General features: G+C 39.2%; 3 protein-coding genes across 8 annotated transcripts; 2 read left to right on the top strand and 1 right to left on the bottom strand.

Moving 5' to 3' along the window:
• The first annotated feature begins 63,841 nt into the window (after positions 1–63,841).
• ttc36 (tetratricopeptide repeat domain 36) lies at positions 63,842–65,440 on the top strand. The gene is made up of 3 exons (XM_075472908.1): positions 63,842–64,018; positions 64,195–64,383; positions 65,103–65,440. The coding sequence occupies exons 1-3, from the start codon at positions 63,913–63,915 to the stop codon at positions 65,369–65,371; spliced, it is 564 nt and encodes a 187-aa protein (XP_075329023.1). The 5' UTR covers positions 63,842–63,912; the 3' UTR covers positions 65,372–65,440.
• Positions 65,441–65,489: 49 nt separating this feature from the next.
• On the bottom strand, positions 65,490–70,363 carry LOC142388047 (F-box only protein 40). Of its 2 annotated transcripts, none has more exons than XM_075472907.1 (4): positions 70,305–70,363; positions 70,048–70,105; positions 68,030–69,913; positions 65,490–66,301 (listed from the first exon to the last, which is right to left on the bottom strand). In XM_075472907.1, the coding sequence occupies exons 2-4, from the start codon at positions 70,048–70,050 to the stop codon at positions 66,119–66,121; spliced, it is 2,070 nt and encodes a 689-aa protein (XP_075329022.1). In that variant the 5' UTR covers positions 70,051–70,105; positions 70,305–70,363; the 3' UTR covers positions 65,490–66,118. The 2 variants fall into 2 exon arrangements, 1 of the variants encoding a protein (XP_075329022.1); XR_012770290.1 differs by having other exon boundaries at positions 66,227–66,301; positions 66,512–69,913.
• Positions 70,364–142,672: 72,309 nt separating this feature from the next.
• Positions 142,673–262,627, top strand: cntn5 (contactin 5). 5 transcript variants are annotated; one of them, XM_075472901.1, is made up of 24 exons: positions 142,673–143,033; positions 184,648–184,766; positions 198,174–198,383; positions 204,976–205,099; positions 205,202–205,377; positions 214,200–214,295; positions 217,628–217,831; positions 223,677–223,779; positions 231,070–231,251; positions 233,944–234,080; positions 234,210–234,339; positions 237,436–237,580; positions 244,113–244,240; positions 244,616–244,803; positions 246,809–246,929; positions 248,840–248,998; positions 251,405–251,554; positions 252,358–252,428; positions 259,507–259,741; positions 259,839–259,948; positions 260,071–260,257; positions 260,428–260,540; positions 260,961–261,144; positions 261,588–262,627. In XM_075472901.1, exons 2-24 carry the CDS (start codon positions 184,712–184,714, stop codon positions 261,689–261,691), a joined length of 3,312 nt encoding a protein of 1,103 aa, XP_075329016.1. In that variant the 5' UTR covers positions 142,673–143,033; positions 184,648–184,711; the 3' UTR covers positions 261,692–262,627. The 5 variants fall into 5 exon arrangements, with proteins under 5 accessions (XP_075329016.1, XP_075329017.1, XP_075329018.1 ...); XM_075472902.1 differs by having other exon boundaries at positions 142,674–143,033; positions 244,616–244,791; XM_075472903.1 differs by having other exon boundaries at positions 142,674–143,033; positions 260,961–261,129.
• Positions 262,628–288,358: the final 25,731 nt, after the last annotated feature.

Raw genomic sequence — 288,358 nt, 5'->3', positions numbered from 1 at the left:
TGGACATAAAGAACTGTATGATCTGCATACATTTGCATACTAACGTTTGGGCAAATCAAGGGTAAATCATTAATATATAGACTAAATAAAATTGGTCCTAAAATCGATCCCTGGGGGACTCCAGTTGTGCTATTAGACAGGGTGGAGCATGTGTCAATAATTCTTGTACACTGCTTTCTTGAAACTAAATAAGATTCCATCCATGACAAAGCATCAGTAGAGAAATCAAGCTGTGAGAGTTTAGACAACAAAACATTGTGATTTACTGTGTCAAATGCCTTCCTAAAATCCAGGAAGACAGCACCAACTACACCACCTCCATCAAGCTTAGATTTAATTTGCTCTATAAAGTAACAAAGGGCCGTTTCCGTTGAGTGATTTTTCCTAAATCCAAACTGCATAGGGTGCAGTAGGGAGTGGCCTTCCAAGTAGGCTATCAACTGGTCACATACAACCCTTTCAGTAACTTTAGAGATGGTTGGGAGGATGCTGATTGGCCTATAATTTGCAACATTGGTTGCATCCCCAGATTTGAAGATAGGGGTTATTACTGCTGTCTTCCAGGCAGTAGGAAAGTAACTTTGTGTAATGGATAGGTTGACCAAATGAGTAATAGGAGAACAGAGAATATTTGCATACTTTTTAACAAATGCACAGTCACAGTCAAAAATATCTTTTGCCATGGAATTTTTGAGCTGCTTTAGGATTTTAGTTACAGACACTTCTGACACTTCTAAGATGTTAAAGGATGGAATATCCTCTTTCACTACTGTAATGATTTTCTCTCTTGAACCAAAACCTGATGCTAGATCATGAACTGAATCAATAAAATAACTATTGAACATAGAAGAAATTTGGACTTTGTCCTGGGTGAGGGTCCCCTGCACTTGCAATTCATACCCAGTGCATTTTTTATTGCTGTCTTTCTTAAGAGCTCTATTAATATTTTGCCATGTTTTCTTGGCGTTCCCTTTTGAGTCATTTATAATGTTAATAAAAAAAATAGCTTTGGCCTTTCTCAGTTCATTAACAACTTTATTACGTAGCTGCTGAAAAGTTCTCCTATCACATGCTAACCCAGATTTAAGTGAAATTTTCAATGCATGATCCCTTTGACGCATTAAGTCCCAAACTTGATCACTAAGCCACGGGAGATTTTGTTTTTTTCTTGAGAATGTAACGTTTTTGCTAAAATCATCTTTCATTCTATTAATAATAGTCATTAGGTTCTCTGAAGCATTTTCAAGCTCTTTAGTAGACAGGATCTCATTCCAACTCTGTTGCTTGAACTGATTTTCAAATTCACTAATAAGCCTCTTTGGTATAATACTTGAGGTTCTTCTGCTCTCCTGTCGATACATAAACCTCTGTTTTGTTAGTTTCCTTGATATCAATGTTAAATTATGGTCTGATATTCCAGTTAAAAAATTAAAAGTTTTTGTTATTCTCTCTGGCTTATTACTAAATATTAAGTCAATTTGTGTTTGAGATAATGGTGTAATTCTGGTGGGGCCTTGGATTAATTGGGTGAGGTTAAAGTGATTCATGAGATCTTTAAGCTTTTTTCTTATTGACTTATTAGTCCAGTTAATGTTAAAATCTCCAAGTAAAAGTATTTCTTTATTTGTGTCCATTTCCTTCAGTATATTTCTTAAATGCTCATAAAACATAGTGTTTGATGAGGGTGGTCTATATATGCACATGACAGTGAAGGACATATTAGTGGATAAAATCATTCTTATTGCCATGCATTCCAAATCCGCACATTTCACTTCAATTTCCTTGCAGTTTATAGAGTCTCTCACATACATCAACAGTCCACCTCCTCTACCAGACGTTCGATCCTTTCTGAAAATATTACAACCGGGCACTAAGTATGAAGCGTCAGATGACGAGTCTGTCAGCCATGATTCGGTCAGGCAAAGAAAGTCAAGATTTGAGTCCGTCAATAGTTTCTCAAGTTGATCAGTTTTTGATGCAACGCTCCTGATGTTCAAATGTCCTCCCAGTAGCCCCGTAGGCTTTGCGTGCGGGTCCCACAGAACCTTCGCATGGTTGGTTGTTTGGAGAAGCAAAAGGTTGCGCTGTTTATGAATGGGCAATTTGCCGCGCGCTTTGCTGGACATCGGAATCACTCCATTTGCGCTTGCCGGTGCAACGTTCAAAGGAAGAGATGGCTGTCTATCCTTCTGTTGCACGTTTAAAGTCGCAAAGTTGTCAACAGTACCTTGTCTGGTAGTCGTAACAGCTGCAGCCTGTAGGTCACCAATACAGCTGGAGATAGGCCCAGGATTTTGGTGGATGTCTCCTGCAAGTAGCAGCGTCACAGCGAGGTAGCCGAGAGATCTTCTCAGCTGTTGCGATGGTCTTTCTCTCTCCCTGGATCGAATCTGCCTCGTCGGGAAAGCCGCTTTTCCATGGTTTAACACCGTGGAGTGTAAGATGTATTGACTCCGTGGATCAAAGGTAGGAAGTTCGTTTTGTTTTTGCTGGTGTAGATTCGTTATCATCCAACAGCAACGCACAGACAAGGCCAGAACTGTAGCGATGTAACTTGCAATTATGGCCAACTGTATCAAATCAGTGATAAATCTGCGCTGTATGTGCTGGTTTGCTTACACAGGTGGGTCAACAGGAGTCTCTCCAGGACCTTCATGATGTGGGATGTCAGGGCAACAGGTCTGTAGTCATTGATGTCTGAAGGGTGAGTTTTCTTTGGTACCGGAACCAGACAGGATGTCTTCCACAACAGTGGTACCTTCTCTTGGGTCAAGCTAAGGTTGAAAAGGTGTTGCAGAATCCCACAGAGCTGCTCTGCACAGGCCTTCAGGACTCGGGGGCTGACACCATCTGGACCTGCAGACTTGTTCCGGTTCAGTTTCTCCAACTGCCTCTTCACCTGACTTCTAGAAACAGAAAAGTGGGAGGGGGAGGCAAAGGGGACAGCAGCATCTCCTGATTGGGTTGAAGACAAACTAGTGGAAGCAGAAGAATCCATGACTGAGGTGGAGGTGGAGATGTTACAGGAAAGCTGTGAGTCAGAGGAGGGTGGGATGTCTCTTTGGCTGGGAACAGGAGGGGAGGATGGTGAGCTTGTTCCTGAACTGAACCTGTTGAAGAATGTGTTCAGCTCATTTGCTCTGTCCAGACTTCCATCCATCCGATCCTCCCTCTGCTTGAGGCCTGTGATCTTCTTCATTCCTGACCACACATCTCTGATATTGTTCCTCTGCAGTTTACTCTCAAGCTTCTTTCTATACACCTCCTTGCTCTCTCTGATCTTGACTTTGAGCTGCTTCTGTATACTCCTCAGTAACTCCCTGTCTCGCTCCCTAAAGGCTTTTTTTTTCTTGTTCAATAGTTTCTTTAGCTCACTGGTGATCCAGGGTTTGTTATTAGGGAAGCATCTCACTGTTCTGGTGGGGATGGTGTTGTCCACACAGAAGTTTATATAGTCAGTCACACACTCAGTCATGGCATTAATGTCCTCTCCATGTGGCTTCCAAAGAGAAATCCAATCGGTTGCATCAAAACAACCCTGTAAGGCTTCTTCAGCTTCATGTGACCACTTTCTAACAGTCTTTTTTGTGACAGGTAGTCTCTGGACAAGGGGTTTATATGCTGAACAGAGAAAAACAAGGTTGTGATCTGATTTTCCCAGGGGAGGTCTTGATTTCGAAATGTAAGAATCCTTGACATTTGTGTAAAACAAATCCAATGTCTTGTTTTCTCTGGTAGAGCAGCTGACAAACTGTTGAAAAGTTGGCAGTGTAGCAGAGAGTGAGGCATGATTAAAATCACCAGATATTGCCACAAAAGAATTGGGGTGTTGTGTCTGTATCTTAGCAACAACGGAACTGATGACATCACATGCAGTGTCGGCAACAGCTGAGGGTGGAATGTAAACAGCCACCAAAACAACACTGGTGAACTCTCTTGGCAAATAATATGGACGAAAACTTACTGCCAATAGTTCAATGTCAGGACTGCAGAGACGACTCTTCACAGTAACATGTCCTGGGTGACACCATCTGTTGTTGACAACCACTGCCAATCCACCCCCTTTCCTTTTCCTGTTACTCTTTAAATCTCGATCTGCTCGTACAGTCAGGAAGCCCGGCAGAGAGACGCTGGAGTCGGGGATATGATCCTGTAGCCATGTCTCAGTAAAACACATAATGCTACATTCCCGATATTCTTGCTGAGTCCTTGTCAAGGCTAGAAGTTCATCCAACTTGTTAGTTAATGATCTTATATTGCCCATGATGACGGATGGCAGAGATGGTTTGAACTTCTTCTTTCTTTCTCTCCTCTTTGCTCCTGCTCTGCATCCACGACGCCTCCTTTTCAATTCCAGTGGGATTTCTGGCTTCAGTTGTCGAATTATTTCTGCTTTTCCAATGTTAATCAGCTGCTCCCTGTTGTAAACCACCTTGTTGCTATGGTTATGCATCATAACAAAAGAGTAAAATATACAAAAGTATTGGGAAAAATTAATCCAGCTGCACAGCATCCAAGGCAGGAAGGAACAGTTGTCCAAAAAATGCAATTTCTTCCAAGAAATAACAGGAATGAAATTTAGAAAAAAGAAAAATCTCAATGTGAGGTACAGAGCTACTCCAACGTGCTGCCACCCTCAGCAGCGCATTCTAGAACCTTTGAAAAATCTTTAAAAATGCTTGAACATTAAGTGCAACTTTAAATCTGGGGTCCGCTGACAGGTATTTCAGGTTAATACAAATTCCAAGTAATCCAGGAAGTATGCATTTGCTTTTAGAATAAAATATTTTGGTAATAAAATTGGCTGAATAGTATATTTTTATCACAAAATAATGAAACATCATTAGTGGTAGAATTTTTGCAATTTTGAAAAGTACATTATGTATTGTAATGTGAAAACAATAAAGCCCATCATTCTAAAAATGCTGCTATTTCTGGCAAAGCATTATTATTTGTAGATGTTCCTCATGTAACAGAACCAACCCACCTTCGAGGTCACATTCTGGACCTGGTCATTTCTAAAGGTGTTGATATTTCTTCTGTTGTTGTTACTGATTTGGCCTTGTCTGACCATTTTTGTATTTTATTTGATTTACATATTACTCAGAATGTTCAAACAACCAGCTTCTCAGTTAAGAAGAGGTATATCAATGAGAAAACAAGTGCTCAGTTTAGGGAGGCCATAGTTATGTTACCAACAATGAGCGCAGAGTCGGTTGAAGGAATGCTGGATCATTTTAACTTGAAAATTTTTAATGTAATGGAAGCTGTTGCACCGATAAGAATCAAGAGCACCTTGATCAAACAGAAAACCCCATGGAGAAACACCACTACGGTCAAAATTCTGAAAAGAGAATGCAGGAAAGCTGAACGTAAATGGAGGAAAACAAAGCTTCAGATTCACTATGAGCTATATAAAGAAAGCCTGCGTAGTTATAACAATGAGCTGTGCAAGGCCAGACAGCTGCATTTATCTGAAATGATTAATAAGAATGTCAACAATTCTCGAACTCTGTTTGCTATGGTTGAAAAACTCACAAATCCTCCTAAACAGTCAAACCCAGACCTCCTCTCCACTGAGAAATGCAACGAATTTGCCCACTTTTTTAGCCAAAAAATCAAAACAATTAGACAAAACATTCACGCAACACAGACAAACAAGAAAACTAATCTGTGTCTAAAACCTAGAAATAACTCTGACGTTATGTCACAATTTAATAATGTTGATTTAAAAATCCTAGAGGAAACAGTTCGGCATCTGAAATCAACAACTTGTTCTCTGGACATAATACCATCCGACTTTTTAAAAACTGTTTTTACCTCAGTAGAAAGTGATCTCCTACGAATAGTTAACAGCTCACTGGCATCAGGCATTTTTCCCAAGTCACTAAAGACAGCTGCCATTAAGCCACTCCTAAAGAAGAGAACTCTAGATGCCTCTATGATGAACAACTACAGACCTGTCTCTAACCTCTCTTTTATATCCAAGATTATTGAGAAAGTTGTATTTAACCAGCTCAACGACTTTCTGAATGAAAGTGGAAGTCTTGATAAGTTTCAATCAGTCTTCAGACGTCATCACAGCACTGAAACAGCTCTGGTCAAAGTGTTAAACGACATTAGGTTGAATACTGATTCTGGTAATGTTTCAGTCCTGGTTCTGTTGGACCTCAGCGCTGCGTTTGATACTGTAGATCACAGAATCCTGTTGCACAGGCTGGAAAACTGGGTTGGACTTTCTGGAGCGGTCCTTAACTGGTTCAGGTCCTACTTAGAAGGCCGGAGTTATTTTGTTACTATTGGCAGCTATGAATCTGAGCGAGTGGCCATGACTTGTGGAGTCCCCCAGGGGTCAATTCTTGGACCGCTTCTGTTTAACTTGTATATGCTCCCTTTGGGTCAGATATTGCAGAATTTTAACATCAATTATCACAGTTATGCAGACGATACACAACTTTATGTGTCTCTGTCACCGGACGACTGCAGCCCAGCTGACGTTCTGTGTCAGTGTCTGGAGGAAGTAAACACCTGGATGAGAGAGAATTTTCTACAATTAAATGAAGACAAAACTGAGATCATTCTGTTTGGTAGCAAAGAGAAGAGGGTCAGCGTTGGTACATATCTTGAGACTCGGGACCTTATAATCACTGACCAAGTTCGTAACCTCGGAGTGTTGATAGACTCAGATCTGACTTTCAGCAGCCACATCAAAGCTGTCACCAAGGCAGCTTTTTACCACCTCAGAAATATCAACATAATTAAAGGTTTCCTCTCCCAAAAAGACCAGGAGAAACTCATCCATGCATTCATCTCCAGTAGACTCGATTACTGTAATGCTCTTTTAACTGGACTTCCCAAAAAGAGCATTAAACATCTGCAGCTCATCCAGAACGCTGCTGCTAGAGTTTTAACCCGGACTAAGAGATCTGAACACATCACACCAGTTTTGAAATCTTTACACTGGCTTCCAGTCAGTCATAGAATAGATTTTAAAAGCCTGCTGATGGTTTACAAATCCCAGAATGGTTTAGGCCCAAAATACATCTGTGATATGTTCAGAGAATATAAACCCAGCAGAGCTCTTAGATCCAAGGACTCAGGTCAGCTGGTCCAGTCCAGAGTCCAGACTAAACATGGAGAAGCAGCATTTAGCTGTTATGCTGCAAATAAGTGGAACAAACTGCCAGTGGAGATTAAACTTTCACCAAATGTAGACATTTTAAATCCAGGTTAAAAACATTTCTTTTCTCATGTGTCTATGCATGAAATATCTTTTAACTTATCTAGACTGTTGCCTGATTTTAATTCATTTAAATGATTTTATTTGTTTCTCTTTATATTATTTTATGTATTTTTAATGCTTCTTGCACTCCCTGCTGCAATGCTTTTATTTTATGTAAAGCACTTTGAACTGTTTGTACATGAAATGTGCTATACAAATAAATTTGATCTGATTTGATTTGATGTCGTCTGTACAGGCTGATTGACTGTGCTGGAGACTGTTTTAGACTTTCCTTAAAAAAAAGCTCAGAGTTGGTTTTGAGCTGATTTAGAGAGAAAGTGGCAAACTAATTCAGCAGTTATACATATATTATCTAAGTCTATTTTCTTGTAAAATATAAATTCTGTCTGAAAACTCTTCTGAGGGTGTAAAATCCCAACTCTGTGCGTTTGTCTGAATCTGCTCTCACGTGACTTTTGACCATCAGGGCTGATGGAGTCCTGAGTTCAATCATGTTCCAATGTCAGGAGGAAGTAATGAGACGAACTCTGTAAAGTTCATTTTCTGTCACCATTTTATCTTCCAAATGTTTTGGAAAGAACATAAAAGAGACAAAATGATGACTGCGCTGCACTGTTATGCTATATTGCTCTACAGCGCACCTCTTTCCTTTACAGCAGAGCACCTTTGCCCCTCTCTAAAAGCCCAAAAAACACACGTCAGGCTGAGTCATGTTCAGCTCAGCTCAACACAAAACAATGGAAATATAACACCAGGTAAAACCTTTAGAAATACTTTAGTCACAAGTGGTCTGGGAAAATGTGAGCTCATTACAGACCAAAACATCACGTTTAGGATGTTTTTTTTGTAATTGAGCAGCCCTGTAATTAAGTCCTGTTTGTCTCCAGTCTGAAATATAAAGCTATACAAAGCGAGACCTCTTTTACGGTTACAGAGTGAACTACGCTAGAAGTAGTATGGAAGAGACCATATCTTTACCGTCCATGGAATAAAATCCCTTATCACGTATGCCATTCAATAAAGCTGGAGTGACCAGACATCCTTTTTTTTGGTGGCTGGTCCATGCAGCTGCAGCTGTCCCCAGAATAATTCCAGTTGTTAGGTTGCTCGCCCGTGGGATAACAGATAAACATGGTAAGCTACCTTTTTCCTCAGGATAAAGTATGAAATAAGGTTTTTCCTCATTGCACCAACAATAGTTCATAAACTCGTACAGATGATATAAATCTTAATATTTTGATAGACCCATAGACAAGTCTGTCTGTGAAAATTTATTGTTGAGACTCTACGTAATCTGGAGGTTGTGCATTTGCTTTCAGCTGTTCATTGGAGTCTTTCCTCTGAGTTTGTTGAACACATCCACCTTCATGGATTACCAACGGCAGCATCCTCAAACCAAGGCAGATGGGTGCATGTATGCACGTGTCACAACTATTCATATGCAGTGATTATTCCTCACTGGTGATTCCTGTATTTCATAATCTTTACTTTTCTACATCTCAGATAGATGAGCTGTCACACACAGAGTTTTAAACTTATATTATTTATTAGACAGCAGCTTTCCCCAGGTTGTGCCCTGATGTTCATCAAAACTGTCAGAACAGTTTGATTTTGCTGTTAGTTAAAGTCTGATCTGTGTACTGAAGTAAAAAATATTCAGTATTTGCAGTTGTAACACTAACTTTATTGTGTGCATGGGTGGGTAATTGGTAGACAGTTGGACCCCTCTAGTATTTAAATAACAAAGAAAATCGATTAAAATGTGTCATAGTCTGGTCCCTTTCTTTCTGCTGACATTTCTGAAAAATATGCTGAATTAACTCTCAAATAGCAAGGATAATTCCAGCTACCTTTCTGTAAGGTGCAAGAAAAAGGGACTATTAAATAAATAAATATGATCCATCTTATCCGTCTATCCATCCATGCCTCCATCCATCCATCCATCCATCCATCCACCTATCCATCCATCATCCATGCCTCCATCCATCCATCCATCCATCCATCCCTCCATCTATCCACCCATGCATCCATCTACCTATCCATCATCCATCCGTCCATCCATCCACCCTTCCGTCTATCCATCCATCCATCCATCATCCATCCATCCATCCCTCCATCTATCCACCCATGCATCCATCTACCTATCCATCCATCCATCCATCCATCCTTCCGTCCATCCATCCTTCCGTCCATCCATCATCCATCCATCCATCCATCCATCCTTCCATCCATCCTTTTATTCATCCATTCTTCCATCCACCCACCCATCCATCCTTTCATTCATCCATCCACCCACCCACCCACCCATCCATCCATCCATTCTTCCACCCACCCACCCATCCATCCATCCAATCCCATCCGTCATTGGGCGAGAGGCGGGGAAGTTTTTTTGGCTGCTCTCATCTGGTCTTCAAAATCGACTTTTAATCACTTAAACTGAATTGAAACGAGGAAGTTATTTATTAGGCACATTGTAATGACATTTATTCATGTCGTATGTCAGCCACTGTGAGTTCCACCAAATATGAAGAATAACGCACCACCTGATTACTGTATAATGTATTAATAGGCTAATTAAATGGTGATAAAGAGAAGGACACTCATTCTCTTCATCTGAACACCCCAAGACACGTATATTCAGTCCACTACTGCAGACTCAAGAGATGCGTCCACAAAGACAACGCCCAGAGCTGGTGCCGTCTTAGCTGACACATCTCTTTAATGATCCAGGACAGCACCTGTGGAGTGGCAGGCTGGAGGTGGTCGCCATTTTTAAAACAGGGGATCAGAGAGTGTGCTCCAACTCTGCGGGGATCACACAGCTCAGCCTCCCTGGGGAAGTTTAGTTCATGGTGTTGGAAAGGAGGCGCCGACTGAAAGGCAAACCTCATATATTTTAGGAGGCCTCTCAGTTCGGAGAATCAAGGGAAAATTCTAGGTGGGTGAGCTAACTGAAATGAGACTCAGAATGTAGCCACTGTAGAGTGAAGGACAATTCTTTATGAAAGAAATCACTTTTATAATTCCTTACGGTCTCAACTCTCCTTGTGACACTTGATTATTTTTCATCCGGTTGTACTAACTGTATTTATGTTGATAAATATGAGGACAACCGGGCGAATGTAAGCAGCCTGTAATAACATCATATTTAACTTAACTTTTAAAATCGTGAACCTTGATTATAAAGTAATATTCTATTTTATTTCTAATATGATATATATGAGATAACCTTCACGAGACTGCATCAGACAGAGTAACTGAAGCCCTTTTCGTAGAATATCTATTGAACATTGCTGCAGACACACTTCACAGCTTAATACAAGTGTGTTCGAAATCCCATTGCAGTGTTGTTGTCTTTTTCTAAGTCCTTGAGATTTTTCTCCTCTTTCCTACAATCTTTACTTAACCCTGTGACATTCATCAAGGTCATGAAAACAAGCTTAAGAAAAGACAATAGGAGCTAATCTTTACTATATGACCAGACTAAGCGTATTTCAGCCATAACCATGACCTTTTTTTTTAACCCTACCAAACTATTATTATTGCCTAAACCCAAGGAAGAAGTAATGAAAGTGTTTTTGTAAGGTGTTGTTGTGTCGTTTATAAATGTATGTACGTTGCTAGCATGAGTCATACGTCCCTTCTGCCACTTTTAGGGGCAGTATGTTACAGAATGCTATAATCAATCGTATTTAGGGGTAAGAACAAATTACTTATTTTAGCATTTCAGCTGGAGGACTTGTTGTTTGAAGTTGTCCCACCATTTTCGTCCCACCAAAACCCCAGTCAACATTATCCTCATATTCACTTCCTTAGCATATCCAGTGGGAAGCATTCATCTCAGTTCGGTTTATTCATGAAGACAGGCAAGTGCCCCATGAATTATAAATAGAACGGAGCTCTCAGCCTCTTAGGATCAGACTGCCTCTTACCAGTTGCCACAGGTTTGAGTTTTGAAATGCAGCGATAATATGAACACAGTCGCAAAACCTAATCGAAATGATGAGGCACACGACAATCATCCCTGATTTGACAATTTGCTTGTTAATTCTTACATCTTCACATTTAGACCAAAACTAAATTGAAATCTTGTTTACAGATTTACTTTTGATACAAAGTTCATGTCAACACTTAACTATGGGTAGCATTATTTAGTTTTGCTAACAAAGAGATGATGAACATCAAAAAAACATGCTGTTGGCAGTCTAGCAGGAAACACTTCAACATTACATCTCTTGAGTACATGTTTGATACACGCTAACTCTGTCTCTCTAAGTGTCTTTTTCTGTTGAAGAGAAAAAAAGGAAAAATACTTCCACCACCATTTAAATTCCAACCCATTTCCCTTTAAATAGTAAAATGTGGTTTAATTTTCAAGCATATTTCATTCAAATGGTCATGTAACCAGGACAACCCATCTCTATCAGACCTTCAGACCTCTGAAAGACTTCTTTGTGTTGCTCTCTGTGATTTAAACGTGGACACAGAGTCAAACTGATTTGCACCATGAGAAACCAAAGGTGATTATCCTGATGGACTAGATAGAAAAATGTAGCCCATTATGTGAGGTGAGAAAAGGTTGATTAAATCGAGTTTTGAGTTAATTCAGCTTCCCTCTTCCTAACCTAACTTTGGCTGACCATGCATTGCCCCACACCTTCAGGGACTTTAATAGCTTGGACACACTTTATATTTCTAAATTATCCACCAAACTGCACAATGACTTGGTTATGTAAAATTTCCCCACTCATATAGACTCTCCAGCATGCAGTCTGCATAGTGCTTGCATGAAATTGTTATTACTGATTTACAGATGAATTGTAAACAAGACCCACAGTACAGCTGGACAGAGGTGCATCTGAAATCAACCAGCACAAAGAACAAATATGTTGTGTGTCTGCAAGCCTAACCTTGTTAAATTCTTTAGTGGATTTTACTTTGTCACGAACTGTGCTTGGTCTATGGAGATGAAATCTATTTCTTAAAGTTCTTTATCTATTTTACATCCCTAAGAAATGCTTTTTGCCTGGTTACATTGTAAATGAACAAGCTGATGCTGCGGCCACCCCCTTCATTTTAGGCCAAATGCTGCTGAATTTGAGGATATGAGCAAAATTATAAATTAAAAAAAAAAGAATGCAAATAAACTATGAATGCAAGTTGCAATATCAGCTGTGTTTGTTGAAAACACATATAGTTTATTTTTTTTAAATATTTTGCCTGAGATAAAAATCAGCTAAAACATATATGAGAGATTTTCTATTATGAGTAGTACAGAAGAAGTGCCGCCCCTAGCAATGTCAGGGTAAGTTACCGTCATCTAGAAATAGGTACTGAGGATAGGAGGTGAAAGTGTCACCCCGACTTAGGTCAAGACAACAGGAGCTTTGCAGCGAGAACAAAAGCAGCCTAACTGCTTCCCTCAGCCACAGAAAACCTTTGTTTTATGCAGCTCATCTGCTCTCCAATCAGATCAAGGTTTCAAATATGTTATCATCCCTAAATCTGTGAAGCAGCAGAGCTTGTTAAGATTTCTCTGATGAGCACAGAGGATGATGTTATATTCAGATAAATCACAATTACTTGCTCATACTGGCACAGAAGGTTGCAGAACTTTATGACACGTATAACATCCTTTACCACACGCTTATTGTTACACCAGCTGTGCGATTGCGTCATAAATCTCCAGGCTCCCACACTGACAACAACATGGAGGTCCTCTGAAAAAAACTGCCGGTAAAGTCAGATCAAAGAAAGATACCTGTAAGAGAATACTTCCTGTTGAATTTTATCAACAGCTGAAAGATGAAGGACGGCTTGTGCTGTGAGTGAGCATACAGCCGTGTGTCACTGTGCCAAATACTCACAGGAACTGTTCAATATTAAATGTTCTTTGTTGTTAAAAAAAAAAAGAAAGAAAAATTTGCAGCAATTTTCTCCCTCTGCCTTATAGAGAGCTCTTCAGAGTGTATGTACTCACAGTCTGTCCTTTTTTGTGTGAAAATGGAACATTTTGTGATGTGCCTTACAGCAAGAAAGACTTGGTACAAAGCCTTATGCAATATGTTACAAAAGTGCTTCCACTTTACTCACTTGATGTACTGACAAATAATTACAATGGTGACTATTAGAAAAGCCAATAAACTCTCTAAGCAGTGGCTGGGCTAACATTAAGCTAAGACAAAAGGCTGACCTTTAACTGAAAAGGTGCTTCTACCTGGCAACACAAAAGGTGCAGTGGCTCCATCCTTCCTGTGAAGAGTTTCCCCTGTGCCTCTGTGAGCGTCCTCCAGGTATTCAGGTTTCCTCCCATAATATCCGACTCTAAACTGGGCCTAGATGTGAAAAAGATGTAAAAATCAGACAATAACATTTATTCCGATATAATCTGTTTGCCAGTGTGAGTATTTCACCTCCTTTCGGTGCAACCTCGCCTTGATTTTCCCTTTATATTTGGCAACAACAAGGTGAGTTTCCAACTACTTACGACATTCTGATATCTCTCCAACATAGGGACATTGAGTTTTTGATTTTTTTCAAAAAGCAATGTTTTCTGGGGAAACTTGCTTTACAAACTGAGATATATTCCATTGAAAATTGTTTTCAGACTGTGGTATATTTCCTGGGCACTAACACACGTTGGCAGCCCTGAAAGTATTTTATCTGCACTCTTCACTTTTTAATTAATTAATGATTATTTTAATGGGTTTTAAATTTCTTTCTTTTTTAATTTCTTTCTTTTAATTTTTTTTATTCCTTTTTAATGGTTTTATTGCCTTCTTGTGATTTTATGTAGCTGTAAAGCACTTTGAATTGCCCTGTGTATGAATTGTGCTCTATAAATAAAATTGCATTGCATTGCATTGCATTGCATTGCATTGCATTAATTGTGTCATGTGAAAATATGCTGCATCTAAAGTTAGACAGTGATGCTTAGCAGAGTACACAGCTGATACCTTTCTAACCAAAAATCAAATCTATTAGTGGCAACATAAGTTCCCACATATGATAAATTCAGTTCAGAATTTGTAAGCAAAACGAGATGTTAAATTTTTTTTTTTAAAAATCAAAAAAAAAAAAAAAAAAAAAAAAAAAAAAAATCACTAAAGCTGTGAGCTACAGGTCCCCCGAAATGGCTGAAAGGAGCACTTTAAACTAGCCATAAGAGAAGTAATAGAAAAGGAAGGACTGCCAAGCTTACTTTCTACTCTCATTCTGTTGTCAAATATAATCTCCCTGCTGTAAGTTATTCAGCCGCATGATAACAAACCCAGACCCTTTCTCCCCACTCTCTGTCTCTGACAGCACAGATGCTCAAACAGACTGGGACTGGTCATACAGTGTCACTCACAATCAGTCTACGAGTGCCAAAGTGCACTCATCCAGAAAATGCCAGATTTTACAATAATCACTTTTTCTTTTTCTATCTCCGTCCCTTCATACCTTAGCTATCTCCAATTCTGAGGATGGGCTATTGAAATCTTGACCTTCAAGATGACAGTTATCACTGCTCTGAGATTTGTGCGTGCAGTAAGTTTGTGAAGTACAAATCTCTTAGTACTGCAAGATTTACTGAAGCTTGTATCTTTGTTCAGCTTTACTTGACTTAAACCTGATGATTTGGCTCAGTATGTGAATAATGAAAATAACCTCTGGCAACATTTCTCTGTGAGAGCTTTCTTTATTTTGCCATCCAATTTTTATTCCACGAGTCTGCCCATCAATATGTTGTTTCTTTCACATATTTCAACAAGCAATACATTGTGTCTTTTGCTATACAAGCAGACGGGCCGTAGGTACTCAGCTGGAGTGGAGATCATAGTTTATGTGAAACCTTTTTTGACATGGGTGGAAAAACTTTCCTCCAACAGTTCTTATGAGGAGTAAAAGTGGACAGGACATTCTTTACTGTGATTATGGGTATGACAGTGATGCTGCGAGGCGTGACGTGCTTGTTCTGACTGCATCAGCACCACTACAGCGCTTTCAAATCCTTTGCATTATGCGAAGTTTAGGAAGACACGGCTACTTGCAGGCAAGATTTTGCAATTCTTCTGTTTTCTTTGAAAAAAAAAGAGAAATAATTGCAACAACTGAAAACCAAGAAAAACAGATAACTGGTTCCAACTGAGCTAGCAATAATCTCTGACGTGATAGCTATGTAAACTCAACTGGTGGCACTGCAGAGTTATTGGCTTCAGCTAATACACAGTTTGAAACAGATGCACGTAATATGGAATTTTATGTCTGGGCACAGACAAATCAGTGGGGGAAATGTGTGATAAGCATTCCTCAAAAGGACATAATTTCCCCTGGCAAAAGGTATTTAAATGCAACGCCTCAAACGAAACAAATTGCAGATGATGTCTGCAACCAGGTGCAGCCACAAAAGCCTTCCTGTCATGCTTAAATGGGCATCCAGGATGCACAATCCTTAATGTGATGTCAGGAAGTAACCCTGTTGCAGGTAATGCGCTCAAGGCAGCACTTATGATACCTGGGCAAACTTGATGCTGAATATCTGATGGGAAAAGCGGGAGTAAAAAGCCATGTCTATGCCTGGAACCCTGGATTTGATCAGCATATTAATGCAAAATGGTGATTATACTTAGTTGGCAATACCTCAAGGCTGGACATTTAATGAAAGACACCGACTGACCTTCCAGCCAAGCAGAATAGCATTATACCAAAAAATGGAAAATTCACTATCAGCATTAAAATCTTAAAATAAAATCTTCGTCATTTACATAATTCGAATTCTGATCTCCAAAGGAGTCTATCCATGCACTCAACTGTTTAGTAATGTGTGCTGCAGGACATCAGAAACCTCAATAGAGGACGAATGAGAGGATAGTTTAAAAGAGAGATGAGGCAGCACGCTGCAAAAGTTCTACATGACTTCAGACCAGCAGACACCTTTCTGATTTAATGGAGCTGCTGCAGAGAATTTACTGTGTGCCACTTGTGGTATGTAACTGCTGTATAATTTACCAGTTCTTATCTACCAGTGTAACGCATGCTGATCTGGGATAATGACATTGTTTGATGAGGCAGCCAAGGGAGCAGACTGCAGAGTCATGCGATAATGTACATCCTTCACACAGGCCCCATGAGGCGAGTGTTTCAGTTTTTTGGGGGACTTTATATTAATGAGGGACAATACAGACAGAACAACAGTCATCCTTTGTATTCAGTCAATACTGACAGTCAGGCCTTTGAAATTTAGTTTAATATTTTACAGATTTATAAACTTGCATACATCATAAACCATTCATTTGAGAGGGAAGTATAATAAAACATGTGCTTTTCTTAACCTGGAGGGATTATTTTCAGCAGAGTAAATCAAGCATCAAACTGAGCTCGACTGGATTAGCAAAGTGTCTGTTTGTGTAACCTTAAAACACATGTAAATGCATTTTTTTACAGGCAGGCAAGCGTGGCACAGGAAGTCCGGTAAACAATTCTGAAATGAGAGCTGCAGGATGATCTAAAATCTCTTGTATGCTTAGCTTCAGTATATTTGAATAAGAGAAGACCCACTTTTACAAAGACAGATTAATTAATTCCAGAGAAGCAACCATATGGCTGTTAACAACCCAGCAGGCGATTTATCATCCCATTAATGTGGTGGGCCAATGTTCTACAGATGTTACTAAGCATTTTTAAAAACAGTTCTTTTTCTTATTCTCTAACAACATCTATTCAGATTATTTAAAAGATTAACGTCGCTGCTGTTTGACTGCGCCCATTGGAAAATGCCTACTTTTGCTGCAATATGGCAGAATGTGAGCTGATGAGGTGAAGACACCGTTGCATCACTGGGATACCAGGAAGCAGAAATGACAAAAATATATGGCTACAAAGGAATTAAGGCTCTTTTTTAATATTCCGGGGCAGAGGCAAGAACTGAAAATATCACACTGACAGCAGGGTGGTTAATGATGCGATATAAAAGGAATTCTTTAAACTGGGTACATTTCCAATTTCATTCTGCTTCTTATCACAACTTTGTCATATTTGTGTATCATGTCCCAATACTCTTTAATCCCTTGTGACAAGGTCTGCAAATGTACTTTTTTTTTTTTCTTTCTACATTCCGTCTTACTTCTTCAAAGAGACACACAGTCAGAGTATGGAGCACAAACTCTGACTCTCATGCATGGATATTAGACGCCGGCTTCTTTATAAAAAAAAAAAGATATTCTAGCTAAAAATGAATTGCTCTCCTATACTGCCGCAGAGAGTAAAAGACAAATCCTGAAGTTTGTTTTTCTGTCTTGCGTAGGTTACAGATGAGCCTCAGGAAAGTTTTAGTCTTTAATTGGAGTCTTTTGGGCAGATCTTCCTTTTTGAAAATCTCCGCAATGCAGGCCTACAGCAAAGCTGCCCCGCCAGCAGCAAAGAGACTTGCAAGCTGATGATGGAAAAGTGCGAGGGGGGAATTTGATTGAGCACTCTGAGAGGCTGATTCGACATACAATTGATGGCTTAACTCACCTCAGGCATGTAAGTTATTGCTCCACTATTCGGCAACAACACCTTCCTTTGATACCTCTTTAGAAGAAGATATTTACCATGTCAGTGGCTCCACACAAGCAATGATGGTGATAACTGTATAACATCTTTTTTATGGTATTATCTGTTCACAAAACTTACATGTGAAGATGAGTTCTCTGCACTGATACAGTGAACATAAAGAGTAGAGGATAACAAGGCAGTTCAGTAACATCTCAGGTTCTTGTGTTGCCTCTTGGTGCCATTATGTAAGTTACACAAAAACAGAATGTGCCGAGTATAGATATTCAAAACCAGAAGATGAGAAGAAAGCATCAATCAAGAGTCATACTCCCTGTCACAAATCAAGTTCTGCAGAATTTGCACGATATTTTGGACGTAGGAAACTGATGGGCGTGTTTGCATTGGAGCAGAAACGAGCGACATGAGGAGGGTTTTTCTTCTGGGCTGAGAAGATGAATCTGTTTTATTCGCTAACAGCAAACTCTGGCCATACACCGAATGAAGGGACGTGTAGATGTGTTGTGTGTTTGGATTCCACTATTCATCACTTCAAACACATCCTCAGCTCACTGCCAATACATTACCTCATCCATGATGCAGCTCAACAGTGTGACTGCTTTCAGCCCGAAAGCCATAGTCAGTGATTTACTATCTAGCTGTATTTTGTCTTACTTGGGTGCACACCGCTGGTCGCACTGTTGCCCTGTCAGAAGCTGCCTCACCACATTTGTAATTCAGTGTAAGACGGTACCTTAGAGGTGGTATCTTCAACACATTGATCAGAGGACGCTCTAATCTGGTTGTGGCTTATGTCTGCCTCTGCGACAATAAGCAAAATGAGCGTGATGAGGCAGAACCAGCAGAAAATATATAGTGCGTCTGGCTAATCAGATAAAATGTTTATGCATTTAGCAGACGCTAAAATTTTGGAATCACCCATTGGGAAGATTTACTGTAATCTAAACTATTTAAAGCCTTTTAGAGACATGGAAAATGGGTAAAAATTTGTTATTTTGGAACCAAGGATCATCTTTTTTTAAACACCTGTCAAATCAAATGGGTTAAACTATTAACACAAAGTTGTTGCATGGTTTGAATGCTCTATATCTGATGGCATAGGCAGAATTTCCTTATTTCTTCTTGCTTTGATATGTTTCCCCCTGTTTTAAGCAAAGCAGTAACCTGCATAGAAATACAAATTAATGTATAATAGAGGTTCTGCCACCTGTGCCCACTGGCAAAATGGTTTCTCCAGAGTGAATTCACCACTCAAAATGAAGCATACAGATATCAAAATGCCATTTCATAATTTCACACATGCACATTTGTTCCTTTTATTCTCCCCCTAAGGGACCAATTTAGACCTTCACATAAAGATGCCAAGTTTACCATCTCAGAGTTGCAGTTGCAAAGGCTTTTTGAACAGACTGAACTTGATTCTCCAAATATTCCCTTTGTAAAGTGCATATAATCGGCTTGTCTTCACCAGCCTAACTGACCTTTGATCAGGTCACACTAAAATATACCAAACAGACAGAGGAGGCAGAAAGGCTGCCATTACAAATTCTGGAGAAAATATTTCAAGTAACAATGTTTAAATTTGGAATCACAATCACTCTCCTATGTTGTAGAATGTAATTTAACCTCACATGAAGGTATATCCACTGTGGTATGCAGCTTTATTTGCTTCCCAGTGTTGCTTCACTTTTAATTAGTCGCCATATATTAGTTTGAACCTACATATGAGTTTTATTGAAGAGTCAGGCTTATTTGCCTGGATGCACGGAAAGTCTAGAACTATTAAAGGCTAAGATACTTTATATGTTTATTAACTGTTCTGTGATATTAACATCAAGGTAATTGATAAAAATGGGGAATTGGTTTCTGAATAATTTAAATGGATATTTAATTTGCAGTTTCTGCACAACAAAGCAAATATGATTCCTCCTGCCATAGAGGTGCCAGTGTTTTTAATCAGCCAGACTGCAGCAGCAAGATGATGATGACGTCTATGCGCTACACCGAAGCTTGTAGAGTGTTAATCCAACATGGCAGTGGACACAACGTTACCGTTCGATGCAGCCTTAGAAAGTGTTTCGGAGTAGATTCACCCTGGGGTCATTTGAACCGTGACATCCAGCCAAGTAGCCCACCCGAAGTTTTTCCGATATTGGCTGAACATCAGCTGAGTTACTGAGTTATTCCGAATAGCTTAGTACAAGCGCTAATGGAACCTGGCAGTATCTCCAAAATTATCACACTAAAATCACATGCCATGACACCAAACTTCTACAGTAGTACAAATATGGTCTGTACTCACAAAACGATGCATTTGGAAGTTTGTACATAGTCCAGGGCCCTCATTTATCATTAGTGCGTAGAATCCCTTCTAAATCCTGTCGAATGAGTGAAATTTAGAATGTGCCCAAGTACAAAAAAAAAAAATCGGCATTCATCAAACGTTCTTACACAGGTCGTACGCACACTGGTAGGTAATCTGCAATGATAAATACCACACCTGCCAGTTCACCTTGCGCGGGCCCGATCAGACTAATTTGCATCATGGAACGCCCCCAATTAACCATATATGGCACCAACATTCCCTTTAAAAGCCACCGGAACTTGCTTGCTTGCTTGCTTGCGCTTGACTCAGAGCGCGGATCTCGAAAACACATGAGAAGCAATACAGAATCATACGCGGCGGACAGCACAGCTTTATGCCAATTACGCACACAGGCTCCACACCTCCACACACGCATCGCGTCTGCAATCATAACTCATTAAGGGAAATCACATTTTGCCAATATTTTAGAGACCCCTCAACATTTCCCAAATCATGTTTTCGGGGGGTCTCGTGTCAGTTTAAGGGGGTCTCAGATCCCACGAGTCCCCCCGTAGTTCGAACACTGACCATACACATAACCAATGTTGCAAACATGCTGCGCAACACTCACCAATAAGCCATCCATCTTCAACAGCTCCTTCTTGTAAACGAAGGCCCACGGAGCTGTTCTGCAAAATAAAGGAATCGGACAGCACCTGTATATGCACAGGTATGGCTTGCGTGCGCTTAGTTTCTCGCTCGAGAAATGGCCCCAATTCACGGCAGAGGTCGAGCAATATATGTTTTTCGAAATCTGAACCTGATTAGAAGCCACTCACTACTTTCTGCCAATAAATCTGCACGCTCTCTAAACACGCGCTCCCTCCGTAGCGCACGGTTTTCCAGATCCTCAAGCAATGCAAGATGGGCCATGTTGCGTTCTGAATGGCATGTCCTACGTGTGCCTTTTATACCCATATCAATTAAACTAGGCTGATTATTGTCAGGTCTTCTGGTGAAACAATTATTGTTACACTCTGAATGAAATGCAATGAACGCCAGGTAGGTCTAATGCACCGTGCTTTGGAATTGCATAGGCTACACGCAGGGCTCAGGTCCCAGTCCAGCCCTGGCTACACGGACCCAAATGCCGTCAGATATACTTTAATGCAACAATTGAATGAACATTGTAATATTCCCCCTGTGCAGCAATCAACACCATTTGCAGTTTCGTAATTCTACCACTAGGCAATGTGCGTAAGCATGGTCAAAGCTGTGCGTAGATTTAGGCACATTTCTAAGTTCAAGTACATGTTCATAAATCCCACACTTTGCTCAGTAATGATCGCACGCACGCTTTACGCACAGATCTGTTCCTAAGAACGCTTGATAAATGAGGGCCCAGGAGTTTATTATTATCAACACAAGCCTAATAGCTTCTCTGCTGCTAAAGCTGCGTCGACGTCACTTCCTTGATCTGGGAGCTTCAATGTAAGATGAGGGTTGATCTACTACTGTAGACAACAAAGCAAGGCTGCTCAATTTCTCCATTGATAAAATAAATTCACAACTCTACAACATAAAAATTCATGTAGAATATAGCATATACTTTGTTGTCTACAGTAGTAGATCAACCCTCATCTTACATTGAAGCTCCCAGATCAAGGAAGTGACGTCGACGCACTTCCTTGATCTTCCAAATGCATCGTTTTGTGAGTACAGACCATATTTGTACTACTGTAGAAGTTTGGTGTCATGGCATGTGATTTTAGTGTGGTAATTTTGGAGATACTGCCAGGTTCCGTTACACTTGTACTAAGCTATTCGGAATAACTCAGTAACTCGGCTGATGTTCAGCCAATATTGGAAAAACTTGGCTGGATGTCACGGTTCAAATGACCCTAGGGTGAATCTACTCCGAACCATCACTTTAAGTAGCTTAGAGCGCAAGTTTACTTTTATTTTACTTTTTTTTCTTCTTCTTCCTCGTCGAATTTCTGTCATCATCTGGTATAAGTGATACAATTGGCTATGAATCGCGCGCAAAGCAGCATGGGAAGAACTAGAGGCCATTTGATAGACATTCGTAGCGCCCAATAAACGGCCCTAGGCATTCGTAAACCACGCCTCAAATACGAGAAAATGCACACCTAGTTCCCAGACCACCATCTCATCGAGATTGTGGACGCGTGAGCCAGGCTAGCAGCGCACGGCAACCAACTTCAAAAGTCAAAACTGGATCTATCCGGCCAATAAAGTAGAAACACCACGTGAAACTGTCCCTACAGATAAAAAAAACTTTTAACTAAAATCAACAACAGAGTGTGACAGATGACAAATATGTAACAGATGTAGGTACGTGGCTGAGATGTGCATTGATGGAGATCAGCTGACAACGGATTACAGAGTCGTGGAGAACCTCTCTGCACAACAAGAAGGGTTGTGATCCAGCCTGGTCTCATGGAAATATGTGAAACTAGCATGACCTCCTCACACAACAATATGTTGTTGAGACACATAACAAATTGCATGAAAGTACGACAAAGACCGACAAGCTTCTCCTTCATTAACTGTAGTGTGAGGAGAATTGACTGTCACACCAGTCGCTCCAATATCAGGGTGACCAGTTCCACCGCAGTGATGACGACACATCACTTTTGTGAAAATGAGTTATTAGATGAGTGCAGTAATCAAGTTTAAAGGGATAGTTTGCCTCTTTTGACATGAAGCTGTATGACATCCCATATCAGCAACATCATTTATGAACATTTTCTTACCCCCTGCTGCGTCCTGTGAGCAGAGTTCCAGCCTCGTTTTGGCGTTGATGAAGGTAGTCCGGCTAGTTGGCTGGGGTCACAAAAATAAAGCGTTTTGCTTCTCAAAACAATATGCGTTAAAGAGTAATACATTTGCATCACAAAATCGTTCTCCAGGAAAAAGTCAGACCTCACAATCGCTTGGCGCTATTTTCTCTCTCTTGTTATGGTGTTTACTGCTCGGAAGCAGGGGACTGCTCGGTCTGCACTTCGGTCTGCACGGTCTACACAGCAGGCAGTGATACGAAGGTAGAGAGAAAATAGGGCCAAGCGATTGTGAGGTCTGACTTTTTCTGGATGAACGATTTTGATTTGAAGGCATTTTTTGTTCTGGGGTCCTCGAACCTTGCATTGGGCTAATATTGTTTTGTTTTCAAGCAAATCAACGTGAAGGGTAAGATGCTGAATTAGATCTGTGCTGCAGCATCTGATGGCACACTCTCCACTAACATAAGCAGGCTGGAGATATTAAAAAACCCCGACCCGTGCGGCCCTAATGTGCCCAACATGATGAAAGTGGCTTCAGTATCTCAAGGCTTTTAACTTTCATTCGACTAGCTCTGCAATGGAAAAAACTGCTGGCATGAGCATGCAGATTTTCACTTGTCTAATATAAAAAACATTAATTCCACAACTTTTGGAAGCCTAAAATGCAGAGTAGCATAAATCATGCCACATAATGTACTGTAGATTTGATTATGCTCAAATTAGTGTGCCACAGGCATTTATGCTGGAAATTCAATTTTTGGTTTGCAGAAAAAAACTGAAAAGAAGGCGCACATTGTTGAGAGGTTTTGAAGTATATCAGAAGAAAAAAGGAGTGTTAAACTCATAAAAGGCCCACATATATCTGTGAAAGATAAGGAAAAACTGGCCTTTATTGAAACTGTTATATAAAAACATGTTTGTGCACAGGGACTCTGTGTCACAGGGACTCGCCTCTTTTTTCTCAGTGAGAAAAGTTAATGTACATTTTAGTTGGTAAAATATTGTTTCCTACTTTGTACCTTCAGTCGGGCTCGTCATTATGGAGCTTTCAAGAGTTTCTAGGGAAAAAAGGGAAAATGGAAAAAACATTAACTGTAGTTTCAGTTGACAGAGTTTATGTGTGATAAAGTGTCGCCAGCGATAATAGAGAACAGACATTGAATTGCCAATGAGTCCTCCAACAGCCATATGGCTAAATTCAAATACAATCTTTCACATTTACTTGATAAAAAGCCTCTTTGAAGGTTTCATGGGTTACGCGTCCAGGAGTTTTCTGATGCAGTTTGTTTACACCATCACTAGAATGTGCACATTTCTGAAATGAGGCCATAGGTCGTATCAGGTCATATCTGCTTGAAAACAACCACCCATAGTGTCACTTCTTTGCAGAGAGACTGTTTGAGAATGGTGGTCTTCGTGTCTCTATTCGAGGACCTTTATGGGATTAGAATTACTGTTGCGCAGCTGTATGACATTTGGTGAAGTTTATGTTGACGTTTTTTGAGAAACTGGAACTTTTAGAAATATACTGCAAGACAGAAAAGGGTACAAACTTCTTAAAGTCAAAAAACAGATGGTGAGAGGCGCTGAAGGGCAAATACCCTTGGATCCCCCGGCAGAGGACGAATGGGGTAATAACAATAATAGTGAGAAGAAGTGCTTTAATAATAATAGAATAGAAAACAAAATTGTTTGTCCCTGTGGTGAGAAGACCTTACAGTAAGTAGTGTTTTGAAAGTTTTATAATAAATGCTCTTTCATCCATTATCCACAGTCCGATTCTGTGTTCACTACCAAAGTGAACATTGGGACACTGACATTTCTTTTTTTTATCCCAGTTAAATATTTAATTTTCAAGATGACAGGTTCTGGTGTCATGGGTCAATGCTATTCAGACCATGAGTGGCTTCCTGTGGATAAGCAATATGTAATGAAAGTAAAGCAAGACCACAGTGATCCTTTTAAAGTGCATGGGGGAGCTCAGCCTGCTGTGCTATAAAGACAAATGCTGACATTTATATCGAAATGTGCAACAGCAATAATACTCTGAATGCAAATCTTTCTTTTCATCGTTTCAATAATTAATTCTACCTGGAAAGTACATGAAATACATGAACTTCAAACGCTCTACATATGAGATTTAAAATCATAAGAAAGCAGGCAGAAATGAATCCTTCACTGAATAACTTCACCATTCCCCCTAAACTCTCTTGAAAGCTAAAAAATGTTGCTATTGTGTAAAATTTCGGATTTTCTTGTTTATCTGCAAAATTCAAAGCCCTGTAAGAGAGGACGAGAGCAACAAGCTGGAGGAAAGTGTTTTTCTATTACTGTCACATGAAACACTGTCCATCACTCACAGGCTGTGTTTATCACACTTTGCAGCTATTTACGTGGCTGTTAACGGCAGAATTTCACGTTTTCACATTACAGGCACAGAATCTCAGTGAAACACCCGAACCATCTCTCTTCCTAGCTGAAAAATAGCTATGGGAAATATTTAAATACAATATGTAAATATTTTTATTCAATCAAAACATCCGTTGGCCAATTGAAGCAGGCTTTGTCTTCACAGTTAAAATTAGTTCACAGGAGGGATACAGAAAAGACAAAGAGAAGTATTTCTTTATGTAGTTACCTCTGAAATGCTCCTGGGTAAACAAGCACTGAAAAATGATCAAGGTATCATCTAGTCTGTGAAAGCTTCAGAGGCTTGAGTGTGGAAAAAAACTCCCCTTCATATTTACTCTGAGCCCTAGAATCTCAAAAACACTGATGAGCAGTTCTGGCTTTTACGGTTACAAATGGCCTGAGATATTAAAGTGAACGCCTCAGTCCTTAAAGGCCATTTACTCTATGCTGATGTAAAAAGTGAAATAAATGTATTCCCATCTCTCATAACAACAGCGCAGAGGCATTAATGAACAAAGCGTCTGGCCCTTCTCTTTGTCCCTTCAAAGACAAAATATGTTTTATTGCTGTAACTCCTCAACAGTTGGTCTACTTTCATGGTATACTTATTCATTTCAGATTGTTTTCTTTTCTGCTTTGTTGATTTTCAGCAACAGAAAAACATATTCAATTCAAGCGATGAATCTTAAATATAAACGTAATTTAACTTAATGTTATAATAAATCATTTAAAAAGCATCTAGATCATCATATACCTTCCTACTTCAATTAGGCTTTTTTCTTTTGCTCTTTTAATCAAAATGTAATTTGGAAAATATTCAAAGAAATGAAGCAATTTCATAGATGGACAGAGTTATCCAGTCTTGGAAATGAGGCAAATGCAAAAGGTGCTTTAAATGCTACATCACTGAAGGACCCCATTTAAAAAGCTTTCATTAAACACTAATTCTGAACATTTTCCTTTAAATGATCAGAATTCACTTTGCTTTATTTGAAAAAAGAACTCAGTTCCCTGTTCATCGCTGTTATTTTCTCAGAATTTGTTGGTGGAGTGGGTGGTTTATGTTTAAGTGTCATCAGTTGACTGAATTATGACTCGTATTAGACAAACGGATTAAAAAAAAAAATTCACTTCAACACAGTTTTATCATAGACTGTTAATTCATAAAGGTCCTTCTTCTCAAATGAGGTCATAATTCCATCCCAGAAAGTTCCTTACGGCAGTGAGAACACAAACTCCTTTTTAACAAGTACACACCTCCAGCAGATGCAGATTTAGGGTGCATGGACACTGCTTGGGTTGAGGGGATAGGAAGGGAGAAAAGATTATTTATACCCCATCCTACCAATCACCATTTCATCTTACCTGGAACCTGCCAGTTTCTTCACCCTCTTACCTGTAACTTAGTTTCTTTTGGGGACTTTCTGTGCAACGTTTCTTCTTTAAGTGAGTTTGATTAAATTATATTATATTAATATAATAATAATATAATCATTAAATTTATTATATAAATTGTAACTTATTTTCACATCAGCTGAGTTTGCTGTGTCCTGTATTACTCCACCATGCCCTCTCATAAGTACTATATTAGTGACATGTCTCCAAAAGGCCCGCAAGCCTTTTGTTAGAATCTGGTAAACCTCAAGGAAAATGAGCCAATTAACAGATCTCTGGCAACTGGTTTTGTTTAACATCAGAAGTCACACCTTCTTCATTATGAGACTGAGAGAGAACTTTGATACTAAAAAGAACATCTGTTCGTACTCTCAGGGGAAGCTTTTCTGTTGATGACTTTTGATTAAATGGGTCTTAATCCAGAAATGGTTCCCGTAGTCAGCCGCTTACTGAAAATAGTGTGGAACCAACATACTGATTGAACTGGAAACATGTCCATGGTATGCTGTTCCAAAGCCATCGGGTACGTTGTTCATTCCTCTTAATAATAATAATAATAATAATAATGATAATAATAATAATAATAATAATAATAATAAAAATAATGATAGTCTTTCCAGACACTTTGATAGCACACATGCAGAATCTTGCATGTAACTTTCCTTATCAGACGCGTTCCAACAGAACTACAGGTCTTGCTAAGTTTTTCTCCATATATAAGTTCTTTTGTAGTTTAGGCAGTCCTACCCTTTCAGTAAGCAGGTACCATGTTAGCATTAGCATTACTCTACAGTGCACTTGCATTGAGGGTAGCTGATTTTTCCCCTTCAACTGAAGTCATAAGAAATGTGTACAATTTTACATCTATTCTTTCGGTGGTCAGTTGTCTTTTACTTTATGTAAGTAATCCATTAGTAATCAATCAGAATGAGCAATTGTTCATTATTTAACAACTGCAGTCAACAGACTAAGGATCCCAAATATATTCATAGGGCAAACAATTGATATATGTTTTGGGAGATAAATTCTGTGCAAACTATTAACTTGAAACTTATGACTCTTTCTCTGGCTGTGTTTTGCAATTATAATGTATGGTGTTCACAAAATCTAACTGCACACTTGGGATTTTCTCAAGCCACAACCACACCCTTTACTTAATTGGTTTAGAGGACCTGGGGAACATCTTTACACTCCCGGGGCAAATGTTGAAACCGCTGTTTCCCAACAAGGCTGACAAATGGCTTCCATGCCGACATGATTTATTTTGGGTTTACTTCATACCACAAAAGTCAACTTTTAAAAACAACTGTGTTTCTTAACGGCTGGGACGCTGCGTAAAATGTGAATGAAAACAGACTGCAATGACTTGCAGATCATATGAAACTATATTTAATTCACAACAGAACATGGAACATATATGGAATGTTAAAAGTGAGACATTAGTATTTTAGTATTTTTTAGTGACTATTATATTATTATATATTATATTATTTAGTATTTCATGACTGATATTAACTAATATCAGTCATGAAGGCCACAAAATATCTCATATAAGTTGGGTCAGGGCCACGTTTACCAATATGTAGCATCCTCTCTTCTTCTAACAGCAGTCTGTAAACGTCTGGGAGCTGAGGAGAGCAGTTGCTGGACTTTTGGGAGGGGAATCTTGTCCCATTCCTTTCTGATATAAGATTATAGCTGCTCAACAGTTCTGGATAATCTTTGTCATATTTTTTGTTTCATTATGCAACAAATGTTTTCAGCTGGTGAAAGGTCTGAACTGCAAGCAGGCCAGTCCAGCATCCAGACTCTTCTACTATGAAGCCATGTTGTTGTAATAGATGCAGAATGTGGTTTAACATGGTTTTATTAAACATGCAAGGCCAGAAAATGAGCTGTCTGGATGGAAGCATGTGTTTCTCTAAATGCTGTAAATGTCTTTCAGCACTTACGGTGCCTTACCAGATCTAAAGGTGGTCAGTTTTGTAAGCAGTGTTGCAGCCCCATACCGTCTTGGATGCAGGCTTTTTAACTCAGAACAAGCTGGATGATTCTGAGGATGCGTTGCCCATGATTACCAAGAAGTATCTCCAATGTTTTCCACTTTGTTATGCAAAGCAGATGATGGATAATTCAAAGTCTTCACAATATTCCAAAAATTATCTCTACTATAAAATACAACTTTCCCTCTTGGTCTATATTTACTCCTGAGAGACTCTGCCTCTCTTAATTGCTCTTTTTAAACCCAGTCATATTACTGAACAGTCGATAGTTAACCTGATTAGTTTTTTTAACACGGTCCTCCTGCTTTTTCTATTAGTACCACTTACTTTTTTTCAGCCTGTTGTTGTTCCCATCCCAACTTTTTAAGAGCTCCATTCCATGTCTGATGTCTCCTGTGTTCCTCTGTAAATGAAATATGGATTTATAACAATTGCAAATCACTGCATTCTGGAATTTGGGGTTGTATAAAGTTGGTGTATGTCGACTGTTTGTCTGGGACACAATACAAAGAAATTAAGAGAAACCTGTTACTTTTCTTTCCAGGAATGATAAGAAATTAATTCATCCACATAATCATTCGTGTATGAAATGAAACTTCACACTTTAGCATTCTCCTTACTCCAGGTCTGTGCATAACATATGACTCATTTAATCGGCCACTGGCTTTTTTCTGAAAGAAATATTGTTATAATGTCTGCCTTAAAAAAAAATCCAAGACCAGTTGACCTCCTATTGATTATCAGGCAAGTTGTGGTCTGTGAAAACACCCGATCCACACAAGTAAAGTGGTTTTGTGAAGAGATGCCAAAGCATGGAATTACATATTCTTTTCTTCACCTCTAAATTTTTTGCCCAACTGTATATTTAACAAACTAATCTTGTGGGTTGTGTGCCCTAAGCAAAGTATGATCTCTCTTAGAGCTTTTCAATTGCAGGGCAGTTAAGGCAAACCTTCACTGAAGTCTGAAGTCTTTGAAAGAGACACTGATTTGTTGGTTCTTTGTTTCCTCCTGCTTCCTCTGTGTTTTACAGAGAGTGCGCAGGTGTGCAGCAGCTCCACCTAAGAGGTTAAATCCCTGTGGGATGCACACATCAGTAAGTGATTTCAAAGGTTCCCTGATATTATTGAGACTGTTGTATTTGACTCATGCAAATTTGCGACCTGAAAACAATCTAAGTTCATCAACATTTGCTGAGTTCTGGAAACTTCTTTTAAGGAAAGCTGTTTTATCGTATCTCCCTTTATCTTTGTCTGTCAACATATCATCTCAAAATGTATAAAAGGACGAGCAACGCTTTGTGCATGTCTTAAAATGGGCTCCGTTTAAACGACACACAACTTTAAAGTGAACCTTACAGCATTGTGCAAAGAGGCCGTGATGTGGGTGCATTTCCTCCATGTCTATGGCCCACTGAGCAAAGCTTCTTCTCGGTCTTCCTCTTTCTTATTTTTTTTACTTCTCTCGGGTGAACATGAATGTTTTATTTCTCCTCAATGATGTTGTTCCAGGACAAAACAATAGCAGATTGCCAGATAAAAAATTTAATCTCTGAGGAGAGATTTATTTTCTTATGCCAAATTTACAAAAACAACATGATTGAAGGCAAAAAAGACGGAGGATATTAAACCAGACATGCACATTTTATTTATCAGACGATAATGGGTGCGGCTGTGAGTGGTCGGGCATACAACGAGGTGGGAACCTGACATATTCCTCTGGGTACAGAGGGATTTTACAATTTCTTTATCATGTAGCTTGTAAATCAGAGAAATGGGAACCAGCACGAGGTCAGAAGCTCTGAAACATGAAAGCAACAGTCAGCGACACACACCTGAAGTAATCCAATGCAAAACTCAATTAGCACAATACATTAAGTCATGCAACGCTATCGTTATTTAACTTTTAAAGTATTTGCATGTTTCTGCAGATCTCGCAGCTGCATATTCTTCACCGTACTTTTTTGATCACATCCAGACGTTCATATTCGCAAAGTTCTGAAAATAAGAGCTGACAGAGCTGAGAGCGAAATAGGTGAAAATTAGAAAAACATCTAAGCATGCACTTTCATCACAGAAACAGTGCTTTTATCTCATGAAAGAGGATGTTTATGCTGGCTATGCCTAAAACCACTTTTCATCTTATTAGCTCAGATGGAAATGTTTGAATGCGAGATCTTAGAAAGGGCTCCAACAGAAAGATGACAAAACACTGCACATCAAAAGAAAGGATATGACAACTTATTTGACGGATCATCCAAGTAACAGTTTTCTGAATAAAAGGTGATTTGCATACAAAACACACACTTTCAGACACGGGTCATAACTACTTGAGGAGGACATTCTGTCTCTGAGCTGCGTGACTTCACTGCTATTGCAGGTAGACTTTGTCTTTGGGTAGGAAATTCATCTTTGTGACAGATGATGGCGGAGACTCCTAAAAGCTTTTGATTTATGTAATGTTTTGATTGATTTTCAGTCCTGCATCTGAAATAAATGAGCTTCAGGGAGGCCAGAGTTACAGGTGACATTCTCTTGCATCAGAGGAAATGTGCGGTGCGAGCTGCTTTTTTTATGATATGTATCAATCTGACAATAAATCTTGATCCTGTTCTTTGTTCTTGCCAGTCATGGCACCATCTTTCATGCTAGCAACAGTAGATCCCAGGCTTAATCTTTCCTCTACATTTGTCATTCTTTTGAAGAGCAATCCCACATTAACATTTTCTATTTGATGTGCTGTATAGCATGCACATTTTGAGGATGGGACAAATGCAAGACAAAGTTAAGCATCTCAGATGAGGACACACTATTGTTTAATTACGCAAATGAATTATTTGAGGGCTCCAAAAACGTATATGACTGAGGTGGCAGAGTGCTAATATGGACAACAAGGATTGGAAAGTTAAAAGGCAAAAATCTATTTCAAATAACTCTGAACTTTCCTTGTCAATACTGAGACACAGTCCTTTGAAGTGTAAAATTTCCCTTAGAGTGTAAACAACTCTCTTCCATCCATGACGTTTACCTCTTCTCTTTGTGCTCGCAATTTTCTACATGAATAAAGAAGCTGCTCCTTTCTCCCACTGGCTAGACCCCGACTGGAGTGCAATCTGTTATAATATCAACTCAAGCCCCCATTGGCAAGCATCATTAGCCTCCGCTCTGTCTTGCATATTCAGTGTTGGTACAATCCATGTGGCAAGAGGCAGCATTACAATGGCTCTTAAACTATAATACTCTTGTATTACCTGTGAAATTCACAAGTTTTCCCTATCTGATGATCTCATCCTCTCCAAAAGCTTAATTAATCAGTAAAATTATTTTCTCAACGATGAAATTTCCCTTTCTCTGCCAGTCAGCTTTCTGTCCTGATTCTGCTGCAAAATGCACACCTTGCTCTGCACTGCACTGTAGGTATGGAGGCTGATTTAAGATTTCACGCACATCTCTGTCATGAAAGATTGAGCATGTGGGAGTCATTGAAATGTATTCATGCTCACAATGTAGAGGAAGCACGGGTCCAGAGTAATGGTTGTCAGGGGCTGGTGTGCCTCAGTGAACTTAAGACGACATTTTCTGTCTCACTGGCTGCAGGGATGTTTGAGTTATATAACACTGCAAGAGGCCACAGATGAGAGGGTCACGTGTGATCCTTAATAAAATGCAACATTTAGTACCATGTGCCATGAAGAGCATCACATAGTCCAAGCGATTAAAAGAAAGCGTTTTATACAGAATTACATGGCGCCGTTTAGTGTGTTCCATGTACTTCAGCCAAAGAGCTGTGAAGCACAATAAATATGATGATGGCTACGGGTAAAAAAACAGACATCTGGGGATGTTTAAAAATAGGATAATATTGTTATAAATGTCACTGGAAGGTTGGGTATGTGTATACCTTGAATGGTATATTTGAGACTATGAAAGAATCTATCCACATTCTGCTGCTGCCTGCACAGGGACAAACAGTCCTGTTCGGTTGAGTGAGTGTTAAAAAGGTCTCAGATAACACCCATCTTATCTTCTGCAGGATTCGTCCTTTTTAGAGATGCAAATGAGGTAAAAATAAAATGAATGCGTTTCAGCATGCTCCAATTCCATTAATGAGGTAGAAAAATACAAATAATGTCAATAATAGGTTTACTGTAGTGTGCTGGGTGTAGACTGCCTGTCATGTGACTGAAGGAGACAAAACAATTCATTACTATGAGTTTACAATGCACAAAGTAGGCCAGTGTGGTATCTGGTAGACAGAGAGCTATATCTGGATCCACAAACTTTACAATCATTGAAGTTATCCTTAAAGTCTGCACAAAAATAAGGAATTTATTTGCCATGCCTCGCTTTAAAAATAGTACATTAGCTACGCTGACTGTTAAAGCAATACTATGTAACTTCTCAAAAAGCCCATTATGGAGCTCCCCCTACAGGCTTGGAGGTAATGTACGGTTACGACACTGTCGTAAATACAATACCCTTTCGTGTTCACATTTAACTTGCTAGCGGCTAAACCTAGCGAAATCAGTTGAAAATAGTTTTCCTCAGTTATAACAAACTAGCGAGTCACTTTCCGAACACAGTGAAACATCAAGCAAGTACAACACAGCACAAAGCATGGCAGCAAATAAGCTACTTACCAATCCAGCAGAACGGTGGCTAGCTCTGAATCGAACTTGTATCCAAATGTTTCTTTCAGCTCTCGCCAAAGAGTAAAAGGTGTTCCGAGAGCAACTCTAATCCGGTCTCTTGCTTTGTCGGCCTCTCTCTTTCTCTTCCTTGCTTCATCAGTCAACGTCTTCTTCTGTTTTTTCGGTGCCTCTGCCATGATGATCGTATTGACAATGTTGCGCTAGCTTAGCCTTATACCTGGGAGCGTGAGAAGGGTCTATTTGTTTTTGCGGTAGCTGTGCCAGAAAGCAAGTCGAAGTACTTCCGCTCAGCTCCCGGGCCGGTCCAGCAAAGTTACATAGCGCAGTTATTCCAACTCAGACCCCCCAAGGGCATAGGAGACAGGCCAATCGTAGAATTAAAACTCATTGTAGCCGCACAATTTTTTTCAAACTGTTATTTTAAGGTAGAAATGTTACATAGCATTGCTTTAAGCACTCTGGGACATTTGAGAAGAGAAAAAAATTAAAATGTGACTTTTTTTAACCTAAATTATAGTGTATATAAAAAAAACTGTCAGAAAATTGATGATTTGGTATATTTAACTCTTGGCTCCATTTGTCTAAACCAAAGTTATTCATGAGAATGAATTATTTTGGAATTGGTCCAGTGTTAAGCAGAAATGCTAAAAATATGAGATGCTGAGCAATCAATCACTTTAAGTACATGCTTTCTGCCACTGACAGGCGCAGATTGTTATCTGAGCAAAGGTTAATAGAAATTAGCTGTCCAGCGCAGCTGTTTTGCTTGCTGCATTATTTCTGTACAGCGCATCTGACTTACATGCATATCAACGTGAACTGTTTAGCAAATGTTCATACTGGAGACATAAGTAAACCACATCCAATGATTAATGTCTGCTTAGTTCTAGATTAGCAGAGTAAGATAAGATACGTGCACGTTATAGCCTCACTTGTAAGTCGTTTTGGATAAAAGTGCCTGCGAAATGCATAAACACATGAACACACAACACATGTAATGGACTTTTAGTTTCCACAGGTGGAGCTTAGCCTGGTCAGGGTAAACCCCATCTTCAGGACAGCAATGTTTGTCAAAGCTGCAAACTCACAAGTTGTAGTTCCACAACTGAGAACTCTCCTACATTGACAAAAAGAGATCCAACAGTGTTTAATCTTCTGTTCAGTTATTCAGCCAGCTACTAAACTGAATCGTCATCATGACAATCCAGCGTAATTAGTCACTGAATGCAAATGCTAAGTTTCCAGAAAGTCAGGCTTGCCCTGCAAACAAATCTTCCAAATGGATCCCAGTTAGCTGGGATACTACCAAGTTGCTTCACATTTACACAGTACAGCAGATAAAATGGCCATGCCAGGTACTCCATGTGTCAGGATTTGTGAGGAAGGGAGGACACGGATGCGGACTTCAAAAAATAAAGTAGATTTATTTAACAAAAACAAAGTATAAACGAAAGGCGCGGCAAAGCCGGATTCAAAAAACGTAACTCTGGATAGATACTTGGAAAAAACAAAACAAAGGACTTAACATGACATGGATAATAAATACTTAGCTCCTCGGGGCTCGTGGAACATGGATGGCAACAAACAACAACAAAGATCTGGCAAAACTGACAGGGGAGGCAGGAAACTAAATAGGGAGTGAGAGTGATTGGGGAATGAGTGCAGCTGAGGGAAAAAACACAGGTGAAGTGAGTGAACTAATAAACAGAGTGCAGGGAAACTAAGGCATGACAAAAAACTAAACATGGACTGAAAACAAAAGCATAACCTAAACATGAAAACTAAAAATGAGAGTCTCTGGGCGTGACACCATGTGTTTAAGCCGTCTACATCACATTGGTGAGGTTTTACTGTGGCCATTTATTGGATATAAATGGCCACAGTCCTCATTAATAATTTATATGTAAAGAATCTGAGAAGTATGGTCTAAGTTTAAAAATACTGCAATGTTGCCCGCATGAGGAAAAAACAAGAACAACAATCCTGCAAATGAGCGGAAAAATATTGGACCAACTTGGGAATATTCTTCCAACACAGGACTCGTGCTTTGCATTGTAATCATACACAGCAAATTTCTGGAGTTGACATATCAGGAGTTGGTGTAATAGTAAAACCTTTGGAACGATTTATTTAGCTGTTACTGCAGTTTTTGTCCATGAATACCCCCTGGGCAAATGATGTTTTCTATGTCACTGAGAGGGAGTTCAGGTGCATGTTTTAACCCTATTCAGAGAGTCGATGATAAGCTGACAGCTCCATCAGAATTCTGTACGAGTAGGTACTGCTTCTGAATCTTTTATTGATTTATGTTTTTTTGAAAAAGGGTGTTCAGGGTTGTCATTTTCAAATAAAACAATGATGCAGCATTTTGAATAGATGGCCAGATGCAAGAGTTACCAAAGGGAGTTTCTTCTTAAGGACACAATTCAATATTGTATGTACTTAAATCATATAGAAACAGCTTAAATAAGCTAAAGTGTGGTAGTTTTTAATCAAACACAGCCAAATAGCAGTATGCTGGGGTTTAATTTAGAAAAGCTCAACTGACTTTATTGATTTAGATATTTACACCAGTGTGATCAGCCAAGACCCATTTAAGATTGGCACCGTTAATGAGCACATTTTTGCGTGTGTTTTACAGGAAATATGGTTTAATTCTCTCTGCTGTACAGCTATGGTCTGCTTAGAAGCAGGGCTTATGGAACAAAAGATTCCAAGAAACAGGTTGTGATGCTTGGCTTGCTTTCATGATGAACCTGATCAAGTTTGATAGTCTCATCCAAACTAGAACTTGACAGCTAAAATTAAGAGATAAAAGCTCAGGTTCACTCATACTGCACACGTGTGTTTAGTGCGTCTTCGGTTCTTAGCAGAAAGGAAATTCAATCACAAGCATGATTGAGCATTTTCCACATATAAAGTTATGGCAACCCTTGAACTTCCAGTTATTTTAGAGAGATTTTAACCCTGAAAAGTGATGAGATGTGATAAATGATGCAATTTATCATGAGACACGATTCCATGGCTTACATGGAAAAGCTTCAGAGGGAGAGTCCAAATGAGACTGCGAACTCAAAAGTAATTAAACAGTGACACATTCCACAGCTCTGAGCTCTGATCTCTTCGCATTCCACCTGATAAAGTGAAGCAGATGTTCCAGAGAATTCCTTACAATCTACTTAAATATTTTGCTTTGATCCACGATACAAATGAAGTTAAAGATGTGCTAATTCTCACTCCAACATTTCCACACGTCAGATACAACATTTGTTCAATTATCAAACAATTTTAAAAAAGTTCTTTGCAGCCAGTGGAGGCGAGCTCAATTTGGCTTCTGCACCGTCCTGATATTCATTTTTTATCTCAAACTGCCTAAAGATTAATTGCAGTCATGAAAAACTGTCTCTCAATGCAGGAAACGAGAACTGCTGTGTGACTCAAACCTGTGATGCCATCAGGCTTTAAAAGCACAGATAACCATAAAAGAAAAAAATGTCAAACATTATTAAAACCATAGTAAGAATGCTGAGGGCAGTCTGTGGGAACAGGGGCATCTATTGATACATTAAGCACTCGAAACCAGGTTACTATCAAATGCTGCAAAACTACAGCATCAAAGCAAAGCACTGACAAAATGCTAATTATGAGATCATGACCAAAATTAATACAAGACGATCTTTTCTTCCTGACAAATACTTGTGTATAAATTGTGTTTCCTGTGTGCCATGCTTGATGTTAAAAGTGCATTTGTCTGCAAGCCTTCAAGCACAAATGACTCACCGTGATTAGCCTTGTTTTTATATTTAGAAACGCTCCACATGGATAACATCGAGAGCAGGTTGAACCTCGGCGACTGAAATGATTATTCACTCTGAAGACCAAACAGTGTGATACCTTCACAACTGCAAATATATATCTGTCATGATGTTTACTGCCATCTTTTTTCTTTTTTTTTTCACATTTGTTGTATATTTTTTCTGTCATTGCTATTTCGAGCCGCATCCAGGCATCACAGGCTGCGTCTATTCTCTGTAAGGGATGTTGAGGTAAAAGTTTATTACACTCTGAGTTAACTTAGTTCAGAGGCCCAATATTGTACAAACCGCAGCTACAACAAGCCAAATCAATACAGTCACTGCTGGTGCTGAGGTGGCACCGATAAACAGGTAAGCTCACTGTGGGAATCTAAAAGGGCAAACAGCAGAAACTAAAACTATATTTGAGCAGAGCTGAAGAGAGTCAACTCCGAGGTGAGACATTCGTTAACTCTCATACTAACTGCTGGATATTTACTCGTCCTGAAATGACCAGGTAACGAAGATCTGCAGAGCATCCCGGGAAACTTTCAGGCAAACTCAGCACTGTATCATGTGACAGAGTGAAATGTTTTGTGTGCCTTCACTAATTTATTTATATTTCTAAAGGTGCCTTTTTAATAATCCTTGTATTAGAAATCCTAAAAGACAACATTTAAAGCTAATAGACATTTACAGCTTCCCCTATCTGCACATTATCTGACACCAACATTTAAAATGGAATTAAATCAGAAAGAAACATGCAAATTGAATGGATGAATGATGGCACTTAAATTGATTACAGTAATTTGTGTGATTTTGCTTCTGACATTTCATTCACTGACAATTACAGTGAAAAACGGTGTAAATAAATTACTCCTCTAATCGTCTCTGTGAAGAGCAGACGTATAACGGGGAAATTACGATGCCCAGTGAAGTAATTTACAAATGGAACTTAAGTCGCTGTAGGTTTCAGGCCTGGAGCAGCCATTTAAACCAACTTGTGTGCTAAACTTTCTGATTGATGACTCTCCTAAAGTGTCTAAAGAGAAGAACTATTGATTTGTATTTAACATCCAAACAATTTTAAATCTTTAATTAGTTCGGTGGCATGAAGCCAAATGTAAATTAGACATCTGACTTACGATTGTGTCAAGATGTTGATGAAAGGTTCTCACATTGGCTTCTGGCAGAAACAGCATAGTCTACGGTGAAAATAAATAATCCGATTGCAGAAATTGAATTGTAGATAGCATGCGCGTGTGTGTTTGTGTGTGAACTGAGAGAGGAGGACAGTGACCCAAATGCAATCTAATACACTAACACAAATTTAATGCCAGTTAAAGCTAAGCTATTGCTTATCTTGACTGTAATTTTTAAAGTTTAAGTACAGAAAAGCTATTTGATCCAGTCCTGGGGTTTAACATCCTCTCAAATAAATAATGCGTCAGACAAAGTAATCTGCTAATCCATGGCTGGCTGGCACACTCCCATCTTGCCTTGTTTACTGTGTTAATATGTTACCTCTGATTAGCTGTCTGAGGATGTTGACTAGTTTATCCAAACACCAACAATGTGGCAGGGACAAGCCACAGCATAAAATCTGTGAAAACATAAAAGCAGAGACAGAAACACCTTGGCTGTGTTGTCAGAATGATAGCAAAGGGCCCGACTACTTATAATCCAAAGCCTGCACAAGTGGAATGTATGTGCACACAGTATGTAACATGTATTCAAACAATTCATTCTAATTCCTGTCCCAGCGTTTTAACATCCCAGTATCCGACCTTAGATTGTGTAGAACGTCACCACTGCTTTACACCCTGCATGGATACAACACCTGTCTATAAACTGACAGGACACAACTGGCAAATAAATGTTAGTTGACACACAATTAGATCACTTTACAACCAAGTGTTACTTTGACATGAAAACCCCTTTAATCAAACCACAAACACTCAGAGGTTTAATAAATGTTCCTGCCAAGTTTCATAAAAGGGGGATCAATTACAATCGATTTCACTGTCTGATACATTTATTAAAGTGACATTCATTTATTCACATGCTTACCTGTTTTACCATCAGCCCCTGATTGTCTGGAAAGAGAATCAAAGTATCACTTTCAGATTTTTTTGTTACGCTGAAATAATTGCTACACCAGCTGGGCAGATTGAATACATCCAGAGTAACTCTTAATTTCTCACCCTGGTCAGCTGATGAGACATCTCTATAATTTGCTAACTACATGATATGAACTGGTTGTGCATGTGTAACAGGCTGATGAGAAATGGAATTTCCCTTAAAAGCAGAGTAAATTAGTTTCAGGGTGTCAGCTCCTGTCACATTAAATCCCACACATAAAGCCTCCACTCAACTGAGCAGCAGACAATCAGAGATTTTTTTCCCACAATGCCGCCAACGAGCCAGAATGAACCATGAGTAAAAAGCTACTCTCTAGCTGCCTTGCACAAACACCATTTCCAGAAAAGTTGTATAAAATACCACAAAAAACTTAAAACTGAACACACAATGTACAAAAAAGAAAAAAGATGACCAACTTATTCAAACAGAAACACACATATATATATATGTGTGTGTGTTTCTGTTACATTAACCTTTCATCAAAATAATTTGTCATTTTCAATAAGAGACAGTAATCTCTTATGTTACAACCCTCTTAATTACGATTAGTCATGGCACTGGGGTGTAACACAAACAAAATAAGTAATACCTCAGTCAGTTGATATCCATAGAAAAAGTCTAATTTATTTACAATTGTGAAAAGGTAACATAACAAAAGATCATCCAAAACCACAGTGAAGCTCTTACTCTTCAGGGTCTCCGAGGCCAAAACAACAAACAAAACACCCCCTCCCTCACTGGACGGTCATTCAAAGTATCTTGGCTTGGTCACACTTCTGCAGCACACCACCTCGCCACAGGGGTCCCCCAAGGTTCAGTACTGGGACCTCTTCTCTTTGCCATATACAAGACTGTCTTCAATAGTTAGCGCTGCACACACATCCTGTGCTTTACCAATCAGTTTGCATTGCAGTAAAATAGACCAAACCTCTGTAGGCCAGTGCAAGGCAATAGCAATCCGCTCAAATGCATTAAAATATGCCTCCACTTCAGTCTCTCTGAATGGTGGAACTAGAGTGATGTTTTTACTTATATCAAATGTGGAAGGTCTAGGTGAAGGAGGTTTAGCTGCCAAATTGCTGACATTATCTCCATCTCCAGGAAAAGTGAGAGTAGGTGAGTCAGTGGTCAGTTTCTCAGACTGCAACTCCAGCTGACGCATTCTAATGGCAGTTTCAGCTTCAATCTGTCGACATTTAAGCTTGAACTCAAGTTCATCCTTACGTTCCCTCTCTCTGGCTTCCAGTTCAAGTCGAGCCAGACGTACCTTTAAACGAGCCCCACCACTAGGACCTGCGGACTCAATAGACAAAGGCTCAAACTGTGGGAGAGACTGTGGTGGTTTACCTCCCTCTGGTTTTGCAGATGCAGCAGGTGTCCCCATTCTGTCATCGGCACAAACTGCAGGCTGATCAGCAGCTTCAAAAGATGAGGTGGCATCCTCTTTATCCACTTCCAAATGACAGAAATGCAGAATGAAGTCAGGCATTGTCCTGCTGAAGTAACCGGGTACATCCAGGGAAAAGAAGTCACACCTCGATGGGAGCATATGTCTTTCAAAGGTTCCATTATATACCTCCACATGGATGGTACCCTCAGACATATGCAAGTCATCTATGTCATGGGCACTGGTCCATCCCCATGTCGTCACAGATGTTGGCTTTGGAATTTTTTGTTGAAAACAGCTGGAATGGTCTTTCCTACATCTGCCCACTGTCCATCTGACATGAGTTTTTGCTCAGAGAACTCTACAGTGTCTCTATGCAGAGTTGATACATGGCTTCCTCTTTGACGAAGCAGTGGATTGCACTGAATACATTTATCTTCTAAGGTTTATCCGAGCCCATGTGACTATATTGATCACGGTGACACGTTGGTTTTTCATGTAGTGTAGTTTGAGGGCTTGAAGATCATTTCAAACAGTGGTTTCCACCCTTTGTCTTTACACACTGACATTTACCCAAACTTACCCAATCTTTTCACAATTTTTTTGCACAGGATATGTTGAAGACCAAAGTTCTTTGAGAACATTTCTCTTTCTGAACCGATCAACGATTCTCTGGTCCAGTTTGTGATGAGCCACAACCCATCTTTGCTTGGAAAAACCATGCCTTTGATGGATGGTCCTATTATACCCGATCCCGACATCCTCACCTGTCACCAATTATTCTGCTGATTGTAGAATATTCCAGAATATCCCTACTTACTAATTCTACAAACTTTTGTCTTTCTTCACGTGTCCCAACTTTTTTGCGTGTGTTGCAGGCATTAAATAATTGATCGGTTAATAAATTTAACAAACAGTGAGGTTGGCTAGCGAAGACATGAAACAGAGTTTGTGGCGCCTTTCTAAAGAATTTCTCAGCTTTTCTGAGAATCAGGTTTGTAGATGATGATTTACAAAGCTCCAAAAATTGTGTTTGCAGCATCTACAGGCACACCGATGCATCCAAATATGCGGACACACCCAGTCAAAACATTTAAAATACAGAACATCAGATCTGGATGGGTAGAAATTGGTTTGAATTTGAAGCCTGGCTACTCCCTCCAACAGTGAGATGTAAATTATCATTAATATTGGCATTTATTTAGGTCACATCACGCTGCAAGTGACTACCTTCCTCCAACAGAGGAGTTGAAGAATCAGCCCACTGGATAGAATAAACATTAGGCAACATAATGTTGAGCCCTAGTGACATATTTGTAAAGTTAATGGAGTCAGACAGGCCACACAGGACCTGGTCATTCTTTATGATAAAGTGCACGCTCTGCTAAACTGCCAGTCAGATAAAACCTGGTGGCAGAACATCAGCCGTGACCCACGGGTTTGACTTCATTCAGGCTTTTCCCTGAAAGAGCCTAAACTAAATTGGACTGTAATGAAATAATTAAGAATGCAGACATGCAGTCGTCACATTTACATTCTTTGTTTTGGTTGTGCCGGCTTTAATTTATCACGCATATCTGCACAGTTCTCTTCTTAATTCTGCAGCCATGTATTTGGCCCTTGTGTTATTGGTAGCCTCAGCATGGTGTCTGCATGTTTGCTACTGCAGTTGTTTTTCCTGAGAGAATGTGGTCGTGTAAGAATGTGTCAGGGAATTTCAATTAAGGTTGTCATCTAGAGGGAAGTACAATTTTGTTTGGATGGACCGCTATCGAGGAATCTATGCATGCACATTAGCAAATGCCTGTTAAACAAAAAAATAAATAAATAAAAACCAGTGTCTCTAAAGGTCTTGGTGATTTACCCACCTACCGCTCTAATCGTGATATAACTTCCAGTTATACTACAAATGGCTGCATCTGGGATAGATTTGAGTCTCTTTCCTGACCAGTGAAGACTAAAAGAGTTAGATGATGGATTTTCAATTTTAGAAACTTCATTTGAATCATGCGTGCTGCACAAGCATCGACTTCAATCAGAAACAAAAACAAACAGCTTTAAATGAGAAAAAAATATCACAGTATCTCTGTCTCCAGTAAATCAGATTTATTCCTGTGAAAATCCAGTAGACATAACCATCTGCTTACACATTTTCTTTAATAATAGCTTTGATATCTAACATGATTGTTTGATACATAAACAATGTTTCCATGAGACAAATTTAAAGAACCACACTACTAAATATAAGCATGCAATACCAGAAATGGGAAACCAAGTTTTTCATTATCAAAAACTGAAGTAGAGCAAAAGCTGATGCTTCGCTGATTTCCAGTTTCATCTTTTTGCGCTTGACAGTGTACCTTTCTGTGCCCTGCACATGACAAGTTCTATTTTCTCTTTCTTCACATCCCCAAACAGAGCGCACTAGACAACTGTGAAACAGATGGTTATTTTCTCCCCGAGATTCTTTGACCTTTGAAAAGCAGACTTGTGACTGGAAGGACGATGGTTTGAATTCAGAAATAGATTGGAAAGTGAATCAGAAATTGCATTCTTTCCCCCATATGTATTGCACAGGTGCTCATGGGAAAGTCAGTGATCAACCAACTCCGTTCTGGAGCGGGTGATTGGCGGTTCAAAGGTTTGAACATGTGCATTTAATTACAACAGAGCTAAGTCATTGCTGGTATCATCCCTCCTCATCCCTTGATGACATTTTGGTTTTTCAGGTTTTTTTAAAAAATTACTCATGTGAGGATTTAACAGATGTTGCACTCGACGACACACCAAATTACTTAAACAACCTTGAGAAAAGTTTGGGGTCATGGTGAAAACAAAAAAGGCTGCACAACAAAAACTAGCAGGTAACAGTTCAAGAAAATTTGTAATGATGGTTAAAAGACAAGCCAACAACAGCCTGTGCCATTCATGATCTTCTTACTTCTGTAAGGTTAATGGTGTGCAAAGCCAATTAATTAGAGCAGGACTGAGGACAGTGACTCCAACATTTCACTGTTGGAACTGTTGCTCTTAACTAACAACTGCATTTACTTTGGAGCTGCAAGTGGGCAGACAGCTCCAAAAAGAGCACATCCAGATAACAGTGCTGCCTCCCGATATAGATATTATATGTCACCAATGAGCCCAGTAAATTCATCACCTTGTTATAGCCACCTTCTAAATACCTTGTCTTATAGATGGAACTACCCTAGAGCTCACAATTATCACAATAAAAACCTTAGACGTTGGTCTAGCCAATGAGCACTTGATACAATCTCAAGCTTAAAGAAAAAGAGAAAATCAAACGCAGCATCTGCCAGACAGCAGTGAAATGAGGTCTTGATGTTGTTGTATCGCTGAAGGCAAAAGAGAAGCATCATGTTTTATTCAGTCTCCATGGATGAAACTCATGCACTCAATACCTTAAAGTGACCAACAGTGGGCCCAGAAAGCTCAGTCTTTGGGCTCCATCCCATGGTCAACATGCATAACTGCATCAACAAATATGCTTGTCGGGGTCTTGTGTGGTACCAAGGCCAACACACTGAAGAGCAAAGAAAATAATCTGTTTCATGCATACTTTTTCTCCTCCATTTTGTATTTATTGTGGACTTATTTACGGTTCAATACATACGGAGAGTGAACAATAATGAGATTTTTCTCTATGCAAAACAAATGATAAACTCTTAGAAAGCCATACTTAGTCCTCTCAGACAACCCTGCCTGACACATTAACCAACCATTTTTACACTCAGTGAGCTGACAGACAAGAAGTAATCGACAAGCCATACAATACTGCGGCCGATTAGATCTCACACATCCCTCCAAGGGACTTTTCATTTTCCAAATGAGTTATTCCGCCTGCACAAATGATGTAGCCGCATGACATCAAGTGTTAAATAAGCTTTTGGCCAAGGCTATCCATTCTATTTTGTGGCTGCACTGTAATGTGTACTCCACCATAACATCTTATTTTCTATGCAATCCAGGTAAACGATCTCCAGGGACATTCATGTACCCATTTGACTTTCTAATGGCTGACTTTAAAGAAATGCAGATGGCTCCTCACAAAGACCAGCTAGGCTTGCCCATGTGCATCCTGCCATGACAGCATTTGTTTCTAAAATCTGCATTAGAAATGTGATGGTAGGTCAAATTCGGGAAAAATTCAAGCGGGACACCTTTTTATATTTCTCTTCCGTCCTTGTTGGTGCAGGTATGATGAAATGTGCCACAAACATTAGAGTCTGTATTTCATCATTTTTCTGATTATTCTTTTGAGCTGATTTGTCATGCAAGAGAGACCCAATTAGGATTGTCAACACTTTTACTGAATTCAAACAAAAACCCACACACTGACAGAATATTCAATTTTAATATAACTGTTTAAATTACCAAGGTTTATTTAATTGGGCCTAAAGTTTGGCATCAGGAACTGTTTTCTTGTAAAGATCCCTTCAGTACTGTGCACAAAATCAGTCTTCAGAGATGTGAGCTGAGCTCAGGCATAGCACTGAATAGCATTATATAAATGTGCACCATCGGTGAGGTGGGAAAAGGATAACACCTGGATTATGAAATAATTTTTAAAGTCAATGGCAAAATTTAATATGCCTCATAGATAGGATGCTGTTTGTATTTTATGCCTGTTCCCCAACACAAGGAAAATGTCCATATACAAAATATAATCCATCATAAATATATATAAAGAGTATTTGAGTGCAAGAAAAAAGATAAAGCGTTTTTGCAAAATTTACAGGCTGGAAGTTTTTTTTTTCCATCAACCATTCAAATTTTCATTGACAAATTGTAATGAGATCCCACTTCCAGACACTCTCCCTAACTATGAAATACTATTTAATTCCCTGCAGGTATCACACTCACATGCATCAGCAGGGACTGATGTCACAATTTATGCAGGTTAAGTGTTGTCAAAGTAACTGCTGCTGCAGAGCTCAGTACTATTCACTGTCATTGGGTGTTGTTTCTGCTAGTGATTTGAGCAGAGCAGTGAACTTTGAAACAAAGGGAGGCATATCTCTGGTCCCATGTGAATAAATATTGGGGTTTTTAGTCAGTGCCCTTTCAAATGCCTTATTTTTTTGCAGGATGGGCCAATATTACTTTGAACCTCAGCATCGCCTTCTGTTTTCATGCAACAGTAACTGTAGTATACAGCCGAGCAGGCTGGTGCTGTATAATTCAACTGGACTTTGGACTATGCAACATTGTAAGCGGTAGGCCTTGTGGTCAGATGTACTGAGTGGTTCCACGACTCAGCCATGCTGTTTTTCCAAACAAAGTTGCTTCGTCCTTGTCAGCATCAAACTTAGAATGAATGCTTTCCGAACGAGATCAACTTTGTGATATGTTCAACACTAAAAAGTACAAGAAGAAATTATAACTCTTGTAATGCCAAATTTCTGATTAAATATTTATTTTTAGCAATTTACATTTACACATGAAGTTGTGGAATCTGACTTGCCAAAAGCTTCCAATTCGATAACTTATATAACCACAATACCAAAAATGTTGAAAAAAATGTAATGAAAAAAAAAACAGATTTCTATGATTTGAAAATCTCTTAAAGCTATATTTTATTTACAATAGAACACAAGAAAAACCACAATAAATATCAAAAGTGTAACATTTAGCTATTTCATGAAAAATATTAGAATCTGATGGCAGAAACAACCTAAACCTAACCCCATCTCAATAAGTTTGGATAGGGCAACAACATGTTAGAAGAATAAGGGTCAAAAGAAAACGCTGCAGGGACATTTTGCAACTAATTATAACTTTCTGTCAGAACTAAAGTGGTCTGAATCCTAATTTAAAGACAGAGACGGATTTGTGTCAACATGTAATCACATATCTGAGTGGACAGATGTGGTACATGGAGCTCCTCAGGGTTCTATTCTGGGGCCTCTTTTGGTTATGATCATACGAAGCAACCAAATATGCTAGAGGCGGGCAACAGACAAATCTACCATATTGTGAATACAGAGTGATTTAGAAAAGCTGGTTCATCCATTTGTCTTCAGTAGACATGATTACTTTAACAGCATATTTACTGGTCTTCCTAAAAGATCGATCAGATAGCTGCAGCTTGAGTCCTCACCAAGTGGATCATATCACTCCAATTCTGAGGTCTCTACTCTGGCTTCATGTCCATTGAAGAGTTCATTTAAAAATATCCCTGTGTGTTCATAAAGCTTTAACTTGTTTAGGGCCAAAGTACATCTTGTCCCAGTCTCTGGCTCTGCCCTCTGGTCTGTGCCTGAGTGGGTTCATTCCTTGCCATTTCTCTCCCCTCACTCTCCTCTCTCTAATCAGCCTGAAATCAAGTCAGCTGCTCCCACCTGTTTCCCTCCCTTTATTAGCAGGTCAGCCAGGCCCATTCCTCTGCCAGGTTGTCTATTTACCTGACCCTCAGCACAGCAACATTCCAGCACCGTTCTTTGGGTTGGACTTCTGTGTATGACCCTGTTTTTGGACCTGATTCTGCCTCTGGCTCTCTCTGACATCATCAGTACCCTGATTTATTTATCTGGCTCTATTCTTTGGATTGTGGATTTCAGAACTGGCATCATGTCTTGGATCTCTGGATTTCCAAACCTGTTCTGTTTCCTGCTCTCCTTTGACCTGTATATGACCCAACTTGTTATATTGAACTTGTTAAGGATTCCAGATTGGATGTTTGGGATCTTGCTTGGACTTGGTCTTGGATCTTCCTGAAATCCACGAATTTTGTTTTACAATAAACTTCTTAAATGGTTCCTAAAGCCTCACATTTGAGTCCATCTTTTTCCTAAAAGGACTTGCACTGAACTGTACTTTTTGTTTTAATGTTCTATATAAAGCACTTGTATAAATATGTGCCTTTCCTAATTAGGCGACTTGGCAACAGGCTGGTATCATGTTTGAACATGAGCACCTTAAAGAAGCATAGTCTCTCAGAAGTAGGCTGGTTTAACAATCTGCTTCTAGAACTTGTGTAGTAAATTCAGAATGTTCCTCCAAATTAATATTTGAATAATTAGAATTTTACAATATCTACAGTATATAAAAGATTCAGGGAATCTGGAGAGACCTCAACAAAGGACATGGTGGAAAATTGATGTTTGGTGCCCTTAATTTTTGTCCCTTAACTCTTTCGGTGCCATTGATGTCTATAGACGTCAATTTAAAAAAAAACGTTGACTGCCAAAGACGTCTATAGACGTCAATTGCGTTTTTTAACGGAGCGGGCTGGGGGACAATCTAGCGGAGTTTGTCACTAAATCTTAGGCTTGTAAACACTAAACAGAGAATATACTGGCAAAATTACCCGCAAGGTGGCAGCAGTGCCACTTTGCACAAAAAAACAAGAAGCTTGTTTTCTCCGTTTTTTTGGTCAAACAGCTGTTTTTGGTGAAACCAACCTATGTTCTACTGTCTATTACTAAAGGACTGAAAATGGTGGAAACAAACTTTTTTTCCTGATGAAAGAAGAGAGTCTAGTCTTTCGTTTGGTAATTTCGGTGTGTACATAGTCATAAGACACACTTTTCTGTGGGTCTTGGAAAATCAGTCAAAATATTGTAAAACACTTGGCAGTATGGCTCTCTCTTCACTGAAAATGGCTGGCAGCCAATGAGTTCAAGACAGACCTGATTCTGTCATGCATATCACTGACTAGACGAGACTGCTTCCAAAAATCATGGTCTGACCACTGTTTGAATTATCATCCAAAATGCTTGTTAAAGTTAAAGGTTTTTCATATGAAGTAGCTATTTGTTAATAAGATCCAGAAACACTGTCTTCTCTGGACTTAAGATGGACTGAGGCAAGTGGAAAACTGTTCTGGGGTCAGATGCATTGAAATTTTAATAAAGTTGTTTTATAAACCATTGACACTGTATCTTCTGAACTACCTGTAGCTCAAATTTGTACTTTGAAGAGGACATTTATAAACTTGACTACCTCTCACCACCTGCATACTACTAAAGTAACTAATTTTGTACTCTAAAGAGGACATTCAGGATTTTATTTTGATACCAAATATGTAGGGATGGGCCTTTGGGAACTTATTCTTTCACTTCAAAGAAAATAGTGGACATCACCACAAGCACATTTTATGGAAAGACAAAAGGTAAGTTCAAATTAATTGTCATTAAGCTATTTATGCCTCAAAATGTTGTTGTTTTATAATACATGAACCTCTTTAGAAGATGTTAAGTAATTTTCTAAAATTATTTAACAATATTTTCTTGTTTAAAAAATGTCCTCTGTAGTGGACATTTGTTGTTATTTTATCCATTTTGTCCTGTATTTTTTCAAGTAAGATGGAAGCGATTCACTGACAGAGGCAGAGTAAAATTTACTGCAGGCTGTTTCAGTTAACTCAGATCATGAGTTGTCTGATGAGGGGAATCAAGAAAAGTTAGCCTAGGTTATCCAAACATTCAGATGTATTGGGCTTCACACACCAGATTTCAAATGGTGGCATAATCCATGACCGTAAATGAGTTCTACAAACTAAGACATCCCTTTAAGATTGTCAATGACCTTGATGTGTCTGATGAGGATAAAAGCAAAGATCTCCTGTGGAAAGTCAGGCCTCTCCTAGACAAAGTGAGGCAATGATATCTAAGCCTGCCAAGAACAGGGGAGTTGTCCATTGATGAGCAAATGATTCCATTTACTGGTCTCTGCCCTGTTCGCCAGTATGTTAGGGCCAAACCATACCCAACTGGACTGAAAATGTTTAAGCCAGTGGTCATGGCATCCTCTGCCTATGGCACTGAGTCTCAGGACTCTGGCGATTACCAATGCATGGCTTCAGTATGAGATTGACTGCCAGTTCTTATGTTGAAATAGATATTTTCATTGAATTTATTGATTGTCATCGTACTCCGGCTTCCTCCCACTGTCCAAAAACATGCATGTTAAGTTAATTGGTGTCTCTAAACTTGTCCTTAGGAGTGAGTGTGAGCGTGTATGGTTGTTTGTCTCGTTTGTCTCTGTGTGGCCCTGTGATGGACTGGCGGCCTGTCCAGGGTGTACCCTGCCTCTCGCCCATTGACCGCTGGGATAGGCTCCAGCCCCCCCGCGACCCGACCGACAGATTGAGCGGGAATAGAAAATGGATGGATGGATGGATGGATGGATTGTCATCGTGGTTTAGTTTCACGTATGAATGTATGAAATTCTAATGTACACTGTAGAGGACACATGATATCTTTAAAATAATATATATTGATATATATACATATATATTTTTATATTTGCAATATACTCTTTGCCTCCCAAACAATTGGGAAAGATGAAAAAATAGTGATATGGCAACAATTTTTTTTCCTGGTAGTCAGGAGGTTAAAGAGTGACCATCCAATATAACGTGCATGGAAAACCAACTCAAGAAAAGCCTGACCATGATTAAAAACTAAACCAAAGCACTGAGGAAAAACGATCGCATAAATTAAATAATACAAAAAACCCATGAACAAAAAAAACCCACAAAACGTTACATTTGCACATGCTGAACCACATACTACATCTGTTCAACAGCATGACTTGTTGCAGATTCATGGCTCTGTCTCAGCTTTTTTGAGATGTGTTACTAATGAACTGCACCTCAAATTTGTATGGTACAAATTCATCACTATATTGATTTTTAGAAGCAGCCAAGATGCAGTGCTATAAACACCTCCCCATCAGCACGCATCTAAACACGCTGACCTCAGAACCACCATCGCATTTCACTTGGCATCTCGCAGCACACCTGAAATGTACGTTCGCCTGGGGAATTATAAAAGTCTGGCTCACCTCATTCATTTTTGGTGTGTTTCAAAGTTTCAGTGTGTTGTTTTTCTTCAACCAGTGAAGGGTGTACCTTCAATAAAGCAACCTGCTCCACGTAAATCCCTTTATTTTTGCCCAAGTTAAAGCCATAAATCATCCATGGTTCATTATGACAGTTTCAGCCACGCTCCACCACATTACTTTGGGGAAATATTACAGTTACATGTCCAGATATCCAATATCCTAAAATTGCCAATCGGTTTTGTTAGTTTTGTTTTTCTTCTGTGCCGGAGTTGAAGCAATCATGGTTTCAATCATGGTTGGCTGGTTGGGAGTATGAGTGAATGTGCTGGCCCAAGCCAATTCCGATTTTGATGTCAAACGCTCTGAAGCGGTACTGCTCTTACAACACAGACGTTTTGTAGTTGTTATGTCTTGTTTACATTCTTTACAATGTCACTCAGTTTCAAAGTGTAGGATACACACTCTACATCAATTGTTTTGGGTACATACAAGACTTTACTGAACTTTGAGTTAGACATTTAGAGTTTTAAATCACTGTCTAAAAGCTTGATGATTTTTTCTGTCTATATCCAAACCGCTTATCATTTTCAACTACCATGAATCAAACAGTACAGGCTGGAAAATCCATGAATTTGACCTTGCCAAATTAAAATGAGTAAAGGGCCATATCTGTTAATCATTACATATCTATGAATATATCACACAGATGGAAGATAGTTACGGTATGTTACAGCCCATCATTAATTTCCTTATTGCACATCTGTCATGGAAGATGATATCTATGTAATTACCAGTAATGTCTAGGATGTTCCATGTTCTAAATGAATGTAAAATACCATATCATTATTTCACCTGTGAATCTCAAAATGTGAAATAATATGTCTGAATTCAGAAAGTAGACTGCAACATCAGTAGGATCCAGTAATAAATTATACTGAGGTTTATGGATATGGATCCTACCCAGTGCTGCGAGCTCATGTGGGAGATATCAGCGGAGCCTGACAGTTTGGCCGCATTCAGCTTGGCCGAACTATCAGCCAAAGAAAGCAGATATTCTGTCTTTGGTTTGCCATTTTTCTCATACAAATGAACATAAAATAAAATACAGATGAAATTAAGAGTAGAAGCACTGGCTGAAAGCGAGGAGCCAAAAAATATTTCTTCTCCATAAAGCCATCAGTATGAACAACTATAGAGACGTAGTATGTTGTTTGTGTGCTGTAATATTGAGGTTGTGGCTAAAGATTTGCCATAAAAGGTTATTTACATAACCTTGGGCAACTCTGCAGTTATCCCCCATCTCACAACAGAGCAAATCTCTTTGTTTAAGTCGAGCTCAGAGTGTCCCTGCACGGTAAGCAACAGCCATTCGCCATCATGTAGAAACAGGCCAGGTATCCACATGAGGGCCCTGTTTACCTCCATAGGGCAGAGGGATTATGAGCACAAGCTTTGATGTTAGATTTACGGACAGCAGTGTAGTACATTTCTTTACAAGGCATTAAAAAGCAAGCGACCCTGAGGAGAGCAGAAGAAAAAGAAAACATACAGGACCAACTGGTGCTTTCTTTATTCTAGCATTTGATCAGTCTAAGGTGCCATTTATACTAATCTGTTTCTATATCGTTTCTATCGCGGATGCATTGTCCATTTACATTAAAATACTGGAATACGACTTCATAGGTGGAAGGATTCAAAGACGCCAGAGCCCACGTAAGCATTCGCATACGATGCTGATTTTAGCAGTTGTAAACGGTGAGAAACGGGGATCCGCAGTGCTGAGCTCTATACTGCGGACGTACTCCTCCCTGATTCGCTAGGCTGGTATCGTTGGTCATGTGACTTGAGTGCTGGGAAACTATAAACAAACAGGCGTGCTTCACTTCAGTTACACACTTCCTTTCTATTCGTGTCATCGAGAAGAATATGGAAATCATGGACAACCACGATCAGCATGGGAGCCTGCTCCATGTCCTACTGCTGGTAGTACGCTGTGCACAACAATAGGTGGCAAGGAGGTGCCAGATTCAACAAGCTTTTATGATGAGAACCCAGCCACTGCAGCAACGCAAGCCGTACGGAGCGCCGCTTTTGGGTTAGACCGGGAAGAAGCAGCGCATGGTGGGACAATTTCGTGGACCAAAGTTGTTGTCGCCGAAGAATAAATAATAAAGAATAAATAATAAAGCCTAATAAATAATAAAGCAAGGGCGATCATGTGATGTGATGGCTGATTAGTCATGTGACTAGCGAATCAGCCGATCCCCGTTTGTGTGTAAATGTAAATAGTTTGCAAGACGCCGACACGAAGAAATGGTGAAATGAATTAATGTAAACAGAGCCTAAGTTTTGTTGCTCATTTGTAAAGAAGAAATAAGAGAAAGCTCTGGGTGTTTTAGAAAAGCTCATCAGGACATTCTGTTCAATGAAAGGTCCATTCTGCCAACTGAACACTTAATGAGTGATAATGTTGTAGTCATGCACTGTTAGCACTTAAGCAAATGCTGCTTCATTATTTATCCTCTGCTGTTGCATTCAGATTTAATCGTCCTTGTAACTGTTGAGCGGAAATACAAGGAGTGTTTTACATTTGTAGGTTCTACAGTAACGGTGAAACTGAGGGTCAGTGTGTTTTGATTATCTGCTAACTTCCCTCTTGGCGTACAGCAGAAGCAACTCCACTCCCCAAGGTCCTGCTGCTGGAGCCTGTAAACACTGACAACGAGTTTCCTTATTGACATTATCAGGTTGAGTAGTGCTGATGCAGTGACAGTTGCAGTAATAGGAGACTGATAATCCTCACACAATTGCTTCTCTTTTTTGCACTATAGGGGAAGCTATAGGGGAAACATGCTTCTGCAGACAATCTACTGCTCACCGTGAACATGATAGCCTAGCCCTCACTCTTTAACTTGTATTACCCTGTGGAAAATGTGAGTCCTGCAGGATCAAACTATTGATGCTTAACTGTTGGATGGGTGGTAAGAAACCCAGCGGAAATAAAAAGCAGCAAGAGCTCTCTCAAGTGGTAAAAAAGAAAACCTCTCTCTGTCTAGAGGTCCTCAGTTCTCTCGGATTTTATTCAGAAACAAACCTTAAAAGATTTGATTTTTGCTACCAGTTAATGAAAAATAATCATTTCTAACAACTGAGGCCGCACAAACTGTTTAAGCTACTCTAATTCAACATCTGATCTGCTTGTGCCTGTACACACCGAGTTCCCTCTTGTTCCAGATCACTGCTGCAAGTAATTGGAACAAACTAAAAAAAGCTTTGAGCTGCAGCCCTTTTCACCCGTTTACACACATTTGCTGGAGATACTTGCAGTTATTTTCCAAGCAAAGAAGAACTGACAAACTGAAGTTTTTTTATGTTTGATCATATTGTTTTGATCACTCTTATTTCTATATTTGTACTTGTTACTGTGGGTGTTATCGGTCCCCCCTTTCCTGTTCTCTGCTGCTCTCATCTGCCATTTGATGAAGGCAACGGTGTCTTTTTGTCAAACTATTATATCCAGTCTCCTTTAATGCTCTATATTCTACTGAGGTATTATAACTATCTGTTGTATGCATTGATGTGTCATTTCTGTCATGTTTTTCCTGCTTTGTGTTATTTTCGTTATTTGTTTTACTGTATTTCAATTTTGTGCCAACCTTAATGAAACATCAGCTTCAATATCAAAACTTTAAATCAGAGTTTATTTAAAAATAAGACTTTATTCTTAGATGAATGCAGGCTTGTGTTAACACCAAGTGGACTAAGGTTGATATGCTAAGCAGGTTTTTGCATGTCATTAATAATTTTTGTCAGAATATACACTTACTGTGGATCTGATGGGCTGCACGGTGGTGTGGTGGTTGGCATTGTCACTTCATAGCAAGATTATCCCTGGATCGAATCCCAGCTTGGGCCTTTCTGTGTTGAGTTTGCATTTTCTCCCCATGCATGCGTGGGTTCTCTCCAGGTACTCCGGCTTCCTCCCACTATGGATGGGAATTGTTAAGAATTTAGCAATTCCGGTTCCATCGATATTGCTTATCAATTCGGTTCCTCATCAATTCTCTTATCGATTCTCATCCAGTTATATATAGTACAAATGGCTTTGGTTGCAGTAACACTTTAATTTCAAGTATGCACCAACATTTGATCTATTTTGGCCTCTGTCCTTTTACTTTTCCCTGCCTAAAAGAAAGGGGTAGCTACAGGTATGCGGGAGCCTGCCTCACTTTTGCAGTCCTCCTCAACTAAATGTTCATATCAGATAGAAATTATTCATACAGTATGTCGATAACATTATTACAATCAACAGGACCTGGAAGTTTTTTACGTTACCTGGGACTTTTGAGACGGAAGACGCTGTGCCACCAGCTCCCCCGCGAGAGTCGCCGCCATCGCTTAGCAGCGTGTCAAAGACTTTACATTTGTGCAAAGTAACTGCATGCTGTGTGGTCAAATGTTTCAGCATGTTGGAGGTATTCCCCCCTTTGATGTGATCAAAGCTCTGCACGTGTTGGCCCTAGTATTGTCCTTTTTGGTGAAATATAACCAAACTTTGGAGCGCTTCTGCCTCAACGCCATGTTGGAAGCATGTTGGAGCCAAAATACAAAGCGTGCACATGACGTCATCACGCAAAAGCGTTGAACGTTAGCAGAATCGATAAATGTGATCGTTAGGCAGGCAGATTAACTATTCAACGGAATCGAACTACTGGGAACCGGCTCGATTCCCATCCCTACCTCCCACCTCATAAAAACCTGCATGGTAGGTCAATTGGTAATTCTAAATTCACCCTAGGTGTGAGTATGAGCGTGTATGGCTGTTTATCTCATTTGTCTCTGTGTGGTCCCTGTGCTGGACTGGCGACCTGTCCTGGGTGTACCCTCTGGACCAATGGAAGATAGAATACAGACCCCCCATGACCCTGAATTGGATTATGTGGGCATAGAAAATGGATGGATGGATGTAGATTTAATTGCAACTGAAATAAAAATCTGCTCATTTAGTTTTAATGTAGCCTGGACTATCATTTGTAGTCTGAACAATACACCACCAACAGCATTATCTTTAACCTACAGCTGTTTGTTCTTTGCTAAAGGTAAAGAAACCATCCGCATCATACTCTGTATTTAAGGAACAGACATTGAAACTAGGATAGAAGAGATATGGTGAAACAGGAGTGTTTTCTACTGCTGAAGAGGCTGTCAGTCAGTGGGTCTACATGATGAGATTAATTCGATTATAGCTATAGTTGGGTTATGCTCTTTGTTTGAACAACGGCAATTCTCCTTGGATATATGGCGGTGAATAAATGGAATCATTGGCACAAAGTATGTCATACGTATGATAGGTGGCGCTGTACCCATTCCAACTGTTGCTAATAGAGCCACTTCCTGTTGACCTCTTCACCATCAACAACAACAACAAACTCAGACATTCGAGAAAGATGGCGAACAAAGAGCAAGATGAAGCTACGTCCCTCTACATTTCGTTTGTGATGAGCTGCGTGTTGCACAAACGCGATGCCCAACGGAGCATTCTCCATCGCGTTTGTTTCTTCCGACAACGACAACAACAGTAATATCGTCTCCTTTAACTTCCGGGTCACGACCCCGGGAAAGAAATCTCGAGCATGCGCAGAACGCAAAGTCCAATTCACCACGTGCTTCAGCGTCTACAAGCACATTTAATTTGACTTTCAATCAAGTTATCTCGGGGTCTTAATCTGATCGCGAGTAACACGATCCGATCCAATTTCTTGTCAGATTAAGGTGTATACATGAATTTAATAACTCAGTCTTATTGTAATTTAGCCCTTAATCCGATTTTAACAGTGCCATATAACCCCACTGAGTGTCATAATAACACAATTTATTTCTACAATGACAACAAAGATTTAAATTTTTCCTTTGACGGCTATAACATGCTTATGCCTGGTTGTGGAATCAGAACAGACTGAAAAATAGACTGTCATATTTTTCTGTAACACTGGTGAAAAAGCAACTAGCAAAAATTGTCCATGCTGGTATTGTTGTAGGGTTGATAAAGTAAACATTAATTTCCATTCCATTCAAAACAATGCAGAACTGGAGACAACAGACACTGCTAAACATCATGTGCGCTGTGGCTGAAAGATTCAGAGAGCCACAATTTCTTTCCCAGACTGTCAAAAGATTTAAAGCAAAGATGGTATGTGCACATGGATGTGCACATGGACATGGCACATTGGACAGATTAGTGTCTCACTCTTCATCCACAGCTATGACTATTAGCATGAGATCTTAGCTACTGCTACAGGATAGGCCTAAACAAAAGACATACATACATAGAAATTAGGTTACATATTATATTTGTGTTTTTTTCCTAAAAGTGGGTGGATGTCATTTGAGATGGTTGCTATCTCCAGCACCAGCTGTTTTATGAAAATATTTCTTTGATACACAGATATTCTTACGCACCAATGAAACTATATCTCTGAAACCCTCAGCCCGTGTAGCTTCATAGTCCTGTTGGTTAGACCATATATTTGTTGTTTGCATTGCTACAGTTCAATGCATACCGAAAGTATGAAGCTGTTTTGGCTTGTGACCCCATTAGTCAAGGCAATGTTTATTTGAGATCCATCACCACATTATCAGATGTGAGCACTGTAACTGAAGAAGGATTTTGCCTTCTCAGACTATTTATTTGAAGATACGTTGAAGCATGAAGATATAACCCTGTTCATTATTTTGCACGGGAGGGAAAATCTAAGAGCAAAGACAAATCCTCACTGTCAGTTGTCATAATGTGCCATACATTTATTCAACCCTATCTACCAAATATCATCTGTGGTTTTTATTCACGTCATTGTGACAAGTATGAGTTAATTTGTCAAAAGACCCATATAAGTCCTTGCAAAGTTGATAGTAAAATAAGATCATGAGGCTACATCATTGTTAGTGTAAACACTTATTTATTTATCCACAAATATACACCTGAAGATAAATAATCTGATCCATTTGAGATGGACTGTGACTGTAGAAGACATTGTAAAATCTTTTTTATATCACAAATCGCATCAACTCAATACGATTGAGGTAGGTACTTAAGAAGAAGAATTTGTTGATAGAACATTTCAGTGATGAGAAACTGCAGAATGTTTGAACAGTTATTGTTCTTTTCACACGACTGCCTGTAACCAATCTGAATCATTCTGAATTAAAATGCCAATTTATGTGCTGTGGAATAACGAGTGAAAATGCTGGAGAATCCAAACAGTGCAACACAAGTCCAAATTAATCTGAGCAGCCAGCATACTTATGAAAAATATCTCACAGGTTATTGAATCGACCATCTGTCAGTCAGTCTTTCGTCACATTTATATATTTTGTCCATAATTGCTTGATTTCTTACAGGACAGCAGCTGGTTCACTGAATGGGCCTCAGAAACATAGCTCGAGGCCAGGTAAAATGGATTCACTGGTGAACTGAGCACACTTACAAAATAAATTTTATTACTGTGTTTCACCAATAAAACATTTCATTCACAAGGTCACATTCAATTAGCATTGATCGTGTGCATTGCTGTCCAAATGGGAGATGAAAACAGGAAAGTTAACCGTTTATAGGTTTCACCTTAAAAAGTTATAAAAGTTATAAAACTTTATTGTAATTGTACAGTCCCCAATGAGCTGTCACCTTACCGTGGTGGGGGGTTTGCGTGCCCCAATGCGTCTGGGAGCTATGTTGTCTGGGGCTTTAAGCCCCTGGTAGGGTCACCCATGGCAAACAGATCCTAGATGAGGGACCAGACAAAGAACAGCTCATAAAACCCCCATGATGAAGAAGATTTTTGGAGAACGTGTACCTTCGCCCAGACGTGGGTTACCGGGGCCTCCCCCTGGAGCCAGGCCCAGGGGTGGGGCCCGCCGGTGAGTGCCTGGTGGCCGGGTCTGTGCCCGTGGGGCTCGGTCGGGCACAGCCCGAAGAAACTACACGGGTCCCCCTTCTGACGCGCTCACCACCCGTGGGAGGGGCCATGGGTGTCGGGTGCTTTGTGAGTTGGGCGGCAGCCGAAGGCAGAGACCCTGGCGGTCTGATCCTTGTCTACTGAAGCTGGCTCTTGGGACGTGGAACGTCACCTCTCTGCTGGGGAAGGAGCCTGAGCTGGTGCGCGAGGCTGAGCGGTTCCGGCTAGATATATTCGGACTCACCTCGACCCATGGCTTGGGCTCCGGAACCAGGCTCCTCGAGAGGGGTTGGACTCTCTTCCACTCTGGAGTTGCCCCCGGTGAGAGGCGTAGAGCAGGTGTGGGCATACTTATTGCCCCCCGGCTGTGCGCCTGTACATTGGGGTTTACCCCGGTAGATGAGAGGGTAGCCTCCCTCCACCTTAGGGTGGGGGGACGGGTCCTGACTGTTGTTTGTGCTTATGCACCGAACGGCAGTTCAGAGTACCCACCCTTTTTGGAGTCCCTGGAGGAGGCACTGGAGAGTGCTCCTCCGGGAGACTCCCTCGTCCTGCTGGGGGACTTCAATGCACACATGGGCAATGACAGTGAGACCTGGAGGGGCGTGATTGGGAGGAATGGCCCCCCCGATCTGAATCAGAGTGGTGTTCTGTTATTGGACTTCTGTGCTCGTCACGGACTGTCCATAACGAACACCATGTTCAGGCATAAGGGTGTCCATATGTGCACTTGGCATTGAGCCCGAATGGGCCATGTTCCGTGCCTCCATTGTTGAGGCAGCCGACCGGAGCTGTGGCTGTAAGGTGGTCGGTGCCTGTCGTGGCGGCAACCCCCGAACCCGCTGGTGGACCACAGTGGTGAGGGAAGCCGTCAAGCTGAAGAAGGAGTCCTATCGGGCCTTTTTGGCCAGTGGGACTCTGGAAGCAGCTGATGGGTACCGACAGGCCAAGCGGAACGCAGCCTCGGCGGTTGCTGAGGCAAAAACTCGGGCTTGGGAGGAGTTCGGGGAGGCCATGGAGAACGACTTCCGGACGGCCTCGAAGAGATTCTGGTCCACCATCCGGCGGCTCAGGAGGGGGGGAAGCGGTGCACCGTCAACACCGTGTATGGTGAGGGCGGGGCTCTGCTGACCTCAACTGGGGACGTCGTGAGTCGGTGGGGGGTACTTCGAGGGCCTCCTCAATCCTACCGACACGCCTTCCGATGAGGAAGCAGAGTTGGGGAGCTCAGACGTGGGGCTGGCGCTAAGGTTGCCGAGGTGGTTAAAAAACTCCTCGGTGGCAAGGCCCCGGGGGTGGATGAGGTCCGCCCTGAGTTCCTCAAGGCTCTGGATGTTGTAGGGCTGTCTTGGTTGACACGCCTCTGCAGCATCGCGTGGACATCGGGGGCAGTGCCTCTGGACTGGCAGATCGGGGTGGTGGTCCCCCTCTTTAAAAAGGGGGACCGGAGGGTGTGTTCCAACTGTAGGGGGATCACAGTCCTCAGCCTCCCTGGCAAGGTCTATTCGGGGGTACTGGAGAGGAGGATCTGCCGGATAGACGAATCTCGGATTCAGGAGGTGCAGTGTGGTTTTCGTCCTGGCCGTGGAACAATGGACCAGCTCTATACCCTCCACAGGATCCTGGAAGGTGCATGGGAGTTCGCCCAACTGGTCTACATGTGTTTTGTGGACTTGGAGAAGGCGTTCGACCGTGTCCCTCGGGGAGTCTTGTGGGGGGTGTTCCGGAAGTATGGAGTGCCGGACTCCTTGATATGGGCTGTTTGGTCTCTGTATGACCGGTGTCAGAGTTTGGTCCACATTGCCGGCAGTAAGTCGGACATGTTTCCTGTGAGGGTTGGACTCCGTCAGGGCTGCCCTTTGTCACCGATTCTGTTCATAATTTTTATGGACAGAATTTTTAGGCGCAGCCTGGGCCTTGAGGGGGTCCGTTTTGGCGACCTCAGAATCGGGTCTCTGCTTTTTGCAGATGATGCGGTTCTGTTGGCGTCGTCGGACCGTGACCTTCAGCTCTCACTGGAGCGGTTCGCAGCCGAGTGTGAAGCGGCTGTGATGAGAATCAGCACCTCCAAATCTGAGACCATGGTCCTCAGCCGGAAAAGGGTGGTGTGGAGGGGGCGTGGTGCATCAGCTGCAGGAGAGAGGTGTGGAGAGAGCTCAGGGGAGCAGCACCAGGTGAGTGATTAGTACACCAGCATCCACTTGTCTAATCACTCTCCTTTATAAACACAGTAGCGTGCTGGAACCGGGAGGAGAGGAGGAGAACGAACCGGCTCGCAGCGCAGGGAGCGCAGGAGGAGACCGGGTTGAAAGAGCTGAGCAACAAGCCGAGCAAACGCAAAAAGAAAAGAATAAAATAAAAAGCCTTACACTGCCACCAGGTCTCAGTCATCCTTACAGCTGAAAGAACCCGCAGTGGCTGTAAGAACGCCACAGGTGGAATGCCCTCTCCGGGTCGGGAATGAGATCCTTCCCCAAGTGGAGGAGTTCAAGTATCTCGGGGTCTTGTTCACGAGTGAGGGACGAAGGGAGCAGGAGATTGACAGGCGGATTGGTGCAGCGTCTGCAGTGATGCGGGCTCTGCACCGGCCCGTCGTGGTGAAGAAGGAGCTGAGCCAGAAGGCGAATCTCTCGATTTACCGGTCAATCTATGTTCCTACCTTCACCTATGGTCACGAGCTGTGGGTAGTGACCGAAAGAACGAGATCGCGAATACAAGCGGCCGAAATGAGTTTCCTCCGCAGGGTGTCTGGGCTCTCCCTTAGAGATAGGGTGAGAAGCTCGGTCATCCGGGAGGGGCTCAGAGTAGAACCGCTGCTCCTCCGCATCGAGAGGAGTCAGATGAGGTGGCTCGGGCATCTGGTGAGAATGCCTCCTGGATGTGTTCCGGAGGTGTTCCGGGCCCGTCCCACTGGGAGGAGGCCCCGGGGAAGACCCAGGACACGTTGGAGAGAGTATGTCTCTCGGCTGGCCTGGGAACGCCTCGGGGTCCCCCCAGAAGAGCTGGAGGAAGTGGCCGGGGACAGGGACGTCTGGGTTTCTCTGCTTAGGCTGCTGCCCCCGCGACCCGATCCCCGGACAAGCGGCAGATAATGGATGGACGGATGGATGGTAATCGTACAAACAAATTAAATGCAAATCTTTCAGCACAATATCTTAAAAAAATAAACATTTAAAAAACAGAACAACAATTCTAAAAGAATGCAAAACAACAACATACTAAATATAACACAAGACAGTTTTCCACGTACTGCCCATATTGTATCATGTAAAAGCAGCACACAGAGATAAACTTTTGAGGTACTGAGAATTGTAAAGATCTTCCATGGATAGGAGAGGGCAGCCTATGATCTTCTGACCTCCCTGATGAAAATGTCCAAAAACTGAAATATTGCAACCCTCTTCACACAGTCCCCACTGACAAGGTGATGGATGTCCATCTTTTTCATTAAAGTTCTTTAAAATGTTTCCAAGTTTTAACCAACAAAGCGTTAAAAAAGACTCGTTACATTTCTTATACTCGATGATAATCTTCTAAAGACTTCTTATGATCTGTTAACTGATGATTATTACATAATGCTTATTTTCCAAAGACATACTCTACATTAAAACTGAGGTGTCCTATGCTTTACAGCAGAGATCTATATGTCACTATTAATTGCTTGATAATTCAGTCACACTGGAGGTCAGTGTGAGGTCTGCAGGTCGCATTCCAGCAAATATAGCTGAAGGCAAACCAAGAAATCACCCCGCTGATGTCTGACTTCTTTTAAGTTGTGTTATTACAGCAAGGATCACAGCACAAGCCCCATGGCACCTGTAAACATCACCTGTAACAAAACAAAGAACAGCTTCTGTATCAAGTCTTCAAAGTATATCAAGTATGACAGCGTAACACATTTTTAGAGCTATCCTATGTCATCTGGATGTATCCTGTAAGACCCAGTCATGTTGTTTTCAGACCACATGCAGTGAACAAGCGCAGCAACACGTCAAATCCGCAGAGGGTGAGAACAACCGGAAGTTTCACTCTGAGCCTCGTGTCCCACAGATCTGTCAGCCTCACCTACTAAAGGCTGCACATTGTTTAGGGTGTGAACAATTGTGAAATGATGCTGTTGATCACGAGGATGAGACTAATGAGGATTTATTTTTTTTGTTGCTTCCATCCACTCTTTTTGTCTGCATCAAGGTGCTACTCTGCATCTGGTGTCTTGTTTGAGCACTCATGTATCAATCATCCGCATCCTCACCAAAAAGAATGGTTTGAATAGTGCAAATTCTGAATTTAAGTATTCTTCTATGGATGCACTCATGATACGAATTGAAACTCTATTCTTTATAAGGTCACCTGGCTGCGGTCCCATCACCAAATATCAGACCATCTACACTAACAGTATCTCTAACAACGCATTAAAAAAGGAAAACAGCGTCATAAATTAAATGCACTGCTTCCCTCTTCATTTTTCACATGGTCGTGGTCTTGTAGACAGCAACACTCCAACAATTCACCATAGGTGTACACAAGAGACAAAAATAATGACAATATTTCAGAAAGACTTTTTTAACTTTCACAGGTTTGCACTTCCAGGGTAATAATGGACTAATTAGTGTAAAAGAGTATAGAGGAGTAAAATAAACTAAGTAAATGCATATACTTACCTTTCACTACTGGTCTGCCTGGTCTAGTTTCAGATTTCTGCAGCCCAAGCTAATGTTTCCATCTCTGCTAACAATTATGTGTCTTGCCGGTCATACTATAAACCAGGATAAGAGTTCCACTCGCTTTTTTTTCACGGACAAATATGCTGAAAAATACCAATCTATTAAACACCATAAAAGTCCAGTTTCTGTCTGGGGTAATGTCCACCAACAACTGTCTCAGTTCTGCTTAAATCTGAATGCAAACGTATTGAGTGCACAGGAACTCATCATGGCTGGCACATTCCCCACACAGCACAGGTACTTTCCTGTCATCGTGCCATTTTACAGTTCAGCTCTGTAGCTTCTGTAATCCAAATGGTTTTCATTGGTTTCTTTGACAAACTGAATTTCTTGGTAATTTCTGTGCATGTTTTACAAACAATCTAAGCAATCTCAGGATAATGTCTTTATTTATGATAAAGTTGTGTAGGCCTAATATGCAGCTAATTTTACTTCACTATTTCTCTGATATTCAATCGTTAAAAATCACCTGAGATGCTAAATAAACTTCTTATAATATGTCCTTCCACCAGCACAAAAAGAGCTCTGTATCATGCAGTCTTTTCAAGAATGCATTTTTTAGTTAACCAAATACAGATGTATTCAGTGCAGGAAAATCTCAAAGTCCACCTCTTCTTCCGCCCCCTTTTCCGATTGGCTGGTGGCAATGACAGATGTTAGGAGAGGAAGAATTCTCCACCCTGCTGTATTTTAGGTGTCATGACTTTGCTCTTTTTGCATAATTCTTTTCTTTCTCCACAGACACATTGGAAAGATGGCTTCTGCACATGATAGAGCTGTACTCCAGGCTATATTCAACCCTACAACCCCCTTTGGGGACATTCCCGGCCTCAACCAAGAGGAAGAATTAACTGATGATGGTGAGTGTGAGTTTCTGACTTAAGTGTCTCCACATATCCCGTCACAGCATACGGAATTTATTTAAATTGTTGTAATCCAAGCTGAGTTCTGGATGACAATTTTGTGTTTTCCTTTGCCGCAGTACCTGTCTATTAAGTTTGAGCGCTCTTTCAACTTGTTTATCTCCTCGTGCCAGACAGTGGTTTTGACATAGAGTTGCTGAGCCAAGTGAAAGAGCTGGAGATGCGGGGTGTCTCCGCTGCGGAGGCTGGGGATTTGCAAGCCGCACTTCAGCTGTTCAGCCAGGCAATCCAGATCCTGCCTCAGCGAGCCTCTGCCTACAACAACCGGGCACAGGCCCTGAGGCTACAGGGGGACACAGCAGGTAAATGCTGCCAATTAAATAATAACCCCTTTTTAGAGGCACTGCATTGTGCCAGCATGTCAGACTGTGACCAGCATGACGGAGCATAAAAGCTCTGTGCATGTTGTCAACTGTGTTACCATATAAGCTCTCTGTTGGCCTTGTACTTAGTACAAAAATTAGAAAATAACTAGCAGGGATTTAGATTGTAAAGCTAACGCTTATGTTTTAATACATTTAAATCATAGAACAGAGTCATGAATAGTATTTTAACAGAAACTACTAGGACATTTGTGTTGTATTTTGATTTTGAATTCACCTGAAACTAATGCAAAGTTTATTCGGAAAGCTGTAAAACAAGTACTGTATTTTAGGAAAATCCTGTGTAATATTTTATTCATCTGAATGTGTCGTGGTTTATTCTGAAACTGGTAAATGTGTTTATCATTATTTTTCAGTTTAGTGGCGCAGGAGATTACAAATGCAACGACAGTAACATCCTTTTTGGACTAGAGAAAAACATCAGCCAGCAGGGTTTTAATCAGTTTCAGGTTTAACACTAATACTGATCATATCATATCATTTTTGGGGATTATGCAGCAAATTCAGCAACTGTGCTCATAATAGAATATGCAGTAGACTGACTTTAAGCTATAACTGAGAAGCTTGTACAGCACAATACATAGACTATCAGCTCTCCAAACATGTGTGTGCATCTTGGTGATCTCGTCTCTTCCCAGGAGCCCTGCAGGATCTGGACAGAGCGATTGCCCTGAGCGGCAGCACCGGACGAACCGTCTGCCAGGCACTGGTGCAAAGAGGCCTCTTACGTAGATTAATATGCCGGAATGATGAAGCCAGAGAAGATTTTGAAAAAGCAGCTGCACTTGGAAGTGAATTTGCTAGACAACAGGCTGTGGTTCTCAATCCATATGCTGCTCTGTGCAACAAAATGCTCACGGACGTGATCAACACACTTCGCAACCCTGACGTGTCAGAGATGCTGTAGTTGATGAAGATGATTTGCTGCATGTTCACCATTTCTGTTCTGAGGGCAATAAAATAACGTTATTTTATTTTTGATATCCCTTTTACTTCACTGATTATGCTCCTGTAAAATACATGCATCCGACTGCAACTCACATTTATTTAACATAATGCAGAATTTAAAGCCAGCAGCACCTGCAACATTGCTCCTATTTTCTCAGTCTAAATCAAAAATAGAATTAACAGGGTCCACAACAGGAAGCATGCACTGCTGTGTGTAATCAAAAGTGATACAAAGGATGTTTGACATGATGCGCTTCAGCTTTTTTCCCAGTAGATGTCAGTCTCGTCATGTTGATTAAGCCAGCAGCAGCACTCTGCTGCTTTTCTGTCCTCCAAACATTGATCCTGACAGACTGGAACAAGATAGAACAAATGGCATCAGTCATCTCATTATTCACTGAATACTACAGATTATGAGGACCCGTCTTAATGAACAAATTGGATAGATTAATGAAATCATTTTAACAAACAGGCTCATCCTTTCAGGCTTTTACCTACAGTAAATATGAGAAAACTAACTGAGTGATTTTTCAATAAAAAAACAGATAAGTGAAAAACAGTTTTGCACTGAAGCTCCACAGTGCACATGAAGAACCTTAATTCCTTTCTCCTTTTTTGAGGGTGCAATGGGATCTGTAAATGTCACATCTCAGTGATTCTGAACACTCCTGCCATTGTCAACCCATTGTCCTTGAGGTTGTGAGCATCATATTTTGTGGTTGGGTTCTCCATGTTTGTCTTTGACCTCTCCCAGACAGACTAAAGCCACTGGCTCCCTGCGCTCATCTCTCTGGTAGAAGGAGCAGGTTTTCAGGTGATCCGACATGGAAGGAGCATCACTGAAGCTCCAGTGTTCCACGGAAGAAAACAGAGCGCTGAACCTCCAAACCTGCAAAACAAAAAGGAAGCACATGTAGCATGCTGCTGTCATGGCATATATCCTCTGCAATGCTGCCAGTGCCACCAGGATAAATGTATGGTTAACATCTATGGAATCTAGATCACAGAGCACCTTTATCACCTGACAGAGCATGATGTTATTTCTGTTCCATCGGTTACAAATTTATATAAATGCTGTCGTTCATTAAAGAGCACATACCCAGCTGTTTTCCTCACAGTCACATAACCTTAACATGTTTCCACGGATGCTCACATATCTGACTTGTTATGGGAGCAGTGTATTTAATGGCAAAGAAGCCTTAGGGCATTCCACATCACTGACATCATTGGCATGTTCTTTGTTCCTTGATCACTGCAGCACAGAGACTGTCAATGTAAAAATACACACAGGCATGCATTTATAATGTCTTTGTCTTTTATCAGCCCCAGCTCACAGTTTTACACAGTGGTTTATTTAACATCAGGATATCTAAAAAAAAAAAGGCATCACATTTAACATCTCTGCATGTGCGCCCTAAAGAACTTTAATTTGATGGTTTTAGTATTTCCAGATGTGTTGACACTATTGGAAAGATTGACACGATCTGCCATATTTATTCAACAAACTGTGAACCTGCCACTAAAATTGATGATGATTACAAATAACCACTCACTGACATTGCCTCAAGCAATCCTGAAAATCTGAACGCATCTCGAAATGCAGACTTTTAATTACCACAGCTCAGTGTTAATGTCTTCAGACGTCTTAACCTGTTCAGCCCCAGGAGTCTTTCTAGGGTTCATGCTCGAAAATGACATGCCCAAAATGAATTCACTATTACTCTGCAACTACAAACTCTGTGTGAACCATCTTAGTTTACATATAAAGCTAACACTTGTGAGACTTCATCAGAGTCAGATCAAACCGGATGCCCCCCCCCCAGTAACCTGGAGCCCCCCCTCCAGGTTTGAAGAGGTTAAGCACAGCTCATATGATTATGGAGAGGGTTTAAGTGAAACTGGAGTAAGGACCTGTGTAGATTCCTGGACCACAACACAGCCACAAGGCTGACGTCATGGTCTAACATAAACAAAGCAACCCTGGTGGGATACAAAGTGCCGCATGGGACTTCCCTGACTCTACTGTAAGCTTTCAAAGAAAGAAAAAAAAAAATCAGAAATCATAGTTCCTTCTGAATGTGGATACATTCATCAAGATGCAGCCACATATCCTAATTTAGGTATGAGTGTTATATTCTGTTTTATATTTAGCAGGTCTAAATGATAGTTTAGCTCAGCAATCACAATACGATAAAAAAAGAAAGTTTCACGAACTAAAGGATCCTTGGCATGGACTAAAGAAATAGTATCAGACAACTAGCTGCTTTGAAGGGAAGGCATTAAATGTTCATAACACAGCTTTGATGACTTTTGACATCCTGGAGAGTGTTTACAATGCAGCAGCTGTCATGCTGCAAGGATGAAAAACATATTTTCCAATGACAGATAACAGGATGGTGACAGATACTGAAGGGGGACTAATATAGAAGTCTGGCATTGTTTCAACTTTCCCTTTGTAGTGCACAAGGTTGAGATCAAAACGTTGTATTAACAAAAAAATTTAATCGAGTAACCCTATTTTTCTCTGCTGCAAAGTGAACACTAGTTATTGATAATTGATTCACAAAAGAAAATTAAGACAAGGAAAAATGACAAACAAAATTTTAGGGTTACTTGCTTTTTTTCGACATTTCCAGGAACTTTCTCCATGCGAGTATGTCTTTTTCTGCCACTCAAGGGAGACCATTCCTCTCTTCTGTAACAATGTGGAAACCACTTCCCTCATCAGATGGGAAACCTGGGACAGCTGAGACAATGTGAAGCTGTCAAGGTAAGCAGCTACATTCTGAAGGATCTCCAGGGGCAGCCTGCTCAGGGCATCGAGATGTTGCGTAACATCTCCCTGAGGGCTGAAGGTTTTCCCATCTTCACAGAGGGATGAAGGGACGTGTGGCTGAAGTACAAAGGCGCTGACATCTTGGCAGAATTTGATTGTAGCTTGTTGACCTGCAGGGTGAAACCTTATCTGGGTGAAAGTACAGCCGAGGTATGCTAAGGGGCAGCGCTGTTGGAACCAGCCGTTTAGAGGGGCCTGTATGTCACAGTGAGCATTCCTGAAATGAGAGCAGTATTCATCACGGCGGAAGAAGTGGCCACACATGCAACTGAAGGCTGAAGTTGTTTTGTTATGTCTTCTGGTGACAGATTCCGCTTCAACACGTACATAAAGGCCACGAGGTTTGCCTGCACTGACATCAGCTAAGGATGCATCAGCCTGGAATGGAGCAGATGGGAAATTGTAGGTTTGAGTTCCTGTATCTTCATACAGACCATCTGTCCAGGCACTTTCTGAGATTGAATGTCCCCTCAGTTCCTTTTCCAAGGAGCACAGAAGTGTTGCGCTAACCTCTTCAAATTTCGAGAAATCCTCAACTGACAAGCCCATATCTGTAGTGTCCACACTCTGGTGTGCGGTTGCACTCTTGCTTGAAGGATTGTTCAGGTGAACGCGTCTTGCTCGATAGCTGGTAGGGACATTAAATGTGTGGCCACTCTGAATCTCGATTGGTTCTAGATTCCCATAAACAAAATCCTTGTCCCTTGGTGTGCATGCAGCAAGTTGGCCAAAGTTAATCAGCATTGCCCCATTGTGCGCCAGGTACATGTTATATTCTGCAATGTTGGCTTCTTTGCCTAACCTTTCAAGAACTCCATCTTGCCATGGCGCAAGGCCAGTTGCACCACCAATGCTTCTGGCAGCAACAGCATTCTCTTCTTCCTGATGGAAGTCTCTGGTGTCCCCTTTACTTACTGATAAATCTTGCTCTTCGTTTTGTTTTCCTTTTCCTTCTTTATTCAGGTTTTTGACAGTTTGATTGCATCCCCCCTTCTCCTTGTTGAATATTTTTTCCCAGGAGCTGTAATTTTGAATATTTTCCACATCTCTGCTCTTTGCCAAAGCATCGATTTCCTCTTGACTCAGTTCGTACTCCTCCATACTTGTACAGACATTTTCTGTAAATTCACAAAAATCGGAGGAACAGGATGGGTCCTCTGTGGGACTATTGACCTGAGCAGAAAGATTCTGGAGGGCAGGCTCCTCTGCGATCAGCTCAGGAAATACGTTCTTCATCTTGATGGACTGAAACAATAGGGCTTGATCCCTGAGAGCCAAAGCAACATCAAGGTTTACCCCAGTGTTTAACTGAAGATTTTCAGAGACATTTCTGTAAAAGGTCATATCAGATTCAGAGACTGGCCAGCGGTTCCACTCATGAGAGCAGCAGACCACGCTGGCAGGACAGACCTCCAAGTGTGTGGCCAGCCTGTGGCGCAGCATGGTGAGAGGACAGCCATAGTCAACATTAAGGCAAGGGACCATCTCATTGGGGCATAGGAGCTGGTGCTCCTCTTGTTTGCACATATGAAAGGCAGCACCACAGGTTTTGCTACAGTTGATGACCATGCATGAAACAGAAATCTGTACCTGGACTTGACAATGGACATCATAACACTTGTTACAATGCTCATGATGGCCTACTGGCTTCTTTGTGCCTTTTACCTTAAGAGAGAAATAATAAAACACAAAAGGTAGTAAAAGTATAGGCAACATTTCTTGTTTTTTTGTGCACTTTTAGAAGCATTTTTAAGTAATTAATCTATTTGATCAGAAAAAGTGATAATAAATGCACTTACCATTTTGATTTATGGACACAGAAATATGACCATTTCAGAAGAATTCAAGCTGGACAAACTGTGAGAGTACATAAACAAATATACTGCTTGGTAAACAAAGCCATTTCCAAGAAACATATTGGTAATATACAGACTCATTTTGATTAGCTGTGCATTCACATACAAATTTGAAATATGTAATTTGCATGCTGAATTTTACATTCAGGTCAAGAAAAGTTTGATTGGACTGCTGAAATAATAGCAGTAAATATTCTCACCCTTTGTTCTTCTGTTGCCTTGTGTTCACTGGCACCTCTGAATAACCTCTGCACTGTGTCTGGACATTATAAATAGACACAACGGAGGGGCAGACAGGCAAGTGGGACGGGTCACCATTGTCACAACCATTAAAAGCAAAGGTCAAATTACAGCCTCCACCACTGCTTCAGTGTGAGAGGGTGGTGATAATAACAGGTAATCCAAGTTCTCAACAGGTACAGTACTGGGAGTTCAACACTGGATCAACTTGGCATTTATAATCCATGGTACATACAACCTTTCATTCAAGCTTTATTTTGGTTTGATTTCCCTCTAAAATGACAATAAAAAGCAAAATAATTGAATAAATCTATATAAAATGATTTTAAAGATGTGTGTTGCTATCTGCACGATGTATGTTTTTTTTTTTATTTACAAGTAGGCCTTAATAAAAGGTTAATTTCATGGATATTAGTGATTTATTCCATACTGTAAGAACTATAATGTTGGAACTTAGTGTTGGAGTCTTATTTGTTCTAATCCATGTCTTCCACTAGATGTCAGTCACACACTTTCAGACATTTAATCCCCATCTCCCCAGCAGCTGTTTCTGTTTATAGACAAAAATAAATAAATATATAAGAACATGAATTAGTCAGAGACTTTAGAAGTATGATGTGAAATCACAAGGGTAATTTTCCTAAATGGTGATTTCTAAGGCCTTTGATTTAAATTCACCTGTTTAAACTGAGCATTGATTCAGGTTTTTCACTTTTGTGACTTTTAGAGAGTTAGTGATGAGAAACTTGTGTTCAATCATTCGGTTTAGTATGGAAACTGATAACCAGCACACCCAGTTACAACTCTGCAGTTGTTCAGTTTTTGTCATAAAAAGGTACACGGCCATCACACATGCATCCCCTTCATTCATTTACAGGCTGTGTTGTTCAACATAATGGGGCGCTGATCTAGTCTAACCAGCTATAACTAATTACTCTCATTTACATTAAGTCTGCCTGAAACATCCTCCCCTTCACTCTCTCCACATCACCCTGAAAACTCCCCCTGACACCAGTTTGGTACCCAATGTAAAATGCACTAGATCCCCGCCTGGCATCTGGAAATCATCATGCTTTCTTTCCCCTCCTGGCACAGATTACAATGAGCAGCTTATCAGTGGCAGCTGCTTTGCTCTCTATAGGATCTGCAATCAGCATACATTACAACAACGGCGAGACAGAAAGATCAAGATGGAAACTTTAGTGAATAAAAAACATTCAATATCAGTGATGCTGCACAGCAGCAGTACAGTTGAAGCTGGCTGGATTAATCCAGTGAACATGTTAAAGTGCTTCAAAATACATGTAAAGAAAAAGGATTAGTTCTGTAAAATCCCTCCTAAACCTCTACTATTTAATGAACTCAAAAGTTAACTTTAGCCTACTAAAGATTATAAACCTAACAAGCAAACCAAACACTCCACAAACTACTTAGAACCGAAGAAGCCATTTCGCTGAGGAGTGAAATGGCTTCACGGATCATGAAAAAAGCCAAGTTGCCATTTATTCAAGCTCTTTGGATTTGGACAACCTTTAGTCATTCATATATACTCAGATGCAAAGAGAGTTCAGCGTTTGCAAGAAGCATCCAGCTTTTTGCTGCGACCCCTTTTCTGGCACAGCGTAAGACAAAAAGTGTAACTTAAAAAGTGTAACATGCATACGGACTACAGCTGGTTACTGTAAGTGTGAGAGAGGGAAGACTGGAAACAGGGAAACTGCTACATTTGGCACATTACGACAACATTTACATTCTAGCAGCTTTGAAGTTCAATTATTAAGTCACTGTTTTAATTTAATTAGTTTGCATATGCAAAAACCAAACTGTGAGAACAATACAGCAGAGGTATGAGGGGTGCGGTATTTTTTCCAACCATACATCTTCTGACACATAATCAAGTTACTGCAAATAATCAAGCACACAATTCCACTGGTGAGTGGTAGTTTTTCACATTTTCTCCGCTTCTTGAATATAGCAAACAAATCAAGTATAACATTTTCCTATCTTAATTGGAATATTCATAGAAATGTTGCTTGAGACTGGTGGAGTTGTGCAGTTGGATCACAGTGTTTGTCTAACTTCTCATCCCTGGCTGTGTGATGAGTGCAACATATGCATTATGTACAATACGGACCATGTCCAACATGTGTAATTTGCATTGCAAGTGCTACTACTTTGTATGTTATTGTGCTTTATCTTTTTTAATTCATTTATTAATTTACTAAATCTATTGTTGCACCAGCACTTGTGCAGTTACAAATGTGAGTCCAATACAAATTTTGATAACAAATTATCATCATAACATTATTGTTACCACTGGTCTGGCAATCTGAGTTAAGCTAAGCTCGCATGTGAGCACAAATCCAACAGCCACCAGTGTTTGGTTGAATTTTGGCTTAATGTAGGTTGTGTGATGATTTTTAATTGCCTTTCACCTGAATTTAGAAGACAGCTGGATTCCTGCAATGTTGTTAAAATCATAATCATAAGAGAATCCATTTAATCAGTGTGAGAGTTGAGATTGACAAAGAAACTAGAAATGATCTAACATTATCAAGATATCTCTAGTCACAATCTATTAATTATCATTCAGGTGAGCGGCAGTCATTTACCCAATGTTCCTGTTGGTGTAAAACTGACACTTAATCTGCAGCAGATGATATAATATAATAATACTAGAAGTGAGAGTTCTGAGGGACTCGAGCAGACAGGACCATTGTGTATTCTTTCTAATGAGTACAGCAATAGACACGCTCAACACTTTACATCAGTCTAAAACATATACATTTGTGGCAACAACAAAGTAGTTCAGATCAGCCAGCATCTTAATTACAGTTAGGGAAATACTTTAAATATAACAGTCAGGAGTGTGGCACTATTTGTTGAAGTAATGGAACCCACATGAGTACCAAGTATGCAAAGTGCTCCAACCTTTCAGTGATGTAAGCACTGAGTCTCTGGTAGCAAGTTTACATAAATCAGTCGAACTCTTCAATATCTGGCACTTAAATAAGGAAATCCATTCGAGGGCCAATGGCTTAATATATCATAGCTACTCCTGCATCTTATACTCTGACATATGTTTTAGTGATGACTTGATCTTTTAGTGCAAGAGTCACCAGCTCCAACTAACGTTGGTGTCCAACGAGAAAAAAAAAGAAGAAGAAAAAAGCAAAAGTATCAAATGGTAATTGTTCTGTGGTGCCTCTGAACAAACCAATATTATTTAAATGAAGCATAGGCTAGTGTCACCAGCTCCACTTGAAACAGTTAAATGGCTCCCAGCGATTCTGTGATATTGGTGAGCTGCAAATGTTTATACATTTGTGGGTGTTTTGTGTGTATATTAGCAATGATATATGCAGAAATAAAGCCACATAGATAGAAAAAGCTCCCATAAAGTCCTTATTTATCATTATGCAATGGGTGTTGATGTGAGAGTTTTTAATAGCTGAATCATGTGCATAGTGCTTCATGAACAATTTAAGATGAGGGGGAAGTTTCAATGAACAACTGTTTGATGAGTTCCTTCCCAAACTATGGTCTGTTTCAAACATTGTCTAAAGATGGCCTTTTTTCTTTAAAGAAATTGCCATCTGCCACCCGGCAAAAACCTGGAACTGAATTTTATTGGCGTGTTCTCAGTCAAAACCTCTCCAAAAGGAGGCGGGCTCCCCTTGCTGGTTATTAGTTGGAACTAAGCAGGAACCTCATTGGAACTAGGCTGCTTGGATGGGAGCTGGGGTTTGGTGTGGCTCTATCTTTAAAATAATAAAAAAAAAAGATTAAATGGAAATTTCTTCCTTCAGTTGACTAAATTTGCAGTACAAAACTACAAATTTGTAATCCATGCTCTCAGGTTGATGAACCATGCTTGTTGATTTGTCTAAACTTTGCGTGTGTCTGCATTCCTTTCTCTCTGGTAGAAAAAAGTCTTTTGGTAATTGAGTGGGCATAATCTACCAAATAGATCACAAATAGTTTACAAAATCTAGGGCATGGATTACAAATCTGGGCCCAAGGATTGGGAAACTGAGAGATAAGATTCCACTAGCGCCTGTTTCTTCTTCTTTTTTTTTTTCGGGGTTGGCACTGGACAAGCTTTACGTATACATTCTGTAAAAGAAACTGTTTGCACTGGATTCGGCAATCCATCTCAAAATATCAACATTAAGTTGTGAACTTTAACTGGAATCCAGGAACATCAGCGTCAGATTCCTTTAAAAAGTACCAATCTTTTTATTAAGACTCCTGTGTTTTCTGTGAACGTGAAAAAGATTATATTCAACAAAAACACAGCTTTGTAACATAATTAAGTTTTATGTTTTCTGATTTAATGCAAACCTACTTGGTCAAAAACATTAATATAAACTTCATAGTTTAATTATAAAGAAACTTACAATGCTGATAATTGTAGTAATCTATTTGTAAACTTTGGAATAGTTAAAAAAACATCTGAAATGTCACACTTGACTTGACTTTTATGCAAAAATGGAGATGATAATTACAACTTGTCCATTTTCTGTAGCATGGATTTGAACAGTTCTGTGACTGTGAGGTTAATGAATCTTTAAAGCTCTGTGTCATTAAACTCCAATTAATGTTCTGAAATATAAGTGGACATCTTTAGATGTCAGAGAGAAAACTTGATTAATATTCAAGCCTTTTCAAAGCTCCAAGTACACAGCAGGACTAATGAAAGTTTCACCGGTTTAAGTTGAAAGCTTGGCTATTTCCACCAACACACCAAGGTCTCCTTTTCTTTTAAATCTCAAAGCAATGAGATATTCTCTCTTATTTCACCTCCCTTTTAACATATTAATGACATGAAACCACTGGAACAAAATTAAGGAAACGATGTTGGACTGTGATTATTACTGATCCCAGCCAAATAGATGCCCATAAAAAAATCTCCGGCCAGCTATTAAAATGTGCCATGAAAATGAAAATACTAAAACTCTTGCAATATCTGGACTCAGACTGTTTTGATACAAATCTACGATACGATACGATACAATACGATACGATACGATACGATACGATACGATGATACTTTATTGTCAGTTTTCACTGAAATTCATTTTGCATCTCTGAGCAAGGCTCGTTTAAGGAAGGACAAGACAAACATGTAACATCACAGGACTATTGCACAATATTGCACATTACATACATACATGTAAAACATGTAACAAACATGTAACATCACAGGACTATTGCACAATATTGCACATTACATACATACATCGCATACATACAGACATACATAAAGTGAGGACAATTTTCCATAGGGTGATTGTACTACATACAGCTTTAAGACTGCAGATTCAACAAGAGAATAGATTGATGTATGAAGGAATGTTTAAGTCTGTTGCGGTTGTAGAAGGGAACTCTAAAACGCCTATTTGAAGGTAATAATCTATACTCTTGGTGTAGTATGTGTGTGATGACAGTGGAGATGCATGTGGCCAGTCTGAGCATACTTTTGTTGTGAGCTTCCTGGAATAAGTGTGATATGGGCAGCCCAATGATCTTAGAGCAGATTTTGATTTGATGTTGAAGTTTAGCTTTATCTTTGACAGAGAGGCTGTTATACCAAGCTGTACTGCAGTAAAGCATGACGCTCTGGATCACAGATGTAAAAAATAAAAAGATTATTTGGGCACTGGCACCAAAGGATCGTAACCTTCGCAGGAAATAGATGCGCTGTTGAATTTTTTTGCATGTGAGGTCTATGTGGTCAGTCCATGTCAGATTTTGGTCAATCATTACAACTAGATATTTGTAGGTTGAGACCTGAGTGATGTCTGAGTCATGGATTTTAACTGGGGGTAGTTGGAGATTGGGTGGTTTTCCAAAAATTACCTCCTCTGTCTTCACTGTGTTGATGATGAGGTAGTTATCATCACACCATTTAATTAACCAGTCCACATTGCTTTGGTACAGAGTGTGGTCATCAGGTTTTGTTTTTGTTTTTGTAAAAAGAGTCACTAACGTGGAGTCGTCTGAGTATTTCAGAAGATATTGATTAGGCACATTGGTGGTGCAGTCATGGTAAACAACCTGGGGGAGCTTATGCAACCCTGGGGAATTCCAACATTGGTGGTAATGGGAGAAGATAGTGTGTTGTTTACCTTAACCAGCTGGACCCTGTTTGTAAGGAAAGAAAAGTACCAGCAAATAATAAATGGGTTTATCTCAAACACAATCATTTTGGACAGAAGTAAATTTGGCTGAATGGTGTTGAACGCTGAAGAAAAATCAAGGAAAAGAGCCCTGGCATACGTGTTGGGTTTGTCCAAATGTTTATATATTATGTGAACTAGAGATGGGATTTATGGCTCTTTTGGGGGATCCGGCTCTTTATGGCTCGTTCCTTTCAAAGAGCCGTTCAAAAAACTGGCTCGTTTGGCTCTTTTTTTAAAAAAATGTTTTAAGTATTTTATGCTTATAATCAATTTCCGCCATGTCCGCTTTTCTTAGTCTTATTTGACTGTCTCTGGTTACTCCACAAACGCAAAGTCCTGCACACATTTGGGAATGCGGCAGAAATCATACATAAGATGCATAAGTTACATTTAGCTTTGGTATCCCCCTCAGCTGAAAAGTGGTCCCAATATTGCTCCTCTTTCTCTGGCTCATTTCGAAACAAATTTGGCTGCTTCCCTTTATGTCCCTTTCTGCGAGCAATGAGTGACTGACTGTCTGACTAGATTCCTATATTACTTTTCCCTCACGTTCTATGTGTGTGCGTGTCGGCGTGGCGCTGCTTAGGCGCTTATTTTCGCGCCACGAAGGCCTCCCCCCCATACAGAAGTGTCAGTGCTCACTCAGACACTCACTGCTCATGTGAAGGGCACATGCAAGCTGCCTGCGCCCTACCCCTCCTACTCGTAGTTGTCCTATGTGGGGGGAATCCGCAACTAGATGTCCCCTGGGAGCTGCGTAAAACACGCATGAGTAAAAAAAAAAAAAAAAAAAAAAAGAACGAGAAATAGAACGGCTCCCGCGCCGCCGCGACTCGGCTCCCTTCGTTCATATCAAAGAGCCGTTCAAAAGAACCGGCTCGTTCGCGAACGTCACAACACTAATGTGAACCAATGAAACCACTGCATCCTCTGTGCTACGGCCTTGCTTGTATGCAAATTGGTAGGGGTCTCGAAGCCCTCCCATCTGTCTATTTAGATGTTTAACTATGATCTTCTCAAGTGACTTCATGATCACCGATGTAAGAGCTATTGGCCGATAGTCATTGTGCTCTTTTGAGCATTTCTTTTTGGGAATAGGCTTAATGTGGGATGTTTTCCATGCTAATGGTATATGGTGGGTGTCCATAGACAGCTGAAAAATAGGTTGCCATACAGGGGCTAGTTCCCTGGCAAAGTGCGCTGCTGTGATCAGGCCCTAATGCTTTCCTTGTGTTATTGTGCTGGAAAGTACCCCTGACCTCCTCTACAGTTATAAGAATTCTGTCAGAGTTAGATGGTTTAATGGTCTTAACTATGTTTTCACATTCCTTGAGGTGGGAGGAAGAATCAAACCTACAAAAAAAGTCATTCAATTCATTTGCAAACATTACCAGTCACAATGGGTTTATTGGAGGATGACATTCCAGTCATTTTTTTCATATTGTCCCAGAGTCTCTTTGGGGTTTTTTATCTGAAGTTCTCCTCCAGTTGATCTCTGTGCACCATTTTAGCTTCCCTTAGTTTGTTTTTTAAAACCCTCTCCAATTGTTTACATTGGATGGCATCCTTGTTTTTGAAAGCTATGTTCCTTTTGTTGATTATGTCTTTAATCTCCTTAGATACAAATCGCTTATTGTTGGGATACATCTTTACTCGTTTGGTGGGGATAACTAACTGTGCGCAAAAATTAATATAGTCCGTGGTGACTGAGGTGGTGACATCTAGGGAATTCTGCTCGTGGAATACATCCAAGTCTGTTAGTTCAAAACAAGCTCTCAGTTCTTCGCAAGCTTCAGGGGACCAGCATAGTATTTGTCTTTCTACTGGTTTACAGCGTTTCAGCTTTGATTTATACGTCGGAATTAGATGAACCACGTTGTGATCGGAATTGGCGATGGGAGGTTTAATTTTAGACCCATAGGCATCTTTCACGTTCACGTAGCATTTGTCAAGCAGTCTGTCTTTTCGTGTTTCACCTTTGACTACTTGGTAAAAGCCAGGCAAAACAGCGTCCAACTGGCAGTGGTTTAAATCCCCTGCCACAATGGCAGGTGCGTCGGGGTGTTTCTGTAACAGTCTGTGAACATGGTCCGCGATCGTGGTGCGGCAAGCGATGCCTTGCCACTTGGTGGAACGTACACCACACAGAGAAGCACACATTCGAATTCGCGTAGCAGATAGAAAGGCCTCAGTGTCAAACAGAGCATCTCAACGTTTGAGTCACACAGCGTCTCTTTGACAGTGAATTGGCGGCACCACTGATCATTGATGTAAACACAGATCCCACCTCCCTTACTTTTCCCAGAGTTGTTGTTTCTATCGAGCCGGACCAGAGTGAATCCGTTGATATCAAATAGGGAATCGGGAGCATTGGATTACAATCAGCTCTCTGTGAGACACAGCAGCGAAGCTTCGCGGAATTCAGAACAGTACCTTGCATGGGTTCGGAGGTCATCAATCTTGTTGTTCAAAGACCGAACGTTGCTGAGTATAATTGCTGGAAGCGGAGGTTTGGTGTATCTTCGTCGGAGCCGGTTCCGTATTCCACCTCTCCTGCCTCGTTTCCTGTGCGTGGGCCTTCTCAGCTCAGCGGGGATGTCTCTCAGGAACGGCAGGGGCAACAAGGATGGTGGTTTGTGCCGAAGTGCGAGCAGGGCATCCCGACTGTACCGTGCGCCTGGACAACGTTCCGGGTAAGAGTATGGATCCATTTCTCTCTCAGGTGCCAACGAGAGTTTTGAATGTGCAGGGGGCTACCCAATGGTGGCAATCCCAATTAGAGTCAGTATAATCCACGGATAAATCATCTTTCACGTTACAAATGAGTATACGTGACGGGTGACATTTTGGACACAAAACAAACGACACGAGCACACTAACAAACACTAACAAACAAACTTAAAACGAGCTTGACATGCTCAGGACGCGGTTCGCAGCCGAGCAGCGCACTGGAAAAAGTCTACAATATACTGCTTGGAATGCTTATAACTGAATATGAAATGTCAATTGGTGCAGAGCAGGTATAGAAAACTTTTCTTTTAAAGCAAGCAAAATATTTGAAATACTGACTCAAGTATGTCTGATACTGCAATGCTGTGGACTGTGAGAGATAATGTTTAAGACATTCTGCTGCCTCTAATTTTCTCTGTTGGCGATCATTTTACATAGTTGAATTCACTGCACAGATGTCGTCTTTGAGCTGCTTGAATGCTGATTTTGTCAGTTGATCCTGCAGTTATTAAACACAGGATATTTATGAAGCTGGGCGACAGTCTGGAAATACTTTAAACAACCGTGAGCTGATGTTAAAAGGGAAAGAGTTGTTCTGTCCTTTTAAAGATAGGAACAAAAATGAACAGCCACCATAATAAAAACCATCACTCCAGCTCTGAAGACAGCTCTGTACGCACTTTATCATTTTTTATTTTAGATCACAACTGGCAGACAAAAAGTTTGTTTTGAGGTCCATCCAACACCTAAGGGCCCAGTAGTCAGTGTCACACTTGGCTTTGTTTTGCAAGAGGAAAACACCTCCACACCAATAACAGGTTAGATACTTTCAGTTCCCTTATTGCTCCCTCCTCCACAAGATCACAGCAGGCTATTTTTTTCTTTTTTTAAATAAAAAACAAAGGAATCTTCCTAGCATTCTAAAAAGTGAGACTTAAAGGACAGTTCACCCACATTATGGCTGTTTGCCGAGCCGCAGCCTCTCCCCTTTGTTCCTGTGGTGCAGCTCATTCGGCGAGCCCTCCTCACTGACAGTGCTTCACCCTTCTCTTTGAAGGGTGTGAAAAAGAAGGTCTACCTTTTGGTTTCTCACTGTCGTTATATGAAGACAACCCAGCAGTTATCCAATCAGTTGCCATCAATCATCAAGTCCAGATGGCCGTTAGCTAGACAGGAAGTGTAATCTCCCGCTTGCATGGACGAGGTTTACTCACACTGCATTTTAATCAACTAAAACCTGAAGAAGAAAAAAATTAGGAATCTAAACCCAGCCCAGCGTCTAGTGGGATGACTCCCCAATATGGTCATCAAATCAAATCAAATCAAATCAAATTTATTTGTATAGCACATTTCATGTACAAACAGTTCAAAGTGCTTTACATAAAATAAAAGCATTGCAGCAAGAAGCATTAAAAAATACATAAAAGAATATAAAGAGAAACAAATAAAATCATTTAAATGAATTTAAAAACAGGCAACAGTCTAGATAAGTTAAAAGATATTTCATGCATAGACACATGAGAAAATAAATGTCTTTAACCAGTCATGTGTGCTACATTTCACAACACTGACATACAGTCCTAAATTACAGTCACAATGTTTGATGTGTTTATCAGTCTGACAAAAGAAACAAAAAAGTGTGTGAATGAGAGCCGTTTTATTGGGAATTTGGCTGTAATGTAATACACACTTTTTACAAAGAGACACACATTGATTAAACCTGGGTGCATGTGGAGAGCACCTGGTTGAGCATTTACATCAAGGGGTTAATTAATCAAGCTTCAACCACCTTATCAAGGTATATTAGTTCTACTCTGTTTTGTATGATTTGGGTTGGATTAACATGTTTCTATGCATTCTAAAAGCTTTTTCTGGTGCCATTTAAATGTGTTCACTGTTACATTGTTTCCAAGACCTCATATTGTACATTTGCTATAATAAAACAAATGAAACCCTTTAAATGAGATAAAACATGCAATCATAAATGAGATACCCTGAAATACAAAACAAAATGGCACTCAGTAAAGTATCGAGCACAGGAGGAGGGATGCAGGAGGAAACCGGAGCTAAAGGAAGCTTTTCAACACTGGAGACGATGTCATTCTCAAGATTTTGGTTTAAGAAGACGCAAAATCTTTGGAATAGGGGCTGAATTACATTCAGTCAATGACAACACTTTGCTAAAACATTTCTTTCACTACTTGGTTTGGTGTGTCCAAGGCTAAAATACATCTGGCCTCATTCACCATCAGAGTTTTCCTAAATTCTTTCTTAAGTTGTTCTTAAATATATTCTTAAGAAAGCTTCACATCAGAGTCTTAGACTGTAAAATTGTTTATACTTTTATTCTTAGATCGATCTCCTCATGAATTAAAAGATCATGCCAGCTGTTTCTAATTTGCATAGGTGAAAGTTAAAAATGCCCATTAAAGGGCACAAGACCGAAGGGCTGCGTGCAGACACATGCAGCATCCTTTAAGATGCCTATGGTGCGCTCGATTGTGGAGCAGGTGCATCCGTGCATCTGATTAAATTAAACCTCCTGGTGTGTCTGAGGGTTGGGTCAGAGGAGTTAGAAACCAGGGGGGCCAGGGCATGTCCTCCATCTCCTAATAAAACAAACCACAATAAAAAGCCACTTTTGAAGAAATTTTTTTCAGAAGTGGCTTTTTATTGTGCTTTTTAATGATTAAAAGATATGTATCAATGAGCCACGTCACCAGCTGCTCCTTGTTCAGTAAATATGCCATTTTGTGAGCAGGCCTGGGATGAAGAAAGGCCACGTTTGGTGCATGAAAAGGGTGAAACCAATAATTAATTTAATGAAAATTAAAGTGTTGTTCTACAAAATATTTTGTATATTTCCAAAAGTTATTTTTGAAAAATCTGACTCACTTGGTTACGTGAGTTTAGGTTTAAATATCAAGAACACTTGGATTAGAGTTTAGTAAACAAACCTGTTTAGAACTAAAGTAATTTATGTTCACAATGTGACCGTCACCATCATGTATGACAGTTTCTCCACTTGCATGAACATGTGACCCCTGGGCACGTACTGACAAATAAGGTCGACTCAATAAAACTTGTGGTTTGGAACTTGCTGTCCCTTTAAGAACCTTTGCCAGAACGTCAAACATTCAGCACCATATGCTTTTTTTTTTCAAAGTGTGTTCCACTCATTAAAACCTAAACTACTCACATCATCTTGAAGGACTAAAGTCTTTTAAACCCCTGACACTGCAAATTCTTTAACAGCTGGGGTAAACATTTGCGTAATGGTATAGTGTTTAATGGTATATGGCTTTGGGTGAGTATTATACCATGAATCCCTTCTGGTTGGCATATGGTCAGCGAGAAAAGGGAGAAAAAATGTCAATACCCAACTTTACAAGTAGTTATCTTTTTTGTATTTTCTCATTACACAGCTCCCCATTTCCCTTTGCAGGTAATAACGATGGTGTCAAGCAGGTTTTCTTTGAAATCCTTCATCTGTTCAACTCTCCTGCCACATGAACCTGACTGAAAAACACGGAGATGGTTTGCTAACCCAGATCAGCCAACACATAAATGTTTAAAACCATTTCAATTTAGCTTTAAGCCAATCTTCACCCAACATTCTGCTTTTAATTACCAAGACTAATTAAAAGCACCTTGTAATGAAGTCTGTGCAGGTCCTCCCCGCAGGACTGCACACCTTGTGTCATTTTGCATCATCAAAGCAGAATACACTGAAGACTGACAAAATCTCAAAAGATGTAAATGAGACATATCACTCCACTTGTTCTGCTCGAATCAGGAGCGAGTAACGGTAAGAAGAGGGAGAACACAGCGTCGGCAAGTTTTCAGCACCAAATCATTTCATGCCCAATATACAGCCGTCATAAATGATAGATCATAAAATATTCATTAAAAAGAAGTAAAGCAGCATGTTGTAGACACGTTGAATCATAAAGTTCTGTGAAGCCATTTACCAGCTCAGCATATGGTCAAAATTGTCCTTTTCACATGCAGTTGGTCTGAGATGAGGCGTCAAAGGCGTCATGTGAAAAGTACGTTTGTATATACCAAATGTAAATATCTTTTGTTCCACCTCTATTATGTTAAACAACACTAGAACACTTTCTGCTTTTGTGGCTGTGTGGATACTTTCAAATTTGACTATATCTCAAGCAAAATAAATCAGAGTAGAAGGACCAGAACTTGAAGGAGGAGGCATGGTAGTAAATGCAGCCAGGATCCAGTTTAAAAAATCTACCTCTTGATTTTATTTGCAGCAACTGATTTGATCTCCCTTCATATGTTTAATTTGTTCAAGGATAATTGGAAATTGTAATCATAATAAATATCCATCACACCTCTTCCTGTGTTAGTCATATCATTAACTTCATTCCTTGGGCCGTTGAGACTCCGACTCACCTGCAGGTTTATCAGATGACCATCTGAGAGGTTGATGGGAACAGTGCAACTCGAAGTTGCTGCACTCTGCCAATAATCTGTAAACATGGATATATCCCTTTTATAACTTTATTCGATTTGACTAATCATTAGTGGAGCCAATTAAATACCGAATAGACTATTTTTGACTCAGTACTGTGCATGTTTTTATTGTTTACTTGGCTTAAACCAAAGAGCAATCACAATTCAATAATATGGTAATAACGCAAGCAGCTGTTGTAAGTATATTCAACATAAAAGATGGAAAACAGTTAGAGATTCAAACTCAAACAGGCAACAGGTAAGAAAAAGACAAATCGCCTCAACTCTGGGGCTGCATACATATAAGAAACTGTGGAATAATATATTTTACTTTATCAACTTCCCTCATGGGTTCTTCAGTGATGCATATGTTTATCTGAGATGCAAAGAAAAAAACATGAATAAAATGTCATGCAACATATGTTGATACAGATAATGTCTTCTCAGGTTAATCTATAACAGTTTCTGTATGTTTCTGCTGCTGTGGGGCTGAGTGATAAGCAGCAGCCACTGATAAGAGACCTCAGTCAAACCACAGGTTGTGACTCCCACCGCTAAACGTTTACTTTCCCAACAAGTTCAATAATACCGTCCACAGGTGTGTTCACGCGTGTGTCCAGAGATACAGCGCATGATTCGATGTTTTCACCACGAAAACACTGACGTTTTCAATGTTGATTTGCAGCATTTGTTGCCGTCACTACTTTATTGTGGAAGCTGCAGTTATACACATGTATCATACTGTTAAGGTTGTGCTATGCCCCCCCCCCTCGTACAAAATTAAACAAACAAAATAACTTCTACAGCATAACACCAACAGTTAAAACAGAGCAAACATGACCATAAAATAACAATATCTCTGTGAAAAAATTTTAACCTAAAATCAACTTTAAAAAGCTGATAACAGCAGTGTTTTAAGTTTATCCCCAATTTATTTATGCGTCTAACATGTATACTGCAACCTTTGTTGTCTCATCTTTTAAAGCCTCTACTGAATTAGAGAGAGTGATGGACAACAGCAGCTTGTTGTGTTAGCAGCCAAACAAGCTCTTTGTAGTTACAACCACTGCATTAAAGCTAATGTTGAGCCACTGAGTATTGTACTCAATCAATCCAACTAATTAGACATTTTTAAATCCAGATTAAAAACATTTCTTTTCTCATGTGTCTATGCATGAAATCTGCACGATATCTTTTAACTTATCCAGACTGTTGCTTGTTTTTAAATTCATTTAACTTATTTTATTTGTTTCTCTTTATATTATTTTATGTATTTTTAATGGTTCTTCCACTCGCTGCTGCAATGCTTTTATTTTATGTAAAGCACCCTGAATTGTTTGAACATGAAATGTGCTATACAAATAAATTTGATTTGATTTGATTTGATAATTGTGACCTATAAAATACACGACTGTATATGTTGCCCATGCATCAAGGGGAGCTCAGGCAACTCTGGGCAAGAAACTGAAAAGAACTTTGGCATACAGATACTCCTTTCTTGAAAAAGTCAGTATATTCTGAAATGAGAACAAAAATATGTGAAATTCCCTGCCGCGCTGTTCACCAATTACTGTCATCGATGTTTACCCCTGAATTGGCCCAGGCTCTCACAGCATGCCCTGTTGGTCTCAGGCTCATACAACGGTTGCCTGCAGCTCTTCTCCAAACGGGGGCGTGACTCAGCCACATATCTCTGAGGGAAATGCCACTCTCATGCTCCATTAGCCTCTGCGTCCCCAGTGGTATGAAGAAAAATGTATTCACTGCTGAGATTCTGGTGGCATAGACATCTAAATAGCAACCATTCGTCCTTTCTGCTTTGTCCTCGCTGCCTGGAATGACCACATAACTGGATCCAGGCTTGTGGTCAAATCAGTGGAGGGGAAAGTACGTCTATAATCACAGGATGTGGAGATCAGGAGGTTGGCAGCGATTGTTTTATCCTGAAGTTGTGTTGAAAGATGGAGTTTTGTATTTAAAAAAAAAGAAAAAGAAATGCCCGAAAATGTGTGCCAGTCCTTCGCATATAAAGATGATTATTTTAGCAAAGCAGTGAAGTGACTTTCAGTCAAGATTTCAAGGATTTACCAGAGGAGATGGGATGGTGGCTTTAGAGATCAGTGGTATGTGCATGCTGAAGTCGCCATGTGTCCGTGGGTCTATCCACAGGGAAATCATGGAATCGTCTGTGTCAGACAGCTAACCCTGTAGCTCTAAATGGGACGAATTACAGAGCAAATGCTCAGGTCACTGCAGCAGTATTGATTATCAATGCAAGATGTCTGATTCTCTTTCTGGAGTCTCAGTCTTTTACACTGCCACAGACTCACGCTCAGCCACACACAAGCAGACATTAAACTTTGCACTAAGTTTGAACTCATTTGCAGTCTGACAGTTTTTTCAAAATGTTTATGCACAAGCTGGAAAATCTGCAGTCAACAGCACATACTGTACATGGTGAAAGCTTCAAACTCAATTTCCAATTTACAGTGAAAGTCCTTTTGCAGCAGATGTTTGTTGAACATACAGTATCATTCATTGGGCAGACATTAAATTTGAAAGCTTGGTGGGGTGTTTATTGAAGTCCTGACCCCGTCCTTTGCTCATTAAATTGATTCATGGATTCAATAAGTGGGGCACGGGGGGGCAGGTGTGCATGTCAGTGTGCACACAAGGCTCACAGGCATCCATCACACTGATCAGGTATCTTCAGCTTTTCTCCATCCAGCACTCTCTCAAGACCCCTGCAGATGTTGCTGGCTTACAGCCCAGCCTGACCGCGGGCTAAACAGAGTGTAGACACAAATACATGCACACAAAGGCTTTTCTGCATACAGAAATGCAAAAAAAGATGCAACAGCTCATACACACAACAGACACAGACATCTACGTTGTTTTAGTAAACTAACTCAGCAAATGCAAAATGAGGTCAAGCTGTCCTCTAAAAGGAGATAATTTATTTTCCCCTGAACATAGTCTCATCCAAGACGTCTTCGAGGTCCCGACCTGATATTAACGAAACCCCGAAAAACTAATTTCTGTAAATCAAAATGTTTCAAAAAGAATGTTTTTTACAAAGCTGCTTTTCAGGGAATAAACCCTTTCATGACTTAAAATGACTGAATTCAACGCATTGCCTCATTGAGTATGCATGGGACTATGGGAATGCAAATTGGCTCCTGCTCATCGTCCCTGCTTGCTTGCAGCTGCTCACACTCATCTCTGCTAAAACACTCTGAAGCTACTCTTACTCTAACAGCAACTTGGAGACTTTCAGTCACACCATGCATAAGTGTAGTAAGGTATGTATGGCTATGAATCATTAGAAACAGAGATTCTGATGTTGTAGAGCTTTGGTTTGATGACATTATCAAACAGCAACTAATGTCAGAAATGTTCAGTCATGGTGCTAACTGCGTAATTTTCTCATGACATGCCTTCTGGCATGTAAAAATGCTCTAAGAACTGATCAACGAGGTTTAAACTTGATTTTCATTTAAATGATCCGTCAGTCGCCTTTATTCCGGTGCCATCGACTCTTTGATGAAGCCTTTAGAGGTAAACTCTCATCTAAGATTCAGAGTGTGGTAAAAACAAACCGCCTGAAGTCAGATGTCACCTGACATAGTCATGACATCTGTGGCCAGCGTCTCCTTGGCTGTAAAAATGTTGCATTAAGGACAGAGCCACATTCCTATTAAATCTGACACCATCGGCGTATATTCACATTATTCGGTGAAACAAAGTGATCTAAATCAGATGCATGTTCACATATTCACACGTTTGGTCTGGTGATAATGAGATCGGATATGCTATGGGACTTCATATAGTGTTCTGTGGTGAGGAAATAATGACCTGCAGCTTTTCTAGCTCCAATAATCCAACTTTACTGAGTGACTAATGAAAACACTCCATTAAAACTTGCTCGTTAGGGGCTCATTCGCTTTTCAAAAATAGCTTCTAATAAAGAGCATTCTGTTACCCGAGATTTTGACTCGTACCTACGAAAATAAATCAGATCCCATAATTCATGTAAGATTCACGCCATATAATGGTGGCTTTACTCGTTACTGGTAAACAGTCTCATTTACAGGCTGCTATCCATTAAGATGATTTTATTCAAAAAGTCCACGTGTTAAGTGTTCGAACAGAATGAACAAAAGCAGCTAATGAGAATAACTTTTAAATATTGATGTAAATAATACAAATGTACTGAAGCGCGACAGCGGACAGCATGAACAATGGTTACCAGTAGGTATTATTAGCGTTAATATTTGGTTGCATTCTTTCATTTATTACTTATTTATTAAACTGAAGCTAGATGCAGATGGAGCTCTACTTATAAAACAGTGTGCAGGATACATACCATAAGTATACATGCTAAAAAGTTTATAAGACAGTGTGTATACACATCTTTACGCATCCCAACTTTCTTCTTATTTCTTACTTTGTAGATCCTCGTCTTTTTTCTTCTGCTTCAGTCCTTCCCACCTAAGATGAGGGCAAAATAAGTAAGGAAGAGACAAGGAGAGAAGAGTTAAAGCAACATGCATTCTACAAAATGATATACCTTTGCTTCTGCCTGTGATTTTAAAGCAGCACCAGAGAAGTGGGTGAATCCAAACACCAGGTGCATTTACTCGTTTGGGGTACACTGACATTAATTATGTTCACTCCTGGGCCTGAACCCGCCTGGGAGCACCTGGGAGCTGAGATACTACACTTTACAACTTTGGTTTCCATCCCAGTGACCATTTCTCAACAATGGCTTTCTGCTTCGCTTCACACCATAAAGACACTTTCAACATGAACTTATATTCAAGTAAAGATTTGAAAAAAAAAAAAACTGGGAAAAACACTTTTGCCAAAAGGTGCAAACACCACAGCAGACGAGGTGAAGAGACCCAAAATAAAGACAGCAAGAGACAGAAGAAGAGTAAACATCTGGCTGGCTTTTATTCACTGGAGAGCTTAGAGAAAAAAAACAGTGACACATTATCATGTTGCTTGTTGGTATTGGTGGGTAATAATTCTTGTGCATGGCTCTGTTGGTAAAACCGTATATGGGTGAGTTTATAAAAAGGTTCTGATCAGTTTGACAGCATTTGTTGAATTGTAGTTTTACAATATGGTATCATATGCTCTTTTATGTGTCTCAGCTGGTAAAAAGACCCCTGAAAAGCCCACCCCATGCATCCTCGCTCATAGTCCTTCTGATGAGCCCCCTCTCTCCTTGATCTTTTCCACTCCAGGTGCATTTTAGGACCTGATGCATCCTTCAAGATGTTGTGCTGAGATTGATGTCCGAGTCATGGGTCAGTTATTGGCCAGAAAATCTTTGAGGTCCCTGAACACACATTTCCTGTAAATTCTTCTTTAATGCAGCCCTCAGGCTGTGACAGTGTCACTGTGAGGGATGTATTTTTCCCTCACTGACATGTGTATGTTTGTATTTTTTTATATTCTGATCTAATGTGGGTTTTTCTGTTTCCACACGGTTTAAACTTGGTGATGTGTTAACTTAATGTTTAAGATTTTGTGTTGATTCTTTTCTCCTTCTTTTGAGGTCACCTGGTCCTGTGTTGCCATGGAAGCGCGCCCATGAGCAGTGCTGATTAGGACCTGGTGTTCTCAATCAGCCTCATTGGGGGAATCCACACTGGTTGAGAGAGAGGGGAGATATTTAGGAATGTTGTTTGGGTTTTAGATTGTTTGTGTTTAGTGTTGAGGGTTTTTCACCCCTTTGGAATTAGAGGTGGTATAGGCTGATAATTTAAAAAGGGGTGTAGTTCAGAATGTTGGGGATTTTGTTTTGTTTTTGCTGTCTCTTGGGGGTTGAGGAATAGGAAAATGACATCCTGTGGCTATGTAAAGTAAGACCTGTTTTGTTCCCTATGAAGAGAAATATATAAAAGAATCAGAGCTCTGCAAACTTTTGGATCATGTTTGTTTTTTCTCTTTTTTGGTGTGCATTCTTTGGACCACCGTGGACATTTTTAAGCCTGGAAGGTTTGACTTACCTTTGCAGTCTTACAGTAACCATGTAGTGTTAGGGCGGAATCTGTATCTACAGCAATAATGCTGATTGAGTTACACCTTGTCCAAAATGGCAACCCAGGACACAGCTTTGTTAACTTGGATCTGCAGTTTGAAAAGGGCTCTTAACGAGGATATGAAGCATAATGACTGAGAGCAAGCTGTCACAGGCTCTATTTCAAGAATGTGTTCATTTATACAATCCGTGAGAGCAGATGGTGACTAGGTGCCAGGTGAGATGACTGGGGAGGGCAGAGTGTGCGTCTCCAGTGTGCTCTGACTGTACTGCGTGTTCATGCACTGTCTTCCTGATACAAGGGGAATGTGGGATATTTACATAAGCACTCTGTTCTGCTAACATTTAAAGCCATTTGATTTAGCTGGATTTTTACATCTACTAAGGTAGTTTCTTCAGTTGACCAAATTTAAATGGTCGAAGTGAAAATAACTTGACTTTTTGTGAATCTTGCCCAGGCATCACCCGCGAATTTCAGCAGCTTTTTCTCTGCGCTGATGAAATATTGAAAGTGATTTGAACTCACAATATATTCTACAATCTGGCTTCAGTTATCCAACAAAATAGGCTTTGCATCCCCAACTTGCCCCGTCTTGAACATATCCATAAGCATGGATCAGAGTGGTTGGGACATCGTGCACACCCCTTTCAGGCCCTGTTTTGTGCACGTTTGTCTTTAAGTAAACAGCAAAACACTTCCTGCATTTGTACCATCACAGATTTCCATGAAGCTGCATATTATGTTTGATTGCACTGGATTTGCGGCTCTTCCTTGGCATGATATGTAGGAGCCCACAAGCTTTGCTTGCTGGAGCTGCTATGTCTACAGTTCAGCCTGTAAGAAAGCTTTTGGGATTTTTCCAAAAAGAGCCACTGTGACGCCTAACGGTAGTCGTCCACTATTCCGGCACGTCAACTTAACTCGCCGGATTGGATGCCTAGTCTCGCCGTGTTGCTACTACAGTGGGTGTGTACAGAGGGGCGTGTAGAATGGCTCCGGGGGAAAGTAAATAACTTGTGATTTTAACCAACCGAAGTTTCTCCCTCTAAAAATTTGAGTTTTGGAGGGAAATGAATGTGTATAAATCGTCAGCAATGGAACATTATTTCGTATTTCACCATGGCTGTGGATCTGCGAGCGAGGAGAGCTGCTGTGCTGCTGCTGCTGCTGCGACACAGGAGATCACATGATCTACTTTCATTGGATAACGCACTCCGTCTGCCGTGGCAAATTTGCATAAAGTTCGAGCGAGCCCAACTTTTTGACGTGCAGCAAGTCCCCCGCTCGCCGTGCCGGAATCCCAGCATGCTTTGCGAGCACGGCGACAACGATCAGCCGGATTTCATTGAAAATGAATTGAATGCGTTGGATACGGCTTGACGTGCCGGAATAGTGGACGACTACCCTAAGGCGGATTTCAGACCAGAGCGTGGCGTGGCGGCAGCGAGACGACGGCAGTCTTAACGCCGGTTATCGGGCGGTGTGTTCTACTTGGCTTTTCACACCGGACAGTCCGCGGCCGCGGTAGTTCCACTCCATTCCCCATTCATTTCAACGGGACACCGCCGGCCGCTACCGTCCAAATTCCGCTCGAGTTCTATTTTCCAAAAGCAGCGCGGGACGGAGGCGTCTCCCGCGCCGCTACCGCCCGACTACTGCCGCGTCGGTGTGTCGCCTCCGCCGGTGAAAATTGCTTCCGTTCCGCCACGCTTTCCCACCCCGGTCTGAAATGGCCCTAAGCCTCAGACCTCAAACATAAGACATAAAATATTCCTTTTCTTCTCTGATGCCCCAAGCACAATTCCTTCGGAGTCCGTAGAAGGTCTCAGAGGTAAAGTTTATTTACGGTCTCAGGAACAATGATATCGAACCATAAAGGAGGGCTACAGAGATTTGCTCATCTTTAGCACTGAAGAATTTTGCACATTGAGGTTTGTGAGTCTTATCTACTGTATGCTGGATTACTACTGTCACTACAGTTCAGTCAGTTCTTTGCCACAGGCTCGCCATATTCCTTTGCTGAAAAGGGCTGAAGACAGGAGAACCCAGTGGTGTCTTCATCAATGCCAAGACACTTACAGGGTCTGGAGCTTTAGGCCTTAAACCACAATTAAAAGGACATGCACAACCTCAGGTTTCCTTTGAACATTGCATCTTCCTCTCACTGCCTGGCCCGTCTCTGTGGACAAATGTTAGCACTCTGCTTGGAGCTTTGTGCACTCAGGATGACAGCCTGCTTATACTTCTAGCTGGAGGCAAGGGTCACGTCACACTCCTTACTGTCCTCATGTTCAGTTTAAAGACTGGCTCTCACCACTGTCAAAGTTCAGCAAGTCAGCTGTCAAGCTTCTTCAAGGTAAGGTGTTAAATATCGAGTAGAGAGCATCTCCAGCCTATGTAAATATACCATTGCAGTACTTCGGGAACTACGTGGAAATAAAGACATGAAACATTTTAACTTTAAGCTGTTTTCACATCCAGATTGAAAAGGCAAATATTAAATGTAGAAGCTTCTCCTGTTCGGTAAAATAATTCCTGACTAACATACATGAGAAAAAGATCCTCTGTTTAGAAAATGCATGCGCTCAATGTGGAATTTTCTTTGAGTTGCTGAACAGGTAAGTGTTAAAAAAAGAGCAGCATTCAGAGAGACGAGAGAATCAATTCAGTTTAAATAATATCTCACTTCAGGTGTATGATTTAACTTACAGTAACTGTGGTATTTGGGATCAAATTGAGTTGCTGGAACCAACAGGGGTTCACATCTAATTATGCAGGGCTGGTGTATTCTCCAGCATGTGATGGCTTAATGTACCAACACGGTTGTGCTATTTGACAGACGTCTTTAATTTTAATGTAAAAAAGTAAAAGAAATTCACAGTGGAGTGTAGAGTAGGGATACACACACACACACATATAAACAGCAGTGGCCTAGTATCAACTGAGACTCTATGTCCAGAATATGACAGGCCTTAATTCTGTGGTGGAGACAGCCTGCGTCGCTGAGGGCTCTATTTTTGGAATATGATAACCTCATCCCAATTACTTTCTTTAGCAACAATTTCTAGATTAAAGTAGCTCTGTGAAAGGTATCTGTTTCTCTCATGCCACTGAAGTTAGAAGTGCACAAGTAGATGTTAAGAAAAATGTCTAAGCAAGTATTTTTCAACCTTTGGCATCCAGTGTAAAACCTTTAAGCAAGATACTAGAAGATGAGGGGAAAAGAATTAATAAAACAATATCTGTGAATTTCTTTTCTCTATTCATCCAATTTAAAATGCAGAAATAATTACAGAAGTTTATATTTTGCAAGTTCTTTTTTAAGTCATTCATGTCTTACCTTAGGCAAGAAAAGGAGGTCTGGAAACTGACCTCGCCTTGAATCATGTGCAACTTTAACCCTGCTACCTGGTGGTGAGTAAATTGTACAAGCACCAAAAGAATTTCATGGTGAATTAATGTACAGGCAAACAGCTGAGTGTTATCTCTGAGAAAGATTTGATTGGACAGCAAAAAGAAACACGTTTTACAACAAATTATTATAAAGAAACGTTTCTCCTAATGAAAGTGCAAAGACTGAAATGGATTCATAAAAATCAGGGTATATCAAAGTTATACTGAATTAAATATGCAGGAATATTTGTACTTTTTTTACAGCATAAAAACCTGATCTTAGTGCTGGGCGGTATGACCAAAAATACATATCACAGTATTTTTTCACGGTATCACAGTATTTTTTTTTCATGCATAATTAGGTGTTCACAGCATTTTCTACAGATCGAGAACAGAATTACTGCAGTAGATTAACTTAGGATGGTCTATTTTACCGTCATAGAATAACGCCCCACAAAATGATGCTGTTTACAAAGAAGTGCTACTCATGATTCTAATGAAGTGAGGAATCGGAATGCAAACACAATTGCAGTCAAAATACAGAACTTTTACTGTGCATCTTGAAATGACATTTGGCTCGACTTTTCTTTTGCTTTCCCCGTGTTACCTGCTGATGTGGCGGGTGCTGACCTTAACTTCATGCATTCTTGATATTCTAAGACATGCTTACGGCTAAGGTGATGGAGCAAATTGCTCGTGTTGCCACCTCCAGCGACAACTGTAGCCCGACAACACTTGCATAAAATGGTTGTTTGGTCGACGTCGGATTTTTTTTAAACCAAAAAACTTCCAAACTACAGACACGGTGTTCTGTCGATTTGTGCTACTTCGTCGAGAAATGCTACCGCCGCAAAAACCGATAGGCTTGTCTATCGATTTGTGCTACCCTATCAAAAAATGCTACTTTATGGTTTTCTACCTCTGTATATCAAATAAAGTCATAAAGTAAGTTTTTTTTGTCTCTCATGTGTGTAATTATAAAAAGTGTAATGAAATTGATTTATTTAAGAGGGTAGCATATTTTGATAGTCCAATAACACGCTGTTAAATAATGCTCCCCATTCTCAATGCATTCATGTTAAACCTCACTGCCACTGTAGGATGAATGGCAGCATGTTCATAACATTTTCTAATCAATATTTAAGAGGGTAGCACATTTTGATAATCCAATAACACCCTGTCAAATAATGCTCCCCATTCTCAATGCATTCATGACAATGATGGAGCAGAGTCACCTAAATAAAGACAGAAGTGTCCCTCAGAAAGGTACTTGTGAACTGTAGTCCAGTTTTCTTCCAATCCTAAAAACAGCATCGCTGTTATTAATTAATGTTTTTATACAGAAGAGAAAAATGTGTGTATATATTGTGAGAGAAAAGCCACTGCCTCATGGATAACGTAACTTTCATAGGCGCCTTCCACTTATTCAACATGCTCAAATATGCGTCATATTTCAGACACCCCATTTGTGCATGTTAAGCTAACTGCTTGTTAATACGATAAGTGTTTTATTACTTTGCATGTCTTCCAAAAGAGAAAATAATAAGGATTTTGAGGATGTTACAGTTACACACCAAGACGCAGGGTAGCAAAACATTATGGGCGTGAAAACGAAACTTAGAAAATTGGCCTGGCCCATGCGCAAAACCACAAAGTAGCAATTCTCGACAAGTAGGAGAAATCGACAGAACACCGGCTCCTTTTTTTGGCACAAGTTCTTCTTTGTCAGCATGTTCTACTAGTTCTGTAGCTTCGATTTCGAAACTTTCCAAGTAAATAATATCCACCTTCACCTTCGCGTGTGCTTATTAAGTTGCTTATTACCACCTCGCACCCATAGACAGTAAACATGCGTGTTTAGAAGCGCAACACTGAAAAGGGTCCCGTCTCAAACAATGTCGCGCGAAGCAGCGTTCCCCCCGTTGTGTAATCAAATACACCGGTATGGCGGTATATTAAAAATTCATATCATAACGAAATTATAAACCGGTATTCTGTGTGAACCAGTATACCGCCCAGCACTACCTGATCTAAAGAATAAACCTCAGATAGAAACAGCTCAGCTTCCCAAATGAGCTGTTTAATCCATCTATTTCCTGGTTCTATTCATTAGCTATGATCCTGATCAACAGAAAACCTTGTTTCATTGAAGTTTGATAAACTCAGTACATTTAAATAGTATGTGTGCCCTGGCTGAAGACCTCTGTAATCATGCCTTAAAACAAATGATGTGTGATAAAAGAGTCAGGTCTCACCACCTGGAACAACAGCCATATCTCGATGCTTCTCACCATGCAAAGAGCCCCTCCTCCATTCAGGCTGGCCGGCTTCCTGGTCTTGTTGGTGTTGGTCACTGTTGCCTACCAGTTATTGTGCTGCTTTCTGATCTGAAGGGGTTTCATGTCTCACCATGAGTACCAAGCTAAAGCTGGCAAAAAAATCTTCTGTTTGCCCTTGTCCTCCAACTTCTGGCTGTTTGGCTACATAAAGAGACGAGCACAAAGCATGCCTGTCTGTCTGGTGATTGGCAGTGCCAGGAGACTATTGGTGGAGCCCAAGGCTGTACCTTCTGATGCCAGTTCCAGAGCTCAAACACGGAGAGGCAAATCCAACAGGTGCAGAGATAGTTCCTCCAGGCAGCTATTGTATTCTATGCTAATTCAGCCTGGTCTAAGCAAAGACTTCCTCATTGGGTTCCGAAGGCTATCTCTCCAGATAACAGCAGCAGGTGTGTCCTTTTACCTTATGATGTCAGCACTCTTTCTACCAGGGCCATGGCAAGTGTCTTTAAAGGGTTTTTGCCAGTGATGTCTGTGTTGTGGCAAGTTGGTCATCACCACACATTCGTGTTGTTAAGAGTTCCACCAGTTCCACCCATACACTGGGTGAAAACATCAGTAAAATCGGGTAAAATGGAACGGGTAAAATCCCTATTCATAGCAGGAAATGATTCAAATGAAGGCAGGGGTGTGTACAGCTGGATCTGGGATTTAAAACTTCAGATTCTTGTCTTTCTGCTGTTAGGAGCAATCCTTACAATAATGTGATAGAAGTGATGTGGTAGACATTTTTAAATCCAGGTTGAAAACATTTCTTTTCTCATGTGTCTATGCATGAAATCTGCACGATATCTTTTAATTTATCTGGACTGTTGCTCGTTTTTAAATTCATTTGAATAATTTTTATTGTTTCTCTTAATATTCTTTTATGTACTTTTAATGCTTCTTCCACTCCCTGCTGCAATGCTTTTATTTTATGTAAAGCACTTTGAATTGTTTTGTACATGAAATGTGCTATATAAATACATTTGATTTGAATTTATTTGATAGAAAGGCTCTGTGCACTGTGTCGGTGATCAGAATTCTTTAATCCTACATACTGCTGAAAACGGGGCTGTCTTCATCTGGAGCACATGAACCAAGAGTTGTCCTACCCAGACACTGATGTTTTCACCCAGCGATACTACAGTTGTTATACCAAAGGCTGCTGAATTCTTTGTCATTCTAATAAGTCACTTAAAACACAGAAAAGAGAGAAAGGCATCATTTGTGTAAAAATGTCACATAAGATTTCGTGTTTATGTCAAATCATTAAAAGAACATATCAGATACGTTCTGACCTCCATATGAGCGTGGTGTACATGGATTCTGTAACAGGCTGTTGGAAATGAGTTTTCAAATGCATTAACTTTTAATCTCTGAGCAGTTTATGTGAACATGAAATACTGTTAGACCAAAGATGGTTAATTAAAATTGAATTCTTACAGAAAAGAAGCTGAAAAGCCAGGAGATTTGAGCTACTGCTGGTAAATGTATTCTCGTCCATTACTGAGACTGCGATTGCCTTTTAACTTACTGATAAGTTACTAATCTACTCATTTTCATTTTTACACATTAACCAAATATTATTGCTGCTTTTAATTTGGCATTTGATCATAAAACCAGGAAAATTAAATAGGGTATTTCTAAAATACGTTTGGCCTCACTTAAATGCCTCATTCCTCATCCTAGTAAGTGTTACATGAATGTCTGGGTGAACATTACGGTTATTGATGGCTATGATGGATGTCATTATACATGCTGTGTGCAGCATATGCTCCTCCAGTGCTCTTGAAAGTCCCTTGGGTTGAAAAAATAAATAAAAAAACACTCTCCTGAAAGGACAGAGATGTTGCCACCTTAGGTTATGTTCCCTCTAATTTCAGGGCATGTGTGTTTACAATCAGTAACTCTGAATATTCAGTTGCTCATTATGCTGCTGTTAAATTCACGGAGCATGAAAGATGCTTCACAACATTAATAGAATTAAGTGAGAAAGTTTTGCCAGTAGAATTTTAACATGGCAGCACAAGTGTAAAACTCAACAGTTAATGTTCTTCAAACTGAGATGAAAGATGTGCCCTTGTTATATGTCACACACTGACATTACACTCTGCTGTGCTGTGAACTCTCTCTTTGAGCAAATGTCTCACTGCTAAAGGTTACTTGATTAAATCTGAGATAGGGTGTAATGAATCTTGCGTCTGTATATATCGTGAAAATGTTTAGCAGCACAGCAAAGGTAAGAAAACAAAGATTTCTGAATCTTTAAATACAAAGTCAAAGAAGAGATAGAGCTGAAGACATCTGTGCCCTGTCATCCAAACGCTCTCTATGTTTGTTGCTGGAATGGGAAAACAACAATATGTCAGAATGCCTGTCAGTCATTACTGGATAATATGTCTGTATCTACTTTCATGGTTGTTGATTTCCAAACACTTGTTCCATTGGGGAGGAAAAGACAAAGCAATTTCAAGCTACATTTCTTGCACGCAACTTAAAAAAGCTGGGATGCTGTCAGGAGGGATGACTGAAAACAGAGATTTTCTGGTGAGCACCAAGAATTGTTTAGCTCTTTTTTCCAAGCAATATTTCCAACTTTGATTGAGATGTCAGAGGTGAGCAGTCGACTGCAGATTAATGGATGCAGCTTGAGTTGTGGGGAATGTCGAGCTGAACTACAAGAGGGGAACGAGAAGCCATGCTAGGTCTAAAAGTTTTGGAATAATGTGCTTTCCCATTACTGCGAGCCACATGGAGCTAGTGTTTTCATATACATTTATTCATAGACCTCTTCACAGATACATTGGCTGTATAAAAACTATTTTGGATTTAATTCACTTTTCCCCCTAACCTTGGAACAAAAACTTGACTTTTTGTTTTTCCATTGAGTTATTATTGCAATATATTTATATATTAAACTTACGTACACGCTCGTTTATTTTGAGGTCTTCCAGAAAAGGTTTACATGTTAAATTTGTCTAAAATCCTCAGTTTTTGGGTTTTTAAAGGGATACTTTGTCTTAATTTCTATTTTGAACATTGAAATTTAAAGCCAAATTCAGAAAAAAAAATCATGTTTCTAGTGAATTCTAAAGAGTTTACTCAACCAAAGAACATAAAATAACAGGAGGCAGCCATACCTATCCTCACGCTTATCTGGGACTCATAAGTCCACTGGTCTAATCCTTTAACACCAACTACGGGACAGTAAGGATTAAAGGTAGGGTAGGAGATCCTGGATTTTGAGTCCAGCGAAGCTGCATTTTGAAAATACACAGGTAAAAAGTCCCAACCCTTTTCTTCACTTTCCCTCCGAAGACACGCCTCTAGAGTACATGAACGCGCACGAGCACGAAGGTGCACGAGCGCTGTTCTGACAGCAAGCATCGATCGTTGCCGTATTTAGTATTTAGTTTATGCTAACTATACGTTTAATAATGCTAGGTGCTAGCCAAGCTGGCTCTAGTTTAGCTTCCTGCCAAGCTTCTGGACGCGTAATTCGTTCACGGAGCAGGGTACGCACACAGGGGGGGGAGCAGGTTGCAGTTTGATAGACGGCATCAGAATCCAATCATTGTGAACGATAGTGTTTTTCCTAGATTGTACGTTCTAGAGGCCACTAAAACTTTTCATATTTGTGTCAAAATTTTTAATTAATTGGTTGCAATGGGGGTGTGAAGAGTATTTCAAGTAATATGTAAAAAAAAATGCTCCAGAAAAAGATCCCCTACCCCGCCTTTAATTGAAAGCCAGGGAAAGTCATAGTGCTTACCATCTTTTTAATTTTTGCAAAAGTAATGTCTGGCAGTAAGCTACTGAGGGAGACTCTGATCAGTGGCAGGAAACATTTGCTATCCACAGTGCATGCAGTGCAACACCTGGAGCATTCTTAGTGGTGAAAAGAGATGGACAACACTGAAAGTTTTTAGGTTTGAGTTGCTGGGGATGGAAAAAAAAAAAGAGCTTTTCTGTGGACCCCTTGTGAGCAGCTCTTGGTTGAGTTCCCTGTCAGACTTTCTCTCGGATTCATCAAACTGAGAGCAAACTGACAACTGCAAGCAAGTCAGTTGGTACTCACAAGTATTTCCCACTATTCTACTCTTAGGGAAAAAAAGCAAACAATCCCTTTAAGGCCACCAAACTGCTCCGATTGGTCAGCGACTGATAACACGTGTCTTACTTTGAGGTATACCAAACTGACCACCAGTAAGGCATTATGGAAATATGTTTCACAGTGTTATAGATAAGTAAAGCATGAAAGCCCTGGACTACAAACATTTCAGAATCAGGGTTTTGGTTTGAAAGAATAAATCCCTCTCCTTTGGATTTTAGGCTTTGCGACTTTGCACATGTACTAAAACATACTGAAGGAAACAGAAAGACCACAAAATATTCCCTATAATACATGTGATAGAAGTGTAATTTGTATTAGCCTTGAAATATGTGTAGTTATTGATTTGAAAACCAGCAGTGATCACACAATTCCCGGGCCTTTACTAAGTTGCAGATGCACGCCAATTTAGAACCCATACTGGGCTGATTTAATTATGATTTAACAGGGCTGGATTTTGTACAAACTACAGCCAACCAATGATCTGGCGTTATTCCACATACCCGCTGAGGATAATGCAAGACAGGGAGAAATGTTTTGGTGAGTGTAAATAAACCTGAGTTTCATTAGAAATACAAATGAAATTTACAGAGGCATCATTCGAATCAGTTTGAGCCCGTGGCGAGCTGAAAAGAACTAAAACAGCCGACTCTGAGCAAGTCTTTTTAGGATTAGCCTCACAGGTGACTGAAGCATTAAGGATGTAAGATGAGATGATATTAGGCACTGCAGCGTCTTCTCTGTGTAAGAAAAGACAAGGCAGCGTGTATAATTGTCAAAACGAACACCCACACAGGCCACCTGCTCTCTGGCATCGGGCTGGTTTAGTGTTCAGCTTGAGACAGAGATGTGAAGAGATCTATGGTTTGTTTGTATTAGCGATGCATCACCCCATGGGCTGGATGCTCAAAGCGGGCAATCTTTATTGAAGTGGCTTATTGTATGCACTTTGTATAGTGAAATGTGGCATGCCGTTTCAGTAATAATCTATCTGCCTGCTTACCACTTTGGTGGCAAACTGAAATCTTTCAATAACCATCAGGTAGATTGCTATGAAATTTTATTGACATGCTTTTGGATCCCAGAGGATGAATTAGGCTACACTGGGCAGGACTGTCCCACAATCCTGGTGTAAAACATTACAGCATGCAGAAACTTAAATGACAAGGTGACATAGAATAAAGATTTGTATGAATTTCATCTGTATTACCCTCACTTTTCTGCTATTTGTGAATCTGCCGGTGATCCTTTAACATTTCATCAGTTGATATTATTGGATGAAAATAATTTTTCTCTGATCGTAAGCAGATAAAAGCATGTGACATCCTCTTGCTGAGCCTGTGCTTGTGAAACTATGAATGTAAAATGTGTAATTTCTGCTGAATAAAAAGATTACCGAAGATAAGAACGAAAGATTAAATTGTCTAATTTCTGACCCTTTTGCTGCTGGTGGAACCTATGCCAGGGGGACATTTTTCAGTTAAAGGACAAGACCGTTTTTTTGACATTGGGCCCTTGATTTCACATTATGACATGATGTTCTACTCACCCCTGCTTGTTGTTGGTAATTTGGAGCTGTTCCGAAGATATTCGAGAGGCGTCTGGCTGCTCTCTTGAGATATTCGGCCATGAAACGGTTTCCTATGGGCAAGCTTATACAGGCACAAACTATGCTGTTTATAATTTATTAATTACTGTACACTAGCACTGATAACGTGGAGGTGCGTCGTTAACTTAAAAAAATCCGGGTTACTGTAATTTTGAATTTTTGTCGTAAAGTGGGTGTTACTGACGTCCTCGTCGTGCTACTGCCACAGACAGCCCACAGACCTGCTGCCTATTTATTCATTCGGCTAAAATTCAAAATTAGTAACCCGGATTTTTTTAAGTAAGCGACGCACCTCCACGTTATCAGTGCTAGTGTAGAGTAATTAATAAATTATAAACAGCATAGTTTGTGCCTGTATAACGTTGCCCATAGGAAACCGTTTCATGGCCGAATATCTCAAGAGAGCAGCCAGACGCCTCTCGAATATCTTCGGAACAGCTCCAAATTACCAACAACAAGCAGGGGTGAGTAGAACATCATGTTATAATGTGAAATCAAGGGCCCAATGTCAAAAAAACGGTCTTGTCCTTTAAAAAAAACCTTGTGTTCTCACTAGAGTATGGCAACCCGACCGAAGCCCGACGGGCCGGGCCGGACTCGGACAAAAAATTAGAATGTCTTGTCGGACTCGGGTCGGGCTCGAAAGCAAGCAGACATCGTGAAAATTATAAACAGCCAGAGGACAGGTTTCAGTTCATTGCAAACGTCAGTTTTTGTGATAAACATAAATAACTGAATATGCATAAATGAAAATGTTGGTAGGCTATTCGTGCCTCATGCCGTGCAGCATCCATCTGTGTGCATCTGTGGTCTGTGCATGCTCGGCACGCATATCGAACATTCGAACAACTTTACATTAAACACGTGCGATCAGTGCAGCCGAGCTCAGTTGGCTGGAAGCGCTATGGAGGACATTAAAAGAAAAATAGCTTCTGGAGAACTGAAGTCGTGGAAAATGAGGGGGAAATCCACTGTGTGGAAACGCTTTAAGCTGGTTGTTCGGGCCGATGATGAACAAGAACAAGCTGGACACGTGCAATGCAAGAGCTGTTCGAACTTTTTTATCTCTCTGTATTGAGTTTAATGGGTGTTTATTCTGGTCGAAGAGTGCTTGTGCATTTGTTATGGTGCACCACCATTAATGTGTATGTTTTATAATGGATTATGGTGGATAATGGTGCGCTGTCACCAATGTGTATTTACTGATTAAGGTGCGCCGTCTTGCGTTGGTCACTGGTCTCGGGCTTCCGGCGGGCTCGGACACAAATATTTTAATTAATCAAGGGCTCGGGTCGCATTTGAGAACTTTTCTGTCGGTTGAGGGCCGGGCTCGGACAGAAAAATCCGGCCCGAGCCAGGCTCTAGTTCTCACCATGAACATTGATCACAACATTTGAATGAGATTACCACAATAAAAATCGACATTTTATGTGACTTGTTGAACCAACAGGTCCGGAAATATATGCACACGGACAACATTTCCATTATGATGTGGCGTAAAATATAGAAAAATTTTTTTTGCTCAAAATGGAACATAGACAACACATCAAATGCTGAAAGTTTTTCTTTATTTTTATGTTTTGTAACTAAAATATACAGAAAAGGTAACACACATTGCTAGATAATACCCACGTGTTGATACCACACTTGAATTGATTAGCCTAGCTTAAACATCGTGCATATTACATAGTGTATCACATCGGCACCGCATTTTAACCAAATAATTTCAACACACATCCAAGTGTTTTCACATTAATACTCACAGAGACGAATGTTTCCCAAGACACAAGCGTGTAGGACACATTTAGCGTGTACATGGACTGTTTTCAGACTGGTTTCTGCCGAAGCACTTTACCGTAGCGTAGCGCATACGCTAAAGAGCGCTCACGTAGCTGCACGTACAATTCAACAAAGATCGTTTGTGATAAAGAGGTCACACTCTGACTAGATTTCAAACTCAAAAAATTTTAAGCATGAAATTACTTTTACAATTTATAAACTACGAACTTATTTACTACCTTATTTATGTAAATTATTCAAAATGTGAACATATTACTGTCTTTGACCAAAAAGGCATCAAAACTACAGTCCACAAGCATCTGGGAATTTATGAGACCAGTTACTAGACCCTGGGAGAGGTATATTGTCACATTCTTGAAATGGGATTCTAGTTGCTCAACAGTCCAGAGTCTTTTTTTAGTGCATTTTGCATTTCATGGTACACAAAACGTTTTTAATTGGTTAAAGGTCTGGGCTGTAGGCAGGTCGGTCCTGTACTCAGACGTATGTACTACAAAGCCATGTTGTTGTGATAGATTCAAATTCAATTCAATTCAAAAATACTTTATTTATCCCAGAGGGAAATTAAATGTTGATGTAACTCAATTAAATCAAGGAGTTATTATAGATGCTGATGGCTGTGGGCAGGAAAGTTTTCCTGTAGCGGTCCGTTTTGCATCCAAACTGAAGAAGCCTTTGACTGAAGAGACTCTGTTTTCCGATAACAGTCTCATGGAGAGGTTGTTCAGGGTTGTCCATAATTCTCTTGATTTTATGCAAAATCCTTCTTTGCATTATTGTCTCCAGAGGTTCCACAGTCGTCCCCATAACAGAACCAGCCTTCTTTATCAGGTTGTTGAGTCTTTTTAGGTCCCTGGTTCTGATGCTGCTGCCCCAACAGATGACGCCAGAGGAAATGACGCTCTCAACAACAGACTTGTAGAAGATCTGCAACATCTTGTTGCAAACCTTGAAGGACCTTAGCTTCCTCAAGAAGTACAGTCTGCTCTGTCCTTTCTTGTAGATTGCTTCACTGTTGTGTCTCCAGTCCAGTCTGTTGTCCAGATGAACACCAAGGTATTTATATTCCTCAACCACCTCCACTTCTTCTCCCATGATAGAAACAGGGTTTGACCCTGTTTCTCCTGAAATCTACAATCATCTCCTTTGTTTTGTTAACATTCAAGATGAGATGATTGTTCCCACACCATGCCACAAAGCGGTCCACCAGCTCTCTGTACTCAGCTTCTTGTCCATCTCTGATACACCCGACAACTGCAGAGTCATCTGAATATTTCTGTAGATGACAGGAGTCTGACTTGTACTGGAAGTCTGAAGTGTACAGAGTGAAAAGGAATGGTGAGAGTACAGTCCCCTGTGGTGCTCCTGTGCTGCTGATCACCTGGTTAGACACACAATTCTTCAGTCTGACAAACTGTGGTCTATTTGTCAGGTAGTCATTAATCCAGGTGATTGTTGAGGCCTCCACCTGAGTCTTCTGGAGTTTCAGACTAAGCAGATCAGGCTGGATTGTGTTAAATGCACTGGAGAAATCAAAGAACATGATGAATGTGTTTAAGCATTGTCTTCACGAAAAATGCTTTTTCTTGAAAATGATTTAATCTGTATGGAAGCATATTTTGATTTAAAACCTGTATATTCAGTACCTTTCAGCATTGATGGTATCTTTTCAGATGTGCAAGTTTTCAATTCCAATTTCAAATTCCAATCCATCTGATCACAGAACAGTGTTCCTCCTTAGCTCGGTTCATTTTAGATGAGCATGTTTCAGAAAAGACAGCAGCCTTTCTGGACTACCTTCACACATGGCTTCTTCTTGCTATAGAGCTTGAACCTGCATATGTTGACATGGTAAACAGTGTTCCCAGACAGCGATTTCTGGAAATGTTCGTGAGTCCATGCAGTGATTTCCAACACAGAATCATGTCTGTTTTTATTGCTGTGCCACCTGTGGAGCCTGAGATCACAAGCATCCAGTATTATTTTCCGGCCACGTTCTTTGAAGAATTGATGAAGAAACGATGGAATCTTCAACATCATTCTGTAATTGCTTAACTGTTTGTAGATGATTGTTTTTTTTGCAGATATCTACTATATCTTTACTGCTGAGAGACTCTTCCTGATGCTGTTTTTATACTCAGTCATGTCAATGTCCTGTTGCCAAATAGACTAATTAGTTGAAACATGTTCCTCCTGCTGTTTCTTTTTAGTAACACTTACTATACCAGCCTTTTGTTGCTCTGCCATAGCTTTTTGAGATGTGTTGCTGCCATCAAATTCAAGATGAGCTAATATTTCTCATGAAATAGTATAATATGTCACTTTAAACATATATTTTTTCTACATTTTATGTGCACAAGATATTGGCTAATGGTATTTGTCAATCTTTGCATTATATCTGTTTACATTTTACACAGAATTCCAACTTTTCGGGAATTGGCGTTATAATAAATATGAACTTAAAGTGAAGACTACTCTTTCACTCCATAAAGTTATTTGGATCCTATGACTCCTAAAAGGATTTAGGAGCTCTTTAATATGTAGGACCCTTTTTAGACTGCATCAGGGGCAGGTGTTGGCTATTCCTTCATTCTTTTATCATGACGTTTTGCATTGTTGGCCGCCTGTTGACTATTTGTTTTTGATTGTCACCTTATTAACAAAATTTCACAGTGACAATGACAGTTAAACACATAGGTTCAGTCATGTAACCTCTATGCCTAGTAAAAGCCTATTTATGTTAGTTAGTAAATGTCACTAACTGACAAGGAAACAACAAGGTTATCTGAAACCACATAAATTGGTTAGAGATTTAATCTTTTTTCGTCAATAATAAAATCCAAATACAAGAGAAGTTTTTGACTGCTATTAGAATACACAGTCTGGGTGCTCATAGTCTGCTGTATTTAGTCAGAGGCTACTTGTGAGTATGAGCACATTTTTTCCCTCAGATGGAAGTACAAAAAGATGTCATTTGAAATATATCAGAGAGCACGTAAATGTAAAAAAAAGAAAAGAATAACTCCATAAATCAGATCTTGAATGCGGTTTCTTTTTCTTTTAATAGTCTTTTCACTCATGCATTTTATTGTTTTATTTCATACTTTTTAAGGAAGTCTTTTTGTTTTAGATTTGACTTGCTGTTGTCTTTTTTGCTCTTACTGTACCTCTGCTTATAAGTTTTCGTTTCTTATCTTTTTCATTTTCTGTGCAGCACTTTGTTCCGCAGTGGTTGTTTTAAATTGGCTTCATGAACATATTAGATTTGACTTGATATGATTTGATTACAGATGACGTATCTGAACTCATCTGTATCAATGAACGCAAATACGTTTCTCAGCCCTGGAATCACAGAGGGCAACATGGAGAACAACATTATGGACAAAAGGCGACAAAATTCTCTGCTTGTGCTTTTAGAGACACCAAGTTACCAAGGTTGCCTCCACAGCAGCCAGTATACAGAGCTTAGTGATGTCTCGACACACAAATCCTATCTGATCACTTGCAAATAACAGTGCACACTGTCCAAAAGTTTGGATTTGAGAAACGTATCAGCTTGACCACAAATCTAAACACAGCTACATGATAAATGATAAATTCATGAATTTGAACCATTCCAACATTGGTTTAAAAAGTATTCTCAAAATGAGTTTATATGGGTCCATAAAACCATCTAAAATATTTGAAAAAGAGTATATCTGTTCTCTCGAGCAAATATAAAATAGTACATTAAACCATTTCACTTTTTCTACAACGATGAAACAGCTGCACTACTCAGTTCCCTCTTTGAGAGTATTGTTCAAAAGAAAGGTGACGCAACACAGATGTAAAGACTCTCCTGCCACTCTGTCTTTTGGAATATATTGCAAAACAAATAGATATCTTTAAAAATACAAAGTTTTTTTGAGTTTTGAATATGGATGTTGTCCTTGTACCGTTTTCACTTAAATATTTGGTGTAAATATTTAGCAAATCATTACAGTATTTTACACCGTGTACCAATTTTCAGGTTTCAGTGAAAGAAATGAGTTCTACTGATTTGTTTTGAAATGTTATGTCACTGATGTCCTCTTTAAGCGATGATTTACTGACAACATAAAAGAAAGTTCATATGCTGTGGTCCCAGATGCTTTGCACAGAGCTTGAAATATTATTTTCTTCCAGCAATGAGTCCAATGAGTCAAGTTCCTGTCTGCAGCATGAGCAAACATGAGTTTGTAGGCGTGTGAACATACAGTTTTTAAGGTAACAGCTATTTCAAAGTTATTGGAATACAGAGTGCTCCTTTGATAGTATGTTTGCTCTTGTGGTTACATTTGCTGTCCAGCAGAGGTTTGATTGTTCTCAAGGAGTGGCAGATTCATCCTCTCCTGCCAACACAACAAAGCCCTCTTTTCCTGTTCAGTGAAGTAGAAGTGGGTGTAGCACTGTTTGCCAATGTAGTACTAAGCAGATCCTATACAAACACAATTAGAGCAATGTATGAATCTGTTGTGCAGAAAATTGATTGACAATTGGGAAGCAGTACGAGTGAGAAGCACTCTGCAATTCTATGAGCTATTACTTCTTTGGGAAGCAGCTGAAAAAACTGTGAAGTTGACAACTTTTCATCAAAGCTCCAACCTATTACACAGAAAAATAATATACTCACCTCCAAGGTTATTAGAATAACAGAGCTGCTCTGGCCAAGCCTAACATCCTACTTTTACTGAACTCTCACTAAATAATCTCACCACATAGAATAAGGGAGAAATATATTGAATACGGTCAATTCGACAAGCAATTTGTGCAAAGACATGAAAAAAATACACATTCCCAGAGACGCAAACACAGTGTTGAACAAACTGAGCATTGTTTTCTCTGTTGTCCATTTCTGCTCTGCTTCATGCCTTGTTCACTGAACAATCTGTATTGCGTGAGACAGGAAGCCCCCTAACGATTGTCTGTTTAATGCTGGTCAGCAGATGGAAGTAGCTTACTGATATATACTATATTGATTGCTGTGAACAACAAGCATACCTCCTGCTGATCTGTGTTTCTTTCCTCTTTTTCTTTTCTCCTTCTTTTACGATTTCAATGACGATATTGATGCATTAAAAACAAACAATTTTGGCAACAAATATCAGACAGCTAAATGAAGACTCTTTCTTTTCATCTTTTTTGAAAGCATTGTTTCCCAAAAATAAGTGGATTCAACACTGTAGGTATCTCTCTTTGTGCTTTTATTTTGTTCCAATTCAAATCCTCAACACTTGACACTTTTGCATGTACTCCAACCTTGATTATTCCACATAGAAATGCCTATGTTTTAAGTTGTTTTTCATATAAAAATCAAGTTAATGGCTTATTAAGTCATGTCAGAGCTTAGACTTTTCTCTCCGAACAGCCTTATTAACACTTTACACTGTTAGTGTTTTCCTCTGGCTTCAGAGCCCAATCAAACTCTTATTTTCGTTTCCCTCTTGAGCTTCAGTCAGATTGCTATCCAGTGAGAGCTGAACTGAAATTTGCAGCCACATGTGTAATAAACACTCTCTGCTTAGATGCTTAATTGGGCTTCAGGTGTAAATTGCATGCCAATAATTTGAAAAAAAATGAGGCATTGTCTTCACTGAAGTAGTTTGCCAGTTGAAATGTACACACAACCACTGCAAAATTGAACAATAAATGTTTCAGTTCAGTTTCAGCTTTGAACTGAAGACGGTGGCTGTGCCATTTCTGCCAACAAATTTTGATCTCCTGGTAATGTGAAACTTATCTCAAGTCAAATATTTGCTTGCAGATGCTGTCGAGGAGAGTAAAGAGCCAGGAGATGATGAGAGACAGCTCTCTGCAGGCCACTCTGTTTGCTCAATACTCATGGGAAGTCCTGATACACACAAGTCAATAATGGCGGAGGCACCAAAGCGAATGTCTGCTCGAGGCAGTACTTTAGAATCCACCCGAAGAGGCATGCCATCCAAATTAAAAATAGTTTTCCTGACATGTTCTACTTCAAACACGATAAAGAATATGAACGTGAAATAACAGTAAAATAGTAACGCTGGTAGCTATCTGGTTATTTCAAAGCGCACTTAACATTATCCATTATTTTCTAGTATTTTCTGTATTTTGAATTACCTTAAAAAAAACAGTAGGTTTTGTGTAATTTTACAGTGTCTACCATCACTCTATTACTTATTTACAAAAGGTAAAACAAATCAGCTTTTTATCTTTCTAATAAATCCCCATAAATTTGAACATCTAGCAGCTAGATCAATATATACTAAAAATATAAATAGTTTGTTTTGTAATGAGGAATCTAAAGCATACGTTTCTATTTGAATATAATCACAAATACTGCTAAACTTTATGCAGGGACATTGCGCTTAATCCTTCCTGCTGAATCCAGTTTTGTGGGATAAGTTCCCCAAAAATCGACCTCGTTACTTTTGCTTTTCAGTGCCAGACTACCAAGAAAATGGCCACCACTTTTAACTGATTACACTCATTGTTTGCTTGCACAGGATGTAGGTTTAACAGTAGCTTTCTTAATCATTTTAAAATAGAGTAATACACCATTGAAAATCCACTCTATATTTAAACCAGCACTGTACACTGTACATAGCAGTATGACATTTCAGCTAATTCTACTGGTAAAAATGTTAAAAAAACAAAAAAGGGTTGTTAAAGGCGCCATGGCAGGAAAATAAATGGAAGCTTTTATATATTTTTATAGGCTTTAGTGGTCCCCTTACACTGTATCTGAGTTTTTTCCCCCAAAATTCTGCCTTGGTGCAGGATTACAGCCAGTCCCAAAAATGAGCTTTCCTTAGGATCCTCTGAATGAGCTGTTTAGGGTCTGCAGCTTTAAATGCAAATTAAGAGGAGAAAGGCGGGGCAAAGATTGCTCTGGTTTGCAAAGATGCACGTAGCGCTGGTCATTTCAATCAGGGGAAAGGCAGATATCGTGCATGCCATAACACCAACAGCAGGACGGCTATCAAAACAACAAATAAGTACACAACACTGGCGTTACAGTAAATGAGGTGTCCACTCGCATACCTCATGCTATTTACTGTTACATTAGCGACAGTGACCGAGCTATTAGCTGCAGAGCTAATGACACAGACAGACTGACCGTTTTGACTCTGGAACCATGAATGAATCATTATCCTGATGAAATGCACTGAATTTGCAGATTCATTCTTCTTCAGGAAGCTTGAAGTAGGGGGTTTTGGTCTAAAATGAGCGAGCTAACCATCTCATGGGCATGCAAACACCTCCAACAGCCCAGTTGGCAGAGATAAGAGCTTGCAGATGCTATTAGCTGCATAGCAAATGATACAGACACTTTCTTGTGGTAACAAGTTATGTAAATATACTGTACATACAGGAAAGCAACACAATTATAGAGCGTTAAATTACTTACTCTCGGGAATGAGATCCTTCCCCAAGTAAGGGGGCGAATGGAGCAGGAGATTGACAGGCGGATCGGTGCGGCGTCTGCAGTGATGCGGGCTCTGCACAGGCCCGTCGTGGTGAAAAAGGAGCTGAGCCAGAAGGCGAAGCTCTCGATTTACCGGTCAATCTATGTTCCTACCCTCACCTATGGTCACGAGCTGTGGGTAGTGACCGAGAGAACGAGATCGCGAATACAAGCGGCCGAAATTAGATTTTTTACATCCATGTACAGAGCAATGAGCTAGCCAAAGAGCTGTGGGCGGGGAAAGGCAGTTTATTGGCTCTGGGGGGAAACAACCTCCACGTCATAAGCGGCAGCTTTCCCGATCAGGCCATCTGCATGGTCACATTACCAAAGGCGGAGAATAATTTTCATTCCATGGTTTAGGTCTATCGTCATTTTTAGCCACTGGGGGACTGCAGGCAGGCTAGGGGAACTCATATTAATGTTAAACAACCTTAAAAAGTGAAAATTTCGTGCCATGGCTCCTTTAAATCAGTTCTATTGATTTCTGCAGTGACCGTAAGCACAACAGGATATGTGGATATGCACAATGACAAGATACATCAGGTAGAAAAAGCACAAGACAGGTTTAAATTCCCACAATGAAAATTAACTGGTGCTCTATTTCCACGCAGTTTAACATAACATAAACCCTGTGTTCTGCTGCTGATTGCTCAAAAAGAATGCACGCCTGAGCATTTATCTCCTCGTATAAGCTGTCAGTCAGTGAGCTCAAAGCCCTAAATACGACTATTTCCAGGTCTCTCTTTACCACCAGTGGAAACAATAAAGGGTGACTGCAGCTTTGTGGTCACCATTAAGAAGATGTAACTCTTTGAGAAATAGAATGTTGTTCTGTCGGGGGTGTTTAAAATAATTCATCTTCCACAAAAAATGTTCCTTTTAGATTTCTTGCATTTAAGAATGGGATCAAATTTAAACGTGTTTCCTCGTTCTGCTCCCCCATTTTAAAGGAAACATCTTCAAAGGAAGGACCCAAAGAAGTTTTATGGAGAAATTCTCTTAAATGGTTTAAGTGATGTGACAGTTATGTGGGTTCCCAGTGCCTCTTTTTCTGCTCTTATTAATGTGTTTTTATGCATCTTTGCTGACTTCATTGTGCTGTGTAAACTTCTCAGCTACTCCCTTAGTGAATGATACCAGAGTCTTGGTTTACTAACAGATTAAGTCACACAGAGACACATCCAAGCACATGAGTGTGAAACAAAAAGGATAAAAGAAATGTGCAAAGCAACAGCTGAGACTCTCAGCCAGAGATGAAAATAAACATAAGCCTTTGGTTTGACTGTGATAGAACTCAGCTGATAACGTGTTGCCAAATGGTAAACGCTGACGTAAGATAGACTGTGTTCCAGATCAGCAGCCTTCTTCAGGCTGGTTTCACAGAAACACTTTAAATGAGCACAGCTTGGTAAGTCCCCATTAAGCGGTGAGGCCTTGTAATGTGTTGAAATGACATGACAAATGACAAGCTTGTCCCCCATTTGTCTTGACAATGTTAAACAGTCATGCCAGTTTAATATATGTATGTCAGACCAGCCTGTCTGATTGTCCGGGTGATGAGCACGGCGCAGGCGTTAGTGATGATACCACAGCTTCTGTTAAAGGGTAAGAGACTTTCTCACTCACAATTAGTTCCGCTCAAGAGTCAAAGCAGGGTGTCTTGTTTTTTATAAATACCTCTCCTTCACTCATTCCCCCATAAGTGGACTTTTTGGTGTTGATAAACCAAGTAAAATCTTTGATTTGGCTTAATTGGCAGCAACTGTACTTTAACCCCCTTGACTTACAGGTTACAGGTAACTCTACCAGTTATTATTGTGTATTTATGTAGCATGTTAACTGTGGCTAACTTGCTTCTAGCTTGCAACCAAATACTCAAATACAAAGACTCTGTTGCTAAGCTACATTTCCTATGTGACCCATGGCAGAGAAGATTTTCATAATTCCTAAAAATGTGGGGTTTAAGTAAAATGTATTTTATAGTGGAGTAAATCAAAGTTTTTTAAACTTTGCACTCAAAGTCTCATGATCAGACTACACAACAAGTGAGGCAACATAACAATACACTCAAACAGTTGACATCAAGTCTGCATCTTGTCATTATGTCATGTTTTCAAACTTTTTTGTAGTGTAGCATCAGATGAATAAATCTAAAAACAGACAAAAAGCTGATGAAAGAGTCTGCTGTAAGTCACATAACAATAGTGGATAGAAGCTCTGCTACAAATCATCCTACTCACTACACACTGCTTTTAGTGCCCAAATAAACCTGAGCTATGAGTGCATACTTGTATTGATGATAAATACGGCACATAACACATATAAATTTAGCATGCATATTTAACTGTACACTACCATACATGCCAAAATTTGTGTACATAGTAGCTTTATCTCACCTTCTGGGACAGATTTTTCTGTTTTTTCTCTGTTGCATTACGCAGAGGGGCACTGAGAAGGAGAGGTCTTTGGTCTGGTGACTCACAGGCTCTTTGTCCTCCATTTTATTTATTCTGCTTTTATCCATTTCACTGAGCATCAAGCACTTACTTGGTTCAAGTGTAAAAATTTTTTTCTTGTTAGACTTAGCTATTGATTCATTTATGTATACACACACACAAGGGTCCAGTACCAGTACACAGAATTTGTTTTTCTTCTTTATAAACTCTTGCAAAAGATAAACTTGTTTGAAAAGATTGTCTAAATTCAAGGAAGATTGAAACCACAAATGTTGACCTTTGTGTTTCATTGATGCCATTATTTGACCTAAACTGTCCTTCCTGATATACGAAACGATTGCTAAAGGGGTCAGGGTATTTGCCCCTAATCTGTAATACGCAGCAACTTGACATTGCAACCGGGATGTTTCCAGATGATGACCTGATAGTAAGTGCTTGCAACTGGTTCCTGTGGGTCACTGATCTGAAAAGATGTGATTACTGGTCTGCTGAGCCAAACGCAGAATGTCTGCATGAAGACAATGAAGTTCCATGGAGCCCTCCAGCTAAGACATCTCTCTCCCTCCCACACGGGGCTGAGATAAACTTAATGTGAGAGGGATGCTGGTTGACAGTAACTATTAAATGAAAGCAGTAAGCTGAAATGCAGGATGGACGAACGGATGCATGAAATAGTGAAAACATCAACTACATACCAGGATAACATCTGAATTATCTGCTCTATAGAAACTGTTACTTGTTAAAAGTTGCCTGCATTCTCAAAGCTCATGTTATTCATCCCACTCCTGTCAACTGCTTCTTCTCAACTCACTGTTTGACCCACTTTGTCATATTCTGTAGTAGAGGAGGACTCTAACACAGAAAACAGTCGGCAACTGGTTGATGAAGCAGTAGAGCGTTTTAATAACATACTGACTGAACAAAAGGGAAAGTGCTGCAGGGCAGGGATTCCAGGAGATATAGATCCACAAAGACCAACTCCCAAAACAGCTACACAGACACAATGGAAGGAGGATTGAAACAACCCTGGGATAAGACGATGATCTGGCAACAAGCAAACAAAACCTGGCAGTAGACAGGGAGGTAATAATCACAAGAAACAGCCGAATGGCAATCAGTGAAACCTGATTGGACTTGAAAGCAGGAAGCAAAACTAACTGAAATAAACAAGGGAAGCTTAGGGTCCGGTCGAAAAGTCTTTTTTTGCTTAGGAGGGTTTCTAACTGAAAGAAATGACCCAGAATACAAGGGAGAGGATGCTTCTTTTATTATCCACTTTAGCATAGGTAATAATGAAGCAACTTTCAGGAAAAAAGGAGAGAGTTCTGTCCAACAATTCCTTTTCAAAGCGATGCTTGACAAATACGAGGACAGGAAAGTAAGTGTGAGCGGAACGTGACTACAAAGTAATACTTTGTATGTCTTGATATGATATGGTTGGATTAGACAAAGTACCTAAAGCGCTTTTTGCCTAATATTTATTGATCATTGGTAGTTTCAGTGGCGCAGACCCACATCACAGCTTCCTGGAAGAGTGGTCGGATTCTCATTGCAGTGCAGTCCTTCACTCATTGAGAATTGTTGAGAAAAATCTCCTGCCACCTATCCTTAACCTCATTATGTTTTCCTAGGTTGTCAAGGAATAGGTTCTATGAAAATAAAGTAAATGTGAAATTGAATAGAGCATAGAAAAGTTTTTTTTTATCATTTTTTTTATACGGGTTGAAAGGACACCACATGTAGGCGAGGAGGCTGAAATGAGAACAATTTTCGTCAACCAATTCTTCTTCTGACCAGTACAACACATAATATATAATCAAAATAAACATACAATAGATAGTTTCTGTAGATCTGTGGATTTATGCTTTTTAGGCTTTATGCTTTTGGTCCTGTTTTGGCCTTATTCCATTGGACCAGTTTCCTTTATTTCTGTGTTATTCTCTGTTAAGATCGTATTTGAGTTTTTCTGTTTTGTTCTGTGACTCGTAGTACTTCAGCCTGAAGGATATGCTACAAAGCAAGTTCAACACAGCCAGACGTTTTCTTTTGTTAGCTGAATTGACAAAACCAAAACCTCCACTTTGGGATAACAGGAACTACTACAGTGGTTATGATTCCTCTTTGTTAACTCAGGCTTTCCTCTTCAGAATCTGTGCATGTTTACATGAAGTGGGTGTTTTACATGCACCTTCCACATAAAATACCATTATAACCTCACATACCATTGATTGAAAAAAGGCAGGTTTTAGAAATAGAGAAAAGTGAAAAATTTTAAAAATTATTACAGAAAAAAGAATGCTGCAATTAAAACAATAAAAAACTATTGACAATTGTTAGTTATGCAAATTAGTACATTTAACTCTGCTACTGTCCAATAACAATGATAATAATGGCAATTTTAAGGCAATTTTATTTATAGAGCACAATTCATACACAGGGCAATTCAAAGTGCTTGACAGCTACATAAAATCACAAGAAGGCAATAAAATCATTAAAAAGAAATAAAAAAAATAAAAAAATAAAAAATATAATAATAATAATAATTAAAAACCCATTAAAATAATCATTAGTTAATTAAAAAGTGAAGAGTGCAGATAAAATACTTTCAGGTGTCATATGCACAGCTAAATAGAACTGTTTTCAGCCTGGATTTAAACATTGTCAGAGTTGAGCCTGTCTCACATCTTCTGGAAGACTGTTCCAGATTTTAGGAGCATAAAACTGAAACGCAGCCTCACCTTGTTTATAATAATAATAATGTGAAAATCAAATAAGTTAGTGAACAAATCAAAGTGACATTTTATGTGATCCGAACGGCTTGCCCACTCATACATGGTTCCCATGGTAACACGAGGCACAGCCTACGTGTTGTTTTACTGTAACTGCAGCTTTTTGGTTTTTTAACAAGTTTATATATTTAACATATTCCTGAATATCTGAATATCTATTAGTTAGTTTAGTTTAGTTATGGTCATAAGGGCTGATGATTACTTTAGATTAAAATCCACAGTGATTCAAGTATTTCTTGAATTTAAATTCTGAAAATATATCATTGTAACAGTTTTGAGATGTGGTTAAATTTGAGGATAAAATGCCAACATTTGATCAACATTCGTTTGTTAAAATGTCCCACATCAATTGCTAGTATTCTGCCTGATAACATTCAAATGTTGTTTTCAGTCCAAGTTTGCTGTGTGGGATACCATCAAGACAAGAACCAATGAAAGTCTGTTGCTTTTTCCTTGTAATTACATCTGAAACTCTGAACACAAACTCCTCCAACCAGGTTCGGACCTCGGTTACCATGGTGATCTTGCCAGGTTAAAAGAGAGGCCCCTTTGTGACTCAAAGAACTCTCACTTTCAACTCAACAATTCTCTGACCCTTGGTAGCACACTTGTACTCTATTTCAGGAGTATCACACCTGCCTTAAGTTAGTCATTATCTCCCTCAGTACGGATACTGATACTGTCAGATCCTCATCAACATTATCATTGTCATCATCGTTGTTGTTGTCATGCCAGCCTTTGGATCCCTTTTTTTGGCATTGCTTTTGGTTTAGTTGATAGAGCTTTTGATTCCAATACCTTTCACGACAATGTGCATAATCGCACATCTCTAATGGTTGATTTGGTTTCGATTTATACTATTGTGGAAAGAAACCTTGAATGAGGATGGGATTAATGTGTTTTAGTCTTCGTTCAGGAGACACAGCAGCTTTAAAATAATCTACATTTGATAATTCATTCACTGAGTCAGGCCAAAGCTTTTAGCAATGGAATAGTAAAGTTCTACAGGACCCCCTAATGATGACTTCATTTGTTTAGGTAGGTATTGCTTTGAATCTGAAAAATACTACACAAAGAGCTGTTTAGGGACCAGAATGCAAAAACAGTTAACAGCTTCCCAGGAGTCAGGTTCGTGGATATCACTGAGTTAGTTCTGGGTGTTCCTCTATCATCTTTGAAATAAGACAGGACATGAAGACGTGTAAGAAAGTAACCATCTTAAAAGAGAGATGAGAAGAGAAGATATTGATTTATGGCCTCCTGCAGCTTTCCTCCCTCATTCATCATGCTGTCCGTGAGCACACCGCCATCACTCCCCTGTAGGGAGCTTGTCTTCCTCACCATGCAGCCGACCACTCATCCTCATGTCTGGGTAACAAGCTATGTACTCTGCTCAGACCCCCGGCATCCGCATCCAACCTCTTTTCATCCCTGCTTTGCAGTCACACTCCTATACCCGGAGACTCACCGTGACAGGATTACTCACAATGCACGGAGCTCTGAATGTGACAGAGCCAGATATGTGCAGGCAAAAACCTTCCGTCGTGACCCAACACCCATATTATTAGATATTTAATTCCAGATCAATCGACATAAAATTATTTGTCAATTTGTTTTATTTCGTGTTTGTATTTTAAAAACAATTTGATGAAACAACAAAGATGTGTTTTTATCACTTTTAATTGTCACTTAGAGATAAGTAGCAGTCAGTATGAGCATGGTAAACAGGTGCTGACATGTGAAGCATATACAGCAATTATTTCAAAATTTGAGGTCAGTTCCACACACTCTTCAGTTAACCAGGTCAGTCATACACACTCAAAATGGGTCCTTTCCAACCAGGAGGCAGTGTGTGTTTTAGCCGGTTCTATATGGACATGAATGGGAAGAAAATGTCTGTCTGACTACACCATGAGTGTGTGACATGAAGGGATTTCAGATTTGCAGTGAGCCATGACAGAGCCATACAACTTAAAATTCAGTGGGTCAGTTGGATGTCTCTTCATTCTTTTTTCACATGCAGCAAACTCTTTGATCACCCATACTTACTATTTTTGGTGTCGTTGTTACATTTTGTTATTTTTGTTAGGTTATCCTAAAAAATCCTATCAGGGCAATCCTTGTATGTGTGTCTGTTTTCAGATGAGGGTCCGTGGTGCTAAGGCAGTCAGGCTTTGAAGACAATTGAAAGACCAGTTCATGTTGGTACTTAAGTGAGGAATACCATCAGGTAAATTTGACTTGGTCAGACAGACTGAAGAGGCAATCAGCTTGTGGCACATCAGACCTTTGGCTTTACACAGGGAGAGCAACAGAGAGCAGGTGGCCTCATTTGCCCTCTCTTCTTGCTAGTCAATCTATTCACATGAAGAAAATGCTCCCATTTCCCATTTGGGCCAGCCAAATCCCACCATGTCAAACTGTCAATTTGTAAGCAACATGCAAAGTTCTAAAAGTGCCTAAACTTAAACAATTGTTGGGCCTCACAACTGATGAGTATGACGTGAGACTCACAAAAGACTGAACAGAAGGCGAGAGAATACTGGGTGGTTTGGTAATAAAGCCAAGTCAGCCTATATCTCCATTATACATGTGTAAGTCTATTGCAATCACACACTTAGTAATAGGTGTTTGGCTTTTGGATTCCCCTAAATCTAAATCCAAACTAATGTGTGCAGGCACAGAGGCATCTACTGCTGTGCACTAAGTATGAAAAGTGATCTGGTTAAGACTGTCTGTAGGCCCAACTGGACATCTGACTGTTAGGTGACTGTATTTGCTATTGTGAGATGTTTGTTTTGGGATGTTCGTGACATGTTTGGCATTAATTTGGTGATTTATTTGATGCCTCATTGAATGTCACTCGATTTCCAAGGCCATTACAACCCTCTCTATGTGGACTTGTTTGATGGTATATAAGACACACTATTCTGTGCACAGGCATTGCTTTACAAATTATGTGCTTGTGCATGCGCTAATACTGAGAAACATTGAGATTACATGTACGCATCGATGAATGATAAATGTTAGAAGTGTACTTTTTATGTAACATGACAACACTTCTTTCTGCTGGATGGGTTGTGTTGGAAGCATAGACTCATTGCCATCTTTTTAACCCTGAGAGTTATTAACAGCTCCCCAACTGTATGGCCAAATATAACAGCTTTTGGTTCAAGGGTTAAGAGACACTGAAATGTTCTGAAACACTTCTCACAATTATCACCAAGCCAAAGTGAGATTTTAAAAAGTTCTCCTTATTCAAAACTACACCAGTTTAAATACCAGCCACATGACAATGAATATTTCCCTTTAAAACTTCCATTCAAACTAAGCTGTTACAATTCCCTTTGTAATTTGTTTTTAGGCTCCTTGTTGTTGTAGGTTTGTTACTTGGGAACTGGCTCGCTCAGAGCAAAGCACTGCAGTGGATATTAAAAAGATATTTGCACGTTTTCCATGACAAAGAGTACACTAGACTCTCCTGTACAGATCTTTCCTTGCTCTTTAAGTATCACTTGCTTGATTATTCAGCAAAACAGAGTAACAAATGCACCTGTGTGATACTGGCTCACCTCATCACACTGAAGCAGTCTGATGCTAATTAACTCCGTTTCTCACTGTGGGGGGTCCAAATAATTTAATTGCACAACTTGATCGCTACATGCAGTATGCAAAGTCTCTAAAGGGTTTTATTATTCTCTCAAATTTAATGACCCCTTCAGAAAGTCTTATAATTTCATTGTATTGTTGCTGCTACTTTTGTTTATAGAAACATTTTGTGTTTCATTAATGCATTCAAACACAGAGGTCTACAGAAAGTGCTGTTCATGAATATTCAGATCTGGTTTTGCCCTTTTAAGATGAAAAAAGATGGCACAGCCTTAAGAGATGCGCTGTCAAGGAAGAGAACATTTTTCACCAGGAGTGTTACAACACTGGGCTACATGCTATTTTTTACTTCTTTCTTTGTCAAGCTCCTGTTTTGCATCTTCAAAAAAACAACAAAATGACATGAAGCAAGTTCGCTCTATGTTTTTTTTTTCTCTCATTTCACTGATGAAAATGAAAGTGTTTCCACCATTTGATTAATATTTTTCTTTTCTTCCACATTGATGCCAGGGGTTGGGGTTATCTGCCTTTCACCTGTTCGAGGGTTTCATGAAGTTTTGTAGCCTCATTCACTTACCATTGCCTCCCATTTTCCATGAATATAATCTCACAACGAAGCAACAGCACATTCTCATTCTATCCCTTTTCCCATCCTCAAGGCCCTCACAAAGTCAACCTCAATTTATTTGCAAAGGATGGACTCATCATCACTCTGGCCGGCCTCTCTAAGCTGCTCTCTGCATGGGGATAGCAGAGCCATGCTGCTCATTCACATGCAGCTGTTAGTTCTGTATTTCATATATCTTCAACTCCTTGTCACAATGATCCCAGGTCAGGCAGACGAAAATTAAAACGGCAGCTGCATTCAGATGAAGGGGCAATTAATAATTCGGATGATACAAAAGGGTTATATGTCTGCAGATCGTACAGTATATCATATCATTTATGTATTATTCTGTATGGTGCTTCACTTAATCATTCTGGCTTTAGGGCAACATTTAAAGTTCTGTATGTATTGAATTAAAAATTTATAATTATCCATCCATGTTGTTATGTGTCCATTTGTTACAATATGCTTGCAGACCTCACATAAAATAGAGAATGGCATTTGGCTTTCTAAATAATAGTTTCTTTCGGATAACAGACAAGTGGTGTTGAAATCTGAGTGTTGCAACGAAGAGTAAAGCAAGAAGAGTGGTGAAAACTCTCTCTAAGTCTCATCAGTTCAGACAGGTCCAATAATAAAGCTCATGCACCTCCCAAAGTCTCTTAAACTGTCACTTCAAATCCAGTGGGGATAGAAAATGGGGTGAAACTCCCCACTTAAAACTCCCCACTTGTAAACTCCTCCAGGAATTTTTAAATTAAGACGAATACTCTCTGCATCCTTGTCCTGTCTGAGCTGTCAAATCCTCAAGACAAAGAGGAAACGGGAAACAAGCCTGGAGTGCAGCAGCCACAGACTAACAGATAGCCCACACGCAGTCCTCCCATTTGCCTGATGAAGCCTAACAAAGTTGTGAGCCACCACACATTCATAAATATGCTATTTGACTTCGTAAAGAATGCCAAAATACTGAGCTCCTGCACATATTACTTACATATTAACAGTGTACTCTGCAGTGGAACTCTATGCTCTGAAAGTATTTTAACAGGACTTGCCCAAACATAAATGGATGCACTTAATTTATAAGGATCTAAAAACACATTGTTACTACACCGAAGACCCAAAATGGACCTTAGCTGGGGCACTTTTTTTTAAAAATTGGCTTTATATGTACGAATTTGACTGATTTGGAAATTAATGAATTAGATTTGATTGGATCATAGAATCATAATTCTATGACAATGAATTGGTTTCTAATTGGCTTGAATTGGATTGTGTCTTTGAAGTGCCTTGAGATGACACAAAATAAGTGCAAAGTAAGACGGAAATATCTACAGGACATAGCTGCGAACTGCTGGGAATAAGTGAGGAAATATGTTGTTTGAGTCTGAATCAATCACTCTTCGTTCTACTTTCAATTTGCAATTTGCAGCTGTAAGGGGCTTCTCATGCTGAGCAAAACAACAGGTGTGAAAAACTATGAATAAAGTCAAATGGTTTATGCCGAAGAACAGTTGCAGCACTGAGAACACTATGGCTATTCTCCTATTGACTACTGAGTGGAATGCAAAGCCACCAGAGAGCTGATCATCCATCTACCTGTTTTTTTTTCCTTATTATTTTTATAAATAAACAATCCATGCAGGGATAAGGATGAAATGCAGCCCCACGCTCAATGTTTTTTATTTCAGCTATCCTCTTATGTTGAACAGGTTTTTCCTGAATAAGATTCTCTACACCGTCTTCAAAATCTCTCCAGGAACATCATGAGAGACCAGAAATGTCAATGTCTTTTCAATGGGTAAAATATGCATTTCATATGCACAGACTGGATGTTGTGCTTGTTCCCACAGTGAGCATTGTCAGTTTTTATGATTGTTGTCTGAATGGTATCAACCTGGGCCAGCAACTGCTGCCTTTGGATTTAGTGAGTTGGCTCACTGACTTTCAGTGCAGAGGAAAAAGAATGAAAAACATTGAGATCTTCTAAGAGATTTACTGTACCCAGATCCAGTCTATCTATGTCAGTTTGGTGAGTTTTCTGTCCTACAACAATTCCAGGCAGGTCAAGCAAAGCCATGCTGATTCAGAGCCATCCAAGCTGCACAAACTGAGATCAGCATTCTTTCCTGTCCATCTCATAATGTTCTTGTTGGGATTAATTTGTAAGATTTTCTTGCATTAATGGATGCTCTACTTTTATCGGCTCCGGATGCCAAAAGCAAGGTTTGCTTTTCATAAATGAAAATCTTAATATTTCTTGACGATACATTAGGTCAAACTTTGCTACCGCTGCTGTTTGGAGCAAGTGCAATTTCTACATCTTGCTACTGAACCTAATTGTGAACAGATACATTTCAAAGTAGAGTTCATGCTGTCCGCGCCACAGTTGTCTCTGGGTGATGGAAAGCATGTGTCTGTGGACACGCACTCTGTTGAGTGCTCCACATCACCCACTGCAGGCGTGACCTTCCCTCTCTTGCTGCTTAACCTAATCAATTATGGTTCAGGACAGAAGCCAAGAGAGTGGGGAGACAGAAAGCCCGTGACCTTGTCAGAGTCCTGAGGAGACTGTGAATAATTCCCTTTGAGCCCCATAAAGATTGTTTCCATGGCAGGAGGGGAAGAGTAAAGGTAGCTTGTTAAGGAAGCTGAAAAATAAATAACGCGTAAGATACAAAGATAAGATCAGGAGCTGCTTGATAATCTGAGGGAAATAAAAACCTGAATCAGTTTGAGTCATGTATTGTTAGGCCATGGCAAACAGTTAAATTACCTGAACTATAATGTTTTCACGGCAACCATCACAAAGCTGCACAGAGTGAGTAAAAGAAGAAACAAAGAAGATGAGAAATTAGTTTCAACATTCTGATCTGTTTCAGGCTGTTGTAAAAACCATTAGTGAATAAGAAAAAGGAACTAATCTAAATGTAATATTTAAAAGAGCAATCTTGACAAACTTACATGACATGCTTTATTCACCTGTACCAAAGGTGGAACAATAAACATCTGTAACTAATGGCAATTCCTAAAATCTATTCACACAATTTCTGAATCTATTTCACTTACAAATCTTAAAAAAACTATCTGCTATATTCTTAATCACCCCATTTTCACACAGTTTTTTATTTGTGTCTGTAATTCTGCAAGATAAATATTCTAGAAGGACTGAAAAGTCCCGCATCCCTGGGAGTGAGGCCAATTCCAGTTTTATGAAACTCTTGCAAGGAGCATTAGAGCAACAAAAGTAATAATGCACCGAGAGAGATAAGTGTGGAGCTGGCCTGGTAGCTTTGGATTTAGATAATAATGATAAAAGATGTATGCACCACTAAAACCTGGACTTCTCAGTTCTGAATGAGACTTTGCTCAATTTGACAGTTTACAATCAATCAGATATCTTGTTAGCCTGTTAGATCATCTTCCAACTTATGACACACTGCTGTCTCGTTGAACTCCATTCACATTTTTCTACGTTCTGGAGACAAAGTCTGGACCGAAACAAACAGGTGTGTCTCACAATTATAGGAGATAACTGAGGTACTTATGGACTGAATGGGCTGCTGGTTCATTTACATACATAATACAGAGGTTTCAGAGGTCAAATAGTCTTTTTTGATGAAGGTTCCTAACTGAGTTAAATAACCTGAAACTATCAAGAAAGCAGCCACGAAAAGAGCTGATAATGATCTAAATACTTAGGAAAGGAGCTGCAGTGCTTTCTTTGTCATCTCATGTAGCATTGGGACATTTTTTATGAACGACAGGAGAAAATTCTTTCCCGTATCTCCTTGTTGGAACAACTTTGAAAGCGACGCTCAAATATTTTCATTCAGTTATACTAACTGTGATTTGTGGGGATAAATATGAGGACAAGACTGTGTGTGAGCAGCCTGCAACAACAAATCTTTCACTTCTCTGCCTTTTTCTTTCAAATAATAAACCTTGATATATAAAGTAATATATTACATTATCTTGTTGTTGTAATAATGCTTAAGACTGATTATAATACATTAGACAACCTATTTGAAGCATTTTTTTAAGAATAGTCATCAAACAGCTATAGTTTCAGTGATGCACATCGTAGGTTAGTGCAATCAGATCCCATTCCATTTCTCTTTCTGAGTTTTTTTTCCCCTGAATTTCTCATACCATTTTTCCTTAACCCTGTGATGTTTCCCAGTATGGTCAAAGAGAAGAGCTTAGAGATAATAGGAGGTCATTTCTCTGATCAGACCCTCTATCTCATCTGGACGAATGGATGAAGTTGTCTTAATGCCTTGCAGTCCTACTCCAGCAGTTATTATTACTCCCCTAAAAACTTTCTTAAAATTCTATTTAAAAAAAAAGAAGCTGTCTTGGATATAAATTTAAACATTTTTCCTTATTCAGTGACTGGGAAAATACTATAATATGGATATACTGATCTGGCCCTCCCCTCATCCCCACCTGCCAGCAGCTGACACTCGTTTCCAATTGGCAGTCGTTGGCCGGTTCCAGCGTTGGGGTAAATAAGCCGAACTTGTTTAAATAAAAGAGTGATTCTTAAGAAAAGGAACCTAAATTATACAAGGTTATATGCAACTGCAAGTATCAGTATGATATGAGTGGGGCAGAGAACAAAAAAAATCTTTAAAAACTTTTTAAAACTTCCTTTCTTTCAAACACTCTTGCTTGTACCTGCTGTGTTCCTGGCTAAAAGATTTAAATAGCGTCAAAATTTGTGAAGCAATTGTCCAAAGAAGTTAAGACTGGTGTGTGTCCATGCTTGCGTTTTTGATGGGTCAGTGTGAAGCCTCTGAAAAATGGAATCATCTTCTGTCTTTGTTAACACCTTTTGGTAAGACAAGCAGGCTGACAGAGTTTGATGTTTTGCTATCCGACCATAAACTTTTTCCTTTTACTACGTTATCAACCTAACTTCCCCTTCCTGGCTTGAACTAGTTTTGTAATTTCTTCTAAAAGGAAGATACCAGTAGACTGACATCTCCTTTGTGGGACTGCAGATTTAGAGCTGAAATCCCCAGCCATAGTGTTGTTGGCTGACTTTGCTCATATGACTTACTTACATACTAAAGAACATCTTAAGTACATTTAAGAATGTTTAAAACTTGACGTTTTGAAGGACTCAGAACGTCACCCAACCATTTTATTGTCTACCAAAGGACTCCAACCTAATCTGCAAATGCCTTGGAACAAACTCCAGCAGTGAGTTCATAAAGTAGAATAGAAACTTGACTCTGTTAAAAGTTCCAGTATACAATATGTTAAATCTTAATTAAACAACAACAAAAAAAATTATATTAAAGATTGTAAGATGCACAAATGTGCACAGGTATCCTCCTCAGAGGAAGCAAAGTTATAGCTTCTCCTTCCTAAATTATGGATACTCTTTGGTTAGAAGGACTCCCACAAACAGTTGGCTGGTTTTAGTCTTGATTGATTTGTTAGCTGTTTGAATCTTTAAATTTTTTCATTAGAACCTTTATTCAACCAGGAAGATCCCATTAAGATTAAGAATCTCTTTTTCAAAGGAGACCTGGCCAAGATAGGCAGCGGCAAATACAAAACACAGTTTAAAAATTACACAGATAAAAACACAGACAACTGAAAGAAAAAGTATTGAATTTACAAGCAGATTATGAAAAAACAAGTACATGTAATGGAGTCGGCCTCAAGTATTCTCGGTATGGATTTGAAGGCACTCAAAAAGATTCACCCTGTTAGTTTCCAGTTATTCTGCAACATTTATTCGTGCTGGAGGTGTAGAGTAGCCAAACCTTTTTACCCAATTCAGTACGGGCATAAGGAACAGAAAGCAGCACGTAGTCCTGAGAACGGAAGGAGTAAGGACCAGCACCTCTCTGAGCAATTAAGGAACAAATATGGGAAGACAGTAATGCCTTATATATAAAAGTATACCAAAGACTGAGTCTTCGGGTGGCCAGAGCAGCCCACCCAACTCGAGTGTATAGCTCTGAATGGCTGAACCTTTGATTTAACTTTCTGCTTAGTCATTTTCCAGGGCAAAATATCGCCCCGTTCAAATGTTCAGATCAGCTCTTGCAATGCAGAAGGGCTTTAGAAGAACAGGATTCTATACTTGTGACCAACATGATTTTATCTTTTACTGAAGTCTGATAGCTTTACCTTAAATCACTAATCTTTTCACTCATTCTGTATATTATTTGCAGAGCCCCTAGACCCCCTGGATACAGTTTGTCATGGTTTATGGGTTTTAGTTGCCTTTATTGTGTTCAGATTTCCAGATTTTCTATGTTAGATTTGGCTAAGTTCCTCTTCTATTTCACTGGCTCTTGTTTAATGTCCTTAGTCTGTTCTTTCATTTTACAAGGTTAGTCTTGCTTTCTGCCTCCCCACCCACCAGGTCCCAGTTTAATAATTTCCACACCTGCCCTGTGACTGTCATTAGCTTCCTCAGCTGTATAAATACTCCTTTTTCTTTGCTCGGTGTCTGATCCTTTTTGTTACCTCATGTCTTACTTTGACTTGTAATTTGGTTGTCAGTTTCAGGTTTTCCTACATTTGTAGTGCCCAGGTTTATGTTGAAGAAATTAATTTGGATATTTTCCACTTTGACAGTGCTTGGCATTCACTGCCTAAAAAAAGAAAAAAGTGGCATACTTTGATATTTTTTTGGACCATCTTTTGCTTTGCTGAAGGCAAACACTCCATGGGATAGTTTTGATAAGTTTTGAGTGTAAGAACATTTTATTTTTTTATGCACTAACTTTTCATGAAGACCTTGAACTGAAGATGGGAGAGTTGGACCACTGCATCGAGTGGTGTCTTCGGAAAGATTCTCAGTGGAGTGAAGATCTGTGCTCTGCTGTGGCCAATTCATGTGTTGATATGATGTGTCATGCTCCCTGAACCCCTCTTTCACAATTTGACATCTTGGAACAAGCCCATGTAATTTGAAAGAGAAATTAATCTATTATTGGAAAATTCAGTATATTCAGACGGATAGCTGACCTGATTTACAAGGTGATTTTTATGAAGATAAACTCTATTTAAGTCTAAAATAAAACACAAGCAAATTGTGAAATTCGGCTCATTTGGAAACTTCAGATATCACCACCTCTGAAAGACTTTTGCTTTGATTTATTTCTAAGTAAGCCATTACTTGTTCAGACAATGTTTTCTGAGTGTGCAGGCACATTTTCTGCAATGCTTATTTCACACTCGGCCAGCTCCACACACAGTTACATCTGGAAGCTGTCCAGTGCAACCCCAGTCGGTGCTGAGATTAGCATTCAGGGCTCAAGGGGGTCATTTTTAAAAAGATACAACGGTTTGTGATGCAAGAATTTGTTTGGGGATTTCAACCGGCAACCTTCAACATCATGTTTTACCCACATTTCTTAGGTTAAACATAATAATCTGGGATGACTGCAGAGCACTTCACAAGATTTTAATATGACACTTTAAAAAGCCTGGGCAGAATTTTATGAGTTTATGTTTTACACGGCAGTTATTCATTTGGAATTGTTTCGCTGAAGGGTCGAGTGGTAATGCAACTAAGAGCTATTTCAACAGCTTGTCTCTGCATGAATTCTTGTCTTTAGAGCAGCTTATTACCTTTCGCTGCTGTATTATAGCCTCGGGAGGGCAAAATGTTGAGTTTGCATTACTGTAAAACACGTTTCTAGAAGGATTTCACATCCCCCACAGTCCAGTGGGTATTTTAAATCACCAAAGCATTTTTTATAGTCAAATACAATGGCAAAACATGCAGGGACAGTGTATATGAAATGTGTTTTCAAACATGCAAAAATACACTATCAAATTAATCATGTCCTGCCCCTGTTCATCTTCTCATCTTCTTTGTTTGCTGCTTTGCAGCTCAGCGAGCCAAAGGCCTAATGTAACCTGATCCAATGTCAGATCTAAACTTAGGACACTGAGCTGATAAAGTATTAATAATTCTCTAAACACCCTGACCTGAAGAGCTGCAAACCGTTGATTTAAACCAACGCTTTTCTTTGAAAGCCCTTGCTGTCAAAAATAACAATTCTCTCGGGAGCTCTGAATTGATAAAAATAGAATCTGGTTCAGATAGTTACTGCTTATTTCACTTGATCCCAAGCTCTTAATATGACTTTGTGCTCCAGATTTTGTTTTTTTCCAGTCTTGCCTTTTTCTATTTTGTCCTGTGTGTCCAGACATCAGTTCAGTTGTGCTGGCAGACACTCCTCTTCAGAGCCCTGCTGCAAGTCCTTTAACCCGCTGAGTGAGCATGGCAACATGCTGCCTGTTACATATTAACTGGTGAAAGCCATGAAATGGTCAGGGGCACTTATTCTGACAGAATAACCATTAGAGTGAAAAAGAATAACTTATTTCAAAATGATGTACTAGAGATTCTATAAAGCAAAAAACATTTACTTTTTGTGAAGGGACACTTGCATGCATCATTAAATGAACCCCCCTTGGTAAGAAAAAAAAAAAGCATGTTTTTAAAAGCAACCCATATGAATAGTCTGTCATGCCAGCAGACAATGCACATATGGTGAAATCATTGCACCGTCTGCAGTTGGTTCACCTGCAGTTTGCAGTCTGGTCTCCACACTGATTCCAGTAGCAGCTGATGATAGTGTGTTTGTTTCTAACACATCAATCACAGTCACCTCCTAATGACTTATTCATTAACTCCGCCAAAACACACATATTGATGATGACACTGGAAGGAGCGTGTTTCAAGACACACACAGTTGCAGAGTCTGCAATCAGCATTCTGTGGAATTAAAGACACTATTAATCAATTTTAGTCCAGATTGAGGATATCCCAGATGCATGATACTCTGTGTAAAACATTTAGAAATGTGTTGATGAAGATTTGCAGTCATCCAGGTCATGGTGATAATAAGAGCTTGAATAAGGCCAACTGGACTTCTTGGATCTTGAAGACGTTTCACCTCTCATTATGAGCACTGAAAAGCATTTGAGGCATGAAAGAAATACTCTACATTTCTATCAACAGAACACATAAAACAGAATCTAATTATCTGTCCAACATAATTTTCTGCAATTCGTGCTGCTGAGTTAGCATTTTTCTGCCATCTTTCTGCCCCCCCACCCCTTCTTTCCTGGTTCTTCTTGATACCTTTCCTGCTCTCTCTCTTCTTCTCTCTCCTGTGCGATGTCAACCAAGAGGCAAACATAAAAACAATCAAAATAATTAAAGCCTGATCACAGTTATAAAACCGATCCATACCAGATTAGGACATTTTTGTGATTGAATCGAATAAAATTAGCTCACTCTGAGGAAATCAGTCGGGCAACGTCACTTTCACTTTACTCTTTCATTAACTTGGTGGTTTGTTAAGGAAAAATAAAACAAACAAAAAAAAATCCCAGCACTTTCATTCGTTCTCTCTTTTGTTCATTAAATACCAAAGACTTTATAGAGTAGTTATGCTTGAGCGTGTGAGCAGCTCAAGCAAAGACGGTCCATCATCACCACCTTTTCTGAACCTCGCTTGTAGTTTACAAATTCATTTACCATTTTCCCATTGCATGAGCAGATGTGCACAGTTCTGCACGTGAGCATTGCTCCACAGATCCACATAGTTAAACTTCAGCTTAAACACTCCCCATGTGTGTTTCACACAGCAGAATGTGTTCTGTGCTGATACAGTGGGCTGCTGCAGTGCACATTGTTGGGTCCACTGACACTTGTGATGCGTAAAACTATAAAAACCCAGGGCAGCTTGCTTATTTAGAACTAAACAACTAACAACAAAACAGTGTGGTAAAGACTGGGATCTGGCACTGACCAAAGAAAACCATTTTACTCAGGAACAAAAGGCAGATGGCGGGGATTTGAAAAATCAGTCCAGGTGTGTTGAGGTGAGCAGACACTAAGCCTAACTGAGAACAGAGAAATGAAACAATACGGGACCTGAAGCAGAGATCAAACAGGAATTAAACCAAACTAACACAGAAAACGGGAAATCTTAATGACAAAGTAATACAAACAGGCAAAAACGTACAGACCATGACAGTGGTACACAGAAAAAATACTGGTTGCACACTAAATATTTCCAAAACCTTCATAGCCTGTCTGGAAAAAAGAAAGTATTCCTCTTTGGGAATGTAGTAAAGCACTTTGTTTATAGGTGGTGAAATGAAGACCAGGAAGAAAGGACTCGGGCTGCTGCTTCTGGTACACAAGGAACTGAATGTATTAAAGGAAAACATAAAAAATGTATGTTTTGCAAGTAATTTTATCATAAAATGTGTCATTCAGTGTGAAAAATTACGAGGCCTCGGGTCTTTTAGCCTGACAACCCAAAGTGCAAATCCAACAGCAAAACTGAATGATTGAAAATGAAAAGATGAAGTTTCTAAAAGATGTCGGCAAGTCCTGAATTAAACCCTTTGACAGCCTTAAATTTGGAAACATCTTAAATCTGCAATATAAAATAAGAATCCTGAGGACCTGAACACATAGAACTGGAAGAGCAGCAAGCTTTATGTGCACACGGGTGCAAGAAAAAAAGGTGGCCACGAGAAAGATTTAGAGGCTTTCATTGTTCCCAACGATTCGAATCAGTTTCGATGAAGGCTGCCAATTATTGCTCTCGGGGTGCATTTTGTTACATATATTTTTTTCTTCTAATTCTTGTACATAAAAGCCTCTTTGTTGTTGTTCAATAACTTTGGATGTTTTACTAAATAATTTTAGAGAATGAATTAATTTGCATTTATTTCTGAAGACGTTCCAACTGATGTGAGTAGAATACAATGCAGAGCAAAATCCTTGGTGAAGAAGAGCATATTCTCCAGTTACATTCATTAGAAATCAGATGACGGTGAAAGTCGCACGCCTCAAAAATATCGTGATTGGCATCGCAGGAGGCTTCAAGCTCAAGCGTTTTATGTTTATCCATCTTAGGCAAATGACTACTACTGTGATTAAGGATGGGTTTTATTCAAAATGTAGGTCTGGGGTAGAGAAAGCATTTCCAGAGCTTACTGCAGGGATGGGACAACAGCATGTGTTGAGCTGTCAGACACAGCCGCCGGGCTCTGAAGCGATACCCTGGCTAGGTGCAGTGGGTGGCTGCAACACGGCTCCTAAGGTGGCCCCATCAGTTGAGTTGTGACAGTGCAGTAGCCTTGTTAAATAAGTGTCCGTGGACTGTGCTGCTGTGCTACTATTATTGCTCTTGCATAATTGAACACTAAGGCTACAGTATTTTTTCTTTTGATGTAATCCATGTCATTTGGTGTAAAATTGCATATGGCTCCCACAGAACTGAATGAAAACATTTGGACAGGGGTAAAATGGTTCTTTTAGGAGAGTTATTTTAGAACAGGAGAATTCAGAGAAGCCTTTATTGAAGTGGCTAGCATGCTTTTCTGAACCCTGTGGGAAAAGTGGTCAGTTTTCTCATTGGTGGCCAAGTTTTATTGTATAGGTCCTCACTACAGAACCAATTTTGCCTGAAAAGACCTGCAAAATCTTGACTGTAACAATTTGTGATGTGAAATGCTGTCAGTGGCTATCATATATTCCTGGTCCTATGCTTGGTTTATCATCTGTGATCTGGAATGGAGTCACAGGTGGAGTGAGCACTGTTTCTCTCATTTAAGAGGCTCTTGGCTGTGCTGTGACACATGGATAATCCAACAAAGAATCAATCATTACATAGTTATTGAGGTAATAGGTGAGCAAATATGTTTCCTGGTGGCTGTCCTTATTATTCTGAGGCTGGTGGGCCCCCAGGAGAACGCAGAGCCAGATGGAATTGAGGTGTTGTCACTACTGAGTGAACAGGTAATGAATTACTCCAGGACAAATGGGCCGCCACATGGGAGATGAGGAATCTTCCCTCAGAGAGAAAGAGGGTGAGTGGTAGCATCCACCAACACTCTTTCTCTCAACTTCTATCCTGGATGGATGTATTGGTTCTATTTCAAATTGACACAGAGTCAGTGAACGGTGGAGCGAGTGAATTGCTGGAAGAATTCATTCAAGAAGCCGTTTGAGATGAAGAAATGGATCAAAACAAATATCTTCCAACCAATTTGACATAAATTTCAGATCCAACCAAAGGCATTACAACTCTACTTTTGATAATTGCATGAAATTGTATGATAAATGTTACTGAATTTTTCGATAATAAAGTCCAACCCAACCTTTTTTTTTTCTGGCATCTCCTCCTGAAAGCAGCTGATTTGTTATGACATTAGCAAAATTGTTTTTCATTGGTGACAGTCATTGGTTAGGGATATGATTATACTCTGGTAATTATGATTGTTATTTCCAATCACAACTAAATGGAGTCGGAGTGTGTTATTTCAGAGCACCAGAATGACTGCGCTGGATGATTCTGATGGGGAGATTTGAGATACAAGCTCTGCTGGCATGAGCACCAACAAATGCATTCTGCATTTCTGCAGGGAGACAGTAGACAATCTCCCATCCTCTGCATGCAGATCTTAAGGTTTCAGAGCTCCTGTATGACACAGCACCTCAGTGAAAGAGAGGGTACCATGGGTCACATAATATGCTGTGACCTCATATTGAAAATAAATCCAAAAATTGATGTCAGATTCTTTTTATTCAGGGTCTGTAGCTGCATGACCATGACTCATATTTCCTGAGAAATCAGAAATTGTTGCATATTGGATAAATTATTGGTTAAGAAAAATCTAAACAGGGGTCATTTTTAAAAATGTATAAATTATTTACAATTTAAGTCCATTTGGTGAACATGTCAAGGTGTTGAAGTGATAAATAATTTAATTTCATCGTCCCAGATTCTACTATGTGTTTGGCCTCCTCCAAGGACTGAGGTGAAATATCTGGCTGTTTTTCTAATGAATACTCAACCCCTAGCATAGTCTATTCACCTTTTCATTAAGCTACATACATATATCCAACATGCAGCAATAATTCAAACTGCTGTCGGTTCAGTAACAAGCTCAGTCTGTTGCTTGCAGAGGGGAACTCCAGTATTTTCAACATTAAGCCTCTTTTCTGAGTCGTCTGCAATGTTTTAGAACCCCCCTCACCGCTTTTTGGATGTTTACTGCTGTCTCCGATATTTGCCTAATTTTGATTCTTCTCAACCTGCTTCAGAACACCAGGGCATGTCTAGAAAGGTCCGTAAAAGCACCATAAACGTCCGTTTTCAAAATAATCAACTCACCGTTTATTGCGCTTTTACGAACCTTTTTGGACATGCGCATGACTTGCCGTTCTGATGCAGGTTGAGAAGAATCAAAATTAGGCAAATACCGGAGACAGCAGTAAACATCAAAAAGCGGTGAGGGGGGTTCTAAAACATTGCAGACGTCTCAGAAAAGGGGCTTAATGTTGAAAATACCGGAGTTCCCCTTTAACAGATTAAAAGTGAATCCCGGTTGAGTTGACAACAACTCAAGTGAAGGGAGCTCCACTGAAGGTACTGGAAAACTGTGATTTGGTTTAATTAAGCCACAATGGAAATTCATTGAGAAAAACATGTTTGTACTTATACTGAACGTTAACCAGCTAGCTGTTAACTTTGATAATCTGATGTTTATTTAAAACTTAACTTTCTAAGGACTTTGTAAATGAAAACAGGTGCCTGCTTCTTACCCAGACAGCTGAACAATAAGCTGAATGAGCTCTGTTGAGCTGAAATGGTGAATACATTACATACAATCACACATCTAATCAGTTCATATCATTAAAGAAATTTATTATGAATTCTTTATGATTCAGATACAAACTAGTCAAGTCGTGTTTTTTCTTGAACACACATTCAACACAATTTTAATATTTTCACAATTTATTCAAATTGTTGCATTTTAGGCGGTTTGTTGTGGCCAGAGCTGGAATGATTTACTTTCTTCTTATAGTGGTGAGGGTCCTTCTAATCCATCCAGTTTTCTTTGTCAGGATCCAGCGTGGGCTGTCAGAGCAACTGGCTGCAGCTGACCGGTGGAAGAGGCCAAAGGTACTTCTATGTAGGGATGAACACTGCTGCTCATCTGCACGTTTCACACTTCTGACTCACTGTCCATATGTCGACATTTCACTTTATTTTCCTTTGCTGATTACATTCACTAAATTTGCATTTATACCCTATGTTACCTTTGGACCCTCTCTTTTGATACAAGCCTGACCCACTTTGTGACCCCAACAGATGGAAATTACCATTGCTTTCACACACTAGTTCTATTCTGTCGTCACTGGGATCCATTTTCATTGGTCATTTTTATCACAAACATCACATCTCATCTTTTTGTTTTCTTTTATTTTTGTGCCTGAGTGCAGGTACATTTCATTTAATGAAACCAGCCATGCCTGTAGTCTTGCCTCTATAGTTTTGAACTTGTCAGCTCAGTCATATGTGATACAGGAACAAGTAATTATTTGCTGAGGAAGTGTGCTGAACAGTCAAACCTGCCTGTATCCATCCTGCTCTTTTCTATTTAAGAATGATCCAACTCCCACGGTTTACTGTATATTACTAACATATGTTACAGCATTACAATTTGTAAAAATGATCCAGCTTCCTTGAGCATCATTCTTTGTTTTTGCAGCACAGATTTACATCCTGTTGTGTTTTGAAAGAGCTTTTCATTTGTGCTTTTATATTAGTTTTGTTCCCTGCATTGGTCAAACTGCTGTTCACTTATCCCATTAGTCATCACCTCTGTGCTGTACTCCTCTTTGTTCTGCCAGCTCCTTGTCTTTATTGCTGGTGTTGCCCTGCTCTGCCCTGTTACGCACAACTTGTTTTATCTATATTTGATAGCTCTTTTGGGTTACTTGCCAGTTCCTGTACTTGCAGTACCTTATTTTCCAATAAGTTGTATAAACGTTTTTGTGTTTCTACTCCTGCATTCCCTCACAAAGCAGGCTATGACAATAATTTGTCCTCTAAGGTTGAAAAGCAATTTTAATACAGACTATTTGCGATTTCCTTCCAAGATAATGTGATATCCACAAATATAACCATGTTCTCTAAAGCAAAACCAAAACGCAGCGTAGTTGTATCCTATAAAATTCATTGTTCTCCAGCTTTCGTTGCCTCAGTTGTTAAGACTTCACTGTTAGAGACATAGTCTCTTTTAGTTATGTCAACTTGTCAGCTTGCTGTCAGGTTTGATATCTGTATTAAATCAAAACTCTTCTCAGATTCTTTTTTTATTTCCGATCGCATTCTCTAAACAGGCTTGAAATCCTTTATCCCTCAGTGGGAGGTTATACAGCCACTTGGATGCAGTGACGTTTTACCCAGCAGATGTTGATGCTACCGGTTAATGAAAAGAATCAGTCTACCAAATAAATTATAATTAACTACCTCTATCTAGTCAGCATCTGCCGAGCAATAAATACAAATTGCTGAAATTTGTTGGATATGTAACTCACCATCTGCACTACTATCCCTTTATTTTTTCCCTGAAGTTGATAAGCAAGAGTACTGTAAACAGATGGATGCAAAACTTCCATTTAGCTAATAAAACATGCACACATGTGCTGACTTGAAGATAAACATACACACAAAAACAGTGAAAAAGACTACTTGTCTAACTCACTATTTGTACTAGTACACTTTAATGTTACCTGAATGTTCCACAAAAAGATGTGCATAGACTCAAATTCAGTAAAAATAAATCACAAAAACCTCTCATCACACCAGCATTTTTGCCAATTTGGAAAAATCAAACAGTGATTAGACAGACATATCACATGAACACATGTTTCCTGGATTTCTCAAAAATATGGGCTATCTTTCATGTTGGAACATAAATTCTTGCAGCAGTTTGATTGGTGGTGAAGTGAAAAGCAGCATGGCACAACAGGGTTCTCAGTGTGCAATGAAGATAAATTAAGACGTTTAGTTTGGGGATACTGCTGTGCTAGCTCAAATGCGGAGGATAGCCATCTCTTTAGCCCTTTCTTGGGAAATTAAGAGTCAGTCAGCTGCAGCATCACATACCAACCTCCAAACCACAGATGTAACACACTTGGGTTGTTAGAAGTGTAAAAGTGCTCATTCGCAAGCTGACAGAAAGAGACACAGATTGGAGTGATGGAAGATTATGTAACGAACAGGTTCTGCCAAGCGTTATGACTGATCAGAGACGTGTTCCAGCCAAGTCGTTGATTTAAAAAAGACAAAGCTACAGGGGCTCGTATGACTGACTGACTGCTGCAACCACAATTCTTGCTTCTTGATCACAAAAAAGAGAAGAGTTAAGACAGTTCCACTCTGGTCTCATCCCAGACATACATAACCCTCATTTTCCAGCATACCCACATCAAATTTAAGAATTAGCTTTGAACTGGTGAACATTTTATTTGTGATGTTTTCCAATGCTCTGACAGCAACTCACAAATTGTACCTGCGGACATCAGCTTGGCTCAGCAGTTCTGCAGCTTTGCACTGTGTCATACATGTCATGTCACCATTTGACACTTGTCAGGCCCTAATTCACTGTGCCTTTCTTACTGCACTGGACCACCTCTCTAATTATATTTGACAGCTGTCTTCTTAGAAACATGTTGTCATGTTTTCCTTCTTAGCTATAATTACATTTCATAAGTATACGCAGTTGGTTTCAAGTCTGGGAGCTAAATCTTAAGAGAAAGCACCATTATGGGGGATAAAACAGTCTAATGTCAGCATGGGAATTAAAAAAGAAAACAAAAGTCCCCAGTTTGCACTAACACTTCAACTTTGCTTTATCTCCCAATTTTTTTAAGATGGTGTGTTTGGCCCACTGGTCCATTAAGTAACTGCAAAAGAGTTCATATAAAAACTATATGATACACAGATTTAATACTTTGTTTAAAGAAAAACTCTCCCAAAATTCTTCAGACATGTGTATTTGTCTTTGTCCAATAGTCAAGTCAAGTCAAGTCAAATTTATTCGTATAGCACATTTCATGTACAAAACAGTTCAAAGTGCTTTACATAAAATAAAAGCATTGCAGCGGGGAGTGGATGAAGCATTAATAATTAAAATTAAATTGAAATTAGACAAAACAAGCAACAGTCTAGATAAATTAAAAGATATCGTGCAGATTTCATGCATAGACACATGAGAAAAGAAATGTTTTTTACCTGGATTTAAAAATGTCTACATTTGGTGGACAATAGGATTCTACGTCCTGGAAATGACATAAACACGTGACAAACAAAAGTCAAAATTGTGGGCGAATACAACATTTTTAGTTATCAGCTGCAAAGCCTTGATCTATCATCACAGAAATCTATTGGTTCCTATCATTTAGAACAAGGTCTGAATCTGTTTACAGAGAATCTGAGTTGGGAAAACTCACCTGCCATCCAGTTTGTCGGTCACTGCACATGCTCTGGGTAGGATTAGGTATTCACTCATTAACCACTCTAAAATGTAGAGTATGGTTCTCAGTTTCCCATTTCTCGACCATTTTTGGCTAAATGTTTTGGATCATTGTTCTATGCTGCCCAAATATTTCTGGGCTGCCAAATGATTTCATCTCAGAGGATAACATCAGACAGTTGCAAAAATACTTGGCCTTGGGTAGCAAGGCAATAATAATTGGCTCAGTAAGAGCCCAACCTGATTCCTTGCAAGAGTCTTAAAAGGAAACCAAAAATATTAGAGAGAGATGGCAAGAAAAGACAGAAATCCTGATATAGATATTTATAAATTTGCTACAAAAAAAAACTCTAAATAACTCCTTTGTCATTGATTGGTGGAAAAAGGACAATATTAGACAGTATGAAATTGTACATAAAACATTATTTCCATATGTAACACTGTGTCTTAACTTACAGTTAGTTACCTTTTATAGCTAGAAGACAAAAAAAACAATATTCTCCATGATCAACTAACCCTTTTATCTTTATAATGTGTATACATACATTAGATTTATATCGACTGTCTAAAATCCGCAGTGCACTTCACACAAATGTGACCCTGATGTGTCAGCAGGAGTGGGTTTACAATTAAAACAACATGCATGAGTCAGCCATAACTTATTTACTGTGACCCAGTAAATAAACGCATGTGATTATCTGTACTTGGCTTTAAGATGCATGTTTAAGCTTTTAAGATCCAATACATTAATTGAGGAGGCTATGAATTTTAAATGTATTTCAACGTTTTTTTACCTATTGGTGACTTATGTCATATTTCATGAAACAAGATGGTTTCTCTGTGTCAGTAGTAGCTACTGTACATTCCCTGCTGAAAGAGTAAACATAGAACAGTACTTTAAATATAAAATATGATGTAATCAAGAGCCCTTGAACTACAAACCCAGTTCTAAAAAAAAAATGGAATACTATGTAAAATGTGCATAAAAACAGAAGGTAATGATTTGCAAATCTCATATTCTAATGTCTTATTCACAGAGGAATGTATTAAACATATTGAATGTTGAAATTGAGACATTTTAATGTTTTATGAAAAACATTAGCTTGATTTGAGTTTAATGGCAGCAGCGCTTCTAAAAATTGGGACTGAGGCAAAAAATTATGTGAAAATTATACCAATCAGAAGAAGCTGGAGCTGGAAGCTGGGCGTACCTTAGAGAGGCAGAGTCTCTCAGATGTAAGATTGGCAGAGGTTCAGAAAATTCATTTACAAATTGTGGAGAAATTACTTCAACTTAGAATTATAGAGACTTTACTCCACTCTCTGCAGTGCACATTGTCATCAAAAGATTAAGATAATGTGTGCAAGGTGCATGGGCAAAAATCAATGTGGGACTGATCTTGTGGCCCTCAGGCAGCACTGCATTGATTAAAAAAAAAAAAAAAAAGCATGATTCTGTTATGGAAATTACAGCATGGGCTCAACAACACTTAGAGAAATCATAGTCTGTGAACACAGTTTACCGTGCCATCAACAAATGTAGGTTAAAGCTCTGTCATGCAAAGAAGAAGCCATGCGTTACATGATCCAGAAACGCTTCTGTCTTCTCTGGGCCTCTGTTTTTTTTAAATGGACTGAGGCAAAGTGGAAAACTGTTCTTTGGTGGGAGGAATCGAAACTTAAAATCCCAGATCATCCCATAAATCACAGATGCTTTGCCCTTTGAACAAAGAGGAGAGGGACCATCCAGCTTGTTATATGGGGGTGCATTAGTGCCTATTGATTTTATTAATCTGAGATTATGTCTTTTTCAGGGAAAGATGTGCATGTCTCAACAAAATAATGCTAAACCACATACTGCATCTATTTCAACAGCATGACTTCATAGTAGAAGAGACTGTAGAAGGTGCTGGACTGACCTGCCTGCAGAGCAGACACTCCACCAACTCAAAACATTTGCTGCATTATGAATCAGAAAATACAACTAAAAAGGCCCAGAACTGCTGATTAGCTAGAGTCCAACATTTGCTCTCCTCAGTTCCCAGATGTTGACAGACTACTACATGCTACACAGTAGAAAACATGGACCTGTCCCAACTTTTTTGAGATGTGTTGCTGCCATCAAATCCAAGATGAAAAAGTAAAATGTCTCACTATATTCTCTATTTTTTTTTGTGAATAAAGTATTGTTTTATTAGATTTGTAGACTATTTAATTATATTTTTTATAAACATTTTACACAGCGCCACAACTTTTTTGGATTTGGGATTGTACAAAGTTTTAGGTAACAGACATTAACAAAAATTTGCCTGTCCCGCGGAATACATCTCATACTAAACACGATCAGCAAAGCTCTCCAAATGATATAATTGTCAATGAGTAAAGCTGGAAAGAGGACTCTTAAAATACTACTCTCCAAAAGATGTAATCTAAGAGCTGATAAGAGCTACAAGCGCTGGGGATGGATCAATTGCGCAATACGAAGAGCACTCAGTCATGGGTACTGTTTAATTAATGATGGAGGATAGAGATAGGCTGTTAGCTCCATATTGTCAAAGACTCAGAGCAGAGGGTGGCAATATGAGCTATGTAACTGATATGAGAAACAGAAGGAACTAATCTATAGTCTCATGTCTAGAGCCATTAATGTTCTGTTAAGAGTGCAAATATGCTGCTGCAGGACACATTTATCCAAACTATGTCTACATAATAACAAAAACTAGAGTTAAAGTTAGAATTTTCTACCAAAGATTTGAAACAAAATTGGAATAATTAGACATTTTTTTTTGTATACGTTGACATATATAAACTGACACTTGACCATTGTTTTTGACCAATTTAAAAATTCTTTTAAATTGTATTACATATAATACCATATATGAGCAAACATCTATAATCTGTAAAGGGAATCTGTTAAGAAAAGAGATTTCTCAAGTGAGACTCAAATCAGCCTAGGTGCGAAGCAAATGCTCCAAAGTTCCATCTTTGCAAGTGTAAATGTATGTTAACAGCCAAATTCCCAATTAAGTTGTTCCCGTTCACATATTTCTCTGTTTATTTTGTCAGTTGACTAAACGTGTCAGAAATTGTGATTGAAAATCAGCCCATAAAGAATATGTGTTGCCCAATAAACTAATAAAATCCTGATTAGATAACCACAGCATCATCTTACAAAAATCCCCTTTTAAAGAACTTAAAGACAACATCAGAGGACAAAGTGAATGAATCTTCAATGTTTTCTCGCGCAGTCCACAGGATTGCAGCGTATTCCATTCAAAGAGCAGTCACAACACCAACGCATCAGACACTTTGTCAAAGTGAAAACTACGCGTTTTCACAAACACTGGAGTTCACAGGGTTCCAGACTTTGTTTGCAGTTGCACTAAAACATGTGCTTCATGAGAAATATTCTCCACAGCAGCGCCTGGGGGGTGCGCAGAGGATGCAGAATATAAGGCGAAACACGGAAATTGTTGTGTGTTTTTAAAGTGCAGTAAATGGTGGGAAAAGGTTTTGGGACGATGTCAATAACGTGTGGACATATTCCACAATATTACTGAATGATGTGGAAGCCTCATAAATGTCAGAAGAACTTAAAATGAATCTTATGAATCTTAGAATGAAGTCTTATCATCACACACACTGCTGCTGTATTCATACTTGCCCATTTTCCTAACTTCTTAGTAGGTACTGTAAGTTTTCTTTTCAAAAAGTTGAAAGTAGTGTCACGGACATTTGTCCTCTCACATGCAGTTCACCTTAAACATGTTTAGAAAATTTCAGGGCTGCAGTGCATCTGGGAAAACAGATTAAGTGGAGAATGCTGGAGTGGCCGCAGCTCATTTTTTTTTACGTGTGCCTAAACAACTTCAAAGAAAGCGTTACGCAAATGTATTTAATGATGTCATTGAAAAGTGAATGGGGAAAAACCTGCACAACAAGTTAGGAATCTCAGGCAGTGTAGGTCCAGTGTCCTTTTTGGTGAAGACTATAATTTTGTAAACCGACGTAAAATGAAAACCTTTTAATGCACTTAAGGAAAGGGGAACATCGAAGCATACCCCTGAACTATTCCACCACAACCCTTTCTATCTCTTGACAACAAAGACTGCCTCACACCATTTAAACCAAAGGACAACAAGTTAATCTCAGAAAGAGTTTAACACCCTGGGCATGAGGTCAGGCTGGTAATCTACTACTGCCCAGACAGCAAAGAATGTTTGGTTCAAACATTGACCAAATCTCCAAATCTACTGTTTGCTTTGGCCCTTGTTTGGCCCTCACAACACTTGCTGTAATACAAATCAATGCCAACTTTTAAAATTTGGGCCTTATGTGACCCATCGTACACATGTTATATTACAAGTTTAAGGGCCCATTGTGATCTAAATTTCAGCTCCAACTGTGTGCAGCCAAAACATGTGCTGACTCGTACCAACTACACATAGAGAATAATTTCCACTCAGACAAAAAAAACAAAGCGAAACCAAAAGACAAAAGCCTTGAGCTCAGCTTATGTCTTTTGAGGCACATCTTTCTCGTATAATACTTGTCAGTGATGTAACTGAGACATGTAAGTGCCAAGAGTAACCAATTTAATGCAAAAATATGTCTGCTAACTGGGTGTCGCTTAACAAATGTGGGTAGACCAGCTAGCACAGGTTTCGTTTGTTCTAGAACAACATAACTAGCCCAGCAAGTGTGCCACAAGAAATTTGTCAACCAGGATACTATTTGTATTTGCATCTATTTGTAATATTAAATATTTTTTTCTATAACAATGATTTATTTAAATACTGCCCTCTGGTGGTCACATTACAGTAAAACTAAATACCGAAGTTATTCAAAAACGTTGCAGCTTGTAAACACCGGACAACATGATGATGGAGAGGATTGTTTCTTTTTACATTTATTACTATTATTATTATGTTTATTATTATTATTATTTTCAAAGTGAGTCCGTTGCACTTGAAATAAATGGAAAAAATAAGTCATAGGCAGCGATTTATGTCGCATTTAATTAGAAAGCAACCAGAATCCATCTCAAGTCTGTCAGATCATTATCTTTAAAATAAGGGGCACTAATCTCAGGAAACCCATTGGGAAGTACAACATTAACTCAGGGAACATGTTCAGTTCTCCAGCTGTGTTAAGCTGTGTGTCAGCCCGAGCTGTAGGTTTTGTGTGGTTGAAATAACTGCAATGCCCGTGTCCATCTGTTTCAGCACAGCGTTTTCATATAATTGCCTTCACTAAATAGAAATAGACTCTGAACAAGAGCGCTCTGCATGGGCTCAGAAACCAAATCACTGCCACTCCTTACAACTAACTAGGGGCCACCTTTTTTTTTTTGCCTCAGCACCAGTGAGATGGGATGCTGCGCTGCAGAGCCAGCCTCAGTCGGCTGCAGCGGTGGAAGGCAGTCTGCTTGAGCGCGAGCAAAACAAAACAGACCTCCGTCCACCACGACGCGCGGCGCAGACATAGAGCTTTCTAAAGTGGAGCGAAAGCGCTGGCTTTGGCACATAGGCTGACATAGAAAGAAACATACCTGTTTATTTTCTATTTTTATGCGAGGATGAGCTGCCTGCGTTGGCTAACCACATAGAGCGACAGAGGGGAGGACCCGGACTTCACTGGATGCTGGTGAAGCCGCTGCCATTCTGCCGTTTGGCTCGTACAGCTGTCTCAGCAACCAGTATCCTCCAGGAGGGGAAAGAAAGCGTGTGCCGAAAAATTTCTGTGAGTACCGTGTCTTACTTTTTTTCTTTTTTTTTTTTTTCGTCTTCCCTCCAGGTTGTGTTGAACGCAGCTTGCTTTAACCACAAGTTCTGCTGACGAAAGGTTTGTAATAATGCCCAATAAATCAAACGGAGGGAGTTTAGTCGGGCTCCTCTCGCTTGATATAACAGTGATCAATTATCTTGATTTGGAATTATAATGACCTTGTTGATTAATTATATACGACTGTTCTCTTCATACTGTTTGAATAAGTTCCCTCTTTTCCCTGAGAGTGAACGCAGAATGAGGCATGTGGGTGATGGAGCTGGTGAGTGTAACCAGATGCGCACACTGCAAAGTGTCCAAATGAAACATCTCCGCTATTTATCACGCGTCGAGCGAGTTCAAGTATTCTTTTCAGTTTTAAGTTCAAATCAAAGGTGTCCTGCTCTAAACCCCCCAACTACCTTGAAAATAGATAGAAATGTACTTTAAACAGAAGCGGGTCGAAGTGTGGCTGCTTTCAGAAGGAGTTCAAAGGGATCATGGAAATGTTTAGTGGAAGAGAAACAGCTCTGCTGGGAGGGCACATGCAAGTCCTTTCGTTTGCAGGAGTGCATCTTTTGGTTTGATGAGCAGGAGGCATCTAATATACCACTTACCACACAAGTAGACCCACAGGAATGTTCTAATCAGAGATATGCAAATGCCCAAACTCTAATCTTGTGGTGTTGCTGCGGTTGAATGTTTAGTGTAATGCTATCATCTGACAGTGCTGATGACAGTTGGGTTCTGCATTGTGGCTTGGGGGTTCACAGACTTATGTTTGATCTTATTGATTCAGGTTTTTTCAGAGCTTTGTGTGGAGACTGCACAGAGAGTTGGGGGTATTATTTAGCCATTTCCCAATTGGGATATTATTTTCAGTTTTTCTTCAAGTTTGTTTTTCCAGTGACACCAATTAGCGAAGCGATGCCAGATCCAGTTAAGTCTGACAATATGAACATACAGCCTTTAAAGATCTGTCTGCTGTCAGGAAATCCTCCTGCTGCTTTGGGTCTCCTTCATTTTTTATGTATGTCCACTCCGAAACATTAAGCAACAACATTGCACCACTTTAAGCAACGTTTCTAATTTAAAGTTGCTAAGTATGTCACTACAGTATTCAAGACTCCTGAAGGTTTAAATGACGAACCTTTGAACCAGTTTCTCAATCTAAAAATACAGATGCTGGTTTGTGGTCTTCATGCTTCAGTCAGACCAGAATGGGACGTTGCATTATGTGCAGATCAAGTGGCACTTGAGAAACACCACTGATAAAACATTACAGGTACATTGTCAGAGAAAGGAAGAAGAGGTTTGGGAGTTTAGCACATTGATCTTGCTGTTACACTGTGATGTATTTACTGTGATATACTGTTCACAGAATGGACTGTCAATAATCAAATTTGCTATCAAGTCGAGAAATTCTTGCCGGCTCAGCAAAGCTTTTTTTTTTTTTTGGCTTACAACTCGTAACTACTTTACTTTCATAACTTTACACTTAGACAAACTATTAGATCATTTTCACTTTAGATGCTTGCACAACAATTTTGATGAATGAGTCAATACAAGAATAGCTTTATCTTTGACCCGTGGGACTGAAATCTTGTTTGTTATATTAAACATCTTTACAGGAGAATTAAATTCTCCAAGATTATGTGAAATTGGCACCTCACACCTGTGGATTAATTAATTAATTAATTGAAATCACCAGATGCAGTAATCCATGGGCGATTCAGCTGCATATCAGGAGAAAAGCTGGAGGAAAAGCACAGCTGTGCTGGTGTCTCCTGGCACAAAATGAGTTTACTCCTGTCCTTATCTGATGTAAATCACTTATTTTCCTGCAATGCATGCTTTAAAAGGTTTGTAAATCCAGGAAGGGACAGGTGTGAGATGAAATGCAAATTAGCATATCTACTAACCTTGATTTAAATGAAATAAATCTTGAAGTTCCAGCTGCCTCATCCTCTTAAATTAAATTATTATTGACACGGGCCAACAGGCGGGCATTTAGAGTATAGCTAATTGAAAATGACAACTCTGATGAAGGCGAGCCTTTGGGGCACTGGAAAAAAAATGTATCTACAGTGAAAGGAGAAGCCAGAGATAGAAACTGTCTCACATAGACAATAGCCCCCAAGGGAGCCCTGTTTCCTTATAGATATGCAACAACTGTGATAAAGGGAAAATAAACAAAAGTGTTTTGGAGAAATATGTCCCTGAAGAATTTTGAAACATAATAAAATGGTATCACACAATACCCCAGCACTCTATAGTTACTCTTCACAAGATTGAAATGGAAAAGAAGAAGAGGAAAATATTGGACTCCGTGGAATATGCAAAAAAAAAAAACTGGGTCCAGAGAATGCAAGGGTGTAAATTCTGCTCTCAAAACACAACAGTGACTAAAAATGTGCGCCCTGGTAAGATTTCCCTTCTAAGATTTGAGATGACATGCATTTGCTGGATTAAAGAAATTCCTTTTAAGCAGTGTTGGTAATCTTGACAGAGGCAAACCCTTTCTCCGCAGCATTTTCATCAAGCATTTTGTTTGTAAGGGAGGCCCACTGGTCCAGCAGAGCCTGGAAGACAAACGTCCCTCATGACCCATCTGACAGCTTAATTTATATAATTGCCTTGAAACATCTGCCTAAGAAAGACGGACTGTCAGCACCCTCCTTCACTTGTCACAGTTATAAATGACTTGGATTTCATGTCCAATGAGTCAAACAGGCTATCTGAAGTCACACTAATGTCATGCTAAAGCAAAATAAAGCTGTTAATTAGGCTGCTGCTTTGCATCCTTCTTTTGGAAAACACGTTCAGGATCATATTGTTATCTTGGAGTCTTGTCAATGTTCTGATCTTAGTCTTGTCAGATTGTTGTACAATGAGTCCTTGCACCATGTCAAATGTGTGCATCTGTTAAGCAGCAACACATCGTTGTTTGGCCTTTCTCTCTTTTTTTTTCACAGCTTTTTAGCATCTGATCCGAATGGCTGAAATGACTTGTGTTTGGTGAGCACACGTATCCCACTGCCTCGGGTTGTCTAATTATGCAGCCCCTTCAACTGTTTGTCTTTCTGCTGTCCTCATTGTGTTAACTTTGAGCAACTCATCTGTAGATAGCCGCAGGCATCCCCTGGGCCACCATTTAAATGGCTGGTTTGAAAGTGTGAAAGTGTTAACTGCATGCATGAAAACAGGCAATAGACAAAAGCCAATCCCTGATTTAAATAGTTTAGCTGATTTTTGAAGCATTGAGATTCTGCAGTTAACGGGGCAACGAGACAGATCTTTTGCCTATATTAATAAAATCTACCCAGTAGCAGCCTTTACTTATACATTCCTCATGTGTTGAAATAGGTGGTAGTTGGTTGGATTTCTGTGGAGACGGTTTGTCAGTATTTGTAGGGATGGAATGGTGAGACTTGAGATGATGGTGATGGTGGGGAATCGCCTTAGGGTGGAGTGTTTTTCACGAGGCAGCTCCTGATTTTATGTGACAGTAAAGGGCCTTATCTTGCATGACCATGATGAAGCACAACAGTCTTTGATTTTTTATCTTCCAAAAGTCTAACAATCTCATGCTCAAGTAAGATTAGTGAGATGAAGGTGTGAAATCAGGCAATGCAGTTTCAGGGGAGTCAAATACAGCGTCTAAGGCTATATCTGCATCATGCTGATAGTACAAAATGAAAGATAAGTTGAAATCAGTGACACACATTTGACCTTCAGAATGGAGGATGTCAGAAAATATGATTAATCTTTCAGTTTTTGTGTTCGAAAAAACTTGGTGTTGAAGAGGATGACTGTTGAGAAAGAGGATGGAATGCAAAGGTCGTGCATAATCTCTCTGTCCCCTAATCTATGCCTTTTGAGATTACTCAGACATTTGTAATGCAATGTCGTTCTCATTGTCTTTTGTACACTGTCGCTACATCATTTCTCTTTCTCATCCACTCTGACGGGTAAATTAATTGAAGCCCGAATCTCTGTTTATATGGATGGATAAAACCGCAAAATGAAGTACGATCTCAGCGTTGCCAAAAATGAAAGGAAATAATGTGAAAAATATAGATTTATCTAACATTTGGTATTCTTCATAAAAATGAAGAATTAGCTTTTCTGGCCTCCTTGACAGTACGTTACTTAACAGCCTGTTTCAAAGTGACTATGAAGCCGGCATAATGCGTCAGTTTGTTTAGACGCCATTTTGTTTCATGAGGATGGCTTTTGTTTGCACAAACACTAAATTCTGACTTGTGTTAAAAACTTTTGGATCAGATTAGAAATTCCAGCCTCAGTCCACATCCTCATAACCAAATGCAACCATATGTCCACTGCTTGTTAAAAAATGATACGTTTAAAAAATTTTAATCTTTATTATCAGTGTATTGCACTGTTCTATGCTGCTGTCTGCTGGGGGAGTTGCACTACAGACAAAAACTGTAGGCGCCTGGACAAACTGGTGAAAAAGTCCGGTTCTGTGGTAGGCAGAAGGCTGGACCCTCTCAATGCTGTGGTGGAGCAACGGATGAGGAGGAAATTATATTCCGTTTGGAGAACAATAAACATCCTCTCCACATCATCCTGGCAGGACAGAGGAGCAGCTGCAGTGAGAGATTCTGCAGGACTGAGAGGTTCAGGAGGTCCTTTGTCCCCACAGCCATTAGGCTTTTTAACAGTGACTGTTGACTTGTTTTTCTCAAATTTATTTGAGATAGGAAAATTAGATTTCAAAACACTACTAGCTTGTTAACAGCAGGTCTTGCATTTAGCAGCAGTGTTGAAATTCTCTTAGAAAGGTCCATCTTCTCAAGATTCAATACATACACCCCTAACTCATAAAAAGGTCATCTCACAATGCTTTACATTGACAGAAACCCAACATTTCCAGCTGCTTTCACTGTACTAGCAACTTATCGAAAGGAACCCTGAGCACATAGCTAATTAGCATATCGTGCCAGTTTCTCAACCTATTTTCAGACATTAGTTTTTGGGCACTGAACTGAATTGTGTATTTCACCAGAGCTAATGTACTTGTAGTTAGCCACAGTGATACCTTCCTCCATTGCTGAGGACAATCCATCAGTTGTGTTCATGTCTATGCTTATGCAGTGAAAATTGCACTTGAACTTTCCATTGTATCCATTGTAGCACTATGGACCTCTGTGCGACACTTTCAGGGCTTCCTTATGCTATAAACTTCACATGCACCGTCTCTTCGCTCTGCTGCTGCCTAGCAAAAAGTGTACTTATCCTTGTAATTTAATTGTTTCTTAGCATAATTTAACATTGATGTTATTATTTCGTCTTTATGTTTTGGATACACTGCACCTTAAAAATTGGAACATCAGTTTTATATAAACTTTACAACATTTACTTCAGATGATTGAAAACTAAATGTAAACGAGCTTAATTACTAAATTATGGGTATAAGGGTCTTGTTGTGTGGAATTTATCGTGTATTAGACTGAAGATGACCTGCTGATCTGTCAAAAGATTTTTTTACAATGAAAAACTTCCAATAAAGTTGTAACATCACATGTTTTAAATTTCTGACAGTTTCGATGTTATGATGTTATGTTTTTCTGGCTCCAAATGATAGTTATCATACCAGCTAACCTCTATCGTGCTACATTATTCATGTCATTTAGAAATGACTCCCAGGTCTTTTGAAATGCAAACATTTTTTTAACCTTATAAGTAATTTAGTTTATAAGTAGTTATAAGTAGTTTCCTACATAAATATGTCAACTGAGGAAAAAGCACCAATACTGTATATTAAAAGACTATAAACAAGGTTCTGGGGTCACCTGTGCTAAAGATGCTAAGTCGTGCATCCTTCAGGCTCACAATGATTTGCAAGGTTCCACTCTCACGCCTGCTTTCTCCCAAGAGATGAAATGTGTACGGAGAAATCTATCAAAATGCAACCAAGAGGGTTGCTATCCTTAGCTCTGCTTGTGCAGTACCTTCCTGTTCACTGTTGTGTGACAAACACAGAATTTATTCTACCTGTGTGAGGAAGATGTATTAATCTTCAGCATCATTTTGTGATGCAGTGATGGAAGAGATTTCACCTCAGTGGATAATGACTGATGGGTTTTGGTTTGCATGTTGTTGTCAAGCATCTTACATATAATAAAAACAGTTGAGAGAAAATTTTAATACAAATGACTGACCTTTTTCTTTTGTACTAGCTGGCATTAGTACACAGAGAAATGATTGATGTTTAAAGGGATATGTTGGTATACAGAATCCATGATTTAATAAATGTAGGTTTTAAAACCAGTAAATGTGCTCCAGATATTAGGATGATGCGAAGCTTCATTAACCATTGCGATAGGACAGATGCATTGATGCATTTTACTGGAAATAAAGGCAAGAAAACCGTTTTGAAGCTTTTCCTCTATGCTACCATTGCGTGCTGAAAGTTGATGTGTAAGTTCACAACATTTTCTTCATTTCAGCTGTCAGCTTGCTATGGGTATAACATTATGACTGCACCGATGATCCTGAAAAACAAACCAAAACAGAAGAATGTTACATTATTAGGCCACGAAAACATTAATGTGTGGAGAGTCGATGCTTTTCTGATATCAATTATTTTTGTTCTGCTATTACTTTAATAATGCAATCATTTATTCCCATTACCACATTTTGACTTAAGTCAAAGCTGGTCACAGCTTTCCTTGAAATGTCTCTTCAAAGCTCTTGATAAAATGATGAAATAAGCTATCTTTGAGTAATGGGTGAGTAGATGCTGAATTCTAACATTTACCAGCATTCCTGTTGATTAGTAGATTAATGGGAGGTGCGACTGCAAGGTTTGATGGAGCAAAAACAGTTTTATTTATGTTCAAATACTGAAATGTATATAAAAAAAAAAAAACATGAAGGCCTTAGCTGACTTTGAAAAAGTTCCACACGCTCACTTAACAATGCAGCTGTGGAATTATCGAGATGAATTCTCATTTGAGCGTTTGATAAGCACTTTCAAATTGCTCAGCAACAGGAGCTTTATAATTAATTAGCAAAGTAAAACATCTGCTGCACAGGAGAGTATTTTGTTCTCTGGCCTGAGCACATACACATACACCTACAGTATCTGAGTAATTTAATTAGCAAAGCCTCAAAGAGGGAACATTTCTGGAATGGTTTCAAAAGTACAACTCTTTTTTTTTCCTGTCATATTCCTTCAACTATTAATTGTCCATAATTTATCTATAATTGTCCATAATTTATCAACCATTTCCAAGTGTTACTTAGGTTTTCTTACTAAAATGTTAACATAAACTGGTGATTTCAGTAACGAGAGCTGTGAATGCATGCAGTTTTTTTGAGCCAGTGTGCATTCAGCTAACTTCACTTAGGCTTAAGTTGATGAATATGATGCCAACTGATTGGTCCAAATCTGTAAACACGATTGTTTGTCAAATATGTAAATCACAGAAAGTCAAGAATCAGTGTGTATCAGCATCAGTGCTCTCCATCACTCAGAGCCAAAGGAATTCATTCTAAAATGAACTAATTTGATTTGGAATATAAGAAAAAAAAAGTGTTGCTTAATGAAAAACGCTGGCTGTCGAAGCCAATAAGAACAATAATTAAATGTGAAGTACACGTTTCAAACAAAAACTGGAATTCAGATTGAAATGAGCAGTTAACGGCATTGCCTGACTGCACGCCTGTTATCATTCTATGAATGCTAAATAGGAAATATTACGAAATATCCCTTTTGTTTAATCCATTCAAATAAATAATCAGGCCTATTATTATTGTTGTTGTTAATGTTATACATGCTTTGAATATTTTGTTGTATTGTTTAAGTATTTGTCTTGTGACTCGGTCAAATCTATTGTATTATACTGTCCTCCTTAAAACATACCTAATGGGCATTTGTTCATACAGGCAGAAACAGTCAATAATTATATGATCTCTCATGGATGTGAGCGCTGCTGTGGTTTGAGTGGTTAGAAAATAAGTCTTGTGAAGAGTAGTTTGAAATGTTTTCACACTGTGATCAGACAAATGTATTTTATTCTGAATTTTTATGACATCTAAAGAATACTTTAATGTGTCCTGAATCAGTGCCACGCAACTTTATGAGCTACTTTGTTGTCAAACAAGTAAAATGAGGAGTTAAATCTTTAAGCCATATTGATTGTTTGTATAATGATGGTGCTCCATATTCATAATATGATCACATTTTCCTTAACTGTTATCTATAATTAGTCAATTACAATTAATGATGAAGGATTAAAGAAATTATTTCAAGTGAAAATCCTCCAACTGAATTACTAATGATAAGCAGCAAGTAGCGTCACTGTCATTTGACATTTTATTACCTATGACAGCAGGCTTTGGTGATCACTCACAAATAAACTAAGGATTAATTAGATCTAAGTGTCATTGCAATTCTGTGCAGCCTCATGGCACATTTGTGGCAAAGTGGATGAGCATATGGCATAGAAAATCAGAGCTACATTTCCGTGGATGTTGGACTCCAATTTCCAGCCGTGCATTTGCAGACCTGGCAACTCATTAAAGATAGTCATCGCTGTTGCAACATTATCACATTTCTATGAAACCAGGGTTCTCTGAATGCACCTTCACCACCAGCTTCAGTTCTATACACTACATTCTAGTTACCATAGCAACTTCTGCCCCTTGATTTGAACACGGAAAGCAGGTCAGATTTTTTGCAACGTTAGATGTGACCTATACTTCATTTTCGAATCTAATAGCTGGTTTCCATCTTCCTGACCACTTTTATATGTGCATCTTCAAATATATATGCATCTTCGCTTCTTACATCATCACGTCTTGCATGAAAGACGGAAGTGTCCCCATCATTCATTTTTGTTCACACCACATTTAAAAAAAAAAAAAGAAAAAAAATGTGTTAATTTATTTCTTACTCTTACAGGTTTCAATAGATAACTACTGATAACCTTTAAGCAGGTGTCTTACCAAATTTGAGAAGAATGACGCACGCTCACGCTCACACGTTATGTTATGTCTAAAGTTATGTCCAGGCATCTCCCATTTGGTCAGTCCAAGAACTTTGGTAACTGCATTCACATTTTTAGGATTAAAATTGTCTAATTCACTTGTTGGAAAAAATTAATCCTAACTATTTGGTTTAGTTTTTGCTGTTATGCCATGTTATATGCTTAACAGCTCTTACACAGTGACAGCCAACCATCAACAAGGATAGACGAGTTTTTCCTCATAGAGGATATACAGCCACCCAGCCAAAAAGCACGTTGTTGTTGTCTTGGCTTTCGCTGTCTGTCAGATGTGTTTGTCATTAGTAAGATTGTAACTGCCTCAGTCTGTTCATTGAAGGTGAGACACAGGCTCCCCCTTTCAGTGCAGACTGTTATTGGAAACTGTGGCCCATAGATAAGAAATGAAGGCTCCTACAGGCTAAAGTGAGGTGTTAATCAAATGCTAATGTTGCTGGATTTTTTTTTTTTTAAATGGCGGTATCAGATATATGTAAATGTAGCTAAAACAGAGAACATGTGGACGATTAGGTGCTGCTGGGGTCGGAATCTATTGATTTAATGCTTTTCTGCTGTTCATTTAACTAGATTGTATGGTCTAGATTTCTACTATTGTAACAAGACTGTTTTTGTTGGAATTGCATCAATCAGTTGATTACTAGGCGACTTCAGTGGTGACTTGCTTCAATTTTGTAATTTTCTGTTTGATTGTTGTTGGCTTTGATGGCACCTGCTTTGAATCCTGAGAATCTTGCCATTCGAGTGGTATATCGATTGCAAACCCATTTATACACAGTAGTTGTGTATCCTAAACTGGATTGAAGTTATTTCAGCTAAATCACAGTGCTTGAATAATAAAGATCTCTAAATAACGATCTGAACTTAATTTTTTTCTTTTCAATTTTTGCTATGTTATCAGATAAATCTCTGAATGTAACACTGTTTTGATAGTGTCCCATTTGATAGGTTTTCTTTATTTTCTTTGCTTTCTTCATTTGATAAAATGTCATGGGAACCTGGGCTCAGTTGTTTGGTTCCAGATACATTCTTTTTTTGTCATTGCTAGTCATTTTGTTGTTAACTGTGCAAATGGAGGTTTTAATTGTGCTGACTGGCTCAGTAGAGATACAGCAATGGGCCTCGAGACAGTCCCCTCATGTGCCAGATCACTCTCATTAAATCTCAATTTCCAGCAGAGCTTGTGTGAAGCATAATTGTGTGGCACATGGAAACTGTTCTGCCAGGGATCAATTCAAGTTCAAACTTTTACATGCTTGAAACTGGTGTGGGTGTGCACCAGTACAAATATCTTTGTAATGACCACCTTTAGTTTAAAACAGCTGTATCCACCCCATCAGTACATGCATACATTAATTTTTTTTTGCAGCTGATCCTGGACCAGGTCGCAACGGCAGTCAAAGTAGAGATCTCCGTCTCCCTATCCACTTCCTCCAGCTCTTCCGGAGGAGTACCGAAATGTCCTCAAGCCATCTGAGAGATCCCATCCCTCCATTTAGTCCTGGGTCTTCCCTGTGGTCTCCTTCCCGTAAGATTTAGTCTCCCACACCTGTCATGGGCGATGTTCAGAAGGCATTCTGATCAGATGCTTAAACCGCCTGAACTGGTTCCTTTTGATATGAGCAAGCAGCTCTACTTTCAGCGCCCCCAAATGACCGAGCTCCTCACACTATCATTTTTTGTGAGCCCAGCCAGCATTTCGTGGAAACTCATTTCTGCCACTTGTATTCACTCAGCCCTAACATTCTCACAAAGCTTTAAAAGGATCTTGGAAAGTTTTTGGGGTAAAGATTAGAATTATGTTGAGGTCAGGTTAAAGCTCTTAAGCTGGGCATACACTGTGCGATTTTTGGCCCGATGTCGACAAGATTTTCACTCGTGCGACTATTTTGGAGATCGGGCCGAGTTTTGGCTCAATCGTGCGTCTCGCATCGTGTAGTATACATGGGGTAACGACAAACGATTAAGCCCTCCCGACCACCTCCCGATCGATCGGATGAAAATCAAACTTGTTGGAAATCCTGGTCGCCCCTCGTGAGGCTCTCGCACAGTTGAAGCACTTGCACGAGCTGATTTACCTCATCCTGTAGCACTACGCATGCGGGAACATAGGTACGGAAGAGAAAATTGTCAACAGAAGAAGAAGACGACAACAGAACAGCATGGCAGCGACCGGCGACCGAGTCAGACGTGTCGTGCAGTGTGAGCAGCCAGATCGTATCAGACCATCGGGTCGTACAGTGTGAGAACAGGAATCGTGAGCTGTGACGTTTTAACCCTTGCGATTCACTCGTACAGTATGAGCAGCAGCTGAATACCGCGATTGAAAAAAATCGCACAGTGTATGCCCAGCTTTAGGGGGTGTGGGTTCTGTGTAAGTGAATACATTGATGTCCTCACAAAGGAAGCAATACAAACGTGTGTGTGGATGTGCTGCAGCCTCACATAATTGTTTTTATCTGAAAAACTGTGTGGAGGGTACACAAATGTGAATGGTTAAGATAATGATAAATGTTAATGCGATCTTTATGATGCTCCATATATCATATATTAATGTTTGTTGGATCCAAACACATCTTCTTCCTAAAAATACGAGAAAAATAGATGGATTTTACACGGGCATACTTCCACCTAATGACTTGTTTAGTATGTGTCAGCCACTGCCTGTGGCAAAGCAGTGTTTTGTTACTGTTTTAGGTTAGAATAAATTGATTAATTCACATTTATCCCCATGGAAAGGAACTATCCTTACAATCCTATAACCAGATGCTTTTTAGGGATTGTGCCTTTAGGCAGACTTTGGTGCCACGCTGTAAATGTTTTTAATTTATGGTGTGAGAAAAGATTTTAATTACAACAATTAAGCAATAGTAAAATGTAATTTATAATAAGCTTACACTGCATAATCTACAAATCATGCTTTGAATTTGATTGAGCATGGGCAGATATAGCTCAGCAAGCCATTTTTGATCCAGTTAATTCACCACATTCCAAGATGTCTCAGCCCCTCTAATCTGATAGGAATGTAACAGAACTTTTTCATACGCCCCAGTCAGGAATCCCTGGAGGGATTTTTCTCAAACTTTGACTTTTTCCAAAGGATGATCTGATCAGACTGTTGTGGTCAAAGGTCCCAACAGTTGTGACCTCACAAAACATATTTTTTACTCTTATGCATCTGTGTTGTGCCTGTGATGGACTGTCCAGACTGAGCATTATAATGAAATTAGAAAGTGATAATATTTTTAAATCAAACTGCAACCTGTCAAGTTTTGACAAACCTGGCTGTACACTGTAACTTGATTGGGAGGCATAGGCATACACCTGTGAGGTAGGAATTCTGGTTTGGTTTTTCTTATCACAAAAACTGGAATCTTTATATTGAATGACACTATTATGTGTGAACTTGAAATCTGTAAAGTAAAAAGTATACTTTGCTGCATTCAACTACGACAGGTGTTGCACATTAGACAACTGAACAGCCACATTACAGTTTACTTGCTTACTTACTCAGGATAAGATGTAGCACCTGCTGTAGAGACATAACAAAACGTGAAGCCCTGAACGAGCCGACCTTTCTCTGGGATGTAGGTGCTGGAAATGTTTCATTTTTGTAATTTCCTATTGACAACAAGCAAGCATAACAGCAGGTCGGCCATTTACTGCTGCACGCTCACTCACCAGTTTCTTCAGACACCATCCGGAGAAACAGTTTTGTTTTTTTTTTTCTCAAAGGGGCTCAATACCAAATTATTCAAAAAGTGGACTAACAAAGGTTACAAATGAGCTCAATAAACTACCGAATACTGGATTGAGAACTTCAGTGATGACCAGATGATAGATTTTCATGCTGCTTTATTTACTATATATGTTGCATTTGTGAAGTTCTATCTTTTTAAGAGGCATTGTTTCAGTGTTCTTTAGAAGACTAGAGACTAAAATCATTTTAACAGTTTTTCACTTATAAAAGTAATTCAATATGTTAGACACAACTTGAGTTTCAGAGTATGGATATATTTTTTTTTGCTCGTCACAGAATGTGATCAATCAGATTGACCAGACCAAACTATACACGAGCTACTAGATAAAATTAACTGACTTTTTGTTTATACTTCATCGCAAGCTACAACATGGTGCAATGACGCCACACTTTGACAAATTCCAGTAAAAAAAGCTTTAATCAGTTTCTGATTTAGTTTTTCAGCTCAGTCAAAAGCATAGTTTGCACAGAGGCAAGCATTTTGCCAGAATTTGCTTCTATTGGATTTAAAATACAAAGATAAACAGACGACGAGCACTCTAAAACTAGTAAATATGACATATTCGAGGATCCCAAGGGAAATGTGTAGTGTTCAGAGAAGTGGGAGAAAAAGCTCATAAATAACAAACAAGCATGAGTGGAGTCTCCTCCCAGGGGATCATGTTTTACACAACTAATTCGTAGGTGGAGTGGAGACACACAGACTTTTGGAAAAAATGGAAAATAAATGCAAATTATCTTCAACATGAGCAGTTTTTCATATATTTCAATGTTAGGTTTACCATACTGCTATAAAAAGTAGTGAAACATCTTTCATAAGCAGCAAACCTATTTAAGCCAAATTCTCTCCTGAATCACACTCATTGATAATGAAGGGGTTGAGTGATACACAGTCATAATTAATATGATGATTAATATGATGTGACATAATGCAATTTGGAAAGATGTCAGGCAAATCAAAACAGCCAGTTTGTACTGACATGCTCAAAACAGCCACATCAATAAAACCACTGATTTGAAGTGAACGATGTCGATAATCTCGTCAGGATCCAACATCCTGCTGGGAAGTCTCGGGCCCTGACATTCATGTGTGACCTTGCAAAACATTGCAGCAGATCAGGTACATCTCTGCTTTCCATCAGCACTCCTTACTGAATCAACTGCTTTGAAACAACTCAAGGAACAAAAAGAGTGTCCAAGGCATTGAACTGACCTCTGAACTGCTTGGATCCTAATCAGATCCAGTGTCAGCAGGATGCATCTGATGCATGTCAGATCCACAGAGGCTGCCAAAACAGCTCTGACCTGTCGGGGCATGGACACAGCATCTTTGAGGGTGTCCTGTGGTGTCTGCGACCTGGAACAAGGACATTGACAGCAGATTTTTTGGGTCGAATCAGGCTTGTTCCGGTGTAGTCAGAATGTCAAGGATCTCCAGTTCACTGTGTCCTGTAGGAAAGAGATGGAGTTGCACTACAAGTGAGAGAAGAGAGATACAAAAGCAGATTCAGTTTTACTGGAGACGTTTTCAAATGCAAAATCAAATGTAAACAGTATTCTCTCTTTTTGAGAAATATCAATAAATCTTTAAAAGTCAAGATAAAGCACAGCCCTGTCACAGAATGGGAGCACTCCTGAAAACCATGACATGCCGAGCCCACACTGATACAAAACGGTGTTAAACAACATGATGCCCTACCACCGGCCATGACAGCTGCATCCACTGAGCTGAGGATGAAAATAAAGGCCTGAATAAACACAGTCAGCCCTTGGGTATGACTCCCCTGGCTCACTGACAAAGTTCCGTCTGAATAGATACTTGCATTAACACAATTCTATTCACTATCCCCTTATCACTGTCATAGAAACCAACAGAATAAACTTGTGTACTTTACTGAGGAAGTAATCTTGGATACTGGGACATAAGATCAAGAATGCAACATGCAGAGGGTGACCTCCAGGAGGGGAAAGAAGCCCAGAGGAATGTTTGTCCACTAACTGAGGTGCAGAACAATGAGAATTGTTGAAATGAAATTGGAACATAGAAAAGACAGAGCAATGCCAACAAATCACCAGATGTTCATTCGAACCAATGACGCAGAGCGGCGTTATCTCCTTGATTAAGCTCTGGTGTGTGTATTCAGGCTGTTGCTGCAGGTTAACACGTGTCAATCATAACTCGGAGTGCTTTCTGGTGCCCTTGCCACACAACAGTCTGCTTTTGCAGTGTCACAGATGGCATTCCAGAAATATAATCTGCCAAGCTCAAAAATAACAACTCAAAAGAAATAAGGCCACTTCAGATGGACTCATGCTAATCACTGGCCACTCTTACATTTTTATCATTTGAGATGTTTTTGTTTGGTTCATTTGTTTCCACTTTGGTTTGCTTTGGCTTTATCTGGTTTAGTACTTGATGATAGAAAGAACAATAATATCTAACAGAAAAAGACTGGTCAGTTATTAGGCAGTGCATTTTTTGAGTATAACTACTAAACAGAAGCAATAGTATTTCAATAAATAGCACCAAGTTCATCTTCTGCCTCTTTTCCACTGGTTGGAGAAAATTATTGTGCTAAAGTAATGGTTTCTCTTTACCTCTTACTGGGCATCTTGTGCTGCCTGTTGGGGGCTTTTAAGCACTTACAGCAGGTGAGTAAGAAAGATAACATGTTTTTAATTTGTTTGTTTGATGTCACGCAGGGTCTGCTTTTATTGAAATGCCAACAACTGTGTAAAGTGTCCTCTGGATAATTTGCTGTTTTTCAGTGGAAAAATCGGGTAGGTGGGGTAATGCTAATGATAGGTGAGTACGACCAAAATTAGGCAAGCTGTTCTGTTTAGCCTCAGTTTGGAAATGACATAATTTATTATATTTAATGTGGGAAGCCACAAAAAAATATAATTTTTGTTGTCCTTGTGGACTAAAACTAGTCAAAAACTTAACGAATCAATTCATTAATTGATAGAAAAAAACTATTAAAAGTATACTGGGTCCGTGTAACGCTTTGCAGTGCTTTGATCCATTTTTAGAATTCACATGAAAAAGATGAAAATTGGGTTCAAAACTTCAATTTTCAATTTTGAAACTAGTCCGTAAATAGATAAATAGCGTTATTTTATTCATTCGGTGATCAAACACGATGAAAAAACAAAGGCTTGACTTTGTGACTCACAATTACTTATGTATCAGAGATAGGGCTATGTTTTTTTTTTTTTTTTTTACATGTAAGACGCATGTGTTGGCGCTAGTGGTAGCGCATCTGCGTGCGGCTCGGGTGGCCGGGGTTTGATTCCTGCTCAATGCACATTACGTGTTTATTATTTATATTTTTCTCAGAAAATGGCACGTTATGATAACGTTGCGGGAACGGGAGCCTGACTTCAGGTGAATTCTAAAAATGGAGCAAATCACTGCAAAACACGGACCCCCGGGGGCAGTTGCGCTGTAACCCATGCAACGTTTCGGTTCAGCTGATGTCTGCTTTGCAGAGGTCATTCATGAACTTATTCCTGTCACATTCTTAATGTAGCCTACATCTGCGTCTTTGTAGGCAATCATCTTCGTGCAGTCAATGTACTAAAATAAAACTTAGGATATTGTCCTAGGCCAGTGTGTTTACGCAGAGGGCGGGGTTTACACACTTAGTATTAAACTAATTAAATAGGCTACTCATACTGACCGTTTAACAAAATGTAGGCTATTCGTGCCCAAATATAGCCTTAGTGGCATAGGCAACACTCAGCATCACCGTTTCTTTACTGATAGTGCAGTATTGATAGTGCGAAGGGCGTAAAACATATGACAATATTAAATCATGCCGCAACTTAATAGGGTACTGTAGCCTATTGGAAAGTTTGCAGGTTGGCCTACAGCTGAGCCAGTTGTTCTGTCAGATCTGTACGTCTCAAGCTGACTTGCCATCCATTTCATTTGTAGGCCTATCTCTACAAAACACATCTGGCGCTACTCGAGCCAAGACATCCCCCCGGCCCCCGCGTGCATGGTTCAGTCCAACCACGACGCAGAAATTGAAAATTGGAATATTAACTCATTTTACTTTCCACCGACAAATTACAATGAAATGAACAAACAACATCAATTATCTGTTTTCTGAGTTGTCTGGAAAATTGAAAATTGAAGTTTTGAACCCAATTTTCATCTTTTTCATGTGAATTCTAAAAATGGATCAAAGCACTGCAAAGCGTTACACGGACCATACTGACACTGAATCAAGAAAGATCCATATTTTATTTACTAAATGAAAATATGCTTGCATAACTTTAAAATAGATATTTTATATATTTTTATATGTTCGATTTTTTTTTTATGGCTATATACACAGAACTTCCCTTTATAAGTTGTTTTTAAAATTTAGATTTAATTTGAGTTTAGGTTAAACTTAGGTTAAGTTTAGGTTTGTTACGTGATTCATTCTTGTTGGTTGTAAATCAGGCATTTGAAATAATACCTTGTTGAATTAATCTAAAAAATTGAACAAATTTCCACACAATTATATGTTTTCTTTTTCAGCATTAAGCAAAATGGTTGGAACTAATTAATATGGTTGTATCTCAGTTTAACTGGGTGGGCTGAGCTAATTTCACATTAGCTGTTGAATGAACCACTGCAGGTTTTAATATGGTTTACTCATCTCAGTTGTGTCAGTTAAATCCGTCTCACACAAATAACACAAAAATTGTTAAATGTTGGGAAAAAAACATGTAATTGTGAGGAAATTTGTTCCGTGACTTTACGATGATTGAACAAGTCAATTTTTAAGTATATCCAGTTTTCTATCCAATGATTCTCCGTCATCATTGGGTGCCAAAATGAACACGGTACCCACTTAATGTAGCCGGCTGCAACATGCATGAACCATTCACCACCCAGCCAATTCGCTGGCAGGTCCAGGACTGTAACACTATCCCTCCATATGGAGACCTATTTACAATGGTCAAAAAACAACCAATATCTGCCTTTTGATAGTAAAAAGAAAGTATTTTCCCTGCATTCTGTTCCGCATCAAATGACTCTGCACTCGTCATTTATCAGCTCTGGCTCATGGGGTTTTGAAGGGAACACAACACCTGGTTGCCCATGCTTATTTTCATTGAGGAATCTGCAATTTGGGGCTACACACAGTAACTGGGCGCCTCTTGCATTTTCTTTCACACAAATAAATGTTTACCAGCATTCCCACTGACAGCAATAACTCCCCGACAAAGAGAGACAAGACTCATGAATTTTCATTAATCTATCATAAAAAAAGATGACAGATAATTCTGTTCTGCTGTGTGGGCCTAATGTTTGCTGTCCAATCAAAAATAATGAAGTAGCCTAATCCTTATCATCAAGATTATCAGAAACACAGCCAATGTTTATTTCTTCTTGTAGTCATAGCGATGCTCTTGTATCCCGGGAGGTAGTACAACTAGATTTTTAAGTTGTAGCCTTCAAACACTCAGGATAAATGCTAGTGCTGGTAATAGGAAAGGATTTGATTGACTTGTCTTAGTGGGTGTAACTGTGCTAAAAAATAATGAGATATTAAGCTGGCTACTTTTGGCATAAAAATGTTATATAACTTGAGAGGCTCTCACTGGGTGCTAGCTACCAGACAGTCTTCAGTCACAGCCACAGAGCCGACAGGGAATCATCTGGAATACGAACAGCCCGCGCAGGAAGTAGCCGACCATTTGAAGTGGCTCAATCATTATTAGCATACTAAATTACTGACATATGTATGGTATACTGCCTTTGTGAAGTTTGTACGATTTAGTTAATACATGAATTAAACTATCTAGAACCTTTTACCCCAGACCCTTAATATTAATATTTGAAGCAAGGATCCTTTACTGTATGTCAGCTTCGTGTTACTTCAAAGTCAACTCATTCATTTTCTCCCAAATCAATCATCTGTGCAGCATATCTCTGGAGTTTTTACAATTTGTATCACATGTAATTGTCATGATTTATTGACAATGAGAGATCAATGTTGAAAAGTATGAAGAAAAAGGAAGAATGAAATGTCCGATGTGTTTATCTATTAAAAATGTTTTTTATTCTCTAAGTTTGACTTTGAATAAAAGATGTCTCCTGTACATCATCCTGCTGACTTTCAACTAATACACAATCGCACTTGTTTAAGTTGCCAGTTGAATCAAACATGGCCATGATATTGCAGATCATATTACCTTGAACTCAGATTAAGATGAGCACATGTAAAATGTCCTCACGGAGTAGATTAAACCGAAAACAACCTTTTAGTGTCCAACTCCAAGGACTTCACTTCTTTCCAGTGTAACATTTCAACAAGGACTAAACATAAATAATGGCTAACATCTTGTGAGCTTTCTCTAAGCTGGTGTTTATTCTGTTGACAAAAAAACTGTTTTGTAGAGAAGGAATCCCTGTGTATGAATGAGGAAAATACACGATATTTCCATGACACATTTTTATTGAAAAGATTAAGTTGCAGCAGAATGACTCCTCTTAGTCGGTTCCAAAATGTTTTATTCTAAGCGGCTTTTTGGTCCAGTTCAAGGTTTTTTCTGTGATCGATTGTTGAATAGAAATTTGAAAAGATCATGTAGTATTACTTAGTGTTGTCAGACTGTGGTTTTGGTACTCGAGGCTGAAGTGCTCATTAAACTGCACTTCTAAACTGTATGGTTCAACATAGCATCAAAAGAAAAGAAAAATATGTTCACCATAACACTGGGATTCAGAAGCCTCGGTCAGTTGGTTTGACTTGCAGGCTTAAAGGCTTTGTGATTGTGTGTGGTCCCCCCATAGCAACCATTACTAGCCTTAGATCTTTGTGATTCCCAAGGTTTGCCCTGCAGTGACTCCTACATTGATATGACTTGACATTCTGTTTAATTCAAGAGAACAGCATGGCACTGTTTCACGTCCGAGTGTGAGGGAAAAACCATTGATTAGATGTAAGATAGAGGATAAAGTTTTAGGTTATTGTCAAATAGTCTGAGAAGATTAGGTGATAGAGATGACTGTGTGACTTTAAGATAAGGAAGATGGTGCCTAAAAGTGACTTGATATGTTACTGTTTAATACACTGACTCGGCTTACTTGGTGTGTTACGATGCATCATGATTATGATCTGCGACTGAATACAGTTTGCACAGTCTCAAGTATATTATCCCAAACTTTTTCAAATTTATATTCAAAATGGACTGTTTGTATCTTCATAAATATACAAAATACCACTTTGCCCTTCCCGTGACCCCCAACAGCTGCAGCGATGATAAACACTTGTGTAGCTTACTCCTCCCTCAGTGTAAGAAATGACAGTCATTTCACCAGCCTCAGTGTTGCATTGATTCTAAGCGCGATGATGGATTTTACAGTCAGACAATGCATTTCATGATTATATAGATTTGTGGAATACACCTCATTTTTGCTGCAGTGACAATGTGCACAATCAATATTCATTGGACTCCCTTATTCTGAACAGATATTTTTTATTTACTCACAGAATGGTAATGTTAAAGTGAATATCGTCTGTTTGCTTTCAGTCTCTCTTAACCTATTTTTCAACTCATCTCAGCTTGCCCTGAATTCTTTCACAAAGCTTCATCCATGAGCGCAACCTTGCTGGTTTGGCTTTGAAGTGTCAGTGTCTTCTCAAATTCTGTCTTTGCTAAGGACACACAAGCATTTCAGGCACACACTTAATGCTCACTTTGTCTTCCCGACAGCCAGGCAGCACATGTAATTTTAGCACTGTGAAAGGAGGTAGCTCCATTCAGGTGTGCTCCATCTCATAGTGAAGACAATAATTGCCTGTGCTGCTATTCCCTTTGGTAATTGTCTTTTGATTGAGGTCATCAGGACAATTAAAACCATTCAGGGGTGAAAAGTCATAGCGTGAGACTTTGGACAGCTACGCTAGGTGGTAGAGAGGATGAACAAAGTGTACAGAGAAGATCATTGTGTATGGAGGGACCCAGGGAAGTCGGGAGAAGACTCTGTACAGAGTGATGTCTGCTGCTTTATCACAGTCAATTAGCTGTATGCTTTTTCAAAAATCTGTTGAAGGTGGCACAGTGTGTCATTAGTGACTAAGGAAGTGTGAGTGTTATTAAGGTTCAATGTTTGTTTCGTAATGAATGCATTTAGACCTAAGAGTTTCACTTTATAGGAAGGCACACTGTACCAAAAGCTAATTCTATTCATGGGGATCTATCCAGCATGGAGTTTAAGAAAGGAGATGTGAAAATAGCAGTGCTGTCTCCCAGGAGTTAAGGTAACATCCACTTTTTAAAATCCAGAAACATCAGTTATTATGAGAAGAATTGCAAGTGATTAATTACTTAATTCATGCTGCGATCCAAACAGAGCAGGGGAAAGGATTTTTCTTATTTGCTGTTGGCACCTTGGGTAAATCACTGTAAATCTGTGAAATAGTTGCTGTTGAGACAAGACACATCACTCAGGCAAGCTGTGTCAAAATTGGGTCAGTAGTTTCTGGGATGTCGCTCGTGACGAAGAAGATAGAAATGGATAAGCTGTTCAGATAATGAATAGAAAGCTGTTTCTTAGCATTCACACATCATTTGCCTCAACTGTAGCAGTCCTGTGAATGTCAGGTATGAAGCCAGAGTAAGAAAATATGCACTCATCCCAGAAAATTCCTCCTGTGTTCTGTGACAGTGACATTTTCCTCTTTTCCTTTCCTTTTTTTAAAAAGAAAAATCTACACCAACTATTGGATGCGTGTCAGTGAAGAGCCAACAGAACTAAAGTTGTCTTTTCTTTTTCTATGTGGGTGAGATAAAGCGGTTGTTCACTCTTGAAAGGGTCAGGATGAGGTAATAATTCCTCAGTGCCTTTCTGCTGTAGCGCTTTATGCTGCATTATTTTTACCATTTTTTTCTCCTATACAAAACCATTCTGATTTATGTCATTTATTATCACTAAATTTGATTTCTTAATAATTAGCTTTGTAAGATAACTTTAAAGTATTTTGTGGATATTTCACACTCGGTCACTAACAAGAGAAGTAGGCCAATACCTGTTTCATTTAGGTAGAATTCCACATCAATGCATTAAACTATGGGTTATGATTCATTTTACAGCTCAGTTGGCAGGTGACAAGAGTAAATGTTTTAATATTTAGTAAACTGAAGTTAAAGCTTCCTCCTTTTATTTCGATAAAGAATTGTTTTGAATCTAAACTTGATTCAGATCCAATGTTATTCCTAAGCGTTTTGCTTATATTCACCCTTACTTATTTATTATTAATCATCAAAGTGTTTGTCCTATTTACCTTGACATTACACTGAACATTATTGAAAAGGAAGAATTTAATGAAAATGTTGGAATTTAAAGATCTACTCTCTTAGTAATTTTGATGACTATTGTTCCAAATATTTCTTCAATGCTTCTAATTCTCATAAAAAAAAATCATTCTGGTTAGGAGCACAGATTTTGCTCTTTCACACTTGAAGGACGTTGTTATAGCTTTCTGAATCAGCGTCAGACTGAACAGGAACTGAGACTGAAGAGGGTGTAAAGTAAATATCTGTTTAAGAGCAACCATTTTGTGCTATCTCCAAAGAGTGATTGAAGAAGTATGTGAGTTCTCACGACAGAAATCCTTGAAAGGAAATCCCTCTCTAAACAGAACACCAAACAGTGTTATGGCATTCAGGTTATTATCAGCACATTGAGTATCTGCCTAACTAAACCGTAAAGCATCAAGACTCAAATCATGATGTCATCCAGTAAACATTTTGGAGCTAATCCAGCAGCGTTGAAATGATGAATAATGCTGTGGGCTCAGAGGATTTTAATCTGAAACAATGCAAACAAATGAGTTGCATTTGAGTGCAGTGCTGTGAATCAAAAACATTCTCTGTGTCTCTGTAAAATCAGTGTCTAAAGAGTTGAGCAATCTTTAGTCTGTCAGACAATTTGACTCTCCGTCTTAGTAAAAATTTATCAGATTTATCAGACAATTTGATCAGATTTGAGTGTATAAAGCTGTGAAGTGCAATGCAGCCAAAACTTCCTTCTCTGTGGTCAATAAATGAAATTCAGATTAGTTCCGCGTAGCACTGAGCAACAGGTTTTACTTTGTTGCTAATTAAACCGGATGCTTCTCTTACAAATTCACACAAAAGCCAGTGCACAGTCAGCCTTGCTTTGGTATTTCTTCAACAATACCTCAGCATAAGGTTGGGCATCACACCATGTATTTGCCTTCAATTTATTCACAGTATAAAACACAACTTCATTCTTTATCTGAACACTTCTGGTGTTCAGATAAAGAATGTCTTATTGACAGAAGTGGTTCAGCTCAGTTTCCTGTTTCACTGTACAGGTGCATGTTGCATCATCTGGATTATCGTTTGCACAGAAAGCTCACTGCTGTGTATCACTTGTGTTGTAAGCAGTATACACACTGATAAATGGCTTTCAAGTTACACATGCATGCTATAATATTTTCCATTTTTATCACTTGTACACAATTGAAGGGCACAAGCTAGCCTTCCAATGCAGTTAATTAATTTACTAAAAATACAATTTACCTAAATCCATTTGTTATTAGTATTAATATTATTAATTATTCATCATGAGCAAAGTTTAAGGCTCATGAATTATCTGTTTGATTTTCTTATTTCTTTATTTAAGGAGGGGGTCATATAAAGGTTTAGACATATTTTTCAAGTGACATCACAAGAGAATAGTAATCTAACAAATATTTTAACAAACAATATTGACATGGATAACATTATTTTAAAAGAATTAACAGGAATCCAAGTTAATTCCTTTTAAAAGACACGTGTATCCTTTAATGATGTAAATGTCCATGGTGCGCTGTGTGCGTATGAAGTTCTTTAATCAGAAATAACCCACATATTGTTGTTAGTCAAAATATTTTCAAGACTAGTGCAGGAATATAAAGATAACAAAACATACTGTCATATTGTCATATATTCATTTGTAAGATCATACATTTTAACAATCTTCTTATTCATTTTCAATCATTCTTTCATTTTTTTTGTACCTCCTGTGCTCACAGTAAAAAGAAAATGTCTCTTGGTTTAGCTATTAGAATTGAGTTTGTATTCTTTAGAAACATTCTTTAGTGCATTTTAGTAGCTGCAGGCGAAGATGCTGGAGTGTTCTAAATATACATACAAATAATGAATGTAGCTGACAAGGAGATTGAGATAATATTCAACTGGTAAGTTGGATCCCAGTCCCAATGCTGAGATGACCGAGAACTGAAAACCAGTGATGGATTCTTTATTCATAGACATCTCATCAAAGCCCACTTCATGAAGTGCTTCACAGAAATAAGCAAGCGATAAAATCATTTCAACATAACAGCTATTTGGTATGTGAAAGTTAGAGAGGTATCCAAAGGAAATAAAAGACAGCTGAAATTAGATTAAAACTCAGGTAAAATATGGAAAAGGTTTTTGGATAAGGTTATGCTTTAATGAGACACTGAGATCACTGACCCAGTCGACCTGATTTCCTCAGGCAGATCATTCAAGTGCCTCAGGACCCTGATGATAAGTGCTCTGTTTCCTTTGGAAATGACAGAGTACCTCTGCCCGAGGATGTCAAAGTACATCCAGCTTTGAATGGTACTATAGGGTCAGAAATACTGCTGGGAGAAAGCACGCGTAAGTCCATTGAGAAATCCTGCTGAAGCTGCACTATTCAACCTTTTAAACAAATAAATCCACATCAAGTCTTTGTTTGCATGGAATTCATTTTGTAGGATTTTTTTTTGTTTCTGTTTGGGGGGTAATCAAGGAGTTTATTGGCAACAATTTAAGGAACATCTCTAAAAGACACAGCACATCAGAACAACTGTGAAGTACCAATTTAAAACAACACGAACAGTGATATTGCTCACTTATCAGTTGCATTTGCTGCTTTCAACACCTTCTTCACCTTTGATGGCTTTGTTGATGCCGTTCCACTCACCCTCAGGGTACATACATAGCACTTCTAAGCAGACATCTCGTGATCAGTGACAAGTGAAGGAGAGATCTTGACCGGCTGAGGGGGTGGATAGTGGGACGAACAATATACTGCATTCCTCAAAGCAAAGAAATTGCTTGCTAAAGCTTCAGTTCCATTTTTAAACCTTATTTACTCCAGCAGGAATGCTCACTTTTAGCACTTCCTGCAAGGCTGCTTTGCAGCTCCTTGGCCATTTTCAAGTATTAGGAGGAATTAAATGCTCGTCGATATGTTTACCTCAATGTACAAATTAGGGCAAAGTGCCTCGCTTGAGGTAATGGTCAATGATTTCAACAGTTGGAAAGAAAACTCAATGGAAGATACTCATCTACAATGTTAACTTCATTTTTGCTCTCAGAACATGAACAGGCAAAAGAGTCGCATCAAGAGCCCACTTCTCTGCCATTCACTTAATCCCCCTCTGCACCTGGTCCCTTATTAGTTGTTTGTAAGACTTTGCTTTGGCTTTAATGTAACTTAACGACAGGCTTATCTTAAAAAAAAAAAAAAAGATGTGCCATCAACAAAGGGCCTGTCTTGGTCAAAGGAGTGAAACTGTGGTGAGATTAATCCTGCTATTATCAAGTTTTAACTTCCACCGTGGCACTCGGATTAAAACCTCCAGGATGTGGAAAACACTTATTGTAAAGAGCTTAATAGCTTGCATTGACTGAAATACAAACATATCTCTAAGCAGGATTTTCTGGAGCACACACTGCTGTTCTAAAATATATTACTTAGATAATCAATATCTTTAAATCCATTTAATATGTTTTATATATGTTTATATACATGTATATATATATATATATATATATATATATATATATATATATATATATATAGTACTGTATAATAAAACATGATAAAAAGACAAAAAACAGTCAGAATAGTGTCACAATATTTCCAATTTTACAGAAATTGAGTGCAGTAACTTGGGATTGCGTGTAACAAGCTTTTCAAAGCTTGTGCAGACGTCTCTGTGACAGATGGCGATTGCGTTGCATGTGCCATATAACCTTTACTTTTTGTTCACGTCACAGCTGTAGAGAAACAGTTAAATGGCTTGAAACAGGACTGAGATCAAGAGAATAACTTCAAGGTAAAATCCACTCCATCTTAATTTACAAAGGAAACTGTGTAAGGGGAAAAGGATAGAGAGACAGTGTTGTCTGAGTGTGGATGTGAAATTAATTTTCTGAAGCTGCTTAAGCTGAACATATACTTCCAGGCACTGAACTGTTTAGTGTGGCTGCACTTCGGCATCACACTACAGTGTTGTGAGGTGCTTCTGTGCCTGGTTTGTTCCAGGTCTGTTTCCACTTTAAATGCATCCTGATGTATCTTTGGGCTTGCCTCATTAACTATAATATTTCAGCTATTTATTACATTAAATGTATGGCACCTATATGAAAAATTACTGTGAAATTTACAATGTAGGCCCATGGCTTAAATTAAAACAGTATTTTTATATATTTATTTCTTTTTAGTTTTCCATGCCATTTTGTGCATTAGTGTTTGTAACATAAGCCCAGTTATTCTTTAATTATTTGATATTGTCATAAAAATGAGGCTATCTGTAGCTGGATTTTGCAGTTCTTCTACAGTTCCATAATTTTAAATACATTTTTTAAACCCAAGGATGTTTTCAAAACCTAATGAAGAGGCATGCGAAGGCTTGTTTTATCAAATTATTAATAGAATCAGTGTCTCAGTAGCAGCCTTTATTGTGATATTTATTGCCACGAGTTAATATTAGTTCTTGATTTTATGAAGGGGCAGCGATTAAATTTGGCTCCAAATGGGCTTCGGGAGGGGGAGTTTGAAAACAATAATTACAATAAATCTGGGTATATCGTAGCCGTTCATTTATCATCCGGTCCCAACATGCCTTCATGACTCAACATTCGCTGTGCTTAAATCTTTGTTGAATAATTTAGATTTTAACTTTATAACATGATTTATATACTGCATAATACTGCATACTGCATGGTAGGCAACCAAGCTGTTGAAATATTCACAAAACAAATTGGCTAATTTCCCCAGAGATAAGCAAAATGTCAATTCTGATAAACATTGTGCATGTAACATATTGCAACAGTGCATGTGAACATATATAGGTGAAAATAAACCTACGGTATGTGTTTTGTGTTTCACTGCACTGTAAGTGAAAAGTAAAGTTGTACAATATTTTAAAGACTCACAGAAGCACATTGCTTTGTCCCTGTCTGGTATTACCATGCAAGTACATGCTATCTGTTAGCAAGTGGTTATTGAGAACATAGTTTTTGTGGGATTATTTTTCAGGAGGTATTTTTGGCTTGGTAAATCATGTCTGCACATCTTGTGTAAATGTTGCAATAAGAAGAATAACAATAAGGGCTTTAAGTTGCCTTTGTCCTCTCAGATCTACGTCATTATTAGTCGTGAGGCTGAGCTGTGATGAGGACCGTGGAGGATTCCAGACCCACAGACTCTCAGTGTTTGTGGTACACGCTTGGAAAAGTTGCAGGGAACTGTGGAGTCGTGAAACCTATTCTGGCTTTTTCAACAACATGTCTCAAGATATGAAGTCCTGTCACACATGTTTTAATTACTGACAGCTTGTGAAAAAGCTTGTATCGTTTAGTTAAAATGGTAGAATATTCAAGATTCAATGTATTCCATTAAATCTATCATACATAATAACTGCTGATGGAGTCCCATGCCCACCACAAAGTAAATTGATTGGGAAAAAATAATAATAATAAGTGGATAGAAGAATCAGGGAAATAAACATGAATAAATTACTTATCCTTTGCTGCTTGTCTGTTATCGAATCTGTTTTTGCAACATATTCCTACTGGAGCCCAGTTTGTCATGCAGGTATACTTTAAATCCAATACAGTTTGTGTCATCTGTGTTATAAATGTTTCTCTATTGTAAATCAAAGACGAGGTCACCATTTTACTGGTGTGTAAGATCCATGGCTGGGAAAGTGGAAGCCTAGTCCACAAACTACATTTCTTGCAGATTTTCTGACAAAGCAGGCAAATGAAGTCAAATTTAAGTTGCCTGGGAAGACGCACACTTTGTTTGATATACACAAAGAACCAGTGTTCTCTCAAAGATTTCATCTTTGTGACTATGAACTAAGTTATTTGATATATTTTTTCAGGGCCCAAAATGAACCCTATTAACAGGATCTTAATTATGAACTAGAAATATTTCACTGACTTTAGATATATATTTATAGAAATATTCAATGAAAAGAAATTCCTGTCACTTGCAAAATCACCTGAAGCACAAATCTAAGGAGACATGCATTGAGTTTGCCATTTCATTTTCAACTTTTTCAATAAGAAAAAACCCACTATCATGAATTGAGTTGTGGTTCTGCACATTGATGCCATGGTTAACACTGTCGCCTCACAGCAAGAAGGTTCCTACTTTGAATCTCAGCTGGGGCCTTTCTATGTGGAGTTCACATGTTTTCCCCATGCATGCATGAATCTCTTCTGGTTCTACAGTTTCCTCCCACCGTCCACGATCATGCATATTAGGTTGACTGATGATTCTAAATTGACCCTGCGAGTGAGCGTGAGTGTGCATGGCCCTGCAATGGACTGGTGACCAGGATGCACCTTGCTTTTCGCCTGATAGCAGCTGGGGTAGCCTCCAGTGTCCCCATGATCCTGAACTGGATTAAGCGGTATGGAAAATTAAGTTGTTTCACTTCAACTGCTATTCTTTCCATACTAAAAACACTGACAAACATTGCATAGTGCCTAATAGTAGTAAGCTGCTCTGCTTTGATTCACTGATATCATGTGCATGATCAACAATTAAATTCACATTGTAATTTTTTTTTAATAATTTTAATGTTCTGTATTTTCACATTATTAAAGTTGTGCCCCAGCAGCATCTGAACATCTAACAACTCAATTGCTTTCCAATAGCAAAATAAAATGTAATGCCAGAATCACAGACTTTTAGACATAAGATGCAGCAACTACATGTACTTAAATTTTTTATCTTAAAACTGCGTGCTTCTGACTCATTTTGAAGCATAAAAACCTTTTTTATAGTCCCAGGCCTGAAACTCCCCTGAAGCACCCAGAGGCTGAGATACGGCAGTTCACAATTTTGGTTTCCTGCCTGAAAATAGAGGAGAAATAATTACACGAGTGGTGTTTCCTCAGCAAGGATTTTAATCGAATGTTGAGCAAGCACACAGAAATCAACAATCCACAGGTAATATCCCTCAGAATGTACACTCCTCTCAAATCACAACAACACAAACAGCATCACAGAAATAAAGTGCACAAAATACACCATGATACACCACACGGATACTGAACCATATGGTACACACACACAGCGCCACCATGAGGAAAATACCGCGAATTCCCGCTTATTCCCGCTTATTCACATGAGCATGGGACAAAAGTAATCGATCACAGAATGTATGAGCAAGACCACTGTGCAGATCACAGGCAAAAAATGAAATTATACAAAATAAAATAAACACTTATCAGTTTAACCACCTTTTAACCATTTTGATTATTTTAGATGTTTTTAATCAATCCCACTTAAAGGTGGGGTCTGTGATGTTTTCTGGAGCATTTTTTATCATATTGTCTGAAAACCTCCTCACGACCCCATTGCACCCACTAAAATAGAATGTTTGGAAAAAAAACGAAATCTTTTAGTCCATCGTAGAGGGTGTAGCAAGAGGAAATGTCTGACCAATCAACCGTCAGCCCCCCTCCCCCCTCCCCCCTCCGCGTTCACAGACTCATGACTCGTTCATGTGTTTTGAAGGCGTGGTTTCGAGTGGTGGGCTGAAGGGAGAGGCAAGGTTGTGTATTTTCAAAAATATAGCTTGCAGGAACCGTTTTTCCAAGATCTCAGACCCCACCTTTAATACTATTGATGAATTTATTTCATTTTTTAATCCCATAGATTTTTTAAATTACAAACCATGAAATTACTTCTCTCTCTTAACACAAAATATGTTATTCTTTTAGGGTGTCACATTACCACATCACACACCAGCAGCTAGATAAAAACACACTTTTGGCAAAATAGACAGGATTCTTTAAAAATCTTGTGGCAGATGCAGCAACTAGACCCAACACAAGATTCAGATCAGACTCATTGTCATGCATACATGCATACACACCAAATTTGTCCTCCACTTTTAACCCATCCAAGTTGGCACCTGTTGACACACACATGCACATGCACAGGGTCACTCGTGGAGACAGATGCCATACACTGGAGCGCCCAGGGAGCATGGGGGTACGGTGCCTTGCTCAAGGGCACCTCGGCCGTGACAAGGAGGTGGACTGACACCCCTCCAGCTGTCAGTTCACCAATATTTTTGAGTGGCGAGAGTGGGCATCGACCACCAACCCTCCGGTTATTGGACGACCCACTCTAACCACCGAGCCACGGCCGCTATGAGAGGAAGTAAGGAAGAAGATTTCACTGCCAGAGAGCTTAGAGAAAAAAAACAAGATGATAGGTGAATGCAGAATTAGCTTCATTGTTGCTATCGTTAAGCAATAACCGATTAGCTCTCTTGTTCTGTCATGTTTGCTTTGCTTGGCTCTGTCAGTGAAGTTGCAGACGTGCAGGTTTTAAAACAATCTTGATATTTTCTCCCTCTGCTCTGTGTGGGCTGTAAATCAGAGGAGATTGAAGTGAAGGTTGATTCCTTTAATAACACTAATGAAACATCTTTATATACTCTAGACATTTACTTTAGTGCTCTTTATCATGACTAATGAGACATACACATTACAACAGCTCTGTGTTCAATTGAAAATTGAAACACAAGCTATAACTTTACGTTGATAAGTTCTCATGTAAAAATGTTTCACACACGCACTATCCTTCTAAAACCAATTTATTTTTTTTTCCAATGTCAGTTTATCTTTCCATGTCCATTAAACAAAGCAATAGAAGCTTAAACCGAGCACAGTAGAAAACTGTTTGCCCTATACAATTAGCAACTTGACCCTGGGCCAGCGTCAGCCTCGGGCAGAATACAAGAAAATTATTTACAACCCTCTAGTGGTTGGGAGGAAAACTTCACAAAATGACATTTTCGGGTCCATTTTTGTCTGGCTCTAAAGCACGACAACAATTTTCTGTGAACGGCTGTGCACATGCGGTGCTCAGACAGATGTCTGTTGTTACGATGGTGGATTGTAAAGAACTGCAGGGGGAGACAAAGTGTGAACAAATAGCCAAATAGTCTAGCGATGCTTTAAGGACTGTCTGCCCAGGGAAGAGGGACAGTCTCAAACGGCACTCGTAGTTCGAGAAGGAGCTTTGTGATAAATCTGACATGGTATGCAGCTACCTCCTCAGGAAAAAACTGCTTTTCCAAATGCTTTTTGTGCTGTGTGCCACAGACATACTTCAGTGTATTTTTCGGGGGAAACGGCAAACACAGCCTGGTAATACAGCCGGTTTGCGGCTGGGCTGCTGGCGGCATTGCTCGTGGCCTTTCCCCTGTGGCGTGAACTGCAAATGAGAATAGGACAGGGAGAAAACACATTAGAAAAATACACTTATGTGCCCTCATATTTGCGGTGCCTCACAGATAAATGGCTGGAACTGCAGTTTTCATTTGTTTAGTAGTAAATTTCCAGAAATCCATTTCTACTATAGTTTAATCTTTGGATAAAACATGAAGGCTTATAAATCTGATTTCATCCTGCAGTATCACTAACAGAACATGTCACATCTGCCATTTTATCAACCAACCAGTGTTGATGACTGATTTTGATATGTCTTATAAAACAGGAGATGTACAATATGAACATGTTAAAAAAGTGAAAAAGGCAATTTTAGAAGAGGGGAACTTTAACATAGCAAGTGACCCTAATTAATTTCTATAGCCAAAACAAAATTTTTGTTGATTTGGCACCTATTGGGTGCAGTGGTGTAGTCTACCTTTTTGAGGTGGGTATACTGTATAGTTGGCCAGTCATTGGCCCGTGGTACCAAACTAGGGGTCGGGACTCGGGACCCCTCGGAACCAATAGTAGCCCCTTAATGCACGCCGTACCTCCAGTGGCGCGCTGTAATAGTCATTGAAAAGTAATAAGTACCATAGTACTACAATACTATGACATAACACAGTTAAGATGAAAAGCCCTCTAAAAACTATGACAAAAAATAGGCCAATGTAAAGTTTCATTTTTAAGCATTTTCATCTATGACAATCAAAAATGTTACTATCAAGTACAGCAAGTCAAGCCCAAACAAAATGAAATGAACTGATTTTTAAATGTAGGCCTATAGAAATATAGCCTGTATTGTAAACTCATCACATGCACTAAAGGTTTTTGCATCTGACATTATATCGCAGTAACAGTGTAGTAGATAATGTAATTACCATTGCCTAAGTACAGATACATCTCCCCATCCATGCATACCATGGAGATAGTATGGTTCTGGCTAGTAAATAAAGTTTAGTTTATGATAGATAAATTACTTAATCCAGACAGCCAATGTACATATCATCATGTAGACCATATGGCGATTAGGAGTTATTCCCAAAGAAGAATCCCAGATAAACAAACGTCTAGAATTTTAAACTAAGTAAGCAAACGTGGATCAGAGTAGCTAGCTTGCTAGTATTGAGAGAAGAACGAAAGCTAGATACAGCATGACTAGCCTGTGTTATTGCCGTGTTATGTCCACAAATTAAACAACCTAGAAGGGTAACTTGGTAGCAATACTAGTCTCATAAAAAGAGTGAATTATGTTTTTGACTCAACTTAACTTATTTTCGGAAACGTCAGGTCGGGCAACCTTATTACAAAAGTTCCTAAGGTCTTGCTGTCCCTTGCCCCTGGCCATGATCCTCGTCGTCCCCAACTAAAAACCTGGAACGCTGCTGCTTTGTTTAACCTGGCAGCTCGCGGTCGGCTACCTAGCGAAATTCACTGGCATGTTTTCATCACGCATTGAGGCTTTTCAAATAATAATGATCATAATAATAATATATTGTAACGACCCAGAATTAAGGTAAAAGCACACGGACTGGCTTGTTTCCTCCTCTCCCTGTCAATCACTGGACCGCAGGTCATGTCACTCAGGTGTGGGCTGGTGATTGGGGGAGAGGAGTGGGCGTGGGCCAGTCTGTGTGCAGGTCTGGTGTTCTCCTGGGGCTGGTTGCGGAGCAGGACTGAGAGTCACCCGTGTTCTGCGATTGTACTGCTTGTAATAACTTAATAGCCTAAAGAGCCGTTCGGCAACCGCCGGTCTCAGAGCCTCCGTGAAGTCATTATAATATGTTCACGAAAGTTAGACAACGTGTTAATAAATCACTACCATACCTGTCAACAGCCATGGAAAAGTGTGCCCTGGAAATGCAAACTCTCGGGTTGAGATGATGAGATGATAATTCCATAATCCGATCAGAATGGTGAGAACATGGAGAACATATTGTAGGCTATCAGCCCATTCCAGATGTACAATGACTTTTCGTAGAAGCCTCGACTTTACAAAGTCCTTTCCTTAGCCACTAAGCACCTACGTACGCACCCCATGATAGATTTTTGTTTTGGCTGACATCGAGACATAAAAAACGCGTCTGATTGGTTGGAGATTGACTGACTGCCGCAATTTCCGAATGAATGCAATTCTGAAGTGTTGTCGTTGTATTGTTAAATTATAACAAGGCTTCCATGAAAAGTGGTAGTTGATGAAACGTGGCTGTGCTATTCTAAATATTGAAAAACGAATTTTAGGTGGGTATACTGAGCATTTTAGGTGGGTATACGGAAATCCCCCCAATAAAGAGGTGGGTATACGCCGTATACCTGCGTTCAACGTAGACTACACCACTGATTGGGTGCTCATTTTGAATCCTGCTGCTTCTTGGTGATCTCAAGAAGCTGCATTTCGACCAGAGGAATCCTTCCTATGAGGGTGGGGGGGTAGGAGGGTAATTTGACCGAAATCAGCCATCGTAAGTGAGTACTTATGAGATTACCCAGAACCTTCAGGCTGGGAGTTCTTTTGTGACTGGCCATTTGGTCGAGTTTCTGATTAGTCGAGTGTTTATTTTTTTTTCTTCTTTTTTAAGTAATTTCACATTTAATATCCACCGTTGCTCATAAAATCTGTTCATTTCAATACTTGTCACTGTTGCAAGCATGACAGTAAACAGAAATGACAGCTTAAATTATAGAGGAGACAGCATGGCCTTTGAACTGAAAAGTTGAAAGAGCTGTATAAGTACAAAGAGAGAGTGCAAATCTGGAAAAGAAAGAGATGAATCAACTTAATTGATGGATTTACCAATTTAATCTGAACGTTACACTTCAGTGGAATTGCAAAAGACCCAATAATCAAATAGTTCTTTAGCTTGTTGAAAAAAAGGTCAGTGCTTGTACTAGCATTTTTTTTCTCGTCCTTCTTCCTAAATCATGAAAAAGAATGTATGTGTAACTTTCATCCTCTATTTTGCAAGATTTAGCATCAAAGTATGCGCTGTACTATCAAAATGACTGCTAAGCTAGGGATGTGCATGACTGACCAAGTGATAAAAAGTTTTTTGCCTCAGTTGGCACTTGATTTCGTTTTTTTTTTTTTTTTTTTTTCCTTGTCCTGTCCAGCATTATGGCAGCAGAATTGTAATCTGAATACCGTTTATGCTAAACACATTTGCTATGCCAAGGGAAGCGTTATGAATGTAAAGCTCCCCTTGACGCCCATCAACTCCTCATTTTTATTTATTTATTTTTGTTACAATATTTAACATGATATGATAATAGTGCCGAACCGGACCGGGGGACAGAGAGAGAGGGAAAGCGAAGAAGAGAAAAAAAAGAACAGAAACATGAAGAGACAAACATAAAAAACAATGAAAAATCCGACAACCAGCCGCCACACCTGTAAAAACAAAACTGAAGACGATTCACGGCTTTTGTGGGGAATCCAACCTTAGAAGCACCAGGAGCACCTGGAAGCAGACAAGCAGAGAACAAACACACAAACAAAAAAACAAAAAAACACAAGCAGCAGCAATCTCATATAATACACAGGTGACCTAGGACAGTACAACAACTGCTTAGTGAGCATGCTACTGGGCTAATGAATGTGTGTGAGTGTGAGTGCATGAACATGCAATACACATAGATGGTCCCACATAATAACCATGCTTAAATATCAGTGTATAGTGTCACAATCCCCCCCCCCCCCAGCAATCAGAAGCAGGCCGAGAGGGCCCCCAGACCCAGGCCACCAACAGCCCCCAAGGAGCACAGAACCCGGGAAGCCCACCATAGGGACAACCATGCATCCCCAGAAGACAGCAGAGGAAGCTCCAGGACAGAGCCCCCACAAGCATCGGGCAGAGCCCCCCCGGCGACCAGAGGCGGCAGCCTACCAGCCCCGCCAGGCCCCCGCCACCCAGACATGGGCCGCGCGCCGGAACCGGCCCCCGCAAGCCCGAGCGCCACCAAAACCCCCCGGCAGGGGCCCCGCCCAACACCCGAGAGGGCCAGGCGCCCCAGACAGCCAACCGCAGTGGGCCAGCGCCCCGGGAGTCAAGACGTGCCCACAGGTGGGTGAGGCCGCGAGCAGCGGGGAGAAGCAATGCCCCCCCCCCCATCAGGGACAGCACAAGCAGGCCAAAGGACAGCAGGACCCAGACCCAGACCCAGTCACCCCATAAATCATATAAGAGAAAAAAATAAAATAAATAATAATAATAATAATAATAATAATAATAATAATAATAATAATAATAAATAAATACATACATAAAAAAAAAAAAAAACACATCCACAAACACTCGCACAGCACATGCATCCATCCCCCACCTCCGCTGGAGTGTGGCGTAACGGGCACATCCGGGGGCCAGCAGCCCCCCAGCCACCACAGACCCCGAACCAGCAGGACAACTCCTCCTCCTGGCCCCCCCGCCCCAGGCAGCAACCAGGCAACAGGGGTGCGGGAAGACCCCTCCCCTCCCCCCTCTGGCTCTTTGATATTTTCTAATAGTGAGCATTTAAAATTGAGGGGCAAGCAACCTTGTGGAACTGGGAGCGTGGCCCTCCGGGCAGCCTACATACCCAAAGAGCCCCGCCCACCAGATACCACTCAGTGCTATCGCCCCCCAAAACCTAATGTGTGTGTGTGTGCGTGTGTGTGTGTCTCATGATTAGTAATGTCTAAGGTGTAATTAAAACAAGGGTGGGGGGCTGCAGAGTGCAGCAAAGGGGACCACCTACGTGGACCCATCCGCTGCCCCCCACAGAACTTGATTTCATTTTAAAAACATAAAACATATGTTGGGCTGCACAGTGGTGTGAAAGTTAACACCATCGCCTAACAGCAAGAGGATTCCTGGTTCAAATCCCAACTGGGGCCTTTCTGTGTGGAGTTTGCATGTTCTCCCTGTGTGGGTATGCGTGGGTTCTCTCCAGGTACTCCCACAACCTAAAACCAGGCATGTCAGGTTAATTGGTGTCTCTAAATTTACCCTAGGAGTGAGTGTGGCTGGTTGTTTGTTTCGTTCGTCTCTGTGTGGCCCTGTGATGGACTGGCTACCTGTCCAGGGTGTACCCTGCCTCATGCCCAATGACAGCTGGGATAGGCTTCAACCTACAAGCCCATTTTGCACTCGTCAAAAGAGTCAACCCTGATGTATGGTTTGACAACATATGTTTGGTCTGAGATGCTATGCAGAAATACGCTCCACTTACTAATGGTGTAGCCCACCCAACACCCCGATGTATGCTAGAAATACAGAAATATTTTGTAATGCTTGTGTGGCTATTATTCTGATTCCGAAAATGACACAGAAACAATTGACCGGCATAAAACTGCTCAATTAATGCAATGTGTGATTACATTATTATAACAATTTGAATGTTGGCTTGCGAGTTAATAGGGCTAATTATGCTAGCGATGCTAATGTTAGCCACACTGTGCATGCCAGTGTAACAGGGTTTACAATTTGATATTTTAATCAACAGAGTTAAAGTTAAATCAAATTTAGATTTCTGTTAAACGGACTACGATAACTATAAGTTATATCAGTAAGTCCGTCAGTTCAACACAGCAATAAAAAACAGAACCACAGAACCAGAACTGTTCGAAGGGTAGGCTGCTGCTACTAAAATGTCCAAATGTGCTTCTGATGTGCACAAACTCAAAATTGTTAAAGTTCTCAGTTGTAATACACCTAGCACTTCCTGGCAGCTATGTCATTTATGTCACAAATTATCAGCAGCTTGAAGATATTTTAGAATTGGAAACGGCAGCCGAAGTAAAGCAGACTTTTTGCTTTGCTAAGTTATTATAAGTAAGAAAAAAATGGCTCAAGTATTTAATTTAAACTAACAGCTGGAGAACAAATGGTTTTCCATCCCACACTATAGAAGTTATAGAAAACTTCATGATACATTTCAAGTTCTTACTTTGTAGATTCTTTTTGATAACTGTATGTTGTCAGCTGGTGGTAAAACACATTATCCTCTGAGATTCACATCAATCACAGAGTCTTACTGGAGGTGCAATAGTTTCTAAAATAGCAGCTCACCATCTCCTATCAGTTTAACTGTGCATTGGACAGATGTAAAATTTACTCTCCAGTGACTGTTACAACAAGCAAAGCTGTTCTGTGGATCACATGCCAGCCAAACTATATTTGGTGAATTCTTCAAAGGCACAGCATTTGACTGTAACTAATTTCTATGATAGAAATGTTAGATTAGTTTGTACTTCAACTAGTGCTTCATTTCTGCAGATATCCTAGTACTTATACCATTTATCTATACCTTAGACAAAACAGCACAGATCTCTGCAAAACATGCGTCAAGTGTGTCAACTAAACAGAGAAGCTGCTTGTGGATTACAACAGAAAATTACCACAGAAATGGGCCGCTGATTTAATTTACCATCTGGGGGCTGATGTCGAAGACCTTCAAACCAACATGATTCCTGGATTTTGTAGATAACCAGAACTGCAACAATTCATCAGTTATTACAGTGGCAGCAAATGTAATCATTGATTATTTGTAGGTCCATGCTACGATGCACAGCACATGCTTTGTCCCTGGAGTAGACCACACGAAACTGGTGATAAACAGAAAACTGGAGAAATGGGCAGAGGCTTGATTTGTTACAGCGGAGAAAGATGGCAAGGCAAAGGCTATGAACACAGGAAATTTCTGTATGTTTTCTGTCAAGGTGTTTTCACGCATGCACTGAAGTCTTGAAATGTTCTAGAGATGTTCTAGAGGTGTTCTAGAGGTGTTCCAGTGCTGTGGCATGTGCAAATGCAAATTTCTTCCAACAGTCAACCTTGACTCCTTGCAGAGATTTCCACCCAGCCTCCTAGTAAAGTCTCCAGAACATCAGCAGGGTGAGACGATGTGCAAAAGTAACACATTTAATGTGCATGTTGACTAGAGTTCTTTCTATTCTCCTTACCGCTTTCCACTTGCTATTGTCCATAGCTCTGACACATGCTGTGTTAATATCTACACAACAATGGTCATCAAGGAGTCTCACCTCCTTTTTTTGACCAGTTAGAGATAAAACCATTGTCCAGGCATTTCCAAAGTGTGCTTTTTACATTATACTTCCAGTTTTGACAGCGCGTCTATTCCAGAAAGTCTCCCACTGTGAATTATTGTTGCGATCAACAACTGCGAGAATGGACTGGACCAAACCGTCTGCACATTCTCCTGAAGATCTTTGGTGTTCATGAGCTTTACTTTAGTTGAAAAGGCTCCAATAAAGATTTTTTGAAGATTTTTAATGCTAATTTTAGCTATTGCAAGCTTTTATCAGGCACCTGTCACAAATCAGTGAGGAAAAGAGACGGGAGGTATTTCTCTTTGCTTTCTCTTTGTAGTTTTTATTACATTTAATTGTTGTTTGTGTTATCAAATTGATCTTTGGTTTCGCAGGTTTTTTTAATTTCATGCCAATAGTCCTAGACGGTTTGGTTAGAATTTCCCCACAAGAAAAACTTGAGCATAATCTATCAAAATCCTCATATAATTTGTTTGTTTTATTTACGTGAATTTCCCTGTGCTGGCATTTTTCTTCAATAATGACAAAATAAAACAACAAGGCAATTATAGAGTTGTTTTAAAGAGCACTTTACAAGGAGAGTTACTTAACGTAAAAAATAGAAATGAAAGAAATGTCGATGTTTTCTCTTCATCTAATAAATTGTTTATGTGACAAAAGAAAAACAGAATACTTGGAGATTGAGTTTTTATCTTTCTTTGTTTTTGTATCCTTAGAAAACAAGAAAACAATCTGAACCATTTACTCAAAAATAATGTAAAGGGAATGAGAAACCTCTTTTCCCTAGATGGATTTTGGGTTTTAATGTATGTGTTAGGTTTCTGCTAATGGTCTCACACAGCTGTAGCAAGTTATATGCTTAGGAGGTCACAGTGTTGTAAAGGACTATGACAACCATTTCCAAACTAAGAGTTATACTGTGAGACAACAGAACTTTGAGCAAAAAAATGGGAACTAACTAACTTTCAGCTGGTTAACACGGAGAAGCAGCATTTAGCTGTTAAGCTGCAAACAAGTGGAACAAACTGCCAGTGGAGATTAAACTTTCACCAAATGGAGACATTTTTAAATCCAGGTTAAAGACATTTCTTTTCTCATGTGTCTATACATTAAACCTGTATGATATCTTTTAACTTATCTGTACTGTTGCTTGTTTTAAAATTAATTAAAATGAAAAGAATGACTCTTTATATTCTTTTATGTATTTTTAATGCTTCTTCCACTCCCTGCTGCCATGCTTTTATTTTATGTAAAGCACTTTGAATCGTTTTGTACATGAAATGTGCTATACAAATAAATTTGATTTGATAAATCATTTCCAAAACTTAATTTACAGAGAAGTTTACATGTGACAAACAGACAGCAAAAATTATATATATTACAAGGAAGAAACAACTATGTTAATCTTCTTATTCTATCTATTTCTTTTTGCTTCTCTTACTTTTTATTTATATACAGCACACAGCCTTATTGTTTAGCCATTCTTCTTTTTTAAACCATGTTGTAGTGGTGCATTTAGCATTGCAGGTCAGCACATGAGGTGAGGCTAAGAGAAGGAAGCATAAATGATGAATGTGCAGTGACTGCTATAGGTTCTGAACATCCCTCTGTCAACTCTTAGAGCTGTCTGTGCTACTGTATTTATGATCTAAGTGGCGCAGACTACTTGGATGAAGATGGGAGACGGTGGCAATGGGATGTGATAGAAGGAGTGAAAAAAACCGGGTTCAAATTAAATGCATCCTTTTCTCAGATGAATGGAATGAAACACCACGTATTTCATGGAGACGAATCACGCTGAAATGGAATAATAAGGTCAGCTCAACCCCCTTCATAATGTTGGCCTACAAAAACAGCAAAGTAGCATCGGCATAGTCTCCAAATGGAGTTTAATCCATATGTATAGGTGCAGTATACATTATTATCTCCTAAAAATATTACAATAAATTATTATTGTGGCCCTGAAGATTATATATAAGAATTTTTTTTTTTTGCTAGTCTCAGATTTATCTTTTGTGGGCGCTGCACACATTTATAACTATTATAGTGTAAATTATTTACATAAGCAAAATATGAATCTTAATCAGAGGTGACTCATTTCAAATGAAAAGCAAACTTGAAAATCCACCTTAGAAACTGCTTGTAAAATGGTATGCACTACATATATATGTGTTATAAGAATTTATAGCAGGTAATAGGATAAATCATCTGTTGATCTCCATCTATCATCAGCTAAATTTAACCAGTTTAATCCCTTCAGGTGGATCCTGACAGAAAATTGGAGCCATCGTTCTAGACAGGTTTCCAGAATGACAGCTTTTGTGTTTTGGACAAAAATTGACAGCTTGGAGCTCGAAGACAGTGTTTCAGCATATCTCCTGGGACTCCAACTGCCTTGTGAGCCAAATAAATGAATAAATAAATAAATAAATTCTCTATACAGGTTTTTTTTTTATAGGTTTGAAAAATGATCGACAGCATATGTGGAGTCAATAAGAAATAGAAAATATCTTTGTCACTTGAAAATCGACTCCTGCTGTTGTCAGTGGATCTGCGTGGAAGGGAGAATCTGGTGGGGATAAGTGTGCCTCCTGAAGAGTCTCGCTTGGAGGTGAAAAGAAGTTTAACCAGTTTCTAAAATTCAGTGCTGAAGGTGCATTAAGATTCAACTAAACATAGGTTTAATTGAATGAATATCAGTTGTTAAGCATAAGATAAATACAATGTTCAGTGTCCTGAATGCATAGGTGTAATATAAAATCTCTTACCCTGCAATCACAGACCATACTGCCAGTCACAAGCTATTCACACTGTACATTTGAAGCATACATATGTCACTTCAATGGCTTTGTTATCGATGTGAATGTCAGTCGCAGTTTGACTGATTCCATGATGCATGTTTGATTTTTCTCAACTCAAGACGTTCTGAGAATTTAAGAGCTGTGTAGGCTGCATATAATTAGAGAGCATGTGGAGAACCCAGAAAGGGAGAGTAGAGTGTAACTCACTGTATAATTTTAAATGATCTGTGAAGTGGGAGCTGTCGTGTCATGCCTAACTCTCCTGTGGGCCAGATCTTTAGGTGTGAACATCTTTATGATTATGAGACACGACACTAGATGCAGTGATTTAGATGAACAGCTACGGGGATCTACAGCGTGCTTCCAGATGTATGTCAGAAGCAGAGGTACATCCTCCCACCGACTGATTTTTCTCTCACTGTTGTAGGCGCAGCTTTAATGAAGGAGCTGACTTGCTAACATTCTCGCAGAAGGGACCCTCTTCAACAAGGATGGGGTCACCATGGAAACCATTTCTTCTCCTGTCTGTCATCAGTGGCCTTTCAGGTAAGAAATTCAAAATGCTGTGCAAGAGATATAAGTAATAAATCATTTCAGTGGATATTTTAAGCACCATTGCAAGAAAATGTGTAATATGCATTGACATTTAGTGTAATTACATGACAGTTATAAGCTGGGCTCAGTGGGTGGTATTGTCCTTTCCATGGATAGAGTGCAGGGACAACCTGTCACACTTGGAGAGGAGGAATCCATATCACAGAATTCTTAGTTTTGCTTTGACTGAAAGGAAGCGAGGATGTCATGGTTGGTTTAGTATTGCAGTTCTATTTTGTTATTCTCAATCCTAAGTATTGTCTTCACAAAATTGAACTCGTACGTTTATTGTTTGCCAAATATTATTTGAGAATGACTATTTTCTACCTACCTAAGAAAGAGAAAACAGAACTCACTTAGAAGAAAAAGTACCTTTCAATCATCTTTTCAGATTTTGTGGTCAATAAAACCTTTAACTCCATTTTTAGAGTTATCTGGTATCATATCTTTGCTAGTGTGATGAGAAATGAGCGCATCATTTTAAGCTCAAATGTCTCTCTTGTTCAAGTCTGGAGTTTGCTGGTTAACCCTTTAATCACCTGCTTTACCTTGTAAGTAGAGCTAATTTCTCAGGTACAGCATATACTATATAATACACAATGTAAAGCAACAATGAAACAATAAAGTAATATCTCTTATTAAAAAAACACTTTATTATTTTTGCCCTATGGAAATTTAAACATAAGAACACTAAGAAATATTTTCCCATTGCTTTTTTTTATCTCGGTGAGGACATCGCATGTTAATGGATTCTGCCCTTTTGATGGCTCTTTCAACCCACAAGTAGGGGGGTCAAACTTTTTAAGGGAGTTAAACAAACAGCTCTGACCTCACTCGTCTGCTTGTTAAACTATACTATTAGATGGCAACAAATGTTTCTTAACTTTTAAAGCTTTGTCTGTAAGGACTGTTGGATTTGAAGTAAATTGTGGTTATTTTTAGTGGAGAGAACCTGGATAATGCTTTACATGAGCAAACTGATGCTTATGCAATGTAGAAACTCGTTATTCCTTTTGCATTTGCTGAAACAGATTCCATTTGATGAACAAGTCGTAAAAAACATCAGAAGCAGAAGCTGTTTTTTGTTATTTTTTGTTTCTAATGAATAGATTACCTGATTGGAAATGCTCCAACTGCTGCTGCTCCATCATTAGTAACGCTGATGATTCTGTCAGTTACGTCGTTGTTGTTCAGAGAACTGTCTCTACTCTGCTTTGTGTTTTAATTGTTTTTTAATTATGAAAACATAAAACTTTCATGTCTCGAAGTCAAATAAGTTCATGTTATTTATAACAACTATTAAGAAAATATTGCGATGGTCTATGAAATATAACTTAAAACAGAATTGAATGATTTGCAGATCATTTCAATCAGTATTTTATTCACAAAAGAATAGAGCAGACATCAAATATTGAGAGTGGAGCCTTTTAGTATTGTATTGAAAAATATCATTATCTTGAACACATCTCAAGACAAACGGCTTCACAGCTGAAAGATCAATTCACATAGATTAAAATTGAATGAGTTCATGTTCACCATCTGAAATTCTAAACTTTTCAGAATCTCAAAATATACCAGTTTACATTTATTTCTTACTTTATATGGCCTTCATAAGTGCTATGGAGTAGAGGATCCACAGCCATCTGAGCAGAAAACATAGACATATCTCAATTTATCTGTTACTAACCGTCCTAATAACTCAAAATCAATTTGCTTAGCCTACTTATTTGGTCATTTTCACACACCGATGAAATAGGGCTGGACAATGAGACAATTCAAGTTTTATTATAGTGATAATACTTTTTGCAATGTTGCCCAGCCCTATGATGAATGCATTATTGGCCAGCAGAGACCCAGTGGCAAATGCTTCAGTCACACATTTGATATCACTCAACACAAGGTAACTTTAGTAGGTGTAAAAACAGCTATTTGAAGAAGAACCAGCAACAACATGTGGAAGGCATAAAAGAAAGTAAGGAAACAGACCAGCAGCTGTGAGACTGATTATACCCCCAAGTCTAGTGTGAGAGCACAATAGCAGATAAAATCAGACTTAGTGAAGTGGCAGTGCTGGACTCAAATGATGACAGAGTTGATGAACACGCAGCTGTCTGCGCCAAGGCAAAAACTAAAGTCCAACTTACATTACAGGTGCTCTCCTCCGGCTTTCTGCTGTGTAAAGTTATCGATTACATCCTTCAGATTTAGCTGGCAGGCCTCGTTCTTTTTGTGCCTATTTACAGGTGTGTTCTGTAATCTCCTTTTGCTGTGGTTGGTCACAGTTTGTCAATTTCTGTTGGACTGTCTGCTATGTGGATGTTGCTGCACAGCTCTGCAAATCTACTTTTTAACTACACATATCTGTACTAAATATATTGCAGTTGCATTAATATGTGGTATTTATGCCTGTGACTGGTGTAGGAATCATTGTGTGGTTTGTAGCTTCTGCTGAAACATGCACCTGGAGGATGCGTGTAGGTACAATTCATAATGACAAGCTCACTGTCGACAAGAACGTTGCTCAATGCCACAAGGACAGGCTGCATTCACTTCACGTTTGTCAGTTTAAAACTGCTTTATTCCATTCAAAATTCATGGAAAACATGGACGTCGCTCTTGAATGCACTCATTTTTACATGCTGATGCACAAAATTGTTTGCCACTGTGTGGCATCCCCTCTTTTTTAAAGGAAAGTTCACAAACATCTGGAAACTGCAGGAGACCTTTGGGGGAAAAACATCTCATCTTTGTCTGATTCAGGATTCCAACTGCTCAACAGTTCTGACTGCTTTGTGGGGTTTTTTGTGTTTCATGCCTCATATGGTCTGAACAACAAGCAGTTGAGCCTGGACTTCTCCTCTCTGAAGTCGTACTGTTGTCATAGATGCTGTCCCTGAAAAAGAAATCATCTAGACAGGAGCATATGTTGCTTTAAAACCTGCATACACCTTTCAGTATTGATGGTGCCTTTCAAGATGTGTAACTTGCCAATTCCATAGGCTCTAATGCACTGCCATCCCATCAAAGATGCTGGGTTTTTCTGTGCTTAGCACAGCTGGATGGATCCTCTCCTCTCCAGTCTGCAGGATGTGGTGAGCATGATTTCGAAAATGAATTTCATATTTCGATTCTTCTGACCTCAGAACAGTTTTATACTTTGCATCAATCCATTTTGAATGAGCATGTGCCCTGAGAAGATGGCAGCATTCCATATGGCTTCCTCCCATCCCACGATAGAGCTTTAACCTTCATTTATATATGTTTATGCAGACAATGAATTTTGGAAGTGTTCCTGAGCCATTGATTTCCATTGTAGAATCATGTCTGTTTTTAATGCTGCACTGCTTGTGGCACTGAAAATCAAGGGCATTATATGTTGATTTTCGGCTTGGTCTCCTGTGCACAGAGATGTCTCCAGATCCTCTGAATTTTCTGATGATATTATGTATTGTGGATGGTGGAATTTTCAAAGCAATTTTGAATTATTCTGAAATTGTTCCACAGTTTGCAGACAGTGTTTTTGCAGATTGCTGAACCTCTTCCCATCTTTACTCGCTTCTAAAGTCTTTTTAAGCCGAGTCATGTTACTGCCCGGGTGTCAGTTCACCTACTTAGTAGCAACATGTTTCTCAAGTTGTTTCATTTTAGAATCACCTAATTTCCAAGCAATTTGTTTCCCTGTCTCAACTTCTTGAATGTTGCCATCAATTTCAAGATGAGCTAATAAATTTCATGAAACACTAAAATGCCTCAATTTAAACACTTGACGTGTTTTTTTTGTTCTTTTGTGAAGAAGAAATTTTAGTTTATCATTTTTTTCTAAAGCGCAGCTTTTGATATTTTATTGTAACAATTCAGGTTGTTAATTCAATAAACTTAAGACAAAGCAACAAGTAAACATAACAATAAACTGGATTGAATTCTATTATTCAAGGGAAGGAGCAGTATAACAGATAGAGATAACCAGTTGTATGATGTCTGTCATTGGAAATGCAAAACCAATAAGTCATTATAGTATCCTGTGGGGCCGGATGATAAGCACTCTCAGTAATTATTACAAGAATACTCTCAAAATAACAAAGACAAACCAAGTAATGAGTCATTTATGACACATTTCTATTTGGGTCAGCCTTCATCCTCACAGTCAGCCTGTAAAGCTTCAGCAGCACAAATATGTTGCAGACAAATTGCGATACAACAAGGAAAGCAAGCAGAAACTCTCTGAAAAAGAAAATATGAGCAGTCCAATGGGAGCAAATAATCACAAAGAGCTGTTTTACCATTTGAAACTGACAATCTTCATAGCAGGGTAAACAGCAGAGTGGTATCTGGAGCAAGATAAGCTCACAACCTTTGTAGACAGAGACGAGACACATACCTTTTCCAACTCCTGAGAAGAAGTGAATGTTACTATTTTAAAACACAGCAACCTTTTCTAACATTTAAAAACTTTAACCTCCCACCAAGTGTACAAAGAGTCAAAAGTCTTGGCTCGAAAACTGCTAGCACTTCCGTTAGCAGGAGCTAGCTAAATCATAAAGTCACTTTAAAACACCACAGCAGGCCTTTGCATTTATTTATAAAAGCATATGGAGAGATGCTGTAGTTGAATCATGAACAATTTAAACTACCGTCTGCAAAGTGTAATGAGTGCCTCCCCAGGGATAATGTTAGATATTCATGTGTGCGTGGGAATGTGTGAAAAAAGAGTAAAGCTAAATAAATCAACTGCATGCTTATAACTGCTACTGTGTAGCAGGCAAGGCGCCAGGAATTCAGTTTTAGATGGGCCAGACCAATTGTGGGTGGGCCTTAAATAATAATAAAAAAAAAAAAATCAAATCACTGTTTAACCTAATAAAAAATGACTGGCAAATATATTGTCATATTATCTGTGATAGATAATAAGAGGGATTTTAATAGCTTGCTCTTTAAATATTTTTGATACATTGTGAAAAGTGTCGGTGCGGACGGACCTATCCGCGATCGCTCTCCTTGGTTCTGAGCAAAACGAGCTCTTTGGAATCTCCATTACACACCTAACATGGCTTTAGCGCATCTCAGACCTGAGGCCTATAGTAAAAATGGTCAGGAATATTTCCCTAAAAAATATTTCAGTTCTGCTCGTATAACATGAGGCTGAATATTTCACATCTGTGTTTAATTCTTTTAAATTAACAATAGGCCTATATATCAACACTGCCCGACAGTTCAATCCATCGGGCACAGAGAACTTGGCCAACGTCATCTGTCACAACATGCTCCAAAAGAACAAAAGAAGATTTTATACAACATTCATTTCTGATTTTGACTTACAGAGAGAAGATACATTAAAATGTAGCAGTTTATAATCAAACATTTTCTTCATTAGAAGTAGCATACCCCAAAAACCTAAATGCAATTTCAAGAACTCATATCTTCTTAGCCTCAACACAGTGCTGAGTACTACACTCAACAAACCTTTTACTATAGATCTAAAAAGCTGGATAAAGATTCTGATATGTTACTGGTGGTGAAGTTTTCTAATTACACAAATGGAAACTTAAACAACTAAATTAAAAGATCTGATAATTAATTCCTCCTTGTTTTACTATTCAATCTTACTTAAGGTACTCCAACTTTGTAGATGCATTTGGCTCAACCATTGGACACACTTAACCTAAAATTAATACAAATTTTGTAAGTCTTGATACAGCTGGAGACAAATGGTGGTTACAGGCACCCCTCAATAATTTGTATTTCTGACTACTCAACTTGTTGGTCCTTTGCAGTTTTGAAATGGATCGATGCAGAATTGAGTAAAATTACAATCAATTCTTCAAGTGAAAATAAAAGAGTTGTTTTCCAGCTCATAAACATACTGTAATGCCATCCAGACATTCAAGGAAACTTGACTGGCTATTACAAATTCAAATAGGAAAAAATGTTGTTATATACATATTCAGATATTTAGTCTGACACAGACAAACAGAAGAATGATGCATAAGACAAGTAAAAGAGCGTTTTCAGGTGCCGAATACCTTCAAAATGCAACAACTAATGAAAGCTTTTCAAACCATCAGAAGCACTTGAAAAATCTCTCAGGAATGCTTCATCTGTTGTGGGTGTCTGCTGCTGCTTTTTGTGACATAACAGGTTCGGATGTTCCAAAACTTGAACGCTGAAAGGAAAAACACACTCTGGTACAACAAGGCCCACATGCTCCAATGTATTGTCCCATATTTCTGTCAAGTTTTTTACACCACATGTACTGGGAATGTTTATATAAAAGTAGAAAAGTTGGCTAAATAAATTCTGAACTCTAATTCTAAAGAAAGCACAGGCTCATTCAGATTCCTAAGTCATAGATACACAGATAATATTGGTGACCTCATCATATATGACAGATAGATAAATCCAGACTACTAGGTGTAACAAATAAAGTAACTATAAATATGTAGATGAATTGATATATTGCAATGAATATTTTTATCTTGAGAAACATTTTTCAAAGGACCATTTTTATTTCTTTTTCTTCTTCTTTTTGAGAGTGCCTTTATTTCCTAATGCCGTATTTATTTGTTTTAGGGAGATTTTATTTTTCAGTGCCTCTTTTATTTCCTCTCTGCTGTCTGACTCAACCTCCCTCAGATTCTGTAGCTTCAGGCTTACTGTGCACATCAACTTCCTTTCCAAAAAAAGGCAATGTTTATTGAACTATATCAACGTATCTATGCATTGATATTAACTTCATGCATAGACTTCATTTTTAGATCTACTTTCAATTTGTATTTATTCATTTCAAAGCTCAATTTATGTGTTTATTCACTGATTAAAATACAATTTTACACATTCGGTTTGGCTGTAATTTTAGAGTATCGTCTCAAATCTAATGTACTGTTGGGTGATATTGAAAAGCAGCCTCAACCACTGCATCCTAAAATAACTTTTGAAAACAAAGGCACATAATTTGTTGGACTGGCTTCAAAGGAATTCAACTTTTTATTGGAAATGAACTGTAGAATTAAAACTGTGGAAAAGCACATGCTGCTTTTTTTTAGACCTTTTTTTTTAGCTAAGCCAATTCTGCTCGTTGAATTTTGTCCTACCCCCAAAAAAAAATTTAAGTAGTGGCCAGGATTAGTGGAAGGTCATGGCATCTAGTATTTAGACTGCTGCAGTCCAGTCCCAGATAAGCAGTAGAACAGCAGAAGATGGATGGATGAATAAATTGATGGATCCTGTGGATGGTTTATGTTTTTGTTTATTTCACTGAAATATATTTTGACAAGCGTTGGATTAGGTGGAGTTTTTCCACAGCATTCAGAAGTGCAGTGAAATTGGCACTAGAACTATCAGAAGCATGCCACATATTAGTGCGAGTGCTCCACTTCAAACTGGTTTCCAATATCATCAGCAGCGGGAGCCACTAGCAGCTACCCCACTGACATGATACTGTCTTTATCTATTTTAATACTTTTAACAAGATGTTTTGTGTAATGGATTATTGACCTACTGTTCACTCTAAATACTCTAAAACTGCTCACTTTGAAGACAGTATAAACTCTGTTCTATTTTCTTTTCTTTTGTAGCTTTTATCCTCTGTCAAGTTCTTTTTACTCTATAGATATTTAAATTGCATAGTGGCAGAGATCTGGCAGTGCAATTAGATTTCTCTCATGTTTAAAAGTGGGTTGGGTAGGTATGAGGTCTGGGAATATTTTTTCTCCCCCAGAGCCATCCACTGATTGAAATAAAACGTTGCTTGGAGTGCTAAGTGTGGAATGGTAATTCAGCTGTTTCTCGGCTAACTGTGAGGTATCTAAATATTAAAAGTGGGTTGCAGGGAATATAGAAGTGTAGTACTGTATAAGTAATGCATGAAGTCATTTTCACCAAGGGCAAAAGAGTCAGATCAGAAATATGGTTGTGTGTGGAGAAACTAATGACTATTCGCATGCACTACACAGAGCTGGACCATACAATGAATATATTGCTTCGATTGTTCAACTTCAAAAATAAACATTAGAATATGGAGCTTGATGGTGGAAAAAGTCATAAAGGGTTTGAATTCCCCCATCTCCCATTTAGACAGTAGACAGTTGTCACTAGTCACGAATCTTTGTAAATGAGCCGATAAACTCTACTGAATACCAAAAGTATGGATTGTATGTTTAATCCTACCAACAGGGACTAGTGGGTTTCCTCCAGCTGGCAGGGGAACCCTCTTTGTTCTAGTCTGTCTGGTTTGCAAAACACAAGAGAAAATAAGTAAGTAAGAAAGAAAGAAAGAAAGAAAGTCATTGTTGATTTATGTGAAGTTGGGCAAAATATCCGAGTCTTGGCAGTCAAGCTGCTTTGGTGTGCCTGGTGATCAACACTCTAATCAGCAACCAGGGATTTTCGTTTTGGCGTTTCAGAGAACATGATTACATACAATGAGCTTGTGGGCTGGTGCCAAAGATTGTAAAATTGTATTGCTATCATGTGTCACATAGGCTGAAACCAGTTAGAAAAGTTTGTGGCCATGCATATAAAATCATCAATGCATTTTGATGATTTTGTGGCTTTTTATTTTAGGATTATTGTATATCTAATAAGAAAGAAAGAAAACGAGCAGTAGTAACGCTGAGTATGCTGAAGACTCCCACACTTCCCATTAGGAGGCACAGCACATTAATACCATACATTATACAACACCTCTGCGGTTTAATTGTTTCTCTGCCAAGGTTGCGACAACTCATACAATCCCCTTGGTACACCAAAAAGACAGGGCTTTAGCAAGTAGTCCACTGTGATAGGAGGTGAGGTGAGGTTGCATATGATGTATGGATTGTTCTATCTGTAATGATATTCTGCTGAATAAATGGTCTCAAGCATAATCAGCTTCAGTCAATATAATCTTCCTGTGAAGGTCTTCATTAATCTTACAGGCTATGGCTAATCATGTCCGTCTACTTGAGCCCCCATGTGTGCCTCACCTACTTACTATATGTTATTCTAATTAATTTTTCACATCACAGCCCAGAGGCTGCAGCCAAAGTCTCCCAAGATTCACACACTGCAGTGTCAATCCTATAACCCAATGCAAGAATGAGTATTCCATGCTTCTCCAGATCTTAATGCCATTGTCTTGAAAATTGTCATCCTCCTTGTTGTATATTTTTTCCCTCTTCTGTCCCTCTTCTGAAGCTATATAAATGCCATACTGCATGATAATGTAGTCACCACTAAAGCAAATCCGCAGTCCAATAGTCGAACACAAGAATGATAATAAGGACAAGGCAACAGGATCGTTTGGCTTTTTGTTCTTTGTGTAAAATGGCTTTTGCTGCCTTTGTTGATGTTATCATAAAGGTGGTGTTAGGACCTGAGATGATAAGTGACGGCATTGTGGTAGAGCTTGTAGAAATACAGCAGGTGCAGCCCTTTCAGCAACAATGAGTGCTTCAGATTTTATGCCCTCCAAAAGATAGGGATCAGTGGAACCTGCAAGGGTCATCGCTTTTATCAGATGAAGGTGACAGCTGACGAGAGCAAGTGCCTATCGGCTTCAGTCGTCAAACAAACAAAAGAGACTTTTTTTTGTATGCTCTATGTCTTTATGATTCACCCACAGGATAGAATGTTGTTTTTCTGGAGAGTGACATTGATAATCCCCTCTGACAAAATAGTAAACAAATATATATGGTCTTCTTGGCAGAATGTTTATGCACCCTTTGTCATAATCCAAAACAGACGTAAGGAGAGATGTGTTATTGCACAGCTTTTTGATGCAAATTGCAGTAATAGGCTGTGGCTGCGTACACTTCTCTAAGGCTTCTTAAAGTTAAACAAATTCAATTGAAATACAAAATATTCATGCAATCCATATTCTATGTAAGTTTACAGCTTTAAAACACAGAATTCTACCAGCATATCCTCAGTGACCAGTTTCTGCAATTACAGTCAACCTGGTTGTCAGGAATTGTTACTAGCATGCCAGTCTGTAGGGACACTTAAAGCTGCTGTCACACGTTCACTATCACACTGAAGTGCTGCAGACTTCCAAAGTGGCTGCATTTGACAAAAGTCTGCAGCAGATAGGCCAGACTTGAGTCATGTTCTCCACAACTGAGTATGCACTCCTTTACCAGGGATCAACTACGCATGTCGATCTTTTGTCACTATCCAGCATGCCTTTATTTTCAACTCATTTTGGACAGTAATACTGATAAAAACACATATTTGTTCTAGCTTATTGTAGGGAGGTCACATCTCTCTTGTAGGTAAATTGTTTTATATGTTTTTGTGTTACTATGATGGTCCAATTCCAGACACAGAGACAAAGCACGTAAATGAATGTAACTTGAGTCACTTTAAATGTTTACTTTAGGTCAAAGGGATATTTAATTCAAAGCCTTTATCAGCTGTAACAGATGACGTGCTATCAATCTGCATCCCTAATTTGCTCTGTGATAAGCACTCCTGTGTTATTCTATATTGCTCCAATCCAACACTTTGCCTAAGCAATGTTGTGAAAAAGATTTTCTTTTTTTTTATATTTTTGAGGCATTTGTTATTGTAGAATCATTATCCTAATTACGCAGTCAGTCTTATTAATCCTGTAAAGCCTGATAAATATATTTTTATAATGTATTACCACAACAGAAGTATAACTGGCATTAATACGAAACAACATATTTACATGTACAGTATATTTTCTGTGAGTGAAATTAGCCATTTGTACTGACAGGGATTTGAACCTCGGTAATATGAAGACAGTGCAGCCGTCATCTTTTAACAGTATCAACCTGCTGTGTAATAAGCCGTTTCCTTGTCTTCACTCTCTGCCCTTCTCAGGCACTCTAACTGCCACAGCATAGCTGACAGTCAGAGAGGTGTAAAGTCACATCCATGCATGTATAGAACAAATGACATGCATGTGTGACTGTATGTGAGTGAAACTATTCTAGGTTGAGTACAATTAAAAGGGAATGTAGAACAATAAGGGCTAACAGACTGATGGAAATTGGTTAACACTCTCAGGTGTGGGTTGTTTCTTCTTTTTATGAATGGTATGTTACACTTTTGTTGTTTTAATCAAACCTTTTTCCATTTAAAATGTTAAAAAATGTCTATAAAATGTTATGAGACCCACAACCTACCGCATACTCACCACTAGGCTGCGGGGCAATTAAATGTTAGAAAATCAGTTGCAAATCATTGTTCAGCTCAAAGGTTTAATGAATTTGTATTAAACATGATAAACTGTGCTGATATGGCCTCATTTTATCACCAAAATGGCACTTTTTCATACTCTTGGGAGACAAAGAAGAGTGAGTTGTGGTTGTCTGAGATACATTTTCTTATCTTTTCCTTTGTCTTTTTTTTTTACTATCTAAAGCAAATGTGATTCTTAGTTTTAAAGCCATCCAAGACCATTTTCAGCAGGAATGATGGGCTCAGCACTATTACAAGCATGAGCAGTGGGGAATGTGGTTTACATGCAACTGAGCTGATTCTCAGCATGATAAATGAATTGACAACCATGACTACAACTAACCACCAATTGCTTTGCTTTTCAATTTTCAAACTCACAATACTTTTAATTTCAAATGAAGTTCCATATCCGGCTGTACCCCAGAATGTGTTACACAGTAATTGCCTCTCTCCATTTTTAGATAGCAGTATTTTTGCAGCTGACAAGTCCCCAAGGACACATAATTACTTTTCTTTTTTATTCAGTTCTTTTATTGCACTTTATCGTGTAATGCAAAACTCTCCCATCCTTCTTTGCTGAACTGTGCTTAGACTCTTTCGCAACGTCTTTCGCATTTCAGTCTGAGCGTCATAACTGCATTGAAATGGCTCCAGATAATTACCTCCATTTGTTTTTGCTGTATGCTATAGCTGCTTTGAAAATTATGCACAACGATCCGTTTTCATAGGGAAAATTGTTTCTGTAACTTTGATTTGTTATATTTACGGTATCATAAAAGTGCAACTCAATGTCACATTACCCTGATAAAGCCACTGCATTCCGCGAAAGTAAGTAAAAGGAAAATAGTGGTAGAAACGATAAGCGACAGCCTCCACTGCTTTTTCACAGAGCATAGTATTGAGAACCTCTCTTGATTTTTTACTTTTAGGGAAATATTTATTCCCCTCTTTTGGTAAACTCTTGATGACAGACTGCAGTGTATCGTGGTTTCTTGCTCTTCTACAAAGCCCGATAAGGGCCTTTGTCGACTGTACATCAAATGGCTTATGAGAGCATTTAGCCCATGCAGTAAGAAAAAGACTGTTAGAGCTAGATGCAAAAATCCTATATTGTTCTTGTGATGGAGAAGAAAATGCTTTCACAAAACAATTTTAGTCATTTTTAGGTCATTTTATTTAGTTTTGGAGAAGATATTATGTTTAAAGGGTATTTTGGTGTCTTTGAAGTGGGGCTCCTTGAAGCATTCGTGAGTATTCAGTCTTATCTGAAGTAGACACACTGCTCGTAGTTTGGAGAATCAGATGGTTTCCTGATGGATGTGATACAGTTAAAAGCTCCTCAGAACGGGCCCGTCACCAGAAGAGCAAATGATTCGGTATGTAAAACAACTCTAACTTCAAACGTTTCTTAGTGGTTTAAGCAAGAGATGTTTTTTATGGATTTTTATTCCACATCACTTTTGCAATTGTTGAAAATTGTTTACTTTGACACTTTTTAATAGCATAACGTCTTTGTAGTATCACTGCACAACGTGCATTCCGAACCAATTTGGTTGCAACACCGTGTTGCAGCTTGGACTTCATTATGCAGACACACTCCATCACTGTCTGATGCAGAGCGGACACTCTAAAAATCCACAATATAGCATTCCTTTGAACTGCAAGAAAGCTTTTAAAGTTTTAGTTGTTTTAGATGATTGCTCTTCTATTAGTTCCGTCATAGTTAGCTTTCAGCTTTAGCTCGTCCGTCAGGTTACTATCTATTACCGCCTTCCTTTAAGTTGATTTAGCACTTATGCAGACCTGTTTTAAGATTTCAAAATCACCAAATCTTCACATTTTTTTTCAATCTATTCCTGTGCATTTTCAAGACATTTTCTTCCACCTATTTCTTTCAGAGAGCTGTGTCTTTCCTGAGCTTTTTTTCTTGTTCCTGTCTTGTAAAAACAAGTTCTTCACAGAATGTAAAACTTGTTATAACTCATCAGTTTTATTGCACGGAGGATGGGGAAAGAAATACTGCTATTGCACTATTCTCTGTAGTATAATGTAGAATTGTGTTGTTTTTAAACAAGCTTGCATTTGAGTTGCTTTCATGTTTTATAAATCAGACTTCAATGTCACTTTAGAAATTACTATAAATGTGACTCTTAGCTGTTTGGCTTCTTCTCTTTCTAGACTTTGCAAGAGCTGTTGCAGCACGGCCTATATCATATGCAGCAGTTTTACGAATGAAACAAGACAGCTCCTCATCAGTGCTCAACCTGCGCAGCAGACCTCGACAACACCTCGGTGGTGGACTGGCGACTCCTGACTGGCCTGCTTTCTCCAGTCATCCCCTGTCAGCCCTGAGTCTGCTCAGCTTTCAGGAGGACAACAGGAGGGGAGGTAAAAATTAAAGTTGCAGCTGAGAACTCGCTTGGTTTGCTATTGCCTGAACCACAGTGGAAGAGTTCCGTTTTCTGGTTGGCAAAGTTTTGCTTTTACTCTCAAAAAAAATATAGTGTGCAAGGAAGGAAAAACAAGTAAGCCAGATCTTTAAGGGTGATGTCATGTTTTTCTACAACTTTGGAGATAATGAACACTTGTGCACACTGAAAAATACTGTATTCAATGGGGTGTTAATGTCTCAGTTCATAGGAAAGCATGAAGAGAACTACTGTAATTACTAGGCTGGGCAACGATTAAAATTTTTAATCTAATTAATCACATGATTTCCCTGATTAATCGCATTTGTACGCAAAATCCAAAAGTAGCGTATAGCTTTTAGCATTTAGCTTTATTTTAAATGTGCTGCCATATGAATGAAAGTGCCATAACATATGTTGTGCAAACACACTTTTAACATCAGCATCTTTCTGTAGTTTTTATTAAGAAGCCTCGCTCCACTGTCTGTTTCCTTGAATGACTTGCTGCTATCAGTTGTGTGTTTTGCCTTTAAGTGATATTTTAGACTGGAACTACTACGCTGAGAAGACAATTCAACTTGGCATTGTTTACAGATGACTTTGGTTCTGTCGACTCCGCCGTCTGGAAGAACTTTAAAATGAAAATGGCCGAGTAAAAGTTCCGTACCCTTCTCCATGTTTGGTGGATCCGCAGCAGACAGCAACAGACTTTTACAAAATAAAAGCCTGTGAGCAACAGACTTTTACAAAATAAAATAAATAATAAAACAGGGGTGGTCCGTGGCATAGTGGGTTGAGCAGGCGCCGCATTACCCAGGCTCCGCCCTCGCAGTGACGCAACACCTTCGGCTCTGCTACACTTACTCAGGCCAACTGCTCATTCAGGTGGATTCGAGTTCCTGAAAAAATGGGAACTCCACCCACTTTGTCGGGAAGCAATCAACTTTGAGCAGCGCCAACCAAGGCGGGTTCAAGGTAGTGACGTGGTTGAACTGCCACTCAACCCATGGATTGTACACGGAAGCGCTTCATTCAATATCAACATGGAGCAGCATCAAGCTTTTGACACTGCTGTAGATGCTGTAATGAAAGTGTTCGACGGGAGATTCTCGTTAAAAATCGAGCAAAGAACAGCCCTTGAATCGTTTCTTGACAGGAAAGACGTTTTCGCCTGGCTTGCTCCCTACTGGCTTTGGTAAGAGTTTAATCTACCAGTTAGCCCCGCTGGTAGCTAAATCATACGTCAGAGGAAAGAGTGGTGTGATTGGCTTAAGCTTAGGCACAGCCTTTTCTGGCCACAACCAGTAGCAACCCGAGGGAGGCGGGTTGACCAGGCCATTTCGAATCGTATTCGTTATGGTCTTGGTCAGACCAGAATCTCGAAGAGATTTGAAAGTCTATGTTAATCAGGCTAGCGCCGCATGTACAAGAGGCTATAGTCCTCGCTGCAGCTGGCAGCGAGTCCCATATCGGACAGCCCTGTGCTGCGTGTTGTTCCCCCTCTCTCTGCCCCCTGCTTCCTGTCTCTCTGAACTTTCCTATCCATCAAAGGCACAAAAGCCCCCCCCCCCCCCCCAAATTTTTTTTATTTTTATTTTTTTTATTAAAAAAATAAAGCCTGCGTTAATGCGCGATAAAATATTTATCGGCGTTAAATAATCAACGAGTTAGCGCAATAATAACGAGTTAACTCGCCCAGCCCTACTAATTACAAATTACTTGTTTAGAGTTGTTTGCTTGTTCTTAGTCCAGCATTACATTCTCAATCCTGACCATATAATCACATGTTAAAAGACTGGGATCTGAATTTTAAAATAGTCTTGGCACAAATGGAAAGTTCTACAAGAGTTCTGATGCCAGCGGTCTCTTCTGCTGAAATTAAATCAATCAAATAGATGGACACTCCAAAGTTGGAATGAGCTTCTCTAGATATGAGTGCCGTGCGCTAACTCTGCACTCGGCTCACATTCTGAACTTCTGCTCTCAGTCCTTGTGTGCAGGCCTCCTGTCGGTTTAGATTTGGTCTGAAAATGAATGTTACCTATCCATTATCACTGTGCATGGTCTGCAGCGAACAGGGTTATGCCCTTTGTGAAATTGAAGTGGGATCATGGCAATATCTAGCTCTCTTTATGTTCCTGTCAGTATAGGTGGTTTAGATGTAATAGGCATCTTTGTCAAAAGGGAAGGTTTAAAATCCCACACAAAATCATACATTATATGTCCATCAGTTTTTGTTCTAATTTAAAGATTTAATCATTTTTGAAGATATAGTGATGGATCAATGCTTTCATGTATAATTAATCCGATCGTGTTTACTGCACCTCGAGTGCTTAAATGTTGGAAATTTTAAGTGGTTCATTAACCGGCAGACTGTAGTATTAAAGTGAGTCACATTAAATGCAGAAGGTAAAATTAATCGCATAACCTGCATTTTCTTTATTAGTGTTTGCCTCTTTCTTTTTTCCCTTTTCGCAAGTCTGTCTTTCATTTATTTGCCTTCTGATTTTATTATCACCATGGAGCTGTAAAATGACATACAACCAGGGTAAGGGTAATGCCTCTCCATTGTCAGTGATGACAAGCCCATTACACCACTGTACGGGATTGATGTTCAGTGAGTGAAATGGATGCCAAAAAGTTATGCACCCTTGGTGCCTTAAAAGAGTTATTGCCTTTTTGGCTCTGTGACTGACACTTGAAGTTGAGTGATCTGAGCAACCTGTTTGCTTGAGTATGTGTTTGTGTTCTCTAAATTCACACGTATGCTCCAAACCATTTGTCCTTAAGGACTGAAAGCTTTTTTCATGCATCTCTATTTTTAGATCAACTCAAAAATGAATTGTAGTCGGACATAGATCTTCATCAGTGCTGAAACCTTTTGATGATTGTCATTTTAAGATATGAAAATGTTTTTCCTTTGGCTGTCTGCATCATAATTATTATGTTCTGAATTAGATCAGATGCAGGTGTTAGAATTATATTACTACTGCTCAGGCAAGAAAATGATAGTCTTTTGTTGTTATGACTTTTATCTCCCACACACTGGATTTAGAATGATTACAGGTAGAATTGTGAAGTTAAAGTGTGACTTTTAGGTTTTAGATTTAATTTGATAGGAGCCATTTTCATTCGCTGAATATTGTGTGAATTGTGGTCCTTTTTTACCTTTAAGTCCCTAACTTTAGGGGGAAAGAAATAGGTTTTACACAGCTTGAATTGAAAATGTAACTTGTAATCACTTTTAATTATATATACTGCAATTCTTATTAATAGACTAACAGCAGCCAGAGACCCAGAGACATCAGCACAAAGTACTTATCTTCTTGGCTTCGATAATATCCACAATCACCTCCCCCCTAATAACTATCTGTCGTTATATATGTCTTACAAATGCCTATTGGTCCCATTACAGAGGGCAATATCTAAAGAATTATGACTGCATGGATTTAAGGATTAACTGATTAAGTATTGGTAATTACTAGTGATCACCTTGAAACTGTAGAAACATTTTTCAAGCCATCGGGTTAAAGATGTGAGTGAAACCCACATGTTTGTGTATTTGTAGCTTCTTTGCAGCAACATCCATATTCAAAGCTTCATCTGCTGCCACTGCTATAGTTGAATGGAAATCTCAGGACTTACAGAGTGTCTCTTAACTTTATCCAAGATCTACAAAGTGAATTAACATCTGTTTTTCATTCACTCATTTGCATAAACACTCTCCCAGAGCTTCTTATTTATTTGCACTCCATATATGCATTGCTTTTTTCTCCACTGTCACACTCTGACGAGTATATGTGGAGCAATGTGGGGGCTCATTTTCTTGCCCGAGGACACTTCTACTCCTGGAGGGTTTGAGAATCGAACTCCAGATTGGAAAACGATTACTCCCCCACCTGAGGCACAGCCTCCCCCATCGCTATAACTTTGTTGCATATCAGAGTCGAAAGTGGCCAAGCATGGATACACTTATTAACCTTTTTTTGATTCCCTCAACACCAGTGTGTCTTCACACAAGAGAGATGTGGCTGTAAAATGCAATTTGACAGGTTGGTGGAGGCGTACAGCTGCAAGTCAACATCCTCATTTTTAGGGTTGTTTTTCAAATAGAAATAATTGTTATCCTACTTTATGAGCCTCTCCCAAAGCTAAGTGGGCCGGTGGCAGCATATTGACATAGTTGAGTGGTTCTGACTGGGCAGACAGAGAGCTGCATTAAGAGTATTTTTCCATTTATTTTTAACCGTAGTAAGTTTTGAGATGCTTGCCTTTATCAGCACAGCTTGATATTGATTCATATTCCTCCATTGATTAGGATATTATTTCAAAAGCTTCAAAATTCCCTGGAGTACAATGAATTGGTGACAAAGAGTTGTTCAAATGAAAAGCCATTACTCTCATTTTGAGATTAGATATTTTCTAAATGTTGAGAAAAGCTCAAGATTGAGTGATTTGCACTGTTGTATTGAATGTGAGCCACATCAAATGCAAGGAAAGCCAAATCGAATGCCTCAAGAAACATTATTTTAAAAAAAAAATGAGTTCAACACAAAGAGTGTTTTTTTTAGACACCTTCAAATTAACTTTTCCATAGATAAACATTTTCTCTCCAAAGTAACATTTCAGATGTAATTTATTCAATCTGAAATTCTGAGAAGCCGTATTCCCAGAAAGCTGCTTAGAGCATCACTTCTGTGTAAACAAAAGGCTACATAGGGCAGAATCCTTGGAAGAAAGGAGACTGATTTGCCCCCAAGAACTGTCAGGCTGAAAATGTAGACTAACAAGGTCATTGATATCAGGGCACATTTGTCCAAAGGAGAGTACAGATCTAAAAGAAAATGAAAAAAAAAACTGCTTACATTCGCCAAAAGAAGCAGCTGACATCAAGAAACAGCTCTGTTAAATGTAATAACATTTGTATATAATAAAAGGAAATGGTCACATTTTAAAGCTAGTGAGAAATTAAAGCTTTCAGTGGATCCAGTTTTTACATTTTACATTGACTTCACGACAGTATTGTGTAAAATAATGTAAAGAGATTATCATCTGTGCCCAAATAATCAACTAAGCTTTTGGCGTTGAGAAAAATCTTAGCTGGTAAAATGCTTGTTGGTCGGTTAACTGGTGGGGTCTCTCTTACATTCATATCCTTGTCAGCTGTTACGCTGCTCCTCGTTCGTCCTGCCTCACATTAATCAGAGCGTGTTCGACTCGTAAACTCTCACGTTTATTTGGTTAAATTTGCTGCAGCTAAATTTGGAGCACACCATGTTGTGGGAATTTTGTCATTGAACTAAGAAGTCATGCTAAAGATGCTAACAAGGTCTGAACAAAGTCTATGTCGTTAAACCCTGTTGCTGACAGAGGGACTCGATAAGCATTCCCTCTATGGATGATCATGTATTGATCCAGTGTGTATGCATTAAGAGCGTGTGTGAAAGAAGGGTGGGATGCTAAATAAATGCTGCATGCAGCTAACATTGAATGTGAAAGCCTATATATGTATGTATATATCACCATTTCATATACATGTATATGTTGTAAAATCTCAACAAATTCATTAGGTTTAAATAACAGCTGGACGACTAGGAAATTAGTTAGTTAAAACCTTATTTTTCCATTTCTTTAGTCTAGTTTAGTTTAAAAGAATTTTATGTAATTATTTAAACAAGTCTGGGGTGAAAATGCCCTATTTAATACCCTATTTAATACCCTATTTAACTGCTTTCATTAGGGTATTAAGCATTAAAAACTATTTGACATACATCCTCTGTGCACACACCTTTAAAAATAATATTGCCTGTCAATTTCCGATAATGTTTTGCATCCTATTTCTACTTGGTGGAATATTGCGCTTTGTGCCTTAAAACTTTTGGGATATCTTGTGCAGAGAGTGTGTGATGTGGCTAAAGAATGAATTGTAATTTGGCCATCTGTTTATTGAGAAACATAGCCTAAATTGAACTAATGTGTTTACCTGAGGATACATTTTAAGCTAAAAATATACATATAATAAGTGAAAGATGGAAACGATCAAAAGTCTAAAGGCTTTTTATTTGATTTCATGTAGTTCATTCACCATTCATCTTGTTGTTTTCTTATTGCAGTATTTTGCAAAAATATCGTACATTTAATATCTGTACTGGATAGGTTTTGAGAAGTTACTGTTGCAGGAATTCTAATTGGGACAATTTATGTGGATTGCATTATTTAAAAGACAGAGCTTTCTAACACATTTGGTTTAACCCAAAGCGTTTTTTTTAAGGATAACTTCACAGTTAAGTTTGAGGGGTGCTTCTTAGAGTCTTTCTGGTATTAAACAGTCAGTTCAGTTATCAGTGTATCACATCAAAAGATAGGTTTCCTGCTTCTTAATGCCATTTTGTTGTTTTTAATTCCATCACACCATGCTGCCATACATTTCCCCTTTCTGTAGTCTCGTGCACTTACCAAACTGACTAAGAATAGCAAAGATAATTGGATTGTAAAAGTGAGTTGCACTCCTGTTGTGAATATGGTGAATAATCATCCTCGCCTTGATATGTTTTCTCGTTTTTTTCTTACAGAAAGTGAAGAGTTCGGGCCTGTTTTCATCCAGGAGCCAGATGATGTTATTTTCCCTTTGGATTCTGATGAAAAGAAAGTGATGATGCACTGTGAGGCAAGGGGGAATCCACCACCCACATACAGGTGTAGCATTTATTTTTTTGTCTCCACCTCAGTTTTCACAATACAAAAGTTTGCTATTCATTAAGAATTATATTAAAATATCTGTCTTCTTATGTCTTTTAGTTGGCACATCAATGGGACCGAGGTAGATTCAGAGACAGACTACCGCTACAGCTTCATTGATGGAGACCTACTTATTACCAATGCAAGTGAGATCACTGACTATGGGAAGTACCAGTGTAAAGCAGAGAATAGTTTTGGAACCATCCTCAGTAGAGATGCTCTATTACAGTTTGCATGTGAGTAGATGTTTTATTTCATTCTTTCCACCACCTTTTACATTTCTACCAACACACTCGGTAAAGCAACATGGAACTTATTATTATTAGCTTTAAACTCTCCATCCCCTTTAGTCAGAATACACCTAAATGGCCTCAGGGATAAATAAACATGACACTGTTTACAGTAAGGTTTGTTTCTGAATACAGTTCCTCTCGGCTCTGTCTACTACTGTATAGTTACACTGCTAACAGGGTATGTGCCCTTAAAGACTGTGTCTCAGTGTTAAATGAGAGCAAAAAGCACATTTTTTCCCCCAGTAATCCGCTGGCTTACCTCCAAAGCACAATCACAAACTAAGCTGCACACAAAGAAAGAACAGAGGTGCTATGCTCAGAGGAAAACGCAATGCTGGTGTACTCTGCAGTTTTCTCAGGAGCAATGACCATAACAGCCTTATTGGCATGTCTGGAGGGAACGTGCTACTCTCAATCACTGAGCTGTAGCTAGAAAGAAAAGTACACGTTCTTCTGAGTTGTTATGGGGATTTAAAGTTGTAATGACATTACTTAGGAAACAAAAGGCCAAACTACCCTGAAATTATACAGGCAGGAAAAAGCTCTTCTTTATTGTTTTTTTTTAATGATTTTTCTCTCATATACAGTATGTTAATGCAATTAAAGAAAAGGAAAACAGAAATGGATAAATAAAATAAAGACTGGTCTGAATTGAAATATAAGCCAAACTAAACTGGCAGGCTGAAAGGCCCAGATGGTGAAGCAGAGACACAAGCTTAAAATAAAAAAAACAGCAACACAAGTTGCATATCAACCCCCCCCCCCAATCGGTCCTCTCAGCGGTCCAGTTCATTTCCTCGTCCTCTCTTTGCTCCAGGGTCACATGCGTTTGTGAAAAAGAGCAGAGCTTAATAAATTGCCTGAAAATGAGCAGTTTAACATTTATATGCTTATTTATTCGTCTCAGCCTCAAGTTAAAAGCTATTTACAGTTTTGCATAATATAATGCATCCACTTGACAATGTATTGTCCATCGAATTAGTTGCAGTAATAGTCAAGATAAAGTTTTTATAGAATTTTGTGTTTTAAAGAGTCATTATGCCACTTCCTTATTGTGTGTTTCAATGATGACGTTTCCTCTTCATCTGTTAAACTGAGATGATTGTAATTATGATGATTAAAGTCAACCCTAATCCTTATAAAGACTGCCATTACTCCGGAAGCTTTTACTGTCCATTTCAGTGTCTGCCTGCCCGGGATAAACCAAGATGAGTGTCTAAGTGTATCATTGAGTTGGTTTATTAGCCCTCCCTGTATTTGCTTCTAGGAGGAGGCTTCAATTAATCTGAATATTCTGAAGTAAATGGGAACATTGCCAAGGCTATCTCTGAAATTTCCAATCTCTTTTTTCGTCACTGTTTAATCCGGTGAGCCTCAAAGTTCTGATACAGAGTGTTCTTTTATGGCTCCAGCATTTCACTGAGATCCAGGAGAAACGCAGACAACTCGTACAAATTCCTCATCACTGAAGCAGCTTACTGCACTTAGTAGTTTAGTGAGCTACGACTAAGCATGCCTCCTTTTCACAAGATCTGTGAAGACTGACTTTTTTGGAAAATATGTCTTGTTCAAACTGTCCAACCATACGTTTGCACTCACCACCCATGGACTTCAGGATTTATTAGTCTCGTAAACACATTATATTAAATTCTTTTTGCAGATAAGGCACATCTCTATATCTTTCCCCAGAGGTCTGACATAATAAGACTTCATCCGTTTTTCCTGAAGTCTCCTGCTCTCTCGACCACACAGCAGTTTTTCTGTGGTGGCTGTTCCATTTGGTTTCCTTGTGAAACTGCTGAGTTATCCACTGAAATTGATAGCTTTAGCTTACGGTACTTGTAATAGTGACAGGATTGAATTGGATTCTAGTTGCCATGCAACCGATAGCTTCCTGCAAGATGTCATTTACAACCTGACAGACAAATGTTAGGGGAGTGCAGTTTGAGACAGTGGAGGGAAAATGTGATAAATGTAGGCTGTTTTGACAGCCCTCATTTCCCATCATGCCTGTGCTGGACTGGACTCGTCACTGTCACATCCCAGAGTGAGCCACCGCCTGATCTATGTGGTATATATACGAGGGTAAACAACATTAATGATCCGCTATCTGTAGTCCGTCATCTATATCGTTTTAACATGTTTTACTATATGACTGAATATTGTGTTTATTCATCATACAATTAAGTTTCAGAAATCGTATTGTAATGTACTACAAAAATTTACTCCCGTCTTAACGACTAATTTGATATGTTTTTTTTGGTCTGCTCTGTTGAAAGCCTTGGCATTTAATTCCCAATTCTGTCTGTGACTGAGCGGGAAACTGAAAATATACACATACTTACAGATTTATTTGGAGGTACAGGCAAGGAGAAATAAGCAATAGATGAAACAGCCTTTCATGCAACTACAATGTTTGTAAGGACAAAGCAGACAACTCATACTCAAATCTGATTGTTTCAGATGTCTGGGGGAAGGACTGATTAGAGACTGATTAGAGTTAAAGCCAGACGGATTAAAGACCTACTAGATATAGCAATGTAGTGAGAATTCAAAAAGAGAAACAATCACATAAAAGAATAAGGAAACTAATAAATCACAAACAAATTTAATATATTATGACAAAGTAAATAATAAAACCATTTAAATATAAAATATTTAATAAAAATCTGAGGTTTGCATGGTGCTGTGGTAGTAGTCACCCCCCCTGGGGCCTTTCTGTGTGGAGTCTGCATGTTCTCCCCATGGGTTCTCTCCTGGGACTCCAGCTTCCTCCCACCATCCAAAAACACGCATCTTAGGTTAACTATTGATTCTAAATTGATTCTTGGTGTGTAGATGTTTGTCTCTGTGTTGGCCCTGCATTAAATCGGCAGCCTTTTACAGGGTGTAGCCCGCCTCTCGCCCAATAGCAGCTGGGATAGGCTCCAGCTCCAACTGGATAAACCGGGTATAGAAAGGATGGAAAATGATTTGCATAAAAAACATACATAAAGATAGTTATTTAAAGATAAGAAATTAATTCTAAAAGCACATGGAATGAGCAGATGATATGTTGGAGTTCAAGCTTGGCTGACTGGCAGGTGTGTCAGCTGATATGATAGCCGCTTGTCGCACATCAGCTTCACCCAAGCCACCTTTACACAAAATTGGATTTTCCTAGCAGATAGGTCATTTTCTGTCAGACAGGTCAGTCAGTATCCTGTTGTTGGAGGTGTGACAAAGAGTAATGTGAAAAGGTGCAGTGCAGACACACTGCACCAAGCTCAAAGTGTTACTGTAGAAATTGCTTATGCAGTACTGTGGTTATTCTTCAACTCTTTTTTACCAAACACATCGTTCACTTCCTCTACAGCTCCAAATGTTCTGTGGCCTTGAGGTTTGGACTCCCAGCTGTAAGATATCCGTCATGGAATAAACGTGTGGCTCAGCTTTGCTGTTGAGTCAGCAGCAAATCCCATGTCAAGAGTAAAGTTATGGTGCCAAGTGAAAAACCGGACAGGAAGGTCCATGTGGGGGAATTGGTTGTTCTTTTTTTGTCATGGTAGCAGGCGGAATTATTGTAGCGTTAAAGAAAATGAAACCATTATTCAGGGTCAGTAAAAATTACAGATGCTTATCTGTATTTTGTGCTTTTATGATAATAAATAACCATATAAACAAGCATGTAGGTCATGGATACTTAAAATCTGTAAACTCTACTGTCTAGGCAGTATTTTATAGAAAAACCCTCCAACAACTGTATGGTGTCATTCAACCTCATCATCATCCTCACATTTCTGCTGTTTTTATAAGACTGCTCTGCAGGTTCTGTTTTTGAGTAGGATGCATGACTGGAGCTCATTCAGCTCAGTCATGTAATTGGTACTCCTCCTAGACTCATTCATATTTATGTGTCAAACAATGCGGTTGTGGATGCTGAGGGATCAGTGGGTTGACTACAGAAAGAGCATCATGTTTCTGCAGGTTTATGTTCCGCACGCTCAACAGTTGTCTGATAAATTGCGTGTTCTTGCTCCTCTTCTTGAGTGTTGTTGAACTAAGGGATAACAAGCCCTGCCTGCTTCTACTTGAGGGAAGCATACCTGAGACAGAGCCTAATGTCAGTTTCACTGTCGCAGTTGTGTGTCCTCCAGCCTGTTTGTTTGTGGGAAGCAGGAAAATCAGCACAATGGTTTTCAGTAGGATCCATCGTCTACAGTCATATCCTGAATTTTTGATGAATTATTGGCTAACCTTACACTGTTGGAAAATTAACATTAATGCAGATATCTAATTCATTTGCCAACATTATATTTTCCCCTCAATATAACAAGCTGTTCTGGAGTGTAAATATGTATATAAAATGTAAAAATATACATAAACAAATGAAATCTGACGATAGTGGGAGACAGAATCAGTAGAGAAATGTCGCCCTGAATATTTTGCAAAGATGCAAGAAAAAAGTTCAAATACTAAATGAGTAGCAATTTGTCAATATACATTTATTTATTGTTTAACTATCACATAGTTTCTTAAATAAGGTTAGGTTGAGACCTCAGTAATCCGGTTTCTCTTTCCCTTAATTTCATCCATGACTATTTACCACATGAATTAACTCACTTGTGCCATTGTTTGTTTAGCTTTATGCCGTACAAAATCGTAGCAGCATCGATGTGCTATCGTCTACCCTAAAAATACAACTCTTCAAAGGGTCCACTGAAACAAAGAAAGCTGCCCTGCAGCACACATTTGAATGCAGGACCTTCATTCGCTCTTTCCATACATCACATGGTGGGTATTTATCACTCAGCATGGAGCCTAAGTTTTTTCCCCCTTTTATGTTAGCGCTGCACATTTCCATGCAGCAGCCCAGTGGTTGATTGCTTTACCTCATTCAGATACATATGAACAGTACTTTTCCTCTGAATGTTTTAAAGCAGTAATTGCATGCTGCTTTGAATTGAAACAAGTTTTGCCTTGCGTTTTGCAGTTGATCTCTATTAAGATATTGTGCAGAGTTAGCAGTCCTCTGGTTACTTCTGGTGAGCTTTATTGTCCCAATTACAAAGTGTAACTACTATAAATTCAAGCAGAAAATACTAAATCATTGTCTGCAGCCCAATGGAGTTTCCAGTTTTCACATACATACTTCAGTTTCAAAATTCATTTAGGCTTGGAAGTTAACACTAATGCTATATAAGGCTAATAATGCACCGCATAGAAAATTGATTATTGAGAAGCTTTAGCACAACAAGCCTTCACTGCAATACTGCAGGCACCTATTCAGTCACTGAAGAATTGATTTTGTTTTCCTAAACTTTGGTGGCGCTGTTAGAGAATTTGCAGGTGGATTTAGAGTTATTTATTATTATGAATTTTGTTGGGATCATACAAATACTGAAAGGGCTTGAGAATGCTCTTCAATATAACATCTGGTCCACAGGTTTTATTATATGAAGGTTGCACACTGAACACAGTCCTGCAGAAAGGTTCAGTCAAGGCTCTTCATTTTATATCCATAAAACCTTCTGGGTCGTGGACTTTGTTCCAAAGGTGTTTCAGTGGGATGCTTTTTTTCCCTTTTTGTTTTGAAATTCTGAGCTGCTGGACTCACACTTGGGCTGCTTTTCAGCCATGACTTTGAAGGCAGCAGGCAGAAAGGAGGGCCTCTGATCTTTTACCCCAAAGACTTCTTCTCTCTGCAGATGTGCGTCTGGCGAAGGCTTAGCTATCGAGCCACTCTGAGCAGTACAGTAGTAATGAAATTAAAGTGATGCTATGTCTCGGGCATTGATAAATCAACACACACACACACTCCTTTAAAATGTTCTAGTGTATAATTTGTTCCTGTCCACGGATGGAATTCAGACCCTGAAATGAGTGATTTCCATTTTTGCAAATTTCCCTGGATTTTAAACATTTAGATGAAAATATGTTTATTTGTAATTTTGGGAGAGGCTTGAATGATCATGCAGGTTTTGCATTATTTATAAAGTTATTAATATTGATTTGCCTACATGACTGTGGTTTGCAAGGGAAACTTTTGTCTGCGTACAAGATTCTGTTGGAGCTCATCTCCTGATAGGATGATATAGGACTGCTTAAACATTTATCTCTCGTTTTTGATTGCTGAAACACCCGCTTAGCTTTTGTTTTTCTTAAAGATTTTACATGCAATAATTATTTGCATATATATATATATATGTATATTATATATTGTGCTTCTCACATGAAAATCAAACGATTATGAATATTTGAGTTACCTCTGATTTCTTTCTGATTACTAACGTTGTTGCAAAATGTTTCATTTTCCCGCTGCGTGGAAATGTTTCCCAGTGGAGACATCAGCCGTTACTGGCTGTTTGATGATACTCTTAACTGGATATTCTGTACCATTGTCAGAATTCTTATCATGTTATAACAGCTAAGGAAGAAACATTTAATGTTTCTTAAATAAAGCAACGTGTCTGAGAAGATTCTTGTTTACCATGGAAAATAAAAGAAGGGAAGGGAATATCTGCAGTAAAACAGACTCGCAGCTCGTTGCTGCCAAGTACGGCAGTCATGTTGTGGTTATGCTGTTGTTGCAGTGGAGTCTTACGCATTTGTTACCCTCTGATTTCACGTTTTACACTTTTTATTAACTGATGAAAAATGTGCTTAGCGTACCTACTGTCTGTTTTATAATTTAAGATATTGATAATACATAGTCTGTGTTTCAATTAAAAGGGGGAAAGAGGTACAGGAGAAGGAATTCACACTGACATGAAAGACAGAGTGCTGACAGCTAATGTTGTATCAATAGCGAGCACAGTGACAATCATTTGCTTTCCATCTCTATTCTCTATTTTTTTTCAAGTTGTCAGGTACCAATAGATTAACTATACATATACCATATGGGCCAATATGATGGGAAGTAGCTACAGGATAGCAGTCCAAGAAGGCCTTGTTAAAAGGGGAAAGGCAGACAAAATTGCGTTTTATAATACTGACAGGCTAACTGCTCCTAATTTAAGATGTAGCACCTGATGTTGAATTGACAATCAAGTATGCAGGGAATCAATCATGACTAAAAGGTTCAATCCATCATAGTTAATTTTAAATAACTCGGGGCACCAACAGAAGCTACAGTTTGTGTTTTTAGCTTTGTGTATTGCAACTTGAATATTGTTCCCTGTCAGGAGCTGATAAACTGTCGGCTCAGTGGTGGCTTGTTTTAGGCACAGAAAGTGATGGGCATGGCAGATAGATTTGTGTTGCAGATTGATTGCTTGCAAATCCAGTCAACTGAAGGTGCAACATATCAAATGAAATATTTATCTCCTGCTGTTATTTTTCAACATGGTTAATCTCCTCTTACTGCAGCTTTTTAACTATTTTGTAAGGGCTCAGATTGTTATAGAATTTTTTTTTAGCTTGTTTATTTATAGTGAGCCAGATAGATGAGATAGCTGTAATGAAAAGAAAATGGAAAAAAAGACCATTTAAAAAAAAAAAAAAAAAAAAAGACAATACACTGAGAGAATTTAGGTTATTTAGCTCAATATCAAGATGAAGCGAAAATGGCTGTTTCATGAGTTGTTCGTGAATATCTGCCTACTGGATCAAAGATAATGGTAAATACTGCCATTCAAAGTGATGGAAGCATCAGTCCACTCTTCGTGCTGTCTTCAACAAATAACTTAACTGCATTTTGATTTTAGGAACCATTTCAACCTGACAGGTCAATGATAGTGATTATTTCTCTGTGTTTTGTTCAATTTCATGTCAACGTTTTTCTCTGACAATAAAAAGAAGAATGAAAATACAAAAACAACGGGAAATTGTATCTGAAGAAATGTAGTTTACCTGCAGGTGCGAGTTGGACCCAAATGCTGTCTTACAGACAGAAAGCAGACAGGTTAAGACGATAATAAAGCTTTATTTTGATAAAACGCTAAAATGCCTAAAAGTCCAAAATCAAAAGCAAAGCAAGGAACAGAATTTTTCGTGGAAAAATGAAAGCTGCTACACATAATGACAAACAATGACAGTGATCTGACGACAAAACCTGGGGGTAGGTGATGATCAACTCAGTGCATGGCCATGAGTAAATTAAATTTGTGTGAGGCAAGAGCAGGAAGCCAATTTACTGGAATGAACAATGGAAGTGAAATCTACAAAATAGAATAGGAAATAAAGTTATCTATGATCCAGAAGGAAAAGCAATATCAAAATGAAAGAGAATAAGGTAAACCAAAGAGTGGAACATGAAAATCATGAAAAAGGGCAACTCTACGTCTGACAAAAGAAGAACACAATCCTTACCGTGACATTAACAGCTTTCCTTGCTTTTCTGTTGAGATCCAGTGTTTCCATAAATAATTACATCAGACAATTCTGCAGAACATTATTAAAATCCAAATGCATGCAGTAGAATTCATTCAAAGGCTTCGGAGCTTGGAGCAGTGAATGGACATGAAAACTGAAAAGAACACCTGCTGTTAGCTTTTAACATGATCAGGGACTCTGTTTTCCCAATGATTTGACAAACAAAAATTAATCAGCAACTACTTTCATAGAATCTTAATTGTTCATTCACATCTTCTGTTGGTCAAATCATGTGCAAAAACACGATCTTTCTCTCTGATGTTTGAAACATGCATTACCGCTTGTTTACATTCCTCGTGAAACCATTTCGAAGGCAAAGATAATAAACATTCAGCCTCTGTGTGTGATTTCTCAGAACAGCGTATGATTATTCGCTATCACTAACGAAAGATTGTCTTTTCACATTGTTTTAGATCTTGGTGCTTTCAGCACGAGGACCCGGGGTGGGGTTTCTGTGCGTGAAGGTCAAGGTGTGGTGCTCATGTGTACCTCTCCTCCTCATTCACCAGGTAAGAGTCACAGGCAAAAGGACTTGCAAAAAGCAAAAATAATTTGCTTCCTTTTTCCTTGGAATAGTTCACAAGCTCATTGCTGTTGATTCTGATTTCTACCACAGCACGTACTGCTTTTTATTACAGTGCCAAGGTGAATGATTACCCTCTTTATTTATTTATTCATTGCTTTCTATTTTGATGATTAGGTTTTGTAGCCGTCCATTCTCCTGTCCATCCATCCATGCCGCACAGATGTTAAGTGTGATAATTTATAGCAAGAACAGAGCCAGAATACAGATTCTCAGAGATCAAATTTCCTGGATCATTAGAAATGTTACACAGCCAATTATTTCACAAAGACAGAGCATAGGGACATCTTTATTGGCACATCTTGAATATCCGTCTCTACAGTTGTCCTCTAGCAGCTCTTATGTGAGCCAAGACGCATCCAGGTTTCCTGTTCGTTAGCATCAGTTCTTTTGCTCTGCACCCATTGGAGTGTTTGCAAAGGGTTCCTCAGCACCTACTGGTCCCACTTCATCTTCATATATCCTCTGTCAATCATTTTACCACATCAGACAGGACCCCAGGTGCAGACTGCGCAAAGAAGCCGTTGAGACAATCCATCTCATAACGGCATAATCAAGTGTCAGGAACATCAATAGTGCACAGGAACATCTATAACAAGCATGGGTTGGTTGCTTTGTGGAGAATCCCACAGCTAAGACTTCCAGATCCGGACTGGTAAACTGTTGATGGCTAAACAACCAGACATTGTGCTGATTGACAAACTACAAAAGAGGGCAGTCGTGATGGATGTAGCAATCCCAAATGACAACAACTTTAAGAAGGAGGAACACAAGCAGCTCAAAAAATACCAGGGGACTAAAAAGGAAATTGAAAAGATGCGGGAGGTGAAAATAACAGTGGTGTCAGTGGTAATCTGAGCAGTCAGGGCCCAAACTGGGAGAGTAACTTGAACAGATTACACGATCAACATCTCTGTTCAGAAGATTACCCAAGAACGGTAATCTTCTGAGCAACTAAGATTCTGCCTAAAACCCTCAAGCTCCCAGGCCTCTCAGACCACTCACATGAGGCGAGTGTGGAGGGCTTTTCTTTTTCCTCATGAATATAAATGTTCACTGTGGGTCTCATCATGTAATGTCCTGAAGACTCTTCATGCAGAATTGTAGAAATTAAAAATCAAACCACCATACATAAAACTCTGTTTTATTTTTTTTATTCTTCGATTTGGGTTAGATTTTATTTCTCAAAGTGAAAGCAGATTGATGGAAATCTACATTTTCTGTCATTAATGGTTATAAACTATAACCCAGATTTCAGTCACAATGACAACGTTAAATACTCTCAGGTTAGACTGCTAACATTAGGCTGACCAAGTGGATCAATATACATAGAAAATCACTTAACAGTTTAAAGTGCTTTTGATTTGAATTTAGTCCCTGCATTACTGTTTTTCACATTAATGGACTGAAAAGTAAACAAGAACTGAGAAAACACACAAAAAAATTTTTCTTTAAACACAGCTCAGTACTTCTGTCTTTATTGTTTAAGTTTAACAGTATCTATCTGTAAAGTTTTGATTTCATACTAATTATACTATGCTCATAAAGTTACGTGTGTAAAGTTGCACTGTTAGCATAGATCTGCTTTTGTAGTAAAAGTAAATGGAAGACCAACTGTTTCAAGCTTTTTAGCTTTAATTTGTATGCTCGTGTTTCCATGTTTATAGATAATGATTAAATACATAATACAGGCGACGTCATGTTCTAACTTCTCAACATTACTTACATGAGATAAAAAAAGGAAAATATATTTTTAAATGTCACAAGCATAGAATCTGTTACTGGAATGAACGCCTTGCCGAGTCGGAGCATGTCACGATTGAAATTCATATTATAAAGCGAGTTCAAACTGTGTTTGTGTTAAATTGGCTGTCGGAGGACTCTAAGACGTTAAAATGCCACTTAAATTAGATAGGTCTCATGAGTGAAAATGATTTGCAATCACTGAGATGTAAAAAGTTTTATTCTTTTCATTTCATGGCTCTGATCAGTTTTGTGTGTGTGTGTGTACGTGTGTCTCTGGTAAATAAAAGTGTTGCACTTTTATAAAGATGAAATATCATGAGCTTTAAACAAAACTGTTAGACCTATGATATCTTTTTTCCAAAGATTCTTGTTATTATTTGCATACATTTAGTATCAAGTGTTTGTAGTGTGCAGTTTGTGTTGATGTACCAACTCTGGAGTTCAGCTGCTCTGGATCCCCAACATACCACCACTCTGTCTCTGCCTTCCGTGCAGGATTACTTCCTCTGTAGATTAAGCAAAGGATGCTAACTTTGTGAGAAAACTTGGGTTTTGGCATTTGAAATAATTTAAGAGTAGCTTATCTGGTTGACCAAATGGATGTGGCTGTGTGTACAAAAGCACAACAGTCTCAAAGCAAGCAGCTTGATGTTGTTGTCAGTTCTACGCTATGCTCTATGTAATCATATATCTTAGATATATTCATTCTTAATTTGTGTCGCAGCATGGTTTGTAAAGAATACAAAACATGTGACCCAAATTATACTTGCATCAGCATGGATACCACTCGCATACAAACAGATACTCATGAATAAGATATAAAAGATTCACCCTGGATTCAAATACCTTGATAATTATTCAAAGATTAATAGGTACGAAGTCAAATAATCCCTGTCTGTGCACTTTCCTTTCAGTCGTATTACACACCTCTTGTTTCATAAGCCTAAATAAATTCATAAACACATCCATACACAAACAAGCTGTCTGGAATCAGTCCACCACCTTCTATGGCAGTTTTACCTTCTGATGCCGTCAACAGTTGATTGAATTAACCTCACGACAAATAACACGATCAACAAGGCCGTGTTTAATCCTGCTTTTTTTATTTTAGGGACCTCAGCATTATCTTATCAGACTTTATAACGACAAACAAGATCTTTTGTTTCTCCACCTTTACTGTAAAGTATATTTCAGAGCCTAAGAACAGTCGATATATATCCAGTGAGAACAGAGGAAACGTTTGGATTATTCAGTAATTATTAATCATCTTTTGTCAGAAACTGAACCAACAACTGCCTATTTATAGTCTTGGAAAGTGAAGTTGTTACTGCTGTGTTTTTCTATGTGAAAATGAGCTTTTCCAACTATCTCCAAGGATATAGCTCAGCAGAGACATTCTACTATACTTACATAGAGCATATCATTTTATAACTAAGTTACTTTCAAACATAAAAAGCAGCTCAACAGTGAAAGCATTTTTCATTTGTGTCTGTCTTCTCTTTTCTTTCACAGAGATCATCTACAGCTGGGTATTTAATGAGTTTCCCTCCTTTGTTGCTGAGGACAGTAGGCGCTTCATCTCCCAGGACACGGGGAACCTGTATATCTCGAAGGTGCAGCCCTCAGATGTTGGAAGTTACATCTGTCTGGTGAAGAACACTGTGACGAATGCCAGGGTTCTGAGCCCTCCAACTCCTCTAACCCTGAAAACTGACGGTGAGGATTTCATCGCTTAAGTCATAAACAGAATATCTCAGAGGCCTGTCTTTGATCATCTGATCTGATTGCATTGCAGATTTTGTTAGAGATATTGCAGTGTCTGCATTTTTCAGCTAAAAACATTTAGGCACAGATGAAAATCTAGAAGTAGATTTTAAATAATGCATTTTTACATTATTGCACTTTATTTTATCATAAAGAATTTAGAAAATTACAGCTCAGATTGGTTGATAGTAGTGGGGCAGACTCTTGCTGTTTCTGAGCTTCATGACGGTGGAAAGGATTTTGAATACCATACACACCATAAATAGTGAGCGATGCTTTAATGTTAGTGTGGGGGGCCTTCTTTGCTCACAATGCGTTTGGTGAAACCGGCCATCAGGGAAATCATTTTCCTGCATAAAATTAACTGAATCAATGGCCCTTGCTGTGGATGGGAGTATTCTCTTTTATACTTGCCTCTCAGGAGCCATGCTGCAGAGCTGGTTGTCAGGTTCAGGGGCGGATTTTACCTACAGCCTTTTAAAATTAGACTTCACAGAGTGTCCATCACACGGGTGCCTGTCATTGTCAAGGTTTTCGAAAACCACTGAGATTACATCCACTGTGAAGTTGAGAAAGGGTCTTTGTTCCTTTAGAATATTTTATTTTTCAAAACGCTGTCACACAACTCAACCTCTTTACGATTACATTCCTTCCTGCAAGATTCTTGCTCTATAATTGCGTAATGCTGTATGAAGTTGCCCTCTGAGACATACATATTACTTAGCACATAACCATGCTAAATTACTTTGTGTCTCTCACCAAATGTGATGCAAAATGCAGTCGGAAGGGCATGTGGTCAATCTGCTATCAGCACTCTTTAAAAATACTCTTTGTTGTTATTTTTCAACATCAAGTGAAGGAAGAGAAATCAATTTGTGCTTTTGTGAATAAACACTTAGCCTGTGATAGGTTTTTCATATGTTTGGAAGAGCAAACATCGGAAAATCACCTTAAAAGTGCTTAGATTCCACATAACTGCTAGTTTACCGATAGCCCTCAGTAAATTATGGCCAAGAGCAGATGCTTTCATGCGAAAAGAAGTTGGTTTCAAAGTACATGCATCCACAATCAGAAAGAAATTTATCTATCAAATCTATATTTGAGACATGCTATGAAAAGTGCCTCAAGAAAAAATCAGAGCAAAGCTACACTTTGCTGATGAACGTTCAGTCTAATGCCAGGCATTTATGTTTAAAGTATTCTGAATAGACGAGGAAAAATAGAGTGGTCTGGCCACAGTTTGTGTAGAAATTAGATTCTTAGGACAAGAATCTCAACACCAGCTGCCAAGCATTGTAGTAGAAATGAATGATTTGGGGTTTCTTTGCTGCCTCAAGGACCGGATGCAGCTGGCACTGATTTAACTCTGAATTCTTCATAATATGAAAGAGCACTTCAAAATGATAGTCTGGAAGTTTAACTTTAACCTTGAAGTGAAACTTTCAACAGGATAATTATCTTAAACTAAGCTTCATTGGGGAAAGGCTCAAAAAGCAGCAATTGAAGGTTATGGAGTGGGCAATTCAAAGCACAGTTTGGAATCCCCGAGAAAATCTTGTGTGGGAATAACAAACACTGCACATAAAAGAAAACCCTCAAGCATTTGAAACTGAGGGAATATTGTATGGCATACATGCATGCTCAAAAACTACAAAAAGCTGTTTTCCGAGACTGGTGGACCCAGCAGAATATTACAGTATGATTATTATTTTTTTGTTTGATAAATGGTTAAAAAAGCACATATTCCTTGTGGTTTTGCTCAAGTCTTTATTTGTAGGCAGTGGTTCAAAGATAATGAAATCAGGGCTGCATGGTTTCTTGTTTCAGCACATCATGGTGCACATGTGGAATGCTCATATTGCAGTGCATGCATTTTTCACCATATAAAGTTTTACTCAAACAAAAACTGATAGAATTTTCTTTTGCTGCTTAGTATCTATGAAATGTCCCACCATTTCTCATTTTATTAAGACATTAGATACAGACACTTTTTTAGATTGACAACACATTGAACTAAATGAGGAAGGAACATGAAAAACAAATACAAGGAAGATATCAATGCAAAAATAAATCATCCATATTAGTACAAAAAATACCATGTATTGGCTACAAAATAAAGCAAAATCATTTCTTTTGTCGGCAACTTGCACCACAAAGTTCTGCATGGGTATAAATTCCAGACTCTAATGTCAAGCAGAAGAACTAAGACGACATGTCGGATTAGCAGGACAATATGATCATTGTGAGTCAGATAGTGTAGTGATATTCACCTGCTTTGTGTAAGGAATGTTGGGAACAGGTCTAAAATTTGAATAGTATTAAAGTTCTAAATAGGATGGTGCACACTAAAAGAAAGACCAAAAATTATTTTTTTCAAGGCAGCTGTTCTCCCCTCATAATCACTACAATTATGCCAGAGTGATTCATTTTTCCCAAACGGATCTGTTCAAGTCAGCCATCTATTTTGTTCCAATTGCTGTATTTTCTCATTTTGCTTAATGAATGTGTGTTGCAGACAAATGACATATCACAATGCCAGTTTTTTCTACTATCTTGTGGCCAAATGTCGTGCTTATTTGTACAAACGTGTCAAACAAACCAAGGAGTGCAGCATGTTTTTTATTTTTCTGTCAGGCTGTGATTTCTGTGGAAGGACAGCTCAATCACCTGCAACACAAGGCGGCCAAATCAGATTTCCATTATGCCAAATACTGTCAATTTTTGTTTTCCAAGTCCTGGGAAGCTCAGTAGTCTTCTATTGTGAATTTGGATGTGAAAAAAAATGAAAATTATATTGGCACACTGCAATAACCCAAATGCTGCTGTGCCTTCAGTCGTTGGGAGTCTGACCAATTAGACACTGCAATCTGCGATTATTACACAGCAGACAGTTAAAGCTGGATCTGTGCTCGACTCGTTGCTGTCAGCTCCAACCCCGACTCTCTTAATCAAAACAAGCATCTGGGCTCCATTATACCCAGCTGGAGGCCATTGATCATCAAATCGCAATCCTGGGCAGAATGAGGCTAAACACGGAGCTCCAGACCAATGCGCTGTTTTTTAAACGGAGTTCATCTCAGAAACAAGATCTCTGATGTGATGCCTCTGTATAATTAGAAGCAACTGCAAAATATTACTGGTAGTGGCAGCAATTTTGATGTGATTATGATGGTAATTATAGAAGAACCACAGGAAATTTGAAAACGCAAAAATAAAAGCAAATAAAAATAATATAACTGCAGGAGAAACTCGTGTTTTGGGTTATTTTGTGAAAACCTTCACTGTTTCCAGTGATTTACTCAACTGCAATGAAAATAAAATGCTTTTATTAGGCATTGCCACTGGATAGGAGAAATTTGAATATGGATTTACCGTGATAAAGTGAGCATAAATAATGATTATTCATGATTTAATAAGCTTCGTATGGAGCAGTAATTTTGGTAAATGCAGAAGGTAATATAGACATAATCCATTGATAATTACTGCTCGTAATATTATATTACGAGGTGAGAGTATGTACCTCACGAATAGCAGAATGTACCCTGTCATTTATGTGCTATGCTAACAGATAATATAAATTATAAATTTATTAGAAGTTTTCATCGCCAGTACTCTTGTTATTGTCATAAGTCATTTAGTCCCTCAATGCCAGCAGTAATATCCGTGAAATAGAATGTTTTCAGGCATCTCCACGAGGGCATGCTAAAAAAAAAAAAAAAAGCACCCACTTACAATCTGTAAATCCCAGTGTAATGGTAAAGAATAATATAGGAGTTCAGTATCTGTACGTTGCAATGGTTTTTCCGAAAATAATTTTTGATATATTGCTTTTGATGAGAACAGGCAGCAGTGTTAGAGGTGTCATTTTCTCTGCCCCCCCAAATCTAATTATAGGATTAGACAAAATCAATAAAAGTAAAATCAATTAAAGTCACATTACCAGAGATCTTATGGTTTATCAGACCATTTTCTGTGATATTAATCATTCTCCTTGTATAAACCATGACTGATGCACTGATGCAGTATAGGTGGAGTACCATTCTTTTGAGCAACCTCCCAACGGATGTGACAGATTACAGTTAAAGCGGTGGTCTAGATGTCCAAAAATTGGCTGAACAATTAAGTTCAGATCAAAACGTACAAAATTAGTTATATGTCAAAATTGTATGTTTATTTTCTGTATCAAAGTTTTAAAATGTATCCTGCTTTAGATCTTTTGCTAAGCATATTAAAACATAGATGACATGGAGCGATGCTATCAGTTTGGGATTAAAACTGGTTTGGAAATTAACAAAGCACAACAGAAAAACATAATTTTCATGTGATTAATAAAAGAAATTGAAACTTGAAATGGATAGCTATGCTGCAAGGCAGCGCCGGTAATGTTTTAGCACATTGAGTCTAAATCTTGTTTTTTATGGTTCTATCAAGTCCAACCACTGAGACTGAGTATCATGTTGAATATACTATGGGAAGAACCAATGACATATTGCGAATTCATTATATGTGAAGGGCTGCTTTGGAGCCATAAATGTTAGAAATGAGATTGAAATTGAAGAGTTCTTTGGAACAAATATCATAAAACTACTTTTTCATACATAGTGGGCCACTATTCAATAACTCTACTCCTCGAGTGCATTCATTTTATCACATAAAAAATGTCAGGTACACGTAAAAAAAGTGTAATTATGTTTTTTTCAAATGTCAAGCTGGTAATTTGTCTTACTGATCATGTACTTTATAATGCATGTGGAGCAGCACCTTCAACCATGTGTCACGATATGTTTTGACATGGACACATGCAGGAAGTAGGGTTTGCAGTGCGTTCATGTGCAATTTTTTTCAGAAAAAGTGAGACCCTCATGCAATATTCATGTTGTAAACTCCAGATTAGTAAGACAGACAATATTAATTGGATCCCAGATGATGCCGTTTGCCTTTGATACACAAAATTTTCTCAGTGCCATCTGACACATCATTCTTGCAAATTGAAATAAATGGTCAGCTTAACATACAGATGAATAAACAAAGAAAACATGTCCTCTGGCTACGACTTAGACTGAAGGTGTTAGGCATTGTGGCACTTAACAAGACTGATAAGGCACTATCACTTGTGTCCTTCACAATGTGTTTGCCAACTGTCGAGTGGATTACTAATTCTTAAGGACAATTGACTCCTGTTCTCTGTTGTCACTGGAGAGTATTTGTCAGTACAACATTTTAAAGCTTTGGTTTCGTTTTGGCTTTTGGGTTTTTCTGCAATTTCTTTTATACGTTGTTAATGTGCTGCCCGTAAAGTATTTAACATGTTGATAGTGAAATGTAATTATTATCTAAATCAGTTTTTTTCATGTTAGATATTAGAAGTATGCTCAGTTGCATGCTTTGAAGTTGGTCTAAACTAGCATTAAGAGTTAAGCTAATGAACAGTGTATAAAATGAAGATGGATAGCTAAAAAGATACACCAGATGGTGGGCCTAATGTGCTTTTCACACCTGTACTGTGTATGATTTAATGTACCACATGTATTTGGAGAGATTTAAACATCAGGAGTCTTCAGGAGAATTTGATTTACTGTTGCCTATTCTTCTGCCATTGTCGCATAAATACTCATTAAATAGATACAGCTAGAATAGGAAACAGGTATCCCTATTCTTCTGAAAGCACTATAGTCAGTGTATGTGTAGCACACTGCAAGGAAACAAGAGAATGGTGGGAAACTGGAGATGAGGTAAGTTACTGCAGTAATTTGCTGGGTTTTAATGTCTTCTATCCCTCTTTCTTAACCTTTTCCAGGTGTCATGGGTGAATATGAGCCCAAAATTGAAGTACATTTTCCTACATCTGTTCTGGCTGCCAAAGGAGTGACTGTCAGGCTGGAGTGTTTTGCTCTGGGGAAGTAAGTAAACAAGGACATATTGCACAAACACAGATAGCTGTTTATTACAGCAGTATCATCTTAATCACCAGGAACAGTAAACTACACCCCATCGTTGCTCTGCTGCTGAGAGATCCTTTAGTTTGTGCTGCCTGTGTTCTTCCCTCTTCTTTAAATCTCATTATTCCATTACCTGAATAGAAAGCAGGCATATCTTGTCTTGAGGCAGTATGTTAAGTGAGTGTGGAGAAGTGCAGCATTGTAGCTCTGCTGTTAGATGGCATGTTAGTGCATGGGGGGGAAGACTGAATGGGGAATACAGCCCTAGGGAGCCATGTGTTCTTATAATTGAGAGCCCTAATGTATCTGTGTTTCTTGGTTGCTTTCAGGGTCTGTTATGAATGTAGAGGCCCAAGGTTGTAGACTTGGAAAAAAAAGAAATTGATAATAGCTGTCTACCAGGAGAGAAAACACTCTTTCTTCCAAAGAGACTGAATTCTGACCACAGTTGCTAAAAGTTAGTGTTGCTTAATGGTATCCAAGCTATTTACTGTACATATACATATCTGTATGTGTGTGTGTATTAATCATCCTCAAAGGAATACCGTGTTGCTGTTTGACATCATATATAAACTAATTATTTTTTTCATCCCAGCTGTTTACAGTTATTCCTCATTAATTATTCTTGGCAGATTGTTATCTTAAGTGCAAATAGTCTCTAATCTACAGATGACTAGAGCCATACAAGCCCTTACCTTCACTTTAGTTAATTATCAATATATTAAGTAATTTCCTGACTCTATAGGGAGTGCATAATAATCTCCTACCCCTTAGTGTTTCGCATTCAGCTAAGCAGGAGTTCCTGGATTCTTGTTAAACGACCAAATAGCTTTAGTTCTCGCCCTGTGCTTCCTCTATTAAAGTAATTTGTGCATGATGGCTTTCAGTGAGACAGTGATCCCATCGACTCCCCCTTTTACGCGGAGATGAATGATTTATCAATGTACCCTGTTAAGACATGCCAGTCTTTATATAGTGGTGAAAATGAAGTTAAAATGGGTTTTGTACTGCCGTTGATCAATATGAATGATGGCACCACTATATAATAATGGTCAGAGAAGCTCTTTGTTTGTTTTGGCCTCAGCTCAATTGTGACATGCTCTCCTAAAAGTGATGGTGCTCTTGGAGGCCACATTCAGAATTTTTTAAATGGTTGCCCATTTTATGACAATACCAAGGTGTCGAATACTGCTGCTGTGTACTTTGGCATTTCTTCCTAATGCACCAGCATTGGTAATATTAGATGCCAACAACAAACGTAGCAAACATCCTTCTGGACTATTCATTCCTGAACAAGTGACAAGTATCACATAGATGGCTGAAGGGATGATGGAAGAAAGTCAAAGGAATCATAAACATGAGCGTTCTGATTTATTTGCTATTTATTTTCCATTTCAAATGCTGTTTTACTTGCTGTTTGGCTTGGTTACAGCCACATAAGTAAAAATACAAACAAAGTCAAGTACAACCCGCATAATAATCACTTTTCATATTTACCCTTTTAATTACAACAGGATTTAAGTTCAAAGTTCAATAGCTCAGGGTGCTTTCTCAGGGTTTCAAAGCCAGCTCACCCATCATGACATTTTTCTATCAGTTCATTTTTTTTTTACCAATTAGCTGATTATTTAAAGCAGCCATGGCTGCAAACCAAACATGGCACTTAGTTTAAAACTAATTATATAACTGTCGACTACCACAATCTGAGCTGCTGGTTTTCTGCTTTCAATTTTCAATTTTTTTTATAGAATAAAATATCACGAATCACATATTTTTCTCAAGGGGTATACAGCAAATGACATCCCTCTGTCCTTAGACCCTTCATCTAACAGATGCATACACAAAAACAGCTTTAATTGAAAAACATAAACTTATGGGAGTATATGAGGAGCAATGTCACTTGTCTCCTTTGACAGGTTGAAATGACTTAATGTGGATATCAGGTGTACAGAAAAGCAACGCGGTAGATTTTTAATATACACTGTCAACAGGAAAGGCCTGGCCTCTGCCATCATTGACACATAAACACTCAGCTGTTTGTGGTTTTATATGATTCCAGGTCCTATAGAAGGATATCATAATGACGATAAAGCCTGTAAATATTGCACAGTGCAGCGGGGTTTAAAGTGTTGTGTGTTTGACAACCTGTTTCTTGCTGGCATTAACGTAGCTAAGCAATCTATTTCAGCCTGCAATGATTGGTTTACGAGACCTCCAGAAGGAGCAACTTTGACTCAAACTCTGTCAGTTAAAATCAAATCACATGCTTTTCTCTTATAAATTCTGGTCTGGCTCTTTAGTGCCAGTTTATGCAGTTTATCACTCGGCTCACTTCTACTTTTTTTATTGTGAAAACAAGAAGTCAGGATAGTAGCTATGGATTCTAATTTTCACCTATAAATAATGGCATGCTTCCTATAAACTGTCAAACAACATATTTTTTTTACTTTTAAATCCTGTCTTCACAGTCTGATCGAAAAGCAACTTTGAAAACTCCAATCCTGTTTCCATTTCAAGGGATATTGGAGTGTGAAGTTCATTGTAGTTCAAAAAGCCTTATTCATTTGATGGCTTATGCATTCAACCCACTCGTTTCCACTTAAAATATGATATACGGCATGTGCGTGGGGCTTTCATCCAAATAGCCATAGAGTAGTGGATATACTTTTAGCTTGAGTGACCTGAGCAGGAATCAAACTCTTGAATTCATGCAGCTAATTTCCTCATTGAGCAGTACCGCCCCACATTATCAGCAGCATCAGAAAGTGCCTCTTAACATAGTCCATTTTATCCTCTTGGTGCAGTGCTTAATGTGTTTGAAAGATAGTTGTTTGTGCTGAGATTATACAGGTAAAATGTGTATTTGTGTTCTATTTGGCTACTTTTTTTCTGAATAGTTTCAAATTTCCTAAAGGGACTGAGAAATAGAGAACTTAGCAAATGAGTTACATGGTATAGTATTATCTAAATCTTGATGATATAAAGGAAGCCAACTTTCCATTATATTTTGGTATTACATTTAATTTTGAACCTTTATTATTGGGCAAGACCAGATGAGGGCACAGGAATTGTACGAGACACTAATTAAGATGTAATCTTCAGAGCCTGCCCATGGGCACACACTTAAATTGAAAACTGCAACACCTTATATGAACTCTATTGTGTAAGACATTCACATTTTGTGGGTATGAAAGGCTTCGTTTATATATATTAGTCTAGCAATGACACCACGCTCAAAACAATCCAGACTCTTTTCATGTGTCATTCCACGATGGCGGAATGACCTTCCGAGCGCGACCAGAACAGGGTCTATCTATCTATCCTAACTCTTGAGGTCCCAGCTCTTCAGAGAGCATCTCCTGTCCGAGCTCTTACCCTGTACTTCCCTAACCCCTCTGCTGCACTTTCTCTTTCTGTACTTCCCTCCACGCCTGCACTTTATCTCTACACTGTCAGCTCTGACAGAGCCTGACTCGTGGTTTTCCTTCTATGTAGCTTATTGTTTGCTTTGATGTTAGCTGTAATGTTATATCCTCATTTTTAAGTCGCTTTGGATAAAAGCGTCTGCTAAATGCCAGAATGACGGAGTTCAGGATATACCAGCAGCTTTGAAGCACACTGACATGGAGAGTTTCTCATTCTTAAGCAAGGGAGCCTATTCCCTTCTGGCTGCTCCACAGTCCTGCAAGCATTTTTAGTCCCAGCACTCATTACTCAGCCTCCAAAGAGAATCCTGCCGTGGACTCTCAAAGATTCGCCGTCATGTTCCAGCCACTTCAAGGACTTTATAGATTTTCTTTGTTCTCTGGCTTGTTGGGATTTTAGTCAGGGCAAAGGTCTCCAGAATTCTCTGTTGGTAACTTATAAGTGCCTCACAACACTAAATCTGTGTGCTTCATGTTAGTTCTTATTAGTTTTTATACTATCTTTCTATCCAAGGACCATTTTTATTGCTCTTTTTGCTCACTTTTATAATAGATAGCTCTCTGTCCTGCAAGTGGGACGATACAAGTGGCAGCAGAGACCTAATTTAGTTTAATAATTTACATTCATTTGAAACTTGAAATGTTGCTTTACATTCCAATGTTCAGATAAAATGGAAATGAAAAGAAAGACAATCACTTAAACTAAAACTTACACTAATATCCCACATAACTGGGGTCAGAAATAAAAATTAGGACTGTGTTCAGTAGGAAACAATCTGTGAATCCTAATTCCACTCTATTCCCAAAATGGGCAATTCAGTGTCCTTGTGAAAGGATAGAAAAGCTCAGGGATGAAACATCCCCATCTTGGCTAAATGATTGATGGATTCACGAGAGGTTTGCTTGGTGTCACATTTCCATCTTTCAGAGACCTGTCAAATCTAGTTGTCATACAAGAACCGAGTGATACTGAGCACATTATAGGACATTCTCCTTCTGCATGTCCAAGTCATCTGTTATATAAATCTACATGGAAATGTTTTAATAAAAACATATTGACGTGGATTGGTTGAATAATAATTCTACAAACATATCAGGCCTTCTGACAACATGATTTGAACACTGTGCATCTGAAACATGGATTCTAATAGGCATCAGATGCGTGGTAGTTGGTGCCGTTAACATATGAGCAGTGGTCAATGATTTACATGTAAAGCAAGAGCAACGTGAATCCTCATCACAATGTTTCTGTACTTGAGAATCGGGAACATTTCTGCAGTATCTGACAGCAAATCAAAGGCAATATTGATATTAAGATGTCAATAGTTTTTGTCACAGTTATTGTGTTCTTTGTTCAGGGTTGCAACTATATTTATATCTTTACTATCATATTATCTGATGACCAGTCCAAAATTTAGATCACCTGATCAATCAACTGATGATGTCACATGCACTTTATTAAAGTGGACTGTACATAAGGAAGTGCAGGTACTCTGTACATGTTTATGCATAGAGGCGTCTATCATAGATAAAATATTTTGGTTGTGTAATTCAACGTAACATTGTTTTAGATGTAGCTGTGTATAAATGCAGCTGTATATAGATGCAGCTGTGTATAGATCCAGCTGTATATAGATGCAGCTGTATATAGATGCAGCTGTGTATAGATGTAGCTGTGTATAAATGCAGCTGTGTATAGATGCAGCTGTGTATAAATGCAGCTGTATATAGATGCAGCTGTGTATAGATGCAGCTGTGTATAGATCCAGCTGTATATAGATGCAGCTGTATATAGATGCAGCTGTGTATAGATGCAGCTGTATATAGATGCAGCTGTATATAGATGCAGCTGTGTATAGATGTAGCTGTGTATAAATGCAGCTGTGTATAGATGTAGCTGTGTATAAATGCAGCTGTGTATAGATGCATCTGTGTATAAATGCAGCTGTGTATAGATGTAGCTGTGTATAGATGCAGCTGTGTATAGATGCATCTGTGTATAGATGTAGCTGTGTATAGATGCATCTGTTAATAGATGCAGCTGTATATAGATGCAGCTGTGTATAGATGCAGCTGTGTGTAGATGCAGCTGTGTGTAGATGCATCTGTTAATAGATGCAGCTGTATATAGATGCAGCTGTATATAGATGCAGCTGTGTATAGATGCAGCTGTGTATAGATGCAGCTGTGTGTAGATACAGCTGTGTGTAGATACAGCTGTATATAGATGCTGCTGTGTACAGATGCAGCTGTGTGTAGATGCATCTGTTAATAGATGCAGCTGTATATAGATGCAGCTGTGTATAGATGCAGCTGTGTGTAGATGCAGCTGTGTGTAGATGCATCTGTTAATAGATGCAGCTGTATATAGATGCAGCTGTGTATAGATGCAGCTGTGTGTAGATGCAGCTGTGTGTAGATGCAGCTGTGTGTAGATGCAGCTGTGTATAAATGCAGCTGTATGTAGATGCAGCTGTGTGTAGATGCAGCTGTGTATAGATGCAACTGTATATAGATGCAGCTGTATATAGATGCAGCTGTATATAGATGCAGCTGTGTGTAGATGGAGCTGTGTATAGATGCAGCTGTGTATAGATGCAGCTGTATATAGATGCAGCTGTATATAGATGCAGCTGTATATAGATGCAGCTGTGTATAGATGCAGCTGTGTGTAGATGCAGCTGTGTGTAGATGCAGCTGTGTGTAGATGCAGCTGTGTATAAATGCAGCTGTATATAGATGCAGCTGTGTGTAGATGCAGCTGTGTATAGATGCAGCTGTATATAGATGCAGCTGTATATAGATGCAGCTGTGTATAGATGCAGCTGTATATAGATGCAGCTGTATATAGATGCAGCTGTATATAGATGCAGCTGTGTATAGATGCAGCTGTGTATAGATGCATCTTCATATAGATGCAGCTGTGTATAGATGCAGCTGTGTATAGATGCAGCTGTATATAGATGCAGCTGTGTATAGATGCAGCTGTGTATAAATGCAGCTGTGTACAGATGCAGCTGTGTGTAGATGCAGCTGTATATACAGCTGTATATAGATGCAGCTGTGTATAGATGCAGCTGTGTGTAGATGCAGCTGTGTGTAGATGCAGCTGTGTGTAGATGCAGCTGTGTATAAATGCAGCTGTATATAGATGCAGCTGTGTGTAGATGCAGCTGTGTATAGATGCAGCTGTATATAGATGCAGCTGTATATAGATGCAGCTGTGTATAGATGCAGCTGTGTATAGATGCAGCTGTATATAGATGCAGCTGTATATAGATGCAGCTGTATATAGATGCAGCTGTGTATAGATGCAGCTGTGTATAGATGCATCTTCATATAGATGCAGCTGTGTATAGATGCAGCTGTGTATAGATGCAGCTGTATATAGATGCAGCTGTGTATAAATGCAGCTGTGTACAGATGCAGCTGTGTGTAGATGCAGCTGTATATACAGCTGTATATAGATGCAGCTGTGTATAGATGCATCTGTGTATAGATGGAGCTGTGTATAGATGCAGCTGTATATAGATGCAGCTGTGTGTAGATACAGCTGTATATACAGCTGTATATAGATGCAGCTGTGTATAGATGCAGCTGTGTATAGATACAGCTGTATATACAGCTGTATATAGATGCAGCTGTGTATAGATGCAGCTGTGTATAGATGCAGCTGTGTGTAGATACAGCTGTGTGTAGATACAGCTGTATATACAGCTGTATATAGATGCAGCTGTGTATAGATGCAGCTGTGTATAGATGCAGCTGTATATAGATGCAGCTGATATACATTGTATAATTTACAACACTGTTATTCTTCTTGCAGTCCAGTGCCAACAATCACATGGAGGAAGATAAATGGCAACATCCCTAAAAAAGCAAGACTGCGGAAATCCCAGGCAGTGCTAGAGATTTCCAATATCCAGCTGGAAGACTCGGGAACTTATGAATGCAAAGCTGAGAATCTGAGAGGAGGCACTGCTTTCAAAGGGCATCTACAGGTCTACAGTGAGTCTAAATATAATAAAATTTACATTCTTTTTTTCTTCATCTGCATTTCGGGAGAAAAAAATGTGTGAATGTGTTTTTATGGTAGTAAGTGACATGCATACAATGTGACTGTTGGGGCGAGTCATGCACTCATGCTCCTTTTCCCTGCTGGTTTGTCTAGATCCTTTTTCCTTTGTTCAGCCACCATACATAATCCAAGAGAAAGCATAGTGTTGATATTCCAGGAATATCAGTCCACATAATTTTTCTACTTTAAGTTTCCAAGCAATTCTCATAATATAATCTTTGCTAGTTACTGTGTTGTCAAACTCAAAGCAAGGGACTGTTAGCAGTCCTTTGAAATTCTCTGAATAGGTCCAAGGACTAATTATAAATCCAGCTCATTAACCTCAAGCAAGTTTTTTTTATCAAATTCAGGGGCTTGTTTGAGCTGAAAGACGTGGGTTTTGAACAAGAAACAAGAGGTCTGCTGTGTTTTGTTTTGAAGTAAATCTCTAGTTTTGATAGACTGATGTGATTTTCATAATAGGATTTGACTTGAAGAACACATGCATTTGCAATTAAACTGCAGTGAGAATGTTTTTAATATTATTTCTAACCATAAAGAAAAAATGCATTATTTATAAAGAGATCAATTCTTGGGAATGCTAATGGTTAGGCCCAAAGCTTATAACACTATTTTTTCAGTTTAGATTGAATTCAGGTATGCATTATTACATTTGTTTACCATCATAACACCGCTAGAACATGCAAATTTAATATGTTCAAAATATACCATATGTACTAATATATTAGTTTCAAAAGGAACACAAGTATTTAAGTTTTGAGCTTGACTTCAGTTTCAAACCTGACAATAAAAGGAACAAAAAAGTGTCCCTGAATTACTGCCTTTACCACTTATATAAGCTGATGCATGTCTCCATTTTCTCTTTGTCTGTGCCTTGTGCACAGGACCAAGGTAATGGACTGCCTCAACCTTGGTGGGACACTTTTCCAAGGCCTTGTACTTCTTTGCAACCTCCATTCTGTTGACATCACAAGGAGAATAGGGGACCTAATTTGCAGCAGCCTCACACTAAATGTAATTTACACAGGTCAGATGGTAGTTTGAACTTTCATTGTGAGGGAGACCTCCCTGACCATAATCATTCAATCAAACCACACAAAAAGTGTTCTACTGAAGCTGGCATATGCATGGAATAGAAAAAAAAAGCATGCCTGCTGTGTGGCATGGAAGAAGCAGCTCGATAGTGAGTGTATTCTCCTCTCTACACTCCAGACAAAAAAATACATCACAGTGCAGTGTCCTGGGTCCTCAGGTCTGGAAGATGTGTCATTCTATACACTAACTTGCATTATTCATTTTGATAGTATTTTATAATCCGGAGAGAAAACCAAGACCAAAATATATAAGAAATTTATATGAAGCCTTGTCAAAATGAGCAAAGGGTTCCTCCTAAGTTTGATACATGCCCCTATCAGTGAGATCACATTATCCTTAATTTACAGTAAGTTATCCTAGAAATTGAGCCTATGTCAAGGTATTTTCAGTACTGGTTGAACATGTAATTGTAAAGTTATAGACAGTATTCTATTGTCATCAAAGCCTTACAACTGGATGCTTATATCGACATACAGTACGGATTGATGTTGCCATGTATATTTCTACCAGACAAATAAAAGGGGTTAGAATAGCAAAGAAAAACAACACTGAAAGACTACCCTTTGGATTTGTTCATGTAAATGTCATAATCTTGTAAATGTGAAAGAATTGAAAAAAAAATTCACTACAGACAAGAGCCTCTAGATGAAAAGAGACTACAAGATTAAAAGAAAAACATACACCCTGCATGGTGTTCAGAGCTCGGGTCGGGGTAGACACTTTCTGCAGTGTGTGGAATTGAACAGGACATGTGAAGGAACCTTGGAAGCACAGCAAGTGTGAAGGCTACATGAAGAAGGAGAGGGGGAAAGTTTGATGTTAAAAAAGCTGAAAGGCAGTTGTCTAGTTTGCATGGATCATGCAGCAGCCGTACAGTGGAAGGGGAAAAAAAGGGTTGTCACAGACGAATAACTTTAGGAAACAAACAAGAAAAAGTACTCCGGAGGTTATTCAACTGGGACTGATTTCAGCATGTTCATTTTCTCTAGTTACAATTACATCCCTACAGTTTGGAGTATGCAAGCTACTCAATGACACAAAAACATGAAAGTGTTCCGCATGAAAGTTTCTGAGTAGAGAGAAAGCTTTTCTGTTTAACATTTATGCAACTCTTCCAAAAGAGCATCAGCTTAGTGTTTTGTGTAAATACATGCTTCTACTTTAAATACACAATAACTGAATATATGCAATGAGTTCCTTCTCGCATTTGTCTTACATACATTGTGCTTTAATATTGTGTTTGTACCCATCTAAATGTATTTAGATTAGCAGTATGTAAAAAAAAAACAGGACATTAAAAAAAAAAATCAGGTGTTTGGGACGAATGATAAAGAATCAAAATAACTGCAGAATACTGTTTAATTCTGTTTAATCAACTAATATTTGCAGCTCTCTCACTTTTATTATTACGACCTCGTGAATTGCTTTAGCATTTTTTCTCCTGTGTAAGTACAGACAACCATACTTGTGCCTTGTGTGTGTTTCAATGATATATTACTTATTCTTGTCTTTTTTTCTATCCTCAAGCCCTCCCTCAGTGGGTCAGAATGATTAATGACACTCAGATGGATAGTGGAGAGAAGCTCCAGTGGGAGTGCAAGGCCATCGGGAGGCCCCGGCCCACCTATCGCTGGCTTCGTAATGGTTTGCCCTTGACATCCCAGGTATCTTTAATGCACAGTACCCTCTTCTTCAGTGATTGCACAACAAAACATCTGAATTCATTCTTAAACTACATGTCCACTTTATTCAGTAGTATCATGTAGTTGGTTCATACTGTTTTCTTGTCACAGGGTCGTGTTGAAATCGTGAACGGAGAGCTGATCATTCACAAAGTGCAGCAGACGGATTCAGGAATGTACCAATGTGTTGCTGAAAACAAATATGGGACCATCTACTCCAATGCTGAGCTCAAGATTTTAGGTAGTTACTCCCGGTTTATCAAATGGGACATTTAAAATTTCATGTGGTTACTTTTTCCTTCCAGCATTTTTCTTGATGCTTCAAGCATCCAAACCAAGCATCGTGACATCTGAAGAAAGATCTGACATGATAGGTTAGGGAGATTGAAATTCAAGTGGGGACCGCTGAGCTGTGAGATATGCTGATTGCCAATCAATGCTCCCTGATTTAACCCAGGCAGTGCAAAGCATGAATAAAAGAGGGCTCTCATGCTTATATTCACTGAGGTGTCTGCAAGCATCAAGTTGAGGAGAGTCTGCTACATTTTGTTTTTACTCTGAGGAGAATCAAACCCAGTGACTTGTAGATATAGATTAATGATACCAAACATGAGGAGAGACATAAGTGGTTACATGGATTTTAATGACTCCATTAAGATCTTATCTGTACTCTGTTTGTAATCACAGTAGAATAACCATTACAAAAAAAAGCTTCACTTTGCTTTACTTTCATTGATATTTTTTAGACAGTGATTGCTATTATCGTTTATAATCAGCTGTAATTATTGATTATTGCCTACTCGCACTACTATTATGCTTTTTGAATAAGTTTAATCATAACCAGCGTGTTTACTAGGAACTTTAAGGACAATGAAAAGCAGGGAAACTGTCTTCTTCATACCTACATATTCAGGCTAAAACATTACAGTGAAACTGAATAGCTGTCGACTGTTCTGTGCTGATGCGCCGTTTCCTGTCATCTTCTATACGAGGACACATCGGGTGATACCCATTCCCCTTCCATGTTTCCCTGAGGGACACTGTGATTTGCTGTCTTTATGACTTGCACTTTTCTGAAGAGGGATCTGTGGCATTTGGAAAATCTTACTGTAAATGAATACTTTTTTCTCCAGTTTAAACCATCAGTTTTAGCTCGGTGTAAAACAACCACAGCTAAGTCGGGTTAAATCCAAGGTGTTTGTCTACAAACGTTAAAAGTTTGAGATTTTTAATGAGCTTGATCATAAGTGACAGTTAAATACTTCTACCCCCCTTAGAGTCACAGTCACATTGGGGATATTTGGAAGCAGTTGATGAATATTTTCATAACTTAACCCTCCGGGCACGTCTTCCCAATGACCTGTGGTCTGTGTAGATGTCCAGAGGCAAACACTATCAGGACAGATTACATGACTAATAACAGCCTGCAGATGAGCGATCACTGGGGGCTACACGGGGGGCAGCAGCTGCCCTCACATCTGTGATCTCGTCCCAGATCCAGTTCTTCTGGGAGAGTGGCGGGTGAGGCTGTACGTGTGCTGCCACCAGCTTTGATTAAAACAAATACACATAGCAACTGGTCTGATTTCTGCTCCTTTTGGGGTCTGGAGAGACTTCTGCCGCTCAGACAACAACTCAGGCTCAAACACACAAGTGTTACAGGGAGAGGGTCAGCCTGTAGCTACAGAGGGGATTGAATTGTCATTGTGTATAATGTCACCTATGAAACATCATTCAAGATTTGAATAATGAAAGTCGACAAAGCCCTACAGGCTGGAGATGCCCTTGATGTGTAGCATGATGGGCTTCAAATGAAGTGCCTGAAGTGTTTGTCAGACATTTACTGGTTAATGCGTTCTCTTCAGCAACTCATAATTGTTGCAGGGTTTATGTGATTAATTTATTATCTGCTCAAGCAGTGTGGTTGAATATTGTTTGGAAACAACATACATAAAAGCTGCAAATCATTCAACCATGTCACAAGACATATAGTCACTAATTAGGTGGAAAAACGAATTCTATATTTATATATTTGTAGTGGAAACTGAAGTAGGGCAGTTTATTTAAGCAAAAAACATGCTTAGCTGTACTCCACGTGGAAACCTTTGTTACTTGAAAGATACACAGTTTTCATCAAGCAGTGCTTTGAATAGCATCAGTCATTTTTAACTAAAAAATGCAGGACTAGTATTTTCTGTGTAATTATTTTTAATATGGCATTTTAGCAACCACTCATTGATTAAAACTGCAGTTCATTAAGCTTTTCGCTTTATTGCAAAAAGGAAGGAAACACTGAATAAATAGAATGTTTTTTTCATTTTGTGCTTTTTACTGTGACAAAGTGATGATCTTACAAGATTATCTTAGCCGTCGGTTATTCTTTTGTGAAACTAAAATGTAATTCAAATCAAATCAAATTTATTTGTATAGCACGTTTCATGTACAAAACAATTCAAAGTGCTTTACATAAAATAAAAGCATTGCAGCAGGGAGTGTAAGAAGCATTAAAAATACATAAAATAATATAAAGAGAAACAAATAAAATCATTTAAATGAATTTAAAAACAAGCAACAGTCCAGATAAGTTCAAAGATATCGTGGAGATTTCATGCATAGACACATGAGAAAAGAAATGTTTTTAACCTGGATTTAAAAATGTCTCCATATGGTGAAAGTTTAATCTCCACTGGCAGTTTGTTCCACTTGTTTGCAGCATAACAGCTAAATGCTGCTTCTCCATGTTTAGTCTGGACTCTGGACTGGACCAGCTGACCTGAGTCCTTGGATCTCAGAGCTCTGCTGGCTTTATATTCTCTGAACAGATCACAGATTGATTTTGACTGTAACTGTGTCAGACCTGCTCATAATACTAACACAATAAGTAGCATTCTACCTGTATACTTACATGCTGTTTTCATGAGATCTGCTCTGATGTCCCCCCTTTGTTCTATGCTACAGTGATTTGAGTAAAATAGACTTTTATGTAGTTATTTATTTAGTCCAGTGTCGTACTAACGTAGTCAAAGAGCCGCAGTGACATCCAGTAATGTCTGTTTTCACTAATAATAGTTTGAACTAGTTACAGAAAACCTGTACAGTGATGTATACACACCAGCATAGTCCATTCATTTTATCTAGATTCATTTGATTATATGTCACAAAGAAAGTCCAACGTTATGAAACTCAGCATGATTTTAAGAATTGTGTTGATACGCGTAATAAATCATATAAACTGCTGTAAGATTTATGTCAGCATACAAGAGTATGACATAGTTTTTAGGATTGTTTATTTATTTTTCTTATTCATATTAAAATGTTGTACGTTTGTCCTACACAGCGTCAGCACCTGTCTTTGTCCCCAATCCCATACGGGTCATAGCCACCCTTGGAAAAGATGTGTCCTTAGAATGCAAACCACGGGCGTCACCTAAACCGAGGATAACATGGAGGAGAGGAGACAGGCGGATACAACCAAATAAAAGGTACGGCACATGTGGGATTCACTGCAACATGTTTGCACATTCGAGGTTCCTCATTTTGGATTGTCAGAGTGTAAAGAAAATTAGCGTGTGTACTGGTACAACTCTTGTACAACATGTTCACTTGTGTTCAACCTTAATCCCTTTAATGTGCACTTAAAAGAGTGATCGGTTCGAGTTTTTGCCTGTCTGTTTCTGAAATGAGACATTTTAGACTTTGAGCAAGGAGTTTGGCTTGTAATAGAATTTTATCAAACTTAATTACCTATTACAGTATGAATTAAGTTTGTCTCCCTCAGTATTCTTATATGTTATTCATCATAGTTTAATGGGGTTAATTCAACTGTTATCATTTCGGGCCAGACTTTGAGGTATTGTATACATGTCTTGTTGTAACACATCACTGTTTCATTACTGTTCCTGAAATTAAGTGTCAGTGCTAAAATAAAACACCTTAGGTACTGGCAAGGCTCTGGAGACGTTTGTTCAGTTCCACCTCCTCGTCAAGGGTGCTGACAATTTAGACCCTGCAATTGCATTTTGGAATTGGCGTGCAGTTTGATGCCTCATCTTTTATGAAAAAGCATCTCTTCAGCACACCTAGAGGGGGCTGAGCAGGGCAAGGGTCCATCAATCAAACTGAGCGACGCTGCTGAAATTATCACTCACCGCTGAGCATCACAAGTTTCCAGCGAGAGAACGGGAAGTTTGTTTATCGGCCAAGATTAAGCAGTCTGTTCAACAGCTGCACAGCAAGGGCAGTGAGTTTATTATCAGATCCTCTGTGTGCTGCTCCATCAAACAGGCAGTGTCAAATCTTGAATCCTCCAACAGGTGAATGCTAGCACTAGGTTTTAGTTCAACATTGTAATCTCGTGGAGTAGTGAAAATAAGCAAATTGTTGAATATTCCAGGTAAATCTTATATTTCCTTTAGTGGAACTGAAAGATGGTTAGTGAGTGTGTTGCACTCAAATGGTGATTAATGACCCTAGCTGCTCTTGATCAGATAAGGTCTTTGAGGTATTTGTCAAACTCCTGAAAATCGATTTTTCCAGTGTTGATTTCCTATAAAGTGTACAGATTCCCATCTGTTTGACCGCCTTTATCTTTTCATTTTATCTGGCATCAAACGGAGTTTGTCAAAAGAGAGCCCAAAAGTGTGACCAAAATATATTGGCCAAACAGCTGGTTAATCTCTCCTCTCAGAGCAATCCATCTTTGACTATTAGGTGCTGGCACTACAGATGTATGCGGCTCATTTTCTTCATAATCTCTCAGTAAGTAATCCTAACTTGAGAAGCTGTACAAAGTGCTTTTATCATCTGAAACTGAAATCCAATTAGAATTTGACAGTCCTAATAGGCTGTCCTTTGCAACCTAAGAGCACCATAGTGAGTTAATGAAGTGTATGACACTGTGTTTAGGAGAGTCACTGTTTAAATGGAGATCAACCTTGTGTAAGGGTGATTGCTATCTGAAATGGCTGAAACAAAGAAGAGGAGCAGTGCATTTTCAGGTCTTGGCAGGGTGACTCTTGCAAGGATTTTCTGCCATTATCTATAGTAAAGAGTCTATGGATGGAGGGACGTTCTATTCTTGGAAGAGAAGAAATCGAAACGGATTCACGTTTATCTGGCATTGACAGCTGTGCCAACTTAATGAAGGTTTGTAATTAACATGGATTTCCGGTAATGTTTAAGGCTTTTGTCTCTTAAATAGAAGGTATTAATCCCATTAGTTTGAAAGTATGCAGCGGACACATTTGAAATCCACACTCTTTGTTTCAGACAATAGGTGAATAATTTGGCAAAATTCAGTAGATTTGCCAAATTTTTAAAAGTATGTCATAGTTTACTAATTTATCATATAATTATTCTGCAGCCTGTTTGATTTCACCTCCAAAACCTTGCTTCAGATCAAAAGATATGTTTTCAAATTATCTAAATTTGACAAGGTGTGGTGTTAGGGAGGACACGGATGCAGACTTTCAAAAATAAAGGTTGATTTATTAACAACAAAACAAAGTGCAAACAAAAAGCGCAGCAACTCTGGATTCAAAAGACTTAACTTAGAAAAGGCAAACAAAAGACTTGGCATGAATAAATAAAATAAATACTTAACTTGGGGAAATGACAAGGAACATGGAACAAACAGGTATCGTAGCATGTATGCAAACAGGGCAGTGTAAAGCAAAGATCCGGCAAACTGACAGGGGAGCCAGGAAACTAAATAGGGAGTGAGAGTGATTGGAGAGTGAGTGCAGCTGAGGGAAAAAACACAGGTGAAGTGAGTGAACTAATAAACAGAGTGCAGGGAAACTAAGACATGACTAAACTAAACATGGACTGAACACAAAAACATAACCTAAAACATGAAAACTAAAAACGAGTCCCTGGGCGTGACAAAATTCTCTATGATCACCTGCTGTTTCCTCCAGATTTCCGCAGGTTGGACTGATTTGCATATTCTGTATACCCAGCAGTCCCTATCTTGTCCTTTCTGCTTCAGTGTCCTTGTCGGATGCGAATTTTCTCCCTAATTTGAAAAATGTCTCCTGGATGTGGATTGCTGCTGAATTGTCTACATGTAGGTGGATTTTGTCACGCCCTCGTGGGTTTCTCGCAGCCACCTTGCACGTGACGAGAGCTGAGTGTTATAAGTATAAATGCCAAACAAAATTTATTGAATTAATAGAGCATTACGCCCCATGTTATTTTCATTGTTTGGTTGTTTGACTTTAAATGAAACTAATTAAAAAGCTTCTTTGTGGGAAAAGCTCATTTGCCATTTAACTGAAATGCCTGTTATTTGATTCCAGTCAGATGAAAGTGTTTAGCATACCCCCCACTGTGACCCCGTGTTTTCTGTCCCTGCTCTATCCAAAACAGACAAAAAGATCAAAAACACACTAATTCATTGCCCCATTTAAAAAAAAAAAGATGATACAAACATAGTTTTTGGATAAATGGACACTTGGGGAATGATACGGATACTATACATTTTAGTTGTTCCGGCTCTACAGCCATCTGCTCACATAGCTGCATCCAGGCTTGTTGGATAGAGTTGCATCCTATGCTTTCTTATGTCAAGCACTTAATTCCCCAGCTGTTACAAGTCAGAGCGAAATGTTACTACCAAATTGTTTGTGTCCCTCAGCAGGATAAGGGTCTACTTATGAATGCTGAAGTGCTGTTTGCAAGTTTGTTTTTTCCTCTCCGCTACAGTGTGCTTTCCCAGAGGACAGCGAGCTGATGTGCACATCAGAATTTGAAAAACTTTAAAAACCATTGAATGAAGCAACATTTAGGGTTTGTCAGGTGGTTTCATGGGTGCTATGAAAGATGAAAGCTCTGTTTATTTAGATTTATGGAAATACTGATTCAGAGGAACAAAGAATCCCAACATCTATTTTATTTCCCATTGTGTATCGTCTCCACAAATGTTGCACTCAACATTTCTTTGATGAATTTTAAATCATACAGTAATTATTCAGATTGCAGCCTATTGTGCTCTTTTTAAAAGCAGAAGATCACATATGGTGCTGCATTGTGCTCTGTTTACTAAAAGTCAGAAAAATGCATGCTTGTGTTGAGCTGTCCTCATTACCGGTGTAAACTATTTCATAAGCACCTATTTCTATTTTATAAGCAATTGTGTTTAGTCCTGTTCAAGACTGGGCAACTTAGCGGTATCTGCAAATCCAACCTTTGGTTTCTGGCAGACCAAAAGACATCTCAAATGGTTTTGTCCCAAATGTTTCATGAAACACCTAAACACATGTGTCTGTCTGCAAAAGGTAGCATCTCACCCAAAACGTTTCATTCACGCTTAAAGCTGCAGTCTGCAACTCTTTTTCAAGCATAATACCTGGAACTGTCCGGGGATTCTGAAAGTAGTAAATTAAATACCCCAATACAAAAAAAAAAGAGTTCTCTAGGTCCCCTATATGTCCCGCTAGGTCCCTCCAAAGCCAGCAGGTTTGTTTACAAAATTGCAGACCGGACCGGTAAAAGGTAACCGATCAGGTTTAGGAGCTGGGCTCTGCTGCCTGTCAATCACCGATTGTGCACGCGCGATACAAGGTAGGCTCGTCCCCATGCTTATTTATCTAGACTATTGAACTTCATTACGGGCTAGTCTACTTACTGTGTCTTCCATGATCGCAAATGACAGGTGAGTTGATGAATGAGGAGTCGTGTAGGCGCATCTGGCGTGCACGTCTACGTGCACGAGTTCTCATGTGTTTTGAAGGGGCGGGACAGGAAGTTGAATAACTTTTTATTTTTCGGTTAAAAAATAAGCATTTCTTGCATTTTGCGACTACGGAGGTCACCGTTTTCAACTTCAAGCGTTCTGATAGATCATGTAAACTCTTAAAATGCCAAAAATTAGGACTTTACGTATGACAACAACAAATCTTGCAGACTGCAGCTTTAAAACCTGAAGTAAATGATCATAATTCATGGTTTTGGTGTTTTGATTTTCCTGCCCTTTAGTTTTCTAGTCTTTTCTATGGTTATATTATTTATTTGTTATTTGATTAGCTTTCTGTTTTATGTTGGTATTTTCTTTAAACTTGATTTTTCCTGGTCTTTTCATGATTTTGAGCTTTCAGTCTTTTCTCTGGTTTAATCATTTCTTTGTCTTGTGGTTCTGAGTTCTTAGCTGAGCTATACTTTGGATTGTGCTTCGTATTCTTGTTCAGGTCATTACTCCTAGTATCTTGTGTTTCACTATTTGGTACTCAGGTCCACTTTCACACCTGTTTCCACTCTTTCGGACACAGCTGGAGTCACTTCCTCAGTTCCCCTCAGTATATCTACTCCTTTGTGAAGCTCTATTCCTTGTCAGATTACTGCCGTTTCTTCATCTTTCACAGTCTCTGTTTCCCTTTGTCTGGTTGTTTATTTATTGAAAAGTTCATCCGACTCAGCTGCGTTTTTGGTTTGTTTTATAGTAAAGATCCCAGTTAATCATCTGTCGCCTCCGATCTGCCTTTGGGTCTACCACTATCATTCATCTCGGACATTGTGACACAAATTGGATTGATTTGCCATCATGCAAGCTGCTTTGTTTAGAATATTAAGACATTATTTGACAATTAGAAATTGTCTTATGTACAAATGTCTTTAGTTCCACTTTCTGCAGAATAAAAGACCTACATAAGTCACAGCTGAAGGGTGTCGTGCATCACAGTACCGATACTACTGTGGTACACTGAAAAATATATGCATATTCACCAGAACACAGTGAAATTATTTGTTCATTCAATTAAGTTATTGACAATGAACAGAGAAAGAAATCTAAAAAAAAAAGCAACAATAAAAAAAGGAACTTAAGGTTGAAAATCCTGTTGCTGTCGTTCGTCTGTCCAGAGATTTGAATCGACATCACATCTAATGTTTTCCTTTGGGTTTCACAAAGGGAAACAATATGCTTCTGTAGTCATAGCCACCCCTGCAATGATCCCCTGTGATGTCCTCAGAAGCAGCATTCACGACATCTGACAGAGATATCTGTTCATGTTACTGTCCATGTCCACACTTCATACATAATACAGCTAAAGGATTCAGTGTATTGCGGAAACACACCACCCATTATTTTGTGTGCAGCAAATCATTCCTTAACAATGCTGGCTCACTGAAAGCCGACATGATCCCACAGGAGCGTACAGTACAGTGCCTGCAAAGTGTATTTAGTACGGCCAGGTGGAGTGGGTTGTTATGGGACCCAATTTGTGGAAAATTTGGGCTTATCCCAAAATCAGAAATGGCAGTTCACACCATGATATTCACCGCACTTTGGTCTACTGTGCTATTTGTGGATTATTGGGGATTATTTCTTGCCTCACTTGAAGCCAGTGTTGTCTACACACACAGGGATGTGTGTTTCTTGTTCTTCCAGGTCAAGACATTCTTGTTGTCTGAGACATTTTGATTACTAAAGTATTCATTTAGCATATGAAGACTCAGATGATGAAAGCATTTGTGAAGAGGTAGACAATTTCACTGGCAATCAACATATCAGTTTTGATCAGCAAGGCATATGCAAGTGATTATCATGCAAATCATAGGCAATCTTTAGTCTTTTGTACCCATGTGCCAGATCTCCTACAATTAGCTTGAATGAATGAGAAATTCAAATCTGCTGAGATTTGAACATGCTGTTTTGAAGAAAAAAAAAATCAAACAAGAATCAAGACAATGCAAATAAGAAAAAATGAAAAGGCAATAAAAAGGAAGACTTTTTATAAGGAAAAACTGTCCCAGATGGTCCCTGGTCGTAACTTGTTAGCTGCAAACAGAATTTTTTTTCAGATATCTAACGGGAAACACTGCAGGATGGTTATGTCAAAAATTCTCTGTGGAGATTGTTTTAACTTTTGCTTTCTCATCCCAAGATAATATTGCTCTTCCTGTAACCCTACACAACCAAACAATGACCTCGTGCTTGAACTTTAAACTTTAAGCGCAATAGTTGGTTTGTGAATTTGTTTCTCATAGCAGTATTGATTTTTGTGTCCTTTCTTACAGGATTATGCTGTTACGAAACAACACTCTGAAGATTGTAAACTCCAGCCGAGCAGATGAAGGGAACTATGTGTGCCGGGCAGAGAATCAGTTGGGCTCGGCAGAGATGACAGCCATGCTGTGGGTAAAAGGTAAGCGATGCCCCGGAGGCCTTTATTTTCTGCCAAATTAGCACAATTCAGCCTCCAGTAAGCAGTCCCCAATGTCATTTTTTCCCCCCACCTTTGCTTGGGTCCCAGGAAATTTATTGTGCTTGCTCAGGCGTGAAGAAGGACTTTCACATTCAAGAATCATATTACAAGGACAGACTTTAACAGTGTAACAGTCAGTCTGAAAGATGCAATGCACAGTCTAGATCAAAGCTAACCAGGTTATTTATCTGGCAAAAATGAGCATCCCAAGGTAAACCTAGTTTCCTTTGACCCTGCTGTTGCAGTGAAATGCAGCTGCTTAATGCTAGCTTTGGGTTATCCTGAGGTGACAGTGCAGCAGTTTTGTGCTTCCAGAGGCTATGCGTGTGGTGCTTAGCCCGAGCAGAGTGGAAGTGACCGTGGGAGAGAGCGTGGTCCTGAGCTGCAAAGCAACACATGATACATCGCTGGATGTGGCTTTCCAGTGGTTCTTCAACCAGGAACCTATCAACTTTGAACAAGACGGTGGCCACTTTGAATACATCCAAACAGTAAGAGCAAGAGTAAGAGCAAAACTAAGGCTAAGAGTAACTTTATCATATTGGTTATCCTCCTATTGATCTGTTGAATAATTTGCCATAATTCATCCTTTAAAGATCCACAGAAATTCATACCATCGTAAAAAGTAAAAAGATTGATTTCTGTTGCTCTTTTTTCAGTTTTTTTATTTTATTTGTTCGCAAATTTGTTGTTCATCTTATTAAAGGTAATGAAAGGTCAACCTATTAAAGGTAATGTTTTTTTCTTGTTTCCATTTACACAATTGATCTAATAGCATGACACTGTGGTAAATATGATTTTTTGATACAAAGAAAGTGTGTTCTTGTATGAAACTAATTGGTGGGGGATGCTTTGTAAAGGACAGACCCACTGGTATCATCAACGATTTCCCCTGGATTTGTTTGTCATGGTTGATGTTTTCAGTTGCATCTTTTTTATGTGAAAATAAGAAAAAACTATCGTGAATGACTGATTATGGCTCTGAAGGAAAACTAGGGTGATTTTTAGATCAGCAGTGGAGTAATTCCTCTTACTAACAATAAAAAATATAGATGTTTTAAGTCTAATTTGATACAGTTCCAGAAGCAGAAACTTTAGTAGCTAAGGTGAACACACTTGAGAGGACTGACACCTAAGTTAGAGAACAAAAAAACGTTGAGTACACCCGTGATTCCAATAAGTGATCAATTTATAAAATGATCTGTGAATACAGCATTTCATTTACTTTTGGACTTGAGGAATGGTATAATGGTATAGCATTATTGCTCTACATAGGCAAGAAATGATGAAACTGAAAATGTGACAAAGGAAAAATCAGACGAAACACAGTTGAGGCAGTAATCAGGAAGTATACAAGGAGCCATGATACTGCTAATCAGAGCTGCTGAGCGGTGAATGTTCTCCTAAAATGATACAGTGGACAAAGGAGCTTCTGGTTGTGAGTCTGTATCAACCTCTATAAACAATGGAACAAATGAAAAAAAAACCTGCTGGATCACATTTTGATAAAGAATATAAATGGAAGCTTGATGAATACTGGGGAAAAATTCTATGTCAGATATAATCAATTCAGATGAAGTCCTGCGTGTTTGGTTATATTCTGGCCTGTAAATGTATGAGCCAGACAAGATCATGTATCACCTCCAGAAACTTGGCAGAAGAGGACAACTATAATGATCCAGGGCACATTCGCACAATGACATGGGAGTTTCTTACAAAGATTAAAATGAAAACTATGACCTGTGCAAGTGTGTCACCTGGCTTGAATCCAAAAGAACGTTGGGTAGAGTAACAGAAATTCTCTAAGAGTTGGCCAATACTGGTATCCCACATACCAAGCAGGGTTGAGTCAGTTATCAAATAATGAATGTGGACATGTGCATAATGAAAGTTCAGTTCAGGCTAAAACTGGGAACATTTTCTGTAATTAGACAAGTCAACAAAAAAATAAAGAATAGATAAATGCATCTAAACATCTCACATAATTAAAAACAAAATTGATTATATCACATTTTTTTATGAATTCTCTCAGTAAAAGCAAAATATGAATAGAAAGGCATTTAGAATTCCCTCCTTTGCATTAAAACAGCAAACTAGCAAAAAAGCCAGAAGTCCTGCTTATGTCACTGTCCACAGAAGATGTTAAAATCACATCTATCCTGGGGTGTCTACTGCCACAATTGTGCTCTGGAGAGAACTTATTCGCAGTGACAATCTTTCACAGGCACAACAGAGGCCAAGCTGAAGCATGGTTTGTAATTTTAATCAGGTTTCGTGCTAAACAGCTGCCTGTAGACCTTGGATTATTCTCAGTCTCGCCTTAGGCGTTTCTCATTTCAGCTACAAGAAAATGCAAGTAGCTGAAGCAAGCAATCACCTGAATTAAACAGGGATTGCTCAAGCCACATGAGCCTCTACAAGATGTAATGGAATCACACTTCGTGTGTCACTCTCATTTAAACTTGCCTAGATACCTGATTTTTGTATGCTTTCCTTTCCCGACTGCAGCAGTCTTCAACAGTGGATCTGATGATAAGGAGCATTTTACTGAAGCATGCTGGGAAGTATGGATGCAGAGCCCAGACTAGTGCTGACGCTGTATTTGCAGAGGCTGAACTTCTTGTGCGAGGTAAGCTTGTTATCTGTCAATGCACCAGTAGACTGTGATGTCTTGTACACTTCACTGGACACTCACAGCCCCCCATGAAGTGATCCATGACTGTGGAACAGAACTAACTCATTAGTCTCATAGTGATTTACTATTGGACAGTTTAGTCCAAGAGACTGTGAAAATGGCTGAACTAGAAGGATGAATGAAACACTCAGTGTACATGAGCGCCTGACTATGACTCCTTTTTCTTCTTGTGGATGAAAAGATTCTGTACTGTACAATAACTGCCATATTACAGCCTCTTTTTGGTCTTCTAGACTTATTAAATATTATCACCGTGATCAAACAGATGGGCCGTCTGCATGACTACGTTTAATATATGCTGTTCAACTGATTGGCTAAAATGACTAGTAGTACCTTGGTTATTTCTAAATGTTGTTGACATTTTAAGTAATGATTATTGTCCACGCAGGTGGTTTTTGACTGCGCTGTAATCATCATTTCAGGAATGAGAATCTACTCAAACCTATAGCTTCAACAGGGTTAAATAAAGAATGTCATATTGACCATTAATCCAAGATTGTTTAGTTTTGTCTTCCTTTGTAATTACCTTTGGTATGGCTAAGCAGTGATTTTATCTCTTTGCTTTAGTTATTACTGTTCTCAGCACAGCAGTTAAAACAAAACGATTGTAAAAATGATTTGCATTAAGTGTCGAACTTGCCAAAATTCATCATGCACTGAGATAGGTTCTACAAAGTGACTGTTCTAAAGTGTAAACCTCACACTTATCCTGAGCCCCAGCCACCGATTCAAAGTGACCCCGAAGTTACTTGTTAGAGAGTCAGAATATGAGCACAAACAAATTAAACCCATTCATTTGTGTTGCAGATTGGCATCACTTTCACTAAAACTGTTCAATTCTGCATTGACCTCAGTGGAACGAGAACTTCACGAGTACTTGAGTTCTTAATGTCAAAGTGAAGATACCGTACAGTAAAACTGTGTTAAATGTAACTGCATGTTACATGCTTAACTCAATTTGCACAGTAAGAATGTTTGCATGACAAGAAAAAAAACTATGTATGGCATTAGTGCCAACAAAACTTTGAATGCTACAAACATGTGACCAAAATGATACAAAATCAAGGTTCTCTTAACCAGCCTAACACGCAGAAAATGGGTTAGAAACACTCAGCATGTATATGACTACACTCACATATTTTTCTGTTACTTTTGTTGGATGGCAACACATGGCAGAAACTTACATATACAAAGATCTCCCAATAAGTTTAGAAAGTTTCTGTTTAGAAAGTGTATGTGTTTTTTCTTAGAAACATTTTTTATTTTTTTCCACACAGTCCACAGTGTCAGTGAAAAGGACTGTAGCTCGACTTAACTGTGTGCATAACTGTTCTGAGTGTCTGTCCAGCTGTCAAGGCTTAAGAGCTAACGCGCTATACTGGACAAACAACAACAAGTATAGTGCCAAAATGTTCCAGCTGGAACCCTCAAATCTAGCAAGTACACAGATGAATTGACTATCTTAACTGTTTTTCTGGATCGAAATTGCGAATTCCCTATTATTTTTACTTCAGTGTTAGGATAGGACTCTTTTGAGGATACAGTACAGTGATTCTCACTGAGGATATCATCTACCAGCTTTTCAAATCCAGCTTTTCATTCAGGAGTACTCAGATGCACTTCCAGCTTGCATTTACCTCTGAAGACCACATAAACATATGGTCAGCTTTATTGAAACACAATAATACTCAGTAGAACTGCTTCTCAAAACAGCTTTAGACTCTTAATCTTCAATTCAAACAGCAGCAGGTTTATTTTTTTGCCTTTTGCCTGGACATTTTGGAAGCATTTGTGGTTCAGCTATTCACACCTGTAATTTGATCTGTTTTTCCTAATTACTCCAGGGCCTCCGGGACCCCCGGGAGTGGTGATAGTGGAAGAGATCACAGACACTACGGCCACTCTGTCCTGGACACGTGGCCTGGATAACCACAGCCCTATCAGCACCTATAATTTACAAGCCCGGAGCCCATTTTCATTAGGATGGCAAACTGTCAAAACAGGTAATCATTAAGGAGCAAATTGTACCCTTTATATCCATAATGCTGGGGCATAGAACAAGACCTTAATCCTGCCCAACATCACATATGGAGACAGAGAATCAACACAACCAGACCATGATTACTGTTTACAAGAAAGAAACCTAAAATGTATTTTTATAATTTACTTTTTTTTATTCTTCAAACTGTTTAAAAGTTATTCATTCTCCACCTGATACTGTTGATATGACGCAAATAATGACAAGGACTTACTTGTCAGATGCCTGCTTAAGAGGTTTAAATGAAAGTTCTGTGCAATTCTGTGGTTGAACTTTGGTATTGCTCCTAAGAGCCATCTAAAAAGTAATATGGGTCTGTTTCAAATTTCACTGGTGCAAATTGCATTCAGTGTCAGATCAGCTCTGAGAAGGAAATTAACCTTTTGGACTTGAATTACAAGACCCATCCATGTTCGCTTAGAAACAAATTAGATTCTTCTTTTTGTAACTTTACAGAATAACCATCAATTATCATTACTTAGCATTAACAGACGAGGTCTCGCTGAGCATTGTGTGTAATCCATCTTAATATGCTGAGTGATGATAATAGCAGAGTCTAAGGTGTGATAATGATACATCCCCACAGATGTATTAATCATACTTTGTATACACTCCTCTCACATTATGTCTGTTCAACTACATTTAATTCGATAAAACACATTTAGAAACTATGTGATAAATTGTCGTTGTTGAACTGGATCAGATTTGCAGGAAAGGTGTTGAGCTTTTACTCCTTGCAAAAGAGCTATCAGCTCATGTTTGAAGAGCAGCTGCTTTAGGTGATAAGAAAGTAAGCTCCACTGCTTCAGAGCCTTGGGTTTATTTGTAACATGGAAAGGCTTTCAATTAATACTTGTTTGTTATTGCAGGATCAATGCCAACAAAGCTTGATTATGGGGGTTCTGGAGAAACTAGATTAGTCGACTTACCTCCTTTTAATTCTGTTTAAGAAATATTCAGAAAATATCAGTTTTTTTTGTTGTGAGAATGGGATTTATTATGTAGATTTATTATGCAGAAACTGTAGGAATTGATTGAATTTGTAATGACTTACGCTTCCATTTATGATCTGATGCTGCTACTAAGCTTGTGTTTAGTGCCTCAGCTTTAACAAATAGGTGTGAACAAGACAAAAGCTGATTATTATTATTTTTTTTTTAAATCCGCATTGCACTTAATTAGACTTGATAATTAGTCTTAAGGCTTTGCTGTTAATGAATATCTGTAGCCTACACTGTAAAAATTAAATATGAAATTATGGTTGAAAACTAACTACATCAACACCATCAGCATAAAAACTGTTGATTATTCATTAATGAAAATTTCTAAATTTAACTTACAACAACGCTGTAATATTTAATCGGTTATTTTACTCAGACTCAGTCAGTAATAATGTCAGTGCAGTGTCCTGAATGGCCTTGTTAAAGAAGTTCCAGGTTTGTTGTAGCAAATGATGTTAATGATGTTTCCTCTAATGTTGGTTTATAATATTTAAAGCCCGTTTACTCGTGTTGTATTTAATTTACATACAAGCCATGACATCATCGGTATAGTGGGTTGCTTATGAGGTATAGGCTACTGCTTTGTATTATGAACAGATGACATTTGAGGTGTACCTGAAGCAGTTCCCCTAATCTCTGTTGAGAATGTACTAATGTTCATCTTGTTATGCTAATTGCACAATTGATTGTTTGATTGATTGATTGGAACAGTTGCCGGATATAGGATGAAATGTTTTCCAAATGTCCCTTAATTTTCTGCCTTTCCAATCAAAAGTTAAATTCAATTACTTTTTAATAAGAAATTAGTGATAGAAAAATAGAAGCTAAAATGCAAAAAAAATATTAGGTCATTTTTTCCTTTTAAATTTGTGTAGAAATCAATTAAAATCAGTTATAATAAATAAAGGTTTGTTTGTAAAGTGCACAATCCAGCCACTTTTGCCTTGCCAGGTCTGTGCTACTGCTCACTTGATTCAGTTTGGTCTTTAGCAATAAAACAGCTGTTGAGTTGCTCAATCCTCATTGCTCTTCTGGTTGCTTTGGCTGTAGGTCTATTGCGTGCTACAGTGTTCTTGCAGGGTGGATCGGTGGTGCATTTAAGTGTAAATGGACTGTATTTATCCGGCACTTTTCTAGTCTAGTCAACCACTCAAAGGGCTTTTACACCACAAGCCACAGTCACTCATTCACACTCACTCATTGTCAATATAGATCTGACTGAACACAGTTAGAAACACCCTCACAGCGAAGAGCTTGCACTTAAACTTGTGCATCTCTTGCATGATTTACATGATGTAAACTGCAGCAGCTGAGTGGTGCTTCTTACCAAATAAACACCAAATAAACAGAAGCCTTACTCTTGTTTGCAGACCCAGACCCAGTGACAGGGGACATGGAGTCATCCATGGCTGTGGAGCTCAACCCCTGGGTGGAATACGAGTTTAGGGTGGTGGCCAGCAATGCTATCGGGACCGGAGATCCCAGTGCACCTTCCAGACGAGTCAGGACTAAAGAAGCAGGTAAATTCTCAAATCATTGCTGTTTTCCTACAAGTCAGTTTATGACAGATGTCAGTAGAAAGAGTACAGAATGCAAGAAATTCCACCTGACAATTTATTGTAGCCAATTAACTTACCTTGTTTCCCACACACCACCTTGTATTTCCATTGTTAATACACTCTGTTTTAATTGGGAAGAAAATAAAAACTAAGCTGCTTATGTGAATTTCAAGTTTAGTTGTTCCATTAAAGCAGCCGGTCCAGTAATGCCCTGAAGTAATAACCCAACAGCATGCAGTATTTATAGGAAGCAGAAATTCCCTCTGCCGCTTCACTAGCTGCTCATTTCGTCTCGATGGAATATAATAATCGGAAAGGTCAGGGGTCATTTTGGAGTAACTTTTATAATCTGTCCTATCTTTTCAGCATAATTAACGGACTAATCATTGTATCTATAAGCATTATCGTAATCCATCCTTGAAGATTAAGATACATTAGGCCAAATGTCAACAACATGATTCCATTTCAAAACACTGGGCTCTTTTCTGGAAATCAATTTACCCGACACACATTTCAACAACGATTGAAACAGCAACTTAGTTCCCAATGTATTCTGACACTGCTTTTAAGGAATGATTTTTAAATGTTCTGATCACTGGGTTTATGAATTAATTTATTTCTATCATTTATTCAAACTTTACAGTTTAAAACATGTAAAATGTTTTAAACTCAATTAGCATCTTTTTGTCAGTTTTCAGAAGTACGTTTAATATATGTGAGTTTGTTGTGTGAGATAAGTGATGCAGTGTTTCCGTGTCGCGCAGTTCCATCAGTGGCACCACTGAACGTAGGAGGAGGAAATGGCCGCAGGCACGAACTGGTCATCTCGTGGGAGGTAGGTCCTCTGCCAAATTCCCTCTGCAGCACAAGTGTGACAGCATGTGCAACAACCACAAATGTCAGTGTGTTTTTGCTGTCTCAGTTAAGAAGACTCAAACTTTTCTTGAATTAACATGCATTTAGATAAGCTTTTATTTGGTCTACTCTCTTCTAAAACTATCTAAGGTTTCCTTATGTAACTCGAAACCTCAAGTCATGACATTCCAACTGTGGATGTCGTGACTGATTCAAAATCTTTTCAAATTCATTCAGTGAGAACATCATAATGGTATGTATGTGTTTTAGAGAGGGTCCTTAAGATTCAAAATGCCTCATTTTTAAGTTACTGTCTAAAGAAACTGAAGTAGTGACATTCAAAGTCAAGTTATATGAAAAACTTAGCATTCTATCCATTAGTTTCCAGCATAATTTTAAGTTTTTCTGTCTGTACTTGTATAATTATAGTGCAAATGTTTGTTGAAGACAGTCAATAGTTGCAGGAATAAATGTTAATTACAGTGAACAGACCTGCGTGTTTTCCGAGTAAAGCACATTATGTACATAAAACAGTGTGGGTCTTGGAACCTTTGGAACCTTAAGGAAACAGCTGAGTAAACCACTAAAATAAGAATCACGTCAGAAAAGTATAAACTTCATGTCAGAAATCTGTGTCATAACAGTGATGCTGCATGGTGAAGTCCTTCAGGTTGATGGTTGCCTGCTCATAAGTGTAAACTTGTGTTACAACGTGATAAGCATAACTCCTGTGTGTGTGATTTATGAGTTCATTTTTGTCAAATTAATCTATAAACTTGTGCTTTTTTTAAGATATTTCTACTTGTGATGCTTTGAGGCGAAGCATTGCCTCTGGTAGTAGAAGTTATTCAGGAGATATCGAAATAAATGAAAAGGCTCTAGATGTTTCCAAGTTAAGAGGAAAAGTAGCATTTCTCACCAGAATAAAAAAAAAGTGATAGTGACCTTGTATGTGCAGTGAATTTATCACCATGCAGAAGTTTCTGAACCCACAAGATGAAAATGAGTAACGTATTCGCAAAGTGATGAGAAGTCAACTGCAATTAGGTTCACTTTAAACAATCGCTGTGAAACTCCAGCTTTCCCATTATCACAATTTAAAACTCAATAAGTGATAAATATTGTATGTAAATGTGACTTAATACTGATATAAGGAGTGGCTACTGCCATGCGCTGTTCATTAAAAAAAAATGTCCCTTTTCCTTGGAATACTCGTCATACATTATTAAGGGGAATAGAAGATGGTTGATGGGTGATGCCATTCCTTCTGGTTCTGAGTGTAAGAGAAATGGAATGATGACTATGTTACACAGAAAATTGCAATTGTCTGAATAGTCACTTTAGGTGAGATACAGTAAGATGACTAGCGGCAGTTCCATTCTGTGCTGGGGACCTGTCGCTCTATTCCCACAGCTATCAAAGTTAGATTTAATTAAAACATAGCAAAAAGTCTGAGCAGCTCTTGATAAGAGGAGTCAAGAGATTATCTAAAAACTGAGTATTTATAAAACAATGCTGAGCATAAAAGGCTGACAACATCTGATACCTTTTTTTTTCTCCGGAGATTATTTTGATGTTATTTATTGATTTGATAAAGTGATTGATAGAGAATTGAGGGAACAGAGAGTGAGGAATAACATGCATCAAATAGTCCAACGAGACAGGAATCAGCTCAGGGACACACTGCTCACAGTATTTGTGCCAATGTGATATGAACCAAAATCTCTCAGCAGCCAGGTCAGACCGGAGCTATTCTTGATCCGACAGATATTCTTGTCATTTATAACACCACAGGTCTTCACCTCTGCCCTTGCGTTGGTGGAGGTGTGAGTGTTGCCATTTCTTTCTCATCTCTGTCAAGGTGGTTATGTGTTTGAGGTTTCTCTTTTGTGTGTTTGTATGTTGCTAGAAGGATCATTCAAAAACTAACAGAGATTTGTGTAATGAGTTTTCCTAAAATACACATTTGATCCAGGATTTTCGCATTCAGCTGAACAATAGGTATGCAGTCTCATACTGTTCTTATTCATTTATCTGCCTTTTTGATAGCAGGATACCTCTAGTATGGGCAAAGGAAGAATATATTAAAGTTTGGTACAGATTGAGAATACCTTTGATAAAACTGAAAATACAGAATTTAATCATTTGGTGTTTGTTTAGAATGTTTGATTGTTTGATTTGTATTAACTCTGTAATCAAGTTTTACTAAAGTAATTCTCAGCGCGCCTCTAGCATAGTCTGTTTCTGTGAAGTTGTTCTCAGCGCGCCTCTAGCATAGTCTGTTTCATTAGGTGAAGTTGTTCTCAGCTTTCTTCTAGCATAGTCTGTTTCAGTAGGTGAAGTTGTTCTCAGCATGCCTCCAGCATTGTCTGTTTCAGTAGGTGAAGTTGTTCTCAGGGCGCCTCTAGCATAGTCTGTTTCAGTAGGTGAAGTTGTTCTCAGCATGCCTCCAGCATTGTCTGTTTCAGTAGGTGAAATTGTTCTCACAGTTGTAAACTTCAAAGAATGGCAGAAGTGCCCCTTTGGGCTCTAGGCAGTGATGGCCGCAGCAGTATATGATAGAGACAGTTAGCAGCCCGACTGCATTGTTCACCAAATGACACCACCATCATGTGTCAAGCTGGAAGTTCAATTTCTTCCTTTTATTATACCTATAGATTCATCACATTTGAAATGTAAAATGCTCATTTTATTTTTTTCTGGTGGCTGTGTGACCAGTATAAATACTGTATATATGTACATATATATGTTTAATAATTCATTTATTTAAATCCATGTTATGTAGGATGGAGTATTGCCTGATGCAATCCAGTCTTTTTATTTTCCAACATCACAATCTTCACAATATGAATACATCAAAGTGATAGAAATGAATGTTATGTATATGCTTTGCATTTCAGGAAATCTGCAACGCGGTAAGGTAGATAACCCTCGTTCATGTTGTTCTTTTTAATAACCGAAAACATTTCTTTAAAAAGTATTCACAGAATAATTCTAAGTCCAGCAAAAACTTTAAAACAAAATATCATTGACAAGATTACAGCATAAACAGAATAAAAGTTGTTTATTTCTAGTTCGTCCTTATTAAACTTAGTGTAACAGTAAAACGGGGACATCTTAGTATCCAAATAAAACTTTTAAATAAGCATATCTAACGATAATTGTTCTCCAGCCCCTCTGGACCCTGACTAGGATGAAGCGGGGAAGAAAAATGAATGAGTGAATTCTGCTGTGTCGTCTGCCTCATATTACCCTTCATTAGACCGTTTCACACAGATTCAGTGATGTGGGTCAGTTGTAATTGTTTTATTAATGCAAGGAAAGTACATCATGTATGTGTATTATCAGTGACATATAGATGGCTTGAAAAGGCATTTCCTAATTGACATTCTAATTAGCCAGGTCCTAATTGTCTTACATTGAATGCCATCTGTTCTATCTGACCCAAAACAACAGAAATCTGAACTGAAGGGCACTCAGTGACCCCATACCAATCAATTAGAAAAATAAGTGAAAAACAGATCAGATACTAGAGATTTGGGTGGGACCTCCCAACAGCAAAGATTTACAATTAAAACCATCAAATTAACACTCAGTTTCTGTACCTAAAATAGGCTTCTTAGAAACTGCTTCAAGTCTGAAAATGATTTATGCACTTCCTTGTTTTGGAATGTACAACCAGATGTTAAATACTGTAGGACCACCACAGTAGCAGTCCTTTTCAGCAAACAAACCAGTCTGCCCCACATGCCTGACAGCTCCACAGCAGTAAAAACAAAGGTAAAATAACCAGGTGGTGAGGCACAAACTCCCAGGAAGTCATGACCCTTTTGATAGAAAAAGGCATGTAAGATGCACATTATATCCCGGAGGATATCACAAAGGTTGAGGTTGTCTTTTGGTGCTGGTGATTGCTTATCATTAGGGCAAAGTAACCTTTTTCCATTTCAGAAGGGTTAAATGGTAAACCCATCTGCTGTGTTTCGCATGATATCCTATGACTTGCTTTTATTGAATTTGAACTCTGACTCTAGGACTCATAGCAGGTTGGAAAAAAGACTTTAACTATTCCATCAAAGAAATAACCCTGAAGGAGAAAATTTCTAGTCCACTGGACTTTTTTTTTTTTTTTTACTCAAGCAGTCTTTGTCTAAAGGTAGCACCTAAATGAGATGCACCAACATATGATTATAAAATGACATATTATCTTAGGTCATTGAGTCATGACAGTGTAAAATAACACAATATGAGCATTTTTTTAAACAAATGGAGTCTGTTCTGACCAAAGGGGCGACATGGGGATACACTAATTTCATTTTAACTCTGCAAAACAAATTAATTTGAGTTAATTTAATGACTTTTGACATATTATGGGTTGGTGTGTGAATGTATTCGACTCTTATTTCCAACACCTGTGCAGGTTGTTAAAGTGGCTATTACTGGCTCCTCATTGTGAGCTTTATAGAACATTTGTCAGAAGACTGCAAGCTGTGGAGATAATACCAGCAGGGCAGAGCTCCTGATTTATTATTAACAACAGTGCAACAGTAGCTCAACATCATAGCTCATTGCATTTTAAACAGGGTCTCAATTTATTCAGTTGAAAAAGGTTTAACCATCCAGGATCTTAACTTTAGAGGGCGACTGTGCAACTTGGTTACAATTGCAAAACCTGCTGATGAAGCTCAAAGAAGGCCAGCTGGGCTGTGTTCTACACAGAGCTGCATCAGCGGTGCAAGTGATTAAGATGTAGTGAATTTAAAATTTGGTCCCACTAGAGTGGCACAATGATGATTAACCTTGACTCTTAGAATCATTTCCTCTAAGTCCAGGGATATTTATGAATATGTGTTTGTAATCTCCAGCTATAGTGGTCGTAGAAAATGCAATAAATCTCACACCAAGTCTAGAGGATATTAGTGTGGACCATTTCCACAGCTTGGCTCTATGCCAGATTCGGGGCAATGCATGTTCAGAATTATTATGAGCAAAGATGATAATTTGCAATTGAGATTGGTTGAAGGATATATTAACAGGGGAGCAGTGAACAGATGTGGAGGCAACTGACAGTTATTCTTGTAGTTATTAAGTATAGCTGCCCAACTGCCACTGGGAAGATAACCTTCACATCAGGAGAAGTGCACCATAGTGGCACATTTTGGGAGATAATATCCATTCCAGATGGGATGGTGTTTGCAAGTAGATCATTTCCCTTTTATAACTCACAAGTGTGATTACCTTGGCCTGCATAATACAATGACAACCTCCTTATGAGTAATAGAGGGCCCCTTGTTGAAAGAAGCACCAATAGAAACCAAAAGATACATCAGCCAAAACCATGACTGGTGCTTGGTTAAACATAGAAGACAAATCAAGAGTCCTTTTAAGTCATGCATAAATTTGAGTGACAAAGCAAAGTAATTTATGGTAAAACATTTCTTGCACAGATTTATTGAGGTTTATTAATTTTTTTTTTTTTTAATTTCCATAACTGGGAGAATTGATTTCATCAACAAGTGCTTTAGCTTAAAACAAACTGTAAATATTCTCCATAAACTCGACTTATTTGTTTTACTCAGATAGTTTTGCACTTATATGAAGTTGCTTCTTAAATGTCCTCTGATTTAAGAAGCACCATTATTGGAAATCTTCAATAATCATGTTTTGTCTCTTGCTATTCTTGGTTGCAAGAATGAAACTGTCAGTTTATGGAGTTTCACAGCAAAAATGCTGACACACTCAACTTAGATGCAGTAGCCTTCTTTGGTATGTGGCGTTTCAAATTGTTTTTGCTCTGCCCTATTTATTCTGTTTCTGCTAAATGCTTTTTTAAATAAATCAGGACTCCGTCAGTGATCAATGCAGATGGATATTAAAGGAGACGGTGCAAGAATGTTAGCCCTTTTTGGCAGTCGAGGCATGTGAGAGTTCTGCCTTTCCAATCATCTGTGGAGAGTTGTCAGAGCCTAGACGGCCATGGTGGGCAAGGTTATTAAGCAGGATGAATGACTAAACAGTCTCTGCAGCTTCATTCAGCCGTCTCATTAGAGTCGACTGTTTGACTGCTTTTTCTCAAGGAGCCATAGGGAGGACTATTAGCGATGCCCCCATAGTCACCATCGTGGAGCCCAGCAGGTCCAATAATTTCATTCAGGAGACTTACCTTACTGCCCTTTCACACTCTGCCCACACTTATCTGTAATTATCTCTATCTCCAAACCAGCATCTCTACTTGCTTATTTGTTCTTGCAGATCTGTAAAGCCCCATATTTCTTGGCATCTCCTTAACAGCAATGCCAGAACTGATAATAATTTTGATGGGAGCTAATTTATTTTCACTCATCATCCTTGTAATTAGGCAGTCATGGTGATTGGTCTTTGTTGAATGAAATGTGGACTACATCTCCATCCAGCAGCAATTCCCCTGCAAACTAGATGGCTAATATGGGTGATGCCTTCAGGGGACAATGTAACTCTGTAGCTTATGCAAATCAACACATTACAGTATAAGCAGCACACTTGCCAAAAGCAGGTGTACAGGTGTTTGTCATTTATTAAATCTAGCCAAAGATTTAATCCCTGCAGCTCATATTTTAATTAGATTCTAGCCCAGTTAATAAATTGGCATTTGATTTGATTAAGCACAGAGCAGCTGTGGAAGACAGCCACCAGTTTCACCACTTCAGGAAAACCAGAGATAATCATCTAAGCCAAAGAAAAAACCTGTGTCTCAAAAATCCAAGATAAAAGATAAATAGCTACATAATGGGCACAACTGAGCCAAATATGATTTGTTTCCATTACTCAAGTCTGACTGCATCTTTATTAACTCTGACAGGCAGTTACAGTAGTGGGTTATCACCGTGGAAAATGTTTTTCTATTTTTTTTTTTTGGTTAGTAAGATCTGAACTTGCACTAAACGAGCTGTCTGAGTGAGAAAACTATGCAAATGGTTCATTCTAAGTCACAGAGATTGCACTCTGGTAGGTCAGTTTTGCTCTTAAACTCGATGAAAGATACTCTTTGGTAATCTTTTTCATCCTGTCTATATTTTAAGCCTGTGTCTGAGGAGTTCCAAAATGGTGAAGGCTTCGGGTATATTGTTGCATTCCGTGCCAATGGGACCAGGGGCTGGAAAGAGAAGATGGTGACTTCAGCAGACGCCACCATGTACAAATACAGGGATGAGACCTTCCCTCCTCTTACCCCGTTTGAAGTGAAAGTTGGTGTGTACAACAATAAGGGAGATGGACCGTTCAGCGATGTGGTCATCATTCACTCTGCAGAGGGGGGTGCGTTAATATTCATAGTTGGATGTAATAAGAAGGTCCAATGCAGAGGTTTTTTTTCAGCATTTTATGTTTGAAACCATTTTGCTTTGTTTGACAGAGCCGAGGGAAGCACCATCTGATGTGAAAGCTTACAGCATTTCTTCCTCAGAAATTAGGATAACCTGGAAACCACCAAGTCCCGGCCCTGGAAAACCAAGAGGATATGAGGTTTTTATAGATTACCTGTGCCCGTTTGTGTGTACACATATATATTTAAATAAACTGTGTTCCTTTGTGCATTAGTTAAGGCTTGAGAACAGCAATTTTTCAGCCTTATTTTCTTTTAACAGGTCAGCTACTGGAAAGAGATGGAACAGGAGGAGGCTGGAAAAAAACAATGTACAGTAAAAAATGAAACATCCATGGTCTTGACGGGACTAGAAGGGAACAGTCTGTATCTCATCGCAGTTAAAGGCTTCAATAGTATCGGCCAGGGTCCTGCCAGTGCTGCTGTTACAGTCAAGACCAGGAAGTCCCGTGAGTGCAGCACCGACACTAATCGTGCAATGTTGTATATGGAATGCATGCCACCTGTAACATCTGTTCCAAATCCCCTTCTGAGAAGTGAAGTAATTGACCTAGTTGGGTGAAATTCTTGTTAATAGTCTGTTTTAATGTGCACTCTGGGTGTTATGTTCTCTACGTAGCTCCTGCTCAGCCTCCAGCCAACCTCATGTGGATTCAAGAGGGCAACAATGTTTCATTAAGCTGGGATCCAGTGAAGGCAAAAGACAATGAATCTGATGTAATCGGGTACATGGTAAAGATCCATCGCTCAATCTGTTTTATAAGCTGAAACACAAGTTCCAAAAGTATTTCTTGTTAACTTTCCACTTGAAATTCTCTTGAATTGTCTGTCCTTGATTTCCCTCAACATAGATCCATGAGTCTACTGGTTAAATCGATAGTAGTGTTTATATTTAACTTGGTTTCTTGGCAATAATTTTCAGTATAATCATAGTATTGACCCATAATGCAATGACCTGCAAGTAAATAAGTACGAACTGTTAAATTTAAAATCAAGTTTTAAGTTGTTTGATTTAAGTTCTAACAAAATGCAGTTTTGTTCAGTTTTTAACTCATTCTATTTCACAACTCTGCTTTTTGAGAGTAAATTGTAATATTATACAAAGCAAAGTACAATGTAAGTCTGAAATGGTTCTGTGCATTTGTCCTGCAGGTGTTACTCAAACAGGAGGGCCGAAGCTACAACCAGGTGACAAGAACCATTAACCCGTCCACTGTGCTGTCACTGCCGGAGGGAGGCACTTACATCATCGAGGTGTGCGCTCTCAGTGAAGGGGGAGAGGGAGCCATCAGCTCCCAAGTTCGACTTGTTACCTCCTCTGGTACGCTCAAAGCTGGTTAGCCACCTTTCATATCAGTCACACACTCCACTGCATGACCTCTGAAATCAAATTTCTAAGCACAAGCTGTTTTCTGTTTTTACCAATCTTACTGCTCGCCCATAACTGAGTCAACACATCTGTTGTGCGAGCCAGGTCTTCTTTGGTTAATACCGCTCTAATTATAGCGCCCACACAAACGTTCCTACTCCTGCAAAGCCAATTAACGTCTAAGCAACAGGATGGACAGAAAGTTTGCGATTCTATGTGTGATAAGGAAGCGTTTCAGGGCAATCGGTTGCTATTTTCTTCCTATTTTCAGTTTTCTTTCAACGTTCTTTTAGGAAAGTAACTATTTTTTTTACACCTCCAGACTTTCTCAGAGTTGCTCAGCATTAAAAATTCATTCGTCTTTGTGTTTATCTGTATTGACTGACTTCTCTTCCCCATTCCATTCTTAGGGGTTCGAGCAAAAAGCAACCAGTGCTCAGTTCACTGCCTGCCACAGAGCCTAACATGGACAGCACTTCTCCTGGTTATACTGGTGCCTTCAGCTTCCTGGTGAGGCCACTGTGCCATCCCTGCTTTTACCAAGGGAGCCACCAGTCTTCAGCTCCCTTACACCCTCTGACTGTCTGCTTGCTATGGCCTTAACCATCTCAAAGGGCCCGAGGCGTGCCGACGGGGGATGAGTCTGCCAGTTACCACGCAGCTCTGCAGAGTTCATACTTTTCAGTTTCCCTGTACGTTTGAGGCCCTGGTCGTTTGATTTGCACAGTTCTGAACATCACTGTGGTGTTGTACTGTAGTGTATTTTGTGTGGAAAGATTTGTTTAATCGCTTACTTTAACATTTTGCGTTCCTCTCATTGACTGGCATATAACCATCTCCAGATGGCTCCTTCAACTCTGGGGATCTTCAGAGCATGAACAATTCCTTGAAAGCTGCTGTGGTAGTTATACAGGGATCGGCCAGGTGTTTCTTTTCATTATTTATCTGCATCAATTTACCCCTTGGCTGCCTAAAAAGCAACGCAGTAGAGATAAGTGCATTGTTTTCTTATTCACACATTGAGGAGAAAAAAATGTTTTATATGGAACCAAGAATCTTACTATTTCCAGACTTGCTTTTTGTACATTGTGTTACCTTTAGACAAATAACAGTGGTGTGTGTCAGCCATGTCAACTCTGTTTTTTGGTAGTGATTAAGCAATGCTTGGTGATACAGTTTATTGACTGTTGGATGTATGGAAGTAGAAAAACAGGTACTTACCTGTTGTACCCGAACACAGATTATAGAAAGACAACTCTGTACGGACTTCTGCTGTCAGTACAAATAAATGTGATGTATATTTTTTAAATGCTTGCTGTTTGTAATTTTTAAAGTTGAGCAACGAAATGTCTATGAGGAAACAAGGGTTACATTGAACAAGAGCGCAGTGAATCCTTTTGCCTTTAGAAAACAGGAAAAAACGCCTTTCACAGCTTGCCAGACCTCCAGATGACATCTTCAGATTTCTTGTTCCTCCAGCTATCTGATATATTATGAATAAAATAATTAATCTAATTCATTTTGAAAGAAAACATGTCATATTTTATATATACTTCTGCTTTTAAACCATTTTTGGACAACTCTTAAAATGTCATTGGTCCATCAGACAGTCCTGCCGGCCAGCATCAAGGGTATCTCTCTTTCCTCTCAGGCTCCTCTCTTCCCCTGTTTGCAGTACAACCTTATCTTTTCCTGGACAGAACTCCAAATGAATTTGCCTGAAGTGTAATTAATGTTAGTATGGAAATCTGTAGACCTGAAGTCTTTTTGCTCAGCAGACCTTTCGCTTGCTCTGCCTCCAGCTCTGTGGACTCCATTACTCAATCAGAGTAACCTGTATCCCCAGTATAGGTTCAGACGAGCATACCAGCTAAACTGCGGGAGATAATACCTCACAGCAGAAGAGGGGAGGAACACTTCTCCAAGCTGGCTGTCCAGTGATGACTTCCTTCAGACCTCTGTGCTTTGGTTACATTTAGAGAGGGAGGATGTCGAGGCTGGTTTTCCCTTTCTCACTTGTAGATCATTTCCGTTTGCGGCACAAAACATTAAGCTTTTAAATGTGGAAGGAGAGGTTTTGCTGTGCTTTTAGCTTATTCAATGACACTGGCTCAAACAGATGCCTCCACGTAAGTGCTAATGTACCAACCTTTAATTATTCATGCAGCACCTGTCTGTGTTGGTGCATCTGATTTATGGTAATGGATTATGTATCCAGCAAGGGAACCTATTTGGTTCAGAAAGCCCAGAGCTAGTGTCAGCAATTAAAACACCAACTGCCCCAGGGTTAATGTCAGTGTGGGTCAGTGTGTGCACGTGTATGTGTGTGTGTGCCATGGTATCTATCGTTCTTTTTATTTCAAACAGTTTGATGATTTTAGGGCTAATAGACGGGGTCAGACGAGGAACAAAAGTCAGTCCTGGCAATTTCATCTGGACTATCCCAATTCTCCCCAACTTACGCACCGCTATGTAAAGCAATTCAGAACATAAAGGAAAGGAAACACTATTCATCCTGAACAGGCAGCTTTAGAAACATGAACGGTGCTGTTTTCTATGAAAGACTGAGATTTACCTCCTACGTGAGCAATTTTCCTACAACAAGATAATAACTTAATTTTTAAGTCTGTAACAAATGTTCCTTTGACTCAGAAGTGGTGTGTGGATGTGATTATGTGCTGATGAAAGAGAATGGATAGAAAAAATCTTTTTTTTTCCCCAAAGCGAAGTGGTTGGACAGAGTGATCAAATGCTGCGGAGCATCTACATGTGAAATTCTCATGCTTCTCCTCAGTAGGAGCCAACTTTGCTCTCCACTGGAACCCGCCTCCATATTTACTCCACCTCCAGTTAACTAACTTTTTCTTTTTCTCTCAGATCTGTTCCTTTGCACCTTCTGATTCTTTCAGGGCACTTTTATCCATTCTTTAATGCAGTTGCTTGGCTCTGATTACTTGCTGACCTCTGACTTTATTGTTGGCACATCCTCTTAAAGGTGTGTGTGTGTAAGTGACAAAGCACTTCCTGCCTCTACCCAACATTATAGGTAAGCCTTGGAAGCTACATAACCCCCTACTTTGATGGGCTGTTTCGGTATCCAGTGTCTGGTAGCCTTTTGTCCCACTGTGTAGATTGGCCAGAACTAGCCTGCTAACGTATGTCGCTTTATATGCACATATTGTCCACAGCATTTAAATGATTTTACTGACTTTGGTATATAATTAGTTCTGAAAAAATTAGAAATTGGCAGTATTTTTCAATATTTCTGTTTATCAAAATCTATTCAAGCTTTCAAATCAAACAGTTATATAATGAATATGGGCTTGCAGAGTAGACTCAGCTGTCATTTAGAGCATTAATATCCAAATTGGAAAAGGAGCTTAGGAATTACCATATCCCTTCACACTACAGAAATCATCCGACTGCATCTGTCTTCTGTGACAACATCATTGTAGACATGTGACGCATTTCCATTGAAAGCCATGTATGTCCATCCCATCATATTATTTCTATGTGTTTTACATATGACATTGAATGCATCAGATTATAAACTGTTGTTTCTCTCAATTATTTTTGACTTCCTATCCTGGATCAGGTTGATGTTTTTTCATCTGTTCCGAGAACGCTGTTCCAGAACTGCTCTGGTTTTTGAAGACGTATTGTTGTTTCATGTTCAATCTGCCCTTTCTAATCCTGAGGTTTATGAATGGCTTGCACCCTGCAGTGAACCCTCTGTATTTGCTCCTGTGAATTCGTCTCTTTATGGGAGACTTGGAGGATCATTTGTCTACCTCCTGGGGAGTGTTCTTCACTTGGCTGGATGTTGTGAAGGGGTTTTCTTTGCCATGGAAAAGGATCCTGTGATCATCCACAGCTCTCTTGCTCAGACATCCAAGTCTTTTTATCTTATCAGGCTCTTGTGTTTTTCTCTCAGAATGTAGCAAACTGTTTATTTAGTCACTCCTAATGTTCCTGCCTTGTCTCTGATGGATTTCTTTTGCTTTGGCAGCCCATTTCACTTGTACTGACACCGGTACATATTTGCCAGTATAATTGATCAATTCAACACTCGGGGTGTTTCATCAGCATGTTTCATTAAGAGATATTCAATTATTTTAGCACCTGAAAAAGGAAGTATTTGTAGTAAAAAGTGAATATGGATTAAGTTGAGAGTCTACACATTAATCCCATGTTTTTAATGTATTCTTTTACCTTCTACATATTTCTAGATTCTAAAGATGGACCTTAAAATATTGCTTATTTTCTTTGTCACCTCACTTTTCTTTCTTTGAGTTTTCGCATTTAAAGCTCCCGATAATCAGATGGAATGAACGTCTTGCTGTGATTTGGTGATCAATACACACCATCTATCAGGAAACCAAAAGATGAAGAGTTCATTTTGGGCTCAAAGGAATATTTCTTTCGACTCTGAATTTTGAAAGAGGTCGGATGAATTAAAACTATAATAGCATGTGGTGAGTAAAGTTTTCTCCAGTCTAACTGGCAGATCACTTTAACACTCATCTTCAAACAGAAAAATAGGGCCATCCGAGAGGCTCTGCAAAAACGGCTATATCACATAGTGAGCAACTTTCTGTTCAGTGTGAAATCTTACATTTGATTTAGTGTTTCATGAGAAAAAGTGTGAACCTTCCTAAAAACCTCACAATCAATTAAATTAATTCAGTTTTATTCATATAGCTCCAAATCACAACAGAAGTCACCTAAAGGCACTTCACAGATACAGTCTAAATCAAGTCAATTAAAGCCATTTTAATACAAACATGATCCAATAAATTCAATTCATTAAAGTCCAAGTAGTCCAATTCACAACAAACAGATTGAATATCCAAAGTGTGCACAAGGCAACAGTGAAGAGGAAAACAAATCACCTAAAATAATTTGTAAAATTCCCTTTTCAGGATCACGACTATATGCTTTAGAAATTTAAAAAAAGAAAGAAGGAAAAAGTTGTTCTTTTGTTATTATTTACAGTGTTATTTTAGTATACATTTCAAGATTTATTTGTGATCTAAATCTTCTGCGGAAATGAAACATTCGAAAGATAAAAGCTCGCCGAAGCCTCTGAGACTTCACTGCTGTGCGAGGCATTCAGTATATCTTGGCATCTAAATGTGAAAGAATGACTGTTGGGAATTCTGATAAAGCAAGCTAATTCATGTTTGCTGTTGGAGGGTTCTGTGATGTTGGGATTTGCAGCCTTTTAGTCCCCATCGGTAGTGGCAGCAATGGCAGAGAATGAGAATTAGGGAAGTGTGCCATATTCTGTTGAAGACTGTGAACAGAGGGATTAGAAAGGGCAGCTTTGTGGAGAGTCAACATCAAGCATTGTCTTGCACCAGTTCAGTAATCACTGTAGTTATAATTGAAGTTGTCTTCTGACCTCTAGAACCAGCTCTGCTGCCAGAAAACTGCAGTGCACATGTTCAGCTGTTGAGATCTGCCTGACATCAATTGTTTTATTATGGCACCATCATGAAATATTCCCTTTACCTGATTATCAACCAGGTTTTTTCACTCAAATGATCGGTTCACCAAGTCCACAAGATATTCAACATTAACATATCTTTTTTTTTTTTTGTATTTTTGTTCTTTGGTGTGGCAGTTTGTCCTGCTGTGTATGTCTGTGAATCACTGCAGTGGAATCTGCATTTACACTGACATGACACTTCAGATTTTCCTCTACCGAATGAACCTAAACTAAAAAGGCCATCAAAGGTTTTCATTCCTTTTTTTTTGGTCTGAGGTGGTATTGCTCTAGACCAACATCCAGTGTCTTTGTCTAGCCCTGTGATAGACTGGTGGCTTATACAGGGTGCAGGCCAGCTTCCGTCACATGGCAGATGGGTCACGCCTCAGACTTTGCAACCCTGAACAAGATGAAGCACGAACAAAACACAAATGGATGACCAAAAAAGAACCTGCAGAAAATTAAGCCTATGGTTTAAAAGTTCAATGTTAAAACTAACCTCCAGTGACGATGAGTTAAAAAGGTAGAAATATTGCAGGTGCATGTACAGCTTTGATGCTTGACACGCTCATGTAAAAATCTAATGAGCTGTTCTATGATCAAAGTTGGATTCATATGCTAAAGCTTGCCAGAGGTTGGCCAACTTTTATTCCCCCTAGCTTCACATTTCACACAGATATGTCCACTTCTCACGTAGACATATGGTATGTTATGATGATAAAAACGTGTTGCTGTTTTCCAGGTTGAACATACAATAGATATAATAGATGCTGGTATGAGCTGTGCCTCTTTTTTCTACTCTTTCTATATGTTTTGCCTGTATTTGTTTTATATGTTCCAACATGAAATCCCTTTCATGTGAGACTTTTTGTCTTAGGATTCACTTGAAGAACAGACTTTGTTTTTATAGGAAATAGGAGCTTAATAAAAAGAAAAATGAATAAGATGATAAAGTTCACAGCCAAGAGAAATTTCCTGGCGTTGTTCACGCTGCCTCAAGAAAAATAGAATTGTGATTGAAATGACTTAATGGCCTTTTCCTGGCACCGCTCTCCCAACAAGCTTCTTATTTTAGATCTGGAATACAAAGGCTCTACTTTCTGGTAACTTTGCATGCCTATTGTTGTCTCTGAAATACAACAATAGACACGAAAATATATATTCAAAAGAAAAGAAGCAAGTACATAATTCCATCATCAGGTAGTGCCACAATATAAGAACATTTGCATTCAAGGATGCTTTTAACAGACACAGAATTTCAACTGGACTCAAAATTTAAAGCCAGAATCTTAACAAGTAGAATAATTTTTGCCTGTGGCAGATGGTGCACCATTGGAGAGGAAATTAATAAAAATGCCAGCTAATTAGATTTAATGTGAATCCTTTCTCATAACAAATTTGAGCTCAGGCGTCCTGCTCTGAAGCCTGATTAGGAAAGCACATTTGAGGGCAAATCTGAGGGAAAAATACAAAATCCATTTTTTTAAATAATTTAGTAAATAAAGTTGATCTCTCCAACGTAAAATTAAAATGCAGTTATGCAGTACATTGCACGGCTGTACATACACATAGCTCTAAATCTGTTAATATCATGAAAGAGTCCACTGACAACCAGAAACTTTTTAAAGGATGCACAATATTGTAGCTAATGTGTTCTGGTCTATATTAGTGCTGCATTGTTTGTTTGCCTTTGTTGGAACACATGGAATGGGACCAGGAATAGTTTCCAAATGATGTAATATGTCATGCTGCTCAAAATAACATTTAATTCCTGTCAGTAAGTAAAACTCACATATGGTGATTTGTTTATACAGATCTTGGAATTCAGCCAAATCCCTTCAGATTGGAGAAGGTGGCGATTCAATTTAGAGATTCAAGCTACTTTTCTCAAGAACCATTGTGTGGGGAAATATAATGAGATGGATGTGTAAATCTGAGGATTAGGAGGGACGGGGCTGCAGAGGGAGATTTAAAGTTCAAGCAAGGGAGCAGTCGGCTCACTGCAGACCTCTTCCAAGACCTTATAATCTCCCCAGTTAGCAGATATTGTCACATTCCCTCATATTGTTCCTTGCAGGTAACTGAATGTATCAAACTGGTTCAGATTGGACTCAATGGTGCCACACAGACTCATGCCGAAACTGTCACAAGATATGATCGTTTTATACATTCATGATCTGGGGCACAAGTTTATCTCTTCTTTCTTCATGTTCATGGGCATGAAAAAGTAACAGATTAAAGTAAGTCCCACAGGAGTTTGTGAAACTGTAACAAAAGGAGTGTTTGGAGGAGTTGGGAGGCTGGAGGGTGTGAAGAAGGAGTTACACATAACACAAACCGTTTAGGTATTGATAAAAAAAAAACTACTTTTTCAGGGTTTGGAAAATATCACGGTTAACCTTCCAATAGATCCTCTCACAACTTCCACCAAATATTAGTGTAAAAGCAAGAATTAAAGAAATCTCCTACTGTTATATGTTAGTTCTCAATTCAGTTGCATCTACTGTAAATAACATGAACATCACCAACACCAGAGGGACTCTTATCCTTGGAAACAGTCATTTACACAACCTGTATGTCTGAATCATGGTTGGTAGAAATAATCTGTATCAAATGTGTAGTTATATTTAACAATCTAATTTTCTATCAAAAGTCAAGCAGCCCTCTGTATTCAATTAGACATCAGGAGAAAAAAGCTATTTAAAAGCAGGGTGACATTTAGCGTGACAGCATGTTAATCTTTGTATTTAATGGTGAGCTTTCAGCCAGCCAACTTAAAAAAATAACCACTAAAGCTGCTGCTGTTGTTCAAACAGCATGCCCACTACCGAATTACCCCCAGAGGAACCAAAAATCCACATGTCATCATCTCTATGTCCTAAAAAGCTGAATATATTATTCTTCCAAATCATCAATAAACCATAGACTCTGCATTAAAGATGGAAGTAACCACCGTTACATCATCCCTGACTTTGTAAAAATACATTTTAAAGGCCTTGAGTTTGTCATCTGGCTGTCAGCATCTTGGGTTTTTGATGCAGAGATGACATGAAATGGATGGATCTGCTGAAGATGATGCATAGCAGCAGCACAGCACTCACCTGTTACTTAAAAAAGCCAGGTCCTTAATTTTGCATAAGCATAAGCCTACGATTCAAAAAGGTAGGCTGTATAAAAATGTGCTCCAATGGTGCTGTGGTGAAGGGGGGTGCTGATTTTATTCTTACCAGGCTGACAAGTTGAATATTTCTTCTGTAAATGTTTTGCTTCTTTACATGGAGGTCTGTGTGGACTGACCTCCACATTGCCTTCATCTTTAAGCAACTTTTTTGTATTTCTGTGGGCGAGAAACTGTCATAGGGTCATATATTTCTGGGTAGTCATTATTCAGTGTATCATCATCCGCACTTTCATGATCGCGCTATCACATGAACCATTTGAGGGAATTTCTTTTTTTTTTTTTTTTTTTTTCTGTCATTTTGCAGACGCTTTTAACCAAAGCGACTTACAATAAGTGCGTTCAACATCGGTAGGCAAAAGAACTTCAGGTCACAAGAAATCATAAGTGCATTTCCTTCTAATACCAAACAGCTAAGAGCAAAACTAGTGCTAGAGTAAGTGCGATAACCAACCAGCCTCCCACCAACTGCACACCAGTCACAGCGGGGTGGGGATGCAAACCCTGGTTCGGGTAGGGGAAGACATAAAAGAGGTAAGAAAAGCAGGAATGGGATGCAAACCCTGGTTCGGGTAGGGGAAGAAATAAAAGAGGTAAGAAAAGCAGGACTGGGATTCAAACCCTGGTTCGGGTAGGGGGTAATGAAAATATAGAGGGTGCCAGTGGTGGAGGAAACAATAAGTGCGTAAGGAACTAGGACGGCGCAGATGCTGTCCTAAGAGGGCGGATCAGGGTAGTGTTTCCTGAAGAGATGGGTTTTCAGCCTGCGGCGAAAGATGGGCAGCGACTCAGCTGTCCTGATATCAGTCGGGAGATCGTTCCACCATCGGGGTGCCAGAACAGAGAAAAGTCGTGACCGTGTCGATCGTGCGCAGGGACCCCTGAGTGACGGGGCAGCCAGGCGCCTGGTGGCCGCAGAGCGAAGTGGTCGGGCGGGGGTGTAGGGCTTGACCATAGCCTTGAGGTATGAAGGAGCTGTTCCTTCCACTGCCCTGTAGGCCAGCACCAGAGTCTTAAACTGGATGCGAGCAGCTACAGGGAGCCAGTGTAGAGAGCGGAGAAGGGGAGTGGTGTGGGAGAACTTTGGGAGGTTAAACACCAGACGAGCAGCAGCTTTCTGAACCAGCTCCAGAGGTCTGATGGCAGAAGCCGGGGCACCAGCAAGGAGGGAGTTGCAGTAGTCCAGGCGGGAGATGACAAGAGCCTGGATGAGCACCTGTGCTGCCTTGTCGGTGAGGAAGGGGCGAATCCTCCGGATGTTGTAGAGGAGGAATCGGCAGGAACGGGTCACTGATGCGATGTTTGGCGAGAACGACAGTTCGTCGTCCAGGGTCACACCCAGATTCCTCGCGGTCCGGGTTGATGTCACCACAGAGTCATCCATGGTGATGGCCAGGTCTCTGAATGGGCAGGCCTTCCCCGGGAGAAACACCAGCTCAGTCTTGTCCAGGTTGAGCTTAAGGTTGTGCATCGACATCCACCCCGAGATGTCTGCCAGGCACGCAGCAATGCGTGCTTCCACTTGGGTGTCAGAAGGGGGAAAAGACAGAATCAGCTGGGTGTCGTCTGCATAGCAGTGGTAGGAAAAGTTATGGGAGTGGATGACAGAACCAAGAGATGATGTGTAGAGAGAGAAAAGAAGAGGACCCAGGACCGAACCTTGGGGAACCCCGGTGGTGAGCCAACGTGGCTTCGACACAGACCCTCTCAGTGTGACCTGGTAGAAGCGATCTGTCAGGTAGGATGAGAACATGGAGAGTGCAGAGCCAGAAACCCCCATTCCCTCCAGGGTAGAGAGAAGGATGTCGTGGTTCACTGTGTCAAATGCTGCAGACAGGTCCAGGAGAATCAGGACAGAGGAGAGAGAGTTAGCTCGAGCAGTTTGGAGTGACTCAGTTACTGCTAGGAGGGCCATCTCAGTTGAGTGGCCCACCTTGAACCCAGACTGGTAGGGATCCAAGAGGTTGTTCTGGTGGAGGTAAGAGGACAGTTATTTGAAGACAGCACGTTCAAGGGTTTTGGACAGAAAGGGTAGAAGGGATACCGGTCTGTAGTTCTTGATCTCTGAAGGGTCAAGAGCTGGTTTCTTTAGAAGAGGAGTGACTCTGGCAGTCCTGAAAGCAGAAGGAAAAGAGCCTGATGTCAAAGATGTGTTAATGAGGTGGGTCAGGTAAGGAAGAAGATCAGGTGCAGCAGAATGAAGGAGAGGGGAAGGGACTGGGTCAAGGGAACATGTGGTGGGGCGGCTGGATGTTACAAGGTGGAGGACCTCATTTGCAGAGAGGTGAGAGAAGTGGGACAGAGAGGGAGGTGAGGGAGAAGGTGGTAGGGAGGGAGGAGTGGGAGGGCGACAGGTGTGGGTGGTGTGGACAGCTGGGAGGTGAGGGAAGGAAGATCGGATATTGTTAACCTTCTTGTCAAAGAAGTCGGCGAAATCGTCAGGGAGGAGGGAGGAGGAGGGGAGAGGGGATGGGGGATGGGGGTTGGAGGAGGGATGAGAAAGTTTGGAAGAGTTTTTTGGGGTTGGAAGCAGAGGTTGGCGCTAGAACAGTGTCTGGTGAAGATAAGGTCCAGTGTGTTGCCAGCCTTGTGGGTAGGAGGAGATGGGGAGAGAGCTAGGTCGAAGGAGGAGAGAAGAGAAACAAGAGGGTGAAGCTTCTCTGTCTGGATGTTGAAATCACCGAGAAGGGTGAGGCCGGAGCCATCATCAGGGAAGTGAGAGACAAGAGTGTCCAGCTCTTCCAGGAAGTCCCCAATAGGGCCTGGTGGGCGATAAACTACAGCGATGGTGAGCTTGACTGGGTGAGAGACAGTGACAGCATGAAATTCAAAGGAGGAGGGAGAGAATTGCAAGAAGGAGCAAAGAGAGTATTTCCAGTCCTTGGAAATCAGCAGGCCAGTACCACCGCCCCGCCTCGCAGCTCTGGGAGTGTGAGAGAAAGAGTACACATCAGACAGAGCTGCGGGTGTGGCAGTGTTTTCTGGGGTGATCCAGGTCTCTGTAAGAGCAAGAAAGTTAAGGAAGAGCATGGATGCATAACCTGAGATAAACTCAGCCTTCTGCACAGCAGACTGGCAGTTCCACAGCCCCCCTGCCACCACTTGCTCAATATGAGTAGAGAGAGAAGGGTGGATGAGGTTAGTGGGGTCTCGGCCTCTGGGTCTGACCCTGTATCTGCGTGGGCGCCAAGACCGAGAGGAGAGAACGGGAATGAAGCACATGGTTTCTTGAAAAGTGGTACTTTACACTTACAGGGACCGTCCAGATGAAAATCGTCCTTGAGGAAGTCGGACTTGAAAAAGTCAAGTGCCTTTGTATGACAGCCTTCGTTTGACGACTGACGCTTGAAAGCTGACGCTTCCAACAACAGGAGTTGCTTTGTACTGATTCACTAATTGCTGATTGTCTGCAGGAGTGCAGACCCCTCCCACAGATTAAAAGACAAGTGGCCACTCAGGCCTGAAGCTAGTTTCAATGGGGCTGTTATCACACAGTGAAAAACAAGCCTACAGCAAATTTACTTTTTAGCAGTCAACATCTAGCAAAGATTTAGCAAAAATCTAGCAAAAAGCTAAATGGTACACAAGATAAATGTAGCTTACGAATTCTGGATGAATCAAGAAGTCCACAGCTCCTCCAGAAGGTCAAACACACACATGAATTTTCACTTTTTTTCTCTCCAGGATGAGGAGATTACATTTTATTAAAGATCAATGGAAAGGTCACTGTGACCTCACATCGAAGGTATCTCAGGAACCCCCAAAGGGAATTCCATTTCATCTGGCTCAAACGTTTTCTTGGACTCAAGGAGGAACTGATTAGAATTGGTGGTGAAAGGTCGAAGTCGCTGTGACCTCATAATTCAAGAATTCATAGGAAGATTGTGACAAAATTTCACACAGATGTCTGATGGGATCAGTGATGAGTTGACATTGCGACATCATGCTGTTTTTAAAAAAAAAAAAAACGATTTGGCCTGCGCATTTGGGAGTTTGTTACTTCTTTGCAACAACATATTTCTGTCAGAACCACTCTCGTCAAAACGAGACGAGAACAGAGATGAATTTCAGAAGCTTATTCTGAATGCATACAATTATGTTTGGCGGTATGGCTCTGTTCGGAGGAAGTTCCCGACTTTTCCATGAGCTCCATGGAAGCCAAGACAGGGAACAGCAGCATCCTCAGGTGGAGTGCCTTCCATTTGCTGTAAAGGCAACAAACCCCCTAGAACAGAGCAAGCAACAATGAACAACAGTATGACATTGTTTGGCAATGAGAAGTCGGTGGAGCAGGGGAGGTGGTGGGTGCAAGCAGAGAGCAAAAAAAAGCAGTGACAGCAAACCAAGTTTAAATGAAGTGCCCCAAATGCCAGCATCCAATTGCGAGCAGCAGCTGATTACCCATTGAGCGCAGCTGGCCATGAGGGTTGGGTCGGCGTCAGCCAATAGGCAAAGGGCGCGTTGACTACGTGGTCTGCCAGAGCTAACGCAATGCTCCATATATGTGAAGCACTGTCTACTGTCCTGATGACATCTCGGTGCTCAGAATCATCTTTATCGTCAAATCTAAATACACTTTATTCTCTTTGTTAGATCTACACCACATGTGTTATGGTTCTGGAATGATACGGATATAAACTGCAACTTGACTAATGTCAGAAGCATACAACTGCAAGTTGATCATTTTACTTTGTTACTCTTACTCAAGATTGTTCTTATCCCTCCACTAGCTGAAAAGTGAAAACTAACTGACTCTAACTGGAATCCAGGCATCGAAATTGGATATTAAAATGTTAACATTCACAGGGGAATATAGCTGAACTTAATAGGAATTAGACCATCCATTCTCAGAGGGAATCTGCAATTAAATTTGCACCTGCTATTTGATGGAGCATTAACACACATATATATATATATATATATATATATATATATACCAAATTTTAATGTACTCAGTCCAGTAAGCTAAACTTGTGACCCAAACAGTGTTTCCATCTAAAATCTTTTTAATGTACTACAATTATCAGTGGTGAGAGTTCAGTGGCATACACCTTCTTTAAATTCCAGAAGAGTCATGGTCGGTGAGTCTTTGTGTTCTGGCTTTGACTTTGTTTCTTTGTCCCTTGGTTTTCCTTTGTCCTCAGTGCAGTTCTCACTGTTTATCTTCCTTGTACCCTGTTTTATTTTGAGGAGATGGCTCTCATGTGTATTCTGGTGGTGTGCATCACACCTGGTTTTCCCTTACTGATTGCTTCACCTGCTCATTGATTGAAATCACCTCCCTCGGTGTATATTCTGCAGGTTTTCCTTTGTTGAGTGCGAGCTCCTCGTCCTGTCAGCCGGTCAGTCCATCCTGTACTTTCTCCTGGGTTTTGTTTCTTGTTAGTTTTCAGTTTAGTACTTTGTTATGTCTGCCCTGGCATTGCCTTTTTTTTTATTGACAATAAAGTCTCATTAGTTATTTTCAGCTGCCTGTCTTCAACGCGTGGCTATTTTTGTTTGTTCGAAGCTCAGAGATATTATTTCTCTCTGGTAGAGGAGATACAAAGTTTAGCACAGTAAATTGTAAGAATGACACATTTCCTTTTGAAATGTTTCTACTAATATGAGAAAACACTATTTCAGAGGTCTTATAAGGCTATGTCTTGGCTGCCAAGTGTATTGACAGAAGAACAAAGAAGAATGCTGCCTTGTTTGTTGTGGATATGTAGCCACGGGACCACAACAATGTTTCAGAATTATCTTTCCTTATGTCAATAATTTGTACTCAATTATTCCAGTGTTACTACTCCTTTTGTTGAGGACATATTCAATGTTTTTTTCTTTTTTTAAGATCTTAGTAGCAAGTGGATCTGGAGATAATACCCAATGTTTTATTCATTGCTTTTCGATTCAGATGAATCACAGTATCATCCGTGTCTTTAATGCACTGCCTTATTCCCAGATTGAACTGTCCTGCCCTGTCACTAAGACGTCGCTGCAGCCACTATTTTCCATTTTCCACGGTAAAGGAGGGAAAGGTAAGTGTGGGATTTATCCTTGGTCTGGGGTCTGGCTGTGCAAGAGAGCATCCAGTTAATTTCTTGGCCTTTTACAGCATCATTGCCTACTTTCTATTAAAGCCAGGTGCAGCGAACCCTGGGTGGAGCTGACATATTGGCTGATTTAAACATTCCCTGGGTGGCAGACCTCTGTAAAACCTGGATCAGTTGAGGCAATCTTCAAGTTCCCTCAAAGTGAAACTCAGTAATAAAAGTACAGATGCCACACTCAGATGATCAGTCTGCCTCTTTTCTGTATTTTTTTGTCTTTGCCGTTTAAATTTGTGAGATCAAAAGAGCCACATATTTGCCCAGTCAGACTCTGCACTGACAGAGATGTGAGGATTTCTGGGATTGACATAATAAGTTAAATCCCTTTCTGGCAGCGGAAGCTGTGCTCCTAATTTGGTATGACTGAAATGTGCCTGATTTTCATTTACAAAGGTACAACAGATGAAATCTGTTAATAACAGAAAAACGAGTGCCTAACAATGTGTGTTTGAAGAATTTCAAATAATTCACTCTTTCTTCATGGAATAGGTTGCCACTGGTTGTCATCTGATATATGCATTTGGAAAAAGTCAATGTAAGGTCAATGTAAGTCAATGTAAGGAATATAAAACAAACCACACATTCATTCAACAGTAGAAAAGACATTTGTTTAAAACAAAACATTGTGGGTATTGTTCCTCTCTTTGCAGACAGGTTTAAGCTTATACAATGTGCAGTTTTTTTCTGAGATATTTGTCTCTGTGGTTTCTGCTTTACTCTAAAAATCCACTGAAGCTATTCCACATTTTGTTTAATGTGCTCATAATATTTCTAATTTCACTATATACTGATCTGGATTTATTTGTCAGCAGAAATCTTCAAACTACAGCAAGAAAATATTAGCAAGACACTTGGTATTTGAAATAATCAAAGATCCATAATGCTAACTACAAACTTTTTTGTATTTAATAAAAGGAATGCTTCACAGAATAAAGCAGTTGACAACAGCAGGTGATACAACTCAACTGCCCTGCAGGTTACCACCATCTAAAGGATGGATACAACAATGATACTTGTAGAATCGATGTCTGCATCAATACCATACAGGCTGCCAAAAGGCTCAGGGCTTAAATCATTCACTTCTGATGTCTTACACAATGAGCTGTCAGTGTGTCTCTCCTGTTTGACAGCTGCATATCATTAAAACTCTACAGCAGCCCCGATCGAGGTCCAAAATCTTTTCACACTTGTGAGTGAAAACAAGCCACATGTGCCAGGGAATCAATATGTGAGAATGCAGCAGCTGTAAGTAAGACCACGATGAATGAGACAGACCTCGAGGTGATTGAGCATGTCTGCTCTGATGGTGGTGCATTTAAATTGGACTGTGCATGTAAATGTTTTCCTTTAATTGGTATCCAGAGAAGGTTTATTACCCGAGGTGAATGCAGATCTGCAACACAGGCAGCTGAAAAGAACATTCAATTCAGTTTTAATGAGCTGTAGGCTGAAATTCTAGGTTTACGCACATAGGCTGAGCAGAGTGGCACTTCTTTTCTTTTTTTTTTACAGAGACGGAGAGGTTTTCTCTTTTTTTAAACTCTGGTGATTAATGTTCCATGCTTGACCTTATTGACTCAAAGCTCGAATGAGGAAATTGCTCTCAAGAGCAGTGCTCTTTACCCTGCATTCAGACCAGTGTGTCTCAAGTGTGGATCATGATTCCTTGGAGGGCAGATTTGTCAGACTGATTTCTCCTCCTCCTCAAAGCAGGCATCAAGTTTGAAAACAGCTTGGGTGGGCCACAGATAGCAGCGATGTCTGTTCAGGTGGACTGAACATCAAGGTCTTCAGTGCTGACAAGCCTGCTTAATTAACATGTTTTTACAGACACGTGAGTGCATTAGACAGCTCTTTTATAGTTGTGGCAAAGCGTATCCAAGACTACTTGAAAGGAAAGCGCCACAGGGAGCTGGAAAGAAGAAATCTGAAAACAAAGCAGACGCCCACTGTGAGAGAACTACACAAATAATCAAGTAATGGTGGAGGCTGTCAGAGTTATCGTCCTCACACGTCACAGCATGTAAACTACTCAAACTAGATGAGTTCCTCTCACTTTAAAGGGGCCATGCACATGGTAAACATATCACTGAGACACCGTTTGTCCATTTCAACAAGTAAAAACATATTTTCATGTTTGGAAGGAACAACTTAAGTCCTTAGAGAAAAATGAAGAATGGATGTTCTCCGTATGTTAGCAAAATCTATATAATCTGATATTGTTGTGAAATTGAAATCATTGCATAAAGCACTGCATGGGAGCACCAATGACAACCTCGTCTTCTGATGAATGACTGTAATAAAGTGCAGCTACTGTGTGGCATTTTTCAACCTGTGTTAATTCTGAGGGTTGTAAATACAATGGAGATTTTTAGATGAACATGAAATCAAGAAGGCCGCTTCTACAACAACAACATAACCGTTGAGACCAATAGAACCAATAATAAGTTTACTGTGTCGTGCACTGGCACAAAATCAATATAATATGGGCTCCATAATTTCCTGCTGAATTTCTTTAGTGGTGCAATTGGTGGATAAACTTCAAAGATTTCCTTTGGGCTTCTTTTTGAGCAGCTGGACAGTTTGTCTTAAGCGATTCGGTTATGAGGTTTTCCATGCCATCAGAGCAACCGAGTGATTACCGCTCTCTCCTTAGGCTCCATGCAGCCTGCTTGGCTGCTGGAGTTAATCTCAGTTTAGCATTTCCAACACAAAAGCTGTCTTTGTGGTTACTCAAATAATAGCAGACCACGAGAAGCCTTGGATCAGGCCATTTGTGAAAACAATGAGATGTAGTTCTCAGTCTGAATCTATATGAAATTGAAGTTTGTATGTGTAAGCTGCAGCTCAAGTGGTTTCCCATTGGATTGTCCCTTGATCCTTTGGCCTCAACACTTCCATGTTTATGAATTACCTTGCTCAGACAACTGCTGAGAGCTACATATGTTTTTACTTTCTGAGTGCATCTCTGTTTTACAAAGAAGCACTAAAATTAATGAAAGGTTAAAAAAAAGGGGGGAAGTCAAGGTTATGATTATACTGTGCATAATAATGAACTTTATGCTTACTAAAGATTCTGCTTACCAGCTATTTATAAGTTGTATGAAATCATAAAAACTGAAAGCTTTCAAGAAAATGAATCATCAAGATGCAGAGTTCCGAATCTGAAAAATACAACTTTAAGATTTAATGAATTTTTTAGAATAGATTATAATAATCCAGTATTTACTTAAGGAAAAGCACCAATATAGCAAGTAAATGTTAATGAGAAACCGTACATAAGTATAAGCCATAAAATGTTAAAATATTATGGTAGAAGTGATAAATTCTGATAAGAATTAACAGGAGAGATCATATTTCTCCAATTTTAGCTCCCAGTTAAATCCAGTATAAAGTTTCAAATTCTTCTTCTCCTCACATACAAAACTCTAAATGACCAACCTTCATTATATCCTAAAGATCTTTTAGTGCAGTATTTTATCAATAGACTCCAATTGGCTAAAAACCTGGGTGTGATTTTTGACAGCACATTTAACTTTGAGTAACAGATCAGGCAAAACTATCTTCTTCCAGTTACGACTGTTGGCCAAAGTGAAGCCATACTTGTCCTATAATGATTTTGAAAGAGTTATATGCTTTAATTACTCTTATTCTTTGTATGTTGGTTTGGATCAGTCATCTCTTTGTTGCTCGTCTCTTAACTGGGACCAGAAAACGTGATCATATTACCCCGGTTCTGGCATCACTCCATTTTAGAATAGATTTTAAGATTGTATTTCTAGTTTTTATGGTTTTGAACAGACATCTCTATATCCAGGTCAGAGTGCTTAGATCACCCACTCAGATTGTCTTTGCGGTTCACAGGTCCAAACTCAAAAAGAGGGGGTGATCGGGCTATTTCAGGAGGTGGTCCCACTCTCTGGAACAACTTACCTTTACAAATAAGAACAGTTCAAACTGTTGATACATTTAAAACTCTGCTGAAAACCCATTTTTACTTGCTGGCCTTCAATTGTGATGAGTGTTAGAAATCTTATATTCATTTTAGTTGTGTTTTTACTGTTTGTTTTTTAATTTTCACCTGTAAAGCACTTTGGTCAGCGTTGGTTGTTTTAAAATGTGTTATAGATATAAACTTGACCTTGACCTTGACTTTGCTGTCAGGCTTCAGTTTTATCTGTAGTTCCCAGAGTTTCTAAAAGTAGATTGGGACACAGAGCCTTCAGTTATCAGGACTCTCTCTTGCAGAACCAGCTGTGAGTTTGGGTTCAGGAAGCAGACACCCTCTCGAGCTTTATCACTAGGTTTAAATCTTTGTTGTCTTTCACCCATCCATCCATCTTCCGTTTATCCAAGGCCGGGTTGGAGGCAACAGGTCGAGGAGGGAAACCCAAGCATTCCTTAGCACTCTCCAGCTCCTCCTGGGGGATCCAGAGGCGTGCCAGATGGAATATGTAATCCCTCCAGCATTGTCTGGGTCTGCCCCAGTTGGACATAGCTGAAAAACCTCTAAAGAGAGGCGACCAGGAGGCATCCTAATCAGATGCCAGACCCACCTCAGCTAACTGAGGAGGAGCAGCGGTTCGACTCCAAGCTCCTTTGGGATGGTCAAGTTCTTCACCCTTTCTCTAAGGTTGAGCCTAGTAACCCTCCCAAGTAAACTCTCTTTTTGGACAAAAGATTATAGTTTGGGCTGACTCAGGTGATCCTGAATCCTTTATTAGTTCTGCTGCTACAGGCCTAGATTGCTGGGGGACTCCCCATGATGCACTGAGCACTGCTCCTCTCTCTGCTGTCATTTGGATGATGGTGAATTTGACTGAATTGCTTTATACTTTGACTGACTTCAATTGTATCTTTAAAGCCTTGAGATTACTTTTGTTGGTAATTAGTGCTACATACATAAAACTGAAATTAATTACATTGAAGTGAAGGTTTGGACCGTGTGACTGATATATTGTTGTGTAGAACATAAATTGATTAGTAACGCAGAGGTATCAGTGTGTTTTCAGCATTTAACAGTTGTAGTGGCAAGAGGAAGAGTTATAAACACATTTATATACAAAAACACCACATATAGATGCAATTATAGAGGTATGAAGGATTAAAAAAGGTTTTGAGACACATTTGTCAATTTTTTGGATTTGGTCCTTTGAACACTAACTGAAGTGGAACAATGTGAGCATTTTAGAGGGAAAAACAGTGAGCTTAAATACACACTGCTGAAAAATTGTGTTATTAGGCAGAAAATATCAAACAACTTCAAAATATTGAAAGTGTTTGTGGATAATCACTCAATATCTTCTCCATCTGTGTCTTCATGTCACTAAATATTAGTTGTTTAATAAAAGAAAAGGTCAGTCATGGAACAGAAAATATTATTTAGATTCAGATTTACAAGCAAACATTTATCGTAGTAATCAAATACATAGCATTTTTATGCAAACTTTTATTGGTATTCCATCCATCCATCCATCCATTATCTTCCGCTGCTCCGGGGATCGGGTCGCGGGGGCAGCAGCTTGAGCAGAGAGACCCAGACGTCCCTGTCCCCGGCCACTTCCTCCAGCTGTTCCGGGAGGACCCCGAGGCGTTCCCAGGCCAGCTAGGAGACATAGTCTCTCCAATGTGTCCTGGGTCTTCCCCGGGGCCTCCTCCCAGTGGGACGGGCCCGGAACACCTCACCAGGGAGGCGTCCAGGAGGCATCCTAACCAGGGGCCCGAGCCACCTCATCTGACTCCGCCCCTCTCTTCACCCGAGTGTACAGGATAGACAGCCGCAAGTCAGACGATACAACAACAAAGTCGATCATCGAACTGCGGCCTAGGGTGTCCTGGTGCCAAGTGCACATATGGACACCCTTATGCCTGCACATGGTTATGGACAGTCCATGACGAGCACAGAAGTCCAACAACAGAACACCACTCTGATTCAGATTAGGAGGGGGGGAGGGGGGGAGGGGGGGGGGCGTTTTTCCCTTCCAGGTCTCACTGTCATTGCCCACGTGAGCATTGAAGTCCCCCAGCAGATTGAGGGAGTCCAAAAAGGGTGAGTACTCTGAACTGCCGTTTGGTGTGTAACAGTCAGGGCCCCAATCTGAAGGCGGAGGGAGGCTACCCTCTCGCTCACTGGGGTAAACCCCGATGTACCGGCGCACAGCCGGGGGGCAATAAGTATGCCCACACCTGCTCTGCACCTCTCACCATGGTCAACTCCAGAGTGAAAGAGAGTCCAACAATTCTCAAGGAGACAGGTTCCGGAGCCCAAGCCGTGCCTCGAGGGGAGTCCAACTATATCTAGCCGGAACCGCTCAGCCACCAGCTCAGGGTCCTTCCCCAACAGAGAGGTGACGTTCCACATCCTAAGAGCCAGCTTCAGTAGCCGAGGATCAGACCGCCAAGGTCTCTGCTTTCGGCTGCCTCCCAGCTCACATTGCACCCGACCCCCTTGGCCCCTCCTACGGGTGGTGAGCCCGTCGGAAGGGGGACCAATGACATTTTTTTTAGCTGTGCCCGAACGAGCCCCATGGGCACAGGCCCGGCCACCAGGCACTTGCTGCCGGGCCCCACCCCTGGGCGTGGCTCCAGGGGGAGGCCCCGGTTACTCAAGTCCGGGCAAAGGAAAACGTTGTCCAATAGTATTTTTCATCATAGGGGGTTTTATGAGCTGTTCTTTTTCTGGTCCCTCATCTAGAATCTGTTTGCCTTGCGTGACCCTGGGCCCTGGGCAACATAGCTCCCAGACTCATTGGGGCACGCAAACCCCCCCACCACGGTAAGGTGACAACTCATGAGGGGCTTTAACATTTATGATATTTAATAGAAGCTCGTGGAAGTTTTTCTATGTACATAATATACCAGTGCGAGCAAGCTATTATGGACATCAAGCAACAAATCAAACAACTTCCTTTGATGCAGTTTTTTTATCAAAGAATTTTTTTATTCTACTCTAGATTTATTTTACGGTTCTATCTCCCATGTTGTACAAATATATTACAAATAAGAGCATGTGTCAAAGGTGTTTCCTGATGCCCAGAAGGGGTTGGTAATAATTTCAAATCAAATATTGATTGCTGTGTGTCACTCACACACCTCTCTGAGCAGTTTGTTTCTAATCTGCAGCCGTTCGCTGACAAATTCACAGGGGGATTTGTCACACATGAACATCCAAATATAAGCATTTCCTTTTCCCTCCGCTTCTGACAATACCTCACACTTATCAGGGAGAGATGTTTGGCAAAGCTGTACATCACATGACATGACACATGAAAGCTAAGGGTATAATCTGCTCTCAAGACATAGATAAATCCAGGCATCGATGAGCTGAAAACGAGGTAATGATAGCATGGTCACTACGATGCCGTGTGTGTGCACAGAACATCTAAACAGCAATGCAGAAGTCATAGAAAATATTTCTGAGAAGAGGTAAAAAAGCAATGTTTTAGTGGACATCCTCCTGTTCTGATATGCTCATAAAGCTTGACACCATGACAACAGGTGAGCTTTTAGATTAGCATAAACCTTTAAAGTGGAAGCTGTCACTCATTTGGTCTGACTGGCATTACTAGTGATGTGAGGCAAACAAAAAGTGGTTAGCTAAGCTTTTTGTCTTTGTCTGTTAAGTGCCTTGACCTTGGATTATTGAGCTTCTGTCAGCTGCAGTCTCCACTCCCTGTTGCTTATTTACCAGCATTGTGCTTGTGTAAGGACATTCTGGTGAGGAGATAGATGACAGTTTTGAAGCTGCCTTTACAGACACTCAAGATTGTCATTAGTCCTGACCTCACCCGGCACTCAGACGTAGGTTTGGAAGCTTACATTGCAATGTTAAGCATGATGTTTGTTAGAGTGAAAATGATGGCTTTACATTTATGGAAGCAGCCCCTGTTGCACAGCAAGGACTTAGAAATGGATGGAATCAGCTCCTGCTGATTAAGAGACATTAAGACACTGATAACGTGGAGGTGCGTCGCTTATTTAAAAAAATCCGGGTTACTGTAATTTTGATTTTTTGTCGTAAAGTGGGTGTTACTGACGTCATCGTCGTGCTACTACCACAGACAGCCCACAGACCTGCTGCCTATTTATCAATTCGGCTAAAATTCAAAATTACAGTAACCCGGATTTTTTGAAGTAAGCGACGCACCTCCACGTTATCAGTGCTAGTGTACAGTAATTAATAAATTATAAACAGCATAGTTTGTGCCTGTATAACGTTGCCCATAGGAAACCGTTTCATGGCCGAATATCTCAAGAGAGCAGCCAGACGCCTCTCGAATATCTTCGGAACAGCTCCAAATTACCAACAACAAGCAGGGGTGAGTAGAACATCATGTTATAATGTGAAATCAAGGGCCCAATGTAAAAAAAACGGTCTTGTCCTTTAAAGGCAAAAAAAAGAGACAAAAAAGGCAAAAAGAAAAAAAAAAAAGAGACCAAGAAAAGGCAAACAAAAAAATGGATCAGCAACCCTGATGAATGGTTATTTTTTGATGGTCACAATTGTTACAGAATGTTAATGTTTATATTAATATTATTAATATTTTGATTTCCGATTTGAGTTTATATATTGATATTTGTAATATATTATATTGTATATTAAGTTATTTTTAAGAGGGACCGTGTACATTGTCATTTTGTACATTTTCTGTTAAATTCTGAATTGATCTATGACTATGGCATGAAACTCCATTAAAAATCTACATATACCATCTTACCTTTGCCTTGAAATTTGTTGAACCAGCCTAGACTAGTTTCTCTCTGTTAAACAACATTGTCTTTTGAAGGGCAGCTGAGGATGTAGGCTATGAATGAGATGTGGATTTAGGATTTGCCATGTCTAACTAGTCACCCTAAAATCGACTAGAATGGAAGAAATTGCATTTAAGAAATGCAAAATTTTCTAGAGGAAGGCCCCATACTCGTCACTATTGCATATTCATAAAATGTATATGTATCTACACAGATATATATATGTACTGTGGAACAACTTCTGAGATGAAATCTCACTCCAAGGTTTTTGGAAAAGTTGGCAACCCTGCTATGATCCTGCAACTAGCAACTCTGGCTACATTAGCTGGTATCAGATAAAGTTTACATAGCATATTTGAGCCTGTTCTTCACATTATTGTAATTGTTATTATAGAGAGTAACAACAGCTGTAGTGTCTTGTTACAATTAGCCACTTGGAAAAGGGAACTACCTGCCATTAAATTCCTTATTTCCTGATCTCATTACAAAACGTCACAAACTTGATTGAAAGGCACAGCTGTGTTGCAGTCTGGCACATTTATCATGGTCTGAGACACATCAGTCTATTGAGCGCTTCCAGAATTATGTAACTGCTGATGAGGCTGGTGCTATCATGGACGTGTTGCCTCTCATCTGTGCCAGTGCTCAGGATTTAGCTTTGTTTCGCCTGTGTGGCTGCAGTTAACCTGTCAGATGATAGTGTATGCCCCATGCCGATGGACTGTGAGAATCTTAAGGTAATTGGAATGCACTGTAAGCATGGAAGAGCAGAGTTTATTATTATCAATGCCGTGCAGAAATACAGCGGTGACCAGAGTTGCTTTAAGTTTTATACGGCTTTTAGTTGTGTGTTCCCCTCCAGTATGACCCACACAATAACGTATTTTTCCTTTTCAATTACCTGGCACAAAGCTACAGAGATCCCAGTGAGAGCAAACAAAGCTTCTATCAGTCAATCACCAGCAGTGGAGGCATGTACTTGTGTGCCTTTAAAATTGAAAGCTTCATAGCTATTAAGCCTTTTCTTCAAAGCACATTCCTCTTGGAGAAAAGTGATCTCTTCAAAGGGAGCTTTCCTTAACTCACACCTGAGTTAACAGCACACTCAAACCTGAAAGAGCTCTAAATTCAATTCTTCAGCTCCGATGTCCTTTTTGGTTTCATAACCAACGGTTAAAAATTGGTCCAGTTACTGAATGTGACATATTCCTACCATGTTTCGCTCATATCAATACACAAAGATTATTACAATAAATGTTTATCGAAGGAAAAAGTTTCTTGCCTCTGAGTTGCGGTGTCAGTGCTCGCTGTATTTCTAAACTGAGAAACATAAACCCCCATCTTTGCCTCTGGGAACTTGCTGTGACACGGTGGTGCAATTTTATTTTCTGTGAGGATTGTTTATATGATTTATTCTAAGAATACTTTGTGGATATTAATCTCGTCGGCCCCCTATCTCTCCGTTAGAAGAAAAAATATATTGGCTTGAGAAACTCCAGGTGACGTAAAAGTAATGGGCTTTAAATTCAACCATGAGACGGAGAGATGATTGGAAAACTTTTTTGAAGGATCTGAAATTACAATCCAGCTTCCCTGAGGAGTAGTCTGGAGCATCAGAGGACCTGTGTAATTCTCTCTCTGATGAAAACACTTAATACTGATTTATCTGATCAAGAGTGTCTCAAAAGCTTTCTCAGGTCTGCTCAAAGAATACTAATAAAGCCATTCAATAAAGACTCATTCAGCAAATAAATGAGCAGGACTAAGGCTTTACAGCAACATCGTTTGAGTATCGCCTGTTCATCCACAATGTTGAACCATGACCTCTATGCCTCTGGCGTTGTTGAAAGAAATGCTTAATTCATGGGTACTTCAAACCAACATTTTTGCTGATATTAGAACACAATTTCTGCAAAAGCATAACTCTGAAAACTCCTCTCAAAACAGTAGAAGAAGCCATAACTCCAAAAAATATATACAACAGCACATGCTAGTGTGTATTCTGTTAAGAAAAAGTTTGTCTCGGAAATGTAGCAAATTCCTCCTGTATCAAATCAGCCGACATAAGCTACTAATGCCCAGTATTTAATGCAAAAAAGGAAGCCATGGCATCACTTCAAACTCGAATGGCACTTGAGAAGAAAGTCTGCCTAAAAGCATAGAGTCCAGATGGAATATGCTGCAAAAGAGGGAATGGTCCAGTTTTACTTGCAATCTGTTGTTTTCTGTTGGGACTGGGATATCGACTCACTCTTATCTTTTTAACCACCAGATGGATAAAATAAATTGTACAGCAGATTAAACCAATTACTGAATATGGGAAAGTTTTCAACTTTATTATTTTTCCCCAAGTTGTTATCTTTGAAACTAATGAACTAGCATTTGTTGGGTTAAACATCAACAAAAACTATTCTGATTTAAATTTCCTGTGACCGTTTGAGTGGTCATAAAAAGAACATTTTGAATAAAAAGAAAGGCAAGTGTAATTGAAAAGATTAGGCAGAGATTTTCACATATTTTTCACATCCAGTCCTGCAACTGATGTCGCACGGCATTCGCTCAGTGTGGCGCCAACACGTGAAGGGGTCAGAGAGTACTTTATTTGGCTTGAGATGGGTGTGCTGTCGTTGTGAGGACTCTTTTTAAATCTGTGCCGCTCCGAATTAAAGGCAAAGACCCAGCAAAACCTGTTTATTTAAAAAGCTCGGGAGCAGTTCCTGTAATTTATCATACAGATTTACATTTGTACCTGAGCTCCTGGACAGGCATCACCTTATGAAGGTCAATGAGGCAAAAAGTAAAAGCACTCCACTCCTATGAGCAACCTTTCTTATGTGTGCTGAGAGGATTTGTAAGTTGAAAGCTACAGATGCTGAGACACAGATGAGCCCTTCATGTGTGCTGGATTGCATTTGCTCCCTCGCTCTAACATTTTGCAGAGGATGTGTCCTTTATCTGACACCAAGATTTAACACATGTGGCCGTGGCATTTCAAACTAAAACAGCTTACCATCCCAATTTCCACTGGGCAGTGGAAAGCAATAAATGGACTCCCTGTGGACACTGCTTTAAAGATGCTTCGTTTTGTAAGGAGGCAGTAATCATGCATAACTGCTCAAACGTCAGCTGGACATGGGAGTCATAAATGAGAGCCAAACATTTGCCACTTTGGCAGATTGCACTGTCAGGAGGTAAACAACAGAAAGAATGAGGAAGGATTCATCTGATAGGAAATGTCAGAGCATGATTGGATTAAAAAAAAGTGTCTAAATTAGGGTCATTAATCATGAGCAAGGATAAGAGTGACAGATCTGGTTCTCAAAAGCGCTCCTCTGGAACTAAGAGTGCCATCAGGAAATTATGCAATTACCTTAATACCTGATTTAAATTAAGAGTATGTATGGCTGTGTCAATTGTTAATTAGGAAAACAGCTCATATAATTTAGCCGTAAATGCTATCACAAGAAGAAGTGCCTTAAATATACTTATACATGATACTTACCTAAACTGTCCAGTTGTGGTACTGAAAGTGATATAAATGTCTTCCTGTGTTGCAGCCACAGCTGTTAGCTGCATGCAAACCAGTATTATTGTACACGCATCCAGGTGGATCTTAAACTCCATGATCCCTCAGATGGAAAACTAAGATCTGCGCATTGAGCAGACGCT

This window comes from Odontesthes bonariensis, chromosome 9, assembly GCF_027942865.1.
Source record: "Odontesthes bonariensis isolate fOdoBon6 chromosome 9, fOdoBon6.hap1, whole genome shotgun sequence".
Classification (NCBI taxonomy): domain Eukaryota; kingdom Metazoa; phylum Chordata; class Actinopteri; order Atheriniformes; family Atherinopsidae; genus Odontesthes; species Odontesthes bonariensis.
Note: the sequence above shows the minus strand (reverse complement) of the source record. Positions and strands in the feature narration are given on the sequence as shown.

What these genes read in the sequence shown, in the direction of transcription:
- ttc36 (XM_075472908.1), top strand. Translation starts at nt 63,913, where the DNA reads ATGGCTTCTGCACATGATAGAGCTGTACTCCAGGCTATATTCAACCCT. An exon ending in GGAAGAATTAACTGATGATG is followed by an intron (nt 64,019 to 64,194) that starts GTGAGTGTGAGT and finishes TCCTCGTGCCAG; the next exon opens with ACAGTGGTTTTGACATAGAG. An exon ending in GCTACAGGGGGACACAGCAG is followed by an intron (nt 64,384 to 65,102) that starts GTAAATGCTGCC and finishes GTCTCTTCCCAG; the next exon opens with GAGCCCTGCAGGATCTGGAC.
- LOC142388047 (XM_075472907.1), bottom strand. An exon ending in CCTGGAAATGTCGAAAAAAA is followed by an intron (nt 66,302 to 68,029) that starts GCAAGTAACCCT and finishes TTTGTTTTGCAG; the next exon opens with GTTTGGAGGTTCAGCGCTCT.
- cntn5 (XM_075472901.1), top strand. Translation starts at nt 184,712, where the DNA reads ATGGGGTCACCATGGAAACCATTTCTTCTCCTGTCTGTCATCAGTGGC. An exon ending in GTTTGCCCTTGACATCCCAG is followed by an intron (nt 234,081 to 234,209) that starts GTATCTTTAATG and finishes TTCTTGTCACAG; the next exon opens with GGTCGTGTTGAAATCGTGAA. An exon ending in AGTCAGGACTAAAGAAGCAG is followed by an intron (nt 251,555 to 252,357) that starts GTAAATTCTCAA and finishes CGTGTCGCGCAG; the next exon opens with TTCCATCAGTGGCACCACTG.